This window comes from Pezoporus occidentalis, unplaced genomic scaffold (assembly GCF_034315485.1).
Source record: "Pezoporus occidentalis ecotype Australia unplaced genomic scaffold, CSIRO_AGI_Poc_V1 ctg237, whole genome shotgun sequence".
In the NCBI taxonomy this organism is placed as follows: domain Eukaryota; kingdom Metazoa; phylum Chordata; class Aves; order Psittaciformes; family Psittacidae; genus Pezoporus; species Pezoporus occidentalis.
In genome coordinates this window covers 176731-465088 of record NW_026914255.1, presented here as the reverse complement: position 1 = coordinate 465088, position 288358 = coordinate 176731, and the positions used below count along the sequence as shown (strand labels likewise).

The 288358-nt window shown below is 38.6% G+C and overlaps 1 protein-coding gene across 4 annotated transcripts; it reads left to right on the top strand.

Moving 5' to 3' along the window:
• Positions 1-62374: 62374 nt before the first annotated feature.
• On the top strand, positions 62375-276895 carry ZNF804A (zinc finger protein 804A). Of its 4 annotated transcripts, XM_062621986.1 has the most exons (6): positions 62375-62459; positions 75669-75823; positions 161393-161443; positions 244080-244223; positions 270148-270278; positions 272207-276895. In XM_062621986.1, the coding sequence occupies exons 3-6, from the start codon at positions 161414-161416 to the stop codon at positions 275466-275468; spliced, it is 3567 nt and encodes a 1188-aa protein (XP_062477970.1). In that variant the 5' UTR covers positions 62375-62459; positions 75669-75823; positions 161393-161413; the 3' UTR covers positions 275469-276895. The 4 variants fall into 4 exon arrangements, with proteins under 4 accessions (XP_062477970.1, XP_062477968.1, XP_062477971.1 ...); XM_062621984.1 differs by lacking the exons at positions 62375-62459; positions 75669-75823 and adding an exon at positions 122997-123518; XM_062621985.1 differs by lacking the exons at positions 62375-62459; positions 75669-75823; positions 161393-161443 and adding an exon at positions 122999-123518.
• The last annotated feature ends 11463 nt before the right edge of the window (positions 276896-288358 follow it).

Below are 288358 nucleotides of genomic sequence, written 5' to 3'. Positions count from 1 at the left end.
AGCAATAAAATATCCTTATTTTGGTGGAGTGGATCTTATATGTTTGTAAGTGCAGAATCCTGTAAGGTATAGAGGAATAGGAATAGAAATAAAACTAGTAGGTGCTTTCCATCTCTTTTAAGATTGTTTTGTACTGGATGGTATCTTTACTATGAGGATAAGCATAAATAAGCAAATCTAATTTAAATATCCCAAGAAATTGGCCTCGTAATGTACCTGTTATTTTTCATATGCAGTTTTAAAAAGTGTCTCGCTTTGGTGGAATCATTTAGTATTACAATCGTGATTTGCAACATGCCTTAGCATCTGACATGTAAAACAGCATAGCAACTCTTAGTACTGGGCCTCGTGAACAGTCCAGTATCTCTGGCCAAAGGTCAATAATTAAGGGAGCTCCACAGCAGAGTTGAGGAAAAAAGAATACAAAAATTTCTTAATACACTGAGATAATCTATTCTGAAAGAAGAATGAAAGAGAAATGAAAAAAAAAACCCTTTTTTATATATTTTTGTTACCATAGTAATTCTTGTTGTACATTTTATATAAATATCACCTGCCAGAAACATAGAAACTTCTATTTTGAAGAGAAAAATATTTTCAGGTGTATAATTTTGTCAATGTTGATGTTAGCATCTATCATGGCCAAATCTTTGCAACTGATAAATACTGTTCTGTTTTTCTAATTTTTCATTTTCCTCTACTGACATTTTTAAACCAATGCCCTGCAAATGTCAGTATTGTTAATTTTACAACTTGGAAAGGTGAAAGGTTGAAGAGTTATATATTGGGACACAGAAACAGAAATTGGGACATAGGAAAAAGTTGGATGTTTAATGAGACTTTGTGAAGATTGCTTTTAAGGCTACATTTTAGGTGTGGATTCTTTATATTCTTTATTGAAGTGCAGCATTTATGCCTTCAAAAAACTTCCTGTTACATAATTTCCAGGTTATGATTATTTTAATAAGAAAAATATGTTTGTAAACCCATAAAAACTGGCAATCAATTGAAGCAGCATTTTTAAGTTATGTTTAAAGCTGAGGGAAAAATCATAAATAAGCAAACTCATTTGAAAATTACTCCCAGAGATATCAAACTCATTATGGTATGGTAGCAGGTAAGCACTGAGAAAAATCATGGTTTTATTACACCTACTAGAAAAGTGGTATAAAGTCTATAGGAAGTATTATAGCATATAGTAGTATATAGTCTAAAGGAAAAAAAACAAACACAAACCCAACAGTCTACAGAGAAAGAATTTCTTCATAATTTGAGGGAATGGTATTGATGAATAGACTTGACTGTATGTTCATATTGGTCACATGCAGTGACATGCACCGTTCAGTCAAACAGATATTTCCGTTCCCTGGTTAAGAATAAAACTTTTTCCCATATCTCTAATGTCTTTCACCTTCCTTTCCTCTAGTGTGTCATGACTTACCCATGGCTTAAGGCTACATACGAAAGCTGCACAGAGGCTGAATATGAAGCTTGCTTGAAGGTGAAGCAGACAAATGCCCTTAGTAAAAACCTGTTGAATTACAGTTTGTAATGTTATTGTAATTTTGCAAATGCATTTGTGATAAAAAAAATTTAATTCCTATTTTACTTCTTGGAGAAACTCTTAAGTTTTATTATAATAAGTTCTGTTCTTTGATGCTACAATTGGGGCAAAGATCAGTTGATTATCACAGCACACAAACATAAATTACCAAAGATTTGAAGCTTTAATGTAGCATAAAATTAGCAATTTGAAGAATTTTAAGTACTTAGCCCTAAATAGAATCTGTGGAGAGATTTAAACTTCCAGGTTCTCTACTACATGTTGCAAATACCCAAGGGCATGGATGACTAATGAACAAAAATAATTAACAGTGCAGAATTAATGGGATTGCTGGTTGGGTATAAATATGGCAGTATTTACAGGTTCTGCAGAGGAGAAAGGGTGAGTAGAGTTTATGTTACTCAGTCTGAATAGAAAACCAAAGAAAGTCCGTGTCAGTACCGAAATGAGAGCTGCTTCTCTAAATGTACAAAGTAGGAATGTTCAGTCTGAGGTTTAAGCTCCAGTGTGAAATGTTCAATAGACACCTGATACTGATTTGCTCCGTATTTTGAAAATTGTGCCAATAAATGTTGCTCAAAGTATATTGTGAATTTACTCAGTATCTGCAAAACAAAGCAGAAGACTCTGCAAAATACTGTGTTTATTTTCATAACAGTGTTTGTTTTTTTTTTTCTCATTCAGCTTTTGTCTGCTTTATGATTATGAATTGTTTTATTTAGGATGTTTAAAGCATACTACCTTGATGCTTTCATGGATATAAAACTTCGTTAGACCAACTTTTCTCTTTAGTGCTAGTACCGTAACTGGGATTTATGTTGAAACCTTGTAGTTCTGAAAGTAGTGAAATAAGATGGCTGGGCGCCATGCTGGTGTGCTTTTGGGGTCCAAGGTTATACATCTATCTGTTTTCTATTCCAATGTTATTCTTCCAAATCACACATGTACTTCTTTGAGGGCTCACTGAAAAAGCAGGGTCTGTCCTTCCCAATATTCCTGCCCTTTGAAGAATACCTTCAGCCAAACTGGCTTCTAAAATGCTCTTGAACACCTTCGTCCCTGTGTTAATTATGCCCTTAACATAATGCTGAGGCTATGTCAGCAGCAGCAGCTGATGGGCATTTGCAGACACCTCCCCCTCCCTTTCTTCTCTTCGCTAATGAGCCCAAAGCAGACAGACCGAGCACAGCCAAAATTTGATGCTTCCCAAATTGGTTCCTGATTGTTACTAACAGTAGGTGACTGCAGGTTTTTTCCCTTGTTTTTTTAATTTATAAATTAATAGGAACACAAATGCTTTAAAGTATTTTTCTAGGGCTACAAGCTGCAGTAATCCTACCAAGAATAATGTAAAAATATAAATAATTTGGAATGAGGATTCTTCTGTTAAGTTATTCTGAGGACACTTATTCTCCTACTGAGGAGTCAGTTTTCACATGGGAGAATAATACTCATTTCATGTCAAAAAGCAGAAACATGACACAGGAAAAAAATTAATTCACTTTAATACTGAAAAAATGCTTCCTCTTCCTTTTTCAGGTTTAATTCTTGCATTAGAAAAGTTACCAACAAAGGATGAAGAAATGTTTCTAGCTATTAGTGTATGAGAAGAATTATTTCAAACATCACAACGATCAGCATCCTGTGGGAAATAATCTTATCTCTCTCTCATGTGATTTGATTAAAAAAAGAAAAAAGAGCTTGGAAAAATGGTTTATTGCTGACTGAATGTGGAGACTCATCTGACCTTTCTGCTTAAAATGTTATTTCAATTCTATTTATTAAAAAGCTATATTGTAGGTTATCAGTGTTTAAGAAATGCTGGAGTATGCACTTGGTATCTTCACACAGATCTCTCGGCTTATTTTCATTCTCTGTCTTCAAACCATCTGCTCTTTTCCTGTGGTCATTGTTTTCCATATTAATTAGTAGAGAGTGTCTGCTGACTAAATAAGGATTTAAAGACTTAATTCCTGTGTGCCTAACTGTCAGGGATGGGTGGAAGGGGATAAAGTAGAAAAAAAATACAGTGATGCTGTTTGGAATTTGCAACTAATGAGTTTAAAGATGTGAGTGCACTTCTGGGTGTTTAGGCAGCTTGAATAATTTAGGGCCTTTATATATAGCTGACTTGTCTCATTTATCTTTTTCACATGGGGTTTTGTACTATTTCTGGGTATTTTATTATCACCGTTGTCTCTCACATTCATAATATGGGTAGAAGTGCAGAGCATAAGCTAAAATTTGAGGGAAAGGGAGCATCTGCTTACCATCATTTGATTTAGCAGTAAGTGGTATGTAAGCACATGTAGCCTTACCCCTCAAATATGAAAATCAAGCTTTATGAGACACCAGGACCTTACATGTTTCCTTTCATGTTTCAGCCTGCTGTTTTGGAAACCCTCCAGCATTTCCAAATTAACAGCATCAGTAAAGGTATCACTGTATTTTAATATAAACCTTTTCTGTCGGTTCTTGTGATCATTTCCTCAGAGGTATTTTGGTCCTCACAACAGAAGTACTGTGTGAAAATTAAAGGAAATGTTAGGGTTGTGTGAAAACTTTTCACCTTCTCTGTCATGTAAAAATTATTGGCCATTTCTCTGCAGAAACCTATCTCCAAATAAGAGGGAAGCTGCTATGCTGACTCTGAGAACAGCTAGCACATGCTAACAGGCTGTGTTGACCTTGATGGTGCTGGTGCAAAAGGGTAGTACTCTTGAAATAGCTACTGAAGGCTTGTAGATCTGATGTAGAGTTGGTCCAGATTCAAACAGAAATTTGATCATTTCCGGTTTTCATGGTTTGTCTATTGTGTTCATTCGTGATTCCAATAAAAATAGCAGTGCAGCATGCTTTCACTGCATACTTAAGTGCTGTCAAGAGATAAAGCATTAGAATGCCAGTGGCAGTTTCTGCAGGACATAGAATACCTTGCTTCAGCTCTGTTGCACAGTTGTGATTCTTTTTTCCCTCATATTTGCTGAGATTTCCCTAAAATGTGTGAGACTATCATTAAGGCAGGAGGTGCTCTGGTGAACTATTTATATTTCTTCCTTCAGATATCTACAAAATATCCTAAAGGGTTCTCGCTCTCTGTCTCTTTATACCTCTTATAGATGCATTTATTGCTTGGCAAATATTTGTGTGAAAGAAAATTCTGTCTGTGATGGTGGGCTTGGAGCTGAGTCTGCTGTCCTTTGATAGATTCCATCAAAGGCATGTGTGGTTTGACTGTAGAATGGTGCTTACTGAGAAAATGCAAAGTTGTACCATGCAAACCTGGAGACATCAATCTTTCTTCTACACAGCTGTGTGAATGCCCAGTAAAAATCAAACAAAGTTTAGAAGTCTGGTGTAGAAGCTACACTAAATTTTATTTCATTCATTATTTGAGTGAGAGAGCAGAAAACAATTTTAGTGCTTACACAGAACCACGGAATCACAGAATAGTTTCTGTTGGAATGGATCTTCAAAGCTCATCTAGTCCAACCTCCCTGCATTGAGCAGGGACATCTTCAACTATCATTTTATCCTATGCTTTTATAGGTGATATTTTATTATATGCATTATTATATTGTATCCAAAATGCAATCAAATATATATTCAAATACATAGTTAACTACTGAAAAATGTTTTGGTCTGCTTCTGCTGACACCTAATAGGTGTTGCTAATGCTGTATGTATCAATTGAAAAGCATACGAAATTGAAAAGCAAAGTGGCCTCCACAACCACTTCTTTTTTTCCAATCTTGAGAAAGCATGTATTTGAAATATAATTATAAAATGCACTTTGATTTCAGTAGGAGGTAGTTGCTAAATTTTCATCTTTAAGACCCTAGTTCTTCCATTCGCATACTAGTTTTCAGTGACAAAGCAGTCATCATGATTGTAATTAAATATTTATCGCACAGTTCTCTTCTGTCATTTGGATGTTACAAGGCAGGCAAAGATATACTTTAAAGGCTGAGTAGTAAGCTATATTATGATAGTATATCAAGCAAATGAGTATTTGATGGGCTGTGTTAACGTGAGCTAAAAATAAAATCCCATCTGTTCACCTTTCAAACTGCATCAAGACACTGCATATGGGTTGCGGAATAATTTAATGAAACACAAATGAAAATAATGTTTATTTCCATCTTGCTGAAACAAGTGAAATGGGCAACTTGTCAGTAAAGATATCTTAACAAGCAAGGAATTGTGTGCTTATGGCTTTTCTGGAATATAGTAGCACTACATTCTTTCAAAACCATAAATGAGTAGCTATAGAAATAGAGGTACTCACTGAAGATACTGTTGCTAATAATTACATAAAGCCCAGGTGTTGATTACTGGTGCTAAGAGTTTGAACTTTCTACACAATTAAGGATGTGCCTTATTAGTCTCAGTCCTCCAGAATGCATTGTGATCTTCAGAAACACTATTTTTCAATCCCCATTTTTCTTATAATTGCATGAGTTCTCTTAATTTATTGGTAGACTATCAGGAAACTTTAAAGCCACCTGCTGAGTAAGCTCAGCTAATTATCTGTTCCATAAAAATAAGCTGTTTCAAGGTATGATGTATGCTGTGTAACATGGCTAGGTGCTGTACAGTGGGGAGATCAAGGGAAGCACCACTGTCTTGGAGCTCTTGCTGACAGTGGTATAAGCTGAAGCCACTGGAGTGACAAAAATTTTTGCGTGCTCAGGACTTTTCAATGCACTGCATATTTTAATACTTCTAGTGGAATGATTTTTTTTTTTTTCTGCTTTTTCAGGTAATTGTATTTTTGATGTTGACGTAGCTGTATTCATCTTGCCCTCTTGTGCTACAGGCACTTAAGTATCTTGTCTACTGCTTTTTACCAAGCATTTCCTATTACTTCTCCTTTATCTTTAGCCAGATTTCAACCATGTTTAGTGAGTTTGAATCACAGGTCTCCTTCTTTTCCTGAATTTCTGAAAGAAAACTAAAAGATACTGTGTAATCTGTTAACTGCAGTTGAAGTGTATGAGATGATTTGGTGGTTTTGAAATAGCTGTGTGATCTAATCCTGAAATTAGGAGTTAATTTATCATCTGTGGGACTCCTATAGGTGAAATAGTTAGTGAGGTAGGGCCAGGTATGAACAGTTCATCTAATTACTAAAAAGAGAAAAAAGACAGTATAAAATGTGAGCCAGAAGAGACTGGAGAACAAAATGTCTTTTCTTGAATAAGATGTGCCTTATGGCTACAGGGGCACATCTTGCTGCATCTAGCTCTATGAGAGAACAAAAAATTTCTTCTTGGAAGAAATATGGATATAAATTTATAGCATTCTTCACTGAGGTCCTGGGGGAACAGAACTTGTGTACCCTTCAGACTGCATGAGTCCATACATGCTTTCTTGAGTTCAACTTAGTGGTTGCTGTCAATAGGAGTATTTTTTAACAAAAAGTGTGCTGAAGATGCAAGTTGAGGGGTATGTGTGTGCATGTGTATGTGTATATATATAGAAAATTATAATGTTTGCTTTGGGTAAACAGATTGCATTTCCAAATAGCTGGGATGTGTTACAACAACTCTGAAAAAGAAAGCCATTTGCAAAAGCCTTATGTTACAGGGTAAAAGGCTGTCTGACTTGTCATCTTTTCCGGGTCTCAAAAGCCTCTGAAGCAGGTTGATAGGGAATGTTGAGCAAGTGCTTTCTGTCAATCTTAAGTGAAAATGTTTTTTTTTCCTGTTTTTTTTTTTAAAAAAAAACCAAAACAAATCCAAAAGAACCACCACCTATCAGGCAGTATTTTTAGATGTGTTGAGGTACAAAAAAAATGTGATGTTACATAGGTTTTCATCCTGAAAAAAAAAAAAAAATCTTATTTAAAAGTAAATTTTCAAGATTGAAGTATTTTACTGGAAAATTTTGAAGAAAAGAAAACCTTTGTATTTATGTTAAAAATAGTGTTACTTTATTCTTTGACTTCTGCCCAACTCTGGTCTTAGGAAAACTTTGTGGTGAAAGATCTTGGAAGAAATAATTAATTTGCTTTTCAACCAACTCCTGTTAAATCATATTAGTCCCTTTTGCTGTGTATTTGCCGTGTTTATAACAGATACTATCTGCATAAGTAGGTAGTTTAAATACATTATTGTCTTCTGCTCTTCAAAAGGTTATAAAAATAATCAAAGTACATTAGTTATAATACCAATTTTGTAACATGAATAGGTAGAAATTAAGATCACTTATTAAGTCACCACATGTGCACAGATATAAAATGACAGTCAGAGCCTCTCCTCATGTGAAATCACTGAGTTTTAAATTTCAATTTATTTTTATTATTTTTAGTTAATGTCATATTTATGCTTTCCTGATTAATGTGGTAGTTTTCCACTATCTGTGGTTACTAAATGCTTAGAATGCATTTTTTTGGTAGACTTCTTGATTCTCTTCAGATGAAAATCAAGAACCAAGGGCTGATAAAAATATTATACTGAACTTCTACATGAAGTATGCCCACAGAAGAACTTGGGAACTGATTCTCATCATGTCTTTGCTGTTGGTTATCTTGCTATAATGGAGCTGTAATAACAATAATCACTAGCAAGGCAAACAAATTTGATTAAACTCCCTGTGATTTTACAGAGAAATTTAGTTAGATATGAGCCTCAAACTCTTGTTATAGGTTGCTAGTTGGTTAGTATTCATTAAAAGCTTTCAGATGCCAGTACAGATTGGCACCAGAAAATACCTAACATTTCAAGTTTTGAAAGTCAGCCTGACAAGACTTAATTATGAAAGTAAATCTCCTCCCATGGAAAGTATTATATTGCTTCCTGATGGGGAAGGAGAGAAAAACTCATGAGATGCTCACTTCTTGTGAGCTCTTTTGTGTTGACACTGAGTATTATGGTACTGGTATGGTTCCTCTTTAGGAAGGGTTTTCTTTGTTGTGAATCTGTGCACTTTTATGACCCTCCTCCGTCCTCCACTCCCGCTAGACAAACCGCCCTACTCTCAGAATCTACTGCCTTATTTTCTTATAGATTTAAAAATAGTCAGAGCAAGGCAATCCAAAGTTACTGATGTAGCCAAAATATATTAATGGTGGTGTTCTCCTGTAATGACCAGTGTAATGCAGAAGTCAGTGGATTTATTTACTTTACCTCTTGATGTACATGCTAAGTTTTAGAATCATAGAATCATAGAATAGTTAGGGTTGGAAAGGACCTTAAGATCATCTAGTTCCAACCCCCCTGCCATGGGCAGGGACCCCTCACACTAAACCATATCACCCAAGGCCTCGTCCGACCTGGTCTTGAACACTGCTAGGGATGGAGCATTCACAACCCCCGTGGGCAACCCATTCCAGTGCCTCACCACCCTAACAGGAAAGAATTTCCTTCTTATATCCAATCTAAACTTCCCCTGTTTAAGTTTTAACCCGTTACCCCTTGTCCTATTACTACAGTCCCTAATGAAGAGTCCATCCCCAGCATCCTTATAGGCCCCCTTCAGATACTGGAAGGCTGCTATGAGGTCTCCACGCAGCCCTCTCTTCTCCAGGCTGAACAGCCCCAACTTTCTCAGCCTATCTTCATACGGGAGGTGCTCCAGTGGCCCTTCTCTGGACTTGTTCCAACCGTTCCATGTCCTTTTTATGTTGAGGACACCAGAACTGCGCACAATGCTCCCTGTGAGGTCTCACGAGAGCAGAGTAGAGGGGCAGGATCACCTCCTTCGACCCTCTGGTCACACTCCTTTTGATGCAGCCCAGGATACGGTTGGCTCTCTGGGCTGCAAGCACACACTGCTGGCTCATGTTCATTTTCTCATCAACCAACATTTTTAGTTCATTTTTTTCTAATAAAAAGCCCAAATCCTCTTAAGTTCCCTTTCTCCTTTTATCTTCTTTAGCACAGCTATCCTGCTAAGAAAACTTCATGAATGAAGTCTGTTCAGCATTTGTATTCCTTTTCCCGATTTTCTGATGAGGTACAATATCATATTAAATATGCTTACTGCTCCAAGCACTTAGGATTGTTGAAATCTGGAAGGTTTTTATTTCTATATTTGCAACTTGAGGCTAAGGTGTTACTTTACAGATTTCTATTCTTCTGAAGATGCATCCAGGAAGAATCTTTTTTTCGCTTATATTGTTTCATTTCCCTTTTCCCTTCTTCACAACCTCAAGGTCAGAAAGATTATTCTGTTAATGAGTTTGGGTTTTTTGGTTTGTTTTTTTTTAATTTTCCCTCCAGATCTAGTCCAATTTCCTCTTCATTTTACTTTTTGATATTGCTTGTTCTCGTCTGTGTTTCTTGACCCTTCAGGGGCTGCATGCTAAGCTTTAATTGCCAGTAGTGACGTTTGTTAATGCGGCAGACCCAATATATGCAGAATAAACCAGACGTTAATAGGTGTGTTGAAGTCCCTGAGGTCTTGCTGCTGTCAGGCAGCTTTCCTTCTCTTGTGCTGAAGGCACCCTGTCTGCAGTGTTACTTGTTTTCCTTCCCCTGAAACCACCAGACTGCAAAGTCATGACAAAAAAATGCACAACTTTACATAGACGAACATTTACGAAGTTCTATCTTTAGCCACCCTATGCATTACTAGAAATTGGCTGAAAATAGGGGATAAGTTGTTCATGAAACTGGACCACCTTCATTTATTTTTACATACTTTAACAGTTTATTTCCACTCCAATAGTGTAACAGGTGATAGAAATTTTTCTTTGCTCAAAATTTACTGAGAGATTCAGCCTATGAAAAGCAGTAGGCATTCATTAATATCTGAGTAATGTGGGACAAGCTATCATTCTTTTTTCCTGTCCCGACATCACTTCACACCACAGGAGTCAGTTTTTGAGGACATATAATGAGCCATCATTGCGGCTGATTGCTGCACTATGATAAACTATGAAAATTTTAACTGGACGTTTATGGGATGGATCTTTGGTTGCACAACTTTATAGTGCAAAACACTTTATTTTTAAGTTAGCTCTGGGTTTTTTAATGTGAAATCCTTATCAAAAGAATCTACAATCCATATAATGACAGACTGGATTGAAAAAATGAGTTGCTATGACGGAAATACCAAAAGCTTTTTCAAAATTGCCAGCAGAGCTTGCAGCTGTGTTGTATCCTGAATTAGCAAATATAAGCTCTAGAGAAGATTAATTCAGAAACATTCAGTAATGACAAGAGATGCAACAATAGAATGTCTCTAGGAGTCTCCCAAGGCAAAAATGAAAAGAGTAATTTTATTTCCACTTATCACCAGACAGCAGTTTGTATCCATTCATAAATGCAGGTGGGTATAACTTTTCTTGGGATGTTCTGTCCTGGGAGCAAGGGTCAATAAAAAGCTGTGCCAGGTCCCACATGAAGGTCCCAAGTACAAGAGCAGCTTGTGCTTCTGCTGATGCTCTTTTTCATTTAATATTTTTGTTTAATATTTCTAAACACTGGCTTGGCCTCTGTAGTCAGGTCAATGGTGTTCCGCTTGCATTGACAAAAAAAGTGTAAAAAGTGAAATATTAGTTTAATTTGTTGTTACCCCCTCTAGCTTGGCAAATTGTTTTGATACTAAGGTAGTGCAGATGCCTGTCCTACATGAATTTACATCTAGGGAAACTTTATTTTTCGAATGTAAGCATGGTGACTAAGCACTTTGATGCATAATAAGGTACTTTGTTTTTCTCACAGTCTCTGCCTTATGAAGTGTACGATTTGGAATACACATCCTATATCAAACACTTCTGAAACTTGTTATGCTTTGAATGGATCCTTTCCTAATTTATTACACATCATCTAGTCAATAAGGTAGAGACTTTATAGAACTTGTGCTTTAACTTACTGAAAAAATGCGCATGCACATGCTATTCCCATTTGTCTTCTTGAACAGTTAATGTCCCTTTTCCTCTGGTACCATGTAGCCTACTGGGACATAAAAATAATTAATACTTTGAAAGTATTATCTCATGTTTGTTTTATTTCAGGTAAAGCATTTCTACTACAGGTAAAAGAAAAAATAAAACAGGCTAACATCTGTGTTCCCTGGAGATAATTCAGATGCATTAACAGAATCTGTTTGCCTTTCTCCCCGAGGATCAGTTGGTACTCTGGCCATGTACAGTGACAGGGATTTTAGACAATGATATCAATATGTCACAATTATGGCATGCAGGTTTCCACATTTTCCTTCTCGGATCCTTGAAATGTTTCTTGCGTAGTGAGCTCTCAAAAGAGCTAGGCTTCTCCAAGTGCTGAAGCTATGTACTAGAGAATCTTATTAAGTAATCTTATTCTTCATGTTCTTCTGCTCAAGAAGAGGGGGTTTGTTTCATTTTTAAGGCATAAGAACTAGTAATAAATAGTCTAGGTGAATATATTCCATATATTTTTCTATATGGAAGGACATACGTTCCTCTGTATGAGCCTCTGGTTGCACTTAACTCTTTCCTCCAGACACCTGCTACCATTTGTGATTCAGTTGAAAATACTGTACTGGAAAGAAAAAGTGTCATGTACCCCAGCTGTGTGGTATGGAGGGAAAAGTAAGTAAATTCTCCTGTTTTGTGTGAATAAAAAAAGGGGGTAAGATCTTCTTGATTACCCCCTTGAAAGGGGGTAATTCTTCTTGAGATTAGAAGTATTAATGTGCATTTATATCTGAAAGGTCACTTTTGGAGCTCTCTTTCATTACTTTTAAGAATGCAGCACAGTTTCTGGTGTAGGTGGGTAGGTGTACATTGTGGTTGGAAGTGCACAGCTCCTCAGCTGCGCACACTAGCCCTACTGAACAAATACTCTGCCTACAGTAAGATAGGAGCAGCATGACTCAGGCAATTAGGAGTCAGCTGTTAGATTTCAGTTTACCTTATATTTGTCTAATTACGAATCTATACTTCGGTTCTAAACTCTAGAGAGGAGTAATAAGGGAACTATTTGGTGTACTTTAAGCCCAGTTGTAAAACTGCCAAATTAATTTTGTATCTGACATATTACTTGTTAGGTATCTGATCTGTTCAGTCAACAAACTAAATTCTATTCTAATGCAAATGAAAACCCAATTAAGTTAGTCAAACACCAGAATCCTTTTGTGTCTCTTTTTCCTTCTGACTCTCTTATACCATATTCTATAAATGACTCTTGCAAGCTTAATAAAGCATTTGGTTTTGGGGAATGTTATTGTTGTAAAATAAGCATCTTTATTCATCCACAGCTTGGAAACATCTCACAGGGTACAAGTCATTATTATAGGTAAATCCAAATTACACTTGTGTATGTGAGGTGTTCCCTGTGACCTGAAGTCCTTCCCTGCAACCCCTTTTATGACCTGCATTTTAAACAGCTACATCCGAAAACTGAAAGTGAAGGAAGAAAGAAAATTCTTTCTTACAGATACATCTGCTAAAGTGGAGCTGAAGTTGCTGGAAGCTGCAATTTCTCTGGTGTAAAAGATGCATCTTACATGGCTGTGTTTACCAGAGTGTGGTAAACTTCTGCTGGGCAGTCTGGGTTTGTGCACACACCGATGCTCTTGCTCCAGTTCTCTCTCAGAAAACCCTCAAGGCTCCTTGCCACTGTTTCTCCAGATGCCCTTTTTCTTGCTGTGCATATTTCTACTTATTCCCTCTTTCAGACACTCTGATCCCTTCTCTGACATTTGTTCATAGGTAGACATGCAGAATCCATAGGTACTGTCCCCTGTCCTGTGGACTTTCACAATAGGTGACATCAGTTCTACTATCATGTAAATGCAGTTACAGTATAAAGTTTAATATTTAAAAAAAGTTTATCTATGAAGAGTAGATTTTAGAGTGAAAAATTATTTGCAGTAATTTGCAGGAACTCAGAATTTATATAGGATTTATGCTTTGAAGGAATTAGTCTATCTCTAAGAGAAATATAAGCATTGAAAGTAATAGTCCTTGTGCAGGTTCAGCAAAGATGTTTACTGTTTCTACCTAAATGTAATATTCCTTTTTACGGATACTATCCTGGGTTCAGCTGTAGCAGTCATTTTTCTCAGTAGTTGGTGCAGTGCTGTGTTTTCAGCTTTAGTCTGAGAACAGTGCTGATAACTCCTCTCCATCCCTCCGGGAGCTGGGGGAGGAAGAAAGGAGGGAGTGAGCAAGCGACTCTGTGGTTCTGAGTTACTGGCTGGGTTTAAACTGCGACAACAGGGAAAAAATTCTCAGTCATACCAAGAAATGAGATCCCCAAATGGCTTTTCAACCCATCATACTTAAATAAATGACCTTTATTTAAGGCCTTTACATGCTTTCTATCATACTCTTGGGGGCAGGGGTGTGTGTGTGGGGTGTGTGTGTGTGTAAATGGGTATAATTTTTCTAATCAGATGAAGACGACGTAAAAATACTGGTTGCATCTTTTGTCAGGTGTCTGATCCAAGTCCCTTTCCATCTCTAACCCCCAAATTATCTTTGTCCACCATGCATAAAAGAAACATTTCAAAAATGTCTGCTATACCACTTTCAGGAAAAAAAAAAAACAAACAAAAAACCCCCAATGTTTATAGCAATATGAAGTTTTTTCGTGTGTTTTCTAAGAGGTCCAAGTGAAATAGAAATATTCCCAGTATACTACAATTCACTGTTTTCAGAACTGCAGAATGGGAAGAAAAGTAAGAATATAGTCATGAACGGTGTATCTGTGGGAAAAAGTAGAAAAGTATTTAATAGGAAGATGTGAGCTGTTTACAGAAATATAAGTGTGTTCATATCCTCTTATTACAGCAATATGAACCTCTGGCAGAAACTGATCTGTTCAGTGCTCCTGCAGTGTAAATGGTTATCCTGAGCTCCAAGGTCTAAACACAGCAAAAATTAAAATCAGAATTATGAATGTTTTTCTCTGAATTCCCAGTGATGTCAGATGCCTGGTTTATGTGTAAAAAGTATTTACCAGCAATATAAAATACAGTTTGGACTTCCAGAAAAAAACATCTTCAGTGTCCTGCACAAAATCTATGAAATTCAGTATTGATATGCATGTAGAAAAGTTATTGTTGACACCCATTCTGAGTGATGCTAATTACAGCTATGAAAATACCTGTAGCATGATCTATAAATGAAATAAAAAGACCTACCCAAAAACTAGACATGTGGAATTTGATGTGAAACGAGACCTTCAAGTGTACAACTCTTAGTGCCAAAGAAAAACCTTTAAATATACATGTAAATTTAGTCTGAAGAATGTAATATGTAAGATGCCAAGCGATATAAAGAATTGTCTATTCTACACGCTGGAAACAGAGCAAAATGGATGTGCTGAAGTTGTAAGAATAGCAATAGGTATGAGGACAGACTGATAAATATGCAGGGCGGATTTCTCCTGAAAGACATAGTTTCTGCTGAAAATGAGCTCATTTCAGAATGCAGAATGGTATCCTGAAACAGGTTTTTGTTTTTATTGTTTGTCAGTGAGCCCTCCTTGTTTTCTATGACTGAATTAAGTGCACTGTGTATGGAAAGTACTTTGAAAACTGAGGAAAGTTTAGGACAAGATAGTGATGATTTTTAACTTTGACAAATCTGAGATAAAGAGCTTGTAATGAATGTATAAACAAATAAAAGCCAATCTAAACTTGAAAGATAAACACCTAAAAGCCTAAGATGTGCAAAAGATGTTCTCCTAACATTTAAGTTTTGGAGTTTATCAGGATGGCTTTGGAAGCTGTAGAGAAAAGAGAGTGCTTGTTCCTGCATTAATACCCATACAAAATATATTCAGATATAGAAATTACATTTAAGCTCAAACAAAACCATAGGTCCAAATGGTATATATTCAGGATGTGATTATATTTCAAATAATCAAGAATATATTTGAACATACTGGCCAAAATGAGCCGTATCCTCCTTAATTTCCTGTTGTTTTCCTCTAGACAAACCAAGCTGAAAAGTGACATTGATTTAATTTCGTAAGGAATACGTTGTCTGTCTTATGCTTTGTTTTCTGCTTGTGTCTTGCCAACAATTATCTTGTAAAGAAGTAATGTAGGCAACAGAGAAACAGTTGGAAAACTTCTGATAGAGGTAAACTCTTTTTACTGCAATGAAACTTGATCTAAAAGCAATCAAATGTTATTATTTAAAGAAATTATCTGCTTGTTTTCCCATGAGACAAATACTGTCTTTACCAGTGACATTTTCTGGACCTGAACCCCTGCACATTAACGCAGATCATGGCCCAAAACAGATTTAGACCTGAGATTAGATTAATTAGAGAAGCATGGTAGAGAGCTGGGTCTGTGTTCTTTTCCTGTGCCTTTTGCTGGAAGGGATGTAACTGGAATGCTCAAAGTGACCTCAGACGACTTTGTAGCTGGGAACAACTGGGGACATTGCACACTGCTGGCTTCCGTGCCAATGCAGCAGTATGTGTAGGAAGGAACAATCCCTTTTCAGACTTCTATTGATTCGTATAATCAACTTTAAACCAAGCAATTGTTCTCTATCGGTTTAGCTTTAAAGGTTTCTGTTTCTTGCTCAGATCAAATAAAGCTCCATTGCCCAAAAGGTGAGCTGTTTCTTCCCCAAAATAGCTGTTGAAAATATTATATCTCCCACCAGTCTTTGTCATATTTATATCCTCAAATCATCTTGGGTAAAACTCTGCAGTTGCTTTTGGTGCTTTTGGTGTGTATGGGGCTATTTACAATCTCCGCCTAGTAAGAAACTGGGTTTAAAGGTTGGTATTTATTTATATACATGTAGGATTTATTTATATGCATGGTAGGATCACACATCCCCCATGTATAGAAGTTATAAATACACACCTGTATCAATGTGAAGCCTTAAAGTCCATTTAGACGCTGATTTCTTGATGCAATGACATATATGCCTTGGCACTTCTGCCTATTGGACAAGTTTAGGGGAGAATAGGGATCCTCTTTCTATAGATAGGGCTTTAAATGTTACAGAACCATCAAAGTGGGTGTGAGGAAGGATGGACAGTCTGTGGTGTGGTGGGAAATTCGGTCTTCTCTTGGTTTTGGTGGTGCAGAATGAGTTTTGGCGGCTGGTTATGGCAAGCTTGAAGGATTCATGAACAGATGTCTGTCAGCTCTCAGGCAATGAGCTGGCTTGTTGGGGATTGAATTTTGTCTTGAAGTTGTCTTCTGTATTTGGATACGATAAATGTAGGTATTCAGACAAAAAAGGCAGAATGAGATTGGATTTACCACTTGGATTTTTCTTTCAAGAGGACTTGGAAACTGATTATGTGTTTAATAATGCAGAAGCAAACGATGGCTGAAACATGATTTTCTTTACTTTTGTAGTTCTTTTGTAAATGTTACAATATCATCTTTTGGAGCAAGTTCAAACACTGTAGGGTTTTTACATTTACTTTAACAACAAATATTGAAAGTATGGTAATGTTATTTGACTTAAATTTAGGGTGTGAGGGGAGCAGAATCCTAATGTTTAGTAATAGAAGCAAAAAAAAATGTTTTTAAGTTTGTACCTGTTAATGCTTGCAATGTGCACAAACTAAAAAAATTCCTATGCCTTTTTTAAAATAAGGGACATGAATAGGTTATAATCAAATTACTTTCCTTTACCAAAGCTGTGATTTTGCTGTTGTTGCTGAATTAGGATTGCATCATAACTCCTTTGTTTTTGTGTATCTAGTTATGAGTCTGTTAAAGAAAATGTTTAAGTGTGCTTATATACCTATTGTATTTGATTTTGGTAGTAATTCTGGAAAATTATTTTCTCTGTTGAATGTGAATTGTAGTCTAAAATTACAGAATAGTTACACCAGGTTTGTGCAGAAAACAGGGCTCCGTTTCTTCGGGAGGGAACTGAACTGGGACCTCCAGTTCCAGTGACACTAAATCACATTTAAATGTGTGATATCTTCCAGTAACTCCTTTGATAAATGATTTGTGATACTTGCCAATTTAGTGGGGAAACAACCATCTTTTTTTTTCCATAATTTTCAGTATCTAATGCAGTGTGACCTTGTGCCATAATTCTGAACTCCACATGATGGCTGTAAATAATATTTTAATAATAATTTAACTATTTGTTAATATTATTCTGAAAATAGCTGTGGCTAAAGAATGACTGCAAGGAAGTTGTGATGATGTTCATAACAGTTCACTGGCACAGGTTGTCCAGAGAAGCTGTGGCTGCCCCATCCCTGTCAGTGCTCAAGGCCAGGTTGGACACACAACCTGTAGCCTGTGAGCAACCCAGTCTGGTGGAAGGTGTCCCTTCCTGTGGCAAGCTGTTGGAATTAATTGAGCTTTGAGGTCCTTTCCAACTCAAACCATTCTAGGATTCTAGGATTCTATGAGTTTAAAAAGAAGCAAAACATTGTAAAAGAATATTTTCTTTTGAACTTTTCTGCCCATGCTTAAATATTCATGAAAGTTTGGAAATGGTTTCTGGCATCTCATTGCCATGGTGATTGACTCTGTGCATGATCTAACAGTGTGAGTCAGTGTGAAACAGAAACCCAAGCGTACCTTCAGCTGCTGTATTTGTTTACGTTTATACAGGCTGTGAAGAAAATGTTTTGCTTTCCCTATAAGCCGTGAGCAATGTGTAGCAGCTGAAGCTGCGGGAAGATGTAAGGGGGGGGGGGCAGTAGACAAACACTGGAGAAAGAAAATATTGAGGTAAATATAATCTTTGGTTGTTATTCACCAGTTATGGAAATACAGCGTGCAGCAATGACTGAGGCTGCCTGCTGCCAGAATGAAGATGCCTAAGACTCCATTGGCTCATATAGAAGTAGCACTATTGCTGAGAATGTTGCTTCAATGTGGCAGGAAATCATGAGGTTTGAACTTAAGGATCAAAACTTCAAGATTAGTCTTTCTGTGATACCTTTATTTATCTTTTTTGAAGGGGCTCTCTATCTAAAAATTCGGCTTCTGCTTGGATTTTTTTTTCCATTTGATTCATAATTTCAAAAATATGCATGAAAAGGCTTTTAAATACGTAATAGAGGCTACAGTATTTATTGTGATGCCGGGAAGGGAAAGATTGGTGTGACTGGGCAATGTTCCTATCTAGTCTGGGTCTGTCTGTCTTTTCAGCCTCCCATGTTTCCGAGACATCAGGTTGTTAAATAAGGACTGTGTTCTCCAGATTGATAATTTTTTTTTATTTTTTTTATTTTTTTTTTTTACCTCACACTCTTTCTGAGCTGTTGCAGAGAGCAGGAAATAATTGAATGAAGGGGCGATGGAGAACAGACTATGTGGTTCGGTTGCCTGTGAAACCTTAAGCCTAAGGGGAAGCGTGGCTGTGGGACCTGGGTAAAGCCACCTTGCATACAATCTGTGGTGCCCACTGACCTTTCTGTCTGATGTGTTGCATAATTTTCCTTCTTTTGTAAATGATTGAAGTTAGTCTAAGAAGCAATCTTTCTGAGTCTGTTTTGTTGCATAGCTCCTGTTTAGTTGTGCTGAAACTACTGGTATTTTCTTTTGTCTTATTCAGTAACATGAAGCCTCAATGGTAGCATTTTCCTTAAAACTAAATCTTCACTACTTAAATTGTGCTTGTTTTGAAGGGAAAAATTTGAGGCTGGGATATTCAGCTGGATGAATCTAAGCTTGCTTAATTTACAGCAGGGATTGGATAACTGGGGTCAGGGGAGAGGAGCAGTGTGCTTGCAGCTTCCCTTTGGAGTCTGGTTTTCCTTGTGCAAAGGAACAAAACAGGAAAAGGTCTCAGATCCCTACTTGTGGGATGGGAGGAGGGTAGGGGCAGAAAAATGTGTCCCAATTTTCTCCATACACAGCTCAGTATCAACTTGGAAGTATGTAAAAATAGTTTTTTGCTGTCTCAGCTTGTGTCCTCTTCACTTGTGAAAGTCAAACTACTTACACCTTCTAGTTAGGTAATTTCAGTGTGTAAAAGTGCTCACATCTTCTACTGGGACTTGATGGCTTTATAGTTGTTGTTTAACAGACACATTCTTCTGAACTCTGAGGTTGAGCAATGAAAGAGCCACATTGTTGACTCCCTGTAATATGACTACTTATGTCTTTTGTGGCAATACTGCATACAATCCCAGCTAGTGGGCTGACAGAGGGTTGAGTTATCCAGTGTCTTTGCATCATGCCAAGTACTTGCTACAGGGTCCAGCAGTTCTCTCATTTTTTTTCTTTTTTCTGCACCTTGCAGCGTAATAAGTCAGTGCTAAATTTAAGCTTTGAAATGACTTCTTTTTTTTGAACATTTTTTCCAATATGGAGTTTCATAAAAGGTATGCTATTTAGCACCAGATGGAAAAAAAGCCCTCTATCGTATTGGCGGTCTTTGGACAAATGGCATTTGTGACTGTTTTCTTCCCCACCTCACTTTTTTGTGCTTCTGAAGACACAGACTATTTCACGGGCTTACTTTACAGTTTCTTTTGGAGGGACCTTCGACTCTGTTTCTAGACCACAGCTCCCAGGACATTTGAACTTCTGGATGTATATTTGGAATATTTTGGTCTGGATTTTCCCATTGACAAATGTGTAGGGCTGTGTAAAACTGAAGGCAATGCCCCAAATGTAACATAAAGAATAGAAGAGAAAGAAAAAGTGATGAAACTAATGTGAGCTGATGTAAGCCAGCAAGGGAATGACTAAGGAGTAAAAAATAGAATATTTTTTTCTGACAAAAAATAAAAGACAAGTAAAGGTAGAGGCCTGTACAAGAACCCTTTGCACTCTCTCCGGGATCTGCTTTGTACTTATGCTTGTAGTGAGATCTGCTCTGGCGGTATTTGTGAAGGATATTTTTTGTGAAAATCCAGTTTAAAGAAATGAAGCAGCGTAGATGGTGCAATTACCCTGAATTATTTATCTCCCTTGCCCTGAATGAATTTTCTTTGTCTCTCAGTTCCAATTTGAAGAAGTTGATCGTTTGTTGTTTTTTTTTTTTTTTTGTTGTTGAAATGTATGTTAAACATAAAGTTTCAGAGGGCTCCAAGTCAGGGAAGTTCACCTTTAGAGGCAGTATGGTAGTAGCCATGTGCCATAGCCAGCCACCTCCACTTCTACCTTATACTGTAAAATTCATTACCAGTAACATGTTTTACAACAGGCAGGGAATAGCAGTGACAAATTATGAGAGTAAAATCTTGCCTTCAATTATCCATCTTGAGATATTAGTTGCATGCTTCTACTTACTTCCACTTTTACTCCTTTTGTTGAAAAGAAACTTTGGTGGATAATGAAACCACAGCAAGGTAGAAGAGCTGATGTTTCTGTGGGTACGTGTTATGGCACTATTTAAAAATTAAGGACAGAAATTAAATAATTAGAAATACTTGAAGCTGGCTGAGCTCATGAAGTATGCTGGAAACTACTATTTTCGGACTACTTTTTATAAAGCAAGAGTAAGCATCAATAGAGGTGCTCCCCTCTCTATGAAGAGCAGGATCTTTGATTCTACTGCTTCTGCATAGCACTGTATGATGATTCCTGCCCCTGCTCGGTTATTTGGACTCAAGTGACCACCTCATCTCACTTTCACATTCATTTCAAAGCTAAGGTAGTTTACAGTCTGATCTAAGTTTTCAGTGGAGCTTAAACGAGCTGTTTTGGCTGTTTATAATTTTTAAATTGTGGTAAAGTGTGGGGTGTTTTGTGTTGTTTCTTGTTTAATTTTTACTCAAATTTCACCTTTTTTGTGGCTTTCATTCCTTTCCAAAACGTCAGTTTGGTAGCTGACTATTCCATCCAGCTCTGGATCCTCTTTTCTGCTATGATGTGTTTACCAAGATAGAATCATAGAATAGTTAGGGTTGGAAAGGACCTTAAGATCAACGAGTTCCGGCCCCCCCTGCCATGGGCAGGGACACCTCACACTAAACCATGTCACCCAAGGCTCTGTCCAACCTGGCCTTGAACACTGCCAGGGATGGAACATTCACAACTTCCCTGGGCAACCCATTCCAGTGCTTCACCACCCCCACAGTAAAGAACTTCTTCCTTATATCTAATCTAAACTTCCCCTGTTTAAGTTTGAACCCGTTACCCCTTGTCCTGTCACTACAGTCCCTAATGAAGAGTCCCTCCCCAACATCCTTAAAGGCCCCCTTCAAATACTGGAAGGCTGCTATGAGATCTCCACGCAGCCTTCTCTTCTCCAGGCTGAACAGCCCCAACTTTCTCAGCCTATCTTCATACGGGAGGTGCTCCAGTCCCCTTATCATCCTCGTGCCCTCCTCTGGACTTGTTCCAACAGTTCCATGTCCTTTTTATGTTGAAGACACCAGAACTGCACACAATGCTGCCCAAGTGAGGTCTCACAAGAGCAGAGTAGAGGGGCAGGATCACCTCCTTTGACCTGCTGGTCACACTCCTTTTGATGCAGCCCAGGGTATGGTTGGCTTTCTGGGCTGCGAGTGCACACTGAATCCGGCTCATGTTGAATTTCTCATACCAACACCCTCAAGTCCTTCTCTGCAGGGCAGCTCTGAATCTCTTCTCTTGCCCAACCTGTAGCTGTGCCTGGGATTGCTCCAACCCAGGTGTAGGACCTTGCACTTGGCATGGTTAAACTTCATAAGGTTGGCATTAGCCCACCTCACAAACGTGTCAAGGTCCCTCTGCATGGCATTCCTTCCCTCCAGCTTTATCAACCGAACCACACTGCTTGGTGTCATCAGCAATCTTGTTGAGGGCGCACTCAATCCCACTGTCCATGTCTTTGCCAAAGACATTGAACAAGACCTTAAGCTTTCTTCACATGTGGTTTCTGAAACATTTCAGAGTGAAACCAACGTTGTATGTACATTGCTGGGAACAACATACTTGCAAAATCGTCTGACAACCAAGAGATACACCTACATAGGTTTATTTATATGGCTATTGTAACTATTTAGTTTATGTTTTTGCAGGTGCCACTGAAGGGCTTGCAAGCTGTTCAAAGCAATCCATCACTAACCCTCATGCGCTGTATTCGTAGCTTTTGCTATAAAATCATACCTAAGGTAAATCATGTGCACTGCATGATTGCAATTTAACTGGAAATAATTATTCAGGTAGTTATCAACTACCACTGAAGTATTGATTGCTCTCCTAATAGAGCTACAATGATTCCCTGCCAGGTCTTCAGCTCTCTGCCACTAATTTTGGGCTATAGATTTCAAGAAGTCATATGTAATAAGAAATACTACTCTATATTCACAGTGATCCATTTCTGACAGTCATTGTAGTACAGTTCAGGAAAACAGTATCTCACAGAGCTAGAAAGCAATTGCCTGGAAAGTTGGATTTGAACTTCTTGTATGTCAGAGTGCTGAGGTTTTAGCATGACAGCTCAGAGATGCAATAGGGAAATGTATAATAAAACAATGGAAGAAATAATTAACATAATGCAAAATATAAAAGAGTAAGCTAGAAAGAACTGGTACCTGGACAGTCAGCTGCCTGCTGATGGAAGAAGTCAGGACCCCAACAAACTCCAGAAAATAAACAGAAAGAAACTATTTCCTGTTTCTGAAGAATTGAGGACAAAATGTCAACTAGTTGGAATTCCAGGTAAACAACAAATTATGTCCTTGCTCTTGGGTTGTGCTGCTTTGTTTTGTTTTGTTTGCCTGCAGGTTGTATTCAGAGCCACTCTGTTCCTCCAGTCTTTTTTTGTCACTTATTTGAACTGAAATGGTTTTTGTGTGCGAGTACTAATTCTCCATATATGATGGGCATAAAACTGGAAATAAATAACAGGTGAACCAGAAAATGCCACATTTTTTTCAGCCTATTTCATTTCAATGTTCCAGTGATGTGCAGTCCTTAGGAAAATTTGATCTGAAAGAGTTACTATGCTTTTTTTTAGGCAAAAATAAAAATAGAAAAGAGATAGGGGCTGAATTTATTAAAGCTATTTACAGTATGCATATAATTCACAAATCCTCATTTCTGATCATGAGGTCATTTCTCAGTAGGGGTTACTATCTCTCTTATGTACTGTAATTATGCAGCTCTATCAGGCAGAACTCAAAATCATAGACATTTAAATAGTGTAAAGAGAAAAAAATCATCAGAAATAAGCTGCTTAATAATAGGAAGGTTCTGGTAAAAGCAAATCAGTCCAGTCTTAAGAGCTTAAATTTGCCACTTTGTATTTGCATGTGCATAATGCAGTGGTGTTACAATAGAAGGGAAATGAAGGAGTTGTGGAGTAGTCCACAACATTCTGATTGAATTTATTCCTAAATATTTCACAATGCGGAAAGTAAAACCCCCCTGGAAGGTTGTGAGCTCTGGCTGGACACATGATGAGAATCATTATTGTCAACAAGACATCTACAGAACACATATAGAATGTCTTCAGCAAAACTGAAGTTTGCAGAGGAAATGGTAAACAATTGCCTTCCTGGTGTTGCTTCAGATTAATGCACCAACAGGATGAAGAGACTGTGCAAACATGGGATCAAAACTCAGTGCTAAAATTGCCTTCCTGAAGAACAGTGGCTTTTCTAACCAAGGAGGTTAGAAATAGCTATTGGGTTTTAACCCCTATTAACAATGCTCTGTGCTCTATCCTGAAAGATACTCTGCAGATCTCTATATAGAAAGTGTCCCAGATTCTTCTGGGAGAAATCACTGTTCTGCAATTCTTTCTTCAAGTCAGTTCTGTCAGAATTCAAACACCTAAGCAATGTGGAAACAGTTCACCCGTAACTGTATTACAGTTGTTGCAGTGGTATTTGTTGTAGGATAAGATGATAATCTTACTATTTCTACATCACTGGTACAGAAAAGAACTAGAACAGTTTTCAATTCACAGGTCCATATAGACATTTAGCTCCTCTTAATGAAAATGATTGGGCCTGAAATGTCTAAAATTACCTGAATGTCTGTTTTGAGCTTAATCTTGTAAAACTGAAGCTAGAATAATGCTGGAGAGTAAACAACATGCAGGCTGTACATAAGCATTTTCAATTTATATGCTGCACTGAGCCAAAACAAAGGCTTTCACAAAGTTTTCACCCACAGTTACTCCTACAATAATAACTGCAGCTTAACATCCCCAAAACCAATAATGAAGAGATATTAGTGAATCTTGTTGCTTTAAATATAAGAGATGGTGGGGAAAGGGAGAAAAGATGAACAAACTGTCCTAATTAGAAGGTTAGATACACTTCTAGGTTTATACTGGTGTAAATGAATGCCGGACTCATTTTGCTGCTGGGATGAGTTTGGAGTTGCACTGATGCAAGTGTTGACTTGTGTATCAAACTTGTTCCGACATAAAGTGCAAAGTGAACTGCTTTGCAGAGTCCACGAAAATTAGTATCCTTAGGGAACTTCCTCCCTGTTCTCAGAAATTCACTGCTTCATTTATTCACTAAATGACTGTTTTGGGTTAGATACTTGATGGTCAGCCCATCTTTATCTTTGCTGTTCCCCATGCAACTGGGCTGTCTGCTCTACTCACTCCATTCTATACCAATACCTCATTGGCTATGGCAGCCAGTAGTCACAAACTTTTTAAAACAATAATACTTTCAAAGTTTAAATGTTTTTTGTTTTGTTTTGTTTGGTTTTTTCTTTTAATTCAAATTTTTAGTTCTATATCTGTTAGGTATTGCTAGAAACTATTATAATAATAATAATAATTTCTTTTAAAAGATGCTTTTAACGCTGGTTTACTGTAGATACTTTTTGTCTCACAGCTAAGTGCAAACATAATGACTATTCTGATGAGATTTGTATGAAGGCAGCGACTTCTATGATGTGGGCAGAAATTTTAAATGAGAAAATATAGAGAAATGCATACTGTTTTATTTGTGGCTCTGTTAGAAATTCCCTTTTTTTGTTTGTTTTTTTTTTTTTTTACTATTATAAATGCCTTTTATACCCTCTTTATATGGATTGTACACTAATTGGAAATAAAACTTTTTCAGCAATAGAAATTAAGGAAAAAAAAGACAGATAAAATGACACTGTGATTTTCAGATGTGTCTGACCAGAAAGTAGCAAAGCAAGAAAGAAACAGGTTTTCTTATGTCATCCAGAGCAGGTCCTGCAAATTTGTGTCTGGACAGTTAATATTTCAAGGTTCTGAAAATTCTGAATGTCCATACTTGCTTTGTTTAATCCTCAGTGCTCCAGCTGAAGTGCTCACCAAGTACTTCTTTTGGAAGATTGGTTCACCAACTGAAGAATTATGCTGTCAAGAGCAATTCTTGCTGTTTAGCCTGTGTTTTCACTGCCAGGAACATTTCTTAATGTTCAGTCTATATTTGACCTTTCTTAAGTTCCTTATATACTCTTGAAAAGCTTTTATAAATAGGCCTATAGAAATCCTACTCCTTGGTAGTTTTTCTTAGCTCTTCCTTTCTCTCAGCATTGCTTGGTCCTGCTTCTAATTAACCAGCATAACACTTTTTTAACCCCTCAAAGAATTATTTGTTCTTGGAGAGAGACTGCATAAAATATGTGGAGCTGAACTGCAATTGGTGTGTTTATACATATGTATATATTTCAAGTGAAATTCAAGTATATATTTTAAGTGAATGAGTAAGACATGGTAGGAGGCTTTTGGGGATTAGATTCTTCCAAGGTCAATCTCAACACAGCAAGTGTATTAAAGTTTTGTGAGTAGTTTGCAAGTCCTGAAACATTAACTTGTTCCTGACCAGCAATAAATACGTAATCTTGGTCACTAGGTACACCACAAGATCAGGAGGAAAGTTCTGGTGCGCTGATCTCTTAGCAAGGGCCTCTCCTCATGAGGTTTCAGCAGAATATGTAATGGGATTGCTTTTGAAATGCTTCCTATTTGGACAAATAATAGCGTATAATTTCTTGGTAAATATGTTGGTTAATAACTAATAACATTCCATTCCTCTGAAATATTCCCTGCAAATAGCTCCATCCAATTAAAGTATTTCATTTATTGATCTATGTCCTGTTATTCTTTCATCTTGCTGCAAGTCCTTTCATCCTTCTCCATACTGGGATTCATCAGTTCTAGTTTACATCTGCATTTGCAGATAACTGAAATAAAAGCTTGAAGTTGTAAAGTTTCCACCTTCTCTACTTGGCTAAGATCAGAACTTGTACTGGAAGGATGTTAAGGTTTCCATTCCTCTTCCTGCAAAGTGATTACTTGCATAGTTAATTAAAACAGCCTACATTTTAGTACCGTACATTAAACCAGCCTATGTGTATTAGGTAAATTTCCATAAGGCACTACTCTGGCGTTGATGAAGGAACTAAATGTAGCAATTTTTTTTGTGTGTGTGGGCCTTTTATTAAGAGAAGTGCCTTTCTGCTGTCATTGTGGTTAAAACCATTGCAAATAACATGCAGCATTAGGATGAGGCAATCTGCCCTATGGTCTGTTTAAAGTATCATGCCACTATTTAGCCTGTTTTTTTCACCAGTAGGAAAATGTAGGTGCAAAGCAGCAACAATCACATTTTGTCAGTATGGAAACTTAAACTTATTAGAGACAAGCCTTGAGTTAGAATGTGTGGAAATATTAGGAAGAAGCCTCCAGTACATCTGGGACATTCACTGTTTGTATCTTTACATGAGCAAGTGATTGTTGCTCTGGCTGTTTATATTTGCCTAACCTTCCATTATCAAATAAAATCCAGAACAAAATGCCATTTCTGTCTGAGACAAATATGCCTGGAATCTCCAGAAATACTCTAAATGTCAGAGCCCCTGTTTTGAAATATTGCTCCCCAGTATCTACACAGACTTACTGACATTAAACATTGCAATGTGTAGGTTGCTAGAAGGTACCCCAGTGTTATATTTTTAAAGCACAAGCTATAACCTAGAAATAAATAAAAAAAATCTGTGGTGAAAGACTTCTAAACCTGACCAATATTTGTGGAATAAGAATATTGTGAAAAGAGCTTCTAATGTGTCAACAGTGGAACTCCCGATCTCTGATGCTTCTGGCGCCACTGGTGTGGTCAGATTGTGTCTCTCACGAAGCCCAGGGCCGATTGCTAAAACTGACGTTGGTACTTATTTCTTGTGGAAAGAAAAATGGTGATTGCTTTCTGTATAAATGGAGAAATATTTGCATTTTATAATTGTTTACACAGACTAGGAAATCTGAATCATAACAAGGCACTTTTCCTTTGAAATGGGATAGAATTTTAATTAGCCTTATTTCTTACTTAGGAAGTAAGATATTATAGGAAGCTTGCTGCTGTTTTAGTTTTTTTTCTTTTTCTTTTACACTGAGTTTTACCCAGAGGCTCATTAACTAATATTGAAATAATTTATTGGTTGTGTATTTAGACTGCATTAGAAGGTAATTTAATCTAAAAAAAAGTAGAGAAAAAGGCAAATGTATCTAAATATATTAGTTGGAAAACATCTTTTTTGGCATGTGGGAAAGAGAAAGATGGTAATTTTCATGGTTACCAAATTTGCAAAGCTAACGGCATGCATGAAGATACCCAGTGTATTTGTCTACTAAGAAAAATGCACCTAAAGATCACATGGTGATGCACATGATTACTAGAACTGTGAAAACATAAAAATTCAGCAAAATTGTTTGCTAGTTAATTTCTATGGGAAAACAAAAAGATAGCTCTGGAAATGAGTGGAAGTTGGGCATGTAATCTCCTGGGATATCTCTGAAAATTTCCTTCTTAGAGTTAATCCACACATGGGAAAATATAACTGAGAGATGGGGTGAATATGTGTATGTGAGGAACTGGATGACTGGGAAAAGGGAAATATAACCCCCGTTTTCAAGAAGGGGAAAACCGATGACCTGGGAAATTACAGACCAGTCAGTCTCACCTCTGTGCCTGGCAAAATCTTGGAGCAGATTCTCCTGGAAGGCATGCTAAGGCACATGAAAAACAACAAGGTGCTTGGTGACAGCCAGCATGGCTTCACTAAAGGGGAAATCCTGCCTGACCAATTTGGTGGCTTTCTTTGATGGGGCTACAGAACTGATGGACAGGCGCAGAGCAGTTGACATCATCTCCCTGGACTTGTGCAAAGCGTGTGCCACTGTCCTGCATGACACCCTTGTCTCTAAATTGAAGAGACATCAATTTGATAGGTGGACCACTCGGTGGATAAAGAACTGGCTGGATGGCCGCATGCAAAGAATTGTGGTCAATGGCTCAGTGTCCAGCTGGAGACCAATAACAAGTGGTGTCTCTCAGGGATTGTTGTTTGGACTGGTCCTGTTCAACATCTTTGTCAGTGACATGGACAGTGGGATTGAGTGCGCCCTCAGCAAGTTTTCTGATGATACCAAGCTGTGTGGTTCGGTTGATACACTGGAGGGCAGGAATGCCATGCACAGGGACCTTGACATGCTTGTGAGGTGGGCTGATGCCAGCCTTATGAAGTTTAACAATGCAGGATGGTGGGGAAAGACTCTTCATTAGGGACTGTAGTGGTAGGACAAGGGGTAATGGGTTCAAACTCAGACAGGTGAAGTTTAGATTGGATATAAGGAGAAGTTCTTTACTGTGAGGGTGGTGAGGCACTGGAATGGGTCGCCCAGGGAAGCTGTGAATGCTCCATTCCTGATGGTATTCAAGGCCAGGTTGGTCAGAGCCTTGGGTGACATGGTTTAGTGTGAGGTGTCCCTGCCTATGGCAGGGGGGTTGGAACTCGTTGATCTTAAGGTCCTTTCCGACCCTAACTGTTCTGTGATTCTATGATTCTAACTACAGCCACTGACAGATACCACTCTGATATTCTGGTAAGCAAGAGTGACACAGAAAGCGTGGAAGAGGAATTCCTGATGTCAGGCAGTTCTGTGCAAAAAAAGAAAACTGAGGGGAGTTAAGCCTGGAATGAGAGATGTTTCTGTAAGTAACTGCTTCTGTATTACCACAATAAGATTATGTTTAGTTTCTCAGGAGATACTTTCCATGATTAAATTTCACTCTTGAACTACTGTGGATTCAGCACATGATTGAGTCACCTTGAATCCAGTGATTGTTTAAATGAGAAAAATCAGATCTAACATTAAAATAATCATTTGTACTTCATGTAACTCATTTATATATTACATGCCTCTCTCCGTTAATGCACTGCTACCAAGAATTGTTTCAAACTGCTGCCAAATTCAAGTGTAAATGAGGTTTTACTACTTTCACTTAATTATGCAAAAGTTGAGCACTTATATTCTAAGAATATTTGTTTAGAAGACTTTCCATAATGCAGAGTAAATCTGAAAGATGAAATGTGAATGTCAATATACTGTGTTAAAGGAAGCATTTTATTGCTTGTGTTGGTTGCACCTATATTGCTTGATCGTTTAATAATGCACAATTTTGAACTGAGTAGCTTAGTACAACTTGGAGAAAAAAAAACAAACAAACCAAAACCAACAAAGACATATTCCATATATTTAACGGATTTTTTTTATGGTTAGAAAAAATTAAACGATCTCTTGTCAGGTGCTGAAGATCACCAAGGTGCAGAAGCAGCTTTGTTGAGGTCAGATCCTGGCTCCTGCTATCTTCTAAGGAAACTCTGTTTTTAATTGAAAAACTTACGTTAAATTAAACTGGCAAAGCAGAACAGCCTTCTGCTGCTGATCTTGCGTTTGCAGAATGAAACATTGGGTTGTCACTGTAGCAGAGTGAGGATCACACTTCATAAGATTAAATTCTTTGGTTTTGTTTTCTAATTGAGTTGTGGGCTATGCTTAGACCTCTAGTTTAGCCATAACAACAGAAAAACCCACGAGAAAACAAAACTAAAAACCAACCAACAAACCATAGAAATCTTCAGTCTTACCAAATTTTCATCACTGGCATAAACAGCTTTAAACACAATTAACCTGTTACCAGCATGAGGTTTTATTTACCCTCCATCTCAGACCATTGATGTTACTGACCTGCTTTAGGGCTGGTTGCTCCAATGTGTAATCTAGGAAGTTGTTACATCACTTCTTTCTATGGCACTGGTGTGTTTCAAACTGTAGATTAGGACTAGTATAGTCCAAACGCTAGTAATTCCTCTGGTAAGACTGTGTACTGGGGAGATAAAGACATTTCATTGCTGCATGGGAAGTAACGTCTACGTCTTTCTGGCCACGTAGAAAATGTTCATTTTTCCACTCCTTGAATTAATTTATAAAAGGGCATTTTTTTTTTTTTAGTAGAAAGGTTGTCCTAATGGGGTTTTAAAATCACTAAATATTTAACTTTACAGTTGCAAGGTTAAGCTGAAGTGAAATGCAGAGCTCTGACACCTTCATTCTTTGCAGATTAAAGGAAAGATGTTTGATCATTCTTTCAGCCCAGGTATGATGTTCGATGGTAGCTTTTGATACCATTGTCTTTGAGTCTTCATTAGGCAAAACATCTGCTTAAATACTTTTGAATCTGGAAATCAGTAGATCCATTTTGATTTTTGCTAGGTGAAAACCAGATCCCTGCGAAAAAGACCCTAATAGCTGTTTGTGCAGGGTGCTTCCTGAAAACATCTTGTTAATGAGTACAGACAAGGAATTTTTCTTCATCAAAATGAAACATTAATTTTGTGTTGAAGATTGGCTTTTTATAGTTCTACGTTTTTCTTATCTAATGCTAATAATAAAATACTGTCTTCCATCCTCCATTTCAGAGGTATGTCTAGGGTAATAGATACAGGAGAACATTGTCATACATGCAAACTGCAGCACTAAGGGATGTACAGTGAAGTATATAACTCAAGATATTCACTACAGTCATACATGGCAAAACCCAAGGTAGATTATTGAGTTGTCAGTGAGCAACTGTGAACAGAGATGTTATCACCTGAAACGAGGTCCTAGTAAAGTCTGAGATCTCAGTACTTTTTATATGGATACACAGAAAGCTAGGTCTGCTTCTGAAGGTAACAATACTAATGTTATGGATCTGTCTTTGGCACTATAAAAGAGATGTGTGATGTTTATTAGGAGGCAATATCTGGTATGTAACAAAGTTTTTTAGCAGCTGACGCTCCATTATTTGAAGAGATGCAAAAGTAGCCATTGAGAAGTGTTCCTGCTTAATCAATAGCAAAGTTAGGTTTCATGCATGAGCCACTATAAAAGGATTGCTGTATTACTGCATGAGCCACTATAAAAGGATTGCTGTATTACTACATGATCTTTAAGGTCCCTTCCGACCCAAACCATTCTATGAATTCACAGGTGATTCAGTGGCTGAATTAAAAAACTCGAATGTTCTAGTTTTTGTGTCCAGTGTTGTTTATCACTGTTGGTAAAACTCCAGTCTTAACAAAAAGAACTGCTAGTTGTTTATTTGAAGTAAATGTTTTTTGTTAAGAATTATCTCCTTGACTTATATCCATGCCCCTAGACTTGCTGATGTTAATTGAGACATTCTGGGCATATATACAGATTTCATGCAATGGTGTGTGTCAGTCTTTTCCATATAGGTCTTTACTGTGCAAAAACTCATAGGCTGGATAGATTTTATGCTCCTGGTTATATTTGGTGTTGTGAAGTTCGATGGCAGCAAATGTTTCCATGTTCTACTGAATTGCAATTTATTGTAAAAATTTATTATAATTTATCCTTGAACCTGGATGGTTAGAAAAAATATTTCATTACCATGTAGAATAGAATATATGAATCTGTGGTCGTTTAATTTAGGGAAGGATTTAAAGTACATTACTGTTGAACTAGTGAATAATGACTAGTGAATAATGACTTCTTGAGAAAGGCAAGTAAACAGCAGAAGAAACAGAATATAAACTGCCCATTCTGATTCAGATTTTCCATTAAAAGGTTGATTATTTTTAATACAATTATTAAAACACAGCAGGGAACAGGAACAGAATAAAGGACAACTCAAAGAACTCTTACATCAATTAGATGCTTTTGACTCAATGGGGTCTGATGAATTTCACTCTGGGGCATTTCAGAACTAACTAAAGATATGCCTGTGCTTGAAAATGGGTAAATCCCCAGAGAAATAAAGAAGACCCAAAATAACCATTATTTCCAAAGACAGATGGAATGCAGAGTGTTTCAGAAGCTATTAAACAGTTAGCTTAATTACAAAATGCAAAGATCATGTAAAATTAAATGATCCATATGTACATATCTAGAAACTGAGAACAGTGGACTGTCAAGAGTAAATCATACCTCTGACTGCTCATAAAATGCTTACATGAAAAGGGTATGAGGTTAGGGTAAAGTAGCAGATGTAGTAAGATTTTGGTGAAGATTTGTATGTAATTCTCTATAGGACTTACAGAAGCAAACGATAAGCACATGGTCTTAATAAAATTGCTGTAACCTACTTTACACAAGAGGCAGTTACACTCTTCTCCCACTCTCCACTGCGTGCCTCCCCCCCCTTCCCCCCCCATGATGTAGAAAAGACTTTTTCCTTTTGAGTTTGGTACTGGATGCAGTTCTGTACCCTTATAGGGTATTGAATTTTTTAGTCAGGGTGTCTGACTATACTTCTATTACATTTTAAGGCTTTACAGTATGCAAAACTAGGTACCTCACTGATTATGAGTAACTAAATTTGCACATTAACTGCATGTGATAGGACATCTGCAAACCCAAAAGCTGGTATGTTCTCCCTTAAAATTTTTTCCTCATTTTGCTTGCTTTTATTCTGTGAAGACTCTTTAAAACAAATTTGGATAGGCAAATTAATGACAAAACTGGCATAATACACATCCCTTCAGTGTTTTTTTGAAAAGCTTCCACACCTCTGGGGTTTAGCAACACTGTCATTTACAGTCTGTAATTTTCCTGGTTTCTGCAATGATAGGCCATTTAGGCTTCAGTCTGCACATTAATCCAAGCTTTGGACAGCTTTTAATTTTCAGATTTGTATTTTAATATAAGCATAGTTGAGAGAGCTGGGCTTGTTCTGGGGGACCTTGGAGCAGCTTCCAGTGCCTAAAGAGGACCTACAGGAAATCTGGAGAGGGACTTTACAAGGACATGTATTGATAAGACAAGGGGAATGGCTTTAAACTGAAAGAAAGGAGATTTAAGTTAGATATGAGGAAGAAGTTCTTTACTGTGAAGGTGGTGAGGCCCTGGCACAGGTTGGGGCAGGGGGAGGGGGAGAGGAAAATGGTGATGAATAAGACAAGGTACCACTTATTTTTAATTGCTTTACATCAAAACTTGTAGGCTACCATGGAGTGGGGAGGTCTGTACCGCCTTTCTCAAACAGGGAGCACTGTTTGAAGCAATTACCTGAACTGCTTAGACACATTTGAAGAAATCTTTCATATTTAAGGTGTTTTCTGTTATACATGAGACATGAATATCTCTATGTGAACAAGAGATAAGCTGCTTTAAAGTATTTTTGAAGAATGTTTGCAAATCATGAGGCCCCTGGAATTAATATCTTGAATGCAGTGTGCTACTTGGATGCAGTGTTTGCAAAGTCCCTCAGCAGCAATGGTGAATTTCAGCAGAAATATGGCTGTTTGTTGTTCTGAATTCTTTTTTTTTTCCTTCGTCATTGACTATGGTTTTCATGATGTTTCTAGTTTAATATACAATTATTTTTTCCTGAAGACCTCAGTGACATTGTTGATCTGCAAGCATATCACCAGGCTAGGAATCGCAAGAAAATCTATGGGAATACATGCTCTGATGGTAAATAGAGTCCTTTGAGAGTTACCTTTCTATTTTTAGATAACGTTTATTACTATAACTGCCTGTAACTGTACTGATCCCTGTGTCTTGCAGTGTTACACCTTTGGAAAGGAGGCAAATTTGGGAACTGAGGTTCATGATTTAAATAATATTGTGTTGCAGAAAGCAGCAATTGCTGGTTTTCAAATTTTAACATCTACCTCTTGTGTTCCCAGGAGAATACTTCCTTACTTATTTCCTGGGAGATCAGCCTGACACATCTCCCATATAGGGAGAAAATGTCTCTGTGAACACCATCTCAGCAGCAGGAATACCTCGGTCTTCTCAAATTTGCCTGTAGGATTTGTCTACCAGGGATAAGTTTCCTTCCCATAAGGTTATGATTATGATTATGATAGAGGCACCGCATCATATCTGTGCAACTGGTTAACACAGGTTAGAGGCAACTATGCCACTCAACCGATCAGATGCATTATTTTCTTTAGATTAACCTTTTTCCCATGGGCTTGTTTTGTTTTGTTTTTCCTTAGGAAAACGGGGTGCTTTATGTTCTCAGAAAGAATGAATTTTGTAAATACAAAGTAGCTTAATGAAGTTCCAGTATATAATAATATGTTTTAATAGCTATAACAGACCGCATGCAAAGTCTCCTAGCTGTTTATCACTTCTAGTCTTTGGTGATTTAGGACTTGAAGTGAGATGAATGTTGAACATTTCTGTGCTGTTCATTAATAAAATAAAGTCTCAGTAATTAGGCTGTGATGTTAGAAACTATGGTAAATACGCATCAAGAAACCCCACTAATCTCTAAGAAAGTAAATTACCTTTTTAGTACTGCTTTCATTCAGTAATATGAATATCAGTTTAGTAATAGTGCGTAATAATTGACAAGGTTCTTTACTCCTGTATAAGGAAAGTGAAAAATGTCATGATTATAATGTTATATTTTACAGAAGGGAAAACTGAAACACAAAGAAAAAAATAAATTCCCTGAACTTGCATGATACAGTGACTTCCAAAAGGCATTAAAATCAGTAGCCGCTGCCCCTGAAATCAGACCATCACAGCATACACAGTGCATAATCCAGAAACTTGTATAGATTTGCATATGAGTAAAATAAGATTTATATTCAACAGTTACTGGCAATGTTAAAAAATCTTGGTCTTAAGATGTCTGACAACAGTAGGACTTCAGAAGACCAAGAAAAATCCAAGAGGAATTGTATATTTTAGCAACATTCATACATGTGAAACTGTAGTAGATAATATTGAAATGAAAAGCATAGTTTCCAAAGATGTTTTGGAACATAGATTCCATTATGCTTTAGTTTGCAAGTGGAGGTGGGAGACGTTATTCTCCACAGCTAACTTTGAGAAAACTTATCACCTGAATTTTCCTGCTTACTGAATTAAGAAAGGGTAGCTGAAGTTAAAAGCCATCAGAGTAGCTTCAACTATAAAACCTTTCCTGGAGGAGCCCTTTGCCTAGAGGAATTCTGTTGTCTTGAGAGGGAATGGAGACAGGGACAGCTAAGCTGAAGCTCATCTTTCTGAATACTTTTTATGTGCAGGAGTTTTATTTGATGTCATGAAGTATTTAATTCAGTAAATTTAATACAGCCTTATAAATTTTTGCTGTCATACAGCTGTTGAAGGCCTGAACTTCTGATTTTCTGTGACATCTTTATGCTGTTGGAAAAGTGTGAAGTGACTATGTAGCAGGCAAAACTGCTGACTGGGGAATCTTGCTCTTGGCATAAAACTGGCAAAACATCTGTATGCTTTGCTGTGGCTGTTCCCATCCTTCTGTCATTTTAGGAACAGTAAAGAAGAATTAGCCATTGGGATGGATAAGCCAGGAAGGAGGATTAAAACAGAAATTGTCAGAGATGAGAAGGAGATGGCAGATGTGAGACCTAAATTTGTATTGATGGGAAGCCAGGGCACAACATGCTCCATCTGCTTCTGACTGCATGTGACCTAAGCTGCAATGAACTCCATAGTACTAAGTGGAACTTATCCTCTACAGCAGCAAATCCCCCTCTCAGTAGGGGAGAACAATTAAGGGAACAAAACTGGAAAAAAAAAGGTAATTTGAATAAAGCAAAAATTGTCAGAGGTGGTTGATGAATCACTGACAGAACATTGATGTGTCACTCATGAAATGTAATTATTATGATTTTTTAAGCAAAGATGTCTTTGTTTCACCCATTCCTTGCATGAGGGATGAAAGATGCTGAAGGGATGTGAGAGTTATGCTTGCAGCTCTTAATGGAAGTTTGGGTTATGATCCCTCACAACAGTAGGCAGCATACATCAGGAAGCTGAAAGCAGTGGCAATCAGGCTTGTGGGAGATGACCTTTTCTCGACAACAAGGGTGTATGTCAGATGTATACATATCTTTGTAGGAAGACATGCTGCAGGGAAAATTTTCTGGTTTCTGTCTGCTTTCAGCAAAAGCTTCCTTGTCTTCTGTGTTGGGCAAAACATTTCTAAAAGTAGATTGTCTTCTTGAACACTGTTCAGGTTCCTTCCAGGCTGCTTTCGATAGAATTAAACAAAGTTACATTTAAAACTATCCAGACTGCATTTTCCTTGTTTTTCCTGAAAGCCCAGACACCTACTGTCCACTGGTAGAGCGCTAGCCGAATTAAATGCTGTTTGTGAGAAACAAAAATGTATGCCATATTGCCACATTTTACAAAATGTTGTCAATGTCCTAATATTTTGTGTTGTAGAAGCCTGGCCGGATGGCTGTAATACCTCATAGATAATGTTCATTTCCTTTCCTTGAAAAACAGACTGCCTCAGAATAAAAGGAAGGTTTACAATAAGAACATGAAATGCTTCTGTCTGTCTTAATATTTATCTCAAAAAAGATACAAAGAGCAGTGAAAGAAACATAACAAAAATCTTGCTATCCTTTTGGTGGCAAAACAACTTCAAAATCATAGCAATTTGAAAATTGTGATGCAACTTAACTGACTTGGATAGCTATGCATTACAGAAGGATATCAATAACATTTTTATATGTATGTAATCACTAGTTGCTATAAATGAGAGAATTCTCAAGATTGGCTTTATTCTGCTCAGAAAAAGACTGAAAATGAAATACTCTGTTGCTGGGGCATCAAACAGTTTACAGGAGTACAAGAGAAAATAACAAGAGCAAGTAAGAAATGTTTATGTATTTAAAATGGAAGTGGCTTTAAAAATAACTGCTTGGTAATGAAAGAAAGAAGGCAGACAAAAGTATTATTGTTTCAGAAAGAGAACTCAAAGACTAAATTACTTTAATTTCTGGTTATTGCCATGGACACAGCTCCTGATCTAAACCTGTGGTTTACCTCTGCCCTATATTAAATGCAAAGAATTCCTTTGAGTTATACTGAATGATAAACCTTCTGGAAGGTAATTAGCAGCAAGTCCTGAAATAAATTCTAATCTAACATGTTGCAATTGATTACATTATTGATAGTGTAAACACAATTTCCTCTTCTTTATAGCAGGAAACTTAATAATTGGAAAAATAGTCCTGTAAAACTGGTATGCCTAGTATGAGCCCATTGCTGTGAGTGTGGTAGTGGTAGTGATCTAGTTGTATCATTGTAATAGCATGAATGCTCTTGTGATTTTACATTCCTCTCTGCTTCAATTTTGCTGTCTTTTGCCTTTCCGCATTCCTTTCCACAGAAGTGTGGCAACTTCTTGGAAAATTCATGATTAAGGTGGAAGAGGGACTCAGAAAACTTTTATCTTGTTGAATATGTTTGATCTCTTTGAGGTTTTCTTCTCATTTGGAACACTGGTCCTGAGATAACAGTAATCTCTGGCTGGGTCCAACAGAAAACCTTGATGTTCAAAAGGAAAATGGGTAGGAGGTAACAATGTACATCAGAAGAATTAAACTTGGCTAGGGATGTTAAGGGTAACAGGAAGGGATTCTACAGGTATGTAGCAAATAAAAAACAGACTAGGGACAATGTAGGCCCCTTCTGGAAGCTCTCGGGAGAACTAGCTGCAGAGGATTTGGAGAAGGCTGAGGTTCTGAATGACTTCTTTGCCTTGGTCTTCAGTGGCAAAGGCTCTGACTGCACCACCCAAGTCTTGAAAGGTAGAAACAGGGACTGTAAGAAGGAAGACCTCGGGCCCACTGTAGGAGAGGATCAGGTTTGAGACCATCTTAAAAATCTGAACATGCACAAGTCCATGGGACCTGATGAAATCCATCTGCGGGTCCTGAAAGAGCTGGCGAATGAAGTTGCTAAGCTGCTGGCCATCATATTTGAAAAATCATGGCAGTCAGGTGAAGTTCCAGACAACTGGAAAAAGGGAAATATAACCCCCATTTTCAAGAAAGGGAAAACTGATGACCTGGGGAACTACAGACCAGTCAGTCTCACCTCTGTGCCTGGCAAAATCTTGGAGTAGATTCTCCTGGAAGGCATGCTAAGGCACATGAAAAACAACAAGGTGCTTGGTGACAGCCAGCATGGCTTCACTAAGGGGAAATCCTGCCTGACCAATCTGGTGGCCTTCTGTGATGGGGCTACAGAACTGATGGACAGGGGTAGAGCAGTTGATGTCATCTCCCTGGACTTGTGCAAAGCGTTTGACACTGTCCCACACAACATCCTTGTCTCTAAATTGGAGAGACATCAATTTGACAGATGGACCACTCAGTGGATAAAGAACTGGCTGGATGGCCACACACACAGAGTTGTGGTCAACGGCTCAGTGTCCAGCTGGAGACCAATAACAAGTGGTGTCCCTCAGGGATTGTTGTTGGGACCGGTCTTGTTCAACATCTTTGTCAGTGACATGGACAGTGGGATTGAGTGCGCCCTCAGCAAGTTTTCTGATGACACCAAGCTGTGTGGTTTGGTTGATACACTGGAGGGAAGGAATGCCATCCAGAGGGACCTCGGCACGCTTGTGAGGTGGGCTGATGCCAGCCTCATGAAGTTTAACCATGACAAGTGCCAGGTCCTACACCTGGGTCGGAGCAATCCCAGGCACAGCTACAGGTTGGGCAGAGAAGAGATTCAAAGCTGTCCTGCAGAGAAGGACTTGGGGGTGCTGGTCTTGTTGAGCATGGTATTTCATGGTGGCCATGTGCTTTTGGAGTGGGGTACCTGACTTCTGCTCCTATGGGGATTCTAAGAATTACAACCTGCGTCTCATAAGACATTTTCTGAACATCCAGGATCTAAATTTTTTTGTGGTGTGAGTATTTTTCTTCCCTTCTATTGAAACTTTTTGAATGTCATTTCTCAGATTGGGCATTTGCTGGGTCACTGCCATTTTTCGGTCATTCAAGACTTACAGGGATTAGCTATTAATTGAATCTGGGAGCCATAACCAGAGGGTAAACTCGTCAGCCCTGTGTGTATGTATCTTATTTTATGCAGTAATTGATACACATTTATCAGATTCACCTGGTGGCCTAGTTTAGGGGTGGAGGAGTGGAACTTTTCTTGTTCTTTTTATTCTGTCATATACAGCAAATTCATATTTATTAATTAAAAAAAAAACCAAACAAAACCATAAAAAAAAAAACACCCAAAAAAACCCCACAAAAATGGAACTTTTGCTTTTACTGTAGTCCATCTTTTTATGCTATCTGCAGTTATTTGCAAAACAAGATACAAAAATTTGAATAAAACAAGCATGAACATGACTGAATAATAGATTATTAAATTTGCTGGGAGAAAATAGTTATTTAAATTAAGGAGACATCAAAAATTTGCATATAAAAATGTTTAACAAAAAGGCTATTAACATCTAACAAGATGAGACAAGCAAGAACTCATCAACAGAGGGAGGCTTTAATTGGAGTGGCATAGAAAGGAAGACAAAACTGACTTTTCAACTTCAGCTGGGTATTTTTTAGGGACTGAAATTTGTTGAGAAACCTCAGAGAAAACTCATTCCACTACCATATCATCAAGGTAACAGAACAAAACATCTTAAAAGAAAATAGCATCAAAGAAATTCTGTAAAAATAAATATCAGCCTGAGATAGATGGAAATGCTCTTGCAGAGTCAAATCAAACCTTAGAGCAGAATAATACCTTTATGTGCTATCTTCATTAATGACTATTCTGCATCCTATTAACAATTATCGCTGTGAGTGGCAGAACGCATGATGCTTGATTTTCTCCAGGGAAAAATCTGTCCCATGGAATCTGTAATAATGGTTGAATCTGCTCTGTAAACACTTCTTCAGTGGGAGTATTAGTCTGTCTCTCTCCTTGGTCGTTTCATGCCAGCTCTTTTGACAACCTGGGAGCTTAATGCCTGTGGTACTTCTACCCCAGCGTCAAATAAGATTGACCTTGACTCCTAGGCATAGATGAGAAGTTTGATGTTTAGAAAATTACAGAGTGGAGAATAATGGATAATTGGAATTTGTATGTTCTGTTTCCTTTGGAAGGAGGGAATCCTGAGATGGCCGTAGGAAATGAAACTTCCTTCTGTAGTAGGTTCATGCTGTTTTCTAGAAATATTGCATTTGTGAACAATCAATAACGCTAAATGACTGAGCCATATTCATAATGCCCAATTTGATCCCAACTAGTTGACCACATCTCTGTGTGCATTACAGCACCCAGTCTGTCATTAGTAATAATTGTTTACGCTGACAAAAGATGTGATGTTAGGCATCTGTATGTCATCTTTTCACAGGCTGATCTTCAGCCTTTACTTAGAAAGTGCCTCTGCTGAGTGCCTGATATGGTGCTTAAGGACATGGTTTAGTGGCTTGGCAGTGCTGGGTTAACAGTTGAACTCAATGATCTTAAAGGTCTTTTCCAACCTCAGCAATTTTATGATTCCACATAGTAATGTAATTCTATTAGCTCAACTGTTAATCCTCATTTATATGAGAATCAGTGATAGGGGAAGGCAGCCCTATCTGAAAAAACAGAATTATTCTGTCTATATAGAGATTAATCAGATTCTTCTGGAGGGGAGGAAAAGGCTCCCCCTGATTTTGGTAGTCTTTGGGCCTTTATTAGGCTTCTATTTCATTCTGAGGTGCAAATAAATGGCCTAAACAGCAGTGATCAAGCAATGCTGGTCCTGTTTAGAAGATTAATTATCCAGCGAAGAGAAATGAAAGCTTATATGAGAAGTACTGTAATCTATAGGATAAACTATTGTTTTCTTAACAACAGTAGTTATTTCAACAGACTGCGCTTTTATCACTAAATAAGAAATCCTATTTAAATCTCTGTTCAAAGCTGGCTGTCACTAAGAACAGAGCCTGCTTGAGCAGGTAAAAAAACATTGTAATTAAGGATCAGAGTTTTTGCTTTGGTAGGTAAATCTCCATCATATGAATGCCTCTATTATGATAAAATAAGGATGTAAGCTACAAAGAGGTCATTGACTGTAAGAAGCAATTTTCTAGCTCTTATTGCTTCTGATACTATACAGTGTAATTCACAAGCAAAAGCATAAATCAACAGCAACCTTTTCCAGCAGCTTAGCAGAGAATGGGAGAGATGAAGCCACATAACACGGAGTGTTAAATTGCCACAGCCAAATTTGTGTAATCATTCTTAAAAGAAAGCAGAACATTTCTTCTTTATAATTACAAAGATATTTTGTAAAATCTTACATATTTTAGAAGTGTTTCAGAACATCCAGCCTAATAAGTCTTTATGCTGTAAAAAATATGAACAAACAAACAAGCAAATGCAAGCATTCCTGTATATTCCCTTGTCATGCTACTGAATTTTCCTATCACATGCGTGACTGCTCCCTATAAAGTAAGTGCCTATACTGGCACTTACTTTATCACAACATCTACAAAGGCTTCTAAGCCATGAACAAGTAGTTTCAATAAAAGCGTGGGGAGGCTGCTTTGTCTCATAAATACAATCCATTTCGTTTCATTTCTTGATAGCATATACTCAGCTATAACCATTCTGCAGATTCAGCTGTTAGGAGTGTTTATAAATTGTATTGGTTTATGTTTCAACAAGATCTCTCAGGGTAAAAAAAAAAAAATCTCAGTATTTCAATGCTTATTCAGTGAGCAGTGCTGCTTACAAACCTCACAGGAATGCATTGTTTGCAATTAAGCTGAATTTAATAGTAGAATCATCACCCTCTGAATGTATTTTAACTTTGAAAAGTTGCTAGCTTAATTTCAGGAATTTTTAGTCTCTTGGAACTATATCAGATTGTCCATGGTCCCAGCTATGAGCTCAGGTACCTTGCCTACTGCTATTCCCCTCCATCCCATTTTGTACGTCATGTATGCTTCTGTAACAATACTTTTAGAGACTGATGTACTGAAATGTAGAATGAGGGCAAACACTGTCAGTATTACAAGTTTTGGGTAGTTAGTAAAAGGAGAAAATTTATGCCTGGGACATGAGCCTGAGATCAGAATTTGCAGTTGCTACTTGGTATAGCCACTGCCTGAAAGTGATTACTGCTCTGGGTTGGGTTATTTGGTTAGCTGTCCTGATAAAGTTATGTGTTCATTGTGAGTTGGAAATGTGAAGTACCATACACACCAGAGCAATCTGGTGGCTAAAGTTGGAACTAGCTTGTGTTGAAGTTTTAGGGATTTATGTTTTTAATAATTATTTTTTATCATTCCCATCTGTGCCTAACTTCTGTAGAAACAGCCTTAGATCTGCATCTGTGTGCAAGCATCTCATTAAAGGTAGTTATTTTCAGAAAAGCCCAGATTTCCAAAATGCCTTGCTGTTTCTTTTATCCAGTTACATAGTATCTTCACTTTGTTATATTTAGAGAATGGGTCTTACCCACAAGCTTGGTCTATAGTCTGCTGCTTTTAAGGGATGCTGAGAACTGAGTTTCAAAACAAAAATTTTCTTTGGTATCTCCCTAAAATAGAGTCAATTGCTCAAAGTCTGTCATTTGGTAACATGTTGCTGCTAATGTAAGCCATGAAATTTGTTTTGGTAGTGTTTCCCGGATAATTAAAGAATTATTTTTTAGGGTGGTGTGTGTATATCTACATGTACATTTATAACTAAATGAATTTTGCTGTAAAAGTTTCAGAAACAGAAATTGACATTTGAGAAGCTAACAGTAAAGGAAAAGTTAAAATGGAAGATAGAATATAGAATGTAAGTATATGCAATAGCAGAGTCATAGAAAAAAAAACCTGGTTCCATATGTTGAAATTAAACTGTATGTACTTTTCACATTCAATTTAATGAATTTATACTGAGTAGGGACATCCATAATGAATTTCACTCTTTAGCAGATACAACACATTATTTGTAACTGAATGTATAATTCTGTTAATTTGCTCAATACCAGGATTGGAGATGGCTGTTTTTAACAGGCAGTAAACTTGTTAACGTGAAAAACTGAAGTTTGCAAGGAAAAAGGCTGATATTAAGTCAGTGTTTCAGGATGGTGCTTGTAAACAGGTTTCAGCCTTCTGAAATGGAGGTGGTCCCCCTACAGCAGTGGGGCTTCAAACAGTGATAGCCCAAAGGATGTGTCAGGGTTAAACATTCCTGGGAGGTTAACAGTACATTCAAGGAAGGTGTGTTGATGATACGCTACTTGTTAATGACGAATATTTAGCATTCTATAAAGAAACCAACAAAATAACCTGGAATAATTTGTGTATGCCAGTCAGTGAGTGCCAATGGCACTCCTTTAGACACAGGAAAAGGACAAATGCATGGGATCTGTGTTCTTCCTTTCTGTGCTAGTGCTGCTTTTCTTCTACATGGTCTCTGAATGTTTTGCTCATCCCATGTAACACATTTTCTCCGTCTCCTTAAATTGTCATTCAAACTACAATTAAATTCAAAATTAAGGATCATGCACACAAAGTGAAGTAGCTGAGCAGGAGCAGCTTTGCCATAGTGTGTCCTCACAGCACTTACATTATAAATGGTTGCACTCAACCAAGTAAGCTAAAAAGAAATAAATGTTTCTTTCACAATCCGCAATTCTGCTTTCTCCTGAAACTAAGATTTTTCTCTATTCACTGGGTAAAACTTTCCCTGCACAGACTGAGTTATAAATATCTTTGTTTTTCTTTCAAAAAACATTTCAAAAGGGAGATTTTTACTTTTTTTTTTTTTTTTTTGTTATAGCTATCCTAGGAAAACATTACACCTGTGAAATTAAAGTACAAGAAATATTGGCAAAATACTGTGAACAGTTTTGTTGTTTGACTGGGATAGGAGAGGAAAATTGCAACAGAATCTCACACAAACCCATTTCTTTGATATTTACTTTTGTAAGATAGAGGTTTTAAATCAGTAACTTTTGAAGAATATGCAATATTTTTTCTTTTTGTCTAAAGGAAACTTAAACTCAGTCATCTGTGGTAATCTCTGGATAAAACCTTTCTAAATAACAGATGATGAAATGCAAAACCAGCCAATATTAACAGGCAGGCAAACCCTTGTAAATTGAGAAGATGACTAACAGGCTTTTTCTTGTAAATATGCTGATTTAAAATGTAATTATAGAAATAATCTTTATTTTAGGTATGGTTTATGTCTTATCTCTGTACGTTTTAAATGTGGGGAGTTCTATGATATTCACACCTTCTTAAAACTGCCTTTTACATCTGTCTTCTTTTTCTCTTTTCCTGCTTTATAAAGGGGTGAAAAAACTGCCTGATAGTATTAAAATGCTGCTGGTTGTCTGCCAAAGCTCCATGCCTAATCCGTGCTTTTGTTGTGGGTCAAAGTGAGGTGCATCTTAGTGACTTAAAAGTTGTACTTCTCAAATAGTTTTGAAATTGTATTTCATTGTGTTTAAAGGGGTAGATAACTGTATATTGCCAGCAGGACCTCTGTTTCCAGATGAGGATCCATTCTTATAAGTTATCATGTGTCTACGAGGTAATGGTATATGGAAACAGATGCACTACTATTCTTCTGTTGGCTCTCCACCAGTTCACAGTTCACAACTCATGAACTGTGTTTCACAATATGAAAAGTGCTTCATGAATCAGATGAAACACAAAATTGAGACGCTGGTAATTTCCAACTTCGTTTGATAAATTCTACCCAAAGCATGAGGGTGGTGAAAGAGACAAGAGATGTAAGACAAAGGAGGTGCAAGTCATAATAGTGTCAGAGGAATCGAATGCTATTGCAGATAGTGGTCTGCTCTTCCTTGGGTGATAAATACAGAAGGACAGAAGAGACATTTATAAAAAGATAAACAATGAGCTCAAAGGAAGGTGCTTCTTTTCACAGAGGGTGATGCCTTTTACTTCTGGGTAATGATGATGTATTAGTGACTGTTATCAATTAAAATGAATCATGTTTCTAATACATTAGCCAAGCAGGTACTTACCATCCCAAAGGCTGCTTGTTCTCATTTCCTTAGGTAATGAAAATTTCTGAGATAAGCAACATGTGATTAATTTAAAAAAAAACAAAACCAGTTGATTTTGATTTTCTGTTCAAGCAACTCCTAGCAACCTTCTAAGAAAATGCATATTAAGTTCACGTAGAAATAAAAGTATTTCAGGTGTGTGATCTCCTGTGCATAGCAACAATTGCAGCAACATTGTGATAGAATTTTAGCTTGCTTTATTTCATTTTGAACTTCACAGAGTAGTTAATGAAGGCTGGAATTTGGGTAGGATGCCGTAGAGTGATAAATCTGTAACTGGTAGCTTGAAATCAATTTCTAATAAAGGAGCTACTGAACTCCTAGGAATTAGTGACATTGTACTCTCACCTGCCAGTTATTGGTATCATAACTGATATTTTTTGCATCACAAACTGAAAATTATTAGTCATATGTAAGATTTCATGTAGCAAAACAATGCTGTTGCATGTATGCACACACACACCCCTTTGTAAGAGACAGCTTTGGTCATTTTATTTTGGATTTCATAATACTGCTTTTGGTTCTTGAAACCACTCTTCTGTGAGCCTTGTAAATTATTAAAAATTTCCTAATGATTGGAAGGAACAGATTTGGAAAGCAGATCTCCAAAAAATAAAAAGAAATCTACATAAAGAACACATTTTAAATCTCAACATTGTGAAGGAGAAGGGATTGTGTTTTTTTTTTTTCTGGGGACAGAATTACAGCACATTATAACTCAAGCTGGCATTGCAAGGTCTTCCAGATATTTTTTTTGTTTTACATAAGTGAGGATTGGGGAATGGAAAAATATAAAATTAAAAAAAAAAGGGTGGATGAATATTTCTCAATTTTTATTAGTGATATTAATTTGTCTTAGTAAAAAAGTGTTGGATTGGCTGCCTTAGATGACTATATGATCGAACGGCAATTTAACGTAACTTAGGAAACTTGCAGTTCTGCTACCCTTTGTAATTAAGGGCACTTGAAGGCAGAGAAAGTATTCAGGGTCATTCTGTTTCTTGGATAGAAGTTAGTTTTAGAACCACTGCTTGGTGGTTGTTGTGGGTTCTTTTTACCCCTTTTCCATAAATGAAGAATGTTGTTTAGAGTATTACTTACTTCCTTTGGCCAGTGAAAGAGCTGCCTGAACTCTCACATCAAATATTCTAGGAAAACAAAATGAAGAAGGAGAAGGGAAAAGAAGAACAGGAGGGAAAGATATTCTGCTCTTTGCCAGTAAAACTAACACTGCATTTACCCTATGGAGTTCCCTAGATATAGGGAGGAGAAAGTATGCTACTTGCTTGTTTCTTCATGCTACTCGTTTCTTCATGCTTAATGCATGTTTCTTTATTATTACACCAGGATGAAATATAGGACAACAGTTTTCTTAAAAAAAAAAACAAACAAACAAACCTACCAACCCAGCAAAAAAAAAAACCCAACACCAATAAACCCTAAAAATCACAAAATCAGAAAAAAAAAAAAAGAAAGGAGGGTGAAAGGAAAAAGCAAAAGCAAAGATAAGAAAAGCAATGGTGGGAAAAAAGTGAAGATTTTTCTTACTATGTCAACTCTGTCTGTTCTTGATGTCTCGCATTTTCCCCCCAGAAAATGTAATTTGGAATGGAGTGTATAAAAAAAAGATGCTTTAAAGAGTCTTCACAAGTTGGCAGTGCATTTATTGATACATATTTCACCCTGACTCATTAAATACCATCATGAGGCACCCCAGGTTACACATAAAAAGAAGAGCAGGCATAAATCAAACTAGATGCAGCTCTTCCTTTTCTTCCCTGATTTTCAGATTCCCCTGACCCAGTAATACACAGAGAGGACATTTTTTCTTCTTATTACTCTCTGAGGGAATACTATTCCTTATATTATCATCGCATTTTTATCCAGTAATTATGGTAACAATAATAATTCTCATTGCAGATATATTTTAAAGCAGGATAAAATTCTGTGGAGATACAAGCATGTTATTGTTGCCATTGTTTATCTAATCTCTTGAGAATTTTTCTTCCTTGCAAGTAGTTGATATTAACCTTTTCTGGCAACTTCAAAGATGAAAAATTTCTACTAAACAGTTCTTAAGTGTTTTATCCCTCTGATTTTCACTCTGTAAATGGGAAAAAAAAACCAACCCAGTTGTTAAAGTGTGTGGCTTAAATGTGTCTTCTTTCCTTTTCTGTGGGGACAGTATATTTAGTAGTTTTTACAAATTCCCTGAGGGTGGTATTCTTTCTGCCTGATTTTAGGCTAATCTCCTGAAATAATCTGTCTAGACTCTTTTATGTTCAACGAAGTGAGAAAGGTTTCCTTTGAGGATGATGTATGGTACCTAAGTGAGGGTTCTGCTTTGGATTTCTCTTCAGAGAAACAGGAGTATATCCACTGTCTCAGTCTGCTATTTCTTCAGTTTTTTTTATTGTCCTGTTGTGTTGGGACTGCTGGTTGTGTGTGTGTGTGTGTATGTGGTTTGTGTGTTTGGGTTGGTTGTTTTTCACCTAATAGAGATGCTGATCTTCTGTGTATTCTAAATATACCACAGAAGGTCTCTGCCAGTGCAAGCCAAAAAGTTAGGTACTCCCCCAGGATCCATATAGTTCACCATATATCTGAAAGTATGCTTTCAAAGGGCTGAAAAAGCTTTTATGATGCTGATCAGTCTCAGTGTGGAAGAATGTAAAGGTTAGTGTCGTGGGAAAATGACAGGCAGGGCTGAGGAACCTCCTCCCTCAAATCTGCCAAATTTGCAAGTTGAGCACATGAGAGCAGGTTTGTAATTCAAAAAGAATTACAAGAGACTCTTGTAAGGGCAGCAATGACAAGAAACACCCCATCCCCCAAACCCATTGCTTCTTTAGCTTTTGCTAAAAGAAAGATTATTCTTCCCTGAATGGATGTCTCTCAGGACCTGTCTTAGGGCATGTTTGTTCAACAGCTTAAAGATTATGCCAGAACATTGCTAGCATAAATTTTAGATGTCACTGGAAGTCAGAATTGAGTCTCACTGTTGTTCAGGTTGGTAAAGATCATTCAAAATGGTAGATATCGATTCACGATTTTTTTAATCCAATGATCCTCAGCCTATATAGATTAAGAGAAACTTTTTCTTGTTTCCAGAGAATAGTACGAGAGTTCTCTTTTTGCAGTTCTGTGGTGGTACTAAGCAATTTTTTTTAGATCTAAATGGTCAATGCTGTTCTTAATACTAAATGTTTTACATTTTTCCCATGATTTTTTTAAAGGTAAAAATAGCAAAGTACTTATTTCCAGATGGAGCGTGGCATTTATTTAAACTCTTTGGGTCAAAAAAAAAAAATTGTGTGTATATATATATATATATATATATATATATATATATAAACCTGTACATTGCTACATCTAGCACTTTTGAGTAAAGTCAGGATGTATAAATTATGACTTTAGCCATTTAAAAAGTTATAGTAGAGCATAAAATACTAGCAGATTATCAGAACCTATAATTATTAGAATTTTCATTTTCCACCCAGTAAAAATCACCTGCTTAAGTAATGATAAATAGAGATTTTGTCTTCAGATTTTATGCCCTACATACTCCTCTGTAATTTCTTTCTCTCTTTGTAGCAGGATATTTAAACAATTTACATGGTCAATGAAGTTGGAATGAAGGGTAACATCACCTATGTAAGTTGTATTGCATTTTTAGATAACTGAAACAGTTCTGGGGAAAGTTCAAAAATCAAGCTTTTACTTTTGATCACAACTTTTAGATATTAAGACAGATTGCTGTTTTTTTTTGTAGCAGCAATTGGTGTCTTCCTTGAAAAAATAAATGTACTCCAAAATCAGTTATTACCAGGTGAGAGAGTGCTTCTCTCAACAGCTTCTTATGCAGTCACCTGGAGGAAAGATGCTGATCCTCATGCTAATGCAGCTCACAGGGTTCAGTGAGCTACAAGTGAATTTCAGGGCCCATATATGTGGATTTTCAGAGAATAAAGGCCAGAGGAATAGATTTCTGCATCTAAACTTAGTGAGCTGAAGACTGTACAGGAAAACTTGCATAAGGATTATTTTCTTAACAATTCCAGTTTGACTTCCAGGCTACTCATTGATTCAGGTCACCCTTCTTGACGATATCTCATTTTTCAGCACTGTTCCCTCACCTGAACAGGGTCAGCCTGCATATGTAATAAATCTGTATAATTGAAATAATATCCTTTATTGTTTTATAGTAAAAGACACATTTAAAAGGACACATTTTATGATTTTATATATATAAAATGATTTAAAAGAAAAAAAATGTACCATTCTTCACTTAGTAGTTGGTCTGAAAATATTTTCTGTTAGCCTGATTCTTTGTGTCTCTGCCTAGTGCTTTACAGAGCATTATCATACCATGTCAACCAGCACGCATCAAAGAACAATAACTTACAGCTTATTTTATTAATTATCATCTCATGTAAACCTATCAGAGGTGAGCTTGGATTTCTGGAAACAAGTATCAACGTGTTGATGCATAACCACATTTCTGCTTTCCTAGTGGCACAATGAAAGCTATGTATCTTTTACATGGGAAAGGTAGCAATGACCAAGTGAGTGGGTGTGAATCTAAATGGAGGAATTGCAACTTAATCTCTTGCTTTTGTATTTTATTTGCCTGTTTCCCTAGGACTACAACACCTGAGAAAAATGGGCGGCAACAGAAATTCCCAGAATTGCTGGGAAGCGCTGTTCCGCTTCAAAACTGGGAATATTTACAGTTGTGTTGCCTTTGTTTTAAACCCAGCAGGTCACTTTAGAGACAGTGACTGCTTTTGAATATGTTGCTATGCCGCTATCTCCTTTCCCACATGGTGTGAAGCCTGAAGGAAGGGAGGGAATCCAGTCTGGGAGAACCTTGGGAAATAAGTGCTGGTTTCATTTTAGGTCATTCTAGCAAGGTCTCATTCTAGCATGTTCTCATGCTTTTGTTGTCAGAAGAAGTAGGAATAAACATACATTATAAAGAATCAGACCTATTTAAATGGGAGTTCAGACCTGTTTTGCTGGAGGAGGCTTTCTGGAAACCCCATTATGTTCACTGGAGAGATCTGTTAAAGCATCCAGTTCTTGCCTTATGTTAGATCAGGTCCCACCATTTGAAGTTATCTTTGTTACTGTGCTGCTCACTGCTGCTCTCATTGAAAAATCTGTTAGGTCTTAACCATAAAGGGTATGTTATACCCATTATGTTCAGTTAAAAACACAGCCGAATACCTCATCCAATACTTTGAAGTAAGTTTAATGTTTTCAAGAATAATTTGACATACTTTGTATGATAAAAATAGTAGAACTTATTCAGTTACAAAAATGCTGTTTTAAATGGTGAAGACATTGATCTAATTGATCTTATATGTAACAAACTTTCAGCTGCATGTGGGTGAACATAATGTTCATAGTAACAAATGTAATAATGGTATTGCAATTACTAGACAGAAATTATTTGCATTATATATTTTGTTCCATACAAAATTTTTAGCATAACACTGTTGTCATCATTACACCTTTTTCTCTATATTATTCAGGATATCAAATGCTTCATTTTAGCAATTCAAACTGAACAGTATCTCAGTTCATACTGTATCTGTAATTTGCTTTGTGTTAGGCACTTTGTGCTAGGTACAAAGTTTTAATGTATCATTTCTCTAACTTTTCTTTGAAAACTTGTAGCTCAGTCATATAAAGAAGTTATTAAGCTGGTATTAAATATATATATTTTTTTTCTTTGCAAGATCAGGTTCTAAATCTTTCCTGCTGTCTTGACAGTGTCTTTGAAGGAAATCACTCCTTACTTGTCTCATCTTCGTCTAAATAGTGGCATTAACAAAGCCATGTAATAGTATTTCTTTCTACTTCTGAAAAGCCACTGAGGCAGTATGTTTCCTCAGTGTATGATATACTGTGGTGCAGAGCAAAAGAAATATTTGGCTTTCCATTTTATTTTATTTTTGAAAACTATTTTCTATTTCTAAGGATGGGTAAGATGTGTTTGTTGTAAATCTGCTTGGGAAATTGGCACCAAAATTGATTACAGGTAGAGGAGAAAATTGTGCTTGAATGTGTGAAGAAAATGGAGGTTTAATTACACTTGCTTTTATTATGATTGAGGTTTAGCTTTTAGAAACAGCCTATCACTGCTCAAAGTAATTGTGCCTGGAAGTGCTGGAAGCGATTTATGGTTTTCTTTCCATCAGTAACTGCTGTACAGCTGATTGGAAGTGAAAAATTTATTAATGTGGATTCAAATTCCAAAGAGCTGTTTCTCACATATGAGCATATCCATCTTTTCCATCACAAAAAAAAACAACCCACCCTCCCCCCAAAAAACAACAAATCCCAACTAAAAAAAAAACCCAAAAACCCCACTAAACCAACCAAACAAAAACCCCAAACAAAAACAAGCAAACTAACAAAAAACAAAGACAAAACAAAACAAACTTTAAAGGTTTGTCCTGGTTTCATATTGGATAGAGTTAATTTTTCTTCATAGTAGCTGGTACAGTTCATTGGGAATGGTATCTATGTATGGAAATTATATGCTTGCAAGAGTTATGTTTGAGTTGCATCACATGATAAGAAATCTCTAATTTTTTTGAAATTTCTCATTCAGGGAATTTCTGAGAGTGAATTGTGTGGGTTGGGGATCTATAGATCCAACATGTGTTGATAGAATCATAGAATAGTTATGGTTGGAAAGGACCTTAAGATCGTCTAGTTCCAGCCCCCCAGGCATAGGCAGGGACACCTCACACTAAACCATGTTACCCAAGACTCCATCCAACCTGGACTTGAACACTGCCAGGGATGGAGCATTCACACCTTCCTTGGGCAACCTGTTCCAGTGCCTCAACACCCTCACGGTAAAGAACTTCTTCCTTATATCTAACCTAAATCTCCCCTGTTTAAGTTTGAACCCATTACCCCTTGTCCTATCACTACAGTCTCTAGTGAAGTGTCCCTCCCCAGCGTCCTTATAGGCCCCCTTCAGATACTGGAAGGCTGCTAGGAGGTCTCCACACAGCCTTCTCTTCTCCAGCTGAACAGCCCCAACTTTCTCAGCCTGTCTTCACATGGGAGGTGTTCTAGCCCCTGATCATCCTCGTGGCCCTCCTCTGGACTTGTTCCAATAGTTCCATGTCCTTTTTATGCTGAGGACACCAGAACTGTACACAATACTCCAAGTGAGGCCTCATGAGAGTTGATGCTGAACTAGATTACTCTAGTCCAACAGTATTCTTCAGCTGAGTTTGGTCTACAAAACATGGCAGTAAGATGAACTATTCTTTAGCTTTGTTGTCTTGTAAAAGTTTCTCATTCAGATAGCAGAAACAACATTATATAAATAAAACCATTGCCAGAAAATTATCAATAAATGACTGAATATTTTAAATCACATAAAGGTTGAAAAATAGTATTTAATCAAAGTTATTAGCCAATAAAAAATAAACATCAGTATAATCAAATTATCAGCAAAAATTGTATTTTATTAATCCATGCTTATAATAAAAAAGGGGGTAAGAAATAACAAATAAAAAGCCCAGACATGTGTCTAGGGAAACTAGAAATCCATGTTCCAGAAGGTTTTACTAGGACAGACTCCCAGTGCAACAAAATGTTTTTGTCTTTAATTGAACTCCTCTCTCAATCTGGTTGGTGTTTGGAGCTGCTATTTAAAAGACTTGTCTCCAGGGAAACAAGATCTATGTGAGACTAAGAGTCTCTGACTGACAAATTAAAGTGTAATTGTAGTCAGAAAAAGTGACTCTGGAAAAATGATATTGTGGGCTTCCAGTGTTTTCCCCTGGGACTTCCAGATCAAATTGGGTCGGCTGACAAGTCAATCAGTGATTTTGTTTCAACTGCGTTTCAGCTCAGTGTGGGAACTGAAAATCAAGCTGCAGCATTTCTTCATCTTCTTGCATTGCTCATGGTGCTGGCTTTCAGAATCAAGATGGTTACCTATGATCCACAAGGCAAAATCCAGCTCAGTTTCTCTTTTTTTAAACACAAAAGTGCTTCTTTGTGGGCTCTATATAGTTTACACCAGTGTTCATCTACCTTTCCTGATTTATACTAATCCTTGATTAGAATAGTGCATTGTATTCATCCTCTGGGACTGTAACTTTGTGAAAGCTTCAGACTTAGAACAGGCCAAATATGTAACATCTTTCTTAACAGATAGTTCAGCCACTTACTTTTAAATTGTTTTTTCTTTTCACCATTTGTTGCTTTTTCTCCCCTTTCTCCTACTTTTCTGTTATAAAGGTGGAGGGTGACTAGAAATGGAGCAGACAATAAGGTGTGGAGAGCAGGAATCTGATTAGAAACCTGTGAAGGCTGTTGACTAGAAGATAGAACCTTGTCATCTGAGATTAAGCACAGTTGGGGAGCAGTTTAATAAGTCAGTGTGGGGAGTGAAGGTGATAAGATTTGCATGAAGAACAGTTTGGGAATGACCTCTGAGGCCTTGGTGCTTTGATAAGCCCTGGGGCGATAAGCTGGGGCATTGAAGGCCAGAGGATGTGGGAGTTGTGAGAGGTCTGTAGCATTGTGGTTGGACTATTTACCTGGAGAGTTTTATAGGGGCCAATGAGATTGAACGTTCTATGTATGTGAAGGTTGGGAAAGTACTGAACAAGGGGATAAAAAGGGCTTTGTGGTAATAAATGAGGATTTGAGTCTCTGCATCAACTTGAGTCCCTGTTGTGAAATATCACAAGTCAGAAATAAAACTTGCTGAGAGGGGGCTTGGGAATGAAATCTGTTACAGATCCAGAGGAGTGCCAAGCTTGCAAGTCACCTGAGTGGCTTGTGGTTTAAGGTCAAAGACTGAAGGAGAATAATTGATGTGTTAGGATATAGGCTTCTCCTCATAACGCTTGGTGGGATTACTGCTGTACTATCTGACTGCTTTTCAGAAGTGCAATAAAGCCTCCTGGTCCAGGTGGCAGCCCTAAACCTGCCCACAGGATCATAGAATCATAGAACAGACAGGGTTGGAAAGGACCTTAAGATCATCTAGTTCCAGCCCCCCTGCCATGGGCAGGGACACCTCACACTAAACCATGTTACTCAAGACTCCATCCAACCTGGCCTTCAACACTGCTAGGGATGGAGCATTCACACCTTCCTTGGGCAACCCATTCCAGTGCCTCACCACCCTCACAGTAAAGAACTTCCTCCTTATATCCAAATTTCCTCTGTTTAAGTTTGAACCCATTACCCCTTGTCCAATTGATATCAGAATAGACTCCACAACTCGTTAAAGTTGTAAAGTAGGTATACGTTTATTCAGCTGAAGACTCATGGGAGATTACTCCTCCAAAGGCATGCGCGCCTCAGTGTCGTTTTCCTCTACATTTATCCTCTAAAGTACTACATATGCATTAGGTTACACAATATGCCTATACATATTTATGTCCTATCCCTGCTTTGTATTATAATGAGCTCAAAGGTCTTCTGCTCATGTGCAGTGCCTCCTGGTGGTCATGGGCAGGGGTCTTCAGATGAAGTAAACGAGTCTTCCTCAGGCCTGAACTTTTCACGCTTGGTCCTCATGCATGCTCTTTAGGAGCCTGGATGAGTCTGGTCTATGTCCAAATGGTTTTTGCTGAAACTTAAGTAACTGTTTTCCTTATTAGGAGGTTATGTTCTGGTACTGCCTGGTAAAGCATGATAGGTATTTGCTGAGTAATATATCTGTTAAGCAAGCTATATAACTTAAGCAATACTCCCTTGTTACAACCCCCCTGTACAATTCGCCTAACCCCCTTGTACAATAGTCCACATCACTATCACTACAGTCCCTAATGAAGAGTCCCTCCCCAGCATCCCTATAGACCCCCTTCAGATACTGGAAAGCCGCTATGAGGTCTCCACGCAGCCTTCTCTTCTCCAGGCTGAACAGCCCCAACTTTCTCAGCCTGTTTTCATATAGGAGGTGCTGCAGTACCCTGATCATCCTCATGGCCTCCTCTGGACTTGTTCCAACAGTTCCATGTCCTTTTTATGCTGAGGACACCAGCTTTATCAACTGAACCACACAGCTTGGTGTCATCAGAAAACTTGCTGAGGGCACACTCAATCCCACTGTCCATGTCACTGACAAAGATGTTGAAAAAGACTGGTCCCAACACTGATCCCTGAGGGACACCACTCGTTACTGGTCTCCAGCTGGACATTGAGCCGTTGACTACAACTGTTTGCACAAGGCCATCCATCCAGTTCTTTATCCACCAAGTGGTCCATCTGTCAAATTGATGTCTCTCCAATTTAGAGACAAGGATGTTGTGTGGGACAGTGTCAAACGCTTTGCACAAGTCCAGGGAGATGACATCAACTGCTCTACCCCTGTCCATCAGTTCTGTAGCCCCATCATAGAAGGCCACCAAACTGGTCAGGCAGGATTTCCCCTTAGTGAAGCCATGCTGGCTGTCACCAAGCACCTTGTTGTTTTTCATGTGCCTTAGCATGCCTTCCAGGAGAATCTGCTCCAAGATTTTGCCAGGCACAGAGGTGAGACTGACTGGTCTGTAGTTCCCCAGGTCATTGGTTTTCCTCTTCTTGAAAGTGGGGGTTATATTTCCCTTTTTCCAGTTGTCTGGAACTTCACCTGACTGCCATGATTTTTCAAATATGATGGCCAGCAGCTTAGCAATTTCATTTGCCAGCTCCTTCAGGACTCGTGGATGGATTTCATCAGGACCCATGGACTTGTGCACGTTCAGATTTTTAAGATGGTCTTGGACCAGATCCTCATCCTGGAGGATGCTTCCCTCCAGGCCACAGACCCATGTTTGGAGCAGATGAGGGGGGTGAATGTCTGGGAAGTGTTTGCATCTGGGGAAGCCAAATGCTTCTGAAGCACCTGCAAAGGGCTTTGAACATGGAGCTCACCTAGAAGAAATGGAGTTAGTGTTAGTTAGAGGAATATTTCTCCTCTGTCTGTGCATGTATTTATCATATGAGACTGTTGCTTATTTTTTCAGAGAGAACTGTTGGTAGTGTTTCAAACCTGGATAAATTTCATGAGTGGGGCTGTTGCTCAATAACTAGTGTGAAAAGTCTTGTTGGTTTGTTCATGCTCTCTCTTATAGTTTCCCTCTGGGAGAAATCTTCATGCAGGACAGCAATTTATTTTGATAGTTTTAATTTTGTTTGTTTTTCAAAGTATCTCAAAATTTTTTATACAAGGAAAAGTTTGGGCCACACACCTTACATTTGGATGGGAAAGGCATGAGATTTGTCTTGAATCAGTCGAAAGTTGATTGAAACCTTTGTGGTTAAAGAGTGGTCAAAATTGCATGACCTTTGCTGTAGAGCTACACTGGATATTTTATTCATACCGTTCTCAGCTCAATAAGGGCACTAGACCAGAGGATCAAGAGACTAAATTAATATTAAACTAGTCTTGATTTTCTACGGAAACAAGTGAGAGATGTGTTGGGAGGCTTAACCTGTGAGCGGATGAAATCTAGTCTTATGCCATAGCTGAGTTCTCCCTCCTCTCATGCACAGTGGGAATGACTGATGCTCTCCACTGAATGCCCATGCAGCAACAGTTATCTTCTGGAAAACATATTACGAATTTAAACAAGCATTCTTTTTAAAGCTCAAGTTGGGTAAAACTTAATTGTATTTAACCCCTGAAAGATAAAAGCATATATTTGTATCAAGTTCTATAGGCTTTCTTTTTTCCACTGAAACCAGTAGTGTCATACACATGTGTACTGTCATACACAGCTACAGGTTGGGCAAAGAAGAGATTCAGAGCAGCCCTGCAGAGAAGGACTTGGGCGTGTTGGTTGATGAGAAAATGAACATGAGCAGGCAGTGTGCACTTGCAGCCCAGAAAGCCAACCATATCCTGGGCTGCATCAAAAGGAGCGTGACCAGCAGGTCGAAGGTGGTGATTCTGCCCCTCTACTCTGCTCTTGTGAGACCTCACCTGGAGTATTGTGTGCAGTTCTGGTGTCCTCAGCATAAAAAGGACATGGAACTGTTGGAACAAGTCCAGAGAAGGGCCACGAGGATGATCAGGGGACTGGAGCACCTCCCATATGAAGACAGGCTGAGAAAGTTGGGTCTGTTCCACCTGCAGAAGAGAAGGCTGCGTGGAGACCTCATAGAAGCCTTCCAGTATCTGAAGGGGGCCTATAGGGATGCTGGGGAGGGACTCTTCATTAGGGACTATAGTAATAGGACAAGGGGTAACAGGTTAAAACTTAAAACAGGGGAAGTTTAGATTGGATATAAGGAGGAAATTCTTTCCTGTTAGGGTGGTGAGGCACTGTAATAGGTTGCCCAGGGAGGTTGTGAATGCTCCATCCCTGGCAGTGTTCAAGACCAGGTTGGACAAGGCCTTGGGTGATATGGTTTAGTGTGAGGTGTCCCTGCCCATGGCAGGGGGGTTGGAACTTGATGATCTTAAGGTCCTTTCCAACCCTAACTATTCTATGATTCTATGATTCTATATTAATGATAGCAATCTTGTTTCTTTATTTCCCCCACTTGTTTTGTAATCTGCTAAAATAAAACTCCTTTTTGTATTATTTTTCAATCAACCAGTCAGTCATTTTGTATTGTAAGTTTCCTTACATAAGCATATTATTGTTCCAAAGTGATCCTTTCTGGAGGTAAGTGATGCACTAAAATTTCCTCTAATTATCACTTTTGACTTTATTGAATTAGCTGTTTCCAATTTCATTATACTTGCTTCATTGTTTAGGTCACCTTTGAAACAAATTCATATCAATATATAGTTGCTGGTATTACTGAGTTGGATTTTGATGGGCCTGTGCTCATGAAGATAATTTCTCTTTTTTGCTCACATTTGGGAAAACCAAATTACCATTAATTTATTAAAATAGTTTTGAAATTTTTTATTACTGGTAGTAAAAATGGACATAAATAATGTTTGCTTGTTTATTTTCCAAAAACATATGGGAGACCATTTTTTAACTAAGTGGTCCTTGGACCACTTCATTACTGTTCCATTCCAGAAAGTGAAAAGGTGAAGTTTTCCCTTTCCTTATTTATGTATCTATTTATTTATTTATGAGAGGTGCAATATATGCAAGGGCTTCATAGGAACAAGCAAAACCACTGGTCTTGACTCTGAAAAGCATCAGTTGCTGAGCATTTATCCAGTACCCAAGTATCCAACAGTGGATGAACTACGTAAGGTGTAACATGAAGGCTTTAGTGTAAAACATAACAAAGTAGCCTGCATTAAGAAAAGCTTGTTTTATTCACTATGATTTGCAAATGATCCCTCAACAGCACATGCTGTGACAGCAATGTGCTGTATGCAGATTTTTCACTGCAGTAAAAGCTGTTTGCAAACTTGTGCATGTTTAGCAGGCAATGCCTCATGGATAACCTATGAATCCCTTGAGCAGAGCAGTGCCTGCTGGTGTTCTACACATCCGAAGGCTGGTTAAGGCTGACTTGCATTACAGAAAAAAGACCCAGCTGACCACTTTTTCCAAGCTGTGTGATTCAGGAAAGCTGGCCAAAGGTTGCTGCAAGTGACCAGGGTAGTTCAGAGAGTTTGTAGCAGAATACAAAGCCTTTCGCTCCTGGTTACCTGCCTCGTTCCAAAATGACAGAGTTACGTTGTATGGCCTGTGTGCTAAAAATGGGTTGGTTTACTCCAGCTGTCAGTACAGCTGACACATTGTAGCCATCGCTACAGGAAGCCTAATGGTCCTGTGTTCATGCCACCTAAACCACCCTTAGCAACTTCTTGGTTTCCATCAGGTCATGATGGACACAGTTTGTCACCTGTAGGTAGGAGTTTGCAATGCCATTACCTCTTCTTGAGCTCCTGGGGGATAAAGAGCAACTGTAAATCTCGGTCAATCTGGCACCTTTAATGGGCACTGAATTGATTTAGGAGAGATGGTGAGAGAAACATTCAGGAAGCATATAATAGACCCAAAATGATCTTTGTGCCCTGGAACTGGAGTTTCAACATTTACAACAGAACTAATGTTTTACATGAAGACAATTTTCAAGCAAAACTACTATTGAGAGAATTTTACATTCAGCAAGCTGCTGCTGGGCTAATAGGAGAGGGGAGTGCATTGCAGAGCTGGGTGCAAGCTTTGCATTTAATTAAAGGGGAAGCCTGCATGAAAGCTGTGTCATCTCTGTAAGAAGCTCTGCATTTTGTAGCATTTGACATGCAGCATTTTAAGTAGCAGGATAGTTAAATGACAGCCACAATAACATGTTATGTTGTTCATAGAAGTCAGGTGTCAGCAAAATGGATTGATTTCTATTAGGGAGTGCTAGCTAAAGGAGGATTGGATTCAATTGGATTAAGTAAATGTGCTGTAATATCTCTCTGAAGTTTCTTGCATTTTCCTGTTGTGGCACCTGGGAGAAGTAAAAATGTATGTGTAAATAGTTATTAAAAAATTAGCAGAGTACAGATACTGAAAAATTCCTGTCTAGAAAGCCTTTGGGGAACCATATTCTTGTTTACTGTTTTCAACCCTTCTGGACAGGATGCAAATTTCTAAACCTATGATTAAAATAGTATTTTAAAAAACAGTGAAGGGAAGATGAAGCTGCCACAGAGAATGCAATTCTTTATTAGACTGACTTCAGCCATGTCAAGGTGTTAGAAACAAACTTCTTTAGCCTAAGTATGCAAGATTAACATTAATATATTTTTTTTAGTGCTACTAATGTAAATTTGCTTCAGTAGATAGGAAAAAGTATCTTGGTCCTCTTGTCCAAGACTTCTAAAATAGGAAGGCCTACATTATGTTGTGGATGAGAGCTCTGAACAGCACAGAAAGACAGTTCCTTTCCCCATAGCAATAGTTTTCTGCTATCATCACATTCTGCTGCTGACACAGACCCAGATGAGCTCTTCATGCTTTGGTATTTAATTCATACACATTTGAAAAATCTGCCAAATTGGCAGTGAATGTTTCTGTTCAGGTTTTTTCATAGTGAATTGGTACCCTGTTAGCTTATGTCTAAGCAGTCCTCTAAACAATCCCCTCCCAGTCATTTAGGCAGCCTATTTTGTATGTGAAAGCTAGTTAAGGGAGCCTAGGACAAGGGGCAATGGGTGTAAACCGGAGCATAGGAGGTTCCACGTGAACATCAGGAAAAATTTCTTTACTGTGAGAGTGACAGAGCACTGGAACAGGTTGCCCAAGGGGGTTGTGGAGTCTCCTACATTTGAGATATTCAAGGCCCGCCTGGACAAATTCCTGTGTGATGTACTCTAGGTTACCCTGCTCTTGCAGGGGGGTTGGACTAGATGATCTTTTGAGGTCCCTTCCAACCCTTGGGATTCTGTGATTCTGTGAAGGGATATCAGAAGTTTGAAGTATCTTTTTAAACACATCCTTAAACTTTCAGATTGTACCAGCAAAACAGTATCTCCAGTATGCACTCTGGTACTTCAGGAACCTGGAGTGGCTTATTTGTGGGATGACTTGCTCCTACCAAAACTCCTTTGTTTAGCCAACATTAGCATTGTATAGTTCCCTTTGGGTTGACTTTTTTCTATGCCATCTCTCGTTGTTATGCTAAGGTAATCATTAAGTATTAAAACAATGGTCCAATGGTCTCAGTTTGCACCCTAGGACATACACAAAAGGTTAAACTTGAATGCAAAGTTGTAAGCTGTCAGAATTCGATGACCTGATGGGAACACATCACCAAGAATATGTTGCAATCAATGGGGATAGTGAGCAAGTTTTTCGTTTCATCTGTAGTAGGTTTGATTTGAAATCAATAGCAGGGAACTTTCTGTCCTTGTAGGCAGCTATTGGTGAACTCAAAGGACCAGAACAATAAATTGTTGCCTCATATAATCTTGATTATTTTATAGGAGTGAGGGCCTGCAGAAGACTGTAACCTTTCCCACAGCAGCACAGAAAGCAGACCTATAACTCTGTGGAGAAGTACAAATAGTGAAAATTATTGGGTTTGCATCTCAGGGTGAACAGTAAGTTCACTTTGTCAGATGCATACTTGATGTAATTACAGAACAAAATAACAGAAATGACATATTGATATGCGGATAGACTCCACAACTCGTTAAAGCTGTAAAGTATGTATGCTTTATTCAGCTGAGATGCATTGGGGGATAGCTCTTCCAAAGTCATGCATGCCTCAGTGTTATTTCCCTCTACATTTATTCTCTAAAGTAATACATATTCATAAGGTTACACAATATGCCTATACATATTCATGTCCTATCCCTGCTTCGTATTATAATGAGCTAGAAGGTCCTTTGCATCTGTGCAGTGCCCCCCCCCCGTGGTCATGGGCGAGGGTCTCAATATAAGGTAAATGAGTCTTCCTCTTGTGAGTAGGGGACTCCAAGATGAAGTAAATGAGTCTTCCTCGAGCCTGAACTTTTCACCTCTAGCTATCACCCATGCTCTTTAGGAGTCTGGTCAAAGTCCAAACTGCAAAGCTGGTTTTCACTGGAACTAAGTAACTGTTTCTCCCCCTTATCAGTCTGTTTCTCCCTTTATCAGTAGCTTATTGTCCTGGTACTGCATGGCAAGCATGATAGGTATTTGCAAACAATACTTTCTGTTAAGCAAGCAAAATTCCTTTAACCCCCCTTTCACAACCCCCTTGTACAACCCCTCTGTATATTGGTCAACCCTCTGCATCAATATGACAAAAGTTGAAAATTAGTGCTTGCTATGGGAACTGTTGGGTGTATTTTGAACCTCACACAGATACATAGGCCTTTAAAGCTGGAATAGATACCTACTATGTGTTCAGCTTTGCCTACTGGACACAACTACTTACCTTGAGCTAGCGCTGGCGTTGGGGTGATTTTCTGTCCACTTGTGATTGTGAAACAAAACACTGATTTCTATTGATAAGTCCTTTTTGTTTGTTACCTTTTTCTGCTCCTGTTCATATGCGTGACAGCTGTGAGATTTTTATTGCTGGCTCCTAGTCCTGAATACTGCTGGTGTGGAAGACCAAAGGTAAACTATCTCTTGATTTTGCTGCTTTTATTGGTTTCAAGTGCTTGAATATGCTTCTATCAGCCAAATTGCCAGTATTTGTTATACTGTGTTATCTGCAATCTTACCTGTTTCCTGAATTGAAGAAATAGATATTTGAGGTGGTTATTGTATTTTGAGATTCTTATCATGCTTTTATAGAAGAGGAACTCACTTGACTTGGGTTGAAATGTTTTGATTTACATCACTGAAAAAGGAGAGATTGAGAAAAAGAATAAGCAGGTCATGATGTTTTAGGGATGATATCTGTATCAGAAGATAGTGGTCCAGAAAGCAAACTAGATAGATACAAGATATTAAATCAAAGTAATCAATATCTTGGATTTATTTCCTTTGAACTTTGCAGTTTTCTCTTGTCACAATTATGAGGAAGAAATACTGCGAGATCATAGAAACAGAGGGAGGAAACGGAAGAGTTTGTATATCATGAACACAACTGTTGCTTGAGATTCATGTTCTTTTCCCCAAAATGACAGTGAGAGGCTTTAAAGATGCACCTTTAATAGCTCAGAAGCTGAGTTATATGCACCCTCTGTGGCAGAAATTTATGGAAACAGTGGTGCTGTGATTTTGTGGCCTTTTCCTGAATTAGCTCCAAACTGAAACTGCAGATGAAACTGCAGAAGAGACCAGTTAGTATGAATATCAACACTAACTGAGATGCTCAAAATAAGTAACCTGAAATTGCCAAAGAAAGAACTGAACAAAGGAATTGCAAAATTAAAACAGTCATTAATACTGAAAAGCTAAAGTGGCATAAAAGGGGCCATGAACATTATGGTGCAGCTAGCCGTGCAGCCTACAACAGTTTTGTAATTAAGAAACCATTAGTGGTCTAAATGCTGGGTAGTGTTATTCTAACTCCCACATCATGTCAGTTAAAACACCATCAATATGTTTGATGCATCATGAGGTAAATCATAGATAATCTGCTCAGGTCTAGGAAGATAAATTTGTGGTTTATGCTTTTACAGAACTAGGGTGCTGGGAAGGGGGATTTTCTATAGCAGTTCTCAATAGGAGCACTATATCTTTGCATGGCTTTCCAGTTCAGATGTTTGGACTGAAACTTGAAAGGAAAAGATTCAGTTCTGAGTTCTGCCATAAGTCTACTGAGCGAGCTTGTCAGTCCTTTTTTATGTGTGGAAAAGAAAAAAAACTGTAAGTTATTTCTATATAAAGTAGTCGAAGTATTAGAGGTTGAAAATATATTATCAACAAATTATTGAGCTGCACACTTTAACAAAATGTCCATCTGTTTCGTTTTTATTTTCAACAAGATACTCTCATTTATTAACAGAACAGGAAATGGAAGCAATTGCAGTGCTAGTTTTAGCTTAAAAAGTGAAACTGATTTCAAATGTTCTGTAGAACACTACTAATCAAAATACTGAGGGAGTTTAAAATATGTATATATCCACTGTGATCAGATGATACAGAAGAGTTAGAACAAACATTAATAGAAATTAAACACTGATCTAAAGATCTGTAACTCTCAAAGGTACATTTCAACAATATAGTAATAAAATAGTCCAAAAGCATGCACAAAAACAGTTCTCAAAATGAACTTAAAGGGCAAACTAAGAATTTCAAGTAGAAAGCAAGGGGAAAAATGGGGCTCAGACTTAAAGAACTGTATTTTGTAGCGTTATGCATGTATTCTACAATAATAAATGAAATCGTGGTTTAGTATAGTGTAATAGAGAATGGATGAAGTAGTACGCGTAGTACACGTGTCAAAGGTTTTGAAAATACAGCAATATTTAAGTATAAGCCTTTCTAGCAGCTTTGGATGGGGAAGCATGACAACATTTCAGCAGTGCTGAGCTTGATTTGTTTCTCCATTAAACTTCCCTGTTAATGAGTTCATTTTCCTAACTAGCCATTTATGTGATGAATGATTCCTTAAGTAAATGCAACAATAGTCATGCAAGCTTGGAAATACTTCTTAAAATGATCTGCCAATATTGCAGTTAGGGGTTTCAGGGATTAGTGATCAGCTGATTAATCTGTACACTTACATTCAAAATGATAACAGCCTGTGGTATTGAGATGTCTGGAGTTCAGTCTGTTAACAGTTGGTCTTCTTAGCTGGAGAATTGCTTAAAAGGTACCTAACAGCACATTGTCAATAAATAGGTGTGAGATTCTATGTATATTACATGAAAAAATACATCCATCACATAATAGTAGTTAAGGGAAGCAGGAGAGACTATACTTGCTACTAAGAAAAAAAAACTTATAACTATGCTTAACTATAACTTACAACTTATAATTACTGTAAAAGAAAAGCTGAATATATGAAATTGCTACTGGATTTCTCTGTATGCCAAAACCAGTGTTTCAAAAAACCTGGGGCTTCAGGAAGTGACAGCTTGGATCCTTGAAGTCAATAGGAATATTTTTATTAAATTCAGTATGATCAGGATTTCACCTTGCATTCAGGCACTAGGAGTTTAACACGCAGCAGGAAATGAAGGCATTTTGCTCTTGATTTATGAAATACGTCATGCTGCGTCGCATTACTAGACTGTTGCTGGTTTATGTTAACAAAGGGTCAGATCTTTCTGCGGGAGCCCCCTGGATTGTTGCCATTTTATCCAAACCAAATCTCTCTCCGTTGTTAGCAACATGGGATTTATAGAATGGATCATGATTCCATGTGAAGAGTGTTGCTATGAGAACAGATACTACATTGCAGCACTGATAAAGTTTAAGCCTACACCTGCTGATGCCCAGAAAAAAAGGTGAATACCTTAAGGAATAAAGGAGAAACCATCCCTTGAATGCTTTAAGAAATAAAGGAGAAACCATCCTTTTTTCCTCTTGTATTGTTTTCCTCAGCATCCACTGTTGGAGGTACAGAAGTAGTTTAACCAAATGTGTTTGGACACTATGTGGCAGTTCTCATCACTATAAGCTTTTAAGAACAATGTTCATCCGTCTTTCTCTTTTGGTTAACAATATGGAGGAAAAAGAGCAAATGTATAAGTCATGACCAACTCTGTCTTCCTGACAGAGTGGGATAGATAGCCCTGTTCTCAATACACATGATATCGGGCAATGTCCGTTGTCAGGGTTTGTCAGAGTGAACATGAAATTTGAGAGAATTTGATGCTTGGAAAGAGAGTGCAGGTGTTCAGAATAGCTACAGTGAGCTCATTCACTGCTCTGCTGTGTGCCGTGAGGGTACCCTTCATGCTTGCAAAGATGGCATTGGATATTGAGAGATAAAAACAAACACCCTCCCCCCCAAAACCCCAGCCAAGCAACTACAACAACAACAAAAACCCAAACAAAAGAACTGTGTTTGTAATGGGGAACATCAGAATTTTGGATATTTTGTTAGCTTGCAGTTCTGTCCTGCATTATAAACTCTAAAATTAACATTTCCCTGTTTAAGCTAAACTGCAGTAGAAAAAGGGTATTTTTCCTTAACCTTTCAGTAGAATTATTGAGATTATTTCCTTTCTTTCAAGAACTTACACACAGAAAGGCTATATAAATATGGAAATATTCTTATGAACTAAACATACCTCATTATATCTAAACTATGAAAAAATAATTTTGAGCTGCTCACTGCTTCTGTTAGAAGTATCAGGTTATTTTGGTCCAGATAAAAATTTAACTTAAGAAATTAAACAAAATCAACCTCCCTAAAGCAACAGATGTCTCGTTCATATATTTTCTTTAAGATATGTGTGAAATAACAAGTGTATCTGAAGACAGTTGTTCTAGTAAATTCTGACTCAATAAACAGATGCTTTAAATAAATGATGGAGATTTTTCCCCTTTGTTGAGCAAAATTGGAATGATGCAAATGCGCAGTACTCCCCGACATGCGTAGGTGCTTCTGAAACTGCAACATTCCTGATTATTTAAAAAAAATAAATGACAATGAAGATCTTTTCTAATAGGAAAATCAAGTCATGAATCGCACAGAATATTAAAAAGATCTTTTTATGTTACTATTGGAATATTATTATGTTATTTATGGCCATCTAGATTTTTTCTCTTTAGATTCTTATGATATTTATTCTTCTGCAGTTTTTTATCAAGGTCTTTTTAGTTTGCTTATGCAAAAAATGAATGTGAATGCAGATTCCTCAAGTTTGAAAGATACATTTTTTTTTTTCTTTCTACAGATAGCCTTATCTCCTGTCATTGAAATACTGTCTAGAAAAGTCTTATGTTACAGTATTATAGATATAGAACATGGGAGAGAAAATAAAGATATGAAACAAAAATTTTATACGTAATCTGTAAAATTTGTCTCAAGGGATTTGTAAACATTTTTACACAGCATTTGCCCAGAACTATTCACTCTGGGTTGTTTCATCATTTTACAGTCTTGCCAGTTAAACCTCAATACATAACCTCTTGGAATCATTCTGCTGTCCTTACTCTATAACTCTATGTTCCAGAACATTTCATTCCCCGTCTCAACCACAGTATTATGGACAGTGTTGTGTATCCTAATGGCTTACTGAATGTAGAAAGACTGACTAATTTAGATGACAAAGCCACTTTGATTAATATCTACTCAACAGGCTCGGTCTGATGCCGGTATCTTGAGAAAATAATTGAGATACAGTCTATAATCCCATTATCTTTGCACATATGAAAGGCTAATGTGTTTGTAGATGATGATGCATATGTACCTAGAAATCAGCATGTAATATGAAGTATACCCCAGATCTATTGAAATAAGTTCTAAAAGTACCTGGGAGGAAGGCTGCCCTCTGAACTACAAAATTACTCCAGCCTCCTAGCAATACTGATTAATAAAAGAACAGTGAAATAGGATACTAATGGAAAACCATGGAGGTTGGAAGGTACACAAGAGGACTCATGCACAAGTTGCAAATCTATGGAGTCCTTGATCTCTAGTTATTAATATGGTGCTGAAGAAGTTAATTTACTTTCTTGCTGGTATTTTATGGTCTCTCCTCTCCCCCACCCCTCCACAATGTTTCCTGCTTACTTTCATTTTGAAGATCTTAACAATACTGATAATTTTTATTCAAGAGTTAAAAGAGAATAATTATTAAGTTCCATGCAAATTGCTGCATGAGGAATCTTTTCCTAGGCATAAGGACTAAGAAAGTTTTTGGGCTTTTTAGTAACCTCAGAACTGGACCTACCTAACTCAGTTCATCAGAAAAAAAAACCCAAACACAACATTGCATTGGCCTGTTCTGTAAAATGGTTTCTGAATTTATTTTTGTTGTGATGCATTAAGAAAGAGTCACTGTCAAAATGACTGACAGAAATGCACAGTAAAAAGAAATTAATTAAATCAATGAATTTATCCACTTGAAGCAAAATCCCATGCAAGATCAGGCTTGATCTACATTGCATTAAGTACTTATCAATGTTGTAGTAAATATATCTAAACTCATGACAACTGATTGTTTGAGGGAATTAAATATCTATAACAACATAGATGAAGAGTCCTAGCTGTATGCAAAGAATTTCAAAGCAGATTTCCCTTGATCATTTTCTTGTACAATATTTAAAGGAAGATTATTCCAGAATACCAATCTTCCTATAAATCCTATTTAAAATATAGCTGGGAGTAATGGCGAGGGAAGAGGGGAAACCCAAAACAGACCCACAAACCCCACATGATGTCTAAGCCCAGCCAATAAATGATGTAGTAACACAAACAAAATTGCAGTTTCTAAGAGAAGGTGGTTAAATGGAGTGCATATATTAAAGTTTTTAGTATTAAAAATAGTGGTATTATGGGTAAAATAATTTCATTTGATTTTTACCTCTCAGTTTCCAGAATAGGTGTTTTACTGTGGGACACATTGCAGGTAGATATTTCTGTGTCATCTGTGTCTTCCTGACGTCGACATAATAAGCATGAAAAGCATCACATGTAAAATCAGAACAAAAGATTTCTCTTTGACAGTTCAAGCCCCCAAAATAACATGGGTTTTACTCCAATAAAAGGATATATGGATATTCCTTTTTATGGTAAAGTTAATTTTTATTTAACTGTTTTATATAGATAAATGGACTACAAATACCAAAAAACATGGTGTTTTTTATTAAAGGGAAATTTTCTGCTGAGCTTGTGCTACAGAAATGTGAGCAGAAGGAAATATTCTACATGTGGAATCTCAATTTTGTACTATTTACAAGGTCTGTAGAATCCCATCGACTGTCAGATGGCATCATCATGATATATATGTCAGAGAAGGGTGGGACACTAGGAGCAAAGTCTTTCTTCTCTGTCTTGAAAAAAAAATTAGGTAAACACTAGCTGTATAACTCTTTTCTTGAATTTCCTCCTCATTCTTGGTAAAGGTAATAAAATTATAAAAGCTTAAGAATGGAGGGCAACTCTTTAAATTTATCCTTCTCTAGTGGCTCCTTACTTCTAATTTCCATGTTCGGAATTTGCTTAATTAAATCTTGGAAAGATTATATTTTTACACGTAGCCATCAAAGATTGTTACCTAAATGATACAATAATTCATATACCCTAGGCTGTTTAGGGACATACATGGGAAATTAGAACAAAATATGACTGCACAGCCCCTATTTGTATGCAAATCTCTGCTATTCTGCAGGCATATACTAAAAGAACTAACCAATAATACAAAATATAATTAATTTCAAAATGTTACAGAAGGAAACAAGAAGTGATCTTGCCTTTATGGAGTTTTATTTAGCAGTTAATAGAATGTGGTCCTGTATAAATCACTACTTTTGCGATACGAACACCTTTTACCATGTTAATACATTATTTATTTTATTATAGTATTTTTTAAATTAGGTGACATTATTCCCCAATGTATATCAAAATCAAAGACCATTGTTGTCATTCTTTCAGCATTGTTTTTTACATGCAATTTCTCATACTTGAACCAAAATAAATATGCAGATTAAATTGTGAATTTAGTAAAAATTATTGATTTTTTGACACAACTTTTTCCATTCTAATACCAGCACAGAAAATGCATCTTTGTATTTGTTAAAGAATAAATATTGTCTGAGAAATAAATAGCCTCAAAAGGTCATACATGTCCTTTCAGAAGTTGGAAAACTTTAAAAAAAGGTGTTCTTTAGAATTCCAAACTAAAACTTGGTCTTCTGTCCACTCCCCTGTTAACTGTTCCCTGCAGTTCGTAACAGAAATATTAAGTGCATATCACAGAAGTATCTAAAAGTGAGTTATTAGGCACATATTAAAACAGCTTGTAGCAACTGTAAAAAAGGCGTTGCAGCCAAGTATGGAACATTTGATAAATATGGATAAGGAAATTAAAGTTATGAATTAATGTGTATTTTGAGTATTCAAAACTTGCCTAACTTAGTAGAAAAAAGATGCATTACTGAAACTTAAAAAAAGTATTTAGAATTCCTGTTTCAACATTGGGTTTTAAATGAATTTAACTACAGCAAACATCTTTCTCTTTATTGACATGACTTTAAAATAGCAGCAAAGTGGTTTGGTTTTGATTTAGTCAAGGGAAAAATGCTGCTTCTTCCAAAATTTTTGTTATTCAAATACTGTGAAGAGCTCTTAGGAGGTTGTGCCTTTTAATCCAGGGAATTTTTAATGGGTTGTGAGCATTAGCCAGACTGCATATAAAATTGTTCCTGTAAAACAGTTTGTAATCCTACTTGGAAATAAGGTATAAGGGCAAAAAGAGAATCGTTAGAGTTCAGACTGTAGCCACAGGAACTTCCTATATTCTCTTTAGGAGGCCCAGGAAAGGTCTGTGTTTCATGGGCTCAGGGCAGGTGATCTGCTGAACTAATAGGATGGGTATTTTTTCTAAGTATTTTTCTATGCAGGGGTTGTTGTGGTCCTGGAAACATTGGTACAGGAATTTAGCACTAATAAAAAAAAATTATTTCCTCGGTAGAAAGCATAAGTTTAATAAAAATATGTCGATTCTGCCAGCAGTTCAAAATGGATTGTGAATTCTTATGTATGTGTGTCTTTGTGTGTATATATACATCTGGAATGTGCTAGTGGGAGTGTTGGGGTTTGGAGGGATTTATTACTACTTATGGAAATTATCTTACTCTTTTTCCTCATCAAGTTGAGGAAGACTTAATTTGTTGTTATAATTTCCAGATATATCTTAATATTCATTCAAATCCAGAATAAAAAGTGGTCATTTTTATGCCACTGGGTTAATTACCTGCCAATTGCTGTCTAAGCAGAAAGGGATATCAGAATGGAGTCTGAAGCAGAGATACTACTTTAATCATCCAGGGTTTTAGTTAGTCATTCCAGGTGGACAATGCTGTCTGTACATATGAAACTTATTTGCTTGGTAAATCTATGTGACATATAAATTATATGAAGATCCCAAAACCTAGTATAACAAAATAGAGCAAGTAGTTCCTGTGCCGTGTAGATATTAAAATCTTCACAGTCATAATACATATGAATATAATTGGTCTGTGAATGTCTAAAACTCTTACTTTAAACCTTCATTATCTTTTTTAACATCAAAATGAAATATTGATTAAATTACAATATCTAATTGCTCCCTTATTTATTTGCAAACTCCTTTTTTAATAGAGTAATTAAAATGATATAACTGAAAATATGATCTAACTATTGATTTTAATTATAAGATTCTATGTCTTTTAAAAACAGGCAGTATATGATTTAATGCAATTATCATATCTATTTGCCTGTAAGCATATAATTCCAAATTAATCTTTAAACCCAACATTATTATTTCCCCAGTGCTTCAGAAAGACATAAAAATATGTACTACTCTGTTTTATTGACTTTTTTGTTATCCCATCTGACTTTCAAGCTCCATGAAGCACTAATGAAGGTCAAGGGTCTTTACAGTGAAATACAAGCCTTTCATCTGGAGTACAATACCTGCTTGTACAATAATAACAGAAAATACCAGTTTCTTTCCAGTGAATATTAGGTTGCTTCCTAGGTGAAGATCAGAGCAAGGATGCTGAAAAATAGAAATGCCTTTATGAGTGGATTCTGGTACTTGAGTTCTAGTGGCTGGTACTTGATGGTCAAAGCTTATTGTTATTTTACTCATTAGAAACATAATGGTCAATAGCAACAGTTAAAAATTTATAGTAAAGATAGTTAAATGTCTTTCTGATGTGGTTCAACTCTTTCACAAGGAGCTTAAAACTACCTTTGGTATAATAAAAAACGATATAACATGAATGAAAGATGAGTATTTAAGCTTAAAGTTTAGGACAGGCATTTATAAGCATTCAATGAGATTGCTTAAGTGTACAAAGAATAGGAATATGTCCACTTGAATGATTTGCTGGAGCAAAGTACTGTGACTATCTCTTTTAAAGGATTCATTCACATGGTTCTTCCCAACAAGTCAGTGGTTGTGACTGTGCTGTTCTCTGTTTTCCTATGTTTAAGAAAAAAGAATTCTGTAGAATACTTCTATCCACTTAATAGTCTCTCAAATTTATAGTAATGAATGTTATTTCAAAATCATTTTAAAGAAAAATTCATGGATGAGTTAATTTTCTAAGAGGCAGATGTTTTTTACTTACTTGTTTTCTATCTTCATTGGATTGTGCTGGTCACGAAGACCAAAATTCAGAACGTTACCACAACAGGGTTCATATTTTTCCTGTTTATTTAGTTCACTACTTCCACTGGTTGCAGTTGATTCACAGCTCAATAATGCTTTTGAATCAGTGGGAACATATATGTGTAAGTAAAGGGGGAATAAAAGAAAAATAAATTTTGGTCAAAAGGTAATTATTGGGGGGGGGCAGAAAGAATGAAATGCAAGAAGTCTCAAAGGTCTGCCTCATGTTACAGCTCAAGTTCTAGCATGGCTAGAGAATAAAATATCTTATTTTCATGCTAAACTACTCTTTGTTGTGCTTCCCTGCAGAATGCTCACACTATTTGCCTTACTTACATTTTATAATTGCAGTATTCTTTTTATGTATGAAATGATATCTCAATCTAAGAGATGGAATACCTTGCCAGTGCTCTGAAATGCTATTTCTAATAGTAAAGAGAAAGAACTGATAAAATGTAGAGTGTAAATAAGTGCTGAGGCCTCATCTCTCCAGGTGCTGAACAGAAGGCTAAACATCATCTGCTGGCTGGCTATGAGCTCGTTTCTTTGTGCTTAGTAAAACCTTAGTTAAGTCTTCAGATTTTGAAGTTGTACAACAGAGGAGTGTTGTACACTATATTACTTCAGAGGAGTGTTTTCAGTCTTTATACTGAAGACTGATAGTATGGATTCCCTAAATTACACAGAAATACACTATAATGATCATAGGGATATTTAGTATTCCATTGAGCTACTAATCTATCATGTTGACTTACAAGAAAATATATTAAAAAAGGAAATATGAGGTTTGAATGTTATGTTTATAAAAAATGTTATTCTGTTCTTTCTTGTGCTCTTTTTCTTTGTGGCATTTAGTATATAGGCACTAGGAACATGATACATGTTATACCATGTTATACCAGCAAGTCATGGCTTAAAGATTTCCTGATCTAATGCTGGTCTTTTTAAAATTTTATAGCATTTAATAGGAAGCACTCACCTAAATATTTTGTGTATCCTAGTGCTCACAGTTACGGTAAGCATCTTCCTAGTAGTATAAGCACTTGCATGATTATATGCCATAGAATTGACCTTGCAGCACTAGGGCTTAGCTGAGGTCTTTCAGAGGATGGAAAGTAAACTGTACCATGCTGCAAAGCTACAGCAAGTGGAATTTATATAATTTACTACCTTATGTTGGTTTTCAGCATCTTGCCATGTTCTGTTCCTGCCCCGCCTTTCTCCACTTTTTTAATTCCTTTGCTTTTCTATTCTCCTGTCTGGTTTTTGAAACTAGTACTGTATTTTAGGAAGTATCCACATCTTTGAATGTTTATCTTCGGGTCTTCTTACTCTAAGGCACGAAATTATTCTTTGGCACCTCATCTTGACAATATCTCTTGTCTCAGGAAAGTGGCCCAGGGGGAGGGCTGTGAAATATGAAGCCCTTGTATCTATCTATCCGCATTCTTACAAAGCTAGTGGAAAGGAACTTAATAGCTCTTTAAATATTGACCACGCTGTAGGAAGCCTTTGCTTTTACCTTTAGAACTGGAGAACTGCTGGTAAGAAATACATTTCTGATTTACCATATTTAATAGCAAAAAAGTTATGAAAAAGTTTTCAGAGGGTAAAGCAGTTGCAAAAAAGTTCCTGCTTCAGGAGTGTGGACGCTTATCTATAGTAATCTGATACAGAACTAAGGTGTAAATCTGAGGTGATGAGGATTTGTTCCAGCACCGTCTTGCCCATTTCCATCCAACTCAGAAATTCCACTTTTAAATCTTCCTCAGGCACATTTTCTATCCTAAGCACGCTCACATAATAGAGTTTATTATAACTCTGTTCTAGATAAACTTCTGTGGTACTTCTAGTGAGATGTAATTTGAATGTCGTGTGTAAAGTTAAATGTCACCTTTATTTTATAAATGTCTATATCTGTATGTTTTTTCCTATATACTCAAAACTAAAAACACAGAAAAATCTTTTTCATACACACATGAAAAAAACTAAAACTAGCTACCATCAAACCTACTTATCTGAAGATACTCTGAGCTTTTAGTCATATTAAACATGTATTTTAACTCCTGAAAAAATTTAAGTTTGGATCGCACTGACAATTCTTTCAAGAAATATAATGTTGCTTTTCCATTACTTTATTGTCTGTGTTTTCATCAGCAGAGACAATTTGCTATTTTTTTTCAATATTGCTTTTCCAAAGCAGGATTTAAATTCCAGGTGATATATGTCCCTTAAGTGCATGTTCTAGAGTAGAAATTGAATGCTATGAAGGAATTTTAGCTTTTCAGAAGCTGCTGGAGTGGTCCCTTTAATAATCAGCATGAAAATACCATCTTTTTAAGAGTTAAAATTCTTATTGTGAATATGATGCAAGTACATCTGAAGTTATGTAGGACAGAGAAAATTCTTGAATAACATCCTAAACAGCACACAGCATTGTACAGAACATCTCAATCCTGATAATAGCTTTAGAATGCCCCTATTAATCCCATAATTGCAAATAGCTTCTGTGTGATCTTATTACAAAGCTATCAAAAAGCTAGTGAAACAGCCAAGCAGACATCCTTTGAAGTTTCAAAATCTTAATGTCATGAGCAGCTCCTAAACCAAGCTGGGTTACATCAACTGTCAGACAGGATGCTGGGTTGCATCACCAAGGGCATCACCAGCAGAGATAAAGATACCATTATCTCATGCTACTGAGTGCTTGTCAGGCTACACCAGGAATACTGTGTTCAGTTTTGGTTCCCCCCTATGCAAGAAAGATGTGAAAAGGCTAAAGGTAGTCCAAAGATGATCCAAGGACTGCAAAGCCACTTGAAGAAAGGCTGAGAGAGGTGGGTTTGTTCAGTCTTGAGAAAAGAAGTCTCAGGGGAGACCTTATCACCATGTTCCAGTATTTAAAGGGTGGCTGCAAAGAAGATGGAGACTCCCTTTTTACAAGGAATCATGTGGAAAAAGATGAGGGGTGATGGGCACAAGTTACTCCTGGGGAGATTCTGACTGGACACAAGAGGAAAATTTTTCACACTGAGAACAGCCAGCCACTGGAATAATCTCCCGAGGGAAGTGGTGGATTCCCCAGTGTTGGACTCTTCTAAGACTGAGCTGGACATGGTGCTGGGACATCTCATCTAGGTTATGCTTTGCCTAGAAAGGTTGGACCAGATGGTCCTTGAGGTCCCTTCCAACCTGACATTCTGTGATTCAAGCTTTGTGTGACTGCTCACGCCTTCTTACCTACCTCTCTTCAGTGATTACACCACCTTCTGGAGGTTGCTGGTCTAGACTGGAGGCACCTCACAACTGTCCTTATTTACCCTGGCAAAAGCACAGACAGCTTCATGATTAAGTACAAAAGTAGTATTTTGGTGCTGCTTAGGAATTAACATCTCTTTGATGCTTTGGCTCTTAGCCATCATCTTCAACTTGTTTTTTGTGATGTGGTTACACTGGCTGTATTGATATTTTGGTGGCTTTTGCTAGAGAGCTGCTGTAAGTGTGCAAGGAGCTGGTTCATTAAGTGGAAGTAAATTACTGACTTTTTTTTTCAGTAGTTAAAGAGAAGAAAAACAAAACAACCACCTTCTATTTGCAGAGACAGCACTGGTTGGTGCCAGGGTTGTGGACTTCTTGCGATGCCTTTCACATAAGACATGAGGAACTGTACCGCTTAATTGCTGCTAGTACCTGTCTTACCTACTGACAGAGCTACCTGGAAGGCACAAGTCTCACTTGAATGATCCAGAGCAGGTCAGTCATGTCTGTTCTTGCAAAGCCTCTTGCAAAGCTTGGACTCCTTGATTTATGTATTGACTCTGACTGTAAATCGGGGTGAGTTGGTTGGTTCACAGAGCAGATGCAAGTTAAGGATAGTTTCACTCCAGCTCCCCCCACAAAAGCAGAGCTATAACTAGCTTGAGCCATTTGTCTCTGAATGTAAACCTGAATTCAGTGTAGTGTCACTGACAGTGTTTTCATCTATTGATTGAAAAAGTGATAAAAATACCTGAATAAAACCTGTGTCCTCTCAGTATTCAAAACTCTCTGCCTAGTTATGGAGTTTAACAGTTACCTTTTGTCTGATGGTAGAGTACTTATGCATTGACTGAGTACTGGTTTCTTGGTACCCTGAGTGTGTCTGTCTCTACAGCTATTCCTTTTGGTGACTTTTTTTTGGTCTGCAGACTGTAGAGCTACATCTTATGGGAGTCCTTCCATCCTCCTTGTTGAATATGTGTACTCTCAGGAATGCAAGATCTGTGAGGATAAAGAAAGAGCAAGCAAGAAATTATCTGTCTTATGGTTAACTGACAGGAAATACTCCTAAGGAAACGTGGAAGCTTTGGGATGTTTCTCTTGCTAATTTGGTCTTATTCCACCGGGTGGAATGGTTTTGAGGGCATCAGGTTGCACATTTTTTAGGCTTATTGAGATTTCTTTCTCAAATTAAATGGAAATATTGAACTTGTGAATCACTGTGATCTTCAGCCTTGTCTCCCAGAATGTTTTTCAAGGTATGAATTCCAGTAGTAGTCTTGGATTTATGTGGGCAAATGCCATGCTTGGCGCTGCAGCTGCTCCAAGAGCATGGGTTTAATTACTAGGTACTTCTCAGATGAGATACCCCTGGTGATGTGAATCTCTCTGCTGGATATGGCATATCCATAAATAGATAAATAATTATATCATAAATAAATATATCTTGGGCAGTGTGGTGTAAGCTTTAACTTCTTTTGCTTCAGTGTACCAAGTATAAAATAATAACAGCAGCTTTTAATATTTCTTAGTAGTTTTCCAACTGATAAATGAAATGCTTTGTTTCTGTGTTTAAATTAGGGAAGAGAAAGAGAAAGAGACAGAATTTCTTAATTCCTTCAGTATCTTGATATGTTTGCTATTAAAGCACTGAAAAAAAAAATTATTAATGCAGAGATTCAAAGAACTTAGAAACTGAAACATTCTCTCTCTGAATATATTATTCTCACTGTCATTATTCCATTGTTGTAAGAACAATAGGAAATATTTTTAGAAAAAGAAAGCAAAGAAAATATATGCTTAGATTCCAGAAAGCACTTTGAAAAATGCCCTTGTCTTTTCAGATCCAAGTATTTAATATTATTGTTATTTCAGTTCTTTACCCTGAGTTTATCCATTTCTACCTTATCCAGAGTACTTGGTTTCACTAGGTGAACAGGACAGATGTTTCTGAGGTTGGCATATTTTTTTATTCTCAACAACTTTAGTTTCTAATTACACATGGGAAGTGGTGTTTAATATTTAAACATGTTAGAAGACAAATGTCAACATCACTACTTCAGAAGAAATTAGGAAATAATGAATAAAGTGATAGCAGTAAGAGAACCCCCAAAAAGGCTAGAGGTGCCAACATTAAACACTTCTGGTGTATTTCATTCATGCGAATTTATAGTGCAGATGTGTTAAAAATAGCGAGATCAAGTTACCTGTTATGGAATAAGGTAATGCAATTAATATTACCCATTAATTGCTTTTATATACAGGAAACCATCTGTAAAAGCTGGTATGCTTTTTGCTGCAGTGTATGATTTGATGTTTAAAATTTTATGAAATAAAAGCATGGGGCTTTCAGATTATACCTCTAAATGGCATGTGTCAATGTCCCTAACAGGCGGTTCTGTTCCAATGCTGAAATAGGAGCTCATTTTAAAGGACTTGGAAATTTTGAATGCCCTTACCTTTTATCATTTTAAATGAAGGAAATTATAATTATGCTTGCAGTTCATGCCTTTGCCTTTCTTGATTCTTTGGGGGTGGTATTTCTTACTGAAAATGTCAGAGAAAGATTATACTAAAATAACACTAGCTGATAGATTAGAATTGGCATCTGACAGCTTAATTAAAGAAAAGAAAATGCATATTTTGAGCCACCAGCGTTCTCCATTTTCTTGCTGGCTAGAACTGGGGGAAAAAGAGCAGTTTCTAAGTTCTCTGCTTGACACCAAATCAAGTGCTATGCAGTGACTGAGATGTATTCTAGGAGAGAGAGAGATTCTGTCAGATGCTGTGGTGGTAGGCTGGGCTTTTCCCCTCTCCCTCTCAGTAAAGCTCTGATCCACACTCCCAAAGGGGCTGTGACTGTTCAGCATAATGCTGCCCTGTGCCTTGCAAATTCATTTTGTTAACAGGAGCTCCTAGGATGATCTCTGAGTACTGGATATATTGTCCTGACTTGTCACAGGAATAATGAAAAGGATAAAATAGACTTGGAGCTCCTTTTAATAATACTGGATCATTTGGGGTTTCATGGCCTTGTGAAATAACTAATCCAAAATATCTCCTTATCATGTTTATAACAAGATGTGTGGATACTACTGCAATGATCATGTAGAATGGCAGCTTCTTTTTATTACCTGCCAGGAATGAAGCAGCCTGTTGTCATTGTTGCTTGAGTGCATTGAGTAACCAGACAGCCACATGCCCTGCAGTACTGCACTTCAGTGGTCATATTGTGTTGAAAGTTAGAAACATGTCTAAATGAAGCATTTGCTTTGAAATACTCCTACTGCTGATTACATCTTATTCCAAACAGGGCTGAGATATAAACTGCAATGGAAAGTTGTGTCTAAGCCTGTAAGAATCAAATAAATTCCCATAAAGCACAGGAATTGCAAGCTGTGTATGTTAACATCTTCATTCTTCTCTTACTGTAGGGTCTTACCTCACAACAAATGGCTTTAAGTTTTGATAATTGATGTTAAGTTATACCTGAGAGAATAGTTCAATAACAAAGTTCTGTGGGTTTGGTTGGGGTTTGGTTGTGTTTTTTTTGTTGTTGTTGTGTTGTTGTGTTGTTTTTTTTAGAGAAAAGATGGTTAATTAATGTTTTCCCTGTTTCAGCTGCTTGGCCACTCGCTTCCTCCCGCTTTGCTTTTCCTTGTAGTGGTGCTCATTAGCTTTCTGGCCATATGGTAGCAGTGTAGGAATTTTGGGTTTATTTCATCTATTTTTTTTTTGTTTTCGTTTTCTGCAGAGACTCTCAGGAAGTACATGTTAATAGTGTTGGGGTGAGCCTTGGTGTTTGCAGTCCTGTTAACTGTCCCGCAATTAGACCTTTGGGAGCCACTGCCTAAAGCACATTCTCTACAGGCAGGTTTTACAGATAGTTTAAGTCTTCCAGCAAGGCAGTTTATGAAACGAGTAAGTAAGGAACAACCAGCTCTCACAGCAGTAAATTCTCAAACGAGGTGGCTTAGTAGGTCTGTCTTAAGGCAGTGCGGCAGTGCTGTCAACTGAGTGCCAATTTTGGGGGACCTGTGTGGTATGAACAGAAATATGACTCTGAAGCCTGGATCTAATATGTTCAGTGGAACTGGGAACCAGTGATTTAAGCAGGGGACACACTTGTGTCCTTGTTTGAACAGCAAAGCAGAAGCTGCTGGGGACAGTTGAATGGAAAAAACACAGGAGACAGGAAAGTGTGATACAGTCACAGAAGGGATGGCTGAGCTGTTTTAGGGTATAGGTGGAATAATCTGGTAATAAGATAGAAAGAGGGATGTTGTGTCTGATATACTCTTGTTTAGAATGCTGTGCAGGTAGCAAGAATAGCCTGATGATGCTGCTGATCACAGGTGACAGAGGAGAGAATTCAGGGGCATAGCAAATGGTGAGAGTAAGAGGTGGTAGGGACTGAACCTTAGGAGAAGCAGTGTAGCTGATGGAGCAGGCCAAGTCACAGAAAACAGGGGAGATTTTGTTGGAGTTTTATATTTTGCTAATTTCCTTGCAATGAACTTACAAATTGCTCTGAAGGATTTGATCTGGTGAGGCATTGCACCAGCAGCAAAACTTGAGTTGATGAATTTGTACTATGCTGTGGTTTAATCTAGCAAAAACACTGGGATCCTTTGCAGGTTTTGCTATTGAGTGTCATTAAGACTCCCTGGGCTATGGGGCAAAGTACCAAAACACCCTTAAAATAGTTAAACTGTTTTAGAAGAAGCCAAGATGGTGGCAAAACATTTGAAGTGCTTGACAATCTTAGGTCTCCAACATTTTACAGTAAACTTTACAAGGATGTGACTTCCAATGAACTTCCCAGTGTCTTCTGTTTAAGGTTGTGCCATAAATACCTCAGGCTGTACTGCTCCAGAATGTTTTGCCTGGCATAGCTCCAGTGCCCATCAGAGCTGTAATACAGAAGCACTCCTATGTGTATTAGTGCCTGTCAACAACTAACATAACCTTTTGAAAGTATCAAATCAATTTTATAAATAAAGAAAAATTCTTTATTTTCCTTTTCCATAGCTGAGCATTTATTAAGAAAAATTAATATGAGATAAAAAATCGTTTCTGAGGAAAGTTTATTATTCATTTGGATAAAATGCCTTTTTTCCATTCCTCAGTTTTTTAAGCCACAGTACCTATGTTTAAGGATGTAACACCAAATTTTGGTGGGGTTTTTTGTTTGTTTTTTTTTTTTAAGACAGGTATATAAATTGAAACTAATTTTGTTACAGAATATTGTATTTTATTGTGGTATATTTTTATCAGATAACTTCTTAAAAGTCTGACTAGAATATCTACAGTCCTGCCTTTTATAGACTAACAGGTACTTTTTAAAAGGTTCAGGTACTCTTATTTCCTACAAAGCCAAATATAATTCTTATGATCCTCACTTATCTGCACTATAGTGATTTGCAGAACACTAGCTGATCTTTTATCTCTCCATTTTTTCATAGGAACTCAAAAAGGAAGTAAATGAATATATGACAGCAGTGTTAAATTGTAGAAATCTCTTTTGCTTGTTTAGTGAAATTTGAAGATTTAATATGTCTAGGTATATAATTTTCCCCTCCTTGTTCCCTTGTTGAGATAACACAACATAAGCTAGACCAGAGTTTGATTTTGTGTCTGTATATACCTGTCATTTGTGGCAGTGTTTTCCAGTTTAGGTTTGGTGTTGTGGTTGGTTTTGGGGGTTGGTTTGCCTTGAATTGTGTGTGTGTGTTTGTTTTCTGAGTATTGCTGTATTTTAAAACCTAATGTAAAGGAAATTAAACTATTAATAACTAAGATTATTTTTTTTTCATGGCAAAAAGATCCCATCCAGTTTATTCAGGTTATCTAGTCTACCATGTAGAGCAACTTAATTTTATTATGGCAAGCATCTAAGACTATATTTGAGTTCACGCTTTTAAACAGTGTTATGTGTACATAATTTCAACAAGAAATATTCTACTACAGAGGTATTTCTATTTTACTTCTTTAGTTATATGAGCCATACTTCTTTTTAAGGAAACTTCCATTTGAATTTGGAATTCCCCATTAAGCAGATAGGGAATATTGCTTCTCTCAGATGTTCATCTTCCATTGGCACCTCTGAAAGCCTCCAAGAAATGCTGTAAGTGATGTGACTACTCTGTTTGGTCACATTCTTTAATGTCATTGCATAGCATCTGTGCCCAAGAGAAACTGGAGTGACATCCTGAGCATGGATGCTGTTTAAATGGGGTCTAGGGGATTTACTGAGTTACCTATGACATGTTTTGGAGGAGAGGAAGTACAGCAACAATTACTGCAGGAGCAAGGCGGGTGTGTTGCTCAGAGGAGGTCAGTATCTGAAAAGCTGCCTACCTTCATGCATGAGTATAAAATACGCAGTGCAGGGGACAAAAATCTATAAAGTGATTTATCAGTGTGAGAAGTGCCCTTGAAAACAGTAGTATTTGATACAGTAGTAGTAGTTGATACATCTCTTGAAGGTTATTTGTCTTCTAACTAAGCCTGCTTTTCTTGACTTTTTCCTGAGTTTTGCCAGCTGTTTTTCTTTTTGGCACTAATTTTGGCTGGATATTCAGATGCCTAGTGACTTTGTCATTTCTAATATTTATCCAAGTGCCACTTCTGTTTCATCACATGCTGTGAAAAAAGCTTTTAGAATTTCTTCCTGCAGGTGTTGAATAACTTAGATGAAAAATGAAACTTGCTGAATGCCACAATCAGTTCTAAGTATATAGAGGAATTTCTGCTAAGAATGACCTTTTCAGGGGAGTTTTTAGGGAGCTTCTCTTCATTGATGCAGCTTGTTTGAGTCTTTGTTATCCCTTTAAAATTAATAATAAAAAATAATAATATCTTAGTGATGCAGTAGTAATAAGCCTTGATAAAGATTGATAATATTATTGACAACAAGATTAATAAAAATAATGAGCACTTGATCATGAAAATAAAGAAATCTTTAAAATATAGTTACTCTGGAGACCAACACAATCAAGTTCCTAAAGTTGTCTTGAAGTCCATCAGGATTTAGCAATGTAGGTGAATAAAACTGTATTATATGCTGAAGGAAACGCTCCAGTATTGGAGTCAGCGTCTCTCCTTAGACTGGTTTCAGGGGGTTTATGAAACTCAGTGGCAAGAATTCACTGTGAGTTATAGGCATGGTTTTTCTGTTCCAATTATTGTCTTTTAAGGGGGAATAAGTGATCTCTTAAAACACAGTTTATAAAGTGGAATATGGCCATTTTATTATTACGTTTTAAAATGTTTAACTGAATATGACTTGAAACTGGCCTTCATTTTAAAAAATACTCAAGAGCATGAATGTAAGTCCAAAACCTGACACAACTGATTCTGTTATTTTGGTTTGGAAAGGAGGGATGTCACTCACCTATTTAACTACATATAGTACTTATCCTTCAGAAATATTCCTGATACATTGCAGTTTGGGGTTTTATTTTCATTTAAATCCCACCTCTCTATAGCTAGTAAATAGACTTACAATTCCTTCAGAGCTGTGCAGGACAATGTACCTTATTTTAAAAGCTTCTACTTTTAGCTTACTTTTATATAAAGCTTGCTGCTGTGTGCTCCACTTGGAGAATAAGCCAGAAAATAATCTGAAGGCAAAGATATTCATTGCGAACATGTCAGCTTCCATAGTATCTTATGGATTCTAAAGAGGTATTTGGAGCTACATTATAAAACAAATAATACCCTTCTTCTGAAAAAGAGAGAAGTAAAAAATGTTCTTTAGATAGTGCTGTGTTGTCATGAAATCTGTACTTACTCTCGGTCAAGTACACTTGCTTTTAATAACACCCTTGTTTTTATAAGATGCTGCCTTCATGAAATTTCTCTGCAGTCAGTGAAGCTCCACTGAGGTGAAGAGGTCTGTGCTGATGGGAGAGATTGTGAAGACAAGTTAACCTGCCAGATCATCACTGAATCCATGCAGTGCGATGAAAAGGGCACCTGGAATATCACATGCTCCCTTTTCCTCTCTTTCGAAATGCGGGTAGGGCATTCACATTGTAGAGATCTGAGCTGTATTTCCACCTCAGCCTTTAAACAGTTGAATGGGTCACTTTCCTGCCTGGTAACAGCTTTTCTGGTGATAGAATAAGCAAAAGAATGTTAGTGGTTATGTCACTTGAAGATGCTTTGAGGTCTAGAGATGAGAAGCAGAACTGGAAGGCATAGGTGTTAAGACATCCATCTGTATGCACAGATACTGTAACAATGCTCCACATGGGGAAATACAGATCTTGGTGTTCACCAGCATACACAGTAAATGAATACCCTTAGCTAGAAAGTTGAACATGATCTTTTTAATCTGGGATAGCAAGCTACATGGAGAGAAATGCAACATGGAGTGTTTACACCACCACAGCCATATGGTGGCTTTAGAGAATGAACAGGTTTATCTCTTCCAAAGCTGAAATGCAGCCACATGATTGTGTAGCAAAAGCATGTTGCAGCAGTGAGGGAGGTAAGTTTTCTTTTAAAGGCATGTTAAATCAAAGGTGTTGTGAAATCAGGAAACTGACCCTTGAGTTGGGGAAAGGGAAAAGGAAAGCAGAAAAGCTTGTTGCCTTGGTGGTGGGAAGGAAGTCACTGTAACTAGAGGTGTAATTTGTAGTGTTTCAAGTTATCCTTTCTGACCTTTTTTTTTTTTTTTTTTTTATTTGAATGGTTTATTTTAATGCCTTTTGAGTTAGGACTGAATATGAACCAATTGTAACACCTGGAGTTACGTGCTTCTGGTGGAAGATGGATCGAAAGGGCTGGTAGGAAAGGCCTCACATGAGGACACCATTGAAAGGCTGGCTGTGTGTTAAATGTGTTAGGCCATTTTAATAGCGTCTTATCTTCATCTATCAACATAAGGATATCTAGATGCTCTCTCTGACTTCATTCTCCTGGGTCACCTTATTTTATAGGTAACTTGTCGATGAACAGTTAAGACATGAAGAGAGATGTCTCTCTTGTAGCTGTGCTCTTGTTCTGGCTGATGCTCTAGAATGTTCAGAGACAGAAGTGCCAGCAGTGCTCGGAGGGGGTTCTTCACTTACACACCACCAATCATGCACACATCTTATTTGCTACAGTTGTTCTGGGTTATTAATTGCATAATGAATCTGTATTTGCACCTCTCATTTGCAACCAGAGCTTTTTACAATGAATAATTTTGTTGTCCATGATTCAGGCCTGAGCAGGATGTCTGTTACTGAATCTGCTGAAGCAGATTAATACTTCCAGCTAAAACAAAACCTAAATCTTCTCTTTGCTGGAGCTACACATGGTATTAATATTTCCATCTGCAATGAGGGAATTACACTACAAACCTCTGTAGGTAGTTAAGCCCAAGGAGGAAGATGAGTTGTTGAAAATTAAGAAGAATGTAGTATTTATTATATTTCTTTAAAATTTTCAATGTCTTTTGTATTGGCAATTGTGTGATTAACATGGATGCAGTCCTGCAATTCATTTGCAGACTATAGTGGCATCCTGATTTAGGCTACTGTATACAGTTAATTTTCTTCCTAGTAGCTGGTATAGTGCTGAGTTTTGGATTTAGGATGAAAAAAACGTAGTACCAGAGCAATGTTTTAGCTACTGCTGAGCAGTGCTTACACAGAGCCAAGGCCCTTTCTGCTCCTCACCTGACCCCACCAGTGAGTAGTTTGGAACACACGCATGCGCTGATCAGAGATACACTGATCCTCTTGAACATTTCCTTCTGAGTTTTGGGCAACAAATCCCCCCCTGCCAGGGACTACGCTTCCTGAAAATTATGGAAGCATTAATGTGGTTGTGGTGTGTTTGTGCCTCTGATGGTGTCCAGTTGGCTCATGAGATGAGCTGTCAAGTGCAAGGCAAGTCTGAGGCATGGGTGGCATGATGTTAGACTGGAAAGAACAGTTGGCAAATCTGGGAAAAGTCCTTGGAACTCCCAGCTCAAGGAGTACATCTGCTTTCCTTGACAACAATGCAGCCTGTGGATATCTGTGTATTACCTGTGGGTGCTGAAGTGTGGCATTGGCCAGCAGTGCTTGTTTCCATTTGAATCTGTCTGGAAGGACATTTGCTCTTCCTTCCAGTGTGGAGCCTATTGTAATTACTGGGTGCTTGTGTTGACATTAAACTCTGTTGTGATATAGGTTAGAGGATTTACGTGGAAGGGGCATGGCTTGTGAATTAATTCTAACACTGTTGGATCCCTGTCTTGAAGTAAAGATGTATCTAAAGTAAGACTCCGAGTCTCGGAACGTGGATGACTGCCGTTTGCAGCATTTGAGAAGTGAAAAGATTTTTAGTGTTTCCTTTTGCAGAACCTTAGCCTCCAGCAATTTTTCTCCTTTCACCACCCGCCTGCTGTGCTAAAGCCGAGTTGCTCTACACCTTAACCTTCCTTGTGAGCTTGGAGCTATGGCTCTGGAGACTCCCATATGGCTACATGAGGGGAAGTTCTTTTTCTCTCGTGTCTTAAATAGTCATAAGGCCAAACTCAATCTGGTATTAAAGGGGTGATATCAAATAAATTCAGAGAAATATTGCAAGATAGCAGGTTTATCCACATGCCTGCTATTTTTGTTGCTTCCTTTACTATAACAGATGAAGCAAGCAACTAAAGAATCTACCATTGACTATAAGACTTCAGCTGTAAAAGATCTGATAGAAATGTTACAATGCAATTGAAAAAAAGATTCAGTTATCTTGAAATTCTTATTAGACAGCTGCATCTCTAATGTGTCTGTCTTTCAACTGCTGCTTAATAATACTTGATTCTGGTCTTTGAGTCATCAATGCCAGTAACAAAGCATCACCTTGAGCTAGGAAAATGCAAATCAAGATAGAGGAGCGTCAGGTGGTCCTGATCTGTCCACGTTACAGTATATGTTTTCTCACATTCATGATTTTATGGAGATCATGCTTTTTAGAAACAGGATTTCCACCAAAACCACCAGAACTCCCAAACTTCCTAAGACTCTTAAGCTGCAAATTGCAGTGAATTATAGAATAATTTGGATTGGAAGGAACCTTCAAAACTCATATAGTCCAACCCCTCTGCAATGAGCAGGGACATCTTCAACTAGATCAGGTTGCCCAGAACCACATCCAGCCTGGCTTTGAATGTTTCCAGGTGCATCCACCACCTCTCCGGGCAACTTGTGTGAGGATTTTACCACTCTCATGGTAAAAAGTTTCTTTCTCATGTCCAGCCTGCATCTCTCCTCGTTTAGATTAAAATCCAGCACCCCTCATCTTGTCACAACAGGCCCTGCTAAAAAGGCTTTTCCCATCTTTCTTATAGGCCCCTTTTAAGCACTGAAAGGGCAAAAGCAGAATTTAGACTTTATCTGTTATGGGAATTTCAAAGCAATTCCAACCATTTGAATAATGTACTTTTGACTTTCTGTTTTATACTGTACAAAGGAAACACTGGTAGGAATGGCTGGATTCAAAGAGCACCAGTCATAGCTAAATCTAATTTTAAATATTAAAACTCTTTTTCAATACCAGTAAATTAGTTTAACCAGTAAAGGGAAAATTTATCAATACATACTCTATGAAAAACATAGTCTTTTTGAAGGTTTGTATTGAATAATATCATTTTCATCAGGATCTTGATGTTTTTTCCAGATGCCTGTTTTGTCAGCTTCATCACACCCTGTTTATTTTAACTTATCATGTCTCAGGTTAAATCTGCCACATCAGCTTCAGCGATAAAAAAACTTGATCCTAGAGCTAGTCACAAATGCCACTGTAGCAAAACTGTCAGCACTGCTTATTTAGGCTGGGGGGAGGGAAAGCTTAGTTGATATTCACAGCCCAAACAGCCTAATTTGTTATTTTGTTAAGTCAGGATAATTCTTTTTTTCAGTTTTATTTAATTCTTCTTAATACAAATATATAGTAAGCAACACCTCATATTTGAGTACAAAAACCACACGAGTTTATGTATTTCTATTTCACTAAAAGTATCTATGAAGTACAGCATCTGAATATCAATGTGCAGATCTGTCACATTTTTCATGAACTTTAGGTGACAATGTATGTTCAAGACAAAACAAAAGCCCATGGCTAATTTTGGTATCCATCTACACTGAAATTTCAAATTTACAGTATTTTTCCAGTCTTTTACAGAGCTTATCTAAAGTTCTTAGTGGTAAACGAACAGCAGTTACTAAAAATACCTTCTTGATGTGACAGAAAAAAATCACTGTTTATTTTATCTAAGACTGGATCATCCATTTCTGAGTCAAAAATAGTCTGTTCTTGTAAAATTTCATGTAAATACACATTCCTTCTGTTTAACGGCATTTCATTTTGGGTGGTGGAGAGCAGCAGCGCTGTGAGCACCAGCAACCACATGCATTTGACTTTGCTCCAATGAGAAAATAAGAACAGAAAGCTCTGAGAAACTGAACAATTTGGAGAAACCTCAGTGTTGTCTTCAAATACAATTTTGGTCGATAACTTCATATGTGTTTCCTGTTCTCCTTCCACAAAAAAAAAACCAAACCAAACCAAACAAACAAAAACCCAAACAAAACCCAACCTCTCAATCTATTGAGGTATTGAGGCAGTTTGTAGAAACACCACAGACAAAGCCTAAAGAGCACCTGCAACACAGTGGGTGTGTGGTAGGAGCCTTGCTTAGTATGTTTAAGGTAACCAGGGGGTGAATCCAAGACTTGGAGGAATAGATAGATTGGTTGAAATAAGAACTGCTAATTGAAAAAACGAGAGGGGTAGTGCAACCACAGGCTTTATGGGCCGTCACCTAAGCAGCATCAGGGTGGCAGAAAAAAAAAAAAAAATGAGGCAGTGATGCAGCAAACTCCTCAACTGTTAGCAATGTGCAGTTTAACCTGTCTGCTTCTCAAGAACTGATAACCTGGAGGAGGGGCTATATTTGTGTCCTCCTGCCTACAGGTCCATGGCAACTGCCTGCAAAGTTTGTCAAGCCTTGCCATGACCTGGACAGACGAATAGAAAAACCTGATGCCTCAGCTACAGGAGCTGACTGTGAATACCCCAAGCAGAATGAGATAGAGGAAGAGAAAAACGAATGATTGCAAAACATCACTTGGGGGCAACTGCAAAGTAACATCCTGAATATGTGTGCTTGTAAAGTAGCTATTATTAGAGGCTGTGATTTTGTGTATAAAACCACCTGTATTTACTAGCCAGTTGCTAATGAGGAACTACACCTTGTATTGTATAGATTTGTCACTTGTAAAAGAGATGTCAGAGTATGGAAATTTGCAGTAGCTGCTAGAAAATGCTAAGGCAAAGGCTGGAAAGATTCTAATACAATGGTAGTCTTATAGAGCAGGTGATGGAACAAATTAAGAGGGTGGGAGAATTCCACTGGTAAGAAATTTCTTTGGCTAGTCCCTCACTGCCATCAGCATCTTCAACATGCTGCTGCACCCTGTTGGCAAGCTTTCGAGGTCAAGTTCTCACACCTGTGCTTAACCAATTATATGTTAGTCACTAAGGGTCTTCAAGACATGTATCCAATCATAATATGCCAAATCACTGTAAGTGCATGTAAGAAATAGTATATAAGGAGTTAAGGCTTTGTAATAAATTTGGCAATCGCTTGATCACATTGATCGTCTCTGCGTTGTCCGTGACTCCCGCGTCAACAAACTTCTTCCTTATATCCAATCTAAACTTCCTCTTTAAGTTTTAACCTGTTACCCCTTGTCCTATCACTACAGTCCCTAATGAAGAGTCCCTTTCCAGCGTCCTTGTAGCCCCCCTTCAGATACTGGAAGGCTGCTAGGAGGTCTCCACGCAGCCTTCTCTTCTCCAGGCTGAACAGGCCCAACTTTCTCAGCCTGTCTTTATGCAGGAGGTGCTCCAGTCCCCTGATCACCCTCATGGCTCTCCTCTGGACTTGTTCCAACAGTTCCATGTTGTTTTTATGTTGAGGACACCAGAACTGCACACAGTACTCCAGGTGGAGTCTCATGAGAGCAGAGTAGAGGGGCAGGATCACCTCCTTCGACCTGCTGGTCACGCTCCTTTTGATGCAGCCCAGGATACGGTTGGCTTTCTGGGCTGCAAGCGCACACTGCTGGCTCATGTTCATTTTCTCATCGACCAGCACCCCCAGGTCCTCCGCAGGACAACTCTGAATCTCTTCTCTTGCCCAACCTGTAGCTGTGCCTGGGATTGCTCTGACCCAGGTGTAGGACCTTGCACTTGTCATGGTTAAACTTCATGAGGTTGGCATCAGCCCACCTCACAAGCGTGTCAAGGTCCCTCTGGATGGCTTTGCACAAGTCCAGGTAGATGACGTCAACTGCTCTATCCCTGTCCATCAGTTCTATAGCCCGATCAGAGAAGGCCACCAGATTGGTCAGGCAGGATTTCCCCTTAGTGAAGCCATGCTGGCTGTCACCAAGCACCTTGTTGATTTTCATGTGCCTTAGCCTGCCTTCCATGAGAATCTGCTCCAAGATTTTGCCAGGCACAGGGGTGAGACTGACTGGTCTGTAACTTCCCGGGTCATCCATTTTCCCCTTCTTGAAAATGGGGGTTATATTTCCCTTTTCCCAGTCATCGGGAACTTCACCTGACTGCCGTGATTTTTCAAATATGATGGACAGTGGCTTAGCAACTTCATTTGCCAGCTCCTTCAGGACCCGCGGATGGATTTCATCAGGTCCCATGGACTTCTGCACTTTCAGGTTCTTAAGATGGTCTTGAAACTGATCCTCTCCTACAGTGGGCCTAAGGTCTTCGTTCTCACAGTTTTCTCATTAAAATTTCTCAATTTTCTCATAAATTTTCATAATTTTTTTTTTAAAAACCCTTCACTTCTGTATTTTTATCTGTATTCTTATCCTTAGATTCTTGGATTTAACATGATCTGCATTTTCTTCAACATTCAGTTGAAATAATATTCTTTTCTAGTTGTCCTGTATTTCCATTATTTCACCTGCTTTTTTTCCTGAGATCATCATCTTGACCCTATTGAAATTTGAAGCAAATGCCTTATTTTTCACAACATGATTTATCCTATGCCTAGTAGGCAGAAAAAGTTTCTCCTTTTTTTGATGTATGTCTTACAGAAATATTCAGCTACAGAGCCTCACATGCACCCCTTCTTCAGCCCTGTATGCTATCCAGATCAGTATGGCTCTGTGCATTTATCCATTATCCCAGCAAGTTATGACTTATGGGACTTGCACTTTAGTTCTGGTGATTAATGTTTTCTGTTACTAGCTGTTTGTTATTTATCCCTAGTTTCTTTCTTGAAACAGTTATTCATTCACTAAAGTATGAAACATCTTCCCATGCTAAAAAGTAAGCTATTTTCAGAAGCTGAGGAGTGGGAACTCCAGATAGGACCTTCACATTTACCTCTCCCACAGTTCGAATTCCCAGGTCTGGTTGCCTTTGTAAACTAACTAGTTAATGAGCTACTTTACTTTTAATGTGACATCCTAAGCCCTAGGTAGATTTCAGCTGTGTGCAGTATGACTGCCCAGCAGGTAAGCCATGGCCCTCTACACTCAAAGAAAGACGCTGCTTCCTACCCTGCTCCATGCTGTAACTGTCCTCTGCCAGCTCAAGCCCAGAAGCTGTATGCTGGGTTTCAGCTGCAGTGCACCAAATTGAATTGTTTGCAGCAGATCTAATTTGGTTACATGAGATACTGCATGATGCGGTTATATTTTTCCTGTCCCATACTGATAAGATCACATGTAGATTTTATTGGCTTATTGTTCAGGGCATTCTCTGCACCACTACTTAGTAAACAGAAATATCTAAAATTTAATTGCAGCAATTTAGATTCTTGTCAGTATTGAATTTTTATTGTATGTCTGTCTGTCTAACAAAGGCATACATGGCTTCTGCTAATGGGAACATGCCATGAATTTGTCTGAGGGATCAGTGCACATCCATCTAATACAGCCTGTTACCATAGCAGAAAAACAGCATTGACATTCAGACGTGAATGCTTGAATAAGGATAGCAGATCTGTGGGGAAGGAAAAGATTGGTTTTAACTAGTCCTACAAATTTCTTAAACAAGCAAGCAAACTTTTCAATGAGAAATTGTATAGTTTTTCAGACTACTCTTGATATAATCTGAATAAGACCAGGCTGCTCTGATCATTCCAAGCCTATACTTTATCTGCAGGCTGCAGAACACGTGAACTAATGGTTTGAAAGTAATCAAGGCACTGAGTACTACAGAAAAAGAGAAGTCTGAAGATGAGTTTTGAAAACTCAAAGGAATTGAAGAATTTTTCCATAGTCAATTAATTATGAATTATGAAGTGTGTTTTTAAGAAATACTATTACTGTATTTGGGTTATTGAAAGGCATAGTAACTTAATTAGGCAGCCACTGATGCACTGCAACTGAACAATAAAGCTAGGTCACATGAAAAAGCAGAATAAACAGCCCACATAGTTCTTGAGTGTAGTGTATTCGAAAGGCTTTTCTCTGTGGATGATGATAATGATGATAAAGAGATGTGGGTCATTATTGGAGAGCTGAAGAAATAATGTTCCAGCTTTAAATTTGCAGTTCTGCTCAGCTATTACACAGAAACCAGTAACAACTCCCTGCGGAAGCTAAAGTTTAACATAATATCCTGATAGGGATGTATTGAAGCTCATTGGCAGGTTCAGATTTGTCCTGTCCTAGGTGAGCTGATTTAATAGTTCAGGTTGTTCACATACTATTGATAAACGTAATATTTGAAATTCATCAGCCTTCCTGCATTCAAATTTAATATATACTATTTGAGGGTTGATTATAATGTGACCCCCCCCAAATTAATGTGGAAAGTAAATATGGCTCAGGAGAAATTTATTTTTAAGCTTGAATATTCTGTTCCCTTTCCCTTACATTTTAAATTATTTTGGTCAATTCATGCATTAATCAGAGTTTATAAGAATTTACTGTACAAGACAATGCAGACAGTGTGAAAAATATAAGTCAATTTTGCTGTTACATTACACAGATGTACCCCACCTACTGTAAGAGTTTTTGCTGCTGTTCTTGATTTGCTCATGTCTCTGTAAGTGATTTTATAAATAGGAGAAGGGATACTGTCATTTGAAAAATTCCACTCATTATATTTGTTTACAGTCCACCACATTAGACAAAATGATTTCCATCTAAAACCGACCCAAGATAATGAGAAGCTAAGAAAGCTTTATTTTTTCAGGAAATAAAAGTTTGGCAATTTTTAGTGATACATCTTGACATTAATGTGTTTTATCTGTATAGCTGTATTTTTCTATTTAGTTATGATTTATGTGTTGTCCCTTTTTTCAAAGATTGCAAATATCAGGCAGTCTCCTTGAAGTCTTTGGCTCCTTTTCTGACTTAGTAGAGATAAAATGAGATATTTATCACCTGACATGGCACATTGAAAACACATTGGAAGTATTTTAACTGAGGCTGATTTGCAGAAATAGCTTGATAGCTCTTCCTTTGAAAGCATAGCAGGAATTAGATATTATCAAGCTCCTCAGTGGAATAACTCCTTAATGAAATGTTCAAAATGGAATGAGCCCTTTAGTGTCTGCGTAAACGAAGAACTGCAACTATTTGGGAAAGGTACATGACAACACTATTGTTGCTTCTAAAGTAAGGAAATGCTGAAGCTATTATTTTTGTTAAACCTCATTTCTGCCAGGATGTTGATAATTTATTTCTGTCCCCTGGATCATAGTCTTTCAGCCCCTAAGACGAGCAGGTGAAGTGCTGTTTCCTGCAGGATGAACTATTATTTTAAAACACTTTGATTCTTTGTCTCTTGTCACTCATATATTGCATTCTGCAGATAGATGTGGACAAACTAGGGAAGAATTAGGCAATCTTTCACCATTGACCAGCAATGCAACGCTACTCTCTGCTGTAAGTGCTGACAGGGAACTGACAGCTTTGAGCGAGAGTACTACCTGGGAAGACCACATGTCCTTCTCAAGGCTATTAAACCGAGACTATCAAATGCAATACTCAATTTCCTGACTTTGAGGGGCCTGGGGATGCTGGACTTTGACCAGCAGTGACAGGGCAGTAGCTGGTGATCGTTCAGGTTGCTGCAGGTGTGATGTTCCAGAAGTACAGTGCTTAGGAGGGTCTTAATGCCTAGAACTAGAGCAGGCAGCCTGAGTGTTTTATTGATTCATTGAGACTGTTGGGTATCACTTGTCTTGGAGTGCAAAATCAGCATTTCTACAGGAAATATTTGCAAGCAAGTATTGTCCTTGGCTGAGCTGTTTAGAAGGGACTCTGTCTTAATGGGAGAGCAGTCTTGTTCCTTTTTTCCATTTTCCTTTCCTATGATATTTTTTTCTTTATCTTCTTAGCCCAAAGGGAAGTCAGGAGATAAAGACAGCTCTTGTGTATTGAGGAGGATTTTTCCATTCAGTGGTACCATAATTTCCTTCTGCTAAAGCCAATAGAAAGTCCCTGGGGTTGATCCCATCCTGACCACCTTTTCTATGTGCCCTACAGCCACCTCTGTCTTCTAAGTAAAGGAAAAAGAAACCAATCCATATTTCTCCTCGAAATGTTTTACTCCCCATTTTTGTTCTGCTTTATTTCTTTTAGTGTTCCTTCTTTATACCTTTATTGGCTGAGCAGTGTGACCTTAGTTTTTCAGTGAATTTAAATGATGTGATCTCATTAGATTTTGTGACAGTAATTTGAATTTTTATTTTACAGTGTAGGGTATCTAAATGTTAAAGGTGGGGATTTTTTTTTCTTTTTTTTCTTTTTTTAAATAAGAATGTAGGAATCAAACTGATCTTTCTCCTTAATGAGAAGGTCTGCCTAAGTGCAAAACCAGATAAATATATAAATGCAAGTAGTCTGAAGTCTAATAGAGAGGATGTCACTGTAATTAATCTTGGCAGTTATTAGCAAAATCATCTTTACAAATAAGTTATTTTAATACCGATTTGACCTACATAAGCCTTATATTAAAAAAGAAAAAAAAAGCCACACAATGCAAAAATAAGCAAGATATTTCTGCCTTTATAGTGTGCTTATTACATTCTGCCTTTAAATTTTTCTTTTTCACCAAAACTTTACCATAAAGAAATAAAGCAATTCAGATGATTGCTCCCTGTTTTGCTGATTTTTTGTGAAGCACAGAGGATAGACACCCTCTTCTGTTTGTATCAGAAACTGTTGGGTGTTTTTGGTACAGCACAGCAAGCCTTTAAATTATAGTAGAATTCTGAAAAACATTACAAATACTGTCCTCATGGAAATGTGAAAACTGCTGTCATTCTGCTAACTTCATCTGGTCCATAACATTGGAATTGTTGCCTCCAAGACTATTTTTCCCTGTTTCTGCTCTCATTTTCCTGTTGTATTCCCGATTAGGAAAGGCCCACTAGACATGCATGAAATGTAACGCTTTGGATAAATGTCTCAAAACAATGGGAAACAAAACAGCAAAGTACTGACCAAAAAAAAAGAGTCAGTGATTTTCACATGGATGTGTAAGAAAAAGAATATAGGCATATTACTGTAGGGGAAAAAAAAAATAAAAATCTTACATTGCTGCAACCCTCCTGTAGCCTGTTCTCTATTAAAAACTCACCCTGCTTGTTAGGAGAGACAGAGAGGTGCTGGAGAATGCCCCAAAACCAATTGCTTCACACCATGAAAGTATAATACAGGAAGATGTGCACAACACTTCACCCTGCCGATAGCTGCAGAAGCAGCCAAAGAAGTTAAAAAGTGTGCAGAACTGGCTTTTCAGTAAGGAAAAGTCAGGAGTAATCTTGGAAGTGCAAAGCACTGTTATTATCCGCTTTGTGAGGAGCTGGATTGTAAAGCATCATATTTTAAAATACAAAACACTAAGAGCCTCACTGGAGTGCAATATTGTATATAAATGTGAAACTTTTCCTGGCATAAATTCTAATTTCATAAGGTGCTGTAGTACTACAAACAAGAGCTTTCACATGTGGAAATGTGATGACATTTAACTCTACAGGGGGCAGGAAAGGTGAACAAATAAAGGGCACTTAATGTTCTGGGGAATCTGGAATACCATTGTAAATGGGTAGCAACTATTCTGGGTATAAAACCAATTTGTCTGGGTTTTCATTGAAAGTGAGAAATTTCATAAAGTTATTGAATGAAATATTTTACAATAAGACAATACTTCCTTTCTTGACTATGCAATGTACATTAATATAAAACCATAACAGGCAAGCTTCATTCTGTTAGAACTATTCCCATTATCACCATAACAATGACGCGTAATGGCATAATGATAACCCTTTATATCAGGATTCAAAACACTGAATAAGGTTTGAGAATAGAATTTTTTTTATTTTTTTTTTTCAGTACAGGAGAAAAGGAGGAGGATACCCAGAAAGTATTCACAAGGAAAGTGAGAAGGATTATGTATATTCTTACAAGTGCAATTGAATTTGCATTGGTATAGGTTGATGCTGGATTTTATTTCTTTATTGTATCTTTATTTTCTGTATCTGACAGAGGAATCATAGATTCACAAAATCCCAGGTTGGAAGGGACATCAACAATCATGTGGTCCAACCTTTCTTGACAAACCAGGACTTAGACGAGATGTCCCAGCACACTGTCCAGACGAATCTTAGAAGAGTCTGACACTGGGGAGTGCACCACTTCCCCGGGGTGATTATTCCACTGGCTGGTTGTTCTCAGTATGAAATATTTTCCTCTTGAGTCCAATCAATTATCCAACAATTCCATTCCTATTTTCTAACAAGTTTCTTCAAGGATTTAGCTGAATTTAATCTACTATTGGCTTGTTATTGTTCTTTAATAATAAAAAATGCTTTCATTGGATCAAAATATTACCTTTTGTGTATAGACATATAAGCAGGGAATAAATGCTGCAGGTTTTGTGATCTTTCCTACATAGACATTTGCTAAAGTACGAACATTCTGGAAGTAGATACCTGCACCTATCCCCAGACAATGAATGAAGTTCATTATTTTGTTGCTGAAGTCTCAGGTTTACAGCATAAGGCAACTATGTTTGAGTCTCAAGGGAAATGGATTCATAGTAACGTGGGAAACAGAAAGTTAATTTGATTAAGATCAAAAGAAAGACTTTTACTAACACAAAAGAAAGTTGGCTGCTTGGCAATATCTTGAAGAAATGGAAATCTTACAACAAAAGAAAAATCTGAAAACGCTGATTAATAATATGATCTTAATTTTATTTTCTAAAATCTCCTAAAATGTTCTTGCAAACATTATAGATCCATAAAACATATACGTGAAGAAGGTTGAGTAATGCATCAAGTTACTTGTTCTTTTATTTTTCTATTTTTAAAGTCTGCAGGCACGGGCGGGGCAAGATGCAAGAGGCCCAAGTAATTTAGCATCGTAAAATTGGAGATGCATTGTCTAGCCTATGACACTAGTGTCATGTGAGATTACCCTGTACCTAGACAATTCCAGACAGATGGCTATCTTCTCAAATTTAAAAATCTAATGGAAGTGATTATTCCATAGCCTCCAAGTAACCTTTTCTAGGGTATGTCAATGGATGCAAAGGGGTCCCTGGTATACAGTGAACGTTTTCCTTGCTGCAGAGTTACATCTATTCTTTCTGTTATACCCTTTCTGGTATCTTACACACCTGGTGTGTGCCATTGTCTCGTAGTCGTTGGTGGTAACAAAGTTGCCATGGGAATATTGATTTGAAAAATTTAGCACTTTCATGATAGAAGGATGTGGATGTTAACAGTTCTGTTCTTATACTGTACTATGAAATTGAAATGTCTACAGTATTTAATTTATCAGTTTAAAAATGAGAGTTGTTATTACAGCTCAGCATTGCTTTTCTCTGTGTAGGAAGTGTTTCAAAGAAGTTAAATGATTGAATATTTTACTGTCTGATCACTTAACATTGTTTAAATATAGCATCAGTCAAGAAAATTTTGGTATTTGTGTCCTTGAGGGAAGTATTAAGGTTTTTCTGTGTATCATCTTAAGTCTAACTGTATTTTTACCTTAGCTTGAGATTTTACAACAGCTATATGTTCATTGTAAGTTGCTTTCCCCAAAACGCTTCATGTCTTTTCATTTTTCACATTGTACCAGTCCTTGTTTTTTTTTTTCCTGGATTTAATGACAAGCTTCATTTATAGATGATATTTATAAAATGGCAGCATCTGTCTTCTCCCAGGCTTGTGGAGCATTTGTGCTGGAAGTGTTCAGGTTGTCGTAGAGCAGTCACTTCTTTAGGCTGCTGAAGGCTGCCCACACCACCACTGCAATCTGCATCCTTCTTTTACAGTGTCATGTTTGTTAAAGATATTTAAAATAGGTAATAGAGAAAATGATCACTCTGAAGATGAGGGAGCAAGAAATCTTGGACCTTAAAAGAGTACAATAAACTGTGACATTGTCTGTTACATGCAGAACACTTGAGAAAGGGAGGAAAAAAGGGGAATATTTAATTCTTGCCACTGTTTGGAATCAGTTATGTTTGAAAACACTGTCCCTTTTGAGGAACAGATGAAATCCAGGAAAACATTCAGCAAGCAGAAACATTTTGCTCCCTTGTACTATTTATTAAGCCTGTACTGGTGTCTGTGACGGAGAACTATTTTGTTTTCTGATCCCCAAACCTCAGTTAAAAAAACCAAAAGGCCTAACAATATGTTTAAAACCAAAAGTGTCTGGCCTGTCTTGGTTTCAGTATCATGTCATGGCTAAAGAGATCTTTCAGAACTTTGGTTATTCATACATTCACGAACTATTTAACATCATCCAATAGTGAGGAGAAAAGCCCCTCAGCTGTAGGGAACACTGGGCAGGGCAGAAAGAAAGGGGGGACATGGACAGCCAAGGGTTCAACGCTGCAAAACTTCCAATACAGTTACCTTGCATAGGGCAGCCCCAAAAGCTGGCTGTACTTGTTAGTGTTCTCTGCTTTTTGCTATAATCTGGAGCAAGATGGCATGCACAAGCCTTTGAGAGTAGTTTCCCACTTCAGTCCACAGAAAAATTTCTTTCTACTCACATGGCTTGCTCTGAAGTCTTGAGCTACAGGATCTCAAGTTTAAACCCTCAGTGGTGCAGGCTATCATTCAGCTGGGATCAGTGCTGAGCCTAAATTGCTTTAATTGAAGGCTACTCCAGAGTAAGCTGCTAGTAGTATTCATTATTTCAAGATTAAAGTTCATTTATTAGATTGTTATTGAAGGAATTAAGCTGATTGATCAACAGCAATTTAGAACTGAAATAACTGTGTCATACAAAAATAAAACTATCTACTGGTAGTATCAAAACCTGTATGGATTGAAATAATAAGATAATGCCAATTGAACTGAAAGTGCAAAATAGATCTTTGCAAAATTCAAACTTTTAAACTGATGTGGTCTCACACCCACTGTGAGGGCTGTTATATACAAGGTTAGCTGTGGCCACAGAGAGCTTCAGAATCCTGCTAGCTCTACTAGTGCACTGGAATTGGGTTTGGTATCAGCTGTGGATGCACCTTTCCAGCCAGCTCCTTTTCGTTGGTCAGAGTGGAGAATGATTTGGAGTCCAGCAAGGTGCTGAAGCAAATGCCAAACTTGAAGACCGCACATGCTGGCTGGAGCCCAGAGCTGGCTCTGCAGTGATGCAGGAGACATGTCTCCTCGGATGGAGAGTGCTTAGGACACAAAGAAGATGCCAGGAGCATCAAAAACGGGCTCACTGCCATTGCCAGCCCAGCCAGAACAACACCTTTAATTGGCCTGTTTTTAGGTCTGCTCCCTGCTCCTGTTCCTCACCATACAATCTGAGAAAAAAGAAAATTAGAAACCAGCTTCTATTTTTTGGTTTTGTTTAATTGTTCCTCTCTATTCTTCAGAAAGATCTCTCATGGTCTACCTGCAGGTGATCTATAATTAAAATGTTACACTCCACACATTTTTGAAGCCTTCTGGCTTTGTTGTGGGGAGGCAGAAAAGCCTCACCAGAATGGGGGATGAATTGCTCTTTCAGGATGCCTCAGTTGGGATGCTGGTGTCTCCAGCAATGCAGGGATGCTGTGTGCTTACAAAGACTTACAAAAAGCTTTTGCTTGTTCTGAGTGATTTTCACTGACTTGGGTTAGCAGGTCTTCTGATAAGCTTTAGAAAGACATAATGGGAAAGAAAAAAAAAAAAAAAAAGCTCGAAACAGCCCAAGAAGTATATATTTTTTTTTAATTATTTTTTTTATTGTTCATGGTGATTAATGTCAGTGGCTTTGCACAATCCATTTCCAATTAATTTTCAAAAAGGAAGCTTTGCTGGACCTCTATATGAACTAAATTCATATTAAAAGATTATTTAAGGGATTGCTGGCTAAGGATTGAACTCAGAGCTTAAGCTCCAAACTAGCCATCATGTGAGTCACCAGAAACCATGGTTCTTCCTCAGCACGAGTCGTCCTAATTATGCATTTGCAGCCAGTGGAGCTTAGTGCCTAATCGCCCCTGCCACCAAACCTGCTCCTCTCTAAACCTACTTCAGTTGTATCTGGCCTGTGGTTGCTCTGAGGGTTGCTGACAGCCTCACCCATACCTGAAGAAGACAAGGAGAGGTCACAGCAGGTAACACATTTAGTGCTTTCCATTTTGGCATTGGGACTGGGTGAACAGTAGTCATGCTGCAACCCACACTGATCCCCTAAAATCAGAGACACCTTCGTGGTCTTAAGAGAGGGAGAAGAAATGTTTTGCTCCCTCTTTCTTCAAGCTCCTTTGAATACCTATGGTACAAATTTATATCATCTTTGCTAAAGAAAATAAAACTGTTATTGCTTATGAGAACACTGTTATTTCAATGCTGTCCTTGCTGTCACAGATCTATTATTTTCCCCCTTCCCTGGGCTATAATAGCCTCTACAAATACAGTTGATGTTGAAGAGCAAGAAAAATTCTTTTTAAATTCCATTTTGAGATTTATAAGAAGCTCCATGTATGCTGGGATTTAAAAGAATGGAGGTTAACAGGCAAACCTTTGTAAGCTTAACTGAGAAGCAGAAAAAGGATGAGCACATTAATCAGCACTACCTCCTGTAGTTTTATTCTGCTAATGGCAAAGGTATGCTGTAAGTCTAAACCAGCTGATTCATTCTTCTGCTTTTATTTTTGGGATGCACTGACAGCTGCAGAATAGTATGCCAAGTGCTGGCTGCTGCCTGCCCTGGAGTGTGGGGAGCTGTTAGGATGGTGCTGACTTTAATCCAATAAGCAGTGACAGAAATTGCAGAAAAGTTTGGTTTCTGTGTGTGGGCATTTGTGGTAGACAAAACCCTTGGGATGGAGAGAAATTAGTCTGAGAAGGGATTTCAGGTGTTTTGTTTTTTTTTTTTTTTCCTTTCTTTTCAACCTAAGTGTAGGCTGATGTGTGATGCTTTCAAGCATTTAGCCTCTTCTCCTTACCTTTTTCTCCACTGGTAGGGGGTGATGGGTACTTCTTCCCTCCTACATTATCCATATCGCATTTGAGATTCTTTTATGCTGAGAGATGACAATAGGATAGAAAAAGTGGACAAACATTATTAGCAGTGTACAGGTTATATTTCTCTGAGGGAAAATGAATGCTGTTGTTGTTTGCTCTGAAGCAGATGATACCACTTTATTTTCAAGATTTGTGAGAGACAGGAGGAGAACAGGTTGTACTTTAATGGCATGCAGATATAGCTCAGTCAGAGAGAAAGCACACTTACATCTGCTGGCTGTAAAGGTTTACAGATGATTTGTTATGACCCATTCACTGAGCAGAAGGAAAAACTGTTGCATTCAACATGAAATGTAGTCTATGTGCTTTTGTTGCAAATAGAAAGCAAAAGTTATTGATCAGTACTAAAAAAGCCCCGTGTTTTCCATGTGGCTTGAATCTTGCTGGGGGGCAGTGCTCCCAGATGATATCAGAGCCCTGCGCTGGGTAAACATGGAATTCAGGTACTGGTAGTTGCTGTGTGCATCTACAGTACTTGAAGGCTATTTGGACAAGTAGAGTGTTACAAGAGGATGTCTCGCATAACACAGAGTATCTGTGATAGCAATAGGAATGAGATCTTGCAGAGGCTAGGCAATAGCAAGTCTCAGATGGCAGAGTGGCTGCCAGAAGGAAGGAAACTCACTCCGGATAATCCTGCAGGAAAATTTATCTTTATAAAGGATGTAGATTCAGACTTCTATAGTGAGAAGACAGGGAATGGGTAGAAGAAATTGTTGTAACTTCTGATGTCAAAAATTGTATAGTCAAAACAATTGCTTTATAAGCCTCACTCTGTAAGTTATTGCTGAATATGATTCTGTTGAAAGTCAAAGACAGGATGCCTGTTTTAGGTAAGACAGCCCTGGTTAGATGGAGAAAATAGAGATATGGACAAAGGGTGACTATACTGAAATGTATGATCCCTCAAGGAGAAAAGCAGGTTTCACAGAAATTTGACTGAGTCAGCTAATAGCTTAGTTCTATGGACCTGGGACACAGTTATGGGTGGATGAGTTTAGGCTGAGCGTGTGAGTCCTGACTCTGCCTTGTTGGGACAGACAAAAAAAATGGCTGTTAATCCAAATTCACCAAATGATCCTGAGAACTATAGAACAAGGCTTTCTCTATATGGACCTCTATAGCAGCTTTCTGTACATGAGACCTCTTACATGGTGTTTCAGAGTTCAGATTTCCCTGCTTAAGAGAAGGGGTGGAAATCTGTTATTAAAACATCTTTGTTTTTACACTAGCTTTCTTTACATTAAAAGGAGAAAGATCTAAGTTGCCGGTTTCCAGGTCAGAAATTGGAGACTTGATTGCTGAGAGTGCTTCTGCAGCTCCTTTATCTGGCACTAATTCTTGCAAAAAAAAGTGACTCATCTGACTCCATCTCCCATTTGTAACTTTTGATTATTCATTCTGGATGCACATGATTTTTCTGTGAAATTACTGGAAACGAGTGAAGGCAGATTTGAGAACGAATTGCCTGGAAAAATTGTATGTAATGCTTTGGCTTTTAAGGCTGCCTTTCCTTTAAGGTGTTCACCTAGATACGCAACAAAAAAACAACACAACAACAACAAAAAAACATTTAACCCTCCCTTGCTTCTCATCCTTTTCATTAGTGTTCTCAGTAGTTTCTCTACTCTGTAGAAATTTCATCCAGAGTGTATGAAACTGGGGCAAAGACTGCACATTTGCCCCTTCAGCTGTCTCTGTTCTCCCCCTAAACACCTCTTGCATATAAGTTTTGGGATGCAGACTTAGCATGAACAAGTTGTAGTCTGTCTTGCAATGTGAGGCCCTGAGACTGGGAAATAGACTTGTATGTTAGAAGCAGCAGACAAGGGAATTACTTTGACAGGACATAATGGAAAAAAGGGGGTGAAAAAGTTGAATGTCTATTTCTGCATTAGCAGTGTATGATGTTTTAGGTGTGTGGCAGATTGTTTTTAACTTTTAGCTTGGTTGTATGTTGTGTTACTCCAATAGCACCATGTAACACAAATGTGACCGGTTGGACCATGTTTGCTTGTAAATACATTTACAACTCTGTAATTGCAATGACAAACATTGCAATAACACTGAGACCTGTGAATGAAGTGTCATGTTTAGATGTTCACTGGGATATTGTTCATTCTCCATTAAGTCTATTTACTATTAGCAAACTTCCTATACTTAAACATTAGGAGATGATCTTGGAGGGATTTTGCCTGCTTGTAAGGAGCTGTGGAAGAGCAGTGCAAGCTATTACTGTTTATTAAAAACAAAGGGTGGACCACAGATGAAGTCAGAACAATAACTTTCTCTTCACATGTAGAGTTGTTTTGCTACTTCTAAGTATTGACTAGCCATTCAGTTTAATTTTATATGGAAAATAAGCCTTGTGATAACTAAGAAAGTTCTTCATTAAAATTAGCCAACAAAGGGCAGTTGTTAAGAGAGTGTAGAAGACCATGGCCGCTTACAGCAAGATGTGAACAATGAACTGGCAAGAAGTGGTGAAAGGTAAAGGAAGAGTGATTTTCACTCATTAAATTTCCTTTTCAGATATGTTTCTAACCTGTTTGTAACCCATTTGCCTTTCCTTTACTTCCATTGGATTTCAGTAGTGTATAAAGAAGACTTTTCAGTCTCCCGGAGTTACTGTCATGGTTTTTAGGAAAAATGTGGTTATTCCTATCCACAGATGTCGTGGGATTTCCTGTTCCAGCTCATTGTGTAATTAGTGCAGCCCACTTACTCCATGTAGCATCAGTTGCATGATGTGTAGAGGAGACCCTGCCTTTGAACATCCAGCCCAGCATGGGCAGTCAGGGTGCCAGGAGGAGCTGTGCTTCAGTGCCAATCACTTCTGAAGCAGCTCGAACCCCTTCATAAGCTACCAGTACCTCTTTTTCAGTTGGGGTTTGTCTGGCCTCAGATCCTATGTATCCCCAACTCCAAAAGCTGAGGGGTTGACCTCAAGTCTCCCCTGGAGCTTTCTGCCAGAGGTTCCAGGTAGGTCCATTCTCCCTGGCTGCAGTGTAGAGTACAGTTTTACATTTGGCCCAGTCTGGACTGGTCCAAAGGCTACTGCATGAACTATCTCTCTAATTTGCTCAAAGGCTTGCTGTTGCTCAGGGCCCCATTTAAAATCATTCTTCTTCCGGGTCACATGATAGAGAGGGCTTACAATCAAACTGTAATTTGGGATTGCATTCTCCAGAACCCCACAGCACCCAAGAAAACTTGCATTTCTTTCTTATTAGTTGGTGGAGACGTTACTGCTATCTTATTGGTCACATCTGTGGGGATCTGGCAATATCCATCTTGCCATTGTATCCCCAAAAATTGAATCTCCTGTGCAGGTCCCTTGACCTTACTCCGTTTTATGGCAAAACCAGCTTTCAGCAGGATTTGGATTATTTTCCTCCCTTTCTCAAAGACTTCTTCCGCTGTATCGCCCCACACAATAATGTCATCAATGTATTGCAGGTGTTCTGGAGCTTGCCCCTGTTCCAGTGCAGTCTGGATCAGTCCATGGCAAATGGTAGGGCCGTGTTTCCACCCCTGGGGCAGTCGGTTCCAAGTGAACTGGACACCTCTCCAAGTAAAAGCGAACAGTGGCCTGCACTCTGCTGCCAAAGGAATTGAGAAAAATGCATCAGCAATATCATTTGTGGCATCCCACTTGGCTGCCTTTGACTCTAGTTCATAATGAAGTTCTAGCATGTCTGGTACGGCAGCACTCAGTGGGGGTGTGACTTCATTCAGGCCACGATAGTCTACTGTTAGTCTCCACTCTCTGTTAGACTTTTGCACTGGGGCCATATGGGGCTATTAAAGGGTGAGCGAGTCCTACTGATCACTCTTTGGCTCTCCAATCTGCGGATCAGCTTATGGATGGGAATCAGGGAGTCTTGGTTGGTGCAATATTGCCGCCGGTGCACTGTTTCTTCATCTTTCTTCTTCATCTTTCTTGCCTCTTTTTTGCTTTTGCCCTTGCATACAGGGGCAACCGGCATTGGAACGAATTGGTCCTCTAATTTAGCTGCAGTGATTATCACTGTGGTTGGAGTGGCTGCAGTATTTGTTGTCGGGGTTGGTGCAGCTGCTGTGCTTGGGGTTTGAGTAGCACCAGCAGCTGTGTTGTCCGTTGCTGTCAGGGTTTGTGTAGCTGCTGTACTTGCTGCTGGGATTGGTGTAGTTGCTGTGCTTGGATTTGGATTAGCTGCGTTGTCTGTTGTAGTCAGAGCTTGTGTAGCTGCTGTACTTGTCACTGGGGCTGGTGTAGTTGCTGTGCTTGGAGCTGGAGTAGCTGCGTTGTCTGTTGCTTTGCCATCAGATCCACATTTTTTCCCTTTGAAGGTGCTGGATACTGTTGAACAGGGCTCTGTAAGCACAGGCCAAGCCACAGCATGTTGCCATGGTTTGTCCCTCTCTGGTATGACCAGGATGATAACACACCTAGTTTAAGTGTTTTACTAATTTTTCTGGATTTTGCACTTGCTCAGTGGTGAAGTTCCAAGGCACTGGAGAGGCCCACTGGCCTAGATACTTGCCCATACTGTTCCACACACACTGCCACTCACGACTGTCCAGCCTCAGGGAAAATCTCTTGGTCCTCCTATATTGTCATCTAATTCTAGACAAGACCCAAACCCAACTTTGCTTAACTTTCGAGATCAGATGAAATGGTTATGGGTAAAACACACTCTGTATGTGTGCCAACATTGTGATCCCTATCACAGTCAGCAGGAAGGTTTCAAGGGTATCCAAAGGCCATTCAGAACCTTCAGAACTCTCAAATGATGCTGTAAATAGTCTGGTGAGGGGGGCTGGGAATGTAAGGGAATATCTCCTTCATAGGTTGACCACCTGAGGAGGGGAAAAAAGACGTGTAATTGCTAAACACTTCTATTATATACCTCCCAAAGTATAGAGGTGATGACCACACTGAGAATGCAAACTAGATCAGTTTCATGATCAATGAGTCTATTGTATTACAAGTCATTACCATAAAGTACAGTGAAACAAGAACCTTAGCCCAAGCCCCTCAGCTGATAAACACTAAAACAGCAAATACCAGCTGTAAGTAAAGTACGACATGCTGAAACTCTGAGATCAGGAGCAACAACTTTGAGAGCCAATAAATTAGCATTGTGACAAGTGACTATTAATCCAAAACAATGAATGCTTATCACAAATGCAATTAGACACACTCTGGTCAGATCAGTCATTGCCTCAACCCTTCGTGCCCCTTGTTGAATGCCACAAAGAACTGTCTTGGTTTAAGCCCAGCTGGCAAGCCAGAACCACGCAGCCATTCACTCACTTCCCCCCCACCTCCCACTTCCTCCCCCCTTCTTCCCCCCTTCCTTCCGCTTCCCGGAGGGATGGGGAGGAGAATTGAAAGAATGTAACTCCCACGGGTTGAGATAAGAACAGTCCAGTAACTAAGGTATAACACAAACCACTACTGCTACCACCAATAATAATAATGATAAAGGAAATAACAAGGGAAGAGAATACAACTGCTCACCACCTGCTGACTGATACCCAGCCTGACCCGAGCAGTGATCTTAGCCCTTCTGGGTAACTGCCCACAGTTTATATACTGGGTATGACATGCTGTGGTATGGAATATGACCTTAGGCTAGTTTGGGTCAAATGTCCTGTCTCTGTTTCCTCCTGGCTTCCCCTCCTCCCTGGCAGAGAATGAGACTGAGAAAGTCCTTGGTCAGAGTAAACATTCTGAGCAGCAGCTAAAAACATCAGTGTTATCAGCATTGTTCCCAGGCTGAAAGTCAAAAACACAGCACTGCAACATCTACTAAGGAGAAAAAAAGGACTGCTACTGCTGAACCCAGGACAGCTATTTATTGTTCCAGCACCTTGCTGGGGTTTAAGTTGATGCAGTACTGAAACCACATTTTTGCCAACAGTAACTGCTTTTCTTTGAGTTTTGCTCCTGAGTAAATTCTCCTTCTCTTTGGGAAGGTGACCTAAGCTGTACTGTGGTCCTGATGATATTGCTGTTTGATTCATTTTGTCAATTGAACTCAAAGATTTATGGCAGTGTCACAGCTTGCATGGTTCTCTTTCACTCCTACTTGTGAAAATCAATCATGGAGAACATGACAGGGGAAATTACCAGCATGAGTAGGGAGTTCCTTGAGCAGCAGTTTATCCCTATGCTGCTCAAAAGTGCTCTAGTTCTTTTCCTGCCTATATTTGCAGGGGCCTGTGTATTATTTCAGATCTGTTGTGTGGTATAAAATGAGAGCTGTTCTGTAACACTGAATGACTATACCTTTTTATGCCTCAGTTTCTCTTGTCTATAATTTTTTAGTATGATAATCATAATATAATACTTTATAAAACTATACACTACAATCCAGTGATACATTATACAAGTATTAATATTTTATGCATTCCCTGGGGGTGGAAATCCTGTAATAGTTAGCTATATCTATATATGTATCATATATATGTATGAAGAACATATATATGTTCCTCATCTAAATAGCAGAGGCTCCCTTCTTATAGAAACATTTGCTGTAGTTGTGATTAACTCCGAGTGCAGGAGGATGCAACAAATGTGTGATAGTGTCATTGAGCAAGAGGCTTTTTAAGGACTTGTAAGATCCCAGCACAGATCATAAGAAATAGTAGGTTGTTGTCTGTGGCCTGAGAGAGTGTCTGAACTGGGAGAAGACTGAAGAGCAGTGGTGGGGCTTTTCAACATTTCAGCTGCTTGACTGGAGCTTTTCACATCCAAGCTCTCTTGTTAGAGAGAAGCAAAGATGCTGGACACCCAGTTATAGAGCCGTGGATCAGCCTTTTGTCGAGAGGTTAATACAGCCAGGCTTGGAGGAATATCATAGTAATAAAGCTGAAATCTTTAATTAAGTTTTCAGCTACTGTGGTAATGTTGGCAGATGGCTCATTTCTGAAAATACGGTGAATGTGTTTGTTTCTGTTGTTGTGAGCAACAAGCATGGCAGAATCCTTAAATAACTGATGCCTGTGCTTAGCTGTCTTCTCACTACAGTGCATGTCCTAATCTCTGCTGGGTCATTTTTCTTGTCCAAGATTGACACTGCTTGCTTGCTTGCTATTTAAATAACTATTAATTGGTCAATGGCTGGTACTGACTGCATTTTAAACAAAAATACACTCAAAGTCCTTTGATTTAATTGCTTTCTGATATACCATATTCTGTCAATGAGGCAGGTTTCCTTTTCTTAGACCACCTCTGATTTAATTTTGATTTTAAAGCAGTCAGCGAAGCCATTTAGCTCTCAAGTTTCTGATTCTGTTTATTAACATTAGATTTGCATTTATGTATCTTTCAGCAAACCCCGTTTTGAGTTTTTAAGACTGACTTACCTCATTTGGTGTAGATTGGTGCTCTCGTTGACTGCATTAGGACCACTCACTGCTGTGCATTTAAGAATGTGAGAACCCTTTCCAGAAGTATGGCCTCAAAATCTTTAAATTAATCATTAAATTGCAACATAGCTGAAGACAAAACCAGCAACAACTGAACTATTCCTACTGTAATGCTCAAAAGGTTGTAGAGCTTTAAAAACAATGTGAAAAATTTAGTTCCTATTAGACCTTATAGGATTAAAAAAAACAAACAACAAAACCAAAAAAAATCTAAACCGAAACAAAACCCCAACAAAATCAGACACATCTGGGAACTCCACCAAAATTATGGTGAAATTAAATTGGCAAAGGGAATGTAAAGGCTGTACCCAAAGCACTGTACGTTTACCCAGCTGTAATTAAAGGATCTCTTTTGTTGCTAAATCATACCTCATGCTTTGTGTCATAATAAAGGGTACAGGTTGATACCAGTAAATGCTGCATATCGCTTATTTTAATTTTTATATTGATTATTGAAAAAACTTCTGCGAATACATAGGTATTGAATGGAAGATGATTTTACAGTGATAGGATTTGAAAATAGTTTAAATCCATAACAAAAATAAATATATGTGCTCTATATACTTTGTTTTCTACATGGGTTGTAGGAACATGTTCTTGCAAAGCTTTGTAAGGATCTTACCATATATGTTAGGGGTTAAATAACTTTTTCATTATTTTTAATTTAGCTTCTATTTAAACTTAAGCACTTTCACCTACCTACTCATTCCTAGGGGGGATGAAATATATTTACCATAATTCAACTTTACCTTAATTTCCTTAGGTACACAGTAAGCCAATGATTACTGGAGAATGTGCTTCTGTTGTAAGAGGCTTACGAACAGAGGAAAGCATTAAATAATTGCACAACTTCCAGAAAGTCATAATGGCAGTGAAGACACCTGGCATTTGGGACTTTTTAAAAATCTGAAATGGAATTAATTCAGGGTCTTTGGTGGTTCTTCCTGTTTAAAGTATTCCATGTTTTTAAAAATTATCTGTTATCTCTTCTCACCTTGTAGCAAAAAGGGTTATATGGAGTTATACCAAATAAAAACTACTAGTAAAGTGCCCTAAATGGGAATTGATTCAATGATTATGACTTTAGAAACATGCAAGTTATGAATTTAATTTCTCTTGGTATGTTTACTAAGAGCTGAACAACTGTTCTCTATGGGACTCCTCTCAAGGTGTGAGATTAAGCATTGTAAAATTAATGTGATAGAGGAATTTGAAGGCAGGAAAATCACAAGTGTGCTGCTGGTCTGTCTACAACAGAGCCTGTGTTGTATCTGGTTGGAGTTCAGATGCATTTTTGATGGTCAAGACAGCGCCTTGTTATCACCTGTTTTTTATGCTTGGTTCTTTGTAGCATGAATTGAGTGTAACCATGCTCTGGATGCATTGTCACAACTGATCTGTTTTATGTACACACTGTACAAGCTCATTCCTGTAAGTTCTCCATATGGAGCCCCAGCCACTGCAGTTCCTTGTCCTGCACTGACTGTGTTTGCAATTGCCACAGACACATTGCACAGTTCCCTTCATCAGCAGGATCACTTCAGTACACCCATACCCCATGGACACAGATAAATCAGCAAAAATAATCCAAGAGGATGGAGGAAGGGATAACAAATGCCTCTTTGGATCACTGCCCTGTTTTCCACAGCGGTAGAAAGCAGAATTTTACTTTGTGTCTTTCCATCCTAATCATGGATTGTGGCTGCAGCTTCACTGTGTGAAGCACCACGTCTAGGAAATGGACCCTTTGACACCATGCACTTGCTGTTCTAGACCTTATAGGATTTTGGCTAGTAAAGGATTTTACATAAAACACATTCCAGAACGTTTTTTATTGTACCTATATCAGCATAAATTCCTCTCCTCTCCATACAAATCTGCATCTGCCTTTCCCTGATGTTCCTGATGTTCACTGTTCTTAACATGCTTATATCTAAGGATGCAACTGAGGAGCTTTGGTGGGCTGAGGAGCCATGTGCTTGCTGTCAGGCTGTGGCAGTCACAAAAGAGCCAATGGGGCCTGAGGGCAGCCAGAGCATCTGTGGCTATTTTTCAGCTGGACATTGGGAAGCAGGTCAGACAGCTGTGGCTGTACGATGGAGATGCTTGCACTGGTCCAGGCAATGCTGCTCACTGGCTGGAATCCATCACATTGTCCCAGCGTGACTTCTTGCAGGGACATTGCTTCTCCCACCACCCACCAGCATGGAAGGCAGAAAAAGCAGTCATATATACCTGTCTCCTGATGGCATGACCACCATGACATTGCACCATGGTGAGATGCCATAGAGTGCCTACATACTTGTCTCATTGGAGCATCCTTATGAGCTCATGGCCTGGTAGTCTTTATCAGCTGTAGCAGACAAGCAAGCAGACAGACAGATGCAGGCAATGAAGTCAGGACCTCAAATATCTGGAGCAGAAGGTTTCAAGCTCAGCCAGACATGATTGTGAAGCAGAGTTTTTCAGCCTCCTGGTTGGTGATGTGAAGGTGATGGTACTTATGTTGTCCTACTGAAAGGCTGTGGACGTTCGCTCTGAATACTGCTGGAGGGATTGCAAAAAGGCATAGTTGCCACCTTGCATGTATTGATATGCCCTGCAAAGACATGCAGGGTCAAGACAGTGCCGACCTATTCAGCAACTCAGGGTTCCCCCTGCTGTGGAGGGATCTCTGCTCAATGCAGAAGATACACTGTCATATCATGTAAACAGGACCCAGGCAGCAAAAAACAAGCTTGCTGCTCATTAAACATTTTTATTACTGCATGTCTGAACACTGAAAGAATCCAAATGCTGTATACAGGACTATATGTCAAAATACTTTATGAAGAAAGAAAACATAAAGGATGCTTTCAATTCCAGACATCTTAAAAGTCAAATAATTAAGGTGATGAAAAAGATTGCTTTTATCATCCTCACTCAGAAGAAAGGAAAGAGGGGGAAACTTAACACATACAATATACCAAAAATAAAGGAAACATAGATATAAGGTTGTTTAGAAATAATTTTCACAAAAACTTTTTTGGAAAGGTTTTCAAGAGACCTTCTCCAGGGAAAATCAAATCACAGTTTCTTACATAGCCTGGATTTTAGTTAGTTCTTCTCATTTCAAGCATGACTATAGTTCTGTCTGCTCTTTGGAAAGTTAGAAAATGAGTTAGCTTCAGTATTAATGTAGTGAGTTGCATTTGCAAAGGGAATCAAGAGCTTTACATGGTGTTCTGAAATACTGGAATTCAATTCACGGCTTTGCCAAAGCTCTATTTTTATTTTGTCTTCATCTGATGCTATCAAGGTTGTTCATGTTCCAAAAATGGATGAGTTTTAACAGTAGTTAGCAGTTGGTAATAGGAGTCAAGAAGACCGAGGCTTTTAACACATTCAGAATGTTTAATTTCCCCTCCATCTGATGATAATAATTTAACATGTGAGGAAAAAAAAATCCACAAAATTATGTGGATTTAAAAAAGCCTCCCACGTACCTTATGGAATTAAAATACTGTGTGGGTCCAGAACCATGAGTATGTTCACTAAGTATGTTCTCCAGAAGCATGTTATATTTGAGAAAAAATTAAATCGAAAATTAATCATTGCTATTTTACCCAAACATTCCACTTTCCTAACATTTTGCTTATGCCCAGTAGGTAATCGTGCCATTTATGTTTAACTAAAAATTTTCCTTAGGGTGATATCTGTAAAATTTAAATATTTGCTTATTCATTTGGGGAGTTTCTATTATTGGAACATAATGTTACAGTAAGTCTTGAAGTATGTCCGAGGAAAGGTCAGGTTTTGCTGAAACTTTTGTAGCTGATGCTTTTTCATGCCAAAATGTATTTAATAGTATAGTCTGCTGTGTATTTTTATAAGGTCGGGTAATTGTGGCTGTGGCATGAAGAGCTGGTTGAAAATCTGGTTTCCCAGCAGACCTGGCACACAACCAAGACATATACTGTGCTTTGCAGAGTCACATAACAGGTTGACGCCGAAGACATACTGGAGATAAATGTGGGAAATCCTATCTGCTTCATCATCTAATAGATGTGAAGAGGGGATAAAGAAAACCAACCCAAAACCCCAACAAACCCTTCTCCGAGACATTTTTAGGAAGCAATGTGATGAATATAGAATATAAGTGCTTTCTGTGAAAAATTTTTTTGGAAGTATGACAGGAGGGACTCAGAAATTCTAAAACAAGACAGGATAGACACAGCCTTAGTATGTTCAGGAATACATATGATACTGCATTTTATAAATAATTAGCCTTTTTAATTTACCTAACAAAAATATAAGGTGACCATAGAAAACTGTTCCCTTTGATGGTACTGATAGTGCTGTAAATGAGAACAGCATATGTTACAGTACAGTGTACTTACAGTAGTAAATAATCCCATTCTGACTGTTGTAACAATGATTTTAGATTTTAATCTCAGAATTCAATTAGGTTAAAACTCTCACTTTCTTGATCAAAAGGACAACATTGCTCACAGTGAACCCTTTTGAAATCTGAGTTGATCTGTAAATAATTTTGTAGTTGATAGAGCATAGGATTTTTTAGATACATTTTAGGATACAAGAGTCATTGAGAAGATGCAGAATGACCCAGAAAAGATTGACACAGAAAAGATGTACATAAAAAATACAAAACACAAACCAGATATTTGATATAGTGTTGGTAGCTTGTAGTATAGACCCTTTATGATAAAGTTAGACTACTGTTAAGAATTAAATTGCAAAGGAAATTATCAACAATGCTTTTTACTATGTATACTTTGAAGGTTTCATTCATAAATCTCATCTAGATCTCTCATAAAGAGCATTTTATGAGAGATCATTACAGAAGCACTAAAAAGATACAGTAACTGTGAGCTGATTTTGCCAAAAAACATTTCCTGAACAAGACAGTCATGCATGCAAAGCAGAAATATGCTATTTTTAAATGGGTTTGTATATAGAAGGCATCTTCACGAAGAAGAGATGGAATTTTATCTGCCTTAGGTATATGCCTGTTGTTAAAATATTTTTATTACGTACTGCAATCTAATGTTAGATCATGTAAGAGGGGGTTTGCACATTCTTTTCTCATTTCTGTTAGGAAATTAAATCCTGATAGGGTTGTATATGATGTCTCTTTTCACTCTGTAGAGTAGCAATTTAAAGACCAGAAACACATGCAGTTTTTCATCTTTATAACCCAATTTTGACCACTGGAGTTGGTTTCCTGCTGCTGTTTTCATAGGTCAGAAAATGCTTTAACCAAAATCCACTTACTTTGCTGCTAGGCTTCAGTTTGTGGAATGTTCTGTTAAATCCAAAATACCTAGTTGCAATATTGAGCAAAAATTGGTTTCCCGTTAATAAATTAATACAAATAGTGTTTAGGTTTCTCTCAGATTTCTTATTAGACCCTCATATGAAGGATGAGTAAGCTGCAGATGAGAAATGACAAGAAAACATATTTTACAAAATGAAGCATCAGTTAGAGTCAAGGAATTGACTGTACTGAAAATTAAGCAATGAGAAAAACAAACTGTGGATGTGAGGCATCTGCAATGATGACACAAAAGACAGCATGGGCTTGCCAGCCCTGAAGGGAGGCTGGAGTACTAGCGTCAGCCCTTACTAGGGACTCTCCACAAGTACAAAGCAAGAACGATAAAGGGACTATCAAGAAGCACTGACCTACAGTTAGATGTGTGCCCTGTGTATTTATGTTCCATCTCATTTTGCAGTGACATTCCCTGACTGTAATTTTTATTCTCAAAGCCGCTCAATGAGACAATTTTGATACAGCTCCTGCTTTTCAACTTTTATGGTGTTATTATGAAGCTAATTCATGTTTTGCTTTCTGAAAATAACATGGAGCACATAACGGAGATGAATACCCAACCAAAGAACTTAAATTGCTGTCTTTAAGAGATGATCTTTGCATAGAGTCTGTCTGCGAGTAGAGTACGCTTGTGGTCATTTGGATATAAGTATACGTTTATAACAGAATTTTCTACTCTGGAAAGTGAATGGAGGGAATTTAGAGAAGATGTACAAAAATGACTTGAAAGCTCAAGGAATCAATTTATGTTTGAGAATTAAAGTAACAACAATAAAGCTGGTAGGCAGAAAAAAAGAAGAAGCAGGGATACAAAGACTTCAGTGTCTTACAGTAATTAATAAGTATTTGTAAAGAGGAAGAAAAAAGCTTGAAGGTTATTTGATTTCAGTGTTAGGTTACAGAATGGATGGCCATTTCAAGCTGACAAAACTGTAGCAGTGAATATATTTGAAAGTGGTAAGTTTAGAAAACCTAAGGGGTGAGGGGCCATCCTGGCAGTGGATGCACCTGTCAGGCTCAGTCTTCTTAAATACAAGGTGCAAATCTCAAAATCTGCTTCAAAAGAAGTAATCAAGGTTGGGGTTTCTTTGTTGTGTGATTGGTTTGGTTTGGATTGTTTTTTTTCTAACCCCAGATCAGCAGATATAAACATTTCTTATTTCTTATAGAGTTGGAAGAATTTGAGTGCAGCTGGGTTTTCTTTTTTCGTTTTTCATTTTTTTTGTCTGCATGTTTGGTTTGTTTTAATGTTTTTGTTTTACAGTAAATATATTTTCCTGTAGGAATTATAGAGGACACCAGTTGCTAGGGAATAGTTGAGTTTTGGTTTGACTTGTAAAACATTTTGTACTTTCTTTTCCTCTGGCTTTTTATATATCAGATGCATTACGATCATTGGTTCTAATGGGAATGCCAGTGTTATGGTTAGTTATTTAGGAGGTATCAGTGTTGAAATTCTATAAAAGCAAATATGTGTTACTTTGAGTAACACTTTGAGTGTTTGTAGATATAGATAATAGATATCCTGCGTTAAATTCCAGTTTGTGTGGAGAAAGTGTAACACACAGTTTTGGAATTATGTCAAGTGACATGGGAGTGTACATAGCAACAGTGAAAGTGGAAATTTAGGCTCCTAACTTTATGTATATGCATGCACTGTGTCATAGTTATGCAAAGAAAATGGAAGATGGTCTTTAAAAACTGGAGGCCCTATCTATGTACTTCACACCAGGAACTGTTGGTCTGAGGGGCCAAGTGAACCTAGATGTAGAGCAGAAAGATCTTGGAATTATCTTTTCTCACTCAAAGAAATGAGGTCAGAATGCATATTATTTTAATTAATGTGTAGTCATTAAAAGTAACAATCCTTCATCCTCCCATCTTGGAGAAAAGAAGGACTCTTAATTCAGAGTTCAGCAGAACAGGAGCAACGTAACTCCAAAGCAACTAAAAACTTGGATGGAAAAACAACTGCTCATGTTGCTGCTTGGGCACAGATTTTCAGCTTACCTATTGCAGCAGTTGTCTTGATGTTGTGATTAATAGAATTTTGCCTTGTATTCTGATTACACAGGTTTTACAGATACCCAAGAAAATGTGCATTTGGATAAAACGTAGCATTATTTATGTAGCTTGAGCTAATTAGTAAGTTTTTACTTAATTAAATTAATTATGTAGACATTTTTTAATTGTCTAAATGCCAAAACAGATAAACTGGGCTTTGGAAATCCTTTCTATTTTTAGAACAATACTGACTTTGTTTCTTCTAACGAAATTTTTTCAGGATAGTGATCTATAGTGTGCTCATGGATATTTTAATATGGCTGTCTTTAAGCACGTAAGTTATGAATATTTTGAAAGTTGGATTAAATTATTTTGCTAGTAGTTTTAATATGCCTATTTGTAAGTACATTCCTTCTCTACACCAGGCAGATTGGTAAGTCATTAGCTATTAGGGGAAAAAAAGATTTTTCAAATGCGTACATGGGGCCTTTCACACAGTAAGTTGAGAGGTTTAAGCACCACTCAGGAGGACCATAATGCATTCTTCAGGCCTGTTACTGTACCGCATGTATCTACCTATATTTAGATCATAATTCATAATAATTGTGAGGGTTTAAAATTATTATCATGATGATTATGCAGCTTAAACATATTCTTGCAGGGAGTTCTACAGCCATATTAAGCTATACAGCAAGAATTTTAAATGAACCATAAAAGTCTATTCAGATAAAATCAGGAGATAAAATTGGGTGTAGAACAGTAAATTAGTGCAGATGTGAAGTTCTGACAGCCTTCTGCACCTTGCTTCACTTTCCAAAGGAAGCTTTGCAGTGCTATTGGCAGCACTTGTTGTGTGCTCTAATGCCGGGGTCGATGGGGCAAAAGTCATGACCAGCCTCACTGGTGCTGAAGGGCTAAAGTGAACTCTTCAATTATAATCAAAAGTAACTATTTCCTGCTCCTTATATAAGCTGTGGTGTAAAGAGATACGAGCTAAATTTTACATGGCAACATGCCGTATTATGCAGTGTTAGAAATATCCTTCCCCAGCACATACTTAATATTCTCCTGTGTTTTGGTATTGTTAGAACAAGTGCCCTGTGAAAGTGAACCAGTTAATGACTGGTGTCTTAAACTTGGAGGTTGTAACCATAAATATTGTAAAGAGCTTTGATTTTCAGATGATGCCAAACATTCCCATTCTAAAAATCGGATCCCACTGATGTGTAATATTAGGAAAGTAAACGTGTAATTTTTAATTTCATTTCCATTCTTTTCTGCGGCTATTACACTCAAAGTAACACATACTTGCTCTTACAGAATTTCATGAAAAAGGAAGCCATAATAGCATGTCATATATTGAACTCAATGAAATGTATTAAAATATTAATCACTGGACTATTTTCCCCAGTGGATCTCTAATTTATATTGGCTTATTCAGGAATAACATAGTGCTACTTTCTGATCTGTCATCAATTTCATACCAGCTCTCTTTAGCTTCTACAGTTATGTGTCAAACTGAATGCTAAAGAAGAAAATAGTGTTAAAAAATTATTTTGGAGGCTAGCCCTTTGAAAATAAATGCTTTAAGTGTTTTCTATCATCCCTTGAAAGATTTTAGAAACTGTTTTATTCATCCTTTCATTACTGTGGCACTACATTTCGAGTGTTGTGTATGCACACATAGGTAGGTATCTATGTTCACACACATGCAAAAATAGCTATGTGTATATGGAAAGAGACAGAATGAAGGAATGTTCTGAGTTCCCTGTTACCAGGTCTCCTTAACTTGATCTCATTACCACCACCCAGTGGAAAAGCTTGGCAGTAATGCCAACTCCTGACAATGGAGTTCAGGACTTCTTTCTATGGAAATACCTCCTGCTTTGGTAAATGAGTCCAAGACCATTGAATGTGAAGCTTCCTGTTGACTGTGAAGACTTTTGATCAATTATTTAGACTTCAGATCTTTTAATTCTGGAAAAAGTTGTGTGAATATTTGCAAGGAAAATAATCTGTTTTGGATAAATGGCCATAACCTATCTGCTATCCTGGATGTCAAAATGAACTCTTTTCCTATTTAATTCACAAGTTTTCTTTTGCTATTTAATTCACAAGTTTTCTTTTGCTTGCCATGTTTTCTCTTAATGGTTCGTTTATTTTGGTTAAAAGCCTTTCATTCCTTAAATATCTTTGAAGTGTTGTATTCTTTAACAAAACAAGTATTAACTGGTTTAAATTAAGAAAAAATGTTACTTGGTCAAAACTAAAACTGGGTGCTGCTTATGCTTCAACTCCCTTTCCAGAATATATATTATACAAGACAATGAAGGGCTGCTGGAAACCTCTTTGCATATTGCTTATGGAGTGAATGTGTCATTGGCTTCAATACTGTGCTAGCTGTGTAACATGTCTGCCAGATTTTGGGAGTTTTGGTCGGTGGCTCTGTGGAATTGCACCCATATGTGGTCTCACTGCATTTGCTTCTTGATTTATGGAGGGCTATGTGGTTGTGGTTTATTTTTTTGGTTTGTTTTTTTTTTTTTTACACTGAGTTTTTCCACTTTGTTCCTGGAAAGATTGTTCTTTGCACTGTTGTGCTAGATTATTATAGCAGTGAAGCTGAAGAGGATTTTCTATAAGTAGTAACTTGTGAAAAATTGAGGTATTGCCTTACTGTGAAAAATTGAGGTATTGCCTTACTGAGATCATATGACTCAATTTTTTGTCATATGATTTTTCATAGTTTGATTTCATTTGTTCTGTTTGGAAAACCAATGCAGTCAAAAGACTGGGATGTTTGGTTTGAGTGGATGTTGGGAAACTCTAATCCCATCACAGATTGTTCTCAGGATTCATTTGCCAGTTGCTGGCTCCATTTGCTTTTCATTTAGAATCATTCTTCAAGCATGTGTGATGGAGGATTTGCTTATAAGAGAATGTTTAACATAGAGTGAATTGTGTTTTCAGTGTTTGAAATAGGCAATAGTTGCTTTTGCAGAGGGTTTTTTCACCTTGGCTGCATCAGCAGGTGCTTTCAGGCCATTGTAAAAGTCTCTGATTTAATGCTCTTGTTGTACATCAGTTACTTGTTGATGTCAGCTGATATTCAGAGTGTTATTTGCAAATTTCATTTTCTTTTTTTTTGTTTTGTTTGTTAGGGAAGGTAAAAAAAAAAAAGGAGCACACATGAGCTGCTGGGGAAATTCTGCAGCAGAGATATTACTAAAGGAAGATAGAAAGAACAGAGTATTTGATTCAACAACAACAGAAAGGGTTTTTTCCCAATAGTACTCTAAAGTAGACAGTGGTAGTATTATAAATTTGGAAGAGAAGGGATGGAAAGGCATTTGCACCTTGCACCTACAAGAATTTGTACAGAGCTAGATATAGATCCTATGTGGATATCTGAAAAGAGGGAGGAGGCAATTCTTGCCAGATGGCTTCATCCTGGAACTGCTGTGCAAGACCAGGGTATAAAATTGTGTGCTTTGGAAGGCTGAAAGAGCAAAGAAAAGAAAAAAAAAATATAGTGTTTTATAAATCTTTGATGCTACTTTTGATATCAAGCAGAAATACTAGTTTGTCTTTGCAGTTCTCTTCCTGTGACTTTGGAGGACTTCAGGGTACAGCCTACAATTTGACTGCCTGCCATGGGGCTTTAGGTCACTATTGCCTCTCCCTGGCTTTTGTGGTACCAGTGCTCCACTTGGCTCATATGCTGAAATAGGGAACCCACTTGGATACTCTTCATGTATGGTGAAGGATGTGCTGCGGAACTAGGCTACCAGAGTGTCCCAGTTTCCTTTCCTCTAGTTGCACCACCCCCATAGCTGATGAATGAATGCAGTTGTAATATAGTGTTATAATGTGTATTATACCATAATGAGCTTAAAATGTTACAGGATACTCTCTTTTCCTTCCACGTAATGCAAGGATGGCAAACATCTGAAACAGGGAAAAACACCTAAGGCTAAGTGAAAAGTCGGGGGGGGGGGGGGGCAGGCGGGAGAGAGCAATACAAGGAGACTGAAAATGCAGGAAATGGTAAAAAGGTGTGTCTCACAGCAGATTATTTACAGGGAGATATTCTAAGGATAATCTGAATTGAATTCAATAAGAAATGTTGTGGGAGTGGCATTGAGTTTCTTGTGATTTACAGCACAGATATTTCTGTCACTGATGAGTGCATTTCAGTCATGAGCAAATGATTTCTCGGGGTACATGCACTTGGTAACACATACTCTGTGCCATGCTTTAATGACTGTTAACCAAAAGGTCACTTTTTATATTTTTGAATATTTTTTCTGGATTATACCAGGACAATTTCTTGAATTATAAATATTATTAAGTATTATAATGCAGAATTCTGAGTATTGTCACAGGCAGAAAAGCAGTATAATGTATGAGAATTAGTGTAATTTGTTCACTAGTTTCTAGTTCCCAAGTTTTCCAGAAAGTCTTTCAGATTCGTAGACTGTTTCTTGAGTTGGTATCTGCAGTTTTATACAGGAACAGCTCCTTGAAGATTTTTCTAAATAGTAAGTACCAGGGAGAATAAGAGAATGAGTAAATCAGTAGCACTGCTTATTATTTTATGGCAGAGATGTGAATAAATCGCAGCATGCACAGCTCAAACCCCAGATACTTGCACAGGGAAACAAGACAGAGACAGAAATGGGTAAGGCTGGTGGTATGTAAGAGCCATGGGGTGAAGGACTGATGGAATTAGCAGTTTAGTAAGATTTAAACCAAAACAAAACAAGATTTGAGAAGGAAGCAGCATCTTGAGCCTGTGTGATCACAATAGAGAAACAGAATGAGGCAAGAAAAGTACAGTGAAGGATTAAAGAAAGACATACAAGAAAAACTGGAGATGGCAGAAAATCAGAGAAGCAGCCAAAAAGTAATAAAAGATGCCAATCCAAATAAGTAAGAGAAGAAAAATGTATATTTTTCTTATTAGGTGATATTTAGTACAACTTGTCATTCCTTTATAGAGTGCTTTGTCAGAATCAAGTGGTCTTTAGTCATGTTTTTTTTTTCTCTCTGTTAATAGAGGACAACAACTTTAATTAGCAGAAGCTATACTAACTCCTAAAACCATTTTGGGCACACTCATTTGTTTCAAACTTGAGCTACGGAAGTGAATTATTTCTCTGTTGCTACAACAAGGCATTTCCCAAATCCTTGGACTCCCACAGGAGCATGCCAGTCCAGAGAGCAGCCATACAGCATAAAAGGACCTACCTATTGCTGCAGCAGGTGTAATGAAACATGCCAGCAATGTGTAATTAAGTGGTCAGTGCATGGATTTCAGAGGAAAATGGTCCAATTCTTTGAAATGGTGGATGTGTGGAGCAGATGGCCTGTGAAGATTTTCACTCCCAGGCAGAAGGGTCCTCACATACCAGTAATGTATTTATAAGGTGGAAAAAGATGTTCTAGTCTGAGTTGGAATACATTTATTCCCAGAAAGGAGCTGCACAGTTTTGTTTCTTGCATTATGTCTTTTCATTACTCCGCCCTACCTGAATTTCTGATGTTTTTGAAAGAGAATCACATCTGTGATCCAGTCTGAAATGGGAACTGGGCCTTAAGGATGCTGTGGTGTTAAATCTGTGCAATATTTATAATATTGACTTCATTTGTACACTGTAATAAACTTGCTGGTTATTTTCAGATGCAGATGTCCATCTGTAAATGCTGAAAAATAGTGTTACTATGTGTTTGCACCTTTTCACCCTATTTTTTTTTCTTTCTGTAACAAGATGCAGCAAATTCCCATCTCTCACCTGTGTCTCAGCTGTCAAAACTTTTCACTTCTTCCATTTCCATGATTCTTTCAGAAGTGCTGAAAATGCTGAAGGATGAGTGACAGCTGTCAAAATTTGCTATTCACTGTCTACCAAGGGAAGTAGCAATAGAAGATGCATATCAGAGGAAGAGGAAGGCACTTCTCATGAACTGGGGCTTCCTTCCTCAAGGATAAAACTGCAAAGACAGGAATTTCTTCTAGGGAAGTGTTTTCCTTCCCTCCTCCCCCCCCCCCCCCCCTTTTTTTGGAAGTGGTTTCTTTATTGTGGAGGACAAGGTGTTTGGGTGGTGGCATTAGTACATGCTAAGAGACATTTTCAGCTGTTACATCATGATTCTGGGCTCTTTTGGCCCTGGAATTTCTCCCCATAAATCTTGATTTTTAGCAATCGAGAATAAAGGTAAAGCAGGCTGGAAGATGAGCCAGCAAAGCGTGTTTCAAGTCTTATGTGATAAAGCTGAAAATCGTAGATTTCCTGGTGTGTATTGGGGAAGGGACTTGAGCATCTCTATTAAACATGTCTTTGACAAATTCTGGTTCTGGCAGCAAGTTCTGTTTTGCATGCTGCTAAGAGAAAGGAACACTTACGATGGCGAAGGGGCATGGTGTATACTACAGTTGCCTTATGTTGATGTATCTAATGGTTTTCATCCCCCACTTTGCTCTGGGCTTCATAAAACGGAGAGAGTACTTTTCACATTAAGGCTGAGGGCGAGGACCGCAGCGCAGCGCCGGAGCCTGCAGCAAACAGCGGTGGTTCCCGTTTTCCCCGCTGCCGCCGAAGCCCTGCGAGGCCGGGGAAGCCGTGAGTAACAGCCGGAGCCGGTCGATGGCCGCTCGGTGCTCGGCTCCTTGCTCGGTCGGTGGGTAAGCGGCGGCAGGCACCTGGAGGGATGGAGCCGCAGGTTTTCTTAGCGACTCCCCTCCCCTCCTCACCCCAAAACCGCCGTGACCCAGAAATTTTGCCAGCACACTCCCGGTTTTCAAGACAGCCGGGCGGGATGGATGGCGGGATGCAGAGATGCTGTACAGCAGCGGGGTTGGGCGACGGCAGGATGCAGAGATGCTGTACCGGCGGCAGCGCAACGAAGGGCGGTATGGAGCTCGCCCTCGGCGGGGTGAGGAATGACCCGTTTCCCCCCGGTTACAGGCCAAAAGAGCCGAACGCGGCGGGCAGGGACGGCGGCAGCGATCCGTGTCCTGCTGCCGAGCCGGGCCCGGGAGCAGGGCGGGGGGGGGGGGGGGGGGGGGGGGGGGGGGGGGGGGGGAGGGGGGAGGCTACTCCACCGTCGGAAGGTTAAGACGCCCGCTGGGTTAGGCGTTAAAAGAAATAATGTATGAAATTATGAAATAATATATATGAAATAAAATAGGGTGCGGTGGCGGAGCGCGGAAGCTACTCGGGGAGGAGGAGGGGCTGGAGCTTCGGGCTGGGGGCGGTGTAGCCCCAGGCTCTCCCGCAGCAACCCCAAACCCCTGAGAACCCGCACTCCTGCGCCCTCCGTGGGAAGAGAGACCCCGGACACACCCCCCATGAGGGGCTGCAGCGCCTGTCGGGGTGACCGGTCTGCCCCCCACCCTCGTGGTCGTCCCTCCGCCTTTCCCTGCCGGCGGCCCGGCCGCGGAGGGGGCAGCGAAGGCTGTGGGATGGCGGTTAAGGCGGTGTGTGACAGATGTCCTCCTCTGACAGCTCTCGGTATCAGCCCAGTGGCTCCCTGCCATTGGCTCGGTGCAGCCGACCGGCAAGGCAGCTCGCTATAACAGCACTGTGCCCAGCAGAGGCGGCAGCTCAGACGGCTTCGCCGCGCCCGCCCTGCTCCTCCCCCGGCAGCCCGCTCCCCGCCGGAGGGGCCGCACACACCTCCTCTCACACACACCGGCACATGCCGCCGGCCCCGGCCCTCCCCGCCCCGCCAAGCCGAGCCGAGGGAGGCCGGCCTGAGCAACCCGCGGGCGGCCGGGGGGCGGCCCCGGCCCCATTCCCGGCCTCATGGAGTGCTACTACATTGTCATCAGCTCCGCGCATCTCAGCAACGGGCACTTTCGCAACATCAAGGGAGTTTTCCGAGGCCCCCTTAGCAAGAACGGAAACAAAACTCTGGTAATGGCTTCTTTTGATTCCTTCCCTCCCCTCCTTTCCCTCCTTTTCCCAGCCGCGTCTCCGCTAACTGAAAGCCGCCGCTGCGGGTGCGTGGCGGGCGCTGCTGGCAGCCGCTGGCGCCTCTCCCGCCGCGGAGATGCGGTGCCCTCGGCTCCCGCCGGCCGGGCTCGCTGTGCCGCGGTCCGGGACATGCTTGCGCGTTCTTCCCAAGCTGGCTGGTCGTGGCGAGGCTGCGATGGGAAAGCCCGGAACGGCGAGCCGGCGGGAAGAGGGGGGGGGGCCTCGGCGGTGGTGGTGATGGTGTCCCAGGGTCACCTCCGGGGTCGAGGACAGCTTGGCGAAGTGCGGAAAGGCGCCGCAACTTGGTTAATTGGGGTCTGAGGTGTTTGGGTAGGGGTATTCAGTTGTTGGAGGATAGCGTCGGAAGCAGCGTACGTTTGTACGTACCTTTGTGTTTGTTGGCTGCCAAGTTTTTTAAAAGCAGAGCTCTGGGTTTGGAGGTAATTGACAGGTTTAGGCGATGTGGTTAAGTGCTCTGTATAGGCTATCGAAACTGTTCATATAAATATATATATACACACACCCCATACTTTCATCTACATCTTCTGGGTTTCCTATGAATTTTTGCTGACTTGTTTGGACTTGCTTCTCTGCTATTACTGAACTTGAATGGAAGAGTTAGGATACAGTAGTATCGGCGATACATGTGCTTTCTTGGCTGATCAGATAGAACGGATGTAGGGTGACATCAGGCTAGGCAAGCTGCATCTCCCAACACCCCAGTCACGACACAGCAAAGCTTGGACAGATGTATGGACAGCGGAACTGAAAGAGGAGTTTTAGCCACCTTGTTTATCGCTCCCTCTCCCACCACTGTCTTATTACGAAATCCCCTTTGGAGGAGAGGGAGCAGAACTTACGCACCACATCCTTGTTCCCTCGAATACACGACCTGTACTGATGGAGAATTTACCAAACTACTTAACATTTGCTAGAGCTGGCAACCTTGCAGTTTCTCCCTAAATAAAGAGATTAAGGCAAGTCTGAGCCAAGTCGTAAAAATAGTAACTACAAGAGAATCTGAGGCAGATTTTTATTTATTTCTTTTTTTATCTCTTTCAAATATAAGGTTCCTGCTTTCACTTTATAAATCTTACCACAGTTTTATTTGATGTGGATTCTGCATATTTTTCTGTTAGGAAGAGTGTTCTTGAAATCTTAAACAAGTATTTGTAGGATCCATGAGATGGCAATATGCATGTGATACTTCACTGTTACAGTAGCAAACCCAAGAACTATCATAGCAATTTTTGGTGCACTTCAAATAATTGCATGATACATCACCTCCCTTCTGCTGAACAATTTCAGTAAAGATGCATTTGGCAGGACTGAGGATACTCTGATGCAACTTTTGGACTGTGTTCTGTCTTGCAATTCATAATTGATTCTCCTTCAATAGCATTTTACTTTTGCTTTTTTAATTTTTTTTCCTCTTGGGAAAAAAAAAAAAGAGAGAGAAAAAAAAAAAAAGGCAGCTCTCTATTCTCAACATTCCTGACTCTTTTATTTGCTGGTTAAAACATTAGTGGCCAAAATTTGTTTGGGAAATATTGTTGTTAACTTAAAATTCAAATGGATGTATGGTGTAGGCTTTTAAATGCTCTTACTCTGAAAATCAGCTTAACTCAACCCTGCTCATCAGTGGGATAAAAGCTAGTGTTGGTCGTGGATTTGCTATGAGAAACCTTTAAAGCCTTTTGCTGAGGGCAGTGAGCAGTGTTAACTCTCAAAGTTTTTGCTGAGTTAAAAAGGGAGAGTTCTTGGTGTTGACTCCACACACAGCAGAGTGAAATTCTTCCCTGTGAAATAAACAGGATAGATGCTGACATCAAGACTTTAATTGATGTTTGAGTGGGATTTTTTTTTTTAAAAGGAGGTTAACATAACATTAACTTGCAATACAGGGTGATGGGTTAGTTCTGACTAATAATTCTGAGGCACCAAAGTGCCAGCTTCCATTGGAAAATCAAATGTTGCATCATGTTGGAGGATTGGTCACTTTCACTGTAAACAGGCTTTTAGACCTGAAAAGATTAAAACCTTTGTTAATACAAAGTAGAATATGACTTTAGATATTCTGAGGAGAATGCAGCCTTTTAATATGCTCTTGGCTTGTTCCATCCTAGAATAAGACTAGGGGAAGCAGTAATGAGTAAACCTAAAATCCAGGAATATTTTGGAGCTGTTCTGACTTGTATATATCTTCCTATTTTGCTGTAAAGGTTTCAGTCTGTCTTCATCTGTACTCCAAGCTTTCTATAATCACTGCTTCCACCTAAACTGAGAAGAACCTGAAAACCGCCTCTGCTTGTACTGTGTGGAATTGCTTCTGTGCAAAACTTATACTTTTTGTTAAGCTTTGCTTCTCTTAAAAGAGTTCTGCCACCATGCTCCATCTAGACAGATAGATGACTGTAGACACTGCAGTAGACTTTCATAGTAAACAGGAAAGTGCTGGTCCTGGTCCAATGATGAACTTATGGTTTCAAGATGATTTCACACAGTCTATCTTCGAACCCGGAACCTGGCTCTGTTTAGGTTTCAGGAGAGGTAGGTCCTTAGAGCTTTTGGCTGCTGTCTCACTCAGGGGTGGCACAGTATTCACTCATAGTTTTTTGCCGTGCTTTCCAACAGAGGTCAGAGAGAAACACTTTCTCTGAATGTTTGTCCCTGCTGGTAATCCTTACGTGTTCATCCTCAGCCACTGTCCTGGTTCACACAGCGTTAGTCATTTAAAGCTTTATGAAGTTTCAGAGAAATGGTGCAAAAAATGGAGGAATGTGTATCTACGTGCAGTTCTGGGCATCTGATGGCACAGCTTTGCACAATGCACAGTACGTGCACTTCCTCAGGCCCACCGCATAGCTGTTCAGTGTGGGTGTCGTTACACAGTTGTAACCTGCTGCTTCTTACCAGGAAAATAAGCCTCAATTATGAGCTGGTGGGAAGCAGGCTCAGCTCATGTGGAAGAATGGCATGCAAACTCTTAAAATTCCTTTAGAAAATGCAGTGGTTTGGTTAAAAGAAATTAGTGGTATTTGGGCTGTTGGATAAAGCTTTTTTCTCTCTCACTAGCATTTCTTCTGTCTAGATATCTTTCAAATATATGTGATGTCAAAACAATAGCTCATCTACTACTGGAGTGCTCTGTGTCAGCCCTTTGAAAGGGACTTTCTGTTGGTGGAGAACTGTCCAAGTGAACCAACTTGCTGTCTGGTCTTTGCTTGGCGATGTTTGATGAATACAAAACTCAAAACTTGACACATGGGTCAGTAATGCACAATGATGTTGCAAATTTCTGATGCTCTTTCTGCATTTTTATGTACTATTGTTTATACCTGGGTGTTTTAATGAACTAATATAGGCCTGGTGGCTTGGCCATTTCTTGTCAGTATTCATACCTGATACCTTGAAGCTTTTCCTGTGACTGTTCTTTTTAGCTGTAGCAGTTTATAGAAATCTGTTTAATACAAACTCTTTCTCTTTTCCATGGTTCCCCTGAAGTTTTCATGCAGTTACTATGTTATTTTTTTTATGCCTTATGTTATTACTTCAAAATGCACCAGTCTTTCTCTGTAATTCATGTTCTTTGTTGTGGCTGCTGTCTGGCAGCTTATGATCTCAGAAGGTATTGAAACATGTATGAAAAAATAGGTCTCTGGAGGGTGAAATCAGTTCTTTGGAGTCACAATGATGGGATTTGCTAAATCCTGAAAATTTCTTTTGGAATATAAACCAAAACTTTTTAAGGCATCATCCTAGTTATGTGTACGATTTCTGGTTGCTCAGCAAGAGAACTGACTGGTTGGTCTTCTGAGTAGCTGGTACATGGGTGATGACTGGGTATCTGCTATTTCATTTGTGTAAATGGCTCTGTATCTGTTTCCATCGCAATTTACAGTGATGGAGAACTGGCCCTGTAGGGCTCATTCACTTCTATTGATTGGAATAGTACATTTTCTCCATAGGTGACCAAAATGAGTAAGATCCTATTACTTGCCCAAGGAGGTCAGTGGAAAGTTTAGATCTTTGTACGCTATAAATCGCTACTGTAATTCTAAGTGTTGCTTTGATACTGTTAGAAAGTAGGTAACATAAAAATTTCCTGGTAAGGAGTTAAAGGACTGTAGTTTCAAATGTACCAAACACAGAAGTCTATTATTGTGTATAACAATAACTGCTCTATATGTAGATAAACATATATAGGTTTATAGTTTGGTTACAAATAAGCAGAGGACTTACTTCAGGGATAGAATTAAAATAGTCCTCAACTCCAAGGGAGTCAGGCACAAATTATCTCAAACTGCCATCAGACTCTGAACTCAGTGTGGTAAGCCCTGCTGAGAGGAACGTCATGTGAACTTCAGATGGCTACTGCCCATGTAATGCAGCTTCATGCCTCCCAGTCAGCTTGGATATGGGCGCAAGGAGTGCATGTTGACCTTTAAAATACAGTGGAGGTACAGGTTCCATCTAAAAAGCTGTTGGATGTCCACTTCGACCATTTTTTAATAATTCATTTGCTTGTACCATCATCTGTCTTGCCTCAGGTTTATTGGACAAAACTGCTTTCAATTTTTATTTATATATTTGTGTGTGCATATACATGTTTATAAATACTTACAACTTCTTTTAGAAGTCCTAGAGCTTAGTTCTGCTTTTATAAAACTCCATGGGGTTCAGATACTGGTACACTAGTGTCTGCTGAAAATGTTATCTGTTGTTCAGGGTGCCTCTGTCTAGTTCTTTTACATTTAGAAGAATATTTTTGTATTTCCAGATCAACTATAGTAAATATGTTGTCGTGGACATAAAAATCTGTTTTATGAGAACCTCTGTCACAAACATCCATACCTTACTGCAGTGAGAAAGCAGTAAACTACCTGAAAAAACTGTCTTCCTGATGAATAATACTGAAGCTGCCATACTTCCGCATGATCAAGTGGAAATGTCTGCTGATTTCCAGCCACCTAATACGTATGTAAAAAAACAGTATTTATCATAGGTTTATTTTAAATACAGGTAAAAGCAGGTCCCACAATTCTATTTGCCTTATCATATATTGCCAGTAGCTGAGGGTAATTTTAAGATTAAATCTTACGCAAGCCAAATTTAATAAAACCATTGCAGTGCATTGTTTTTCATCTTTAGCATTGCAGAATCTTTAGGGTAGAGTTGTTAGGCTAGAGTTATATTGGTTAAGGGAGAAAAAATCACCGTTACTGTTATCAGTGTTTTGTCCCCCATGGATCTGCTGATGTCTTTGGCATTTCAGTGTTCTCATGACCTGAGTTTGGAACTTGAAAATATTCACATCCTTTCTGTAAGAGAAGCCAAACAGCTCTGACTCATTAAAATATTAAAATGACAAAACAAATTCTACCTAATTTGTTTTGAATAGTTAATCAGTGTCATTTCAATCATGATTGAAAAACAATCACTCAGAAGATGACAGAATAATTTAGTAAAATGGAAATAGCAATAATATCATACCTGTATTCTACTTTTAGGGTTTATTTGTGTCAACTCTGCACCTTTTTATTTATTTGTTTATTTATTTATTATAAGGCTATTGGTAGTCATACTGATTCAAAGCATCATCAACAGGGTCATTGAAATGGCCTGAGCAAGCAGGAGGCTATGATCATTTAAAGTGCATTTCTAAAGCAGCTCTGAGAGGTTGCAGGTCTGGTACGCTGGGATGCAGTGCTCCCATGTCCATCAGGCTCCAGGTAAATATATCATCTGCAAATGCAAAAAATAGTAGTAGCCAGAGTCCCATGTGCAGCAGCTTTAAAGTGGGGCAGCTTCTGATTTGGAGCTACTGCTGAGGGTGTATATGAGGGTGGCATGCTGCCTCTCTGCTCCCAGTGGGCAAAGACCAAGTGTGTCTTCGGCCTTTGGAAAAGGCAGGGGAGTTAAAATGTGTTTCTGATTAAAGTAATAAGCTTTGCTGGACCAACAGACTTGAATTGATCATCAAGGATAGCTTTTAATCGAAGCATTTATTGCATGTTATTATTTTTCACGTGTTTGGATAACTTTTTATACCCCTAAGTGTTAATACTGGGCAAAACAAAGAAGCTCATAGGAGGCACAAAGAATGACTTACCCTTTCCATCAGTGCAAAATCTCTACTCCAGTGTTAATAGCACAGGAAGATATATATCTAGATGTTAAGCAGTCACTTTATTTGGTTTCTGAATAAAAAAGAAAGGACAAAGAATTGGTACAAATAACATTACACCTGAGATCTCATGCTTCTTATGTACTTGTACCATAGAAAAACTAGACTGTAGTCCCCAGTATTTTTTTTTTTTTTTAAACTATTGTATTTTTGCAAAGTATTCTTTATTGTTAAAGGTGGTGATATATAGTTTAGGTTTGCTTAAAAATAAGACTCTGGAAAGTTAAAATAATTACATAAAGAACTTTACACTCTTTTACATGAGCAGTAAATGTTTATACAAATAAAACTCTGTTGCTGATAGACAATGGTTTTAAAGCAAAATATCTTTTATGCTGCTTATTTATGATACTTTCTTAAGTTAGAGTTGATGCTTTAGAATACACCGAGGTTAGATGTGGAATATACTGCTGAATAGATTTTAATTGTGTTGGTTCTTTGTGCTGAGTTTTCTAGTAGTAATGGTGATTTTTCTGGAGTTTTAAGGAAAATACTCTTTCACAAGGGAGAAAAGTCAGGATAATATTTGCTTGTCCTTCTGCTGTGCAAATGAACCATTAAATCATCTCACACCTGTTTGTTCGGCAAATAAGCAAATGTGTGTGAGCTAGCTGGTAGAATTAAGGATTAGAAAGAGATTAAAACAGTTTTAAAAGACTAGTTCCAAGCATTGATGGAGTTGGGATTCTAATGGCCTGCTGAGCCAAGAGAAGAGCTTGCTACCAATAGGATGTCACAAATAGTTGAGAGTTTCTTTATGAAATACCTTTGAGTGCTCGTGGGAAGTGTTAGGGCAATGTAATTATAAAAAGTCTGGTGGAACCTGGTAGCATTGTGTTGGCAATTGGTGTGATAGAGTGTGCCCAGGAGTGGACCTGCTTTATAAATAGCTGAGAAGAAAAAAAGAGGAGTGGAGTTTTCCAGTGTGCTGGTATTTGTAGAGAAACTGCAGGTAGTTATGTGAGGGAAATAAAAATATCCAAGCTGTTTCATAGAAAGAAAAGGAAGAGTTACCATATGATAGAAAGCAATTATAGTGACTAATGATGAGAGGGAAATGGAGAAAGACCATGACAAAAGTTTGCCTATCACTGTCAGCATAGTCGTGGTGACAGTGGCAGTATCTGCCTTGTTTGCAGGTTCTTGCCTTGAGAGACCAGGCAGACTTGGAGTATTTTTGGTCATCCAGAATCCTTTTGGAAGTACATGGTGGGAGGCACCAAGCTCAAGCTGAGATGGAAAATTGCAATCAGGGAGAAAGAAAGGTTAAGGAAAAAACTGAAGGTGGTCAAGCACTGGGAGAGGTTGCCAGAAAGACTGAGATCTGCATCCTTGGAAACGTTCAAAACTTGACTGAGCAATCTACTTGGCTTTGCTTTTAATCAGTGTGTAGCACTAAATGTCCCTTTTATCCTCAGTCAATGTTATGGTTCTGTGATTTATCTATAGGAGAGCAGCTTTTAATTTAATCTTCTGTAAGGTTCCTTGGGGAGCGAGGCAGGTCACTGTCATGACCTTGTGGGACCACTGGGTGCCTGTGGCTCACCTTGCCCCAAATGATGGCTAGCTAGCAGGAGTGGTGTCTCAACAAACTTTCTCTGGGGATCTCCTAATCTGTCAGAGATCCAAAATGCAGTGCTTGTTTCAACTCCAAGTATCAAATAAATCAAATGCAAGCATTGAATCAACTTAGGATTTCTTTTTAGGGATTCCTGAGCTGAGTCATGCAGTTCATATAGTCAGGGACCAAACTTGTAATTGAAAAGATGCTGGGCTTGGAACTTTTCCAGAACTAATTCATATTTAGCTCTCACTCTCTACAAAACATATGCATAATCAGCAGTATTTTATTGATAGCACTTTTTCATATTAAACATTGCTGGAAAGACTTTTAAAAGGTATTCAGGAGCATTACTGATAGAGGAATTGATTTGTTGTCATTAGAACAGCATTATGCATAGGCCAGAAAAACTCAAGCTGAGCATTTTCTAAAGGCATTATATGCTACACTCCTGCATTACTAGAGGTGGAGATTGTTGCAAAGAGGGGAAAAGTAAGGAGCAAGCTGTAAAGCTTATCTTCTTCAGCCTCCAGAGTTCTTGCACTGTGAGATGGACAGTATATACTTCCATTGTTTGAGTATTTCCAAGAAATTGGTCAGGTATTTTACATCTTTTTGTACAATGGGCATGGTATGCTTTTACTGCTTGATTTTGTTTGGATTTGGCATGTTTATATACTTAGTTTTTATATTATATTATAAATAATATTTATATATTTTCTCATATACAATGTTTCATTTATTATAGTCTTAAGATATGTTCTTTATATTTGCACCTGTATTTAACATAGTAATGTGGCATCATACTAATTTCTTACTGTTCATGATTTAAGTAGAGCAAATGATACTCTGCAGAAAGGCAGTGCAGAAGCTCTTTGGGAGTGGCTGAATCTCCCTCTTCTGTAAGAGGGGCCTAGTTGATGCAAACAGAGCTTCCAGGAAATCGAATGGGACTGAGCAGATGACCAACCTTGGAGGGGTCCCCATAGAGCAAATCTGTGCATGTGAAGACCCTGTTCTTCCTCATCCCCATCACAGGCAGCAGAAATAATGAGCTTGAAGTGCCCTGGTCACTGCAGGCTAGGTAGGTGCGTCTTGTAGTCAAGAGATGAATTCATTTTCAAACCAGTTAGTAGAGTAACTGGAGCTACCTTCTAAAAAAATCTGTCAGAAGTTTGATGCATAGTAAATGTGAAAGCTAAAATATGGCATAAATTATCAAATGGCTCAAGTTCAGTGTCTCTTTGAAGACTGGGGGGGGGTGGGGGATAGAGGAAATTACACTTGTATTTTACACCTGCCAAATTGAATTACAGCAACAAATCTGTATAATTACAATTCAGAGACCATGATTTATTCTCAGAGGTAGGTAGTTAGAACCAAGACTACACTTGAAGGTTCAAATTAGATTCTTAGAAAGAGTCCCTTACATGACTATGACCCGTACAGAAATCAGTGTATTTATCTTTTCTATTTTAAGAATTTTGAATCATAATGTAAAGTGACTCATCTATTATTTCTTCATCTCTTCATCAGCGAGACACACAAGAAATTGTTTCTTTGACTGCTTTCCTGCAAATGTGAAATCTTTACAGTTTCCTGTCTTTTCAACAGAGCATTACGTGTGTGCATCAAGAGGAAAACAAAATAGACCTTTTGTCTCTTGAAGTATGTGTTTAATTGCAGAAAAAATGAAGAAAAAGCTTTTGGTGAATTACAGGTTACAAAATCAGTAACTTCTATCTCCTTTCTGCAGTAGCTAACACATTCCCCTGCTTCTCTCTCCCCTGTCAAGGGTCCTTGTATGAGCTGTAAATGCAGGATGAGCAGTGCTATTGGTGCTATCGGTGCAGAGCAGCGGTGCTAACCGGTGCAGAGTGCTGTTCTTACCTCTGGTTAGAAGATTAATTACTGATAAGCCACATTTTCAACTGAATGGCAGGATTACAGTAGGGTTCATGTGACTGTGCTTCTGTCTTGTGACATAACTATGGGAACAGAGTGAAAAGAAGTAAAAAATATCTTTATCACTAATATCTCAGTGACCTGTAGAAAAAAAATACTTTGTGACCCTTTTCTTCAGAGGTTCTTTTGTCCATCTAAAGAATAGACTGATGTTAGTGAAAGAAGTTACGATGTTAGTGCAAGAACTTAGTGGTATCTTGTGTTATTCAGTAATGTTTTTTGTTTACCTATGTGAGACTCAGAGCAGCTGTGACTTCCCCATGACACAGAAGGTCTTGATCTTGCTCATTGCTGTTAGCAAGTGAATGGGGTCTTAGTGAATAGAACACTGACCTCTGAAAAACATCTGCTCCTGTTGCTGGCAAAACAGTTGCAACACAAGGAATTTCACTGGATTTAATTCATTGCTAATTAACACCAACTTTTGATTACTGATTTGTGTATTGGGGTTGGGAAAGCAGGCTTACATTGAGGAAGCACTTCCTTAAATTTGGCTGTGGTGAAGCTTGGTGTGGGTTGTGCATATCACAGTGGTGTCATGACCATGGGGTGCATTGCGGTTCTCCCCATAATCCCCCAAATCCCTTCACCACCGAAACCTGCCCTGTGCCCCAGCTAAACCCTAGTCACAGCTCAAAGGCAAAAAGGCTCTAAGGAGCTTATTGCAGTATAAATACACTGAAACCATATGGTCTATCAGAATCATAATATCAGAGGCTCAGAAATAGCGTGTTTATTAGCTGTGATCATGCCATGTCGTGGTTTAAACCCAGTCAGGTAACTTGTTCACTCACTCCCAGTGAGTGGTGCCGAGCTGACAACAATCGAGGTCCGTGTCCCCACGAGTTGAGACAAGAACAGTCCAGCAACCAATGTACACAAATCACCACCACTACTATCAACTACAACAGTGATAAGGGAAAATAACAAAGGAAGAGAATACCACCGGCCAAGAAAACGAGTTCCACCTGGAAGACCGTGTCCTTCCGGGTAACTCCCAGTCACCCCCCACCCCGGCCATGACGTGCTGTGGTATGGAATACCTCCCTGGCTAGCCCGGGTCAGGCGCCCCATCTCTGCTTCCTCACAGCTTCCCCTCCTCCCTGGCAGAGCATGAGCCTCACAAAGTCCTTGGTCAGGGTAAACATCACTTAGCAACAACTGAAAACATCGACTTCACCAACACTGTTCTCAGGCTGGAAGTCAAAATACAGCACTGCACCAGCTACCACAAAGGAAAAAAAAACATGACTGCTACTGCTGAACCCAGGACATTATCCACCCCTTATTCCATACCATTCACATTGTGCTCAGATCCCACATTTTCAATACACCATCACTCTCACATATATATACATCCATATACATACAGACCAAGAAGAAAAGATCATTTTCTTAGTGCATGGACCAATCCCTATAATGCTGCCGAGTCCATTCGGTCCATGATGTTCAAAGTTCATTCTCTGTTGAGATGATGGCTGGAGGGAAGTCAGGGCCAGTCGCTGGTGACCTGGAGATATCTAGTTGGTGGGCTATAAAAGCATTACACAGCAGGCAACAGCATACAATTGAGTTCACTGGCTGTTTTCCCCTAAAATCGAATCCCCTTGAGGTATACATCGGACTTCCCCATCTTCCCGCATTACCCACCAAGTATATCCAGGTCCCTGAACAAAAGCAATCCCACGAGTGTGTTTGCCTTTACCTGAAGCAGGAATTACCCAGACTGTCTTCCCCAGCAAATTCTTCATATGCACCACGGGAACTTTGTCCCCCTCTACAATATGTAAAAGTTCTGACTGGGCTGGGCCAGCCCTGTTGGCAGATCCTCTGGTGTTGACCAGCCAGGTGGCCTTTGGTAAGTGTGTATCCCAATGCTTGAAAGTTCCCCCACCCATTGCTCTCAGGGTAGTTTTTAACAGCCCACTGTACCGTTCGATTTTCCCAGAGGCTGGTGCATGGTAGGGGATGTGATATACCCACTCAATGCCATGCTCTTTGGCCCAAATATCTATAAGGTTATTCCGGAAATGAGTCCCATTGTCTGACTCAATTCTCTCTGGGGTGCCGTGTTGCCACAAAATCTGTTTCTCAAGGCCCAGGATAGTGTTCCAGGCAGTGGCATGGGGCACAGCATATGTTTCCAGCCACCTGGTGTTTGCTTCCACCATGGTAAGCACATGGCGCTTGCCTTGGCGGGTTGGTGGCAGTGTGATATAGTCAATCTGCCAGGCCTCCCCATATTTATACTTCAACCATCGTCCTCCATACCAAAGAGGCTTTAACCACTTGGCTTGTTTAATTGCAGCACATGTTTCACACTCATGAATAACCTGGGCAATAGTGTCCATTGTTAAGTCCACCCCTCGATCACGGGCCCATCTATATGTTGCATCTCTGCCCTGATGGCCTGAAGTGTCATGGGCCCACCGGGCCAAAAATAATTCACCTTTATGTTGCCAATCTAAGTCCGTCTGAGCCACTTCAATCTTACCTGCTTTATCCACCTGTTGGTTGTTCTGGTGTTCCTCAGTGGCCTGACTCTTGGGTACATGGGCATCTACATGACGTACCTTCACCACCAGGTTCTGCACCCTGGCAGCAATATCCTTCCACAGATGGGTTTACCTCTGTGTTGCCAGTTGCTTTGCTTCCATTGCTTCAACCACCCCCACAGGGCATTTGCCACCATCCATGAGTCAGTATAGAGGTAAAGTACTGGCCACTTTTCTCGTTCATCAATGTCCAGGGCCAGCTGGATGGCTTTCACCTAGGCAAATTGACTCGATTCACCCTCTGCTTCAGCAGTTTCTGCAGCTTGTTGTCGGGGACTCCATACAGCTGCCTTCCATCTCCGATGCTTTCCCACAATACGGCAGGACCCATCAGTAAACAAGGCATACTGCTTTTCACTTTCTGACAGTTTATTATATGGTGGGGCCTCTTCAGCGCGCACCATCTCCTCCTTTGGTGACATTCCAAAATCTTTGCCCTCTGGCCAGTCCATGATGACTTCTAGAATGCCTGGACGACTGAGATTTCCTATTCGAGTTTGTTGTATAATTAGTGCAGCCCATTTACTCCATGTAGCATCAGTTGCATGATGTGTAGAGGAGACCCTGCCACTCATGGCTGTCCAGCCTCAGGGAAAATCTCTTGGTCCTCCTACATCGTCGTTTGACCCCAGACAAGACCCAAATTCTCATTTAAATGAATAGCCATAAGTACTCAATACACTTCTACACCCATACAAAAGCTTTTGTGCAGTTTGGGTTGGAATACAAGGCATCATCATCCAAAGAACAGTCAAAGGCTCTTTGGTTGACCGCTATGTCTGCAGACATCTAGTTAGGACCATGATTATACTGCCACTCATGGCTGTCCAGCCTCAGGGAAAATCTCTTGGTCCTCCTACATCGTCGTTTGACCCCAGACAAGACCCAAATTCTCATTTAAATGAATAGCCATAAGTACTCAATACACTTCTACACCCATACAAAAGCTTTTGTGCAGTTTGGGTTGGAATACAAGGCATCATCATCCAAAGAACAGTCAAAGGCTCTTTGGTTGACCGCTATGTCTGCAGACATCTAGTTAGGACCATGATTATACTTACCATGTAAGATGATCTAATATGCACATCTATGGAGGATGTTCTATGCTTTAAAAGAGCTGTTTTCTTTCAGAGTGCATTTCCTGATACTGTTACTATTTTGCAATTGTGTTTCCTCTGCATTATTTGAAGTAAACTCATTATGTTCTGACTAATTACTGCCTCTTCTCAGTGCTTACATTCTTCAGAAATTCATAAGCTGTAGGAATCCTCGTTATTTGCATCTTCTGTAAGCTTGGAATGCTTGGCTGTTTTCCTCTTTATTCACATATCAGTTCCTCTAGTCCTGGTTTTGCTGTGGCTTTTTGATTTTGGTGTTTTTTTTGAAGTTGCTCCAGCCTTTCAACATAAATCTAACAAAATGGTTCCCAGTAGTCCATATAAAAGGTGAAATTAGAATTCTTTGAATGTTTCTAGAGGTTCCTTGATGTGTAGATGCTTGGGGGTGGATTGTGCAGTCTGTATTTATAGTGGCATGTGCTTATTCTATACATAGTCTCCCTAGCATCATTGAGATAGCTCACTTCATCCTATTCTTATCACTTCCTTAATTCCCTCCTCACCTCCTCAAAACTCCTTGCTGCAAATGCAGTTTTTGGCCATGGGTAGTTCTTGGTTTCCAGGAGTCTTAGTTGTGATATGACTTTTCCATTGCCTCCAATACATCAAATATCTCAGGAAGGTGCTTTGATAAATTTCCAATTCTAACACTTGCAAGACAGACTCATTTGTATTTTATGAGAGTAATGTGATGCTTGCCAGGACCTGACATTTATTTCCTTCTGCACTATTAATTGCTTAAATTTGTAGATGTGTGAGTATATATTTTTTCTTTTCCTTGTGAAAGAGCAGAAGTGAACTGTGTAGAAATATTTCATACTCAAGACATAATTTTTATTTCTGACCTCTTTGTCTTTTAATATTTGTCTTACTTTTTTTCCCATGTTTGGTGGTTGGTTTTATTTTTTTTCTCCTCCCCATCTGTGGAAAATTTGCCCAGCTTGGGTAGCATTTTGCTGCTGTCTTGCTCTGTGCAAACCTCACCTCAGTGGATACATCCATTTTCCGTCGCTGCTCTTTGCCCTCCCTGTCCACTTCAGTTGACTCTTCTTAAGTGCTTTTTCTGCTTAGTGGGATGATCTGAATCCACTGAGGTTTTCTTTCAGTAAAAATCATCATATTTGTTCCTTTCCCTGAAAGTATTTGGAAATACCTGAATTGTGTTGAACTTGTGTCTCACTGCTGGTTCTTACACAGTTGTACAATTACATTTTCTCAGTTTTACCATCCTCACTAGATTGGTATTATCGTCACTTATCATTTACAGCAATTTCAGGTTCTTGCATCATTTCTTCATAGACAGAGTTTTTAAAATGACAGACAAAAACTGAATGAAGTTGAACTTCACATAAGGCAAATACTAGTCACCAGTACCCCATGTTAATTTTTACTTGTAACAAAACATGAGAGCCATCAATGTGGGCACTTATTTAGTCTGAAGCACCATACTGCTTTTGCAACATCCATTTCCCAGTGATGCCCTAGACTGCTAAGCTGCAGAAATACCCATTATTGTCAATGGTCTCATAACAAGATTAGCTCTTACATTTGTCTGGTCTCTTTCACCCTTCATCACTGCAGAGGAGCGCAGGATGGAGCTTGCTGTGATTAGATGTTGATTTGCTTTGTAGTGACTGTGCTGTCCTGCTGTCCCTCCTCCCCTGTGCTGGGAAACGGGGTTACATGGCTGCCTTGTTTCCACTCTGGCTTATGTACTGAATTTGGCAATGAAAGGAAGGCAAGAAAACATCATAAAAATTCCTAGTGCCACATTGACAAGTTAATATGTGTGCTTGAACACTTGAAAACATGAAATAAAATCTTGGGATGCTAGGATTGTCTGATGAGTAATCATTTTCATGACAAATCTCTGGATTTGAGAAATACTTGAAGAAAATAAACAGATTTGGTGATTATTTTCCTTGACGTCACTCAACACCTTTTTTTTTTTTTTTCCCCGACCATGCATTAAACTATAGTACTTTGTTTCTTGCTGCATTTTCCTGTCCCCCTGTTCCATTTCTTTTATATCCATCATTTGGGGGTAGGGGGTGGGGACTACCTATGACTACAGTACTTGTAATTGAAATGATGATTTGCTAAATGCAATTCTCTGTTATAAGCTCTGTCCTTTTTAATGTCTGTCTGTTCTGGGTTCAGCAGTAGCAGTCATTTTTCTCCTTCTCAGTAGCTGATGTAGTGCTGTGGGTTTGACTTTCAGCCTGGGAACAACGCTGATAACACCGATGTTTTTAGTTGCTGGTCAGAATGTTTACTCTGACCAAGGACTTTCTCAGTCTCATGCTCTGCCAGGGAGGAGGGGAAGCCGGGAGGAAGCAGAGACAGGACACCTGACTCAAACTAGCCAAAGAGGTATTCCATACCACAGAGCGTCATGCCCAGGATATAGAACTGGGGGCAGTTACCCGGAAGAGCTAGATCACTGCTCGGGCAGGCGGGGTATTGGTCAGCAGGTGGTGAGCAGTTGTATTCTCTTCCCTTGTTATTTCCCTTATCATTATTGTTTTTGGTGGTAGCAGTAGTGGTTTGTGTTATACCTTAGTTACTGGATTGTTCTTATCAACACGTGGAAGTTACATTCTTTTGATTCTCCCTCCCATTCCTCCAGGAGGCGGGGGAATAGGGGGAGGTAGTGAGCAAGGGCTGTGTGGCTGAGTTGCCTACTGGGCTTAAACCACAACACTGTCCCATGTTCCTGCTTTTCTTTTCTTTCTCGTGTGCTCTTTTTTCCATATTTTTCCTTTCTGCCTAAATGCAAGCTAATGCAGCTTGCTTTCTTTTTTGTATTTTTTGAGCTTTGTTCCATTTCATATCCCAAATCTTTGCATATTTTTCAAAATCAGCTGCCATTTTAGAATTAGTTTAACAGGTCAATCAGAAAATGAAAATTCAAGCTCTGAGCTTTTGTTTTGAATTTTTTTTTTTTTTTTTTTTAGAAGCAAAGAAGCATTTTTGATTATGTTGTAAGGATAAGGTCTCTAATACAGTCTTAATTGCTTTGCTCGTTACTTTGGTAGAACTGGTACAGATTTAATGGCGCTGTTGCAGCTGGCATTTAGCTGATTGGAAAAATACGACACTTGTATTTCAGTTATTGCAAGTGAGAAAATGCTAAAACTGGTTTATGCTTCTCCCTTTTCGTGCTTGCAATGCTCCGCATTTGTTATTGTGAGCAGTTGCAAGTGAGAAAAATCTTCATAAAGCCTGACTAGACAGAATTCAGAATTCTCTGTAGTAATTACTACATTCTCTGCATGTGGTAATTACTATTATTTCTTTTGATAAAGCCAGACTAGGACACCAGGGTGAGTATGTGCGTGCACACACATAAGTGTACATCTATAAAATGTGGTTTTGGGGGCACCATTGCTTTTATATTATGATGAAGGCTGTATTCGGGTAGACATGGTCAAGGAGGGTGTAATCACACGAAAACGAAGAGAATTCTTGTAATTTTTTCTTGTAATAGTGTTGTTATGGCCTTCTTAGACAAGGAGACAATGGTAAAACTGAAGTCTGTTGTTTTAAAATTGTCCATCATGATAATGAACACTTAATCTGATGTGAATTCAACTCAGGTTTGGAAAATAAAGACCTGAGCTGTTGTTCATAACAAAAAAGATGTGAAGAAGTAGTGAAGAAATGATTTTGGAGAAATGGGGAGGGCGTGAAGAAGTGGAAGGGGACTTGGCTGGTCACAAAGCATATAGACTGTTTCAACAGCATTACTAGAAATGCTGAGGTGGGCTCAACTGCTGGTAGCTGGGGAAGGGCAGTGTTCATACTGGCAGAAAGATGGATTTTCCAGAGAAGTCTGGGACCCTCTTGCCATTTCTTGAGCAGAACTCAAGGACCTGTGGCACCATGTAGCTTTGCTCAGGTATGTAACGACCTATGCTGGCAATTGTTCCTTCTGTTGTTCTTGTGAGCTACATAGAGTCAGAAAGTCAAGAAAATATCAAAAAAGCATATACTGAAAACTTCACATGGCTGAAACATTGTTTTTTTTTTTTGAAAGGCATAGAGGAATGTTTAAAACAAGATGGTGAATTTTGTAACTCCCCTGAACTGTCAGACCTCTTTGAAGCTGTCTTGTGCAGTTTTCCTTCAGCTTTCTCCAGCTCATCTCCCACAAGAACAGTCTCTCCAGATGACATAATAATCAAATACCCTGATAAACCTATGGATGGTAATTAAGTGTTACCTGTTCATGCGCACTTGTGTGCTTGCTGATCTGTGGATGTGCATGGATCCATAAGGAATCAGGCACCTCTACACACCATTGGTCAGACTGGTGTTTGGAGTGTGTATAAAAGCTAAATGGCTGGAAAGCAGTGATCTTGTTAAAGAAGGCCACTTAATGAAACAGCCAGTGAGGAGGTAACATCTTCAAAAATATTTAGTGCCACTCAAAGCCTGAAAAGGCAACTTCCTGAAATCTTTTTGATTTGACCAGTATCATTTAGGGAAAAGCTGAGTGGCTCCCATGCAATGACATTACTGTCTTTTAATGTTATAATGTCTCAACAGATTGATGGGAAAAACATCTCTTCATTATTTTATACTCAGATCTATTTGCTACCTGGAAATACAGGTTGTACTGAAGAATATTAATTGTTTAAAGGTGTCAGATGTCAGAAGAGAACTGGCTTCATTGCACTGCATTAAGCATGTTAGAGTAATAACTTATTGGGTCCAAGTTGCTGGGCAGGCAGGGCTCATGAGTCTCTCTAGCACTTGAACATGGCACTCCTACAGATTAGGCAGAGAAGAGACTCAGAGCAGCCCTGCGGAGAAGGACTTGAGGGTGTTGATCAATGAGAAACTTAACATGAGCCAGCAGTGTGCGCTCGCAGCCCAGAAGGCCAACCATATCCTGGGCTGCATCAAAAGGAGTGTGATCAGCAGGTCAAAGGAGGTGATCCTGCCCCTCTACTCTGCTCTCATGAGATCTCACTTAGAGCATTGTGTGCAGTTCTGGTATCCTGAACATGAAAAGGACATGGAACTGTCGGAACAAGTCCAGAGGAGAGCCACGAGGACGATCAGGGGGCTGGAGCACCTCCCATATGAAGATAGGCTGAGAAAGTTGGGGCTGTTCAGCCTGGAGAAGAGAAGGCTGCATGGAGACCTTATAGCAGCCTTCCAGTATCTAAAGGGGGGCTATAAGGATGCTGAAAAGGGACTCTTCATTAGGGGTTGTAGTGATAGGACAAGGGGTAACAGGTTCAAACTTAAACAGGGGAAGTTTAAATTGGATATAAGGAGGAAGTTTTTTTACTGTAAGGGTGGTGAGGCATTGGAATGGGTTTCCCAGGGAAGTTGTGAATGCTCCATCCCTGGCAGTGTTCAAGGCCAGGTTGGACAGAGCCTTAGGTGACATGGTTTAGTGTGAGGTGTCCCTGCCCATGGCAGGGGGGGTTGGAACTTCATGATCTTAAGGTCCTTTCCAACCCTAACTATTCTATGATTCTATGTTTTGCTTGTTTAACCTATTTTAAATGTTAATTTTCACTGTTATATTTAATGTCCTCATGTATGCGATAGACTTTCCTTTAGTGTTGCCTGCGTTTCAGAGGTAAATGAAATTAATCCCATGGTAAGTTCATACACGCTTTCAGTCCTCTAACTGTCAAACTTTTGTTGTTAGTCTAGGAAGCATTTGTTTATTAGACTTTTTAAGTTTTACGTGTTGAGACCAAGACATGTGCCACTTGTTCTCATCTCATTCTTCCCGAAGAAAAGTATCTGTCTCATTCATTTTCAATGTTTGTAACCATATATTACAAGTTGTCAGTAGGTGACAGCTTTTAAAATAGGATCATGTCCTGCTTTTCCACTAATACACTGTGAATGAGAGATCTTGTATGGTTTGCTTTATCTGCTTTATAACCTGAATTGTGTTTTTTCTGATGTTACTGTTTAATATATACATGCGTTTGGGTATTTTATGTATATCTGACCTGCTGAATAGCCTGAACATTGCTCACATTTCTACCCATCTCCACATGGCCTTCTGTGATCACGCCAATGAGTAGGAATTAGAAGAGAGCTACTTATAACTCGTACAGCAATAACCGGAGAATGTTTAAATCAATCAAGGGGGTACAGGAATGATCACATTACCATGGCTTAGAAACATTTCCCTGTGTAATTTGAGCATGCTTTGGCCTAAGAAATAATGAGTAAATCAGTTCGGCTTAGCTTCCTTCCTCCTAGTCTAAGCTAGGTTGAATCACCTTACACTGCTCATGGTTAAGGGCAGGAGTGAGGCCAGCTGAAACACGCAACCTAGTGAGAAGCTGGCCTTGCCCATTTGAGCCTTAGGAGATGCACTGAAGTGGCTTAAATTCTGTAAAGTTAGTTTTGCCAGTGCCTTATAATTCGTTTGAGGGAGATGCTGTAGTTGTGATGTGAACTGCCTTTGCTCCTTCACCATGCATGGGTGTGATATGCATGGTGGTGATGGGACAGGTGAACCAGATCACTTCTGGAGAAAATGAAACTCCCCACCCTGGGCTACCAAAATACATGTTAAGCCATATGTCTGCATATAATGTAGACTGAGCTATTTCCATAATCATCATTTTAATATAAAATATGAAAGTGTAATTAGATATTACAGTTAGACTGTTTCATTTGCAGTGTATGAGGTGATAAAGCAAGGCAAGAAGACAGTATTTCCAATTTGTGTATCATTTGCTTGCATGCAAACATCCCCTCTTGCACAGATGCTCACAAAATTTCTTCCCCGTGTGGCTGGCAATGTTTGTTTTACCAAGTAAGGAGACAGAAGTAAAGCAGGTCTTTAGAGCAAGAGCATCAAAACTCCAGTGTGTGCATTGGGTGGACTTGAGGGCTTTTTCTTCCTCCTAGCTCTGATCTCCTGTGGTGGACTAAAAATCCATTAGTAAAGAAATGCATTAGGAAAGTCCTTGAGTACATCTTGCAGTTTCACCTGTGTGCTCCAGGACTTCTCCATAGTGTGTGTCACATCACAGTAAATGAGAGTGGTTGGGATGTCCAGAGGCACAGTCTTTGGGAACTGAAGTACTAATGCAGACACATCTGCTCATATACTCACTTCCGTCAAACATTTACTAGAATTATATTCAGGTTTTTTTTTTCAGGTGAGAGATAAAAGTATAGGGGAGGTTAATGCTATGTTTATGAAGGCCCATGTTTTTACTGTTTTTATTAATTTTCTTTTCTCCAGCAGAATATTCATATGTCCCTTGAAATTAATTGGTCTGCTCATCATTAAAATCAGTGAAGATATCATTTAAGTAAAAACCAACGAACTAAGATTACAAGAAAAGTTCAAGCTCTTTCTGAGTGTTACAGGGCTGAATCAGTGCCATGTCCCTGTCAGTGTCTGATTGGAGAAAACCTCACTGACAGACCCTGTTTCTTTTGTGATCCCAAGAGTGCGATTAAGATGCAAACGAGGCCAAGTATGGTAATCGATCTGTCGGTTTATTATGAAAGGACAATTATTATAAAAATGGAAATTATTGTAATTAAGGAAATAGCAATATGACAAATTGGAAAAAAAAATTGAAAAGAAGCGAGGATTCAGAGTGCAGAGAGAGAGAGACAGTCAACACCGTGGATCCAGCAGTGTCCCAGGGATCTGTCGTCATTGTTGGTGGGAGCCCTCCAGGGTCCATAGTCAGTATCGGAGGTGGTGAAAGTCCTTCAGAGTTTGTAGTCATTATCAGAGCAGAGTATCCCCAGTTGTCAGAGTTGAGTGTCCTTTTGAAGGTGCACTTATGGAGTTGTCCCCTTGAAGGTACCCTATGGGGTGTGTCCTTCATGGAGTAGTCCTCATGGAGTAGTCCTCATGGAGTAGTCCTCATGGAGTGGTCCTCATGGCAATGTCTCTTTTGGTGATTACCTTTTCCCTCATTTATAATGAGTTGGGGGGAGTACCTCTGCTCTTCATGTCATGTACTACATGCTCCTGGTGGACCAGTTTTGCTTGTCTTGCAGCTAGCTCTTCAACTGCAAGTGTCTGCAACAGTTCTTGGGATAATGGGCAGACCCCAGTCCTCAAGATAATGGACAGAAGAGTCTTATCTCAGCTCTTCCCACCCATCTCTTACGCAATGGGTATTGGAGTCTTATCTCAACTCCTCCTGCCCATCTCTGAGACAATGGTCAGTGGAATCCTGTCTCAGCTTCTCACACCAGTCTTTGAGGCAATGGATTGGTGGAATCCCATCTCAACTTCTCATAGCAATCTTTGAGACAATGAACAGTGGAATCTGATTTCAGGTCAGTCTCTCACAGTCCCTCCATCTGTTTTCCCCTTGGATTGCTCCTTTCTGTCTTCTTTGGGAGTAAGAGTATCAGTGGAATAAGCTATACCTTTGCTATCTCCCCCCACACATTCTCCATTTTTTCTCTCAATGATTGCATCTTTAAGTAGCTTATCCTTTATATTTCACAAAACAAAACTGGTGATTTTTGCATCATGTACATTTAATTCTAGTTTCTTTCAATTTAGGATTTTGTCAACCAGGCCAGGAAAACAAGGCACAATATTTGGAAAAGTTATTTAAAAATAGTTAAAACCTTATATATTCTCATCTGACACCAGGCAGAATTTGCTGCAGAAGTTCAGTAATGAAGTAAAATCAAGTGCCATGCTTCATATATGGAAGAGTAGCTTGGCACCCGTGCAGCAGTTACCCTCTTGCATCTCTTAAGCAGTTGGTCCTATATCACTGTGTCAAAATAACTTAGTGCTTCTGCTCAGCCTTCCCTAATCACCTTGCTTAGATCCAGACCGCTGAAAGAGCATGGGGGAAAACTGATCTAGCTTAAGGATTTAAAAAAAATATAAATTGGAGACTGTTCTGTTCTGTTCTGTCTCTCTGTGATGGGGACTCTGGTGGACATCTCAGGATGTCTGGAAAGCTTGTTTGCTCTTGCTGTGTCTTGTGCTGGTGATATGGCAGTCCCCTGCGGTGGGACAAGGCCAAAACTCTCTTGTCTGCAGAGCTCCTGATGTGGCCAAAGGAGTGAGTATTACCTTTCTGCTGTGCAATACTGTTTCTGAGAGTCTCCTCACTTTTGTAACCTGAACAACAAAGGCTTCTCATCCAGGCTGGTGGCAAAATGCCTGTTGAGCTTAATGTTGGAGCTCCTTTTGTGCAGTGTTAAATGTATGAGAATTTTTTTGCCTGATTATGTAAAATATGTGCAATTTTTTTCAGTAGAGATGAAATGTGTACTACATGAACTTTTGGAACATTATTGCTCACTACTGGTGCAGCTGAGATGTATATAAAGCTGAGATGTATATAAAAGGCTACAATAATTGTTAGAATATTCATGTTTTATACATTAAGAGATTTATATTTGTGAAAATGAGGAAGTCTAATATATCTGTAGATTCCTGACTTTTTCAAAGAAAAGCAGTAAGTGGCCAAGTGTGCTCTGGGTATATAAAGTATTTTGCACAGAGTTTAAATTATACCATGTTCCAATGAAATGAGATACAGGCAGGTCACTTATCTTTTCACTTGTGTATGTTCTAGATTATAAGGTAGCTAGGTTGGTAGTGTTGTATTTTCCTGTTGTTACTGATCTATAACCTGAGCTGACACGTCTCCTTAACAACTGGACGTAATAGCCCTAAATGGGGTGACTGCTACCAGCTTGTGCTGGGTCCTTCTGTTCAGCTGGCATTTTGCCCACCTAGAAATTGTTCAATAAAAACTGAGTAAAATATATGGGCATATAGTGGTATTTTTAAAATCCCTACCAACTACCTTCCTTATTTTACCTCCAACATTTACTGTTGTTCATTTGCTCAATAATTGGTAAAGTTAAGGGGAAACGTATAATGGATTTTCTCAGTTGTAAAGAAGTGTGGTGGAGCTAATTTTCAAATAGATGGTATAAGGTAAAAGAATGATATGCAGATTTTGACCTGAACTTGAAGTTTAATAGTGGCGTAGCTAAAAACAGTCACTTATGAACCAATAATGCAGATAGAGGAGGGAAAAATACTGAGTTTTGAGAATGTCACATGAACTATAATTGCAGGTCTTGCTCATTCTTTAAAAACAGCTAAACCAAACTCAAAACCCAACTCTTAAGTCCTTTTGGCTTCAGTAAATATTGTGTGGGGCGTAAATCCACATTTCCAGTGTGAAGCCATGGGTAATGCTTTATATTTCAGCATAACTGAATAAAAGTATGACCACTCGTCCCTTTTTTTGCAACTTGGTTTAGGTGTTCTGAAAACCTGGGGCTTGGGGCTTTTTCACCTTTTCTGTTTCTAGTTTTAGATTTTGATGGGAAAAGATTTGTGGCTGAACTCGCTTTTGCCAGGTACATCTGAGCAGGATTATTTGGCTCCTACTCAAAGAGAGCATAAGGACAAGAGCAGTTCAGCACAGCTGGGTACAGGAATAGGAAGCCAAAGCCTGGAAATAACCATTAGCCATGTCCTGGCAGGCAAGAGCAGGAATCAGACGACTCCCAGGCAGGATGGGAGGGTGCTGCAGCATCTTTGTTGCATGACATTCGTGAAACCTTGAGCTGATCTGATTTTCTTTGCCAAAAAGTTGTTTATTAAAAGTAGGGTATTTTTTGTACTTTTGTGATTCCCCTAGGAATGTCCTGTAATTGAAATAAAGTAACATTGGCATGTATCTTGAATACATATGTTTGATGTTTAGGTTGAAAAGCAGGGGGGTGGGGTGGTAGAGGAGATAATTAGAGGAAAAGTACTTAAGTTGGTTGCTTTGTATTTTTTGATGATCTTACTTTGGAAAAAATATACAATAAGTATTTTCTTCCCTGCTGCCCTCTTCTCTCCTGCTCTCCTCTTTCATTTCAAAGATGCAAATATCTTATGAGATTTCTTTATATAGGGTTTTTTTTTCAATAATTTGAGATAATTCTCAATATAAAAGATAAACTTTTCTACCAATTGAATGGACCTTAGTCTTCTTGACTACAAATTTTGGTTAGGGCATGCAGATACATGGAAGGTACAGGATATATTTAAGAAACAGACTGCAGCTTAATTTTCTTTGCATCTTCCTCTCTTACAAATTTAAATACCAGGAATTTATTTGAGATAATGGAAATTCCCAGAACCTGAGCAGCAGCTCTGGGCACATAATCTGCAGAGTTGCCTGGGGTTTATGCAGTAAGTGCATGCAGAGGAGACAGAGCTTCCTCTTGCTCTGTGAAGTGCTGCAAAATATTTATCTTCCTGGCTGGATGGAAGAGCAATAGGACCCACAAGCAGGCAGGTCAGTATGAAAAACAAACAGAAAATTTCTGTTTCCCATGATGATTTAAAAGCTGCAAAGCTGTAATAAAATCATTATTATTGTACTTTGTTTCTAAACTGTGATTTCACTGTTTATTAGAGTTGAAAGGGAAGATGTTCGTGTTCTGTATCAGTTTGGTCCCAAACTCTTGACACATCTCCAGCCCAGGTGCTCACATCTATAGTCCCATAGGAACACAGGTCAGTGTTTTTTAGGGGTAGAAGAATAAAAAGTAATAATATAAAACACCAAAAAACAATACCTCTCCCTTTTGCCTCAAACAAAACAAACAAACAAAAACAAACAAAAAAAAGAACACCAAAAAGCCCCAAACAACCAAAACCCACCATGGTCCATTACATGTTATGTTTCCAGAGGATAGTAGTGAGAAGCACGAGAGCTTGTCAGCTGGAGCATTGGAGAATTTTCCTTTTTTCCTTTGAGTGCAGGGAGGCTTGTCAGAGGGTGAGCTCTGCTTTTCCCTTCTGCTGGGTATTTTCACTTGTTTTGGCCAGTTTTGGTGTTCACAGGTCACTCTCATGGTTGGTTGGTTTTGTTTGTTTTCTCCTTCTGCTTTGTGTATGCTTTAAATAAAAAAACTACTTGTGGAGTTTAGGGCACATAGTGTTTATATAAATTAGCTTAAAATTATGGCACTATCTTTTTTCCCTCCCCCTAGATCCCTCAGTAATTACAAGCATAGATTATTCTATCTAGAGTTTTTCCAGGCACAGTAGTTTAGTCAAGAAGGTTATTACTTTGCTCCTATTTAAAAAATCTGGTTTTGCAACTTCTACCATCGTACATTCCCTTGGGAATAAGCCTAATAAGAGAAATACAGATAAAATCGCAATGATTTTGTTGAGGTCTGCTAAGGATGGAAGTGCAATCATTAGGTATTGCTAAGATAATAGTGAATAGTTTACATTTATAACTTATTGACAGTTTACAAAGAAATCAGCCTGGAAACCACGCAATCTTAGAAATCTACTTAGCAAGTTTAAAGTATTCCAGGAAGCCTGCTACATGAACATCGTTCCATTCATCCACAACAGAGAAATTTAAAATAGATATTTGTGTTTTACATTCCCATCTTTTATTCCTAAATAATTAACATATAGACATAATGAATGTATAGACATTCACATATCTAGAATGTATAGACACCTCACAGAATTCACCTGTAGAGAATCACTAATCCTTTGACTACACGCATGGTCTTTCCGAGTGTCGATGTGTCTATTTAAATGCAGTTTCTTTGGAGCCCAGTAGGGATGAATAATAGACCAGAAGGTAGACATTTCCAGTCCAGGAGAATATAGGTATAGGTAAGTCGACTTCGGCAAATAAACAAAATCCAGAATTTTGCTGTTGTTGGGTGGAGTATGGCACAGCTCTCTTTTTCTTTCCAATTTATGTACCCTTCCTTTGAGTTCACTGCCAAACTTAGAAAAATATTTGGATGTAGCACAGATCTTGCTCTTTATTTGAATATGAAAGGGTGTCTCAGCCAGTAGACTTTACCCTGAATCACATGTAGCCTGTCTATGTTAGCGTTAAGCTAGAGCTGCTGTTGTCTGTCTTGTCAACAGCACAAATCCAGCATAAACTCCATTTCAGATATGCTTTTGTATCTGACCTAACCCAGGCTTGAGCTCCTGAAGCAACCTGGTAGCATCCCTAAACACATGTGAACGGAACCTTGGTTGTCTGCTCTGGATAGGATCTGTGGTGCCATTGTTAGTTTACAGAATATGTAAGGGAGTAAAGTAGAGGGTTAATTTTTGGGAAGATTGGAAGTAGGAGCTTTGTCCTTGAAGGCTCTTTTTTTCTCAGTTCATCTTCATCTGTATGTGGCCAACTAACCGATGTGATGAAGTCATAAGATATGCAGATTTTTCTGGGAACTGGGAAAGATTTTTGTGTTAGAGATCCATAATTACTCTAGTTTTATGTCCATAACTTATATGCTTACAATGTTAATAATTTTAATAATTATTTTAATAATTATAATAAAGATGTAAAGCTGGCTATGTATCTGGCTTGACATGCCTAAAATAAAATTAATGAACATTTGAACTGGGAAATAAAAGTAATGTATGTTTGGGTCTTTCTCTTCCAGTACAGAGGAAATCTGACATGTAACAATCTTCAGTAAGCACACTATTAGTTATGTAGAGATTTAAAGGAAAACCTGACAGAGTAAAGGAAAATGAGAAAAGTGTTAAGCAGGATCATTTTTTTTTTCTTGGGAATCCAGTTACTTCTGTTAGAACACACACCACACTGGGGCAGCAGTTAGCAATCATAGGTTGTCTGAGCTCCAGTCTCATATCACAAGTGTTACGTATTTGGCATTCTTGAGGAGATTAGCAATTGATTCCGACTGCCTTCGTGTGGTTTCTTTAGAGACAAACTCAGTTGTATGCGTCTTCTGATTTGGATTAAGTAGCAGCTGTTAACTGCTTGGGTTGGTGTGTATGAAGAGGAAAAAAGGTTAAAGAAGAAACGTGTTGCCAACTGATGCTCCTGTCAGCATCTCCGCCTCTAGTGTTCTCATACACATTTTGAAAAGCATTTTGTAACTATACATGTAGTAAATTAGCCATGTTTGCTTATCCACTGATGACACCTCTGTGTTTAAGTTGGCCCTTTCCCTACCTTTTTGGTTTCCTGATGTCAAAAAGGTGATTTTCTCACTATAACCTGTGGTTGGAATGGGGTTACAGGCATTAAAAATTTATTTTAGCCCTCCTGCCCCCCATATTGTTTTCAGGGATACAAAATCCTCTTGGTGACAGCTGTGGGCTTCCTTGCATTGAATGTTTAGAGCAAATGTGGCAGGAACCTGATAAATGGTTAATGTACTGTAGGCTCCAAAGCTATCCGGATGCTCAGTCATTCCTCTTGTTTAAGTCCCAAACCTCACTGAGAAAGGGCCAGGGTATTATATGGTGTATGTAATATATGCAAGAGTGTTGCATACATATTTTTTCATTACTATTTTTAGCCAGGGTTAGCATTCTGTTAGACTGATAAAGTATTTATTTGAGATTAACCCACTATTTTGATCTTTCTAGAACTGATTTTAATGGAGAAAAGGAGATGTCGTTTCCCCAGAAAGAGCCAAGAGCAGATTACAGGCCTTTACAGTGTGGTAGATGACTTACTACAAGAAAAACTTCTATAATATTATTTAAATAATTTAAATAATTGCATAAGAAAAAAAAAGACTTGCGTGAAGTATTTTGCAACATGTGCTTTCTGTCTTAAGCATGCAAACCCAGGCTCCTGAGCATTCTGCGTGGGATTTACATGTGAGTTGATAGAGTTCATTAGGTACCTAATGACTGCTTCAGGTTTGGGTCCTTATATTTTACAGTAACTGTTATCCTCTGTAGATCTAATGTTTTAACTTGAAATATAGTGTGACAAATCCCATTAAGGTGACAATTTTGTTATGATCTGTGATAATTCCTTTTGGAAACTTCATAATTACCCCTGATGTTTTCTCAGCTGATAGGTTTGGTCATGCAGTGGAAGTAAATAAGGTTGATAAAGGAGTGAAAATGAGTGACAGTCTGAAAGTTCACATGTAAAGTATGCTTGGAGTGTCTGTAGACGGAAGACGGGTATCTTTTGAGTGATGAGGCTCTACTAAGCCTCCTCATAACCAGAGGGAAAGTAACTTAATGTTCTTTTTCCGGTTTTGGAAAGGCAGCGCTACACTTGCTGTCTGTGGTCTTGGTTTGGTACTTGTGCATCTTCTTCCGATGTATATGGCTGTGTATGTCATTGGCCTGAAATGGTGACTTCTGGTATAGGTCTGTCACAGAGAGGAGACAAGTAATTTCATATTTCTGTATATCAAGTTCTGATTTTTGTACATATACATTGCGTTTGTGGCAAAGAGCCAGGAAGAAGTCTGACCTAGTAGAACTAAAGCATCTGGCTAGAATGTTGTTGAGAAGAATGTAGTGCAAACACAGGAAAAAATGTAGTAATATAGGTAAACTAATTAATCTCTGCATGTCTTGGTGAGAGGCCCAACTTATTTGTAATAAAATTTGTGTTTTTTTCAAGGTAGAAATTCTTCTGAACTGTCAGCCTGTAGTATGTCTGACAAAACCTATATATTACATGGGCGCATTGAATGGGTTTTGGCCTCAAAATATTGAGACTATGTAGTGCATTTACCAGACTTGGTGCTGAAGATGGAATAATAGTGATATTGAAGTCAATAAATAAATAAATACATACATGCACACATCAGCAGAATTAGTATTATCTCTAAAAGTATGTAACATAATTGGCTACTAGTAGGTGATGCGGCTAGTTCTATTAAAAATCATTTAAATAGCCTTTAAGTGGCTGCCCAAAATCTTGTACTAAGTAAGGATGAGTTATCCATTCCTGGTTGTAATTATAGAGAGAATTACAGCATATTTTTTCAGTCCAATGGCCACATACATTGGCCATTGATTATCATTTATCTGTACGTACTCTGTGTGTGCTTGTGTGTATATAAAATATATCTAGGTGTATATGTATGTATATGTCTGTTATTTAAATATGTGCAGGTTTCCTGCTCAACTTCTAAAATTCAGTTCCTTCGTTTAGGTCCACTGAACTATTTGCACAAATACATGTATTTCTGTCAGCCTACCAACATATTGGTACATGTATTCTGTCAGCCTTATTTCGTATGTGTCAAGCCCTTTAAAAATATAGTAATGCTGGGAGGAAAACTTCCTCATTGCTTTTAAGCCAGGACTGTCAGTAAACTACAGTTACATTCAAATGACTAAGGTATTTATTCTTCCTACTAAATGTGACTTTCTTTTTTCCTAATGAAAATAAATCAGACAGAAAAACGTCTCTGCTCATCCAATGGTTATATAACATTTTAACATTTAATTTTCTGCTGCTATAAGTCCTAAGCGGTGACCTTCAGACTGTCCGATGCACTGTGAACAATAGAAATAGTGTGTGTGCTAAATTTTGTTTTTTTTTCCTGTGAGTTTTATATATCGGCAGTGGCGTTGTGTGCGGATGGTATGGGTTAAGATGTACTTCCAGAATGCAGTGGTTTAAAGGTGGGAGTGGTAGAGGTTAGTGGGGAAAGGGTGAAGAGGTGCATGGGTGGTTTAATGTTATTCTAAAACTACTGACTTGTGAAGGGAAAGTCTTTTCTTTCCCTAATCAGCCAATTAATTTTTTTCATTGTTTGTATGGAGACTTACCAGCAGTAGGTAGGAAGCACCAAATAATGAACAGATCTTCATAAAAATAGGTTTACAAGCAGTTATTACTGAGTATGGATGGCTCTGGCCAAGCCTTCCACCCAGTGCTCTGGAACTGAAAGGTCCCTTAGAAACTTGAGATGTGCAGAGAAATATTTCCAAGTCCAACTGTTTCTAAGTCCAAAGGCCACTATTTAAACTGGTAACAGCATATTCATAATGAATGTCTCTTGTTCATCCTTGGATATTCGTCCTCCTTCGATGGATAAGGAGCTCCTGAGGAAAATTCAAATGAAAAAAGAGGCTTATAATAAGTGGAAGCAAGGACAGGCGGCCTGGGAAGAATACAGAGATGTTGTCCGGGAAGCTAGGGACCAGGTTAGGAAAGGTAAGGCCCAGTTAGAATTAAATTTGGCTAGGGGTATTAAGGATAACAGGAAGGGATTCTACAGGTACATAGCAAATAAAAAACAGACTAGGGAAAACATAGGCCCCCTCCAGAAGCTCTCGGGAGAACTGGCTACACAGGATTTGGAGAAGGCTGAGGTTCTGAATGACTTCTTTGCCTCGGTCTTCACTGGCAAAGGCTCTGACCAAACCACCCAAGTCTTGGAAGGCAGATACAGGGACTGTGAGAATGAAGACCTTGCGCCCACTGTAGGAGAGGAACTGGTTCGAGACCATCTTAAAAATCTGAACGTGCACAAGTCCATGGGTCCTGATGAGATCCATCCGCGGGTCCTGAAGGAGCTGGTGAATGAAGTTGCTAAGCCACTGGCCATCATATTTGAGAAATCATGGCAGTCAGGTGAAGTTCCCGACAACTGGAAAAACGGAAATATAACCCTCATTTTCAAGAAGGGGAAAATGGATGACCCAGGGAACTACAGACCAGTCAGTCTCATCTCTGTGCCTGCCAAAATCTTGGAGCAGATTCTCCTGGAAGGCATGCACATGAAAAACAACAAGGTGCTTGGTGACAGCTAGCATGGCTTCACTAAGGGGAAATCCTGCCTGACCAATCTGGTGGCCTTCTATGATTGGGCTACAGAACTGATGGACAGTGGTAGAGCAGTTGATGTCATCTCCCTGGACTTGTGTAAAGCGTTCGACACTGTCCCACATGACATCCTTGTCTCTAAATTGGAGAGACATCAATTTGATGGATGGACTACTCGGTGGATAAAGAACTGGCTGGATGGCCGCACGCAAAGAGTTGTGGTCAATGGCTCAATGTCTGGTTTCTTATGGTTTAGTGTGAGGTGTCCCTGCCCATGGCAGGGGGGTCGGAACTAGATGATCTTAAGGTCCTTTCCAACCCAAACTATTCTATGATTCTATGATTCTATGATTCTATGATCCTATTGCTCTTAGGGTAAGTCTTTTAGAAATAAATCCAAAGCTCCAGCAAGTTCCTCTGTAAAGTCCCTTTATTTTTTTCAGGGTTTTGTGTTCACCATCTATTTTTGAAACTTAATATCTATTAACACTGATGTTTTAATTGTGTTTTTATTTTTTCCCTTTAATGGGGTTAGCAGTTCTGTGTCTGGGGCTCTCTAGGTGTTTTCATAACTCTCTCTCTGCAGCATAGCTCAGTAGCATCTGCTGCTGCCTGTGGCAACTTCTGATAGTCAGTGGTCTTTTTTTCCCCTTTGCACTAAATTATTAGGTATGTGTGTATTAGGTCAAACTATTTTGCCAAACAAATCTTCCAGGAGTCTGTATATGTCGAAGTGATGCTAAACTGATAATTTAGGAAAAGATGTCAGTCTGCTGCATTTTTATATGGAAGCTTCTTAAGAAAAAAAAAAACATAACCATGTTCATGATGTTTATTCAAGTGTTTTTTTACTGGTGGATGAAATATTGAACATGAGTTGGCAATGTGTACTTGCAGCCCAGGTGGCCAGTTGTACCTAGGGCTGCATCCAAAAGAGCTTGGCCAAAGGTCAAGGGAGGTGATTCTACTCCTCTGTTCTGCTCTGATGAGACTCCACCTGCAGTCCTGTGTCCATTTCTGGAGTCCTCAGTACAGGAAAGGCATGGACCTATTGGAGACAGTGCAGAGGAGGACCACAAAAATGATCAGAGGAATGGAACACCTCTCCTATGAAGGAAGGCTGAGAGGGTTGGGATTGCTTTGCCCGGAGAAGAGAAGCCTCAAGGGAGACGTTATTGCAGCCTTTCAGTACTTAAAAGGGGCCTATAAGAAAGATGGGAAAATGCAGCAGGATGGGGGTGATGGTTTTAAACGAAAAGAGGGGAGATTCAGGCTGGATGTGAGGACAAAATTGTTTATAATGAGGCTGGTAAAGCACTGGTGCAGGTTGCCCAGAGAGGTGGTGGATGCCCCATCCCTGGAGACATTCCAGGCCAGGCTGAATGTGGTTATAAGCAACCTGATCTAGTTGAAGATGTCCCTGCTAATTGCACGGGGGCTGGACTAGATTACCTTTGAAGGTCCCTTCCAACACAAACTATTCTATGATTTTCCCTCTTAATTTGAAGAGGCAATATCTTTCATATGCCCTCCCTCTTTCTCATGCTCTCACATTCACTCTCACATACTATTTAATTCCTACGGCCTTCCTGATGTTAACGTGTGGTGCTCCAAGTCTATTTAGATGGTAGAAGTTCAACAGAAGATTTTGTGGTAGACTTGTTTGGTTTTCAGTTTGAGAACAGTTTGCTGATGAGACCTGGATTTTAGTCTCTTACCTGCATGAACTAAAATTTTACTCTTAGTAAAGTTCCATTGTAATTATTGGGACATCTTCTAAAAAAACAAATGGCCAGGATTACCAGAATAGTATTCAACATCTTCCCAAGAGTTTTTTCCTTTTCTGATTTGCTCAACTGTAGGAGTTTCTTAAATCTTCTTACCGAAATCTCCCCATTCTTAGCAAAAGGGAGGCAAGCTGTTGGTAAAAGAACATCTGCTGTGGAATATGCCTGTTTGGTTAGGGGAAAGGCTTTAAAACATATAGCTTCACTATTACTCCTCAGTTCTGCATCATGGTTTGGTACTGCTGTTGCTAATAAAAAGGAGGAGAAAGATAAAAAAAAAAAAAAGGCTTTTTTTTCTGAAAATGCATTTGAGTGGGTTTGTTAGTTGTTCTTTTTTTTTAATAAATATATATTTTATGGGATTTCCTGTGTGCCAATGACAATACACAATTGAAAGAGTGGTTTTGTTATACTGTCACGGATATTTACAATTAAGATTGGAGTTTTTGGCTGTGGAATTTTATAGCTGCCATTGGGAAGCACAAAATGACTGTGGTTTTGAGTGATTACCTTTGAGTTGATTGTATTATTTTCAGAAGAAGCAGTAAATGTTACCTTTTTGGGGAAGTGAGCAGGTCTTCAAGAGCTGATCTTGTCATTACTGCCCATATTTTAATGTCTGACAAATATCCAGGCTGCTTTGTGTGCATAGAGGAGCCGGATGAAACAGAATGGTGTGCTTCTCTTTCCATTTCAGTTCTTTTCTTCATGCTACTTTTTCCTATGAAGCTATCAGTGAAATGGACAATGTAGTTATTGTGCCTGTGCCAAAAGTGTCTTAAATACTGTCCATGCAGTTTGGAGGAAGGGGAACAGGCACCCTAAAACTTCCCAGGAGCAAGATTTCAAGTTATCAATTGAAAACTTATAGTTCGAACTCTGAGCAACTCAAAACCAATCTCAAAACACTTATCCACAATTTTGAACAATCTTCTGGTCTGCCCCATGGAAGAGCAGGTGGTTCAGCATCATTCATTGCTTTCCAGGAAAATGGTATCTGCCCTCTCAGTCCTGATTTGCATCACTGCAAATCACTGGCACCACTTGCACCCCACCGAAGCCTGCGCTGAGGATGCTTCTTACAGCAGTGAATTGATGTGAGCCCTTCTTTAATGGGGAGGTTATTGTATTTAGTGCCATTATGTTTCATTAAAGGACTTCAGATAATCTGAAATGCAGGAATATTCTCCATTAGGGAAACGGTGAGTTTGTGACCTTTGTATTGCTCAGTTCTGTAGTCTTATTTATTCCAGCCACATTAATAGGTTTGCAGGGCTATATGCCTCTGAAGCTGAATTGCATTTGAAAATTTTCAGGTTAATAAATTGGGCTTGTGAGTAAGTGAGGACAAATTTTAGGACTTGGGAAGTATTTACTCATTTCAAGGCTAGATGTAGTAGTGTTATTATTACTATGAGTGTTGCCCAGGACAAAATTCTTACTGTTCTTTCCAACTTCCAAAATGTTTAGATTCATAAAAGTAAATATATGAATGGTCCCTTGTTTATTTATTTATTTTTTTTTTAAGGAACTGTTTCCTGTTTTACTGGCTGTCTTTAATCATAGAATCATAGAATGATTAGGGTTGAAAAGGACCTTAGGATCTTTAAAACACATTGCATGGTGCAAACTTCAGGTTCTTTTAATATGTACCTAGTTTTAAGTTAAATAATTAAAGTTATGGTATATTTACTTGTGTAACTACTGATCTGGTAACTAAATGGACATTAGCAGCAGTAAAAGTGATAGCACTCCAGGGGTGTTTTGCATCACGTGTGGCTCTCCAGCGCAGATTATAGAGGCACCTCCTTGGTGTTGGTTGCTAAGAAGCTGCCTTGTTCTTTGAGGAGTCAGCCAGCGAGTGCTGTACATGGTTCCAATTCAGCTGGGGTGAAACTTGCAGAGAATAAATACTGCTTCTGTGAGCAGCTAGTTTTCTGAGGCCTATGAAATGTGACAGTATTCTCCTTAGCTGATAAATTGCAGTGTAGCAGGAAGGATGCTATAATGAGTATTGATTTCTTTTGTGCATAGAACTAATTTTGCTCCAGCTTGTGAATTGCCTTCATGAGCTGACGATCCATTAAGGATCACTTTGTGTGTCTCTTCCTTCATTGCTGCTTCTTTTACTGCTTTCTGCTTTACTGCCTTTAAAATACATTGTCAAGGCAAAAATAAAATAGGTAAAGAAGAAACTGTAATGGGAGCAAAGCAATTTGTCTCCTGCTAAATTACTTTATTGCAAAAAATATTTTACTAGGAGACTATCTACAAAGACAATTTCAGGGAGATAAACATATTATATTGGAATTATTTTATAATAGTGTAACCTACCTAATGGTTGTAATGCTGTGTCACAAAATTATGTCACAAAATAAAGCACCTTTTACTGTGATACTGTGGAGTTTTTTTTTAAGTCTGAAGACCTAAAATTCCAGTTCTATGTGGACATAATTTATTCTTGTCTATTCTGCGTGGCCAGTCAGTGCCTCATATTATGAATATGTGCCAGTAATACCTTCACAGATGCAGTGCTTGGTTTGGTTCATATCCAGGAGGGCTGTTTATTCTTATTCTGAGTAAGCAGGCAAGCACTCTCTATATTAATTTGTTTGCTTTTTCAAGAAAGTAGACAAGGTCTGTGACACAAGTGCATTAGTAATAAAAAAGTAATATTTTGCAAGAAAATTTGGTATTTTCCTTACTTATGTAATTTTATTGACTCAGTTTGCATATTTCCATTGTAGGAAAGGTTGTAATTAAAAATTCCTAGAGAAGGCTGTTGACTATAAGGCTAGCAGCAATAAGTTGTATTATTTTAGTCACTAATAATTTTTTTTTATTCATAATAACTTCCCATGTGTCTTTGTTTTGTATCCTTTTCATGTCATTTTGTTTGGCATTGGACAAGTTGTATCCTCCCACAAGTCTGCTACTATCAGTCTCTTGAGCTGAGGGATAGATACTGAATGTATGCACAGTGGTTTGTGACCTAGTGGTGGAGAGCTCTGCTGAAGAGATGGGCTGTATTTTTAGGAAACAGATGTTGCTCTTCACAGCTGCTTTTAAAAAACCACTAAAATATCCTGTGGCTATTAAAATTTATTTCAGTGTAGTTAGTTGCACAAGCAGGGTGGCATTCACATTGCAGAATTTTTCTCTTTTTTTCTGCCACTTGGACATTTGTTTGAGGGTCTGATTCATCTGAATCCTGCAGCTTCTGGCAGATCCTGAGTTACCCTGCCAGGAATCTCAACCCTGGTTCCTTCCAGGGGTTCTGTGGTAGACAGTAGCTTCATTAATCGCATCTCAGCTCTCATGCAAATGCTTTGCTATTTCTACCCGAGAGTGACTCTAAATACATGAGCAAAGTTGTTCTTTATGAGCGGTTGGCCAGACTCTTGGTACTTGCTTTTTTTTCTCCCCCCCTCTTCTTCCTTACACTTACGCTTTTAACTTTGGCTGTGACCTACAGTATTATATCCCCATGCTTGTGTTGCATTGCCTTGGACCAGTGTCCTGAGGAGAAATGTTTGAGTCAATATTTATTTTTAAAAATAGTAATAATTGAGGTCATTAAACATCTTTTGGAAACTTGTCTGATGCTTGGTTTCCTTGGAAGACCATGGCAAGGGTACAGAAGTAAAAGGAATGTGTGTTTTCTCTAAAATGCATGATGCCTGTGGGGTGCACTACATCCTTCAGCCCCATCTCAAGGATGAATTGGATAAGGCTGCTCAATTCCAAGGTGAGATTTTCTGGAATAGACTTAAATTTGTCTTTCCAGTATGTCATGTAGATGAACTCAGGTTTATTAGTGAATGTAGAAGTGAATAAAATTGGTAACTGCTCCCCAAATCACACATGTGAAATCGTGAAAAATTTAGTTTTACAAAATAGTTTTATTTCAGTTGTTTTACCAACTTTACGAAGCTCTTTTTTGTTGCAAACCATGCGGTCCTCCTGATGGGATTAAACATTGTAACTACTGAACTATGGAAGTGTCTGTAACTATTGTGTGGATCCTTTGAAAATACAATTTTTATTTTTTTTTTAAGACATTGAAAACAATCTCAAAGCTTGGATACTTGGATACTCTGTATAAACTCAGCAGCATATTTTCTCTATATTTGTGTTGACCTGACCTTCATTGACTGGATTTCAGGGTTTGTTTTGTTTTTTTTTCTTAAAAGCGCCTTTTTTTTTTTTCTCTTTTTCTCTCTTTTTTTCTTTTATTTCTTATTGTGGTTTAAGCCCAGCCAGTAATCCAGAACCATGCAGCTGCTCGCTCACTCCCTCCCCTTCCTCCCCCTGCTCCCAGAGGGATGGGGAGGATAATCAAAAGAATGTAACTCCCACGGGTTCAGATAAGAACAGTCCAGTAACTAAGGTATAACACAAACCACTACTGCTACCACCAATAGTAATAATGATAAGGGAAATAACAAGGGAAGAGAATACAACCACTCACCACCCACTGACCGATACCCAGCCCGACCCGAGCAGTGATCTAGCCCTCCTGGGTAACTGCCCCCAGTTCTACATCCTGGGCATGATGTGCTGTGGTATAGAATACCTGTTTAGCTAGTTTGGGTCAAGTGTCCTGTCTCTGCTTCCTCCCAGCTTCCCCTCCTTCCTGGCAGAGCATGAGACTGAGAAAGTCCTTGGCCAGAGGAAACATTACTGAGCAGCAACTAAAAATATTGGTGTTATCAGCATTGTTCCCAGGCTGAGAGTCAAAAAACACAGTACTGCACCAGCTACTAAGAAGGAGAAAAATGACTGCTACTGCTGAACCCAGGACACTCATTCTTTGTTTCCTCCTTCTTTTTTGTTTTCTCCTTCTTCTTTGTTTACTCCGTTTTCTCCTTCTTGTTTTCTTTTTTCTTCCTTTTTTATTTTTCCCTCTTTTTTTTTCTTCTTTTTACCTTCCTTTTTTCTTCATTTTTTTCTTTCTTTTTTTCCTGTTTCTTTTTAACGGGGAGGACTTTTTATTTGTTTTGGGATTTATTACTTTTTTGAAGGGAGGTTGGCTTTTTTCAGTGTGTATTACAGCATTCCCTTTTTCTTATTTGTTTAGGGTCAAATCCTTGGCCAGTACATGGAACATCAAGAGACACAGAAATCAGAGGTTTGTGCTATTTCTGAATACCACTGAGTGTAAGGGGGACTGGAGGCACCTGCTCCATGCTCGGGTCCTGTGTCAGCAGACACCTTGCCAATCTATTCTTATCCGTTATGGTGGTCACTGAAGCAGTCAGGCGTGAAGCTGGGATTAACGTGGTCTGTAATTCACTTGAAATCGTCTTAAGACTTTTGTGAAGGATGGTTATGAAGCAGCTGATGGTTCTCTCTCTTTGCCTCCTTTCAGCCCGAAACACTCTGGTATTTTACCCTGACGTGTTGCGTGGTGGGGATCAAACAGTGGTCAGTTTTGCAGCATCATCCTGATAAGCACAGAGCTTTTGAAGTCAGTTTTCACCTTTGTTTTTCTGCTGGTGTGTGTTAAATATAATAGTTTCTACTGTATAAGTGTACGTATGTATTCAACACCTCAGCAATGAATCGTTTGGTATGGCTTTGGGGAACTGGATAATCTCACTACTCAAATTGGAGTTTTTACTCTGTGAACCAAATGAAATGTTAAATCCCAGGTTTTCTGATAAAGGCATAAATCTGCCATGGTTATATTGAGAGACTAGTTTTCTATTTAAAATACAGGATGAGACAGTTTGAATTTTATTCACATAGTACACAACTGTTTTAAATAAGAACAGAAAAAGAAGAAAAGGACTGCAAGATCAACATGTGAGCACAAACACTGTACTGTAAGCATAACACACACACATAAATTCCCTGGAGGAGCACACTTTTCAAAATGCACAGGGAAAACTAACAGCCCAGCTTAGCTTTACAAAGACAGTTGGTAATAAGAAAAGCGGTAGTCTTGTATTTCTTCACAATGAATAAATCTTTCCCAATAGTAAGCCAAACTGAACCTTGGCAGGCATTTCCATGGGGCCTTCCAAGCCATACCCGAAAGTTGGTAGAGCCGTGGCAGAAGGAATGAGAAAAATGGCTTTCATTTTAAATGAAAAATGATTGTATCTTTTGCATATTTCATAGTATACAACTTGTCACACACAAAAAATCTTCTCCCTCCTTTTCTACACAGTACTCATGTGCTGGTGCTAATGTTTGTTCCTCTGCTTACAGCAAAAATAATTTTAGTATTCAGAATGTTAGTATTCAATCAGTTGAGTTGAACAGTACTTTTGGATTTCTCATAATGCCAACAGTATTGATTTTTAGACCAGTGCCTCAGTAAATATTGCCTTCTTGTTATAAATTCTTAATTGGTTTATGGTTTAGATGATTCAAGCTCGTAACTCCTGGAACTCTTGTGTCAATTCTTGCGTATTAGTTTAATTGTTTCTCTTTAAGATAATTGAAATAAAATTCTCATTAGAAGTGTTTGGGGTTGTTTTTTGTTGTTTTTTTCTTAATCCCAATTTCTACTGTTGCCAGCTATATTTTTTCAAGGATTATGCCTCGAAAACAAATTAATCATGCAGTATCTTGTGATTTTTGTTTTCTTATCAAAATGACCATTTTTTTTTAATTGTTGTTTTCTTTAATATCTTTTTGGCTGAAGAAGAATCACTGCTGAAAGATAAAAGAAAAATAGTTTTAGTACCATGCTTGGACAAAGTAGGTCTGCTTGTGCCTTACTTTATTTGTAAGGTTTCTGAATGTTAGTCATTACAGCTCCTAACAGGCTCTTTTTAAGTTGGGAAAGACTTTGATGGTTGAACATGCCAATGAGCTGAACATGCAAAACTGCTGTGTGTGGTATTTTGTGCCAACAACTATGAAAAGAGGTAGGAGAGAAATCTCCACAATTATTTTTGTACAAGACTAAATCCAATACCAAGCAGTGACTTTCCCCAGGCTGAACTTTATATGCCAAGAATTTAAGAAGCTAGGCTTCTTATATTCATATGGGCTTGAACCCCACAGAATTCCCATCGCAAAACAGAGGGATGTATCTTACAAGGAAGAAAACAAGAGGAACAGAGCATAGAGAGGAAGCAGAGAAATTGTATAAACTAACGTTTGCAAAAGGAAGAGTGTAATTTCACCCTAATTTTAATGAAAAGAGTACAACTTTAAGATGTTTGCAGGATGAGACAGTTGATGTGTGTCATAGTGTGAGTTTTGTTGGCCGAGACAGAATGATGCTCAGGATAAGAGGAAGAAGGCAAATACCTGAAGCTTGTATATGGTGGGTCTAGCCAGGACAGTCTTCGTCTGCGCTCAGAGTGCAATGTGTGATGGAGTCTGCTGGCAGCTGGTTGAGACAGGATGCTCTTGGGCACAATACAGGGGTGGCCTGACTGCTTTAGGATATATTGACATCATTAACATGAAATACACCTTTTAAAAATCCATCAGTTTAGTCTTGATTTAATTTAGTTTGCCTTGAGTTCACATTTCTTTTTATAATAGTAAGCTGATTGGCTGCATACATTTTTATATTCTAGTAATTCAAAATACTTTGAAGTATGTTTTAATGCCACAATACTTGAGAAAGAATGTGAAATATACATAACTAAGAAAAACATGAAATAATGTGAAAACAATGATAAGGACAGACAAATGGGAGAGGGGGAGGAAATACTACTCAAGTTGCTTTCAGCAGCAACATACTTAAAATAGGTAACTCTTGTAACCATAGCAGTTTGGACTGATTTGACTGTAAAGCAGAGAAGTTAAGTGAAGTTACTCTTCCATTTTTACAGTTTAGCATTTATAGTGAAATATTTTTATTTTATTCTGAAGATCTTAGAAGTGTTTTAGAGCTACACAGATAATTAAATTACTTTTACCCGTATATCAGCTTAGTCTATAAAGTTGAAAGATGGGGATTACGGAAAACAGTTCTTTCAGTATTACTTCTTCAAAAGTTAGGATAGCCTTGTCAACATCAAAAATACTTATCATAGTTGTAATGCTGATTTCATGCTAAGGTGCTATTGAACTTCTTATCAGGTCTTTTATGTTTTATTATTCTGTCTTAAAAGACAGTACTTGGTCATTAAGGCATATGATCAAGTTTTATTCTGATATAATTCTTCTGATACCAATTTTTAGTATGATAGATACATATGGGAACTGTGTTGTAACAGCCCAGAATGAAAGAACATGCCAGCCTTGTAACAGCCCCTTTGGGCTTTTGGCCATGTAATGCTGCTCTCTGCTTCAGTGAGGATTTTGGCTTCGATTTTTTTGGCTTAGTGACTTAATCTGGATGCAGGAGATCTGAATAGAGCTCATGAAATTATCCTTGACCTTGATCAGGGAAGCTAAAAAAACTTTGGATGTGAACACAATTAATGGCTACATTTTTATTTATTTAAGTATCATTGTTTTGTCTTACATGTTTGGGCAAATAAACTGTGGCACATTGATGTAAAGATTAGTGGAAGAATTTTTGTCTGTTGACTTGAGGTAGCCCTATCCTGTCTGCTGCATATACTAAATATCATACTGCAGCAATATAGTTTTTCATACTTAAGTTACGCATCTTTTAAAAAAAAATTAAATATACTGTAAAATAATTTAATGAGAAATTAGAAAGTTCTGTAGCTGTTTTTGTCAACCAGAGGATTTAACTGTAATCTGAAGGATGACTTGTGTTAGTTTTCACATTTTTAGCATCTATCACAAAAAAATCTGTGTGATTGCACATAAATGTCTACTGGTAAGCATGAAGCATTTTTCCCCTCTTATCTTTTTTATTTCAAAGATTTAAAAAATTATTTATGAATGTCAGGGTTTAACCCCAGGCCATAAATCAGAACTACGCAGTCTACTCCTTCCTCCTTTTCCTCCCCCTGCTCCTGGAGGCATGGGAAGGAGAGTTGAAAGAATGTAACTCCCACAGGTTGAGATAAGAACAGTCCAGTAACTAAGGTATAACACAAATCACTACTGCTACCATCAATAATAATAATGATAAGGGAAATAACAAGGGAAGAGAATACAATACCACCCACCGATACCCAGCCCTACCGAGCAGTGATCTAGCCCTTCTGGTTAACTCTCAGTTACATCCTGGGCATGATGTGTTGTGGTATTGAATACCTCTGGCTAGTTCGAGTCAGGTGTCCTGTCTCTGCTTCCTCCCAGCTTCCCCTCCTCCCTGGCAGAGCATAGGGCTCAGAAAGTCCTTGGTCAGACTAAACATTTGAGCAGTAACTAAAAACATCAGTGTTACCAGCATTGTTGTCAGGCTGAGAGTCAAAACCACAGCACTGCACCAGCTACGAAGAAGGAGAAAAATGACTGCTACTGCTGAACCCTGGACAATGAAGGAAGAATAAATGTGCTAAATTTATCTTAAAAATAAGACTTAAATTGTAAGCATCTGGGAAATCATCTGTTTTGAGTGGAAAAGAGCAGAGATATAGACATCTGTCACTTGTTTTTCTTCAAGTTTTTTTTCCCAAATATTTTGGAGAGTATATGGTCATGGAGAAGTCTCTCCTATGGGGCCTCTGTAAAGGGCTCCGTTTTGCAGCCATTTTGCAAAATATTATTTGTCTCTGTGTAAGCGCTGCTGAGCAGTAACAAAAACATCCCTGTGTTGTCAACACTGTTTCCAGCACAAATCCAAAACTCAGCCCCATACCAGCTGCTATGAAGAAAATAAATAAATAAAAAAAGTAAAAAAAAATCTATCTTTCTCATAGAGGTCACAGAAAGTTCATTTTCTGCCAGAAGGTCCTGCTTTGGCTCCTCCCTGGAAGGTCCCGCTTTGGCTCCTCCCCAAAAAGTTGTGACCCTGGGAGACCTTTGTAGATATAGCTGGCCACTTCTTCTGAAGTAGGCTGGCTCCCTACATCAGAATGAGCATGCATTTTTACTAATATAAAAGCCCGAGCCCCAGGCGATACAAGGAGGCAGAACCTCATACCACCCAGGTCAGCGTTGCCTCTGCAATGACGCCCGCTAGGGTTGTGTGTGCCACCTCCCACTGCAATGATGTTTCTTGGAGCTGGTTTCCTGATTGTCATTACATGGTCTTTGGGGTTGTTAAGATAACCAAACATCAGAAATATCCTTTACTGTATCTTTTGTTACCTCTATATTTTCCCTGTATTAATAAACTAGATATGATTCTTTATTGAGTTACATTTCTCTTAATGTGGGATCCTCAAACTCTGGAACATAATTGGTGACGAGGATAGGATTCCGAGTCTGAGAGAGCGTGAGGGAAATACTTGGGTATAACAAGAATTAGTGGGGCTGGGTAGCAGAGTGCACGGCTGCCGGGTTGTGCAGTATGCTAGTGGAAAGGCCAGGATGGACCCCTGAGCCATGGATTATGTTGTGGGATAGGTGGAAAACTTGTACTCAGGTGGGGCCAGAGCCATGGAGTGAAAAATGCCCTCTTGATCTGTTGAAGTACTGGGGTCAGTTTGTGAAGATACCACAAGGGAAGCCCAAAGAGAGCCTGCAACATGCTGGGCGTATGGGAGGAGCCCTACTTAGTGTTTAAAGTAACATGTGGGCGACTCCAAGAGCTGGAGGAACAGGTAGATCAATTGAAACAAGAACTGCCAACTGAAAAAGCGAGAGGGGTAATGCAACCACAAGCTTTATTAACTGCCACCCAAGCAGCATCAAGGTGTCAGGAAAAAAAAAACTAGAGGAATTAGCAACATCGTATGCTGTGCGGACTGTGTGGCAGCGGTGGAGATGCCCAAAGCCTGGTGTGGGTATGGGACCATGGGTACAGGCAGTAGTAATCCAACCAGACTGGGATCCCAAAACATGGGATGAAGACATTTGGAGTACATCAGATAGTGAGGAGGATGGAAATGAACGGCAGAAAGATGTGGAAAGAGCCTTGGGACATGGCTCCTCCTGTGGAATGACCAGGGAAGACGCAGGAACCATGGAGCACATTGCGAGATAAAACAGAGACTTGCACTAACGTAGGACCTGAACCATGGGGAGCTAAGGACCCCATTGGAGTGTTAAAGTATTCGGATAAGTTTGTAGAAACCCCTCATACCCGCTCAAAGGAGCGACTGAGCCATGCTGGATGCATGGCAGGCTGTTTGCTGCCTGTCTACAAAGGCATGGTAGGTAAGAATACAGAGTTGGAGCAGCAACTAGCAGATCTACATTCCAAGCTAGAAAGGGTTAAAGCAGGAGTGCTGTTGCAGAGGCAGGAATTTGTAGCTGCTGCAGAGCAGGGTGAGAGACTTAGGAGAAAAAAACCCAAACAACAACAACAAAAACAAACGGAGCAATAAGAAGGATGCAAAGACAGCAAGGCCACAGGCCCGTGCCCTTGTGTCTGATCCTGATTGGGACCCAGAGACATGGAATTGAGATATTTGGGTTACCAGTAAGTCAGAATCAAATACTGGAGACAAGGTAGACTTGAAAAAGGATGGAGCCTGTGCAGCTCCTAGGTTTAAATGTAAAATGATTACCAGGGCAAACAAACAACTAAGAACAGACGAATTGACAGACTGTAGTCCCGAGGAGATTAGTAATTTATTGGATAAATAAAAGCAGAGGCCAGTTGAGAAACCCCAGAACTGGCCTGTTTGTCTCATGGAGGAAGGAGCAGACAGGGTGGTTGCGAAAACCCCCATACTACTATCAGAACAAGGAAACCCCACTGAACAACTGAGTGAAAAGCTAAGCCAGTTAGGGGATTTACCAGGACTGGGCTTGGACAAAGTAGCTCAGGACCAGAGGAGAATAGGAAAGGGGGAGATGTGGGAACTGCAAGCCATCCTGTTCCAGCTATGTGGATAATTAAAGAAGAAGAATTGCTGCTAGTGCACCTAAGTCTGGAGCAGGCCAGGAAGTGTTTGTGTGCATGGGTGCAAGGTCATGCTGGGAAACAGCCTGAGGTGTGATTTTTTTATAGAAGGGAAATTTATAGTGACTGAAGAGAGTCACTGTGATTGATGTGGTTTCTGTTTGGCTTCATAGCTCAGATCTAAACCCTTTGCTCTTCCTGTGGGCCACCTGTGTGGCTGTTCAGGCCTGGAGGCAAGTGCTTGGATCAGGGGATGGGGCTCTCAGGAACCCTATGTATACAAAGGCAGACTGATGGTCATGGGGCTGTTCATGCACTCTTATTTTGCTAGCAGTGAGGGTGCAGGTGGGGATTGTGGGGCTGCACTAGCCCCAGTCAGAGGAAAAAAATTACAGACATTGTCAAGTTTGTTGGAGCATTTTGGGATGTCGGAGCAAAGGCTTGTAGGGCTCCTGTATTGACTACTGCTTAATTATGCTGTTATTATTGGTCGTATTAAGTCGCATTCCAACCTGCCTGGCCCTTTAACTGTGGGTAATAACATAGCTGACTCCTTGACTGTTAACACTGTGCAGTTTACTTCTGCAGCTGCTTCACATTCCTTTTTTCATTAGAATGCCTCTGCTTTAAGGAGACAGTTTAACCTGTCTTCTCCTCAAGCAAAGCAGATTTTTTCAAGTCTTGCCCTGACTGTCAGCCACAACCTCAATCTTCATTTGCCATGAGTTTAAATCCCTGTGGCTTAAAGGCAAATGTGGTATTGTGATCCTTTCGGCCCACAGAAATGGGAAGGGTCAGTGGAACCGATAACCTGGGGGAGGGGGTATGTTTGTGTCCTCCTACCTACAGATCTGTGGTGGCTGCCTGCAAAGTTTGTCAAGCCATACCATGAGCTGGACAGATAGGTTGATAGCCTCAGCTGCAGGAGCTGACCTTGAAGCCTCCAAGCGAAATGAGACAGAGAAAGAGAAAAAGGAATGATTTGCCAAACATCACCTGGGGGCAACTGAAAAGTAATGCCTTGAATATGTGTACTTGCAACATAGCTATTATTAGAGGCTGTGATTTTGTGTATAAACCACCTATATTTACTAGCCAGTTGCTAATGAAAAACTACACCTTGTATCATATGGATTTGTCACTTGCAAAAGAGATTTTAGAGCATGCAAATTTACAGCAGCTGCTAGAAAATCCTAAGGCAGAAGCTAGAAAGATTCTAATATGATGGTAGTGTTATAAAGCAGGTAATGGAACAACTTAAGAGGGTGGGAGAACCCCACTGGTGGGAAGTTTTCTTTGGCTGGTCCCCCACTGCCAGCAGCATCTTCAACATACTGCTACACCCTATAGTAGTTATACTGCTAATGTAAATCTGTGTGTGCTTTGCCATAGTAGCGACTTATTACTGAATGAGGCAGGTGAAACTCAGCCTTGACAACAAGGTGCAAGAACTGAGGTTGGCCAAATGCCTCCTACCACAGTCAAGGATAAGACTGGGTTGGCCTCTGCGTTTGCCATGAAGAAGAACCTTTAGCTCTGCTGTTGGCTGCAGCCCAGCAGCTGTTGAGCGGTGGGGAAACATGCCATGCCAGACCTTGATGTGAGGGATGGCCTCCCCTGTTATAACAGGTTCATCCAGGAGGGAAGGGCAGGCCAAGCAGCCTGTGGTTGGCATGAGAGATGATCTAGTCCAAATCCCCTGCTCGTGCAGGGTCATCTAAAGCAGGTTTCATCCTCACAGTAAAAAAACAACCAACCAAAAAAAAAAGCACACCACAAAAGTTAGCATAAGTAACTATTGAATCTTCTGTTCTCAAAAGCTAATGTCAAGAAGCTGCTCTTGTGTGATTTAAGATTCCTTAAGCAGAGGAGATAAAGCCAAGGACCGTGTCTTTGGAAGTAACAGCATCTATCTTCAGGTTCCCAAGACTCCCAGTATATCTGACTAATGCATTGGAGAAACCTTGGTTTTGGGTCCTGGACATCACTGCTTTGCTTTGCTTTTCCTCCATATCATCTAGAGACTTGTTACCAATTTGCAAAGAACCGAATCCAAAGTGCTCGCCGCCTTGGATCGTGCAAAACAAAATATGCCAGCGATTGAGGTTTTTTTGCTTTTAGTACATAAGCATGGGTGTGAAGACTTTGCCAAATTATGTTGCATGAATTTAAGTGACCACTCCAGTTCAATACATGCATAAATACAAAAGTTGAAAAACCTTGCTAGCCAGCTAGCAGAAAACACCAGGTGGAACCCCTTTCAGGGATGGACATGGGGGGGTGGGACTAGCTGCGAAAAGCTGTTGTATTATTAACTGGTAATAGGTATTGGGGTTTTCATGTATTTTATGTTGTGTTCCTTGTCTTTTAGCACTAATCCATTCCCTTATAGACAGTATATTGTATAAACTGTAGTACGAAGGGTAAAATATTTGTGTGTTCCAACCATGGACCAGGGGGTGGCATGTCAGGGAGAAACAGGGAGAAAGGCAATCTCTGTCCTGTGCAACTGTGCAGAAGAAGGAAGCCCAGTTGAGGAGTCCTTATCTCTGAAAATCTGCTGCTCAAGTTTTTTTACTCTTCTAGACAGTGACCTATTTTCCATATGTTGCTTCTTTGTCTTTTTATGATAGAGGTACAATATCTTACTATTTTTAATTCTGATTTTCTATCTGTGCATTCACTCTTCCCCGTTTTATTCTGATGCAATACTACCTCCAACAGTGTTATGTTAAAGCAATCTCTTTAGTCACTAAGGGAAGACCAGCGTTCTGAAGTATCAGAAAGCCTTCATATAAATAGCACATTTAGACTTGACCCTGTTCTGCATTTGTTTATCCTTGTTTTTTGTATTTCTTCTGGATTCCACCCATTTAAGTATGGAGATCTGCTGGATACTAAGTATGTCAGGTACTTGCAAGCTGTTTTTCATGGCAGATCACTGTGCAGAGCCCAAAGAATTTGCAAAGTTTGTCAGCTTCTTTGAATATTAAGTACCAAGATGTAGATGCTGATAGCAAGACAGCTCACAGAAAGAAGATATGCATACGGTGTATCTTTTGGAGGTTTGATTCTCATGGGGTTTTTCATTATGTGTATGCTTGGGTTATTTGGATACTTTAGTTTCCTGCACTTCACATATGGAATTCTGGTTTACCTATGGGCTTTTTTATATGTAAGTATAAAAGTAGAAAGTACAGTGTACATAATCCATCAAAAAGGTAATGTCTAAGTTTTTCATGAATATTTATCTTTCCAAGGATGCAAAAATAGGAAATGAAGGTTTTGTAATCCAACTCATTTTCTGGAGTTCCCTCTTTGCTGTGCTGTGGGAAAGGGAAGGACATTATTTGCTGGCATTTAGGTACCAAACCTTCAAAATAATTGTGCTCATGGATTTGGTTTATGAAAATGGATCTCTTGTTTATCAAATACCCGTATTTGGATTATTTTCAAATGTTACTTAAAATTTTTCAGGAATACACCATTTGTTACTCTTCTCATTTTTCACTTCTTCCCATTTTCTCTTAACTCAGCATGACTTTTCTAATTTGACTCCCCTTCTCCAGCTGTGACAGTTTTTTTTTTCCACAGTCCTATGTGTCTTTTTGCACATTGTCCTTTGTGTCTTCTATAGTCAGTGTACATGAGGGGATTGCTGCTACGTCTGCCATGGGGTTGGGCTGAGTACCTATCTCTCAGGGCATTTTTATTTTTTCCATTTGAATACAGGTCTTTGTTACAGTTTTCTTAAGATGTGCTTGAGCCTTTAACAGCATCACAAACTTTGCACCAAGATGGCTGTTTCACCACTCAACCCAGCAAAACAGACTGCAGGCATTTTCCAGGTTACTAGTCTCAGTTTCAGCATCAGAACTGTGGCACAGTTTGGGACAGAATGGTGTGGTGGTTACTGTATAGTGTTGAACAATTACAAATATGGTAATATTATACAGGACAGTAGAATATAATATATAATGTAGTGTGGAAGTTCAGGCTACAAAGAACATAATACCACCCTGTAGCATGCTGCCTTCAGGGCAGAGAATGATGCAGGGTCTCAGAATGGGATATTCCCTATAAATCTCACTTTTCCTACACATCCTGTTCTTCTGCTTATATTCATTAGTTGGAAGAGAGCTTCTCAAGCTTGTTCACAAAAAAAGGTCTTGGGTGTTTTTTTGCTATGAGTATCATCCCTTTTTCTGAATGCTGTTGAAACAGTTCAAGTTTTACAGTCTTTTCCAGGTAACCTACTAATAGTGTCTTGCCAGTGCCAGGTGTTGCGGATTAGATGTGACATTTAAAACCCAGCCTCTAGTGCTTTGCCAAATGGTTTCAGAACCTAGCAAGTTTCTTTCATGCGGGTGGGTGCCAGCAAGGGATGCTGAAGGATGTTTATGGAAAGGGGAGTTTATCTTTAATGAGCTTTAACGAGACAGCCCTGATGGAATATGTGTAGTGAAAACCTTCCCACTGCCATCCCCTGCACACAGGCGCAAATTCTTCTGCTTTGCTTCTAAATCCCATTCAGTTAAAAGCCTCAGTGCAGGAATGGTGAAAGTAGATTAGGATAATTATTAATCATGAGTCTTCTGTCCACCTCACTAACTCATCTGGAAGAAATTATCCCCTGAGTAAGTTCAAGTGTATTAACTGCTCTGCAACGTAACAAGCCCTTAATCTTTAGGCTACTAAAGCCTTTCCCTCATACCTTCAGATTTTCCTCATCTTGAGGCTTCTTTGTCTGCTTTGCATTGCTTTAAAAAACTCATTTAAACACTTACTGGTCGTTCATGTTAAAGTTCTAGAAAAAAAAATCATTATAAGCTTTTTGTAGGTGACTTGTGAGATAAATATTTATTGAGGGCTGATCCAATTCAGCACACTGCGAGTGCTCCTTTGAAATTTAGTGCTTGGGTATGGGAATGTTACAGTTCTTTCCATAAATGATAACTTTACTGATGTACCAAAACTTCCTCTCCAAAATACTTTTTCTGACTTGTCCATCTCCCATTTGTTTTGCAGCCTGTGTATTTGCACACAGATTTTGATATTATTTAATATTTATATATGTTATCTTTTAAATATTACTTAATATTTATCTAGGTTATTGTCAAGTTACCTACTGCAGGCTATTGTGTCAGATAGCACTTACAGTATGAGAAAAAATTATTATGCTTCCTTAGTCATTGGGGTGTATTGTTAATCTGCTAGATTAGGAGAATAGACTGTGACCATTAGACTGTACACACCTGTCAGGCCAAACCATCTAATGCAGCCAGGATGCAGAGGGGATGGGTCTGGTGTGAAACACCCAGATGCAAAAGCCTGTGTTCTCAGTGTCTTCCTCTGAGTGCTGCACTGTGCATTGCCAGTATGTCTTCTTGTGTCATGATCAGCAATTAAGCTTGTTCACTGTATTATCTTGCCAGTTGCTGCTGAGGCTGGAGTTTAACGCCAGTTTAATTCAGCATCGTAGTGTGATGTTATCAGTGTATTTGCTACTTCTTTTGTGAAGTGAGTTCTTATGTTCTTATGATTAAGGAGTGAATGCATCATATTCCAATGTGCCTTCATTGAGCAATAAGTACATAAATCACATTTAAAGTTAGTATTTCTGTAAACAGACACAATGCAGGAAACCTGTGGTCAATGAGATGTTTCAAGCCTATTGTTTTTTAATACAATGTGCCCCATTTCTCTTGGCACATTGAGTGAAGGTCTCCAGTAATACTTATGCCAGGGCAGGGTTCAGTCTGTTGGGACAGTGCTCAGCCAGACCACAGAAGAGTTTCCAGACAGGGCTGTAAACGTTGAAGGGTGAAGGGGGTGTAAGGAGCACATTAGGGCAAGGCAGGCTTTTAGTCTGCACCTCTTCCGTCTGTGGGTTTGAGGATATTGGAATCTTTCTTACTCCTCATTTTAACAAGTCAGTAGTTAAATAACAAAATAGATCATTTGTATACGGACAGGGATTAATGGCTGTATTTGCTTTCAGAGGCGTGTGTGCCTTCCATCAAAATAAATTAGTCTCTTAGGTTTCTGAGGAGAATATTAGACCTATCATCATCTTAATATATTCTAAAGCTTCATGTCCGAGAGAAATTAATTAAAGGATCTTAAATTTCTAATTGCTTCAGATGTAATTAATTTCATCCTTTTTAAAATAAAGCTGGATGGGAAAATGTGGTTTTAGAAGGCAGAGAGAACGTGAAGGGGGATAGCTGTTACCCTGTGAGAACTGCTGCAAAGCACTGAATTATTTTGTTTTGTGCATGGCAATTAGTTGTAACAGGATGTTACACATACCAAGTCAGTGCTTCCTGTTTGTGTGAGAAATATCTTGCCTTTTACTGTGGTGAGACTTGCAGCATCCTCAGGACTAGCACCCCGTGCTTGAATGAGCTGCAGCCTTGCAAAGGATACCTGGAGAGCTTCATCCCAGGCACAAGCCCGAAGGGATCTGCTGGGCCCTGCTGTGCCTGCAGGTAGGTAAAGCTGCAGTAGCTCCTGTGAATGCCACTGACCCCAGAAAGAATACTTGAGTTGCCCTCTCCGTAAGTTTATAGCTTTCCACATCTGACAAGTGTTCTGTGGCAGGCCTTGAGATTTATCATCACTACTTGATCTCCCCATCATATCTTGCAGTAAATTTAGAGAATTCACAGCTTTTGACTTCTGTCTGCATTGCTGGTACCAAATGTCAGTTTTATTGAATTTCCCAGGGATGCGTTAACTACACAGAGATTGGTGGTGAATCCACCCAAAGCCACCTCTGCTTTGAACAGTTAAGAACATACTAAAACTATAAATATAAACAAACTATAAAAAAATATAAATATTGTAAGAAGAGATGCCTTTACATATTCTCAAAGCACTGTCAGTATTATCTCTGAATTGCACAACAGCTTGGTGCTGAATAAGGGCTAGAAGCTGTTAGATGTACACTCTGCTGCAGCAGTAGCTATAGAAGGTCTGTCTGCTGGGATGTCTTCCACATCTCAGAGCTTTGTTTTCAGAAAAAGAAAGGTGAAAGAAACTTGATTATGGAGACTGGGCAAATTTTAAAGCAATAACTTGACATAAAAAAAAGGCTACTTATGGAGTTTTAAACCTTGGTCCATTGAAAGAATGTGCTTAAGTTAAGCCAAGAGCTGTAAAGGCTAATTTCTTACCCTCCTATTTTTGTGCCAAGAGCCTTAAACTGTACTTAGCCCAAAAGTGGAGGTTAGCAGAATGAAATTTGCAGCACAGCCTGTCCCATCATCCAGAAGTACCAAAGGCCCTTTCTTCCCATGGTGCAGGAAAATCCATGCTGCCTTGCCTGATCACGGAAGGAATTCTCTTACAGACTTGGGTCCTTTTCATCAGCATCCTCTTACACACTTAGCCCTGTCTGTTGGGTGAAATCATGGCTTTCAAATGCAAGGCAAATAAACATGAAGTCTTGACAGTACCTGCCAGGCTCAATGTACCTGAGGTAACCTCAGACCTCTCTGCATGTCAGGCTGAGGTGTTTTGTATAAGCCTACAATCTTTCTCCTGGAAGATGCTCATGACAAAATGCTTCTTCCCACTCCCTGTTCAGCCCCAGCAGGCTTGCAGTCAGTCATTCTCCAATAAGTTCTTTAGCAGTATGTTGCTTTGTTGCAGGAATTAAGAGCTAAGATGTAAATTGAAGACTTCCTCACCATTTTTGTTTTCTCTCTAGTGTTCTTTTTCAAACAAAAATCTGTCACCACGATGTTACCATATGTATGTATGCACTGTAAAAGGCAACTCCAGACAATTAGCTGCTGATATCAATGAGCATATAAGAAACTTACATGAAATAGGCAGTTGTGTGTGTGTGCTTTCATTTGTGGGGTTTTTTTTTTCCCTTTTTTAAAAATTTCACGGAAGCACAAAAAGCACATCTTAACACTGGGCTATGCTCCTTGTAGAGGTTGGGTTACGGTCCTAAACTGTAAAGTGGCTAGAGTTTCCCAGTGAAAGAAATCGAATAATTATTTTTATGTGGACAAAATAACTTACTTCTTTCTAGCTTTGTTTGCAAAAATAGTTGTTTGTGTCTCTCAAAAACATTCCTGCTGCAGCTTTCCGCAAGATTCTCTCTGTCCTAAGCATTAGCAAGAAAAAGTGTTTGTGGGGGAAAATAATGTAAAATGTTGGAGCAACTAAACAAGAGTTTGCAACCAGCTTGTTTTCCATTGGCTGTTCTGCTGGTTTTCGGTTGGCTAACTGGTCGGCTTACCTGGCATTCAGCTGGGTTCACATATGCAGAGCCTAAACATCAGGAGTGACAGATTACTTCTTGCTCAAAATTCATTCTTTGGGAAACAGTTTATCTGAAAGCATGTGTTCTGCTGTATGAAAATGGAGATTTCTAACCAGACTTCTGTACTTTGATTGTGATTTGTTGTTGGTTTGTTGGTTTTTTGTTTTTGTTCTTCTCAGTGTGTTCAGATCTCATTTCATGATAAAGACCTTTTTCTTTCAAATTATTTTGTTCTTATTCATGTTTATGCTGCTGTCTGTGGCTACTGGAAAGAAGGTATTTGGAAACCACAAGTCACTGGAATAAAGCAAGGCTAATCTCCAGTGTTTTTCTGTATCTTAGTGCAAGTGACAACCTTTATAGCCTGCTTCCAGAAAAATAGAGCTAAAGCATTAATGGAGTGAGGATGAAAGTATAAAATACAAAACTAATAAATGTTGCATAAGGTTGTTTTGTGGTTTTGGTTTGTTGGTTTTTGGTGTTTTTTTTTTCAATGCTACATCTGTAGTCTGAGCTCACTACAGAAAAATGGCAAAAGGGAAAATGTCCATTTAACAACCTTCCTGCTACCACAGATCTGTATCTGAAAGCATTTCCTTACTCACTGTGAAGAGGTAAAATAATTGTAAGAGCTGTTTGAGTCAATATGTCCTCATCTAGGATGAATAATGATTCCTCCTTAGAGGAACTGTGCTGGCAGACTAGGAGCAGGACTAGTAGACCATGGTACTTCTGCTCACAGGAAGTAGTAACTTATTTCAGAATAAAGAATCACTTTGTCCACAGAAAGAAACTGAAATGTGGTATATTCTTGCACAACAAAGCATCAACTTACAGTGTGGTTGGACGGTATGGAAGTAATTTGTCTTTTATAGACTGGAATGGAGGCACCAAGGTTAAATCCTGGGGGCAAGCATCACACGCAGCATTGCAGAAGCTAATTTTCTTGTGCCTCTGTCACTTGAGGTGGTCCTGGAGCCTCCGATTTCATAAGTAGGCAGAGTGAGGTTCCTCAGAGCGGGACCCTGATGAGCCGGAGGATTGCCAAGTGATTCCTTGCAACTTACTTGCTGGGGTGTTTAGGGTCAGGTGCCCTCCAGGGGGAAGGATAAAGATGATCCAAAGACTCTCCTGTCCTGGTGTACATAATGTGAGCAGAGACGGCAGCAGTTTGTGACATCTTGGATGTGACCCTGTACCGAAATACCTGCCAGTGGTGAGACAGGCAGAAGAGGAGAGAGTTTGTTAATTCTTCAGTAGTTTTGGCATAACAGAGAAAAGTTGTGCAGTGCTGTCAGGACTGAATAACGATTGAATGACTGTGTCCAAAGACTGCACCTGAGGTACTTGGGAGGCATTACTGATGGAAACTGGGAAGTGGTCTTTATCGCTTGGAAGTGATCTTTGTTGCTTACTGGTGGCTGTTTCCTGTTTGAGCCTGTTGTTTGTGCAGTTAGCATTAGTTTCTCAGAGTGGCAGTATAAACTAAAGCTAAATGACATACCTTCAAAAAAGAAAACCTCCAGACCCCTGGTTAATGCCAAATTAATCCTTGTGAGCTAAATAATCAGTGTATTCAATCTTGGCCATAACAAAAGCCCAAACGTAACCATTGGTACCTGTCATGTTGAGGTCAGTTGTCTTTCCTTATATGTGTAGATTAGTGTATTAAGCAGCTCACAGCCTGTGTATAGGTTTTGGTAGCTAGCGATAGCTTAAATTTAACAAAAATTTTTCACTAAATAGTTATTTTCTTAAATACTTCCTGTATTATGGACTAGTTAAGATGACAGAAAAATTAGGAGCATCACTTATGTAAAAGCAGGTTAAATTGCTTTGTCCTTTGTAATTCAGAAATGGAATTGAAATCAAATAAAGTTGCTGCACCTTCAGTTTAGGGCTGTAATCCGATTTGCCATTGTATTTGACCAGTTGCAGGGTCAGGAGTAGGATCATGTAACTGAGATGAAAGTGATCTGTGTAACATGGCTGAAAAGGGGAGACTGCAGAAAGACTGGAGAGACTTCCATGGCTGGGTTCTTCTAGAACTACAATGGCTGGGTTCTTCTGGAACTACCATGGCCAGGTTCTCCTGTGAATCTAGGAAGAAGATGAATTCTCTGAGGGGTCAAGAAATGTGAGAAAAACTCAGAGGTAATGGAGAAGAGCTGCAAGCACTTCAGTCTATTATTTCTTGGGGAAATATTCCAAGCGATCCATGGCAGCCAAGAAGAAGCTGCTAAATGTGTACTTTCCCTTGCAAACAGGAAAGTAAGCCAATTGCTAAGTACCTGAAATAAGGAGAAGTAAAAGAAACTTGATGGAGGGACAGCTCCTCCAGGAGTCTGTGTATGTCCTGTCCTGAAATGAAGGTGTTGATGTTCCACACTGATGCCAAACTTTCAAATTACTTCATCACACTCAGCACTGAGCCTGGACGTAATGGGCTAGCTTGAAATATGAGAAGTCAAGTTTTTTTTAAACACTGGGCAAATCTTGGATTCTGGTACAGTTCAAGTAAAGCCTCAGATGTCAGAATCTGCCCATCAGAGGATTTTGCAGAGTCAGCCACTCTAAGTTTCTGAACAGTACAAAGTTTAAACGACATTGTAGATGGAGTTAGAGTACCGCTAATAGTGCAAAAAACTGAATATTTTTGGTAGATTTATTATGGAAAGACACTAACTATGGCTGAATATATGAGACTACTTAATTGTATTGGCAGTCTTCTCATTTGTTTTTAGTGTGAAGTGGAAACTTTACCGCTAGTATAATTTTGTGTAATATTGTATTGGTAACGTTATTAACATATGAGGGTTGCTCAAAGACCTGTGTGTGAAGTTTTTATCCTCTTTAGGAAAAGGGCAATTAATTTATTTGTGTTCATTGAAGTAAAGACGTGCAAATTATAGTCCTGGTACATAATTACATGTTTTGAGTAGCACACTGAGTGCTAGTAGAAATATAAACAATATGCAGTGATAAATATATCAACCAAGTCCTGCAAAATAAGTGGACTTTTGTTACAGATATTTTAACGGCATCTAATTGAACTGTTTCTTCTGTTTATCTTTTTTGTATCTCTTTATATCCTGAAATGAAATTTGGGGGCAGGAAAAAACTACTGGGGTGCTTGAGGAGATGATTCAGACTTTTTATGTCTGGCTCACCAGCTGCAACAAAGCTTATCAGATTTATGGACAATATTTTAAAATTAAGGCTTACCTAAATTCTGCACACTAAGTATTTTCCTCTTTTCTCACTTTAAAGTCTAAGCATTTCATGATATGATAGGCAACTTCACTAAAAAGGTTAGAGTAAGTCCTTCTGTGTTGAGTTCCCTGTCTGTGAGAGTGGATTGATGTGGATAGAACTTCTGGGCCCCGCTCTCCATGGCTGTGCATTGTGACTTCATTCCATGGACCAGATCTGTCTCTCTCTCTAGTGAGGTCAATTGCCACAACCACTAAAACTGACAGCAAAACAGGATGTGTGTCTTGCTGTTGGGTTTAACACAAAGATTAAAAAATAATCTTATATATATATTAAAATAGCGATGTACTGGCTAATTACTAAAATGTGTGAAATCTGCAAAGAAAGCTTTAGTTCAGAGATAAGATTCTTGTGTGTTTTTTTATTCAACCAAATGTACTACAAGGGGCTGTGGGAATAAAGAAGGATTTTCCTTTTTTCCATGTTAGGTTCTTGTACAACATCATTGGTCTTCCTGTATGAAAATACCATCTCATTATATTTCGTTTGGATGACTGCCGTCCTATTGCCCAGAAAGTTATTATGAAAATGTTTCTTGCTCACCTACACCCTTCAAAAAACAAAAATTGCAGGTGTTAATTTCAATACCTTTATTGGGTTTATTAGTGATTTGTAAGCTTGGGTTTTTCCTGCTGCAATTTCTATTGTGGAGCAGATTTCAATAGAAATTTAAAATAGATTATGATATTGATAGACATATATATAACTCCATAAGATTAAAATAGTTGTGCAGAAAAAAAAAAAGGAAATATAAGTAATTGTAAAATAGTTCAAAGCTGAATTTACAATTAAAACTCTTCAGATTGTTTTGAACTGGACACATTTAAAAGGGTTTCTGTAATACTGGTTGCATATATGTAGCACACCTAGGGATGCTCCGTGTTGTTTTTTGCTAGGAGAACTGTGAGAATAGGGTGGTGGGTGGTTGTGTGCATTTGTGCGTGAAGACTTGGCAGTATTAAAAAGCAAGCCTATTTTTGAACTTGGCTATTTTGAACTCAAAACACAAGGGGTTTGAAACTTGGCTTCCTTTGAATTATTTATAATACAGAACTGCTAGACAGTGTGCTTTAAAAGTAAGTGATAAGCAAGAACAAAAATGAACATGGTATCACCTCATCCGCACATCTGCATTTCTAAAGATTAGGCAGAATTTGGTAACAGACTAAAGGTTATTTCATTCTTTGATAATTCCTTCTCTTCATCTGTGCTGCATTTCTGGAGCTGGTATCCATGTCATTTTGCAAGGGTGATTTTAGAAGCTAGACTTGAAAATGTCTATGAAAGTTCTTATTCTGACATGCTTAACAATATTACTTGTTGAGTTCATTTTTAGAGGTACACTGTTGTAAGCAGAGTGTTTAAAAATGTTCCCTCTCTCCCAGCCCTGACACCCACCCCCAATGCACATAGAATATCTTGGTTTTAGTGCAGTGGATAATCCCTATGGATTTGGTTCCATTTCTGTAACAAGTCTGAAATCCAGATACTTATGGATATACCTGAATGTTTTTCTTACAGCTTAAAATAAAGCACAAACGGGGTTTAGGTGAACTACAATGGCTAAGGATGATGATTTAAATTTTTGGTGCTATTTAAGTTATTGGAGGATCAGTTGATAAAGTCTGATAAATGTCAAATTTACTAATAACAGTATTTCAAGTGCCGAGCATCTTCAAAGTCATGTCTACTAAATCTCGTCTGAGATGGGGGAAAAACATCACACAGGACAAAGACTTCCTAGTTGTATTTGAATTTTAGATACCCTGGAGCTGAGAGCCATCGGTGTGACCAATATCTAAGGATTAGTCAGCTATTATTTCCCCAAGATCATCTTCTCTTAAAAACAATTTATTTGTCTCTCAGTTGGTAGTTTTTTGAGCTTCTGTGCCATTCTAGCATATTTCCAAGACTTTAGCCCAGCTAAACAATATTTTGATTTGATCAATAGGTCTGTGTTGCTCTGAAGTTATTTTTTTATTTGAATTTTTATTAAGTACAGGAAATAGAAGTTGTTTCTCTCTTCCATTATTATTCTTTCAGCCATGGGTTTATTCGTTAATCTCCACTTTCTTCAATTCCAGGCTCCCTCAGGAGCTGGTTTTAAGATTTAGCAGCATGAGGGAAATAAATAAATGTCTTGATTGGGCTTTTAAACTTTGTTACTTGATATAAAAACTACTTTAAAGAAAATCTGTGATTTCTACCTTATTACATTTTGTATTTTTAATGTACATTAAATATTCTAAAGATGAGTTATTTTAAGCTTTTGGCAGAGTCATATTATGGTCTAAACTTGATCAACAAAATTAATACTGACATTCTTAGAGAAGAAGGATGAGTATTTCAAGAGTACGGTAGGTCATAGTACATTGATTCTTATAATCCTTTGAAATTGTTTTGATGCACCTGGAATCTGCTCCAGGTGGGTTGTATACTTGAAGATATTTTTGCATATTGTGAAATAAATTTTCTTGAAGAGCTTTTTGTTGCAAGCCTAATAACCTCCTTCAGTTTCAATTCTTCCATCAAATCTAGGGAGACAAGGATTTGTCTTCTAACCAAAGGCTTCAATACTGTCATTTCTTTCCTTGCCTTTTCTGTAAAAGAATGTCTTCTCTGTTTTCGTAGTGTGTTACCTGAAGTTCCTAAGGTCAAGCGGTATGTTGTACCCACTTAACATCCACACGTCATAGCCTGTAAATCAGAATTGGCTTTTCCCCTTACAGAAGCTGACAGAGTAGATTTTTATTTCAATTACTTAACCATTATTAATTTTGGAGTTTACAGCTGTGGCACAGAGTTTAATACAATGATTCTTTTGGAAGCTGATCAGTTCTGGAAGCGAATGACAGAATGTCTGAGGTTGGTAGGGACCTCGTGCAATCCTCTGCCCACCCTCTGACATCACTCTTCCTGATGCAACACAGGATACTGCTGACCAAATTTGGCATGAGGGCACGTTACTGGCTGCTGGGCAGCTTGGTGACCACCAGGATCCCAAGATCTGATTTTCCTGTTGACTTTATTAAGAGCATGTGTTAGAGCAAACCCAGTGTTCTGTTCATTGTAGTCAAAGGAAAGCAAGAACAGCCCAATATACTGGGACAGTGGGGTCTAAAAGTAGACTCAAGTTTTTGAAAATCAGGATGTATTTCTCAAAGTGTATAATACTGAATGGCTGGAGAGTAACACAGCTAGCAGAGATCCTGGAGTTCTCCTCTGGAGCCAGCTGGCATAGAGATGAGGATTGCTTGCACAGCTTGTATTGCAAAAATGCTTTAGGAATTGAACAGTTTGGTGAAGCTAAGGTAACAAAGCAAGGTGCAAAGAGGATTGCCTTTGTGGAGATGATTCTTGTGGTTAGAAACTGTGAGGTTAGTAAGTAATCTAAATGCATGCTGTATGATACCTAGCAGGCTTGATAACGTTCTCTTTAAAAAAAAGAAAAATATACAAATGGCATTGGTTGTTATGTCAGCAAATGCCATAAACCTGCCCAGCTGCTGGAAACAAGTTTTTTGTTAAAGTTTATTGAACTGTAAAATACTATGTAGATTAATCTAAAAATTGTGTTTGTTGTATTTTTCTGTGTTTTGTTAGTTAAGCTTTAAATTTATTTTTCAAGTACTGCACTGTAAAAGAAATCTTATTTTAGTGAATAAATACTTCATTGATTTCTATGTCATGCATATTCTTTCTTCCGAAAAAGCAATTTTCTTGATTGGATTTTCATTGATTCTTTTAATTTTTTATGGTTATTTATTTTTTATAATACATCCCAAAGCACTTGCAGCTTTAAAAGTAACCCTGTCTTCCCTGGAAATGTTTCTTTATATAAATGCAAACTAAATTTTTAATCATAAAAAGAATTTAACTAGCACCCTGCCTGAAAAACAATGAAAACTTTGTGAAAAGTTCAACAGAAAAATGTCAACTATTTAAAGAAATCATTTTGATATGCTGTTTTTTGGGAGGCTACATGTCACATGCAGCATCTCCAGTTGCTTTTGGTAAAGGCTTTTGACCCAGGTTTGCTGCATTTCTGAGCTAGTAAGTCTGCACAAGGGCTACCAGATGGACCCTCTGCTCTGGGGGCATGGTGAGGCCATTCTAGTCCTGCAGAGTTCCCCAAGCACATTTCTTACCTAAGTCCTGAGTAATGGACTCATTTGTTTCCACAGTACTCCTGAATATCATAGAATCATCATAGAGAATGGTTTGGTTTGGAAAGGACTTTTAAAGCTCATCTAGTTCCAACCCCCTGCCATGGGCAGGGACACCTTTCACTAGACCAGGTTGCTCCAAGCCCTGTCCAACCTGGCCATGAACACTGCCAGGGATGGGACACCCACAGCTTCTGTGGGCAAGCTGTGCAAGCATCTCACTATCCTCATGGTAAAGAATGTCACTGTAGCTTCATACTGCAGGTACTTGGTTCCTGAGCAGCAATAAAACCCCCTGTTTATCTGAAAGCCTCTCCTCCTTAGGTCTTGTTGTCTTACTAGTAGGACTCTTAAGGCATCCTGGAGCCTGTGGGACTCCTAAGCTTACCTGCTGCCACAGGGTTATGACTTAGATTCCTTTTGTGGGATCAGTAAAAGTCTGAGTAAAAAGTCTAGGAAGCTTTATCTTCTATAGCACAAATTCTCCTTATTCACCACTAGCTAGGGATTACAACATCTCTTCGTGCATTCAGTTTAGCTCTGAGTTCAGGTGGATGCTTTGTTCTTATTAACTTGCAATTTGTCTAGAATAATCCCTAATACTATCCAAATGTGCAATTCCATTTAGGACTAATTAAAAGACTAATTAAATGGGAAATGTGTATTTGCCACTTGTGGATTCAACAGCACCATAAGTGTTCTTACCACTTAATATTACTCTACAGACAATTTAGACATCTGAAGCCATTCAAAACTGCTGTACTGGACTGACATTAAAAATATGTTATCAGTTCAACAGCTCACTGCTCTAAGCAAACCAGCTGGCAATGCACAGAGCTAAACAAAAGAGCAGTGAAAGATTAATTTATAGGGCAGAGTTGGTAGTTTTGTTAGAAGAAATCTTTAGCAGGAAGGAAAGTGTAGCTTTAATTTTCTGTTAATTAGAATATTGATAATTTTTTTGCAATTGCTTATCCACTTCTTTGGTGTGTATATGCAGAAGATCTCTTGACTCTGCAAGGATTGCATAGCTGAAAAAGGGTCTTGGAAAACAGATGCTGATTTGGGCTTTAGTATGTTCAGTCTGTGCTTTTCCCAGCTGCTGCAGCTGTGTTGGAAGATGGAGAATGTCCATGGCCCCATTCTTAGGAACTGTTATGGCTGTGCTGGAATTTCCCAACCTGGTGTTAATGTGATAAACCAAGATTTGCCTGTGACTGGAGTTGCGCATGACCAGTAGTTAGGGATAGAAAGTGTTATCATAGATGAAATCATAGAATGGTTTGGATTGGAAGGGACTTTAAATATCCTTGCTGAATGAATCAGAGTTTTAACAGGAATGTGTCCAGTTAATGAGAAGACTGTGCAGGTGCTGAAGACTATAAAGCAGCATCCTGGAAAAGGTGGAATAGTTATTTGGATTATGCTGGCTGCTTTGAGGTTATTTGAGTCTGCACTAAGAACGACTTTGTTGCTGTCTCCACATACTATAAGCAGCATGAGTCACCCTGGCATTTAAAGTCGTTAGTGCTTTAATCTGTTGGAGGTCATGAAGGTTCCATTAATGTACAGGTTCAAACACTGAAGCTATGATACGTGCCCAAAGTACTTCTTCTGACCTAAGTAAAAATCTCTGTGAACTAAAAGACTCTGACTCATCTTCTCTACAGAATATAGTGATGGCTGCAGTATAATCTTCAACTTTTTAACTTTTTTCATAAACCTATGCACATACTTGTGAACAGTTCAGAAATTTTAGGAGAAATCCATCCACATAACTCAGAAAGACTTATGTATGGTGCCAATGTAATAGTAGTAGGTTTTTAATCTTCAGCAACAGCAAAATCATATATGCATTCACAATAGACTTTTTTAGTAAACTAAACTGATCTATCCAGTGAGCCTTCCAGGAAGCATATTTAGCACCTGGCTGTGCTCTGTGCTTCATGGTTTTGGTGTTGGTTTTTGGTTTGGGTTTGGGTTTTCCTGGTTTCATTTGTTATGGCTTTTTTGTTTGTTTGTTTGGTTTGGTTTTTGTATTTTTGTTTATTTTTTGTGTTTTTTTTTTTTTTTTAGGGGGTGGTGGTGTGTGTTTTTTTTTTTTGTTGGTGGGGGTTTTTTTGTTTGGGCTTTTTTTGTGTGTTGTTTTTTTTTTTGTGTGTGTGTGTGGCATCCATCCTGTCCCCCTCCCCAAATAATTAATATATCCAACTTCTGCCATATTTGGAAAAAGTTCTTGTGAAGCTTTTCATATTATTGGTAATATGCTCCTGATTTCTTTCACTCATTTATCATTTATTGTTTTAGAAGGTAAATGTTTGTTAAAGCTAATAACAATCTGAATGGGCCACTAAAGAGGCACATATTTACGTCTGTATGCAACAACTCTGATTAATTAGAGAATTCTGAAGTAAGCTTTTGTTAAATTCTTTGCAGAAAGGTAGCTGTGCATGTATAGTCACCCTTGGCTTCATGTTAGAAATAGTGTTGGATGGCTGCTGGTCTTACTTTGTAATCCTTTACAATTTGCTTGTGAGGTGTGTGAGGTGGACACTTGGAAATTGCTTTTAAAGGAAGAAAAAACTTGTCATGCAAACTCTTAAGTTAAAAATACTAGCGAGATCTGAGCATTGTCCATGAAAATAACAGCCTGGAATACTGCCAGCAGCCCCCTTGTGATGTCTAGCCCAGCCACTGTTGACAGAAGAAATACACAGAAGCAAAAAATAATTTTTATTATGCTTTTTTAAATGTCTGTCAGTGCTTCAGTGGGCCATCTCACAGTGCTTTTCTAGAAGGAGAAGTAAAATTATTACTCTCTGGGGCTGTTCAGCATTGTGGCCGTTGGTAGGAAATAGGGGAGATCCCCTTCCTATGCTGGAACATGGACAGACATTTGTGTTTGTACTCATCCATATCCCTTCAAATTGATTCTGTCTGCCTCTAAAAATACTGTCACGCACTGGATTTGCCTTGCAGAAATGAAATTTTCTCTAATGTCCAACCTAATGAAAAATTGGATTAAATATCTCAGGATGGATTTGTCTTTCAAATGTTTTGTTATCATTTTCCATTACAGTGACTAGTAATATCAGGCAGAGACATTACCTTCATCATTGTTTCTCTTTTCCCCTCCTTTCTGCTTCCGTTTTTCTTTTTCCCCTCCTTTCTGCTTCCATTTTTGTCATGGTATGATAAACACATAGTGCTCATTATTGAAGCTTTGAAATGAGCACTTCCAAAGAGAGATCAATGAACTTTCTTCACTGGGCTGTTCCTTTTGCTGAGAGTTTGGGTTGATTAACTTGAAGTTGTAAAGGAAGAGAGCCAAACTGGCTTCCACGTTTTCTGGATGTCTGCTAGGAATATAGTCATTATAGTGTCAGAATTAGAGTGCAAAGGAACTTAGTTTCTGTAGGAATTTCATTAAGAGATTTGAGACTGTGCTCATCTTGTCCTGTTGATGCCCATCTTTCAGTCATAGTTTCTCAAGGAAAAAAAAAAAGTGCTAAAGCTGGCTTGGTAAGTGCTGCTGCCTGCCTTGGTGCATCCAATTGGAAGAAAAAAACATCTGTATTATGAATAAAATTAACCAAGGCATAACTTTTCTTGGAAATATGTTGTTCAAAGTTGGCATTAGAAAGTGGACCAGGGCTTCTTTGCAGAATTAAAATTTCCCCTGTAAAATCCATCTGCTGCTTAAATACCTTCCTGCCTCTCAGGTAACCATACTGAGCTCTGCTCCTGGCTTTTTCCCAGGGCTAGTCTGGCAGCTTAGAGATGCTAATACAGTTTGCACTAAAAGCTAATTGCTGTGCTTCTGCTCCCAGTGGTTTTTTTTCAGGAGTATTTGGAAGTACAAGCCGTCATTTTACATTCCATTGCAGGCTTACACCTTGGGCTATGTTGTTGTCCACAGATGTTAGCCTTTGGACATGGTAGTTTAAAAGCACCAAGTGAAAAACCTGAGGAGCTCAAGATTTAATGCTGATAATTCAGAAATCAGTAGGGTGTTAAGGACAACAGTATTAGTGCAACTGCGGGTGACTGATGCTGATGAAGTACAGACACTGTGTATGTCCCTTCTGATTCCATAACTTTTCAAAACCTTCCCAGTGGTTTGGAATTTGAAACCTGGTACTGGGGAATCCAAGATGTTAACCGATCTCTTCATTATACATTCAACCCATAATTTTGTGTTGGCTAATTAGATGTTGGTGATTAAGTTTTTCTAAGTGGTTTCTTTAAATAAATGCTTTTCATTCCTGTATCCTAGTTCATAAGTAAAACTGTAATGCTCTCCCCACTTTCCTCCTTCAAGAACAACTCATGCCCTCCTCCTGAAGCTTGGAGGATTACAGCAGGCAAATGTAGTGGGTGTAATTTGATTTGAATATCTGGTAGTACATATTTGTAAATCTTTCTGTCTACGGATGTATGCTCACACACAGTGAAATTGATGGGTAGTTTTTAGAAGTATTTATGTGTTTATACATAGCGCAACACGTCATGGACATGAATATATATATGTGTGTGTCTGTATCTATACACACATGCATCCCTATTTATGAAATTAAATGTAGAGTCATGATTCATTTTACAAAATGTACTTCCGGAAAAAAAAAAAAGTTCCGTTAAATCATTTATAATTTGCCAAAAGATATGGAACCTCAGATACAAATTGTTACAAAAAATTAAGTGATTAGTGGTTGGCATTTGTGGACCCCTCTGTATTTGAACCATTTGAAATTACTGCAGTAGAAAGGAAGTGAATGATATTTCTAGAAGCTTATGTGTACAAAAAACATTCTATAAAGTTTCATTAAGTAGATTGCTATGCTTTTAGAGTATGAGTTGTGCCTTTTTTTTTTATTTCATCCCTTAATTTCGATAGCCTTTCTTCAGACTCAGCAGTTGGTAACATTTAATTTTGTGTCATTTTATGTCTTTAGAGATGTGTTGACATTTCTGCTTTTCAGAATAGCATTTTTACTTTCTGTCACCAGCCTGTGAGGTATAAAATGCCATATTAACCTTTCTAACACATTTAGGCATTCCACAGAAGATACTTTTAATGGAATAATATGCTATTCATTACACAAGTAGTATATATATATATATTATGGGGAAAAAAAGTCTGAACACCAAAACTCAGTCAGGGCAGTCATGGGTGTATGTATTAATAGTTTCATGGTACAGCACATAATTATTTGAATAAATATTTCCTTCAGGAAAAAACAGTGACATCTCCAAACATTTAACTAAACAGGCAGTGTCCACTGTTCTTGACATTTCAGGGTTTAGTAGAAGTCTTGGTGTTGGGTACAAAGGGCCAGCCAATACCTAAAGGATGGTGGTAGGAAGAGAAGAAAAATGTGCACCTGCAAGACACTTCATCAAACAATCATGACAGATGGTTCTGATGTGTGAGTTTGGTATGTTCTGCTTTGGTATCAGCAAGGTAATAGATTTAACTGAGGGCAAAATTTGTCCTAAAACATCAAGAGTTGCATGCTGAATCTGATAACTACAGAATATTCTTTTGTTGTTGTTACTTCATAGGGGTACTTTAAATAGCTACTTTTGTAGCTATTTGAAATTTAGTACCAAAAATTGTCAAAGTAGTTCCAACTACTTTGGAGCGTGTGCCAAGGTGATGAGAGATATATGGAGTTGGTGTATCCACATGGAGTTTTAAATGCTGAAGCATTTAAATGTTGAAATGCTAGGTTAGGTCCCATCAGTATGGTGCTGCCTTTCAGCTGCAAATCCTCAAAGCTGAGGTTATGAGTTCAGGCATAGAGTCACTTGGAGCATGCCCCACTGCTCTGGAATTTGGAGCAGATTTGGATGGCTGCAGGTCAGATGGAAATTTACTGGACTGTTGATGGAAATTTAGAGGAAGCTTCTTGTTGTTGTCTTTCACTTTTTATAGAAAGTCTTTTAAAGTTTCTTCATTTTTAATTTGCTGCAGACAGTTTAGAATGGTTTGCATGGCAAGGTTTTGGTAGTGGGGAGGAGGTTACAGAAGCTTCCCCTATATCTGACAGAGCTTCTGCTCATAACTACAGTGATTCATAAAATCCAACACTACAGGGGTGTTTAGTTCACTGGGCAGCTAATGTTCTAATACACCTGGAGAATAAAAATCCAGCATCAACCTTTATTTTTGTTAATTGCATGACAATAATAAATAGAGATACCGGGTAGAAGACTGATAGAGGCACAAACAGCGGGTTTGTAATGCTAAAAAAAAAAGAAAAATAGCAGGATTTGCTCTAAACTGAATGCATAGCTGAAAAATGTTTGGAAACAATATGCAAAGTTGATAAAATAAGGGATAAACATGATTTTTAAAACAGATCTTCTCAAATTCTGCCAACCCCCCCCCGTGGTTCCTTTTTCAGGTCATATTAATTTAGGTGAATGTATAATCTAATTCTTACATCGAAATTACTAACCTACATTTTGATTTCTGTGTAGGTAAGCAGAGCTCTAACTTTCTGTCTGAAATCCAGTGATTATGGTCAGGAAGAAGCCTGGCAAAATGTTTAACACCTACATTTATTGACATTAAATCCTATACTTCATCATCTTGGGGTCAAAAGGATCCTATTAAATTGGTTTCAATTCAGAAAGTAACTTAATCGTAGTCTTTGTATCCTAACTATTTCTGTTCCTAATCAGTGAAGGTAGCAGATCCCCTTTTCCACCTTTGTCCTGTTTCATGGTGCTGTTATGTAGGTCAGAGTCAGTTACCTGCTCCTGTTTTCTGTAGGATATAATTGTATCTTATCTGAAGATGTATCTACAATGATCTACTATGGTTTAGAAAATATTTTGCCAGGTTGTTGTGTATATTGAACAGCATGCTGGAGAAAGCAGATTACTGAGAGACTCTGCATATGAAAACTCTGCTATGACATGTAGAAATGGGCTCTTGTTTTCTGTAATAATAGGTCTGACTGCAGGCTAGATACTAAACTTTATTTCCACATCCCACGCGGCTCTGAAAGCAAATGTCAGGGCCTTATTAAATGAGCTGACATAATTGTCAGTCAGAAAAAGTCAAGTAGAGGTTTTTTTGTGTGTGAGGGCTGGGTGTTTTTTAAGGTTTCCCCTGCTTTCCCCATGTGATTTTGTTTCCCAGTCTGAACAGGTTGGTTTCCGTGTGGAAGTTTTGCCCTCATTCAGTCTTAGTCTTCATCCTGGTTACAAGAGGGAAATGCAGTAACAGGGTTCATGGGTTTTGTGTAATGCAGTTGGCTTGGAGATTGCTCCACAAGGTCTGTTAAATAATGCAACTAATTTCTGTACATGCTTCATGATGCTATGTCTGAATAAACACTTTAAATTTGGGGAGCACCTGTTTGTTCTGAGATTAGATTATTTATAGAAAACGAACAAATAAAGTATTCACAACCCTGCATTTAGAGAGGAAAAAAAAAACAAACCCCAAACAAACGAGCAAATTTTGTAGATGGTTTTCAACCACAAATAGTCACTATTTCTTCTGTTTGTTGTCACACTTTTCCTTTATCATGACACAGGGCAATGAAATGTAATCCCAACCTAGGGATGTCAATGCTGTCAGAGGACAGCAAGGGTGAGCAAAAGGGTAATTAGTTTAGAGCAGTACTACTGCTTCTGCTTAAGAGGGATAAGCAGAAGCACATGGAGGAGAGAGTTCCTTGGACACTAAAATATGCTCAGAGCAATTGCAAGATGGTTATAACTGCTCTCTGAACATTAGTGATTTTGGGGTGGTTCACATTTACAATGGTAAATGCTTCCTCATGTTGCATCTTGGCTGGCTTATTGAAGAGGCTTTGAAGACCCCTGGAGCTGAATGCAAATCCTGAACTGTGTGAATCTTCTTTCTACTGACGGGCATGATTCATGGAGCTGGCAGCAGGAAAATAGGGTGGCGGGTGTGTGTGTGCTTGATTTTTAAGAAAATAGGAATGAGAGACCGTGTTGATTGTCTTAAGATGTTTTACCAAAAATATTTTCTAAAATACTTCCAAAATATTCTTTTTTTCAAGAAAAACATTAATATTGGTGGCTGCAAACAGCAATACTATTTGAGAATAGCAAAATTGTGAAGACATCATAACAAGAAATACAGACTGGAAAAAGTAATTTCACAGTAAAATACTATTGCTGTTCTGTATATTCATGCATTCACTGTATTAGTGAGTCATTACCCTCTCAGAGTTCCTGATTGAGACAGAATCAGTATGGGATATAGGACATCTGTAAATGGAGAGAAGGATGGGATTCATATTAATGGGTGTGAATATTCATGGCACTGAGCTTTGTCAGTTTGTAATATGGAAGTGTCCAGTTGAGGAAATAGACTCACCAAAATATGACCGTTGTCCTGGGTTCAGCAGTAGCAGTCATGTTTCTCCTTCGTGGTAGCTGGTGCAGTGCTGTGTTTTGACTTCCAGCCTGGGAACAGTGTTGGTGATACCAATGTTTTTGGTTGTTGCTAAGTGATGTTTACCCTGACCAAGGACTTTGTGAGGCTCATGCTCTGCCAGGGAGGAGGGGAAGCCGTGAGGAAGCAGAGATGGGGTGCCTGACCCAGGCTAGCCAAGGAGGTATTCCATACCACAGCACGTCATGGCCGGGGTGGGGGGTAACTGGGAGTTACCCGGAAGGACATGGGCTTCCGGGCAGGACTTGTTTCTTGGCCGGTGGTATCGTATTCTCTTCCCTTGTTATTTTCTCTTATCATTGTTGTTGTTGGTAGTAGCGGTGGTGATTTGTGTTGTACACTGGTTGCTGGACTGTTCTTGTCTCAACCCGTAGGAGTTCCACTCTTTCGATCCTCCTCCCCGTTCCTCCGGGAGCAGGGAAGGGGAGAGCCCGGGGCGGGGGGGGGGGGGCCTCAATTGCTCTCAGCCCAGCACCACTCACTGGGAGTGAGTGAACAAGCTGTCTGGCTAGGGTTTAAACCATGACAACCGTGGAGTAGCTTTAATCACTGAATGATAGATTTGGATGACTTCTACTACATAGGGCAAACAGTTTGTATTAGGTGCTTTTTTGATTCATCACATGGTATCGGTCCTTGTTCCTTGTTGAGGTTTCAGGTACTAATTAAAGCACCTTTAAAACAGTGAACCAGCAGTCAGATTGCCAGCATCTGGGTTACCTAGTGCTCTGTGTTGTGAATCCCTGATTTTTTTAGCTGTAAAAGGGGATTCATAGGTATTGTCATGTACCTTTCCATTAAAAAAAATAGTATTTTCCATTTGTCTTTATAAACACATGCCATTTAATAACAATAAAATGCTTTTGACAGTTGTGGAGGATGAAGATAGAGTGCAATCTGAAAAATGCACACTCATTTCAAAATGCTGAAAGCAATGAAGATGGAAAGAATCATATTCGTTCATTCTGAAGTCAGTAGAAACTATTGAAACCATGCTGATTCAGAGACCACTATTATTTAACTTCAGTTATACATAAAAATATTTATTCTCATTGAAAGAGGAAAAAAATTTTTTTAATAAAGAATTGCAGTAAACATTGTTTTCACTTTATCTTGTAGCTGTTTAAAAGGACTGTGGAGAGTTTCTCCTCTTTATTTTAATCTCTCTCTCGAGTTTTTCCTGGCTCCCTTAGCAGCATTAAAGACTAACTGAAACCTAACGTATTGGAAAGCAAACCCAAGGTTCCTAGTTACCAAATTTATTCAGTTCAGATTCTGATGCAAATCTGACCCAACTGATTGTAAAAACTTTGTGTCTTATGAAGTTCTTGTGAGGAACACTTCATGTTTTCAGTTTATGAATGCTGTAAATCAGAAGGAAGCAAACCTTGTAACAGAGGATGTCAGTGTTTTGCCTGTATTTTCTTGTGTGATTTTAGCCTATGACATAGAGGAGCTTAATACGTTTCTGGAGTCTCCTGGCAGAAGTGTTGGTGGATAACAGGATACACTAAGCAGGACTGTAGCAGCTGAGGAAGAATTAAAGTTAAACTTATTTTGTATTTGTCTTTGACAAGCCAAAAAATTTGAGCCCTGTAAATCTATTTATTTATTTATTTAAAATCTGGGAAGATGTTTTTTTTTCCTTTTGCAGGGAGAAAGCATAAAGAATGTCACTTATCCCTGTCACTGGAACAAGAAAATCTAGAGAAGAGGTCAAAGAGGACCTTGTACCCTAAAGACATAATGATAAACATGAATACTCTGCAGCAGGTCTCCGGGGATAGCTGCCCTTTTTCTCCTTGGAACGCTGGCAAGGCTGTATTGCAACAGTCTGTATCCGAGTGAAATCATCAGGCAACCTCTTAAAGAATCTTAACTGAATGATGAGTAGTAAACACAGGACAGTAAATTCCCTGCTCTACAGATATACTGAATAATGGGGTTTGTTATATTATGTGCCAAACGAGCTTAAATAGACATCCAACTCAATTTGAGTTGATGAGTTAGGGTGGTCTCTGGTGTTCAGGTAAATCCACAACTTCAGTGTCTTCCAGAGAAGCCCTTACTGATTTCAGAATAAACGTGTAAATTGTAGCCCAGGGCAAATCAACAACTCCATAGGCTGTTTACCCTATAGGACTGTTAGTATTATAATCGTTATTTTAATATAAACATCACTGCATACTTGCATTGATCATTGCAGTGAGTATTTGTCAGGGGAGAGGTATCTTTTGGAGACAGCTGCCTTCCTGGCAGCCCACACATGGCAAATGTCAACAGTGGTTTAGTGTTTGGTTTTGTTTGGGTTTCATTACTTATGTGTGCAGAGTCGTTTACCTGCCTAGAGTCTCACAGCTACATATACAGAATGCCTTTACCTGGTCTAAGTGCCCTTTGTACCAAGTGGAAATCAGACAAGAAATTTGTAATTGTTTTTATTTTCAGTTCAGTAAGATCTGTCAGTGCCCTGAATTCTCCATTCAGAATCAGTTTAACAAAATGAGGCTAAGATATGACCCTGCCATTCTTCATGTTCAGAAACAGGATTATCACACTTTTATATGCCTGAGTCTTTTGATGGAAGAAATACAAGATAGTCAGGAAAATACATTGCAAGACTGAAAATAGTATTTTGATAAAAGACTGTGAAATTTTTATTTATGTCTTTTGTCAGGAACAGAAACCTTTGTTAATAGTATTAGTTTGATCCTTCCCTTGCATTTATCTCAGCTTCAGGCTAGGAACTGGTGTTGTGTCCTGTTTTCTCTTGAAGTAGCTTAGTATTACATAGTAAATGCTATTTTGCAGCTCACTTGTGTATAAATGAAGTTCAGTGTGCGGATTGTCACTGTGCTGTTCAAGGTCTGGCACGGCTGTTCTGAGGGACTTCACTGGAGAGCATATCCCAGTCCTTCCGATGTTCATTGTGTCTACTTATTCTGAATGGTTGATTTTTTTTTAACGCACTTCTTGATCACTTGTCCACGCCCCCCTGAAGTAACTTGGAATCTTACACTATATTTTGGTTGGAGTTGAAATGGGCTTATTTTAGGCAACTGAACTGCTGTAATTAAGTCATCTGAATTGCTGACTTACTGGTGTTTAGGCATGACAAGTAAAATATCTGATCTGAAAAGCCTGGCTTTGGGGTTTGGAAGAATGTTGGGCAATATGTTTTGTTCTCAAAGGTGTTGGGAAATATGTTTTCTACCAGTTTTGAACTGGGTAGACCTTCAGGATATTCTGTTGCTCACATAACAGCAACAGTAGCGACACCAAAAGGTATTTTCTGGTCCCTCCAGGTGCCTACTCATACCCTCCCTGAAGCACTGAGGTGGGAGGTATGCAGTTCTCCTCTGAGCTCAGGTGTTGAGTCACAGACCTTAAAATACAAAAATTGAAGTTGAAATAAAGAATTAGATTGTTTTGGGTGTAAGAGCATCATCAGTGGTGAGTAACTGAGACTCTATCTTAACATCATTATAGTGATTTATCTTGGAGGGAAGCTAGAATTAAGAGAACATGCTGAAACACAGTACTGCCGTTTCAGCAGCAGTCACAGACTCATCCTCATACTACTGTTTCCAGCTTCTCTGTGAGTTGATTTAATCAGTCACCATGTCTATTCTCCCTCCCAAGCATCACCGTTAACTGTTTTGTGACCATCTCTTGTGATAAAGCCCAAAACATAATCTAAGTGTTTATTTATTATCTAAATAAATTTAATGATGATTTAAGTCCTTCGGAAAAGGATTCTTTTTCAAATCATATATTATTCTTTTACTGATGATTACTGCAATTTAATACATGTCATGTAGAAGCTTATTCTTAACATGCTCAGATTTTTAAGTATCAAAAATAAATTTAAGGGAAGAAGTCATTGGGGGAGATAGGACAACCTGTCAGCAGTCTCTGGCTTAATATATCTTGTGGGAAATTCTAATTTACCATCAAAGTGGCAGCAACTCACTTGGTATGGGGTGCCAAGGAGACAGATGGCAATGTTGCAATGCTCTCTGTTGTGCCTACCATCAGGTCTAGTGAAAAGAGAACTCTGGAGCAACAACATATTGTAGTAGAGTAAATAATACTTGCTACCACTTTTTACAAGGAGTGAGTTTATTTGAAGCTGCTGATGTAAAACTGAGCAGGATTCTGTAATGTGGATGGAACAGAAATGTTAGTTAGAAAGACAGGTTTATACTAAAGTCTTACTACCTAAGAGCAGGTAAATTAAAATTTCATTGCAGTTGAAAAATAGGAATCTTAATGTTCAAGTTCAGTGGAAGCATGCAAGCTCTGATCTGCCTATGGGAATAACTCTTCGAGATTGAGAGCCAGCCTCTCCATCCTTGCTTTTTGTCCCAAATTCACATCTGGATGATATTACTGTTGCTGCTTGTGCCAGACTGATGCTTTTTTGAGGCAGCTCCTTGTGATGAGTTGTAGTGTATGGGATTCTGTATTGTAATTTATATATGAGCAGATTAAGTTCTTTTTGTATTGTCGGATTACACTTTGAAGGCAGCACAGTACAGTTTGTCATAAGAGGCTCTTCAAAAGTAATGTGGACACATGTAAAGTGTTAATAACTATACCACCTTTATCTTAGTGGGAAGAGGAATCATTGGAAGGAAATGTTTCCTTAAGTCATTCTTTTGGAACGGGGATCTAAGAATCGGGACTTGAGTGCTGTATTGTCTCTTCTGGCCTGGGCCATCTGAGCATGTCTCTCTGAATGTCTGTTTCTTAGTATGTGAAAAAGTGATGTAATGATAACAGGGAAAACAGTATGAACTGTAGTAATTTGTTGTTTACTCTAATGCACTTGGTTATTTGTAAGTGGCACCAAGTTCTTAAAGCCGCAGAGTATTTGGAAAATGTTGACACTATTCTATGTACTCTAGATCTTTTTCAATCTGCTCTATCACAGCTTTATGTTCTGAATCCTAAAGGTCAATCTCTAACACAGAAAGAAGCAGAAAAGTAAGAGTTCATTAGCTGTTTTCTGGAAATGTTGGTTATTTCTTTCTTACCTGTGAAAGATCTTTTAAGAAAAGAGTTTTAATCTTCATCAGAATGGCTTCTTTGAGGAAAGTTAAGCAAAACAAAAAGAATACTTGAAATGGTATCATGAGTTTTAAATGATACAAAGTTTAGAAATGGTATCAGGAGTTTTAAACGATACAAAGTTTAGACATAGCAATCATATGTATTAATGTTGATGCTTCTGGTGATAAGCTGATTTGGTATTTGCATTTCTTTGGCTGGATTCCAGTCAGAGCAGTAATTCCAGCCGGACTTTTAAATCCTGAAGGGAATGGCCATTTTATATACAGAGATTGACTTTCCTGTCTTAATTTCTTCCTGGAGAAAGATGTGGGGAGTTGTCACTATTGAGTTTCAAATTAAGTGTTATTATATGGCTAGTGTTATTTAAGTATTAACAGGAAATGCGTTTTTCTCCTTCCTCTCACAAAAGTCTTTTTGTCTATAGTCTTGGTCTGTTACAAAAATTATAATAAAAACTTAATCTTTTCTTATGTTTTTTTTTAGCAAGAAAACAGGAAACAGTCCATAAAACTAACCCTTAGGAGGGATCTTCCTGGCTCATTCCCTTGGGTTACGTTACTATCTTCAGACGCTATTCGGGAGTTTATATGTAATATTGTGCAGATGAATTTTAATTCTTTTTTTTTTTTTTATGGCTTCTTTTATAGCTACTTAAGATCCACAGGTTGCCTTGTACATAATGCTAAGTGAAAAGCTCACCTTTGTAAATTTGCTCACTGACAGTGAAGTAGTTTATGCTCTTCCAGCCAGAACACGTGTTCTTTGAACAGTTCTGTATTTTATCACATCCCAAATAGAAAGAAATGCACTAGAAAGATAAAAGTGAAAGATATATGAGATGGCTGAGGTTGCATGAAATTCAAGATTGGAAGCAAAAAAAAAAAATGTAAATAAGAGCAACTGACAGACTTAAATGATGCTTAAATAGCAAGGGGTTATTTTTTTTTCCTTAGTAATTCATATTCCATGGTCATGTATTATATTAATGATACAAGGTAGCAATACTGCAGCTAAATATGTTTCCAGTTTAGCTCAGTATGTTTTTTATAACAGCCAAGTAGGACAGAGATGTTCTGCATTATAACAAGCACATCATTAAAATGACAGATGACCATAAAATTAAGTTTTTGTGTCGCATGGGATGTTTTTGAATGTTAAGTGAAAGCATCTGCAACTGATTATTTTGTCCTTATTAAGCTCAAATAGTCCAGAACCTTGAATTTTTAAATGCGAGTTCATCTCTTATGTCATGTATTTGTGACAAAGTAATTGAATAAAAAGATGCAATATCTTTTTAATAACATAGACTTATCTCACTGATTGATTGTGATTTAAGTCTGGGTTGAGATCTTCCTATACATGCATCTATTTGATCTAGAACTCTGGCTGTCAGTCTTATGTCATGGGTACTGCTAGAGCAACTTTAAGTCTTCTTTCTCATGTGCAAGTATGTTATCACCTATTTTTTATTCATAAGGCTAGCTAAGAGCAGCAGGTATAGAGGTGAGTAGGAACATATTTGGTCATGCCAGTTGTGACAGAAACAAATATTGGGAGGTAAAGAGGAAGAGACTGGCCTGACATTAAACTGTTATGAATCTTCTTATAAACATGCAAATCTTATATTTGGACCGTGAACTCAGCCATTCTGAAGATTTTTTTTTATTGCCTATATTGCATGAGCCACTGTGTGCATGAATAGAAATCTAAAATTGAGTCTTGCTTTCAGACTAATATGCATCACAATAACTAGTTTACAAACAAGTTGTCTTGAAAGCCTCTTTTCATAAAGAAGAGTAGCTGTATTGCTACAGCATCATCTCTCACATACATCCCTGGCATACAGCAATACCCATATTTACCTATTTGTAGGCTGCAAGATATAGGGGCAGGTTTCATTTTAAATCCATCACTGGTGACTTCCATATTTCTGTGTCCCTTGGTTTTCACTAGAGCTTACTCTTTCTAATTTGAATCTAGAAGTGCCTGAAAAAAAGTACTGAAGCCCAAATTTATGCCAGCATCATGGGGATTTTATGAATGCATCGTCATCTCTGTATATGGAAACCTGAGTTTTCACCAATGCTAAACTTTTGTGAATGTTACTAGAAAACAGCTTATTTTTTTTTCTAATGACCAAATTTCATAAATTGCATATAACAGTATATTTAACAATTACATGGTAACACAAGTTACTATTAATGTCTTTTAATTTCTTTACATTGTTATATTTTAATTAATTAAACTTTTAATTTAAAGTGGCTATTTAATTTCTCTTAACAATTCTAAATTATATTCAGGTAATGTAAAAACAAACCTGAAGATGGGTTTCAGGAAAACCTTTTCCACCTGAGAGGCTGTATTTTATACAAAAACTGTGATACAGGTTTTTATTATGCATCACCATTAAATTTTAATGTCTTCTCCTCTGTGTGCTGCTTTATGTGTATACCAAATATAATGTGCTTAGGAAAAAGAAGGACAAAGTGAGTGACCTAATGAAAACTGAAAAAAGGATTGGTTCAGGGATGTGTTCACTGCTGTAGTATTGATAGGATCTTAAATTACTTCAGTAGACTGCATAGAGCTATGTAGTTAATATTGTCTAGGTCAATCTTACTTTTTTTCCCTGAGTTAAATTAAAAAATAGTTTTCTTCAAAAGTGGCTACAGGAACAAAACCAAAAATGAAGAAAAAGCCCTAATAAAACACCTAAAGTGACATTACAAAATAGGTGATGTGTTCTGATCTGATACCAATTTGCTGCTTTATTTATTCTGACATATTTATTATGAAAGAATCAGCAAATAGTCCCGAGGTTAGTGTTTTTTTGCAAACACAGATAATCTGTACATCTGTAAGCTATAATTTTCCTATTTTTCAGCCTCCTTAAAGAGATTTACCTGCAAAAATGCAGCTATATGCAGTCGATTGCTAAAAGTTATTATCCCCCAGAGATGCTTTCTTTTTTAAATGTGCTAAAACATTAAATTTAAAAATGAAGCCTGCTGTGAAACTAACAACAGTCTTCAACTGAAAAATGTCAGTCCACTTCAGACAATTTCAAGAAGATGCCTTATTTTGCCGTTCACTTAAAAAAGAGTAAAAACGCAACTCTGAAGGGGCTGTGTAGCACATCCTCTCTCAAGGTCAAGTCCTACCTTGCTGTCCATCATAAAGACCATGAGCTTGGCCTTGTCCCTGTGCTGTTTTGCTGCTGTGTCTATGGGAAGGTTGGAAGGTAGCAGTTGGATGCTGACCAGCTCGTCTTGGGAAGATGATATGAACTGAAGGACTTTGTGAAGAGCACACCCTGCTGAGTGTCTTCTTTTCTTCACCCTGACAGTTGACATCCCAGGCTTTGGCGAGACTGAGCTGTTGGGATTTTTTTTCTTTCAGACCTTCTGCCAGCCGGCAGAGGAACAAGTGTCATATACTGTGAGAAAGCTGTGAATAGCTCTCTTCTAAGGTTAGGGAGTGCAAGGAAATATTAACACCTGTGAGGCCAATGCTTTGGAAACTCAAGTGCTTGAAGCTGGAAATATTTCAGGCTACCTTAAAGGGTGCAGCTGTCAAAGAGAATGGAGAAAGCAAAGGCAGAAAACCTGAGCAGGAGTGTCACTTGAGCTGAAGGATTTGTACTTGAGAGTTGCAGCAGAAAAGTGGAAAAGGTTTCACTATAGGAAATGTAGTTAGTAATTAATCATGGCTGTATGAGTCAAGGGAAAATTGAAAGATGTTGTATCAAATTTTGCTTTACTTTCTTCAAAGTCAGCAAAAGTGCAATAGATAGTAATATAAAAGCTAAAAGCTTTTAAACTTCAGATTTTACAAAATCTAATTTTATGTGGTATTTTCTTCTCCTTGCAATGTTATGCCAGTTCTTGTTTTGTCCCATTTTGTATTTCACAGTAATTTCATGAATTATCCTCATCCACTGCTTAGTTTCAGATGGAGTTGCCATTTTTGTGTCTAGCTAAGAGCTTCCAAATTGTCATGATCAGCTACCAAAATACTGGACTACCACTAGTCCAGTTGAAAATGGAGTTGGAGCACTGGTTGCGTCACTTAGGAAAAGAGGAGCAAAGGGCGTGTGTTGAGACAAACCCAAACCCAACCCTTACCACCTCCAGAAGCCGGAGAGCTGTATTTTGTAAGACGTGATAGAATCATAGAATCCTTCAGGTTGAAAAGGACCTTTAAGATCATCAGGCCTGACCGTTAACCCAGCACTGCCCAGTCTACCACTAAACCATGTCCCCCAGTGCCACATCTGTACATCTGCACATCTGCCACCACTGCCCTGGGCAGCCTCTTGCAGTGCTTGACAACCCTTTCAGTGAAGAACAAGTTGTTTATGCTCATTAACTTCAATATTTTGTGCATTCAGAATACATAATGCAGCCATATGCATTAAGAAGAGATAACTGTCTCATTTTTTCATTAACTGCAGGGAAAGGCTCAGAAATGGGAAGAATTAAAACCTAGTTTGGTTTTGGTTGAGAATCATCATGTAGAAACTTTCTTTCTTGTTAGCATTAACCTGGAGAAATGAAAGTTTTCAGTACCTGTGAAAGTCAAATGTGATTGTAATAGCAGCTTTGCCCAATAGAAAAACTGCACAATATTCAATCAGAATATGTAACAAGTACACAGAAGTGTATTAACTAAATCCTGTTAGAATTTTTACATGTGAGCAATGAGGGAGGAGAGGTTTAAAGAGCAGCACTTCATAAAGGTAACATTTGAGGTGAAGTTCACTACTGGTACAGAAGAAACAGTCTGATTAGCAATAAATCTGAAAAAAAAACATTAGAAAAATCAAGTATATTTAAAAATCAGATGAATAATTTTCTTTTTATTGCAAGCAGGTAAATTTTGGCATACTATTGGTATTTAAAAGTGAACTATTTTTCCCTCTTTTTTATTCGGAGAAAAGCATATGACATATGGTGTATGATGTAGTGCAATTCTGTGAATGCTCAAGCACAGATTAACCTTTTTTTTCTTACTAGTTTTTTGGCTTTGAATGATCAGTCTCAGCTTGGAATTTAGATTTAGCTGAAATTCAGATTTTATTAATTTATTAATAATAACAGTTGGTCCCAAAGGTCTCAAGAAATGAGAAATTGTTGATGAGTTCTGACCAGTGTTGCAATTTTTCAGCTTTGTTTGTGGAAGTTTGTGAAGTCTTATGTCTCTCTGGATTGAAGCAAGAAGAATTTTGTCATATATGATTGCTGTCATATAATTCTTTGTAAGTCCCAGGTTATGGTGTTCTATTTGTATCAGAAAAGACGAAGATTCCTTCAGGTTTGTTCCCACTCATCTTTTTGAATGAGGCATTTTTTTCTGATGATGCATCAATGGCATTTGTTATGTACTGTTATTCACTGCTTATGGGTAATAATAATAATAGTATATACATAACTGTTTTGATATAAACTTTCTCAAGTGCTTCATAAAATGGATAAGCACCACAAAGCCCTATAAATGTGTACTCTGGGTCATCCACAGCTCAATATTCTGTTCCTAGCAGTGGCCCAATGCAATTTTTGAAGTCCAACTTTAACTCTTTGCAGGTCAGCTGCTGCCTAAGCCGTACATGGTTCACACTGATTTTTAGCCTTTGCAGATTTCTCTTACAGCAGTTTTTAAAATCTCCTTCCATTAATACTTCGTATCCAAAGCATCCTGTAGCTGTACACTGATGATTTAACTGCACCTTGTGTAGCGAACTACCTCCTTTTTTTTTTTTGGTCTTAAAATGGTCTAATGTTAATGCCATTGACTGATGACTGGTTCCTGTGAGTGACTGCTCCTTGTTCCTTGACATACACCTGTATAGCTTGGAGGCAAGTAGACTTTTTCTACTGCAAAGTAAATGTTGGATTTCATATCCTGTTTATTTTTAGTGGATAAGCAAGTGCATTTGTGCAATGTCTGTAGGGAATATTAATTAGTGTAGTTTTCCTGTTGAAGTATGTAGGATCTGCCATCCAGATTTATTTATGGTTTTTTTTGTAATCAGTTTCTCAAACTGTATTATGCAAAGAAAATAACTGTTGAAAGCCAAAGCATACCCTTAGCTTGCATCCAAGAAAGCAGTGTAAGAAGAAAGACAACTTTTGCAACACCTTGGAGGCTAACTCTGTGTTAATAAAAAATATTCCCCAGTTTCCCAGGAATACTATATTTATGACTGCCTTAGGTTTTATCTAAATAATTTTTACTCTCTATATGCTAAATTTAAAATTGTTTGGTAACATCCGGCTTTGATATGTGATAATTTATGAAGCAGGTGAATCAGTTTATCTTTGGTTATCTGTGGTCTAATGAGGTAACATTGTCTTCTCTGACTTGGACTTCTGTGGTATTAAAATGTTTCCCTGGCATTTTGGAATACCTGGAGAAAGCTTGAAGCAGGTACACTGATAACAAGAGAGGAGGATACTGCTCTTATGCTAATGTCCAAATAATTGTTTTCTGCTGGGCATTAGAATTCTCTTATTGTCCAAATTGGAATAATTCACATATATGCATTATTCTTTATGCTTGCAGGGAAAGTAGGAAACTCATGGCATAAAGCCAGCTATAGCACTGTAGCACAAAAACTTTCACAAGTCATTGAAATATATTTTACTTAATGCAGGCCATGTTTGGGGCTGGTTTTCTAATCTCCTGGTTTTATTATCAGTGAGATTGGTCCTTTGATACGATTGTGCCTATGTCTGAAATTTCCTGCACTTCCTTTTGTGTACAGTGTGCGTGTTTTCTACAGATCAACCAAGTGGTTTGTAGGAAAAAGAATAATGCTAGTTTTTGTTCTCATGGTATTTTGGTAACTTTTTCAATGCCATGATTTAGCACGATGGAAAAAAATAGTAAAATCCTATGTGGCTCTATCACTGTTCTTGATGGAACTGTACAAAATTATGGAAAAAATCCAAGTAAATCTTGTAAAGAAGAAGGGTATAAAGAAAGGTCTAAAGGATGTTCACTTTTTAAAAATGCTGTAAGGTGGAATCTATCTGGCACTATCATCAATAATAAAGATGTGATGTTCTATGGAAAGATGAAGTGTTTAAATAGATGCAGTTGGTGAGAAGTGCAAGATCTCAGGAAGGATCACTAATGCAATAAACAGTTTTCAACAATGCTGCTTAATAAGTAATGACTTTGCTTGACAGTCATGTAATAGCATCTGAAATTTGCAGAGAACCTGCATGTATTGATCTCTTCATACATCATAAACTTTGCTTTGTAAAGGTATTAAAGAAAACTCAAGCTATTTCTTTTCCAATAAATATATATATTTCTAGTCTTAAAGGAGCAGTCTTTGAAGTAGATGAGATGGATACCCTTAAGGTACCCCTCTGTTGATGAGGAAGGTAGTATAGTGAGCATTTAAGGTGTTAAGTAGCAGAACTCTGTTCAAGGAGTTGTTGTGGATTTATCCAGCTTAATTTGTGTTGTACAAACTGATGTGTTTTCTGGCACTGTAACTTTTTTGTGGCATTTGTATACTGCTTGCAAATACCAATCATTCACTTGAGTGCACTGTCAAAGCGCAAAACTTAGCAGTGGACCGAAAATGTCAGCATCTCTGAATGCAAATTATTATTTTCAGTAGTTTCATACAATTAAAATCTATGAAGTACAAATTGATTTACGTTAACGTGGTTGTGATGGTGTTAAACATACCTGACCACAACAGGTTTGGACTATTTTGTCAACGTGTGCATATGAAGCTTTTAGCTCAGTCAGCATGGTCAGGTATTCTAGCATGGACCAGGAGTGCAGTTTTGAAGTCAATCTCTGGGTCATCACCACTAGCCAGACTACTATTGTTCACATTACAGAGCAGTTTTCAAGTGACCTCCCTTTGAGTGCATCCTAGTCTGTATGAACCATGCAGCCTGTATGACTGCCTTCCAGTCTCATGCCTGTACTTTGCCACTCACTAGCTTTTTACTTTTTTCGTGAAAGAAATTGCAATCAACTTATCACATCATATGAAAAAAAAATAGATCTCTTTTCCATCAAACTTCAGTTTCCCCTTTGATTTTGTATCCATGAACCATTCCACATATCACTAACTGATTTTTTGGTTTTTTTTTGTTTTGTTTTTTTTTCACTTGTAATATATTTCTGACACCGTTGACATCAGCTGGTCCTTCTCTATGTTGTTACATTATTTTTAATGATGCACTTTCAGTGATTTGTTTTGTCTGCTCTCTCTTCCTCATCTATCTTGCTTGGTTATTCACATTCAAAACTGTTAACTGCTCCTTTCCTAAACTTCTGTCTTCCTGGGGCTTTTACTATACCAAAAGTGTTCTATCTTTATCTTATGTGTTGGTGAATTATTCACTTAAGCAAATCCACAATAGAAATGGAAAAAGGGTGATGGAAAGGAGCACCCAACTGACCTTTTGTACAATGGGTAAAGAGAGAATCTTGACATGAACTGTAATCTTTAATTAATATTATTATTAATAATAATAATTAAGATATTTTAAGATAAGGAGTTTGAGGTGTGTGGTAGGACTGGTCTCTGGTGGAAGTTATTTTACTGCTTGTTATAAGAAGAGTTGGTCTTTTAGAAGGGAGAATATAGCCAAGGATGCACTGAAAAGAATGTATGCAAAGGGAGAAAGCCCATTAATTTAGCACAAAATCAAGGTACTGGAAACCAACATCAATCAATGCATCAAAGAAGATGAAAAGAAAGAATTCTTTGCCTCTGTGCAAATGTTAAGTGTCTGCAATACATAAAAAGTAATGAAATCCCTCATTTATAATAAATTTGAACAGGTTGCTAATAATGTAGCCTAATGGGAAAACTCAAATGATTGAAACGCTGAAACCATACTTAAATATCACTGAGAGGGAAGAAAAGGAGAAGTGGTGACTGAAATATGTGGAATTATTCTGTGTTCACAATTATTTATGAAGTAACTCTCATGAATAACTCACAGCTTCACTTTCTAATATATAATTAGCAAACTGGGGATCTAATTCCCTGTGTGCAATAGGCCACCAGCAGAGAGCAACATGGCCAGCTCCTTAAAAGCCTCTTGTAATGTGGAGGAGGAAAATTTGCTAGTGTGGGAGACTTCCATTTGTATGATGTTACTGGAGTCATACTGCCTTCTAACAGTACTGTTCAAACTGCTGCAGAAATATATATATCTAATATGCATAAATGGAGATAATTAATTTCCTTCTATGAAGACAGATTTTGAGAGAATTCTGTAATTGGCCTTATCTTCACAGATGAAGACAAAATTAGTGATGGCTTAAGTACCAAAGGGAGCAATTAACCAAAGTACAAGAGAACATGAGTTAGCTAAATTCTGAGCCACAAGAATAACTTCAGAAAATCTCTCTTTGTGTGCATATATATACTTATATATCTGTATATATATCTTATATATATATATCTTATATATCTGTATATCTGTGTGTGTGTGCTCAATGCCTTGAAGAGGCCAGCTTTTGAGAGCAGTTGTGACACTTGTGATCAAAAGGAGAGCTCGCTGAGAGCAAGGGAAAGGATCTAAAATAAATTAACAAAAAAAAAAAAAAGGAAATGAAGAGGAAGTTAATGTTAACAATTACAAACCAGAACCTACAAATTCATAAAAGCTACTGAGGAATGTGTGTGTGTATTTATATAAACCTATATGTTACATTTATTGTATATGTATATAAATAAATAAGCGGTAAGGTAAAATCAACATATATAAAGCTAAAATACTCTTTTTCAATTGCGCTAGAATATTCTATAGAAAAATAATAAGTAATCATAGAGTATGATTACTTCATTAGTAATACAAATGGAAAGGTTTTAAGTAGCAGAATAGAAATGAAAAATAGAAGTGTTTCAAATGATAATGCAGCAATTCAGAAACTCTGGGAAGCACTGATACTCTGTGCTTCTGTATGCAGAAGAGCATACAGTATTTCATTATAACAGTAACTAAGGATGCTTAATGGTGGATAGTAATGCCGGGCATTTTGCAGTCAACAGGTTTGAATTACAAGTCTCTTGAGAGTTTCAAAAAATCTGCTTGAGTCATTCTCTGAGTCATTACTGCTGATTTTTAGTAAGTCACAGAATATCGGGGAAGTTCTGGACAATGGGAAGAAATCTAATGTTGTGCCAATAAAAGGCTAAATGGAAAGACCCAGATAATTATGAGTCTGTCAGCTTGACATTGATCTCAGGCAAAATAATGGAATGGTTTTTAAAGGACTCAATTAATAAAGAGTTAAACAAGGGTAATATGGAAAACAGATCTTGTCAAATTAGCTTGGTATATATTCTATAATACCACAAATTTGGCTGATGTAATGAGCTTCTATAGGGCCTCATTTGGTACAAAGTATTGATGAAAAGTTAGAGGAACCTAGGTTATTTTGCTGTGTAGAAGGAAATTATTAAGTTCAGAGCTTTATAGATAGCAGTGTAATAATTAATTTTTTTTAACTGTGTACAGTGAAGAACAATGCACCTTGAAAATAGGCACTGGTTTATTTTCTACTGAACCAGAGACATTGTGCACTTACTACCCACCACTGCCTCCTTAGACCGTGATGCATCCCAATATTCTTCTAAAAATAATGAAGACCAATTACTGGTAAAAAACATTTATTTACTTAAAAAACATCTGGTTCAGATGTTGAACTGAGAGCACAATTATATACATAAATGCCTTAAGATCCGAAGGTTACTGATAGAAAGAAGGGTGCAGATATGAGGTATGACAGCATGATAGATGAAGATTAAAGGGCTGTCAGGATGCTTGGTGACAGCAAAATCGTGGTTTTATTCATTCCTCTTCATGTGTTTCTCTCTGCTGTGTCCTTCTATTGATTTCTTTGGGTGTGCCAGTTAATGGACATGTCCAGCATCTAGGATGGTCAAGTGATACATCATAATTCTCAGAAATGGTTTCTTTGTAATTTTATTGGTGGTTTTTGACAGCATGAGGCAGTATTTTTTTCTTGCAGCCTTTACTATTTAAAAAAAAAACTAAATGTACAAAGTCTAGAAGATAACGATTTGTACTTAGTGCATATGGAGATAAAATTTAATGACCCTTTTTACTGCAGTTTTCTCCATCTCCTCATATAAATTATTGGGCTTGCTTACTAAGGATTCATTCCTTAAAAGTAAATCAGAGTTTTTCTTTATATTTGGTGGTTGTTAGAGCTTCCGGGAAACATTAATTTCTGTTCTGTTCAGAATTCAGAGAGAGGAGAGAATAGAAGCAAACCCCCTAAATTTCTCTCTGCTGTGATCGATGAAGATGTTGCTAGGCAGTGTTGCAAGAAATTTTCGTGTGTTTTTCTTGCCCACAAGTTTTTATGGGAAGTCCAAGTGCATTCCACTGGAATATGAGTGAGGTGATATTCTCCATTAGAAAAACCACCTTAAAAGCTACTTTGAACAATTCGTTTCTCATCATGATCTTGATCATTTTTTATTAATGCTTTATGCAAAAATGGGAAACACAAGAAGTTTTGAAGTCAGTTCAGGTCTTAATGAGCTGTAAATAGGTCTTATCTAAACACATGGAAGTTGCTTAATTAATTTTGAATAATTGATTTTGCTTCATCTATTTTTTAGATTCCTCCTCCTCCCCACTTTTAATTTATACTAATTGACATGCAGATTTTTAGGTCTAAGTAAATAGAAGTTACATGGTAAAAATCAGTCTGGGGCAAATCAGTTATTCTGAAGTATCTTATCCTCAGATATGGTGTGTTTAAATACATGCATAAACAACCCATGGTGGACAAGATCTCTAGATATTTTCATGGAGGTTCATGATATTGAAAACATTTTTATAACTTCATGAGTTTGTGAGAAGAAATAAGCAAAGGAAATGCAGAAAGTTGATACGCTTTTATTGAAAACATGGTAATTTTCTCATTAAGATGAACAGAAGTACAGATTTTTAAGTTCTGCAAGTTTCAAAATTTACAGCTGTGCAGGAACTACTGTAAAAACTCCAGTACCAACTTTAAGTGTGTATTATTTGAACTCATTGCTCATATATTGGTTTTATTTTAAGTCCTGGTTTCTCTAAAAGGTTTTCACAAACAGTTTTTGAGTCTATAAAAAAATGCGTGCAAGGTGAGAGAAGTTTGAAAGTAATTTTAGATATGAAAAGGCTTTTGTGTGCTTTTTGTTAAAGGCAGAGGGAACAAAAGAGTCTGTTCCCTTAACCATAAATAAAGAGGGCTCCTACTGCCCCCCTCCAATTTACAGTAATTAGGGCTGGTTTAAAGTTGTTCAGATCCAGCAATGACTGTGCGAACAGTCATTGAAACTGAGGGACATGACTTCTAAAATTGAGAAAAGGAGCTTGATGTCATGGATAATTCAGTGTGACAGAATACCACTGAAGCCAAGAGCATGATTAAAGAAAAATCAGAGCATATCTTTCTTTAGATCTGCAATTACAGGAGATGAAATGTAAAAATGGAAGGGAGCAAGAATCCCTCATTCTTTACAAAATTTGCAAAAAAAAAAAAAAAAGAAGGGGGAGAAGGGGGCAGGGAGTAAGAGAAGAAAGAAATTTTGTTAAGAAATGGTTAGTTTTCCAGTGTCTTTCATGAAATGGTTTTGAGAAGACCTGTTAGTATCAGTAACAAGCTATTAAATTAGAGATGTCTTTGTTCTGCCTTGATTTGATTATTCTTCTGTCCCTTAATTTATTTGGGAGATAATTAGAGGATTTTCAAAAAGTGTATAAATCTCACAGCATTTGCAATTGCAACCAAGAAAAGGTGGATACCTGCATTTAACTTTGGAGTGTGCAGTAAATACTTCTCAATGCCTATATAGATTATTGACGTATAAACTAGAAATGTGCAGCTTTTAGAGTGCTTTCTAATACTGTGGTCATGACAGAAATTCTGGGAACACATCTTCAAATAAATACAGAGAGTTTAAAAATTCCATATTTCATGTAATTCTAGTAGCATGTTAACCTGATCAAACTCAGATATTTCTGAGGTGCAATTCTAAGTCTAATACAGTAAGATTTTTCTGGGTTTCACTTACAGAGGCTCTGACCACCAAATAAGGAAATATTTTACAGGACAGTATGGATTAAAATATTTTACAGGACAGTAACTAAAAACACAGTTCTTCAGAAAAGTGTTTCCAAAAGCATTTCCAAAAATAAATACATCACCGGTATTGGGATGTTCATGCAAAGAAAGGCATCTGCTTTTGTCAGAAAAATGTAATGTTCTAAGCTGGTTTAGTCATGGTTATAAATCAGCAAGAAATTATAATCATGCTAAATGATGAGGGTTAGTATATGGAATTGTAACATAAAACAAAGGATATTGCAGGTGTTTGTGAAGGGAGTAAAATACACTGATATATTAAAAATTCAGTGCTCAATATTTGGAGATGTAGCCTTTTTCTTCTATTACCTTTTAATGTATTTTTAATAGCTGGCTGGAATTTTTTAAAAAAGATAAACCTAGCTTTACAATTTTGGGATTTGCTTCAGTAGTATAGTGATGACGTATGTGTGTCTGAAAGCCAGGAGAATAAAGGAGCCTACTGCTTTAGAAATCAAAATACAGAATTATGCTTTTAATGCTAAAGACTTGGGAGAGAAGAGCTAGAAGCATTGCTGAAGGCAATTATGTGGAGACTTACTAAACTCACTGAACTGTTCATATTAAATACACTAATTCCCAAGGCATTAACTCAGCTCAGGGAAGCTTCCTAGTTTTCTCTATCTCAATATTGTTAAAAAAAAAAAAGCAGGGAAGCCAGATCAATTTGTGAGCTAACTGGAAGAGGATGAAGTGGACAGAAAAGATGCCTTCCCTTTTCTGTTTGCAGTGTTGAAGGCCTTTGATCAGTCAACTTTTGTTAGAGAAGAAGGAAGAAAACTTTCCAAAATGCAGTGTGGGAGCCCCAGTGTGGGATACAGGAGGTTGCATTGTATGTATTATTGGTATACATCAAACATCCAGTGGTCCTTATCCTGAGAATCCCTTTGCTATTTCAGTGCTGAACAGAAAGCTCACTGTGCTGCCTTTCTTCCTTTCAGACTATGGCGTCCTGTGTTTTGCCATGCTTCTGCTGTTAGTTATTCCACCTGTTCTCTGTTTCTGTAATACCTTTTTTTTTTTTCAACCTGCCCATTCCTATTTGTGTCTTCTATCCTTTTATTTTTATTGTGCTTGAGAATTCTGAAACCAAACTGGTACCTGCCATCATAGCATTTCTCATTTTATTGCTGTATGGATTGCTTTGGTTTTGACAGAGCACAAGACCGAATTCTCTGTCCCATCCAGTCTGTGTTTTCCTCTACTCTTACACAGCAAAGGAAAGGAGGGGCTTCCCAGACAGTTTCTGGGCATGTTGGTATGACTTCTCTAGTGTATAAATGCAAGAAAGAGGGTCTGAGTGTCTTCTTTCGTGTTCCCCAACTATTTTCTGTAGCTGTTTACTTTAATAGAGACTCTCCAGTCCCTAACCCAACTTCATATATGCAAAGCAGACCACCACAGTAATAGTGTCTGTGGTGGTTTAAACCCAGACAGACAGCTTATTCACTCACTTCCGCCGCTTCTTGCCCTCCCCCTACTCCCAGAGGGACGGAGAAGAGAATCAAAAAGAATGCAACTCCCACGGGTTGAGATGAGAACAGTTTAGTAACTAAGGTATAACACAAATCACTGCTGCTACCACCAATAATAATAATGATAAAGGAAATAACAAGGGAAGAGAATGAATCACCTCACCACCAGCCAACCGATAACTCGCCCCCCTCCAACCTGACCAAGCACTGACCGATACCTCCTCCAACCCTGCAGTCCCAGCCCTTCTGGGTAACTCCCAGTTACATCCTGGGCATGATGTGCTGTGGTATGGAATACCTCTTTGGTCAGTTTAGGTCGGGTGTCCTGTCTCTGCTTCCTCCTGGCTTTCCCCCCTCCCTGGCAGAGCATGAGGCTCACAAAGTCCTTGGCCAAACCAAAACATCATTGTTATCAGCTCTGTTCCCAGGCCAAAAGTCAAAACACGGCCCTGCACCAGCTACCAAGAAGGAGAAAAATGACTGCTACTGCTGAACCCTGGACAGTGTCTTACTAAAGAAGCTTTGTCTTGGGATATAACTGCAGTTTCAAAGATAGGGTGAAATATGAGGCTGTTTTTGTTGTATGAATGGCCTTTTCCTCCCACAGAGTGCCTAAACATTCAAAGCATAGCTGTTGGCCCAGGTTAATCTTGTCTGCAAGTGCCTCATGTAAAACAGTTCAAGTATGACTATATGTAAATATATACTTTATAATATATAATATATACTTTTAATGGAGATCCTGAATCCTATGCTGGTTTTGTTAGTTTCAATTACATACTTTTTGTGTCTGTAAGTAATACTAGAATCAGCAACAAATCTGGGTGTGATTTATTGAAATATAATGTTTGAGAAGAAGAATTGGGCATTGAACAACTCCTTCATATTTAATTGGGGGATGTTTTGTTAACAGAAAGCATTTAACGAGAATGCATTCTAGAGAATGAGAGTGATGCTAGAAGGCAGAAGTTGTAACAAAAAACCCTGTTTTTTCTGCAAAGGCTTGCACACAGTGAAGTCTAGGCTAAATAAAATCCTCAGAATTTCCTTTAAAGTTCAGTTAAACCCTTGACGTAACGCTCACTTTAAAAGTTATAATTTGAAATTGTCATCTAGATACAGTACCTTTAGTTAAAATGCTTAATGTGATTGGTTGCTTGGCATAACATTGTAATTAAAGCATTTAAGAAACTCTGTAAGCAGTCTTCTTCTTATCCATAAAATTTATTTGTGAGGATGAGTTTTAAGGCCTGAATTTTTAACAAATTAATGAGCTTTACACAGCAAAGCAAACACAATTTCCTCCCTTGCATATTTTAAGTAATCCAGGCTTGGGGGAAGGGCCCAGTCTTTGGTGATAATGATGTTCTTTAATTCCTGCATGATTCTAAATCCTTGAAATTAAAGATTTAACAGTAGAAAAAAACCATTACATTTCATAGTGTTTTTCTACCTCCTTAGAAGTCTGTGCCAAGGTGGTACAAGTACAAGGCTTTCTGTCATGCTGCTCTGGAGCTGTGCATTAGGAGGCATATTTTCACCTTGGAGAATGACCAAGGTGAAAATAAATGCATATAAAAAGTGTAAAACCTTTTCTTCTTGCCGATTTTTTTTTAACATATATATATATATAAAATTTATTCATCTCTGTGTTCTCCAAGCAGCTGAAGCACCTGAAGCTCAAGCTCCCATGACTCAGCCATTTCTCTGCACTGCACTCAGATAAGCAAGATTTTATTGATGGCAGTGAATTAATTGGTGGATCTTTTACTTGTAGTGATTTCTTTCCTCTGCGTGGTAATTTCTTTTATTTATACAGAGACATTTGATAGACAGTGGCAACCAGATATGCTGAATGTGTTCATCCATAGCTGCAAAAAGATGAACTGCATGCTCCCTGCTGTGCAGGACAAAATACTTCTTTTTGAAACCTTTTGAAATAATAATTAGACGTGCAGCCTAGAGTATTTTAAATTGTATTGGTACTGTATTTCTTTTTAGACACAGACTATTCTTACAGCCACCGTGGATCTGATCTTGCAAACGTCTAAATGGTGCTACCTCATGAATAATCTTACTAAGATTGGTGTCCAGGCGTTTGCAGGACTCAGTCCCAGGGGTCTTGCAATCCTTAGGAACCTGGTGCTGATCCATACCTCTGCCACAGCCACAACCTCTTGCTATTAAATAGAATGATGTGAGTCTGAATAGGTTGCAGTTCAGAGTGCTGCAGCTAGATTACCTGGATGAAATTCAGCTGTCATATAATTTCTGAGCTCTAATTTAAACCCTGGATGCCTGTAACATTTTACATCGATTGCAAGGCTTCGCATCTCCTTTGCACTGCCAAACACTGCTTTTAGCCATGTGTTTTGAGTGTTCCACTATGTATCTCGTCTGCTTTTATATCCTCTTAATGATTTTGAGCATTAGAGGAGTGGATGGTTACTTCATCCATAGCAGACTTATGATAGGCTGTAATGCAGTTGCAGGTGGTGTTTGCACATCAGTAGATACACGTGTGATTCTGGTTGAGGACAGAAATAAAGGTCTTTGGTTTTCAGCTGGAGAACCATACTTCTAAGTACCTTTACATCTGCTTTTCATATGTTTGAAATTGAGAGGTTTTATATACTGTACTTCTTTCAAACAGCACAATCTGACTGAGTTCTGAGATTACAAGATACCTAATAGCTTTCTGTAGTCTGTGCTGTTTAGGGAAGCACAGAAACACTACACTCTTGGCTGAACTATCATTCACACTTTTACTCCGAGCCCACATTCTTTCTGATTCATGCAGGGGATTTTAATACAAACCTGTACTTTTATAGTAGACCTGCATTATTCATTTGGGGAAAGGAGGTGACAATATTTTAAAGCATAGAGAGATCAGTTAGATTTTACTAGCTATATGGATAATAGAGTGGATATCATTGAAATGCTTGGATATAAATTCAACATCGTGTTTAAATGTGCTGCGAGTCTACCCTATGGCACTTATACAGTAGGTGAGAAATCAGTGTTAAGTGTTTAGATGTATTATTTATGCTAACAGAAAAATTTATTTGATCTGATAGTTTTATCCTGGAGCTGGTTGAATAGGACAAAAAATGGGGATTTGAAATGTAGCTGTTACCTGATGGAAAGAGTATTCTTTCATGCAGTTGGGGTGAGCACCTTGGTGAGGAGCAGGGCATTGGAAGGAGATGAACATTTGTGTTTTTGTGGGAGCAAAATCATTGAGCAGTCTGAGTGCTGCATAACCATTGTTAGCATTTTTAAGCAAACACTACTGCAAAAAGTCTAAATTCATCTGGCTGCCAAGATTTGCAGTTCTGAGACAAAAACATGGGGTGTGAGTTTATACTTGAGACTTCCCCTGTTAAAAATGTCATTGAAGGTGGTTGTTATTTTTGCATTTATAAGCCAAGATAAATATACAAATAAAAAAAAAAGGCACACCTCCAAGTATTTTCTGTATATGAGCATTAACATATTTACTGCAGAAGGTAATTGGAGAGCGTGTTGAAGCAAAATTTTCAAGTAAGGTATGAAGGCTTTTCCGTTGGCAAGGCTGGGCATTTGCTAGTTGGAGGTTTTACTAGAGCATCAGCAAAAATTCATCTAGGCTCAGCAAGCTGTTGAAGAAGAATAACCCTAATTTGCAAGGGACTTCAGGACAATTTGCTGCAGTTCCTTTATTGAAACAAATTGTTGTCTTCCAAATCTTTTAATGTTGGTATGTCAATAGCAGATTTATGCATTTCAGAAATATCTTTAACTGACTTCCAACGTGAAAATTAGAAACGTGGTTAGATTTAGTTTTCTATAAATAGAAAATCTAAAGTGTTCAGTGCTCTAGCATATTGTGTCTGGCTGGCAGTTTACTGCTCCAGAAATTTGTGGGTATATTGTAGGTCCTGTTGTGTCACAGACATGGTAGAGAGTCAAGGACTCATCTCTAGGCTTAGGCAACTGAATCCCACCATGTGTTAAAAAATACTAAGTTTTTTCTTGAAGCAAAGACCCATTGAAGTGTTTTCCATAGCTCTTCATTACAACACTATTTAAAGGCAATAATTAATGCCTGACTTACTATTTTCAGTACAGCAATTTAGTCCACCATTATTTGGAAACGTGAAAAATATACGAGAAAGCAGATAATCTAAACTGGAGAGCTGTTTCATCATACACAGCTAGAAAATGCTACTTTTTGGAGACTGCACTTTCCCTGTGTAATTTGAATTGATGTTAGTAATTTCTCAGATTACGTACTGCATATAAAAGAGCCCTGGTTAATCATTGATAAAACATTAAAATGGCATAAAAGCACTAATTATAATTTGTATTCCTTCAGAATGGGCTACATTTTTTATGATACAGTCTTGATATTGTAGTGATCTTGTATGTGAGAAAGTTTAACATTGTAAATTCCATGAAGATTTATCTATCTTGAAAAATAGATGACTAGATGAGCGTTCTTGGTCATAATTGTATTATAAAATCATAGCAAACCAGACATTTCATTAAACAGTGCTGAGTGACTCCAAAGTACTCAACTTCCTTTGATTTGTCTTGAGCAAACCGAATTCCACATCTGAGTTATCCAAGCTAAGAGTGTGGGCTTTAAGGACTTGTAAAACACTGTTCAGAGGCAGTAACATGTCAAAGAGGGATACATAAAGTTTGTGTTGGGAATATTGTTTAGTGATTCCCCTAAAATACTCATAAAATACAGAACTTATTATGTCTATTCATTCTCATCTAAAATGCAGCAATGAAAAACACTTTGTAAACATCGTTGCAGATGACAGAAATATGCTAAATACCAATTCTCTGAAGACTGCACTTCCAATTAAAGTTATTTTCAGTACGTGTACAGAATTTTGAGAGCTGTTTTCAAAATACAAAGCTGTATTAAAATGCACAAAACCTGTGGAAAAGTAATGTGTAAAATATAAAAATGAAAATAATATATAAAATTCATACTTGAGGGCTGTAGCAATATACAGCATCTGAGATTGGTATTTTTATGGAGTATTCCATACTCCTAAGAACCATTTCACTTGTTTTTGTAGTTACCTTCTTCCTGACCAAGAAATGAGGCCAGCTTGCATATGAGTCAGAGTCCAGTTTATATACATGGGTCTACTGAACACTTCCACGTTGGCTAAAGCACTCAAGAATATTTTGCTTCATGCTCTTCTTAGAAAAAAGTGGCATGTTAATTCTTTTCCTTCTGAGTTTTTGGGTGTTGTAAGTGGAGACAGAATCTGATGTTCATAGAATCCTCCTGGAAGTGCTTTTTGAGATCCTTATGGATATTATAGCTCTGAAATACTACAATACCATTATACTGAACCTGTATTAATGGTCATATTTTCACAGAGGGTTTGACAACCTGTTGATTTGTATGCCTCTAGTAATGTTAGTTCATTCCTTTCGATAAAGCAAGTAGCAAGAAGCTTTGCAGAAGAGTCAACTTCTAATACCTACTAGAGAGCCTGTACTGTAGATCTGTGATGCTTATAATGGGGAAAAAGGAAGGGGAAAATAGTTAAGAAGCACTATCAAGAATTTTTTTCTAATAATAGAGGCATAACAAAAGAATTCTGGAAAAATAAAATTGCGGGATGCAAACCTCGAGTGTCAGCCTGCCACTATGTTACATTTAAAGTAGTTATTAAAATCATTATGTTATCAGCTTCTGAGGTTTAGATACACGAAATATAACAACCCTCTTAATTGCTCAATATTCTTCAGTGAGTGAAGGAAAGGAGGAAGGGGAGGTAGGAGTGGAAAGAATTGTGTGTTTTCAAGGTAACCTAAAAAACCTATTTTCCTGTGGAGTAAATTATGCATATGTTGTTCACTAAGACCTTCATCTTTGCATATAGAATATGTTATTAGAAATGCAGCTGCCTGCCTGTCTACTTAGTTTAAAAATGGTTTTATTGAGATCTTCCAGTAATGCAGCATAATGCACGTTGACACTGGAGCACCTCCCGTATGAAGATGATAGGCTGAGAAAGTTGGGGCTGTTCAGCCTGGAGAAGGCTGTGTGGAGACCTCATAGCAGCCTTCCAGTATCTGAAGGGGGCCTATAGGGATGCTGGGAATGGACTCTTCATTAGGGACTGTAGTGATAGGACAAGGAGTAATGGGTTCAAACTTAAACAGGGGAAGTTTAGATTGGAGATAAGCAAGAAGTTATTTACTGTTAGGGTAGTGAGGCTGGAATGGGTTGCCCGGGGAAGTTGTGAATGCTCCATCCCTCGTGGTGCTCAAGACCAGGTTGGACAGAGCCTTGGATGACATGATTTAGTGTGAAATGTCCCTGCTCATGGCAGGGGAGTTGGAACTTGGTGATCTTAAGGTCTTTTCCAACCCTAACTATTCTATGATTCTATGATTCTATGACACAGCTTTGTAGCTCTAATCATGTTACTGATACTGCTTTTCTCTTGGGGAATCAGATTAAAATGAAAAGGTTTAGCCAAAACTAGTGTCTAAAATATTTAGTTCAAAATGTAATTTGTAAAAAATAAATGGAGTAAAGCTGGAGAAACTCAACTGAAGTTACTTCAGGTTTGTATTTGTATTAAGGAACAACTTCACTCTTGATTATCATACTAGAGAATTGTTAGTGGAAAGGCTGAAATGCGATTCTGGAATAAAACAGTCATAGCATTGCTACAGTAACTACATAAAGTAGCCAAGGAAGGGACAATTTCCAAAATACAGGACCACAAGCCCTCAACCGTTTAGTTTTGAAGAGTAAATTTATCCCAAATTCTGTGGTGTTCCTGTAAAAAAAAAAAAAAAAGAAAATGAAAAGTGAGGAAACCCAATAATTTCTACCAGTGCCATAAAGTTGTAATTACTTTGCTTGAATTGTCTCTATTTCTGCAAAAATGGGATTTATTTTTCTTCTTTCTTGTCCTGTACAGGGCTGTTGATGCTGTATCTACTAATAGCATCCTTCTTCATTTGGGCTGTAGTGACTTCACTGAATAGTAACTGATGATACTGCATTTGGATTTCTCCAGAGCACTGAAGGTGGTTAAATGACTCAAACAATCACTAAGTTTTCCAGGTGTATTATGCAAAACGTTATCTGTGTAGTTCCATATCCTTTCCTTCCATCTGACCATGGAAGTGGCTGGCATTGTATGCTCCAGATGCATCCGTAGATTTGTTAAGTGTTTGGAAGAATGGAAACTGATACTGAGTTCATTAACACTGTTATGGTGGGATGTTGTTAGAGTTAGGAGAGCACTGGGGAATTCAGATGTGCGGTTCTGTCCAGTATGGAAGTATTTGGCTACTGTAGTATCATGATTGTTTATTTCATGTCTCCTACTTGCCAGGTGGTGGGTTCATCTGGGAGAAGATTAAAGGTTAGGAATCCTATAGAGTGAGAAATATCTACTTCCTTCTCTCTGTACTTCATGTCTTTTTTTATTGAGCTACTATTCTTTTTTATTAATTTTTCCCATAAGACTTTATAATAGAGCTGTTGTGATTATTAATTGTAATGTTCCCACAAGTGAATTTATTGTACCAACATGCATCCCATTTTGCATAGAAGAATTTCAACTTTATATGAATTTATGATCTAATTTTTTGGTGTCTCTATTTAAAGCCAGCAAACGCATATGGATAGAAATTATTAACATACCCACTCAGCTAAAGAGATTATTCTGGATACTCTACCTACTGTGCTATGATACCGTAATTAATTCAAACAAATGTTTATATTTGGAAAAATCATGTTCTTATTCAAAGTAAATAAGTTATTTGGCAACTCCTTCTCTCCCCCACATAACCCCAAGCCCCAACACCAGGCTGATACATTTGCACACTGAATAAAATTGTTGGGATTTGTTTGGTTTCTTTTTCCTTCCCTAATTCTTCCTAACAAAGCCACAACTTCAAGCCTTAAGTTTACAGTCGGTTCAGGGACAGATGTGTCCTTTTCCAGAGATATATATGTATTTTTTTGTTTTATTTTTTCACATAGCCTGTATTCTGATTGTACCTCATTAACCATTGACTGTACTCTTACGGATGCTTAGGGAAGCATAGACACAATCTTTGCATTTTAACTATTTCAGGGCTATTTCCCTGCTAGGTTGTGAGCATTGCAGGGAAAAAGAATAACATTCCTTCTTCTTTCTGTGTATGCCAGATATTCACAGGCTGGTTCATTTCACATGTTTGTATGGAAAAGCTGATCTCAAAAAATCAAATGGGAACTCGCTTCTGTGTGTTTCAGAAACAGTGTAAGGTGGAAATGAGCAGTGGCCATTGTGATGAATCTTAGCTATGTAACTTAGGTTCTTCACACTATCAGAATGAAAGACAAGACTTTATAACTTATTTTTATTTAGATATTTTACAAATATTTTAGTGAAGAGACTTTTATATGGTATCAGTTATAGTATCAGAATCCCAGGCACTATAGGGAAAGCAAACTTAAATCCAACAACACACATTCTGTGTTGGCAGGTGGGACCTTTCAGTCCTGATTTCTTAAGCCCTTTTTCAACTGCTTTTTGGAAGACTGAATGTGGGCCATCCCACCCAGATGTACTGAATGATTCCTGGGTTGTTTGGTCTTTTGCTTTGCTGATGTGACAATTGTGCGTACACTTTATATTAAGCGACTGTCAATCTTTGTGGACCAAAATCCTATACTGCAATGACAAAGTTATAATAATTCCCTTCGATTTCTGTGCTTAGATATTTAAATTAGACAGGGAGAATTCTTCCAAGCTCCTTAGTTTTCTACAAAGGAAGATTTTCTACAGAGACGAAGGTAGATTTTCTACAGAGACAAAGGTAGAATCTGTGGTTGGGCTTTTTCTGAGGATGAAAATACTTTGACTGAAATTTCAAATGCAAACACCCTACAGGACAAAGTCTAGTTTGTTTGTGTGTTTTGGCTCTAGGTACTGTTTGTGGACAATGATAAAAAAGAGAGTATAAGATGTTTATCAGCCTGGAACTGATGTTTCCCTCTGTTATGTGTGGACTGCTGTTGTTTTTTAGCTACTTACATTTACAAACCAAACTAAACCAAATCCCCAAAACCAAACAGCAAACCCACAAGCAATTTAAAAACAGCTTGATTAAATCACTTATAATACAGCACAGCAGACCTCTTCTAGTGTTTTTATCTAGATTTTTTAAACATGACTAGAAATTGCGAATTAGTTAATTGTATCCCTTATTTCTTGAGAAACTATTCTGATTCTTCACTGTTACATTATCATGTACTTGAAGATTTAGGTCATTTTCTCACTGGAAAATCCATGGTCTGTTTAGACCTCTCTCTTCAAGGCAGACTGTCCTCTCCTGTATAATTGTACATTCCTCATCCCAGCGGATGTAACTTACTGGATTTGTGTTGTTACATCAATATAAATGTAAATTATTGGCATTATTAAAGTGAATGAAGTAGCAGACTTTTCTTTAAAATTTGCAGACCTAGTCAGCTCACAATGCATTTTAACATTTGCCATAAGACATTCATTTAAGAAAGTTGATTTGCAGCTCCTAGTAGTAGCTGTCAGAAAGAAAGTTTTCTGGTTGTCTCTCAACAGATATGAAACTTCATTCTTAATGCACAAATCATGTGCATATTATAATTTTACAGAAGCAAATAACTGAAAAAATTTTGCCCATCCATTCCTTGGAATGAAGGAAAAAGAAATTGAAGGTTTTGACGATGTGCTATGTTTTTTTCGTTAGCCTCAAATTACACTTTATGTATTAGTTGCTCAGCTTGTTCCTAAACTGTTGAAGCCAGCAGGGATAGCTTGTTGTCTCTGTGAAATAAAGGCAGATAAGAAGGGCCTGGCTGAATAGCAGGGGTTGAAGCTTGTTCAGAAAGCAATAGACAGTGCAGTGGTGCCAATAAAATATGTAACTTCATTAGTTGGTTCTATTAATTTAAAAATTATTGAAAAAAAGGTCAAATTCACTTTTGAGTTGATGGTTCACGAAAAAATGTGACAGGTGTAGAGTATCTCTTTTTGGGTTCCTCAGTGCCTTTCTAAGTCTCACTTGTAGGAAATGAATTATGCTTTGAAAGGCCTGTTGACTTTCTGTGCCATTCTGATTGTCAACCAAGATGACGCATTTGACTGTGGGATCTGTTTCATTGCTCTTTGGCTTTGCTGTCTGTGATGGTGCTTCCTAAAAATGTTGGAAAGGGACAGAGAGAAGATATTACACGTTTCCATTTCCTTTCCAAGTTTGTGATTTAGCTTAAATTTGCCAGCCACAAAGCATCTCAAAAAATGTTTGCTGTGGAGCAGAAAGTGTTCTTACAGTAAATTATTCATTTAGATTTAGCTTTCGAGATGCTTGCTTAGTCTTTCTTCAGCTTTAGTTAGAAATATGAATATTGAATAAATGACCAAGGTGAGCAGTAGTTTCTGAAGCACGGGTGTAGCTGAGGCAAATAGCCCAAAGCTGATTACGTGCATCTGTCTTCTGACACCTTGACACTGACACATTTTGGATCCGGCAGGTCCTCCTTCTTTCATCAATGCCATTGTTAAGACAGTAGCTAGTTGGCTTGTTTCTTACCAAGGCCAAACACATCAAATGGAGTGGGACATCAGCATGACCAGATCTAAATTGCGTGCTGCACCAATTTCTAGCTGTATTGTGGTCTAATATCAAATCTCCTAGCTGCATTATAGCTAAGGTGTAAGAGACACATGGTGTCAGGGGAGCAGAAGAAAAAAAACAGAGAAACGTTTTTAGCCAGATGATTATTCATCTGAGCTGATGATCATTCATCTGAGATCCCCAGACCAGGGAGAGCTGTGGAGGCATGGATGGCAAAACTGCCATTTATTGTCCAAATTTGCTCTTTTAGAATAGAATTAATTCAGCAATTTTTATGAAAAAAATATTGGTGTTGTAGTAATAGAAACATTCAGAACTTTTATAGAAACACAAAATGCCCTTTCAGAAATATTTCAGAAAAATACCAGCATTTTAACACAGCCACATCTTTTAAAGTAGACTGTTGAGAGGGTTCCATGATCCTCTGGGAGCTTAAACAGAAATCTGCTGAAACAAAATCAGTTGTTACTTTTGACAGAGTATAGCCTGATGCTCTGTTTGTATGGAATCTTAAAGGTCCCAAAACAGCAGCTATTTTTCCAGTTATGTAATATCGTATCTTAGTCAGCAAAAGGGACTGTGTATTGGGTCTTAAGGCTGCTTTCAGAAAGCTAAATTCACCTAAGAGTCTTAACCTGTCTTGCGAGCCTTGCAAGCATCATGTTGCAGTGGAGAATTACTGGCCAAAATGCTAGGACTGGAGGAGTCTTTTTGAAATGGAATGTTTTTCTCCAGATATTTCCTTCTTATGTAGACTAGGAAATGAGCCACAAATTGAACTTGAAAACGAGAATTATGTCTGTATTTACCTTCAAAGAACAAATATTACCTGAGACATGATTCTTTGTTAGTTGATGCCATTTAGAAAGAACTTGCTTCCCAGCATGTTATGTAAACTCCTAAATAGTATTTCAACAGATAGAGCTGAACAGAAGGTGGTAACATTATAAAAGCTTTATAATCAAACACATCCTGCTCATACAGAGGTTAGAGGGTTTGGTTTTGTTTATTATGGATTTTATCATTCTTGAGAAAATTTGTCATACGCTAAAGGAAGTGTCCGGATCTGTAGTTCATCAGCACTTTTATTCCCCTAATTCAGACTGTTCTCTTGGGAAGCTTTGCTTTGCTTTTCAAAATGCGCAAAACCTGTGCTCTGCAAAAGTATTGTAAAAGGTAGTGTGGAGAGAATAGCCCTTAGCTCTCTCCTATTACCTGGATATAAATCGGAAGGAAGGATCAGCTTCAATGGGCTGTACAAACATATGAAATGGGGGAAGAAAGATTGTTGGTTTGTGTTTCAGAAAAGAGATAGAGTTTGGGGGGTTTAACTAGCTGGAAGGTAGCTGCTGTTTTGCAGCTGAGTTTTGTCATCTCATCGGCCTTTCATTCGTGTTGCTTTCCCTTGTTGTCTTCTAAGAAATCTGTAGCATGCTTGGAGCTTTTCTAACACCTTGACAGAAAAAGTGACTGATGTTTCAAGCAAGGATAGTCCTCAGACTCTCTTCCCCTGTTTTTGGAAAAAGCATTTTGCAGCCTATAATGTAAATAGCTAAACCAGATCAAAAGGATCTGTTCAGAGCCATTGCTTCATATGTTCAGAACCATTACACCTGGGTCGGAGCAATCCCAGGCAGAACTACAGGTTGGGCAAGGAAGAGATACAGAGCAGCCCTGCAGAGAAGAACTTGGGGGTGTTGCTTGATGAGAAACTTAACGTGAGCTGTCAATGGATGCTTACAGCCCAGAAAGCCAACCGCATCCTGGGCTGCATCAAAAGGAGAGTGACCAGCAGGTGGAAGGAGGTGATCCTGCCCCTCTACTTTGCTCTTGTGAGACCTCACTTGGAGTATTGTGTACAGTTGTAGTGTCCTCAACATAAAAAGGACATGGAACTGTTGGAGCAAGTCCAGAGGAGGCCATGAGGATGATCAGGGGACTGGAGCACCTCCTGCATGAAAACAGGCTGAACAAGTTGGCGCTGTTCAGCCTGGAGAAGAGAAGGCTGGATGGAGACCTCCTGGCAGCCTTCCAGTATCTGAAGGGGGCCTATAGGGATGCTGGGGTGGGACTCTTCATTAGGCACTGTAGGACAAGGGGTAATGGGTTGAAACTTAAACAGGGGAAGTTTAGATTGGATATAAGGAGGAAGTTCTTTACTCTAAGGGTAGTGAGGCACTGGAATGGGTTGCCCAGGGAAGCTGTGAATGCTCCATCGTTGGCAGGGTTCAAGTCCAGGTTGGACAGAGCCTTGGGTGACATGGTTTAGTGTGAGGTGTCCCTGCCCGTGGTAGGGAGTTGGAACTAGATGATCTTAATGTTCTTTCCAACCCTAACTATTCTATGATTCTATGATTTAGCCTTCAAGCTATCAGGAGACTTGATAAATGTTATTTTAAGTGTCCTTATATATGCGCAAGTTCAAACCCTTTTTCTGGTTACTAGTAAGGTTGGTATTTATACATTTTAAATATGGAAATGTTCTCATCTCAAAGATACCACTTATAATCAACTGTTAATATGTGTAATTCAGTATCATAGACCCGGAGTAAGCCCGATCTGAAACTGAGTCCTTAAAATGATGCTAAGCTGCATCAGTTGAAATGACATCTCTAAACTGCTTTTGCCTGATGAATGCAGGCATGGATGATTTCTTTTTTAAAGATAAAATCAAAGATGTTATTTGTATGTCTGTATCTGATGTTTTCATGCTAAAGCATATAAAAATACCACGTGGCAATCAGCTGATGATATTGGCTACTGTGTAAGTGTAGCTTTTGCAGTACATCATTAGTTTGATTCAGGTCACGTGAGATGAAATTAAACCATCTGAATCAAGTCTCATTTTGCATGGCATTTAACAAATGCAAGATGATAATTGCTGTCACTGAAGCATGACTGCTTTTGTAATGAATGCTTTCCGCTTGTGTTCAGAGTATGTAGCTCTCTGTGTGTAATACAGCATGCTTTAATTTAAAAATAATAAGCAAATTTGAAATTGAGTTTATTGTTCAATAAAGTTGTATTTGACAGAAGTTCTGGCTTCAAGTGATCAGTGTTTGCTTTAATTAAATGGCAATGTAGAGATACTGTACACCTCTTTTTGTGATAAAGTGTGTTTCCAAGCAGTCATGTTGATAATCTGAAAAGCATGGCTTTAGATTGATTTATCAAGTTAAGTGTTGGCCCAACACATCATGTTTTCTCCTCTGTGCTGACCAATCAAATAAGTGTTCTTTGATTTTACAGTGGCTTTAATGTGGCCATCTTGTATTTTGGGTGGGATTGTTTGACTTATTCGCCTTTCCATTGATCTTGCCTGCTAATGATACCCATGTCACCTTTCTGTATATGTGAAGTCAATACATTCAGCAGTAGATTAAGAGCTAGTCCCTTCTCACTAGAAAAAATAAGTACAACAGGACTTTGCCTTCTCATCCTCCTGTGCAATGGTTATGTGCATATAAATATATATGTTAATTTACAGAGAGCCTGCAGGAAAATAGTGAGGTCTTTTCTGGCATTAACAAATACACACCTGTGCAGTGATCCTCTGTTCAAAAATTCATCACCGAAAGTCAACCTGTTTGAGTGTAGAAAAAAAAACAAACCATAGAGATTAAAACCCAGAGATACAGATACATACATGCACAATCATAGAATCATAGAATAATTAGGGTTGGAAAGGACCTTAAGATCATCTAGTTCCAACTCCCCTGCCTTGGGCAGGGACACCTCCCACTAAACCATGCCACCCAAGGCTCTGTCCAACCTAGCCTTGAACACTGCCAGGGATGTATATATGATATATATATCATAGATATGTGTGTTGCATTTGGAGGAAAAAAAAACAAGACTTGAAAGCCTAAATTTCATCAGTGTAACCGTATTGGGTAATATAATGAGAATTTTTTTAACACATCATTTTAGTATTCCAGAGTGTCATGGTTTAAGCCCAGCCAGTAACTCAGAACCATGCAGCCGCTCGATCACTCTCCCCTCTTCCTCCCCCCACTCCCAGAGGGGAAAGAATGTAACTCCCACAGGTTGAGATAAGAACAGTCCAGTAACTAAGGTATAATAAAAAAACTACTACTGCTACCTTCAGTAAGAATAATGATAAGGGAAATAACAAGGGGAGAAAATACAACTGATCGCCACCCACCGACTCATACTCAGCCAGACCTGAGCAGCCATCTGCGCCTTCTGGGTAACTTCCTCAAGTTTCTATACTGGGCATGACATGCTGTGGTATGGAATACCCCTTTGGCTACTTTGGGTCAGGTGTGCTATCTCTGCTTCCTCCCAACTTCCTGTGACCCTCCTCACTGGTAGAGCATGAGACTGAAAAAATCCTTGATCAGAGTAAACATTGCTTAGCAACAACTAAAAACATCGATGTTGTCAGCATTGTTCTCAGGCTAAAGTCAAAAACACAGCACTGCACCAGCTACTAAGAAGGAGAAAAATGACTGCTACAGCTGAACCCAGGACACTGAGATAGAGAACAAAACCAAAACAGCAATATAAAAAACCCAGACAGAAGCTTTTCTATGTAAGAAAGTTTTTGAACTGAAGAAGGAAATGTTGTGTTCTGTTGGACAGCAAATGTTATTTAAGTCTTTCTTCAAGAACAGTCCTGACCCTGCTGCCTCAAATTGGATGATGTGTTTGGGATGAATACTTGAACTTGTGTTTCATGATTTCAGATGATACGGAGAAAAAAAGAGGATAGGAAAAAAAATATTAAGGTCAATATTTGCTTGCCATGGGCACTAGCTATGGACCTTTGGAGATGAGCCGAGTCCTGACTTTCTGCTGGTAACTTCTCCTAGCCTTACTTATTTGCTTTACTAGATTCCTGTTATCATGACTAGTTACGATGTCTTCTCGTAAGTGGTGGCCTAGTTGTTTGCAAGTGATTAGATATTACTTCATTAATGGTTAGGCCCTCAGGTATAGTGGATGTGCTGCTTGGGGTTGCTTACTTGGGTGTGGGATCTGTGACATCTGTTGGGATTTTTGGCTGCCCAGAATAAAGACTGAAGCAAGCAGTGTTAAAACCAGGGAGCTGTGAGACCAGGCAAATAGCCATTCAAATATACATTAACAGAATATGCATTTTCACTTATTGTTTGAACTATTTTGCCTGCTACTTCTCATTGTGACTCTATTACTTTTCAATGCAGTTTAAAAATACTTTATTTCATAATTATTTGTGTGGCATATAGTAAAGGATATTATGAGTCAAATCAAGTAGACAGCGGGGAAAATATTTGTTAATGAAAAAAGTAAAAGCTTCATGCTAGTAAATATTTTACCAGTTTATGAGAAAAATGGTGTAGGAAAGCTTTTTAAAAGGTCAATGAATTTCTATTAAATTGTTATGTTCTCGTTGCCTTTAAAATTAAGCCTACAAGGTCAAAATTAAAAGCAGCTGAATTGCCATTTAAAGTAGAGTTGAACACCTGGGCCCAAGAAAGAGAAAGAAGTGAAAACTTTTACTTCTTCCTACAATTATTCCAGGAGCTGTCATTCACAGCAATAACTTTAGATCCACATCTTTTGGTAAGATATTTCCAAAATGAAATTAGTCTATATGTAGAAATTATATATGCATATATATATATATGTGCCATCAGCACTAACCTCTTAAAAGTGTCAGGTTCAGTTTGTGATGGTTTTTGAATACTTGGTATCTCCTAATGCAAGTTAGCCAGGGAAAATACGCAGATTACCTGTGTGTCATGCCATCATGTGTGGGCTTTGTGTGCATTGTATCAGCTAGGAATCTCAGCTCCCATTCCTACTGGAAAGGCATTTGCTCAACAGGTGGTTTGATTGTGACCTGGAGGCCAGGTGATTGGTTGGTTGGTGCTAGTACTGGGGAGCATCATTGGTCCTGGGCTTGAAGGGCTCTTTTCTGTATGATGAGATGTTGGTATTTCAGGCTTGATCTTCATTTCTGCTTGCTTCAGTCGCTGAAGGCTTATGTTTCCATGAAGAGAGATGCGCTATCAAGTTGCCCAAAGAGTTTTTCTTTTATTAAGGACAAGTATAAATAATTAAATAGCTTGTTTGAAAACATTTAACAGAATTATCTTAAAAAGCCAAAGCAATGGCCACCACCACAACTTTTCCACATTCATCACTTGCTCACTTGTGATTATGAGCTACAAAACCCAATTTTAAAATGACAAGAGCACAGTCCTGAAAAAAAAAAGTTTGGAAACCCTCACACATTTAGGATGCAGAAAAAATAACAGAATCATCAGACATATCTCACATTCTCAAGGAAAGACTCCAAATAAAACCAGGATACTGCTGAGCATTAATTACTGATTATGCATGTTCAGCTTTCTTTTCAAGGACAGAAATTGTCATTTCCTGATTGATAAAATCTGTTTTTCTCTGTTATTGTTGTTAAGACATCTTTTTTATAAGAGAAGATTGCTAAGAGCTGCAGGAATTGTTAATTTTTTTATATCAGAGTTAAAGGGATGTTTAATTTATTTTTCTTTTAATCTTGTTTACATTAGAATGACCTTTTCTTTGCTTCATATTAAAATCCCTTCCTTGAAAAATGAGTGTTTTCCTCAGTGTTGCATTTATTGATTATTTGTGCTGGTATTTATTCATAATTTAAAATGCAGTAGGCAAGAAAACTCTTTATAAAGCTTGATCTAAAGCCTTCTGGAATTTTTGTTTCACTCTATTTTGATATTAACCCTTATGGGCATGTGAATAGAGGAACTGTACTTTTTAAAGAGCTGTAAGAAAATCCAATGGGCCCAACTACTGTTAATCTGTCTTTCAAATTTTAGGCTAACCTTCTTCAGAAGTGTTCTGGTTGATACCTGAGTGCAGTCAGTTGTCATGGTTTTGGACAGCCTCTGTATAAAAATGGAACTTCAGTCACAAGAGTATCTGCACAAACCCCATCCAAGAACTAGCTTTGTTCTGAATTTTATTGCTAAAAGCAACAAATTTCAGGAAAGTAATTGTCCTGGTTTCAGCTGGGGTAGAGTTAATTTTCTTCCTAGTAGCTAGTGCAGTGCTGTGTTTTGGCTTTAGTTTGAGAATAGTGCTGATAACACACCAATGTTTTCATTGTTGCTCAGTAGCATTTACCTTGATCAAGGTCTTTTCAGTCTCATGCTCTGCCATGAGGAGGGGCACAAGAACACAGGAGGGAGCAGACACAGGACACCTGACACAAACTAGCCAAAGGGGTATTCCATACTGCAGCTCATCATGCTCAGTATATAAACTGGGGGGACTTAGATGGAAGGGACTGCTATCTGCTCAGGTTGGGCTGCGTATGGGTCAGCAGGTGGTGAGCTGCTGTATTGTGCATCACTTGGATTTCTTGAGTTTTATCTCTCTTCCTCTTTTGTCTCCCTTTACGTTATGAGGATAACTATTTTTATTTATTTATATATTTTACTTTATTTAAATTATTGAACTGTTTTTATTTCAACATGTGGGTTTTTCCTTTTTCTACTTCTTCTCCCCATCCCACCAGGAGGGAAGTAAGCAAGCAGCTGTGGGGTGCTTCGTTGCAGCTGGGGTTAAACCACAATTGTAATTCCTTCCTTTTTTTCTTTTTTTTTTTTTTTTATTAATGTTACAGAAGCCAGATTCAAGCAGTCAAATATCAGAAAGATTAGAAAGAAGTAATTTAGCTTAGAAAGAGCTATATAGATTGTGCAGGCTGACAGAAGTTGTCAGTATTGATTTTTCTGTCACTTTCCTGCCTGACCTTTTAGATTCCATCAGGCACTCTTAAGAGGATTTAGCTTGTAACGAATTAAAGATTTCACAGAACAATTGCTGACTCATATTATGAGAGCTGACTGAGCTCCTTTCTATTGGCACAGTCTTATTGTATGCAGGGGTGGCATCAGTACTTGATTGAATGTGGTTGTATAGATAAAATAGATTGAAAAGCTGTGTATAAAAACAAGGTTAATGATGATAAATTATGTTACCACTTCCTTTATTGTTATAGATGTAATGTGTATGCATACGTGTATATTTAAACATGCAGTTTTAAACTTTGGTTTGTGAATTTTATGACATACAAAAGGATCAAAATATACATAAAAAACTTGGATAAAACACTGGTTAAAATTAAGCAGTTAAAATATGCATATATAGAAGCTACATCTGCATTGTTGTGTATGAAATTGGAAGAAGAAACCGAAGTGCTTTGTCTTCATTTAACACCTCCTGGCAGCATGTCTACACAAAACTTCAACATGATCATCCTCTGCTGAGTACTCTTCCACCCTCTTTGGAAGAAATAAATTGCTTGTCTGGAAAAGTTAAAAGAATTTAACTTAACTTAATCATCAAGAGGTATTTTAACATATGCTAGAATTCAGTTTGCATAAATTGATTTTTTTTTTTCCACTGGATGCCCAAAATACATAAAATAAATATGTAATAATAATAATAATAAACAGGAAACTGCAAGTAATCGTTAACACAATTTTAAGAAATAAGATGTTAGTATGTAGTTTTTTCTGTGTGATAAACCCTTGCTTTATTAATATATTTTAAGATCCCACAGGAATATTGATCCAAAAGGGCTGTCTGTGCCTTCACTGAGAGACAGTGAAGGGCTGAATGTTGGTGGGCGAGCAGGGTGAGCTGTGCTGGGACCAGCATTACCATCACTAGCTCTCGCCACTTGTCTACTCTTTTTCACTAGCCGCCTTGGAATTTGTCAGAAAAGCCAAAAGCAAGAAAGTCCTGATTGTCTGGTATGGTCAGGACTAAAACTACCTGAAGTTTAGACTTCAGGCTAAGGCTCTCAACTGTGCTGACATTTTTTTCTAACACTGGTTTTACCTGGGGTTTATGGGTCATTTCTTTGTAAGACTGAACCTAGTTTGATAGTTTCCCAAGTCCATTTTGGTTAGTACAGGTATGCACTTTAGATAGAATATCTTAAGTCTGCTTTCCAAAGCTAGGTTTATGCTATTATGATCTGTATGTATACTTGTTAATGTACATTAAAATGGAAAGCCCATTTCATAGAATCATAGAATAATTAGGGTTGGAAAGGACCTTAAGATCTAGTTCCAACCCCTGTGCCCATGTGTGTGTGACCACACACTAAGTCATGTCACCCAAGACTCCATCCAACCTGGCCTTGAACACTGCCAGGGATGGAGCATTCACAACTCCCTTGGGCAACCTTTTCCAATGCCCCACCACCCTCACAGTAAAGAACTTCTTCCTTATATCTAACCTAAACCTCCCCTTTTTAAGTTTTAACCCATTACCCCTTGTCCTATCACTATAGTCCCTAAGGAGGAGTCCCTCTCCCCCATCCTTGTAGTCCCCCTTCAGGTACTGGAAGGCTGCTATGAGATCTCCACGCAGCCTTCTCTACTCTGGGCTGAACAGCCCCAGCTTTCTCAGCCTGTCTTCATACAGGAGGTGCTCCAGTCCACTGATCATCCTTGTGGCCTCCTCTGGACTTGCTCCAACAGTTCCATGTCCTTTTTATGTTGGGGATGCCAGAACTGTACGTAATACTTCAAGTGGGGTCTCACAAGAGCAGAGTAGAGGGGCAGGATCACCTCCTTCGACCTGCTGGTCACGCCTCTTTTGATGCAGCCCAGGATGCAGTTGGCTTTCTGGGATTCGAGCTCACACTGAAGCCAGCTCACGTTAAGTTTCTCATCAAGCAACACCCCCAAGTTCTTCTCTGCAGGGCTGCTCTGAATCTTTTCTCTGCCCAACCTGTAGCTGTGCCTGGGTTTGCCCTGATTTCAGTGTAATTGACATTATTAACAGCAAAGCAAAGATCTCAAGGGTTTATGGATATTGCAATGATGGAGGATATAATGGAAGAGGAAGATGGACCACAGCCTGGGGATATTACTCATACATCTTGTAGGTTCCATGCTTGAAACTCAAGTCCAGAGAAAATCAGGACACTGCTGTAGTTGATGGCTGAGCTCTGCTTTGTTTAAGAACAAAGTCCAAGATCCAAAGACTTCTTAAGGTTTGGGAATATATGTGCATATAAATGTGTATATATATATATATATATATACTCAGATATATATATATATGCTCATTGCTACTTAAGAATCAGGCTTTTTATGTAGGCTTTGCTAAGCTCTGTATCCAGAATATCAGTTTTGGTTTCATTCATAAGTAGCCATATTATTTCTATATTAAACTTGATTAGTTTACTGCAGCTAAACTGGAATCCTGTTCATCTGACTCCTCTATCAGCAATACTGCAGATAGGGTTGCCTTTTATAAAAAATGATTAACAGGTTCAGAAATGCTAATTCTGTATAAGCATTCCACCCATGATTCCTGCTGGAAAGGCCTGTTGTGCATCCAACACTTTCTGTGGCGTGGGACGTTTATCTGTTGTTTGTTTCTTAAGGCGTTTAGAGTTCTTTGAGCCAAAAAGGGAACACTTTTGCCTGGGCAGGGATGGCTTAGGGCCAGGAAAGAACTGGATAATCCAAGACTGTGAAGACTTCAAAAAAAATCAGCACTTATATGCAAGAAATCTGTTTCTTTTACCAAATGCCTTAAGCTCACCGTTAATCCTGGCATCTCCTCAGTATACATTTCTGTCTAGTGTGCTGTGCCATTATTTTCTCCTTCCAAGCTTTTCTTATATCAGAGGATCCTGGAGCCTCAAGGTCATGCTGCTTCTCTCACTGGTGAGCTGTTCACAAACGAGCAGCAATTTCTTTATGAAGACTAAAAAAAGGTCTTTGGGCCTACAGTTTTATGGAAACCTAAAAGTGCACATTTAACAGACAGCACAACATTAAGAGGTTTTGGCTTTAGTTTTGTTTGTTGCACTGATTTCTTTTGGACCTTATGCTTTTGGTATTAGCTTTGATTCCCCTTGTGATGGAGTTGATTGGTCTTGACCAGCTCTGTCCCTTGTTCCACATCTTCTGCATCTACCCTGTTGTTTGTTCTGGCATGGCAGTGATGGAGCTGAACATATCTTAACTGGATATGTGAACTGATTTGGGGTTTAATTAAGCATATTTTTTTTCCTCTGAAGAAGTATTTTTGACTCCAATCAGCTTGCATGCTCCTGCAGCAAGTGTACTGGCACCAAGCAGGAGTAGCTAGGGATAGAGCAGAAGCCTTACCATTGAGGAGGAGGTATCTGTAAGATGCCACTTCAGCTTGTGGGGACTCAAACTGTCTTTTATATTCTGTTCAGAGTCCATGAAACAGTGAGAACTTATAGATACTGCTCTAATAGGAATGGAGAGTGGGATACGTGGAATACTTGTCATTCCAGTTTCAAACGGGACCTGAAGGGTTACTGAAGAAAAGTCAGGACAAGTGCATTAGTACTGCTCACACCAGGCTTGTGGTGTAGCATCTCCCTCCCTGAAAGCTGGACTGAAAACTGCAGTGTGAGACAAATCGGTAGAAACATTCCCTCGAATTTCAGTTAGCTCTCATTTTCTAGTCTGGTGCTGAGCTTTTGTGAGTGTATATTGAAAATGGATTTAAAACCCCATTTCTTTAGCTGACAGCATGACAACATGTCATTTTCTGCATTTTTGCTGAACTTCAGGGACTGTTTGAGAAAAATTTGCTTTGCATAAAACAGGACAGAACACTGAGAGAAGTGGAATAGTGTAGCTAAGGATCAGTCTAAATGTATCGCCTGTGCTAACATGTGAGTTGTAAGTATGATGTTTTTTGAAGAAACTTTAATTATTTTGTGGACACAGCTCATTTTCTCTGCATCAATTTGAACACAGTTAATGATCATGGGCAGTGCCGAGTAATTGCTTCATCTTTGTGCGTTCATCTCGCAGCACAAGGTGTCACTCGCAGTACTGCCAGCATGCGAGCAGCATGGTGCGGCCACAGTCCCAAGCCTGTTGGCTGTTAAGAATGTCCTTGGAAGTATCATTAGAGGGAATGGCCAGTCATTTTTAGGTATTTTCCATCAGCTCACGTACAGATACTGGACATTCAAGTTTGGCTGTCCTGCTTGCTGGCTATTACTGACCATGCCTAGGTAGGCAAACAGCAAAGAGATTGATAAAACTGCTTTCTCGAGCCTTTTCAATATTTGACACTCTCAGTCTCAGAAGCATTTGCCCAGCAGTCTATCTTGAGACATGCCTGTACCACGGTCCTTCATTTTCTGCCCATTTTCCAACACAAGAGTGAAAAGTATCGAATCAACAGAAATCTTTCCTTTTCCTCTCTGGACAAGAGGTGAAGTTATAACCGGGCTTCTATACACTTAGGAGCCTTAAGTGGTATTTTTATTAAGCTTCCTCTGACTGTCCTTTTTATTGAAATTATTGACGATCAGTGTCTTGGTTTAAGCCCAGCTGGTAACTCAGAACCACACAGCCTCTCGCTCAATCCCTCCTTCCTTTCTTCCTCCCTCCGCTTCCAAAGGGATGGGGAGGAAAATCAAAAGAATGCAACTCCCACAGGTTGAGATAAGAACACTCCAGTAACTAAGGTATAATAAAATACCACTACTGTTACCACCAATAATAATAATGATAAGGGAAATAACAAGGGAAGAGAATACAACCACTCACCATCCACCGACCAATAGCCAGCCTGACCTGAGCAGCGATCTATCCCTCCCGGTTAACTGCCCCCAGTTTCTATACTGGGCATGACATGCTGTGGTATGGAATACCCCTTTGTCTACTTTGGGTCAGGTGTCCCATCTCTGCTTCCTCCTGGCTTCCCCTCCTCCTTGGCAGAGCATGAGACTGAAAAGTTCTTGGTCAGAGTAAATATTGCTGAACAACAACTAAAAACATCAGTGTTATCAGCATTGTCCCCAGGCTGAAAGTCAAAAAGACAGCACTGTACCAGCTACTAAGAAGGGGAAATATGACTGCTACTGCTAAACCCAGGACAATCAATTATGTGGCTTTATGGACTAAAGTCTTCAAAACTTAAGTATTATCATTCACATAAAGTAGCTGTTCTTATGAATTGCATCTATTCAAATAACTTTTTCTATATCTGAGTGTCATAGCAATGATAAATGCTCCATCTGCCATTTGTTTCTCACACAAATAAAAAAATAAGAAAAATATCATTGAAAGTAATTGGAAAAAAGATACATTCCATGGGTCATCGATTACTTTATTTATCTTAAAGATGCTGTGTCTGGATTTAAGACTGCAATAAAGTCACATATCCGCCAAAGTAAATTAGGACTCCTGAGGGACTCAGCTCACGTTGGCAGCATACAAACCAATCTCCAAAATGAAAAAACAGGATCTTCAAAACCTCTGTGTGTGTTTACAAAGCGCTGTTCGTATAGTCTCATTTCTGTTTGTCTAGGTAGTGTGACTGTCATTTCACTTAGGCTGATCACACTTGATTACTGCTTGTGAGGAAGAAGAAATTTTTAGAAGGATCTTTTTCAAGAAGTTTTCTCTGTGGCAAATTTAAACTTAATTCCATTTCCCATTAGGACAAACCTTTTCTCTGGGCTTCCAAGTAAAAAGGTTTATTTGCATTATTTAAAGATGCCAAAAGAAATTATGCTTTTTTAAAAAGACTTTTTCTGTGTGTGTTCAGATGGTCTTCTGACTGGTAATACTGAGGATTAGTTTTAGGAAAATAAATATTTTACTGCATTATATTGCATCATGATACAAATCTTAAGCTTGTACGTGTTCACAATTTATCTACTGAAGGAGGTCAGGAGAGTAATTCCCAGTGGGTTTGGGGTTTTTGTAGTGATGGTGGGATCTTTTAACTAAAAGTGCATTGGTCCAGCCCTACAGAATATGTTCCATTTAGTAACCAAATATCTATGTAGGTGATACTTCTTTACAGCAGGATAATCTGATACAGACCATCAGCTACATATCAGAATTGACTGTTCTTCTAGTCTGCAGCTGTAATTGTTTCCTACCTGCGTCCAGGACTTACTGGGCAGGCATACAAACCTGCCTAAGAGGATTTCAGACCTGGCCTATTTCTAATGTCTCTTCTTCAGTGACTGGGTATTTAACTGCTTGTGGCACATAACTTCAAAGCAGATAATGTAAGGCTAGTCATGATGTGTTCCTGAAGCTATTAAAAGCTAGTAAATTTGCATTAAAAGGTTTAATGGTCTGGAAATCCATAGTAAAATGGAATCAGTAAAAGGGTCTGTAAACAAAAGTCGCTGACCCAGCAGAGGGGATTCCAGGATCACTTCCTGCAGCAGGCACCACACAGTTCAGTAGCACCCTGCTTCTAATGAACCTAACTGTGAAAGCACAATGGACCTATTGAATTTAAAGTGCAGCTTGAAACTTCCTCAATAGGGCAAATACATTGCTCACATTTTTGAGATGGTGGTTTTTATTTAAGTAACAAATTTTCAGATTTGTTTGAAACAAATTGCAATTTTAACTGGTCATGGAGAAGCTGTGGCCTTGAGAGGAATGAAGTGAGACAAAACCATCTTTATTTCAAATCAAAGATTATTACGTTCCCTTTTATTTTCCTTAAAAAAGAAAAATGTTTGGAAAAAATAGAAGCAGAAATACAAAAATAGAAGAAAAAGTGTTTTGAAAACTTAGGAAAAAAAATCACTATAGATGATCACGTAAAAACCTTGCAGAAAAAAAAAAATAGTACAGTCAAGCACAGCAGCCAAAGCTAGAGAAACTGAATCACCAAGAACTCTCATGCTGAAAATAGAGGTATGCACATATTCCTGTGTAAATAAGTTGTCCCATAGATCAATACTATGTTAAAAATTAAATGTATTTATTCAGATGAGGACTGGTTTTCTGTTTCCCTGATGCCCAGCCAAGTTTACTGCTGATTTTTACTAGACCCAAAATTAACTTCACCAATGAGTTAAAGCTTGAAGAGCTCTATGGCAACTTTTTAATGCAAATTAATAGCAACTGATCAGTTGGCAATCGCTTAACCTGAGGTGAAGTAAATAAACAACTTGCCCTTGTCCTGTCCTTTCCTTTCCTGCGGTCCTGACAGGTTGCATGAAAAAAGTGGTCATACCCCTTGGGTGGCAGGCTGTCGGAGATGAACACTGACGTCTGTTCCAGCATTTGATTTTCATGCCCAAGAGGGATTTTCACTCCATCTCTGGAGCTGCAAGTTCTGCACGGTTAAAAGGCACTTCATTTAGTTTAGTGTGTTGCTGGGAGGAAAAACTTGATTTTCCCAAAGAGTCTAATTATGTTAGACATTTACTTGTCAATTAAATTACATTAAGTAGCCATGAAAATTTTGGATTTCTACATGTCTGTTATAAGGAAATTAAACACCAAAAATCAACCCCGGGATGTTTTGGAATCAAAACTCTGATCTAATTGAAGTGTTTGATTGGACAACTTAATGTAGAAGAGTAAAGAAGATTACTACCAGGCTCTTTTTCCCCTTGATTATCATCAAACACTGATGAACATTCAGTGAGGAAGATATTATCTAGGGTCAAATCTTCTTTCTTCTTTCTTTGCCACTGCAAAATCACCTTCAGGTTGTACATCAAAAGGTTAGTGGTAGAGATCGGGTAAGTAATTTTTTCTCTGTTATGACCAGACCTCATCACAAGCAGTGATGAGAATTACTCCTTTTAATACTAATACCCAATCAAAAATTTGTTGCCAGGACTGTCATCTTGTAAGTGCATGCCCTGCCTTGAAGTAGGTTTTAAAGCACTAGAATAAACAGAGTTCTGCAGACCTATGCACATGTTAGTTTTAATGCCAGAAACCCCCAATCAAATTAAAAGTAATTATACAGCATAAGTACTTTAAGTAACTTACTGAGAAAGACAAATCTGATAACAAATTGCTGTCTCATCATAAGCTTTCTTTCAAGTTAATTCAGTCTTAACATCGCAGGACACAGTTCTGCCTTGCTTTGCTCTCCACTGCGTTCAGCTTTGTCCCTCCTCACTCCTGTCTCACTCCATTTAGTGCAGAGGGGTGCAAAATTCAGCTGTTTGCATCAGGAGATGTATTGTTAACAAATTTGGTGTTGAAAAAAAATGAGGATGGCATTAGAAAGCAGACAGCATTAATTGGAATAAATTTTACTATTTCTTTCTAATTTCACTGTGTTATTTATCCTAATATTATGGTGTTTATCTGAATGTGAAATACTGTCTGTGTGTTTATCAGGAAGCTGAGAAACCATTTTTATAATAATTTGCATGCCTTCGACAGCGTTTTCAAGTACGCACATAGCAGAATACTGATGAGCTGTCTTGTATGTAATAAGTGGTTTTGATTGGAACTAGTTGTCTGTGGGTAATCTTAAAGAGAAAATAAAGGAAGGTGGGTGTTTTTCAGCCTCTAATGTTCAATTAGTGTAGGGTTCTTCAGGGTACCACTACTTCCTTGGCCTATTCTCACCCAGTGCAGTGAAATGCTAGGATCCTTGCTGAGGATAAAGCTCCTTTCCCAGGAAGGAGAATGTCAGAAGGGATGAAGAAATTAAGGGTATAGTATCTGATGTTCATGGCCTTGTACATTTTAGGCTGCTGCCACATCTCACAGCTAATGCAAAAGTTTCAAATATAGTAATCAAAAAGATATGACAGTATTCTTGGTATTTATTTTCCCAGCCAGTCTCCTTGATATTAGACTGAAACTCACTATCCACTCCCTAGAAATGAATTTGTTAAGATCAATGAGTAATTTGATCAGTGTATCTAATTGCCTTTTGCTTTGTTCTCACTGCCCTGGTAAGGACAAGAACCTTATAAATAATTAGATTTGGTACTAGACTGCATTAGTATTATTAATGTGTTCTATTTTTCATTTATTCCTTCAAGTGCACCAGTGGATATTGCGTAGACCACTTACATGAGAAAAAAAGTGATATATGAAGATAATAAAAAAAGTTATATATGCCAGGTAATACCAAGATGGGTAATAGCGGAGATGTTTGTAAATTGTACATTTTGTTCAGTGAAATCTGCTTCTTTGGACTGTTTTTATAATACCTGTAAATATACCAGAAATTAAGGAACCTATTGTAAATTATGTCCACAGGTATCAGTTAATTGACTGTAGAGAAGGGTGCTCTTAAGTGATGGCTAATTCTTTCCCGGTTTGTTTGGTTTGGGGTTTATAATGTTTTTTTTCTTTCTTTTTTGGTAACAGCATATTTTTAGACAAATCCTTTTCTGTAAGTACAGTCAGTATGAAGTTTTTGACAATGTTCAGAATATATTTTTGAGGGGGGTCAGGTGGGGTTTTGGTGGGTGGTATTTTTTTTTTTGTTTGGGTTTTTGGGGGGTTATTGGAACAGAAAAAAAAAATGCTTTAAATGCTTTTTGTGAAACAAGGTTTCACTGGAACATCTGTCAGGTCTAAAGGGATCTAATCTGGAGGATCAGACCACAACAGTCTAATCCTCTCTGGGATAAATTATCCGGAAGAAGTGATTTATTTCTGTAACACATTTTACTTTGCAATGACTGCAGGCCTGACCCTTTTAAGTCTACAGTAAATGCAAAATAGCTTACTTCTCACATTTTTTGTCAAGTAAGAATATTCACACTGGCAATCAACATGGAGTAGATAATGTATTCTAATCTCATATTCCTACTTGTTTTTTTCTAGCTGACCTTTCTGCAGACAGTAGAAGTATGAGCATAAAGTGCACTCCATTAAAATATCCACTAGACTGAGGCATACAGACAACCCTCTCCAGTCATCTGTGCCAAGGGTTTAATGTTTCTGTTTCCTTCTTTCTTTTTCTCTCATATACTGGGAGGAGAAAGTCCAGTCTAGTCAGTGACAGGTACCCCCTCTGCAGGTGAAGCCATCTCTTGTTCCAGTTTATCAGATGTTTGCACCGGCATTTTCCCAGGCTTAAAGCTTTGGAGGATGGAGAAGATGGATTTAGAGAAATAAAGCCAACTGATAGATGTGATCACTTATTAGCGATCTTTCATATAAGTTATGGAGATTAGCTGTGGACTTTCAGATAATAAGCCTTTCAGGAAAAAGTAATGAAACTAAGTGACACTCAGTTCCGAGTTTCATTACCAAGCTGAATGGTAATTCAAAGTTCTTTTAAAACTTCCAGGATGGTTTGCAAATCTTTATGAAATTGAGACTAAGCTTGATCATACTTAACCAGTTTAAGTGATTTTTTTCACTCGTACTTTACTCCAGGAATATTCATCTCCAGTAAGTTTCTGCAGTTTCATCTGCAGTCCATTGCCCAGTACTATCAAGGTCCAGGGACTGTAATTTTTTACTGTCAGTTTTTGCACAGTTATCCCTCATCAAAATTGATAAATCCTCCTTTTCCAAGGTGGTCCTCCCTGCAAAATTGATAGAAATAGCCTAGCAGGCAGGAAAGCAGCAGCCTGTGTTCTCCCATTTCCATTCACTGTTCATCCTTGAAATCAGTTTTTCCTCCTCTTCTGATGCCAACCAGCAACAGGACTTTATCTTCAATCCCAGGTCAGCCCAGAAGATGGCTGCAGGGAATCTCCTGAAGACCCTCCTTTAAGGGTATTATTAAAGTTTTTTTTTTAATGCATACATGTGCTATGCAGTAAGCTGAAGTTCTAGAACAGAGTAACAAAGACGGTGGGAGAAGTGATTCAGTATCTTTTCCCACAAGATAAAAATTAGAATTGTTCCAGCTCATCTGGTGGTCTTAGCGGCTAACATGAAGAAACTGTTTGGTTTTGCATGATTGGTTGAAGTGCAGTACAATGCAAAATTTTGTGAAAAATACACACTTCTGCTACTATTTCTTTAGAAATTTTTGCTGTGCATACATTCTTGTCCAAGATCGATACTACACTGCCACAATTAAATGCTATTAAATGCTACACTGCCACAAGTAAATGCTATTGCTATTGCCCTTGCTTAGATCCCAAAGCCAAAACCTTATCCATAAGGTTTGTTAGTGGCCTTTGTGCCACTAAGGAAATATAAAGTTTCTGAAGTCAGGTGAAGTTTAGTAGTTGGAAAAAAACATCTCCTGCCATCAAAATATTATGCAGCAGCAAGAGATACATGGGGTAAAGGAGTTCTATAAAAATGTTGATTTTGCTTTATTGTGATTTTAAACAATTCCTATGTTAAGACTTAGTACAAAAAGGAATAAGGTACAAAATAGAGAATATTAACATATTATTGCATGGCACCATAGAATATCGTGTTATCACATCTTCTTTGGGAGGCTGTGAAAAGAACAAGCAGAGGTGATCAGTGGCCTTGATATAAGGAATGCCTGAATGAACCAGAACTATATCATTCAGACAGAGATACCAAAGAGACAGTGTGATAGGGGGTGTATGTAATTATGAATGAGTCAGTTAAAGGGAATAAAAAGTGGGTGTTAATGACCTTTTCCAGTATGCAGCAACTGAAACTAGCAGAACACAGCTGCAAAGCAAGTCAAGTCACTTCTCTTAGGTCTACAGAATAAAATCTTATGCAGGTTTGAAAGGTTCATCTGGTCCAATACAACCATTCATATGTTCCTAAGCTCAAATACTTTTGGTTCTTGTTATTTAAAAGTCCTGGTTTTCCCCTTGCCCATGCATGATCAAACTACATTATTTATTATATTTCATCCACCTTATTTGTGTCTAATTTAGATTATATGATGACTTGCCTCTGAAACTGTGATGTAATAATGTAACGTAAAAATGAACCTACTCCTAAAAGCCCTATAGCTGAAGGATTTTAGTGGTAGAAATCCCAAGATAATGATAAGATTTTATTACTTTGCAGTAAAGTTGTTCTTGGGGTTTCACTGTCTCTGCTCCATTAGAATGCATTGGCATGTCAAATATGTTTGTGTTCAGGTTAGGTTCTGCTATATAATAAGTATATTGCTTCCAAAATGGTGCTTTATGTCAAGAGGAACACCAGTGAAGTTAAGTAACTTTATTCAAGGCATTATGCTACATTAGTAAGTCTTGCAAAGTTTTGCTTGAGGATTAACCAGTAACATGGTGTGAGATGTTTTATATAAAGAAAAAATAATATTCACTCGTCTTAGAATACATCACATTTGCTCTTGTCCTTCACAGAGGTCATATATAATATTTCAGAGTTCTGGTAATCAACCAAAATCCAGATTTTTGTGTGTTTTAAAAAAAATCCATGTGGCATCGCTTTGTAGACTATAAAAATTACTTTTAAAGTGTTTAAAGGGTGTATATCTCCTTAGGGTCTCTCTGTGCTATTTTAAATGAATGCTTTGTGGATATAATTCTAATTGATATATTGATATATTGAATTGATATAATTCTAATTGATGAATATAATTCTAATTGATACCTCTTTTTCTTTTAACAGACATCATTGTTCTGCAAACATTCTAAGCTGATAAACTTGAATTTTCCATGTTAAACTCCCTAGAATATATTGGAAGTGTACTAGTCCTAAGCTCTGAAAACTTCTAGCAAATAGGGACTTTTTTTCCCAAAATTATCTCAGTTTTGAGTGTTCTGATTATGAGATCATATTTTATCTTAATCTAACTGAACAAGGAAGAAGACAGAAACAAGGAGAATTTGGGGTCAGTTCCAAAGTGCTTGCAGCAATGAAATTTTGTGAAACAAGTCAAAGGGGTGTTATCTTCTCAAACAGTATTTCCTGCATTTCGGGTTTGAGGGTGTGATTCTGTCCCAGACAGACTCATCAAAAGCAGGGGTTGTTGCACTAAAGTTATACATGTTCAGTGTTTAACTGATATTAAACTAATTTGGGATGACAGACCATTTCCACAGTCTTTCAGAACAGGCCATGTTATCATCAGTGTATTTAGGTAATTAATATATATTACTTTTATGTAATTAGCTCAAAACGATAAGCAAGGTTGTGATGCTTTTGCTAATGTATGGTAAATGGAGTTGTATGTCCTTCTAATACTTGATGACAAAGTGATGAAGGTACTTATTATGTCTCAGCTTTGAAAGTGTTCCTCAGGTTTTCATGTCTCCACGGGTTCAAGAAGGACCCAGGATGGTTCCTTGAATTCTGTTTTCTTTTTAGTAAATGCACTTTCTTGTAAAAGCCTAGTAACTAATTTAATGCAGTTTGTATCTTCATGCTTATTCTGTTTGGATGTATTACCTAGCAGGTCTTGAATAGAAATTACCTCAAAAATAGCCTCAGCATGATAAATATTTGTATGCAGACAGAATCTGGGAAAATGCTTCTAGCCTCTAACAGAGCCTGTATGGGGAGATGGCAACTGTATAGCAAATTGGAGAGTGCAAATCTTCAGCCTCCCAGCAGATACAGTAAATATGTGCAGTGTAACACAGCAAATAGTGAAGGCTTTTAGTTACAGAGGTGTGTAAATATTGACAAATATGATTAACTTCAGAGCACAAAATCCATTTGCAGCATCAAAGGCAAAACTAAAATTCCTTTTTCCTACCCCCTTCCAGGATTATGCTGAAAAGAAAAACACGATAGCAAAAGCTCTGGAAGATCTTAAAGCCAACTTCTACTGTGAACTTTGTGACAAGCAGTACTATAAACACCAGGAGTTTGACAATCACATTAACTCTTATGATCATGCTCACAAACAGGTAAGAGGAATCTGCTCACTACTCCAACTTAGTTTCAGGTAGAATTATGAAGTAACATGACTTGGAAATTACAGTTGAGTTGTGCCCAGATTTCAGGCTCTGGGAAGCAAAACACACTGTTTTCTTAGGAACAAATCTCAATGTGAAGGTTTTACAGTCAAAAATTCTAAGATGGAAAGAAAGAGAAATGTAAACAGTTCAGTTGCAAAAAGGAAGAGGGCATGATGAAAATTACAATTATAAATGTGCAATTTCATTGTCATCAGTTTAATTTTGCATGTACATAAATACTGTGTTACACTTAAGAGATGACCTACTGGGAACGTTTGTTGCGACAGATGTGGATAGGGAATCTGACATACTCTGGTACTTTTTCTTTCAGTGCAGATACACTTCTGAAATGGTCTGTGATTTTACATAAATGCATTGCATTTAAAAAAACCTGTGGTATGAAAAGTTTCTACATCAGCTCACAGTAGGAAGTGTTAGCTTTAAAATGTTGGTATTTACAGTTTTAGTACCACTTTTCTCGCCACACAACCTCCAAGTTGTGTTTTCTGCTTTGGTAACATGAAAGCAGTGCTCCCATGTATAATATAGATAATTCAGGAGAAAAGACAATGCATCTTCACTCCAAGGTAGATACACATAATGATAATGTAAGGATACATGATAAGCGTACAGGAAATTTCTACTTAGTCCACTTAGCTGGTAATTATGCTGTGTCTTGAAATCTTGGTCTGGATTGATTGCTTTTCATTCTAATTGAATCTCCCCTTGTCCTGTAACTCTGCTCAGAGTGAACATAGGTGAGTTGCTCCATGTGTTTATATCTCTATTATCTAAGCAAATAATCTGCTTTTCTTCCCTTCAGCACTCTTCACTGAAACACTTCCATCTCTGTTACTGATAGTTTTATTTAGCCCAGAATTGACACTTGTCAGCATGAGTGTTACGTTTAGTTTTGAGAACTATGGAGATGGGGACCTTAGCAGCAATAGCAGTCTCTGAGAAGCTGGAGGGAAAGATACGTTAGATAAGAAATTAGCAGCTAGCTTCACTGCATCCTGTAGATATTTATTATGAAATGTAAGTATTTTTAGTTAAAATACAGCTGGAACTGATGCTTCAAGTGCTACGTTCACACAGCAGCACTTCATTGCTGGAAGGCAAGAAAAAAGTGATGGGCAGAGTCTTCCGCACTTGAATTCCCTTAGGATTGTAATTTATTATTTTTTAACTGCTCTGAAGCACTTTTAAATAATGAGAATCTGAACACTGCAGTGTTCATTCGTCTGCTCAATACTGATGAAAAATTGATTTTGAAACTGAGGTCAGGTGTGAGACTGAACAGGGACTTGTTTCCAGTGGTTCATATAATTATTCTAGTTTTCTGATGCCTTTAGACAGGAGATGGTGAGCACAGCACCAAGTCCTACCTCTCCATCTTCTGTGTAGGGGATAGTGTGTCTGTGTTTGCATGAGGCTTTGTGTTTAGTGAAAGAGCCGTCCTCTTCCTCGTTGTACCTCCACAACTCGAATCTCCTGGTAGGAAATCATGCAAAAGTTTCTAATTTTCCAGTAGAAAAAATGGAATGGATGCTTGTTTGGGTAAGCTAATAATTTTCAGTAATGTTACTGGCAAATGAAACTATTGATTCCTGAGATTGAAACGTGAAGTTTAACTCTCCTGGAGTGGATTTTTGGTTTGGGGTTTTTTATATGTGTGTGTTTGTTTCTACTGATATTATAAAGAAAAAGTATTCCTCTTCCCATATTTTGGTGAAAAGGGGCGTAGGTGCCATGTGCAGCCCTGTGTGTTCAGTCAGAATTGCTTAATTTTTCAGGGAACTTCATATCATGGGTTTTTTTTTGTTGTTTTTTTTTTTAGTAATCTGATTTTACTGAGTGAGCTAAAGCTATTTGCAGGTACTACTGTTGAATGCTCTTCCTACCTCAGTGGCAGAAGTTTTCCAGCAGTTCATGGAATCACAGACTGGTTTGTGTTGGAAGGGACCTTAAAGCTCATCCAGTTCCAACCCCCTGTCATGGGCAGGGACACCTCCCACTAGACCCAGTTGCTCAAAGCCTCCTTCAACCTGGCCTTGAAAACTGCCAGGGACAGGACAGCCACAGCTTCTGTGGGCAACCTGTGCCAGCACCTCACCACCCTCATACTGAAGAACTTCTTCCTAATGTCTAATTTAAATCTACCCTCTTCTAGCTTGAAGCCATTCCCCCTTTTCCTGTCACTACATGTTCTGGAAGCAGAGCATTGCAATAGGTTTTGTGCTTCCTTTCTTAACTTCTTTGAAATAGAAAAAAAGAAAACTAAAACACTTTAAACATTTTAACATCTTTGTTGCATTAGGCTATAGATCAACTAGACAGTTATCTGGAAGAAATCAGTCATTCTTTAACAGCATCAATCTCACGAAGTTAATTTAAGTGTTATTATTGCTGCAGGGTTCAACCCAATCAAGAGAATACCTTTCCTATAGTTTTCAGAAATTCCAAATGCAGTTCCATAGCTGTCCTGAAAGTAATCAAGTAGAATATAAATTGTCATTTACTTAGACTTAATTTAATGGATAATACGAAAAGCATTTTGTTAATCCATGTTTTTGAGCTGTCATTGATCATAGGGGAAAAATAAAAAAGGTATTTACAGTGAAGTTTTATATTTTCTTAAAATAAAGGAGAAAATAATATGTTGCTAGTAATATATTTAACTAACCTCTCAAGGTGAATAATTTTTTATGACATTAGCATCATTTAATTTGCTAAAAAGAATTAAGTGGTGCATATGAGCGGTTAGTACTCCCTGCCTGATGCTGCAAAAATCATCATACAGCTTCCTATTTGCTACCAAAAAAAAGTTTCAAGGCATTTTTTTTTTTCCTTAGAAGCGATGCTATAATTATATCTTATGCCCTACAGCTTGTGCATGCTGGTTTATATGTGAGAATTCATTCTTCACTGGAAAGAACTGTGCAACCTTTTCAGTACAAGCCCCAGTACAGCTCATGGTAATTATTGCAGTCTTTGCTGATCAGTGCAAAACCTGTCTTTCATTCGTTTCAGAAAAAACTTGTTCTTTTTTTTAGCGGTGGCTTTACCCTGTTGATGAAACAGCATTGCCATCTGCGTTGCCTGTTGTGAAGAGGTGCCATGAGACATACCTACTATATAGAAGTGGCAGTGGGTTTCCCTCCAGAGATTCTATTTTTCTTCCAGATAATTGGCTCTTCAAGCTGCATGCAGTAGGACCTTGGGACCTCTACAGAGGGTGAGCTTATGATATGTCTAAGGAGAGGTAGTATGCCTTGAGCAGAGGACAATGGTTTCTTAACACAGGCTAACACTACTCTAGAAACAGTAATTTTAACTGCAGCTCAGTAGCAGCTTGTACAGAAACATCTACAGGTTCCTAAAGCTCTCTAGGAACGTTCAGCAGTCTCAAATATGAACTCGTGGTTTTCTGAATTTTTCCACATTCAGCCAATGAAGACTTGGAACCATTTAGCTGCAGAGCCCCTTCTGTTTGTGGTTGGCTTCTGGGGTTTGAACTGTGGTGGTTATAGCTGGTCAGCTTTTGTTTGTATTTTGGATTCAGCTGAGCCTTTTCCTTCACCGCAAGGATGCCTTGCACTGTTATTCTGTTAATGCCTCCTAGCTCCTCACTGAGCTTTCACTTGTGCTTGTTTGTGGCAAGCATCCTTGTGACAAGCCTGAATTATTCTGTAAAGGACCTTTCAGTTCTTTCCAAAGTCCCCATGTTTGATAGAAATACAGTGCTTCAGCATGAAAGGATTACAAGTGTTGATGTCTTTTGGTTGAATGATTTCTTCTGTATTTTTTTTATGCCATTCGATCTGCAGAAGGTAGTATAAATACTGGCAGTCTAGTGATGGTGCCTCCCTCTTCCAGGCATCCTTGTTCCTTGAATTCTGTTCCAACATCATCTTGGATCTTTTCTTAAATTTGAACCTACAATTTCTAAATTTCTTAAATTAGAACCATGGTATACTGTAATATAAAAAATAAATAATATTGATTCGAGTTAATTCATGATTAGTGCTGCTGCTTTTAAATGCCAGACTTCTCTCATATGACTTACTGCTATTTTCTTGATACACAGTCTTGATATACCTAATGATACCAAGAGAGAACACAGAAAGTTAGCTCTGCACCTGTGCCCTACGTTCCCTTTTCCAGTACTGAAATTCAAGATCATTAAACAAATGTATTAGATTAAAACCTCCACCTTCTTTAATTCTGATTTCTATTAGTTTATTTTTAACCAACTTTTTTGTAAATTTTTGCAAAGCTGTTAAGTGCTTGCTTTCGCTGCCAGCTGTATGTTCACATCTGGTACTGGATCGCATTGCATGATTTATAACTAAAGAGAGATATATTTGCCTACAAATTGCTTTTAATTAGTGCTAGGGAAAAAACAAGAGACTCACAGCAATAGCATGGAAGAGAAGGGTGTGAAAGACTGATCTGAAATCAGACTCCACTGTCCACTGTTTCAAAGATTTGTATGAGAAGCTGAGATGGAATTCCACCAATCCATTGTCTCAGAGATGGGTGAGAGGAATTAAGACTCCAGTATCTGCTGCTTGGGAGGAGGGTGTGAGGAGCTGAACTGGGACTCCACCGTCCATTGCCTGGAGGATGCATGAGAAAATGCTGAGATAAGACTTTTTTATCTGTTACCTCGAGGACTGGTGTGAGGAATTTCTGCCCGATATCCCAGGAATTGCTGCAGACACATGCAGTTGAACAGTTGGTTGCAAGACCAGGGAAACTGGTTCACCAGGAATGTGTATTATGTGACATGAAGAACAGAGGTACTCCCCCCAGCTCATTATAAAAGGGGGAAAAGGTAGTCTTGAAGGGAGCCATTGCCATGAGGGTGACCCCAGGTGGACACCTCCATGAGGACACTCTCCACTGATGACTACTACGGACCCTCCATGAGACATTGCCCAGAGGGCATCTCCATCAGAGCACCTCCAGGGGTACCTTCAAGGGGACAGCTCCAGAAAGACCCCTCCACGAGGACAAACACCTCTAATATGAACTCTTGGGGGACAATTGCTCCGATAGCAGCTACGAACCCTGAAAGACTCCTACCACTGACAACAACACATCCCCGGGACACTGCTGGGTCTGTGGTGGTGACTGTCTCTCTCATTCTGCACTTCGAATCCTTGCTACAATAATTTTCCTTTCTTATAATAATTCTCTTTCTGTAATAAACCAACTAACCGATTACAGTACTTGACCTTGTTTGCGTCTTTATGTCACTCTTGAGATCATGAGCAAAACAGGGTCTGGCACTAGGGTTTTCTCCACTTGGACACTGACAAAGGGTTACAGCAGTACCAGAGGTTAGAGATCGTTATTACAGACTCCCTTAAGGATCAGGTTTTCTCAACTGTGTGCATCTTCCTCCCTTAAAGTGACTGCTCTCCCTCTCCTGGCTGAAAAAAAAGCCACTTGTCCCCCTGGTCAAATGGGGCTTTGGTGGAGGCACACTGGTTACAGTGAGCATTGCAAGAGCAGGACACTTGTTTAAGGACACTTGAGGTTATTCTAATCATAGAATAGAATCATAGAATAGTTTGGGTTGGAAACCTTAAGATCATCTAGTTCCAACTCCCCAGCCATGGGCAGGGACACCACACACTAAACTATGTCACCCAAGACTCCGTCCAAACTGGCCTTAAAAACTGCCAGGGATGGAGTATTCACAACTTCCTTGGACAACCTGTTTCAGTGCCTCACCACCCTCACAATAAGGATCTTCTTCCTTATATTCGACCTTATCAGTAGTCTTTGCATCATGGACAAAAGAGGTGGTATGAAACATTGCTGTCACTAGGTATAATAAAAAATGAGAGGCTACGTTGATTTGAAAATGAGCTCACAAATGGGACAAATGAGGAAAAAAACTAAGTGATTGAAGCATCATCCTCAGTTGTGTTCACTCTCTTTTGCTAAGCAAACATTGAACTAACATGAATGGTTTTCCTTCTGTTTCATGAGACAGAGGCTGCTACCACCTCTCCTGTCGCTTCTCAAGACTCATTTCTTGCTTAATGAATCTTTCTTGTTTTCCTTTGTTTGGATGTTAGTACAACACATGCTGCTGATGTGGGTTGCTTTATTTTCTTCCCTAATTTCTGCCCATAGTTACAAGATCTGCATTTCTAAGAAATACCCCAATTAGTATGTTTTCCTAGCATCAGTCTAGTATGTAAGGGTGGTTAAAAGTTACATATTGTATAATGATACATATGTTAAAAGTACTATCCAAGATAAATTACTATAGTCTACCTCTTAGGGTTATATGCTCCTCACCTGTCTCACATGTGCTTTGCCTACGGAGGCTATATCCTCTTCATTAAGCACTTGGTGTTTGCACAGTTAGAAGCTCTACTTGGAGTTACTCCTTAGTGACACTGCCAACATCTTTAAATGGCCAAACCCAATATAACTGAGTTCAGCTCGGATCTCAGGGAGAAAAGAAGGCTTCTGAGGGGAAGACAAAATCAGCAGGGGATTAACATCTAAAAAAACCCCACTCTACAGGGAGTACTTGCAAGGAGATTTTGGTGTTCAGATGCTTAGAAGTAGGTCAGGCCTGAAACAGATGTCCATCCACCCCATGCCAGGATTCCTGCAAGGCATATATGCTATAACCAAGGCTATTTTGGGATCCTTTTTCTTTCTTTCTTAAATAAAAAAAAAGCCCAACAGAGTGAGAAGGAGAGGCTGTCCAAGCAAAGCTGTCTTAACAGATGAGCAATAAGATTTGCAATGGTGAGAGCTGGGCAGCCTTAAGACGGTGAGCCTTATGACAATGAGTTGGGGGGTATTTTACTTAAATAATGGTAGGTAAAATCTTAAATGAAAGGGATTAGAATTCCTTATCACAGGAGTTGGAGTAAAATCAGCTCTTCCACTCCATCTGGGAAGCTGCTCACCAAGGACTGGAGCAGCAACTTTCTTGGGAGGATCATCCTTGACCATTGTTTTCCTCTTCAATTCACACACCCATTCCTCCAGAGCTGAGGTAGGTTTTCCATCCCACTTTCTCATGTCTTCTCTGTGATCCTGCAGATAAAACCGTAGGGTGGCCTGTGGCATCTACCTCCTGTATCTTCTCTCTTGGATAACAGGGCGCCTTCTGTTCATGGCTGAGACAGGGGTTGGTACAAGTGGAGCTGGATAGATAGGATAGATCATCTCTCAATTGTTTGAACTCCTGGGTCAGGAGTTTTTCCATAGCTGAAATGGTGGAAGGGGTGAGATTGTCTTTGAATTCCCAGAGCTGACAATTCATCCACTGTTGGTGGTGCTACCTTGCTGCAGGTCATTGATGCCAATGAGTGGGCAGATGATGATGATGCTCTCCATGTGAGTTTCTGCCCCATGGTTTCTATACCTTCAACTTCACCTGGGTCTATGGATCCATTCCCAGCATCCAACCTACAACAGATGATCTCTAGAATGGCTGATTCCCTCAGTGACTGAATGCCTTTCTCTATCACTGTCCATTTGCCTGAGCGACACATAACATCATCCTTGTAGGGAAACCTTTCCTTCACAGCTGCCAGGAGCCACCTCCAAAGGCTGAGGGTTCATTGCTCTTTTGCAGTCTCTTTGTCAATGCCTCCTTCCCTAGCAAGTGATCCCAGCTGCTTAGCTTCCCTACTGTCTAACTCGTGACAGTCAGCCCTATTTTCCCAGCATCAAAGCAACCATGCGACGATGTGCTCCCCTGGAAGACAGCTGAAATCTTTTTGCATATTCTGCAGCTTGGTCGAGGTCCGGGATCGTGAAGTTACCTCTTTGTCTTCCTCTGATTCCTGTAGTAATAATTCTCATCCAGATGGTATCCCCTCTAGTACATTCATTGAGACTTCATCTTTCTTCACTGCACAGATTGCTCTTTGTGGCTGTTGTTTGCTTTTCCCTTTGCTTATAGGGGCAACTGATACTGGCATGGATTGGTCCTTTGGTTTATCTGCAGTGTCTGTCACTGGGTTTGGAGTGGCTGCCAGTGTCTGTTGCCAGTGTTGGTGTGACTGGGGGTTGAGTAGCTGTGTTGCCTGTTGCTTTGCCATCAGATCCATGGACATCTTTTTCTTGCTCCTTACAGAACAGGGCTCTGTAGGTGCAGGCCAAGCCCCAGCACCCTGCAGTGAGTTGTCCCTCTGTGGTATTGCCGGGACGACCACACACCTCGTCTAAGTGTTCTGATTTTTCTGGATTCCTCATTTGTTCAGGAGGGAAATTCCAAAGCACTGGAGTCGCCCACTGGCTTAAGTGCTTGCCCATATGCTCCCAGCCACCCTGCCGCTCATGACTGTCCTGCCTTGGGGATGATCTCCTGGTAGTATTCTTAGATAGTTGTTTAACCATAGACAGCACCCAAGCCATACCCTGCTTAACTTCTGAGATTGGACAAGATCGAGTGTTCTCAGGGTGGTCACGCCATAGGCAAAACATAGAGAGGGTATTGAAAGAATATTCAAGATCTTTAACTTTTCCAGAATTGACTCCTACTATAACTGACCTGGTGGGGGAGCGGTAGGAGGGAATATCTCCTCCATAGGTTGAAACCCTGAGGGAAGGAAAATGATGTGTAATTGTTAAAAATTCCCATTACATGCCTCCCGTAGTATAGAGGTGATGACCACTCTGAGAATACATACCAGCTCAGTTCCATGATCAAGGAATCTACTGTATTACAAGTCATTACCATGAAGTACAGCAAAACAAGAACCTTAGCCTAGGCCCCAAAGCCGATAAACATTAAAACAGCACATACTGACTGCAAGCAAGGTATGACATGCTGAAACTCTGAGATCAAGCACAACAACTCCGAGAGCAAATAAATCAACATTATAATGAGTGACTATTAATCCAAAATAATGCATGCTTATGACAAATACAATTAGGCACACTCCGGTCAGATCTGTCATTATCTCACCCTTTCGTGCCTCACATTGGGTGCCAAAAAGAACTGTCGTGGTTTAAGCCCAGCCAGTAACTCAGAACCACACATCTGCTCACTCACTCCACCCTCGTCTTCCCCCCTGGCTCCCGGAGGGATGGGGAGGAAAAATGAAAGAATGTAAATCACGCAGGTTGAGATAAGAACAGTCCAGTAACTAAGGTATAATACAAAACTACTACTGCTACCACCAATAATAATAATGATACGGGAAATAACAAGGGGAGAGAATACAGTTGCTGACCACCCACCGACCAATATCCAGCCTGACCCGAGCAGCAATCTGGGCCTTCTGGGTAACTCCCCCCAGTTTCTATATTGGGCATGATGTGCTGTGGTATGGAATACCCCTTCGGCTACTTTGGGTCAGGTGTCCTGTCTCTGTTTCCTCCCGGCTTCCTATACCCCTCCTCACTGGCTGAGCATGAGACTGAAAAGTCCTTTATCAGAGTAAGCATTACTTAGCAGCAGCTCAAAGCATCAGTGTGTTATCAGCACTGTTCTCAGGCTGACGTTGGAAACACAGCCCTGCACCAGCTACTAAGAAGGAGAAAAATGACTGCTACAGCTGAACCCAGGACACAGCTAGTTTTCACAAATAATTCTGCAGGCAGCAGATTTTCTTTTCAAGCACCGTTTGGGTGTCTTGCTTTGGCTCTGCATACATGCCTGGCTGTGGACAAAGCGAATCTAGAATAGGTAACAACTCATCGCACTGCTTCAATTAACAGGAAGATCAATGAGGCTAAATGAATGTACTTGTTATTAAGCAATAGTGAAGAGGAAAGTTTGTGTATTAAAAAGTGCTGGGTTTGGAAACTTTTTCTTCTCTCAGCATAAGAAAAGTGTAAAATTCCAGGTTTATGTTCCCATTTAATTTAGCTTCAGTGGTTAGTCATTGTACGATGGAGATTCACCATGACAAAGGGATTTCTGTGCCTTCTTATATGGGCGTGCATGGAGAGGACTGACATCTTTGCAAATCCCTCAAGTTGCCATCTGAATTGGAGATATTTGATCTGTCATTTATTGTTAGGTAGGCAGATGAGAATAACAGGGTTCAAGTAGTCTGCGTATTGAATCATAGAATCACTGGTTTGGGTTGGAAAAGACCTTAAACCTCATCCAGTTCCAACCCCCTGCCATGGGCAGGAATGCCTTCCACTAGACCAGGTTGCTCAAAGCCCTGTCCAAGGCAAAGCAAACCCAGTTTTTGTTCTGTATATTTATTCATTTTAGTGGAAGGAAAGAAAAGCAGAAGCCCATTTCCAAGCTCTGTTAGCTGTTGGAGTGAGCCTCACACAGGCAAGTTAATGGCTCTGCATGCTATGCAAGGTCTGGATTTAATGGGGAGTCGGAGTGAGGAAAACAAGGGCAGGCAGTGAGGTCAGGGAGGCAGCGATACCTGCCTGCCCCTGCGGTCAGTGAGAGGAGAGCTCCACTTCCTGCGAGAAGCAGCTGCCAGTATGCAGGAGGCTGCTGGGCTCTCTGCCGTGGCAGATGCCCTGATTAGGGGCTCATAATAAGAATCTAAAATACTGGTCACTTCTTGGGGCACAGAGGATTTCTGCCAAGTAAACAGCCTAGAAGTCTGCTAAGGGACATTTTCTTGTGCATTTGTAACTGCTGTCATTGACAATAAAATTGCTTGAAATATAGAATAATGTTAGTGTGTTGTTACTGTGACAGAAGCTGTAAGAGGTTGTGACCTTTAGTACACTTTCATAGGTGCTTTACAGAGGAGCTGATGCTTACATTTGTTAACTTGTAATTGTCAGAATAAATCCTGCTTTTTCCCCTCCCAGTAGATTGAAGCCTAGTGTACGTTAATTGTGCTGGCTTTTCTGGCCTAACACCTTGACAGCTTTTGTTATTTTTTAAAAGTTATTCCGTTACGAAAACTATACCTCTACTGGCTATTTGTTATTCTCCCATAATGCTCTTGCCACTCCTCTCTTCTGTGGTTTTGAACTCTGACATAAAGTTGACTCTTAGTGTTGGCCCCTGACAGGAGCAGTCTCCAATGACTAGTGGTGGGTCAGTGCTCCCTGGTTCAGAGAGAACACACAAAAGCAAATCTATTTCAGACTGCAGTGAATGCCTGGGGCTCCTGCTTTGCTAAGGCTCAGGTGTTTGCTCTTCATTAAGGAAATCAGGTTATACAGTAAACTGATTTATTAGCTATACCACGGTGCTCTCATTACACTTCACACTGTGGAGGACTAGAGCATCTAGTAATTTCTAAAAGAAAACCAGTAATTAACATTTGTGTGCTACAGCACATGATGGTACTACAACAGGTGGCACTTTTTTCTTTGAGTTGAGATTGGAGCAATATAATTATGTTGCAGGAGTTGCTGCCTTTGAGATACAAAACTTGATCAGAATGGAAAACACTGTATAATTTGTAACCAACTTATTAAAACCAAGTAGCTATGACTTTAATTCCATCTTCAATGATCTTTTAGCAAGTTTTTTCTTTTAATACAAATAGCTCTAATTTGGGCAGTGGGATCAAGAAACAGCTTCAGGTTTTTGCTAGCAGCTTGCCCAGGGACCTGATTCTTCAAAATTTAGGAAGTTCTTACCAAGTCCGGGTGCAGGTTTTGGAGCACAAACTGGGCTCTTGTGCTGCCTTTGCAGAATGGTAAGATGGTAAATAGTCCTAAAAAAAGTCCCATGTTTGTCACTCCATCTGAAGAAATGTTTTGAATGATGAAACTGTGAACCATTCTCCTGCTTTAAGTTAGTGCTGGTCTGTGACTTTGCTAATAATGTCTGTGCCTCTGTAATAAGACAACATTAATCTCTGTGCCTCTGAAATAAAACAACATGAAGTGGGTCATGCAGATTGCAACTGTTTCTAAATGTACTCAAATCAGAAATCAGATCAGGTATTGTTACTGTGCAATGTTTTTCATGGCAGCTGCTTTACACTGACTGCATTTTACAGGAAAGGATTGAAGGACAGGCTGTTCTCTTTAGCAACTGGAGCTATACAGTTATTCTGAGTCAGAGCTAGAGATGGTGTATGGGTCTCCTGATTGATTGTCTTTATTTGAAGTCTGTTTGGTCATCCTTTCCATCAATTACAAATGTGCTCACCACCCAGTGTACCATTATTCATTTGCTGCTGTAGCCTAGTTTTGTGGCACACTGGTAAGGATGGTAGTCTTTCAGCGTGTGTACTGCATAATAGAAATAATGTCATATGAATTGTGCTTTTTCGTGTAACTAGAGAACATTTTAATATGTGTATATTTGGTAGAGGTAAGAGTACAAGTTCTGTTCACAAACTGTCTAAGCTTTGGAACTTGAGTAATTTTCTAAAGCTTTCTGAGTATTTCTGTGACTATGTAGTTGCATCCTACGCAAGTAAGCAAGAAACAGTTTTGGGGGCTGGCAATTTGATGAATGGATTCAAGCTTTCATAAACAATGAGTCACTTTGATGCCATTAAGAGAGAGAATTCCAACAATATATCCAAGATGTGTGCAGGGGGAAAAAAAGTGCTGCTTGTGTAAGGTGTTCTTCTAACCTTTCCTAAGCATCATCTGTGGCAATTTTGCAAAAAAAATAAAAAAAATAAAAAAAAAAAAAAAGAATAGGAGAGGGTATGGCAAGGAAAAACGAGTTTCTTACAGCTTTTTTTCCTACCCCAGCCCAGAGGCACTAAAGACCAACAAAGACACCCATTTCATCTGAATAGTATAAATATTGTGCAGAAATAGTATAAATATTGTGTAGAGAATCGAGTCTGTAAATAGTTATTAATTACAGAGTGCTTTAGCAATGCTTGTGTAGTGCTTGAGGATGGTAAAGAGGTTTGTTTGCAGGGCTGGGAGTTCTCAGAATAAAATTATTTTTCCTGGGCTTTGTGAGAAGAGTGGGCAAGAGTTTCATAGGTCTCATTGGTAGTTCTTAGTTGCAGAGTCCTTTTGTTTGTTTCTTTGAATTTGCTATAGGAAAAGACAGTAAGGGACCTTTTTTTGCTAACTTCCCTAAACACACAGTTGCATTGACCTTGAGATGATAAAGCTTCTGCTCTTCTTTTCCATTTTCTGTGGCAATGTTTTATCCATGAGGAGTATAGACCTTTTAAATCTACCTTCTGCTGAGATACATGGCAGGTCCACCTAATTAATTGCCCCTGCTATTTATGTGTCAGATAGATAGCCTTTTATGGGCTTCTGTTTCTTATTTTTATCAAAGCTTGAGGCCTGTTCTCCAGTACTGAGACCCCATCTGGAATACTGTGTCCAGTTCTGGGCCCCTCAGTTCAAGAAGGACAGGGAGCTGCTGGAGAGAGTCCAGCGCAGGGCAACTAAGATGATTAAGGGAGTGGAGCATCTCCTTTATGAGGAAAGACTGAGGGAGCTGGGTCTCTATAGTTTGGAGAAGAGGAGACTGAGGGGTGACCTTATTAGTGTCTATAAATATATAAAGGGGGAGTGTCACGAGGATGGAGCCAGGCTCTACTCAGTGGCAAACAATGATAGGACAAGGGGTAATGGGTGCAAACTGGAACACAAGAGGTTCCACTTAAACTTGAGAAGGAACTTCTTCTCAGTGAGGGTGACGGAACACTGGAACAGGCTGCCCAGGGAGGTTGTGGAGTCTCCTTCCCTGGAGACATTCAAAGCCCGCCTGGACACATTCCTGTGTAACATTATCTAGGTGTTCCTGCTGCGGCAGGGGGATTGGACTAGATGATCTTTTGAGGTCCCTTCCAATCTCTAGCATACTGTGATACTGTGATACTGTGATATAGTGGTTCACGTTTCAGAGTTCAGTGCTATAGGTGCACAGTGCTCTGTGCTGTCTTCCTTGTGGGATGCTCACCAGTTAATCAGAACCTGTGTTGTGAGAATGGATGTATTTCTATCCTGAATGTTGTTATCGGAAAGGAAAGGTAAAAAAGGATGTTGTCAGTTTTCCTGGAGAACTTCTTTCTGTGTCTAAGAGTGTAGACTGAGATTTGGGTACATTTCCATTCAGTAATGAGTTTTATGTTATTAGTTAATTACTGTTTTTTATTAATTTCCTAGTGATTCTTAATCAAGGGCAAATTATCTCCTGAAAGGTTCATATCTAACTGAGGCAATGGAATGCTGCTGTGAATTGCTTCTGGGTTATATTAAAACAGAAAGCTGGACCTGCTTGACCAATCTGCAGCTCTGCCATACTGTGTTCAGCCAGTTCTCGAGGCTGGGCTCTCTGACCAAACACCTTCTGCAGGTATGTGGGGAAAGAAACACACCCAACATGCAATGCCAAGGATTTGTTGTTAGCTCAGCTTAAATCCTAACAGCCTACTGAAATAATTATTGGGCCAATTATAATGATACCAGCACTTACAATGCAAATTATCTGATTTTACTAGCTCATTCCTGGTAATGATACTGATGTATGCAAGCTCTGATCCTTGTCTGGTCATATGGTCCTCCTGGAGAAGGGAGGTTTTGTTGTAAGTTGTCAGCACTGAGTTCTTCAAGTAGGGGAGTATGAAGTTGATACCGATGGTTTTCCCCTCCTTTTTGACAGGAAGAAGGTGAAGTTAATGTTGATGGTTTCTTTCTTCTCACTCTGAAGTCCATTTTTATGCATTTACTAGCACAAATATTTGCTTATTTGATTTTTCTTTCATATTTCACAATATTGTAGTTAAATTTGGTATATGTAGTATGTTTTTTACATATCTTGGATATGGATATGGATATGTCACATTTCTTTTTACCCCTAAACTCACTTTTATCTGTATTTTAAAGTTGTATTCCTTTAGCAAGCAGTAATTGAACACCAGTGTGTTGTTTAAGGTCCTTTTCAGCCCTAACTATTCTATGATTCTATGTTAAAAGTTATAGCTCTGGGACCCTGTTGTCATTCCATTCTTTGCAACTTTTAGGCCTCTGCTCTGATCTTTTGCTTGTCCTTTTGGGGGTCTCTGTTACAGTCCTGATATCCCTCAGCAGCCTCCAATCTGTGGTTTACTGATAACTTCAGTAATACTTTATCAGTGTAATGTAGTGACACATACATCCTTGCTCTAGAGTTACTAATATTTCAGTCTGTAAAAGCAGTGATGCAGTAGAAGATACACATAAACACAGATACATGCTGTCATAAAAGCTTGCTGCCAACATCTGCTATTCCTGGTAATGTCAGTGGTATGTTACCAGAATTACAACACACGTCATCTGCATAGTTGAAAATGAAAATGTGTCAAATTACAGTATATTAATTAATTTTGCCTTGCGAGATGCAGTCTTCATATTTAATAAGTTTTTTCTGTAATCTTGTTTTTTTTTCAGAGGTGTCTGTGTGACTAGTATTAAAGGTCGACTTAAGGATAACATAGGTTTTGTCTGTGCCAGTTAGCTGAGGCTGTGAGATATGTATCAAAATTTGCAAAGGCTCATTCTTGTCTCAATTTCCATTGGTCAGATCTATATATTTTTTGAAGCAGCTTGTCATGGTCCTGGGATAATCTCTGGCAAGGCCCAGATCCTGCTGGTGAGAAGCAATTTGTGAGCAGAGGCTTTGAACAGCTCAGTGATCCAATATAAAACTTATATAAGAAAGGGACTGTGATTTAACTCTGACATAAAGAATTAAAATAAAGATCTTGCTTTGTGGGAATTCATGTATCTTCTTCAGCCTATCACAGTTATTAGTGTATCCTTCAAGGATTATGAAAAATAACCTTTAGAGGATATTCTGTAAATACTAATTCCTAATTTTCAGCCATTGTGCACATTTTAGAGACTGGAAAGATTTAGGATTTGGTAGGTTCATATCAGTCTCTGTGTCAGTCTTTCCTAAGATGTCAGTGACCAAAGAACCTGAAACTGGAAAGCAGACTAAAAGTTTCTGCTTGCATTTTTTAATGTGCTTGTAGAAAGGTTTTTTTGTCCACCTTTGTTAACAAAGAAGAAAGAATCAGAATAACAGCATGATGTTACAGAGAACTTCAGTGCTGGAGACCCAGTGAACTGTCTTGACCAGGTGAAAAACTGGTAGGTAAGAGCAGACACCAATAGGTGTTGGCGGGCACTGGAACGAAGAGCTGTTGGATAAGGTCTCAAAGATGAAGTCTCAAAGAGCTCAGAGCTGCCAAATGTGTTATTCATGTAGAAAACAGCTAAAATGGTCTCCAAAATGAGCAAGGGACAACTTTATTCTCTGGCCAGTTACAATTTCCCATGCATAAAGCACTCAACATTTAGCCCTCAGAGAATGGTGCCCACTGGAAAATGTCAAGAGAAAGTTCCTCCCTGAATCAGTATTTTGGTTGCAGCAGAACTGTCAAACATGAAAGTACTGTGTCTGCTCAGCAAGATTATTCTGCATGCTTAAACTGCACTGCTGGACTAAAAGGAAGGTAGGGATAATGCTGTGGGACCAGGGAATGGCACATGATGTCTAAAGCAATTCCTACTGGGTTCCAGTCCCTCTGAAGCAGCAAAGAGGAGCTGTGGCCTCAGGACAGCCCCACATTTGAGACCTCCTGTGTCTTTCCTGAGGTGTGGATTTGAGCCCTTTTCCCTACAGAATTGCCCTTTCCTCTGATAGCAGCAGGAATAACCATCTCTGGACAGGATTTAAGATGTTGCTTATGTTTTTTTGTATTAGAATCCTAAATGGTGCAGGAGTGGGTATGAAGGTAAAGTGATCCTTAAAGAAGGTACAGGTACCGATCTTGTCTTTAATCTTTCTGATTGAAGAAGCTTCCTTAAATGCTGCTGAAAATTTCCATGGTGAATTTTAAACCTCTGCTGTCCCTAAGCTCAGTGGGAGTTACTCCACTGACTTCCAGAGAAGCAGAATTAGGCCTGAATTCACTAAAATAAATACCTTTAAATTAGCAACTAGCATATGTATCCACTTTGTGGATGAACAAGTGTGTGTCAGGTTTATGTTCTTTTCATTATCTGGCAAAATTAATTTGAGAGGAAAGATGCTAATTCTGTATTTCTATGCTGTTTTCTTTGGTCTTGTCCTTAATACTTACGGAGTATTCAGATGATTTTTGCTGAAGCTAACAAGAAATATCCTACAGCTTGCAATAAGACGAAGCTGTTATACATGTGGTTAGTAGCTATTGCAGTGAAATACCATGCAACACTCATAAATTCTGTAGGCTTAAAACAATGTTTTTGCACAAGTGACCATTTAGTGAACTTCAGAAAACATAGTTATTTAAAACAAAAGCAACAAACATCTTAATTTATGCTCCACAACCTGTTTGTCAAAGTCCTGGAACCTTGTTCAGTGATAAGCCATAATGCTATCTGAATCCTACAGTGGGGGATATGGGATAGGAGTTGATGTGTATGCACTAAAATGATGTCATATGAAACATGGAGCTCACTATGCTGAAAGGGCATTAATCACCACATAATAAATGTCCAGCTGGAGACTAGTAATGAGTGGTGTCCCTCAGGGATTGGTGTTGGGACCTGTCTTGTTCAACATCTTTGTTGGTGACATGGACAGTGGGATTGAGTGCTGAGGGCACCAAGCTGTGTGGTTCGGTTGATATGCTGGAGGGAAGGAATGCCATCCAGAGAGACCTTGACATGCTTGTGAGACAGGCTGATGCCAGACTTATGAAGTTTAACCATGCCAAGTGCAAGGTCCTACACCTGGGTTGGAGCAATCCCAGCACAGTTACAGGTTGGGCAGAGATTCAGAGCAGCCCTGCAGAGAAGGGCTTGGGGCTGTTGGTCGATAAGAAAATGAACATGAGCCAGCAGTGCTGATCCTGGGCTGCATTAAAAGGAGCATGACCAGCAGGTAGAAGGAAGTGATCCTGCCCCTCTACTCTGCTCTCGTGAGACCTCACTTGGAGTGTTGTGTGCAGTTCTGGTGTCCTCAGCATAAAAAAGAACATGGAACTGTTGGAACAAGTCCAGAGGAGGGTCACGAGGATGATCAGGGGACTGGAGCACCTCCTGCATGAAGACAGGCTGAGGAAGTTGGGGCTGTTCAGCCTGGAGAAGAGAAGGCTGCGTGGAGACCTCCTAGCAGCCTTCCAGTATCTGAAGGGGGCATACAAGGATACTGGGGAGGGACTCTTCATTAGGGACTGTAGTGATAGGACAAGGGGTAACTGGTTAAAATTTAAACAGGGGAAGTTTAGATTGGATATAAGGAGGAAGTTTCTTTACTGTAAGGGTGGTGAGGCACTGGAATGGGTTGCCCAGGGAAGCTGTGAATGTTCCATCCCTGGCAGTGTTCAAGGCCAGGTTGGACAGAGCCTTGGGTGGCATGGTTTAGTGTGAGGTGTCCCTGTCCATGGCAAGGGCGTTGGAACTAAATGGTCTTAAGGTCCTTTCCAACCCTAACTATTCTATGATTCAATGCGTTTGTTTCTGGCAGATAATTTCTGAAACAAAAGTGTTAAGAAGAAAGCTAAGAAAGATTTATTTTCATTTCTATTGCTCCAGCGCATATCTTTTGCAGTCATTTAATCAAGAGTAATTAGTAAGATCTTCATCAAACATAACTAGCTTTCATGTATATTACAGGTGCAAGTGTTCAAAATATTTAATGTTCTGATTTTCCTTATGATTTTGAAAACTGTAAAATTTTCATTTGGTTTTGGTTTTCATTTTAAGGTCAAGAGTTTGTTTGGGTTTTTTTTGCCATGAATTTGCATAGGAAACTCAAACTGAACTCATGACGCTTTTCAAGACGCTACATATACAAGTATGGAATAGTCTCAAAAACTAATTATATTTCATTATAAAATCGTTCCAGGTTTTGTATCACAAAAATAGAAAGTACCACAGTGAATGTTCAGCTGTATAAATTAATACATGCTTTAATATATGTTTTTAGAATCTGAATGTAAAAGCTGGTTCAACAGTTCTTCTTTGCAGGCTACAGAACAAACCAAACTACCACATACTGCCAAAGTATGCACATGACAAATTATAGTTGTTTGTGAACATTTGCATTGCATCAATTAATTTCATGTTAATAAAAATCTTCCAAATCATGAAGAATCTCAGCTTCTTATCACCCACCTCCCTTCAGGCTCATGATGGGCAGTTAGAACAATCCCAGTCTTCCCTTCCTCTTGATTGATTCCCATTTTCTCCCAGGTCTGGGGTGGTGCTCATGACAGTGCTCATGACAGTGCTGGAAAGCAGTGCAGTTTCACTTCCATCCAGCAATATTGTGGGCTCCAAGGACTTGCTATTTTTAAATCCTATGTATCTCTGTGTGTTAGATCTCTTCTAATATTAAAAGACCATCAGGAGAGTATGACTGCAATTCATGGTAGAAATAGGAGAGGAAAAGAGTTATTTACAACCTATATGTTCCCTAACATCTGGAGGGCTTAATATCTGGTCATACAAAATGCTGCAAATTTGTTAAGCTTTCAGTTTTTCAGAAAAGGTTTAAATTTTGCAGCTCAAAGTAAGATGCATGCAGATATAGGCAGAGGCAGTTAGAAGCAGTTTATAACTTGAAACAAACTGAAAGTCATTCATAAGCCAGCAAGAGATTGATGTTATTTATTAAAGGTGTCTTAAAGACAAATTGAATGGCCAATGAAGTCCATACTGATAAAGTGAGGAGATAACTCACTGCAGAAGAGAAGTTGTAAAAATGGTGGTTGGAAGGATTCGCTGGCTTTCCTCTCACCAACATGAGATCATCAAGTAAGATGGGGCTTTCTTCAGCCACATCATAAAATCACAGGCTGGTTTGACTTGGAAGGAACCTTTTAAAGCTCATCCAGTCCCAACATCCTGCCACGGCCAGGGACACCTCCCACTAGAGCAGGTTGCTCCAAGCCCTGTCCAACCTGGCCTTGAACACTGCCAGGGGTGGGGCAGCCACAGCTTCTCTGGGCACCCTGTGCCAGCACCACACCACCCTCACAGGAATAGTATGTACCACAGCCCTCTTAGTAACTGCTTGCAGTGCCGCAGCACCAAGGCAGGAAGTTTTCCCTGACACTAGCAAGAAGTGAGTCCATCTGCTGTGCAACTCACTGTCGAGCAGTTGTAGGCTGTTGTTAAATTCCTCCTGTTCGTCTTCTATTGCAGCAACATATTTCAGCAATTAATTCCATGCTGGCAGCGTGGAAAAAAATAATGATTGTCTATTAATTTCTTGCTTGGCCTACTTATTTGAGTAGTTGATTTACCAATTTCATTGAGAAATCTTGACATTTCTCCTTTCTGTAGAAATAGCTTGCCTTGTTTAATGCTGGGGAAGGCCTGTGGCACTAACAGGGTAAGTTTTCCCTGTATTGTAGTATTTATTCCTCGAGCTTTAATTTTTTTCTGTAATCTTTACAAAGGGTGAGTGATTTGGGTTTTTTTTAAATAATATCAAAGATATCATTCTGAAAAGTATGTAGAATTGCAGACCAGAGCCCAAGTGAAGAGATGCTACTGTGTATGAAGGGTACTTCAGTTGCAAACCAGCAAAATATATATGCCCACACAAGCCACCAAAGGCAGAAGGAAATGATGTGTATTTTACATCTTAGTAAGCAACCTTTTCTGCTTTAAATGACATGTTTCCACATTTGAGTGTTTACAGATGTCACAGAAGCTCTGATCTATTCAGTTATTATTTATACTTGATAAGGCTCAATCCTGTTTAGAAAACAATACTAAATCTGGTTTAGTGTGACAAGTGTTTATCTAATGAGTATGTTGTTGTTGTTTGTCTACCATAATTCACATAAAGAAGCAATAAACCATCTCAGTTAACAGGGAGTATATTGACAACAGTCATATAGTATTCAGAGAAAGGGGAATATGCACAACTTCTAGAATAATCACCAACAGCCAAGAAATACTCACGTTTAATCACTATATTAAGCAATAATCAGATTTTTAGAAAAGAAAAAAACAAACTGAATACAAGCTGAAAAAACCTCTATTAACAATTAAAAACGTATTTTATGTCATATACAGATTCAGAGGGAAGAAATGGTTAAAAAGTTAAATAAACCAAATGCCGCTCTTGTGCAACCTCCATAACAGTGCTGAACTACCAACCCATGGTCCCCATGTTTAAGTAATCAGCTTTTTGATTTTGAAGGGCTGAATATCCCATGTCTTCATGGTCTCACACTACTGCTACTGTCACTGGCAGGCACAGTGGAGCAAAAGCAGAGTCCTTGTGCCAGTTAATTTGTATTTTCTGTGTGTGGTATAGACACAGCAGTGTGTCAGTTTTCTCACTGTAATGTACACCTATAGCTGTGACTCTGCTCTATCTGATAACGTTAAATTATACTTTTCAAGGTACAAAGTCATATGAGTCTGGAGTGGGTTTTTTGTTATTCCCCCCCCCCCCCCCATTTTATCACCTGGTATCAACAGTGTTCAGGTACATTGTGTTTCACTATTCAGCCTCTATGTGCTTGTGATGTCCTGGGTATATTTATTAATGTAAATTATTACTAATGTAAATACAAAAATTCAGCAGAGAATTAGGAAAACTCTTCATGAACTTTTTGAAAAGTGGCATGCTGAAATTAACTGTTGAATGTGGTAAGTGGGCAAATGAAGACGAGGGTGAAGTAACCAGAAACGGGGTCCCGTTGGAAGTCCATTTAGGATTTCTTTGATTTTTTTGATAGGTATCTTCCATGGCAAGCTTGGGGACACCTGCACTCTATGCCTGAGAGTGAAATGCAGCTGCACATGACTTTAGACCTCATATGGGTTTCTCATGTGTAGTTTCATCTATGCATAGGTACATAGGACTTGATAAAAGTCCTCCTTTTCGTCTGGACTCTCATACCTCAGTTCAGCATGATGTAATGGGTGTGCAGTAAGATTTATGCTCCAGTTTGTTAGAAATAGGTGGAATATCTCTGCTTCAGGCTCAGTGTTACAGTTAGATTTGTTAAAATACTCCAGCTTCTGCCTGAGTGAAAGCAGCCCAGTTGCAGGATCCTATTTCAAGGCTGAAGAATGAGGGTCAGGCTTCCCATTGCTCTGGGCTGGGGGAAATAATTTGCAAAGCAATGGTGGTACGTGTACTGCATGCTCAAAGTAGCAGTACAGTGTGTCAGAATAATGAAGAAGGCATTTAATTCTTTTGGAGAAAGGTCATTTAGTTATTCATCATGAACTGTTTGTTGAACTCTGCTTCCTAGGACTTACGTACTTTGAACTGGTTCATAAGCAGAGCAAAATAAAGGAGTCAATCATATAAATATGATGTGACTGCCTGGTAATTATTTACTTGTGAAATACAAACTCACTCCTCTAAACGAGATAACAAGGTTTTATTGAGGGACAAAGTCAATAAAGCAAAAGCAACAGCACTGGCCACATGACCGTAGCCAGAGGCGCAAGTGATTAGTATTTGTTACAGGTTTATATACTTTCACTATTATATTATTTACATACATATTCATAATTCCCACATATAGGCAGTGAATATTATAACTAGCTCCAAGAACTTACTATCATAAGTCTTCTCCTCTTGGCATCTGCGCACTGCTCTCTGGTGATTGTGGGCAGGGGTCTTGAGGACGAAGTAAGCAGTCGTCCTCTTGTGAGTAGGGGTCTTCAAGATGAAGTAAGCAGCCTTCCTCACAGTGTACTTTTCACCTTTGGCACAGTTGAATGCCCCAGTAATCACACAACTAGCTGAAACCAGCTGTATCTGTAATTCTTCTGATAACTAGCAAAGATCTAAAACAGTGTGACCTTCCTGCAAAATTTATTGCAGGATGGGCAGACAAGGAGTATCCTGAGCTAGCAGATGTCTGGGAGGCTCTGTCTCTAAACTAACTGATAAGTAGAAGGATGGAATAACTCATTCATGTTTAGCAGGGCCACTAAATCCTGTTATCTCACCACAGACTTACAACACAAACATTGTCCTTTAAAACTACTTTAGAAGACTATTGTGAAACAATTAACTCATGTTTAGTGGGGCCACTAAATTCCACAGACTTACAACATAAACATTGTTCTCTTTCTACAACCTAAGTTAAGCTAAAAAGTACTTTATGTTTTTCAGTCACTAGCTTTTCTCAAGCCCCCCCCCTTCTTTCTTTTACCTTTACAAATTCTTTTGCTATGTGACTGTTTTGCTCAAGAGTTCTAGCCCTTTTTAACTTGTCTAACCTTGTGTCTTTAGCGAGCTTTGTTTCTGTTATTGTAAACTGGTACAGTTATATCCACATAACCACACCTATGATTTGCGAAAGCCAGTACATTGATGTGTTTAGCACATTACTGATACATGGAAACAAATGTTCGTAACAGGCATTAAGCTAACTATTGAAGTTACCACTAGTGAATAGCTCTGCCACATTAAGAAAAAGACACTTTTTAGGAATAAGGCACACTTTGCTTTTTATTACTGCCATTTACTTTGAACAATTCTAAAGGAGGGGGCTTGTGATGTTCAGAATCCATGGAGTTATGGTATTTTATGTGTAATTTGGTAATACACCATTTTCATTTGCATAATACAAACAAAATAAACAAAATACAAATATAGCATAGTATAAATGCAGTGCTAGCATGACCAAGGACAGTGAGGGAGTGCAGGTGATGATAGTTTATTAGATGGCTAAATAAAGACAGGTGGAAAATAATTACATTATAAGAAAATGGGGACACACATTTTCTCACTTCACTAGATCACTCCTTACATATTGCTTAAGCTCTCCATGAAAAAGACTGAGATACCAGTTGTAACAAAACAAAACAAAACCCAGACACCTTTTATAAGTAGTTCATATTCTTTTAAGACCAGTTTTCCAAATGGCAAAGGGGTGGTGTATTTGGCAGGAGGTCTGATAGAAGGGGAGCTCTGAAATGAGAAGTTCTCCAGAAGAGAAGAGCAGGCAGTCCAACATGAAGGCTGTGCACACAAAACTTCTGCCTGATTTCTCTGTCTTGTAGTAATCAAGGAGAGTAATTTACTTACTTAAAAATTGGGAATGGTTCTTCTGTAACAGGTACGTGTAAAACAGATAATGACTGATGGGGCTGACGAGAAGCTCAGAATGGTGTTTGCTTGGCAGTGATAGGCTTGAAATGTGCCTTCTATGCCTTCAAGACCATGTCAAACTTCCTCTAACAGCATTTTCCCAATTCACTCTAAGCAAGACCCTATTTACTCCCTTAAACATGGAGTTGTGTTCACTTTAGCATCCTGGGATGGCAGGGAGTCCTGCTAACTTTCAGCAGTAAGACTGAAAGGGTCAAAAATCTGTTCAGAATCAATCACAAATTGTAATAATCTTGGTAATTACAGTAAAGTGTTGCTGCTGGAGGGTAATTATGGATTTTTGTACACTCAAGCTTCTTTTTATAATCTTGTGAAAAAGCACCCTTTTATCTCTCTTTTCTTCTCCTGCTTTACCACATACTTCTTTTCATGTGTTGGAGGGGAAAATAAACCCTTTAAAATTATTAAGCTCCACAAAATGGAATGAAATTCTGTCTTTAAATGTCAAGAGGTGGGGGTGGAGGGAAAGGAGCAAATTTCATCCCTTCTCTTGTATTCTGAGTACTCAGAAGTCAGCTATGAAATGAAATACTTTGGGTTTCATGAGTGACTGGTGTGAAGCAGGGTCAGAATCATATGATCTTCAGGAAAATAGGAGTGAACAGGGGTAAGAAATATTCTACAAGGATGCTTCATGTTTCAAGCTTTTTTTCTTGGAAAAAAAATTACCATGCATCCAGTTTTGAGTGTATTTATTACCTTATACAGTATTAGTACAGATTTTGATAACTAGAAAGTAACGTAATTACCTTTAAGTTATTTCTCTGTATCTATTATGGGTATCCAGTTATTTGATAAATAGTGCAAAAGTTGAAAATTTAGAGTGGGGCTCATTTTTATGTGTTTGTTTTCTGTCTCAGCATATTTCTAAATGTATGTCTCTTGGCATTAAATGCACAGCCAGGGTAGCATTAGCATCACCCAAAATGGCAAAGACATATTCAGTGTGTAAATGAATCATAGAATTATAGAATATCTCAAGTTGGAAAGGACCCATAAGGCTCATCAGTTCCAACTCCCTGCTCATTGCAGGACTACCTGAAACTAAACCATAGCATCATCTAGATACTCCTTCAGCTCTGACAGGGTTTGAGCTATGACCACTTCCCTGGGGACCCTGTTCCAGTGACTGACCATCCTTTCAGTGAAGAAGCAAATGACAGTATATGAGGAGTGTTCACAAAAGGGGTGAAATAAAAAACTGAGAAGGATCAGAACGTTGCTGAGTTCTGCAAATTCTACTTCATGTGTATTTCTTAGGTGCCACCAGTGTTATGAAGAGATTTCAATACCGCTAAAACAATTTGAAGTTAGAATTGCTGCTCTTACAAATCCACATGGCCCCTGCTTGTGGCTGGCCATTAACCTTCAGCCACTAAATGGCAAATTACTGGATTCTTACCGGAATTGTGAGATTATAATCTCATAAAATAATGTCATTTGACTGCAAGCCATACTGGGGACCCACTGAATAACTGAGCAATACACTGACAGGGTTTAGGACTTCTTGCTGACATGGAGGATTAGGGAAGTCTCTGTGTATTGTCATTCTGTGATATAAGAAAATGAAATCCCCTTTTCGTGTGGAACATCAGAGCTATGCATTTTAATTTCCCCCAAAGGAACAGGCTGGAGATGAAATTGAATGAGATCCTGGACTGAATCTCGGTGTTTGCTTAACTGCTTCATCAGACATGATCAGGAAACAAGCTATGGTTATTCATGAGAAATGTAGAAATCTATTGAATGGGTCACTTTGTTTAGGTTAAAAAAAAAATTAATCATATCATGAGTGCTTACCAGAAAGCACTATAACGGTTGTTACAAATCTTCATCATCCCTATTTTGTGTGCATTATATGACTATTTCTTGCAGAGACTGAAGGAGCTGAAACAGAGGGAGTTTGCTCGAAACATAGCATCTAAGTCATGGAAAGATGAAAAGAAACAGGAGAAAGCCCTTCGACGTTTGCACAAGCTGGCTGAGCTAAGGAAAGAGAGAACGTGGTAAGTGCATAACTGCTGAAACAAAAAATACTTTCAAATAAACTCTTTGCTGTTAGCTGGTGCTGTGGGATGCAAGGCTATTGGAGTCCCTTGACTGGAGCCCCATGGATTTGTTTGGATGGTATTTTTGAAGCGGTATGTATACAATAATCTGATTCACACTGCAGAAATGAATGTTTACTCTTGGTTTTTCAGTGGAGCTAAAATGGCATGTATTTTTAGTTTAAAAAAAAAAGTGTCATCTATATTTCATGAAACCAGGCACGTTGGTTGAAAGCTGCATGAACATGCATTTGCAGACTGACACTACTTCATTGATGAGGTGAGGAATACAGTCTGTCTTTCTAGGATGTAACAGATCTCTGCCATTTCGTTTTCAAACTGCTCGCCTGGGAAAGTATCCAGAAATCTTGTATTAAATTTCAGTAACCGGATTTTTGATATTAAAAGGTAAAAGTGCTTCTTTTCCCCAGCTCAACAGAGTGTTCACCTCCCTCTACAAAAGTGACTCCTTTCTAATCATACATCTTAGTGGTGCATCTGGGGATAATGTTGAAATTAACATTGAGCTTGCTCATTGTGACTGTGTTCTCACTTAAATATGACAGTTATGACACCAACAAGCCACTGAAAATACACATACCAATTTCTCGCAGTGGAATCTCAGTGGGGAAAAGGCAAAAAAAATAGCTGCTGAAACTCTCCTTCATGACATTTGCATTTATCTCTCAGCTTATTTCTCTATTTAAGAATTGCTGTTTACTGCCACTTTGTAGTAAACAGAATGTTTCTTAGAGGTGTGATACAGACAGACACACAGGGTTTTTTAAACTGGTATTTTCTAGGTTGGTTTTACAGAAGTCACCATTTTACTGTGTAAAGAAAGGATTTGTGGGGGGGGGTTAGTATATATTTTAAATTTATGAAGAACTGGACAAGGCAGGAATTCTCATGAGAAATTCTTTTCCGTGAAACCTCTACCTTAATTCTAGACTCAGTAGAATAAGTTAAGCATTCTTTATCTCAGCACTTCTATGGGTCCTAAACAACATTTGAAAGTTTCCCCAATGACTCATTATCTAGTACTGCTCTACACTGAAGCACAGAATAATTTGGTTACAAAAACAAAAAAAGAATGTTGTAAGACAGGTCCATTACTCCGAGTGCTGAGCAGTTCTTGTGGATCCTGGAAACTTGGCAGCTTCAACAGTTTTTGCTCTGCTCTTGGCTTTGTATTAAGTCAAGTAGAACAGATGGGAAGATGACATGAAATAAAGGACAGAAGTAGACAGTGATAATTTTTTTCTTGGGAAGAATGAATCACTTACTGCACTATTGTCAGCTGAAATACTCTCGTTGATATTATTTTTCCATGAAAGAAACTGCTGAGATTGCAATTGTTCAGTCTGTGAACATGAATAGGATGGGAGCTGCTGGGTGACTGACGATGGGCAGAGCTGCTGTCACTGGGATGTTGACTAAGGTGGAAGTCATGTGCATGAGGCACTCTGTGGTTTAGTAAATTTTGTAGCACAAAAGCATGTAAAACTTATGCTGTTTGTAGTAACAGTCTTGTAATCATGATGATCTACTGGGAGGAGAAGCAACATTTTTAGATAAATGAATAGTCTCTTATTGGGACAGGCAGGGTGTCTAGGAAAAGTGAACTACCTCATAGGGATCTGAGCCCTTCAGCTGCTGACTTCACATGAAGGAACTGGAGGCACAACATCTACTTTCTTTTTTTATTCTAGTCAGCTGATCTTAGTATAAAAGATGACATTTTTTTCATATTCTAAGTCTACATATCCTCACATTCTTTGTCTTTCGTTAAAAAAAAAAAAATGTTGTAGATACCCATGTAATTCCATATTTCTGTCTGCAGCTCTCTGAAAGGTACTGACTCCGAGTTTTGTTTTCCTTCCTAGTGCTCCTGGAAGCGGCCCTATGTTCAAATCTACTACAGTGACTGTGCGAGATCATTGCAGTAATAACCCCCGAAGTGCCATCACAGATTCTTCCAACAGTCAGGATTTAATGCATGATACACAGAATGGTGAAGATGTTGCTTCTGTTACTTCTTCCATTCCTGGAAATGCATGTAGTAACAAATCCGACACTAACAAATGTGGAGATCAGGTTCAAGGAGCTCAAGGTCATAGAGTTGGTTTCTCTTTTGCTTTTCCCAAGAAAGCAGTGGTCAAACTGGAGTCTTCAGCTGCTGTTTTCTATGAATATAATGACGAGACATCTATAGAGCATGGATTTAGCAGAAGAAGTAGGTTTGTTCCAGGAGCATGTAACATTCAGTCTCCTTCAGTGGCAGAAATAGTCCTGTGCCCTGAGGAGAAACATAACTGTTTTCACCCACTGGTGGAAAAATGCATAGGCACAGCAGGAACTCCTAAAGCTCAGGAGCCAGAAAAACTGGCTGGTGAAGAAAGCGGTGTGCTAGAGTCTCCTATCTTAACTCCTGCTGCATCCCATTCAAAGCAGCTGGTTTCCTTGGACATGGGTGGCTATGGCATTGATGTGAATGCAGCAGACGTTGTGGACCAAATGCTGCCCATGGCTGTGGACAGTGCTCGGGTCCTGCCCCTGGACTGCAGCGGGTATGAGCTGCAGGCCAACAGGGCTCTGGCACAAGCAATTGTGGAGGACTCTTTATCTCTGCAGGATGTTGCCAAGGAAAATGATACAGATAGCAACAGTGATCCATCCATGACTGAAACTGAAATAAAAAGACTGGTTGCAGATGTATCAGTTCCATCAGCATCTGAAGAAGGTAGTGGTGGAACCCCACAAAGCAAACTGGACGTGCACAAGAGACCTTGTGAACCTTTTGTTCCTGTTCTTAGCAAACACGGATCAAATATTCTTCAGTGGCCATCGGAAATGTTAATTTACACAAGTACAGACCCATCAATTTCTTACAGCTGCAATCCTTTATATTTTGATTTCAAGTTATCAAGAGCAACTGGCAGCCAAGAAAAGCCCAAGCATCAGCCAAACATACCTCATTTGCACCATAAAAGTGAATCCAACCATAGCTTAGTCTTGAATTTTACAAATAAACCTATTTCAGAGTGTGGTGATTATGAACCAGAAATCAATAAAGATGTGTGTGACTATACAATACCCCTTATAAGTGACAATTCCCTCCTCATAAATTGTGATTTTGCAAAAAATCAAAATAAAGTGTCTTTGGATGAATCATTCAGGATTAGAAAAATAGAAAAGTATCGCCTTTCTAAAAATCACTTACGACAAAACACTGTGATAGATGAGAAATACAACAAAATCTGGATCAAAGAAAGCCATGAAAAATGGCTACACAAAAGTAGAAAATGGAAACGGAAAAGAAAATTGTATCGTCATCATCATCACTGTGGGGACATGACAGCAGCAGAAATGGAGATGTCCTCAATGAGTGAAAAAGAAATCAGTTACCAAGATGAAAACAAATATCAGCACCTCCAAAATAATCCAGAGAAGTGCAGATATGATGTGGGGAATATCTGGCTAGATGCAGGTGAGCTACAGCATTCGCATCAAAAACTTGGTATTGAAAATTGTCATAAGAGAGTCATGTCTGCACCACATCATGTACATGGAGACAGAGCCTGGTGTGATGTTTGGAGTGCAACCAATAACCAGCACCATGGTTGTAAGCAATGGCACAGAAGGAGCAGAGCAAGTTCTCAGGCATATGCAAAGCAGCTGGCTCTGAGTTCCAGGAGGCACAGCCTCAGGTACACTAAAACATGTTGTAGCTGGAAAGCCAGGAGGTCAAGCTGTAGCCCAGAGCATAAATGTTTAGGACACTGCAGTGTGGAAAAGAGTCTGAGTCAAAAACAGTTCATAAAGAGAGGTTACAGTGTTCTGACAGAAGAAACAAAGAAATCCCACTGCAAGTGGAGAGAGCATACCTGTTCCTCTTCATCAGAAGAAAGCTCGTACGGACAAACATTATCAGCAGAGGAATATCTGAGGCAAGCTCAAACTATAGGTACACGTCACAGGACAAAAGGGAAACAAAGGAAAAGAAAAACCAGAATCCGTCGCATATTCCTTGACAGGAAAGCAAGGAGTGAGAACTCCAGACCTTCCACAGAAAGTTCTGCAAATTCTACGTTAAATGTTTTGAGGGGCCTCTCAACTCAAGACAGTCTAGAGGAAGTTAGTGCAGATCCCAAAGCTGATCATGCAAAAGACACAGATGAAATGACAAAACTGGAGGAAAGCAAGTCATCTCTAGACACTGACATTTCACACGTGTTAGAACACAATGAACCAAGGGTGTGCACAGTGATGAAGAACACGCTGGGTGTATTTTCTGATGTTGTCACTGTGCCCCTTCCTGAGCACCGCGCTCCAGCAGCTGCCAGCACACAGGGTGTTCTGCAAAACGAAAAGAAGACAGAAGAGGTCAACAGTCATGAAAATCAGGCTCATTACAAACCTCCCCTCCCCAACAGACATTTGGAACAAGCTCCTCCTAGATCCAGTCTTTGCCATTATGAATTGGCCGAGTCTCTACCACATGAGAAAATAAATGAGATGACTGGTGAATGGGTACAGTGTAATCCTGGTATATTTAGCAGCCCACCACCCTTGCCATTCAAGGAAGCACATGTAAACAGTCACAGTTTTTTAACTACTGAGCAGTTACTAGCCCCTTTTACCCCGCCTGATCAGACACTGATATTCCCTCCAGATAAACACAACAAATTCAAAGATCTCCCGTCTGAGGCCTATCAGCAGATCATGCCACAGAACATACTGGCCAGCAAAGTGAAGTTCACCTTCCCTCCCACACCAATCCAGCCCCCGAATTCCCCACTGCAGCCTGTACCCCTGCAGCCGCCATTGTGCTCTACCTCCATCACCACCATCCACCACACTGTCCTACAGCAGCATGCCGCTGCTTCACTGAAGGTTCTCCAGCCCCACCAGCAGTTTCTCTCACAGGTCCCGGCTCTTTCCCGAGCTCCTTTACCTCATGTGCCAGTAGGACCAAGGCTTTGCCCAGGGGTTCACACAGCTTTTGTCACCGCACCGCACTTGCCACTGCTGCCACCCTCAGTCCTGCCACCAAGCCCGCCGGCATTCCCACTGCTGCCGCACACCGTCTTCCCATCCCTGCTGTCCCCACACCCTACTGTCATCCCCCTGCAGCCCCTCTTTTAGGATGGGTTCTCAGGGCTGGGGGAAGGAGCCCTCAGCTCAGTGGTCCTGCTGCTTCTACAGCCCCCCTCGACTTTGCAGGATGGTTCTGTGAAATGAACTGGTTAAAATTCCTTGTTCCTTGGGAAGCATTTACTGTAAGTACAATGATGCAAACATTCATGTTGAGGTCAGACCTGTACTATAACAAAAGCACTAAATAGTCTGATGCTAGTATGAACTCTATATGTAAGTGAAAATCATGTCTTAGAATATGTACAATATAAATAAAATATATTTATAGTTCTATAACATGTTGTATTCACTTTTTTGTTTTTATCTTTGTGTATTTGCACCTATTTAATGTTTAGACAAAGCTGATGCACTATGTTTTGTACTATGTCCTCTGAAACTGTAAATCTGGTGACAAATATCTCTTGCAATAAATTTTTGTTAACTACTTAAGTATATAAAAAAATCTTTCGTTATAAGCCTCATGGATGTTGCTCTTCCATGGTTTTCTGCAGCTGAATAGCATCCTCTGCCCCTACTCTGTTTGAATAATCAGGTTTCCTATGCATCAGTGATTTATCAAGGAGGCTCAGAGGCTAATACCTTGAGGTATTGTCTCGCTGAGCAAGAGAGGAAGATTAATAGATGTGTTTGTGTTAGCAGCTTGAAGTTACCATGACAAATTGTGCCTACTTGTAGTATGTGCACAAACTGCTCACTGTTGGAGCTAATCCCTTTTGTACTAAACCACAAAATGATGATGTAACAAAAATGACATCAATGATGGCCTGGGGGGAATATCAACAGCAGTTTGACTTCCAGGGAATATTGCTCACACTGGAATGGTGAAGCACAGGGAAGATCTTGGCTCCACCAAGCAGTTGTGCTCTGACTGCGCACAGCCCTTGATGGGGCAGATCTGTTTGGGTGAGGTCCTTCCTGCCTGTGCAGTGTGTGACAATAACAAGGATGCATGAGTATGAAGGGGATGTCAGGTGGAGGTTCACATGGGGAAACCCACCAGGGTTTGAGACAGATTCTCACCTCACTTTCACCCTCTCTTTCCTGAAGCAGTTTGCCAAAGTAGAATAACATTGAATAGAGATCAGCTAAAATAATAATATGCTGCCATTGCTTCTAACTCTATTTCAAAGACTTCTCCCTACCTCTGCAGTCTGTTTATTGCTTTAGCAGCTATAAACAGCTTTAGGCAGTGAAATCTCCACATTTGCTTTAGTTTGGGATGTATCAGGCCCACACCTACAACAAAACCAAAGACATTCTGAGATAGAACCATCTTTTTGAGTTAAAATGAAGTGTTACCACGTGAATGAAGCTAAGGATTTGCAGCATGACCCTTAGTGCTAGAAGTAGGCCCTCTGTAATGGAAGGTAGGTGTTAGCAATCCAATTAATTACTTAGTTTCACCTTTTTATGTGAAATAAATTATATAATAAATATATAATATATATTTATTATATAATTTATATATGAAATAAATATATAATAAAATTATATAAAGTTGAACTTAAAAAGTAGTAATTTTGGAAGATTATTAATATGCATTACATATGAATAGCTACAGACATTAATCATTTGAAAAGTAATACTATATCTTAAGACATATATATGGATATTACTTCCTGCATCTATAGCATTATAACTTACCTGTGTCAATAATGCAAGTTTTGGATAATATTACATTAAAACTATAGCAAATGACATCTTGTCACTATGATTACAGTGTCAGCTACTCAAGGAATGCGAGTTTTCCCTGTCTTGCAGTTACAAAGGGCTAAAGTATGCCAATAAGCAAAAAGCTGATAAGAAAGAGCAGTTGAGATATCAGGGTCTGGAGAGCGACTCGGATCTCCTGACTGAGGCTGTGTCAATGAGCAGGATGTTGCTGTCCCTGTAATGCCATAAAGAGGGTATATTTTCTCTATTTGCAATTTCAGGTGAATGCCTGTTTCTATTTATCTGGTACCTGAAAAAACGTAGCATAGAAGTGACTTTATACACCTTTATTTTGCAAGTATGCCTACATAATCTATATGTCTCCACTACTGCCTGTGATATGTAGGTACCAAGCAGGTGCTAAACACAGGAATATCTGAAGTGGGAAGGTTCATGCCAGCTCCCTTAGCTGACTTCTGCATTTCTGTCCTTCTGTGTAGTAGCCAACACAGACAGTCCGTTGGGTTCTGATGTCTCAACAAAGACAAAAAAAACATCTAATTCTATGAGTACACTTGAAAAAAGTCATGTAGGAAAATCATGATTGCATGTTATCAGATCCATGCATTTTTATCTGGCAGGAGATGAAAAATCACCAATTTCAGTTTTTCAGTTGCAATATTCATTGAAAAATCCCATCTTTTAAATTTAGAAGTCCACATTTTTTTAACAAAATGTTCCAATAGCTTTAAATTTTACTTTATTCCTTACAATTTTCTTCCTATTTTAAGTTGTTAAACTTTGAAGACATTGCACAAGTATTTGTTATCTACTGTAACTGCTTTAAGTGCATAAACTACTTAAAAACTCTAAGAACCAAGTGTACTCATATGCTATTGCTTGGATCGCTACAGCTGTTTATATATATGACTTCATTTGTAAAAGCAAAACCAATATAAAAATAAATCACAAGTTAAATTTAAAATTGAGCATACTAGATTAAATGACCTAATGAAATATTCTTTTGAGTTTTTCTTTTATTATTAAAGATCTAACTTCTAGTAAGTTATATAAAGGTAGCTCTTCTTATTCATGTTCTATCTGATACTTTTGATTAAATGTGTATTTTTCTTCCATAACTTGGCAGAATATTTCAAATACTAAATTATTGAATTTTTATCATTCTAAATAAATTCCACAAAATTTTTTCAATCTAATGAATTTATGGTTGAATTTTCAGATTTACACAGATTGAGTGTGTCTATGCTTCTGGCCAGTTTTCCAATTTGTAGAACTATTGGCCTGTCTTCCTAGTGTAAACAGGCAAAGTGGTACACAGAATGGAAGGAATTAAACCTTCAGATCTTAACCTAAACAAGGTTATAGATTTTGTTAAGTGATTTCCCAGACCAGCTCTGCAGAGAAATTCCTTGGAAAGTTAATCTGTTCTGCTGAGGTGAGAAGAGTACCTTTGTTTGGTCCTTTGAAAATTGCAATTTGCCCAGACCATGATCTTCCTGGGGATGTCCCATTGCTCAGGTAATGTGACCCACAGGGTCACGCTCTGGAGAAGCTTTTGGGCATTAAGGAACATACAAGACAATGTCTTGTATTGGTATGCAAACTAGCAGCTCTGCAAGTTTTGAATTACTGCAGAGCAATCACCACATTTCAGATTCTACAGGAGTGAGTGATGGGTAGTCACTTATGGAGAAACTGTTGACCACAATCATTGGTAAAAACCCCACCTTTTACAGTGTTATTGGGTGATAATGTTTTTATCATTTGCTGTAATCAAACAGCAATGAAATCATTAATGAAGCAACATCTTCTTTGCTTGCCATGTTAACTTTGTAGTAGGTCATGTATTCAGGCTAAGCTTTAAAAGGCCATTGGGACATCCATTTTTCTTTAATATCCTACTATACATGATAATATGCTGCTTATACAACACACGACATGGCTATAGTTTTTTTTTGTCGAGTTAATTTTCTATGACTGTGCATTTTTCTCAAAGTACTTGTTTTTTTTTGTTGTGATAATATTTACTTCATGTGCTGCATTTAAAATACAGCTGTAAGAATAATTTGGCCAAACTCTTCATCAGTGTAAATCAATGCACAACTTCTGACCTCAGTGGAATTTCATTGATTTGTACCAACCCAAAATCGCTCATGTTGCAGTGTTAAGGATTTTGTAAACTTGCTCAGTTAAGGCAATAAGTTATGACCAGGTGAATGTATTTTTAAGGCAGTTATTTGTTTATATCTAAGGAGGTAAATTTTAATCTCCTGGATATTGTACTGTGGTGCTCCTGGTCTACATGTTCTAAACACCACACATTCATTTTCTGATTTCCCTTCCTGTGCATTGCCTAAAGACTCGTGTATGTGTAGCAGTGCACATATTTATGCAATATGCCTTCCAGATGTACAATTTTACAAAGCTATCTAAACTCTATTGAAAGTAAAGACCTTTTTACTGTATAAAGATCATTTGATATTTTTAAATTAACATGGCTTACTCTCTAAATGTGTATGTTATTTTATAGATCACTGAATGCTTGCAGTAGGCATGGTTTTGTATATTATTTTATGTCCTTCCTTCTCCCCTTTACTTCAGGAACACTATAAAGCTTTCTGGTTTTCTGTAAGATTATCAGAGTGTATTGTAATGTATCTATTTCTGAATATGAACCAGGCTTCTTTATTACTTCTAACTGCAAAAATTAGTGTACCGACTTTAAGAATTATCTTATTTTTGCTTCAAGCTTCTGTTTCATTTTATGGATTGTATAAGGTTGGGAGAATTTCTACTCTGAATCTGAAGTTTGACCTGTTGGTAAAATTCTGAAACCAGTGAATTCTTAAGACAGTTTTGCCATTAACGTTGCTGAGGACGTATTTTGTCCTGGGGCATTAGGGCACTTTACTTATTAAAACTCCCTAATACTCACTGCTTTCACTTGAATAATAATTTCATAAAGTATGAGGAGGAGCACAGACCAGTAAGGAAAAATTGATCCATTTTACATCAGTCTTTTGTTGATCTATTTTTGTTGTAACAATATTTCTGTAATTAATGACCGTAAGGGTATGTCCTTAAAATTTCTGTTCTGTATCATCAGTGTTTTGAAATGTATACATGCACCTTCTATTTGATACCAAAGAAAAAAACAGATTTAGTAAGTGTGACTAAATTCATACAGTATTTAGATAAAGTGTCAGTAGTCTTTAATGGGATAAGATCAGAATGTGCAAATTCATGTAGAGAATATGACAATAATAAATTAAGCTTCAAATGTGAATCCACAATGGATATAATACTATTTATGTGAATTAAAGGAGGTTACTATTAAATCAGTAGTGGTGTTTGTTTGCTATGAATGAGATTTTTAGAGATAAATTATTTTCCTTTTTTTTCTTCAAAAGAAGGAGGTAACAGGAAAATACTTTCGGAAATGCATATTTTAAAATCAGCTATAGGTAGAACCTGCAGCCCTTTTCTCAGGGATGAGAAACAGCAAGTAAGTATTGTGCATTCAAAAAAACCACTTTTTCTAAAGAAACATCTTGCATTTCTAGTTCAGTTTTATCTTGGTTTAGTCTGGTGAAATCTGTGAAGAATTAGGGTAAAACATAGGAAGTTCTACCTCAAAAGGGCAAGATCCTTTTTTTATATTGTAAGAAATCAAACTAATTTAAATTAATATATTTGCACTATGGTGAATATGGAGAAAGCAAAGCTAATTTTTTTCTTGCAATGTAATTCAGATTTAGCAATGTAATTCAGACCCAAAACCTTCGTGCATGTAACAGACTCTTTTATACATGGCTTTTATGTCAGTGGAGTGCTGGCAAGAACAACAGTAAAATCCAATCTCTTCTCTCATGTCGAGTAATGCCTGTTGAAATGAAAAGGAGGCAAAGACTGAAAGGAGGTAAACCTGAATCTGTCAATGCCTAAATAATACTTTTTACCTGTGGAATTGTAATTGGAAATAGAAGTTTACTTGAATTTTAGTGTTTGTACGTATATAGGTGTGCCTGTGCGTGTTGCCATGCACATAATGGGCTACTAGTTGAGGATTCTGTTTTTCTAGGTGTAATTTTGCATCTGTAATTAAGCTTGTTTGAAATGTACATAGTAGAAAAGACCGTTGAAGGGAGAAATATTTAATAATAATAATCATAATTATTTAAAAGTGTGATTATTAAATAATGAACCCATCCTTTTCTCTCCAGGATGGAGGGAAGTTGCTCAAAGTTACTTTACCTGGCTGTATTTTGTGTCTTTCTACCACTTAAATTGCAAGTGCTGTTTTCCTCAGTAAGCCTTTTCCAGCTGGTCTGTCAGTCCATTAGTGTCAAAAAAAGACAGGATAGCAAGAGAAGATGTGCATGTAATTTCATCTTTAGAAAGTCCCTTTTCTCTCTGAAGAAATTATTCACTAGAATGAACCTTCAGTGTGCAAAGCAAGAATATTGCTCTCTCTGCCACTGCCTGTGGCTGCACTCCTCACCTTCTCTTAATGTGTCATTCTCCAGAGGCAGAAGAAGTACAAAGCAAGGTCTTCTAGCACCACCAGTTTACCCAGAACTGGGTGCAGAGGAGCACGTTGGAAGATTATCCATGTTCTTCCCAGCAGATGTGTTACTGTAAGTGAAAGGAGTGTCACAAGCACTGGGCATTTATTTTTCAGTTCTTACTTCAGACTGAATTGCAGCCAGGCTAATAGAAGCATGAGAGGAGAAACACTAGGGCAAAGTGGTTTAAGTGAATAAGGCATTTCACTGAGATGCTTTAGTGTCTCAGTAGATGCCCATCAGCTCTATACTTGCTGAATTCTCTGCACTGCAGACTTCCAGATTTGGGAACTCTCAAAAGAAATTGAGCACTGGTTGGGTGGGCAAGGAAGTGAATTACACTTTGCTCCTAGGGAAAATCATTGGATTATGCCCATTTGAGTGGATAGGTTGGTAGGATGGGATAGAGGACCTTCCCTGTGTTCTGTTGCTGGTGTTCCACTTTCTGCATGGGGAGATACCGGGTCACTGAACCATCAGTAGTGGATGGGTGCAAATGTGTTACGTGCCCACCAGCTGTCTGCCAGCTCTGTATTTGGTTAGCAGGGAGATTTAGATCTCTGACTGGGTTTCTTTGGGTCTGTTGAATGGGGAGCAATTGCCCACCTGTGGCAGAGGTCAGCCAGGGCTCTCTTCTTGTGGTGGGACTAAGTCTGGCTTGGAGCATTAAGTGGAAGCCTAATTTAGGATGTAGGATATTTTGTAGTTTGTTTTCCATAAAGCGATGTGGGCAATAAATGTGTTCTTGGTTAATAAAAAGGGCAAAATGCTATTCAGGTTGTAAAAAGCAGAGTAAATAGAAACTTAAGTGTTGGGATGAAATAAAGAATGTAAATCACAAAGATGTCACAAGGGAATTCTCAAAGTTGGGAAATTCATAATGAGCAAGAGTAATAATAATAATAACATAATAATATATTAATTATAAAATTATTATTGTTGTTGTTATTTACATGCAGTATAAAATATCCTGAGATCTATAATATCTATGTAAATCAGTCCTGTCAATCACCAGTCCAGTACTGGGAGCATGGCTGGATTCTGGGCAGTAGGTTATTGAGTGTGAAACACAGAGCAGCCTTCAGAGGAGCAGCAGTATTTGCCACTCTGAAGAATGTCTTGAGCACAATAGAAAGTGGGTTTAGGGGAAAATATGCAGGTACTTTTGGAGGAAAAAGAAGGGGAGCTGAGAGGGACTGAACTTGGCGATATTTGTGGAGATGAATGACATGGCAGATAGACAAGGGAGGCTGGGTGAGAGGGTGCACTGCTACAAGGGTTTTTACAGACAACTTTAATAAACTCTATCCGAGCCTGCAAAGAGTGGTGATAATTAATCTCTAGAACACCCTACGTCCTTTTATTCAGTTCTCCTTGGGGGTACTTTTACTTTCTAACCCAGGGATACCAAGCAATGGGATTTCCTGACACAACATTGTGTGGCATTAGCATGAGCAGTGGGATGTATGAATTCTGCAGCAACAGATCACCTGGAAGGGCTGAAGGAGTAAACACTTACTGGAGTGTTTTTCACAGAGAAACAGAGTTGTACAGAAACATGGAGACCACGGCAGATGCACATGTAAGAGGTTTTATTTGAGATTTCAATGTTTTAGACTCTTTCTGCTGCTGTGTTACAGTATGATGTGGGTATCAAAGCTGCTTCTTACCATTGCTTTTCATTATTCAGGGTTTTGAACATCACTGGTAGATGCAATTTGACACATCACAAGCAGATGCGTCAGCAGGAGCATCTAAATGTGACACATTTTTTCAGATGTTGTAGTTACAAAAATATCCTTCTTTGCAGGATATTTTGAATTAAAACTATATGCATTTTGATAACAATGCTGAGACCCCTTTCTGAGGAGTGTTGATATATGGGAACTGTCAGCTGGTTCATAAAATTACCTCACATTGGTGGGAAGAAGTACTGGAGGGCTAAGCAGTTATTGCCAACCAGGTAATTTTTTTCTACATTTTCTATAATTTTAGCAACAGGAAAGCAAAATCATAGTGGTCATTAGGGATTTCTTGTCTGTGACTGCTCAGCAGACAGCTCTCTCAAATTCAGCGGCCTTGTAGATGGAGAAAGCTCCATAGAATACCTGGCAACCTTTCTTTTAATCTTTTAAATCTGTAATGCATGTATATACATATTGTTAATAATTCATACTAATGGAGAGCTCTTGCCCAAGAGCACATTCCCCTATCACAGAAAATAAATTGTTTAATGATGTCTAGGATAGAAATCAGAGTCTGGCTGTAAATCCAGCTGTATAGAACAGTACTACACATGCAGTGCACACTTCCCTAAACAAATAAATTCATCACAGTTTAATAACAGTGGAAATAAAAAATGTAAGGTAATTTAAATAATGTGCGAAATTGATCCATATTTTATCCTAAAGCCATAATGCCAAGTGCTCACATTATCAGGAATTCCTGATAGCCTTCAAGGCTGGCCCTGGTGAAGGTAAGCACTCAGGCTGAATTTTAATGTTATCATCCTGGCCTAAATTTATAGGGAATCAAAATTCAGTTTTGTGGTGGTGGTTGCTTGAACCTGGTTGTTAGATGAAAAAGAGTTAGGGATTGCTCAGCTGGGTGTTGGGTCCCTCAGTGGATTTAGGTGGCAGAGTGGGATGGAAGGCAGCTTCTGAGGTTTGAGATCAGAGATGATCATCAGAGTGTCACTGCCACTGAGGACCACCAAGGTGTGGAGATGTTGGTAGTGCATTGCTGGGGTGGTAAAAAAGGTGAGGAATAAAAATGGGACCTTACAGACTGAACCTTCAATAGTCTTGCAGAGAAATGTTGCAAATTATCTGTTCCCTTTGCGAGTCAGCTAATTTAAGCAGTTTATTTTCATATGTCTAAAAATAAAATACAAGATAGAATTTCTTTCCTGCTTAGAAATGGGTAATAATGTTAGACTCAACAGTGACTGCAATTTCATTTTTCAAACCCCAGCAATTGAAATATTCTTTATGACAGTGAGAGCTCATTCAGCTGGGTAGTGCCATGTCCTACTGGTGCTCTCCCAGTGAGTGCTCCCCTTCAACCAATTGCTTCTGGTCATCCGAAACAACTGAGGTACCAACTGTCCCGAGATGCATTTTACATAAGTTCTGGTTTTCATATATCTATAATATATGCAAACTATTTCTGTTTAGCATTGTGTCAGACTATTTTTTGTGATAAAGATATTTGTGTTCATTCTGCTATAATTGAGCTTAAAATCATTTTTGCTTGTCCCTATTTAATGATTAATCCTTTTCCCTTCACAAATTTTTTAAATGCATCTTACCCTAGAACTGAATTAATGATTCTTGTAAACAATGTGTGAGTTTTCCTGTGTGATAACAGCTGTGTGATGCTAGGATAAGGGCCTTTTGCTTTTCAGTATCCTACTTGAAGTAGTAATTAAGAGGTGCTGGTTTAACTTGAAATCTTCATCTGTTTGAGGGGCTCTGAATATGTATTTGTAGCCTGAACTAGTCTGTGTCAATCTGGTTTTGGTTCTATGAGGATTTAGTTTAGAAATCTCAAGCCAAGGTCTGGATTTTTAATCTGGGATATTCAGGGAATACTTTTGAATTGGGCCTACGTTTGACATTTTCGTGGCTTCAATGGATTTCTGAAGCCATTACATTGTTCTGGCTGCTCTTCCCACAAACCTATCACTCATCATCAGCCTCATGGACTCAGTCACTTCGTTGGACTTTTAGCATACCAAGCATACCATATTTGTGTATAACAATCAAAAATGGGATCTTATCCAACTATTTTCCTGGAAACTCTCATCATACAAAACTTTGCTTAGAGTTACTGAATTTTGTCATTTTAAAACACTGGCTATGTTGTTTCATTTTAAATTCTATGCAATAATTTGCACATTCATACTCCTCTTGCAAGCAGGGAAAATTTTGAGAGCTGCCTTTCTCTTGCTGTTTGGCACAAGTAACTAATTTTCTATTCAATAATAGGTTTTCTTCTTTCAAGTCATCCAGGAATTTTGATATTCTTGCTCTGTTATGCAAACAGAGAGTGACTGTTGTTTATCATAAAAAAAAAGAACCTTTGCTTCTCTGAGGGTTTAAACACAATTCTTGTTTCCTCTCAACTCTCTGTCTTGTGATGTTCCTTGTCACATTAGTGTGTTTTAAAGCTGTCTGTTGGTACCTGAGCTGTCAAAAAGGAAGATTAAAAATGCACCTTTCTTTCTGGGGATTTTCCATTGCAAAATGCAGAGGAAGAAAAAGAAAACCTTTCCTGTTTACTGTTGGCATACATCTGAGGCTTGCTGTATATGACATTTTGGTTACATTCTGGGGTTAGGAAGGGATTACTGTTCTTGTCAGACAGCCCAGGGTATTCATGCTAGAACATATGCAAGATCCTGAAATGGTTATTATATTGTGGGGAGCAGAATCTACATGACAGAAATGAAGGGTCATAAATTTCATTTTTATCTAAGTCACAAACATGGTGTGTGACTTAGGACAGAAATAATTTCTCTCTGCTTCCTTTGGGAAACCGGAACAATTGTAATTACCTTCAGGTAGGGTGAATACACTTACTTTCTAATACAGCTAATCAGAAGATGAAATATGTTTTATTAACTTCTAAGATTCATGAAGTTTTCAGCTAGGAAAGGAGAAAATACAGTATTTTTAATATCAAATTCACTCGGTATTGAGAAATAATTTCAGAAAACTTCATGATGTAAATCCCTAGTGTATTCAGGAATTTACAGACTTACATTTAATTTACAAACCGAAATAATTTCTGAAAGGAATACAGAAAATAGCCCTTGTAATTGGACCAAACAGGGAGGCATCCTACAACAGCTCCATTTGGTCCCAGATTCCAATGAGACCATAAACACTGGCTAAAGTCCACAAACATGGCAGAGGTTTGGAATGAAAATGTACACCAGTGCTACTAATCCAAATGTATTACTGTTTTTCAGAACCTGGGTCTTAGTTGCTGCTCTGAGTAATAAAGTACATGGAAAGGAAATGATGTACATGTGAAAACTTTCCTCATTTCACTTAAGACTTGAAGAATGATCCAGGACCATGTATTTCTCTTGTGTTTCAGTTAGTGTTTAAATGATTCAGTCATCATTTTGGCTATGCACTTATCATAGAAAATGCTTAATTTTGATCTAATATGTTTTCTGAAGACACTTAAGACCATTTTTTAGTTTTTCAAAGTAAGAGCCTATTCCACTCTCACTAACTGTAAATAACTCAGTAACTCTCTTTTCTGTATATAGATGATCTCACCATATCTTACAGTCAGTTCATGTTTGTTTTTTCTTTCTTAGTGGAACAAGGGAAACTGGTTTGGGAAAACAACCTGGAAAAAACAGCAAAATCAGACAACATCAGATCCCTATGCACATATGATAGGTTTAATGAGGAAACAAACATGCAAAATCTAGTTCTTAAATTATGTCTGTGATTGCTTAGCAGAAATTAAAAAAAAACTGATGAGTTGTTGATTCATCCTAAATCCTGTTTAGTGAGACTAAGAAAATAAAACAACCAAGGGAGACTGCCTTGCAGCTAATAGACGGGCAGAATTCATAAGCAGAGCATTTTATTTCACTGGGATATAATGAAATAAATGGGCTTGCAGATGTTTCTGGGTACTGAAACCAGCTGGACGGGAGGCAAGGCTCTTGTACTGCCCCAGGAAAGGTGGGTGTGGGCAGACAGGGAAGGGATGATCCTCAGATTGCTCAAAATACAAAACTGTGACTGCTAATTGCTTGGGAAAGTGCTAATTGGTCTAAGATGGGTGTGTGCAAGACAGCACTGACTTTGCTGAAGTCAGTAACCCATAGCTTCTTTTCAGTCTGTGTTTTTGGAGGTGCAGTGTAGGAGAAGACAAGCTGACAACAGGCTTTGAGATAAACCTGTGTTGCATTCTGCTGCTGAACAGGCAATGTAAATATCAGAATCATCTGATCTTACAAAAAAGATCAGTTCCTTGCTTTTGATAAGTCACCTTTTTTTTTTTTTTTAATTCTTGTTTGGTCTAGTGCCAAATAAGAAAGTAATTGCACAATTTTGAATGCACATTTATGTCCCACCATCTTCTACATTATTTGAATGGAAAGTGTTGCTATGAAGACTTAAACAGGGGAAGTTTAGTTTGGATATAAGGAGGAAATTCTTTACTGTAAGGTGGTGAGGCACTGGAATGGGTTGCTCAGGGAAGTTGTGAATGCTCCATCCCTGATGGTGTTCAAGGCCAGGTTGGACAGAGCCTTGGGTGACATAGTTTAGTGTGAGGTGTCCCTGCCCATGGCAGGGGGGCTGGAACTAGATGATCTTAAGGTCCTTTCCAACCCTAACTGTTCTATGATTATATGATTCTATGATTCTAGGTCAAGACTTTTTAGTGAGCATGACAACCAGTGATTTTCTACAGTATTCAATAGGTCACTGCTGTGTAGAAATTTCTTTCAGATTGAAAAATGATAGTCAAAACCGTAAATGCATTTGTATCAGGTCATATTGTAAGAATGTGAAAGTATGTTCAATCATGCAATACATAATTTGACTTTATCTTGCTGTCCCAGCTGGAGTTGGAGTACGCATGGTTACCATACAAATGGTACAT

What these genes read in the sequence shown, in the direction of transcription:
- ZNF804A (XM_062621984.1), top strand. Translation starts at nt 123,408, where the DNA reads ATGGAGTGCTACTACATTGTCATCAGCTCCGCGCATCTCAGCAACGGG. An exon ending in AGAACGGAAACAAAACTCTG is followed by an intron (nt 123,519 to 161,392) that starts GTAATGGCTTCT and finishes TTATTTGTTTAG; the next exon opens with GGTCAAATCCTTGGCCAGTA. An exon ending in ATGATCATGCTCACAAACAG is followed by an intron (nt 244,224 to 270,147) that starts GTAAGAGGAATC and finishes TATTTCTTGCAG; the next exon opens with AGACTGAAGGAGCTGAAACA.